Source organism: Vicugna pacos, chromosome 18, assembly GCF_048564905.1.
Source record: "Vicugna pacos chromosome 18, VicPac4, whole genome shotgun sequence".
Taxonomy (NCBI): domain Eukaryota; kingdom Metazoa; phylum Chordata; class Mammalia; order Artiodactyla; family Camelidae; genus Vicugna; species Vicugna pacos.
The window spans coordinates 43,500,557-43,788,914 of record NC_133004.1 but is presented as its reverse complement, the minus strand read 5'-3'; the positions used below and the strand labels follow the sequence as shown (position 1 = coordinate 43,788,914).

At 45.3% G+C, this 288,358-nt stretch overlaps 5 protein-coding genes, 3 long non-coding RNA genes, 1 other non-coding gene and 1 pseudogene across 12 annotated transcripts; 5 read left to right on the top strand and 5 right to left on the bottom strand.

Moving 5' to 3' along the window:
• The first annotated feature begins 26,450 nt into the window (after positions 1 to 26,450).
• FSCN1 (fascin actin-bundling protein 1) lies at positions 26,451 to 35,820 on the top strand. The gene is made up of 5 exons (XM_006210387.4): positions 26,451 to 27,427; positions 33,144 to 33,300; positions 33,416 to 33,537; positions 33,800 to 33,967; positions 34,447 to 35,820. The coding sequence occupies exons 1-5, from the start codon at positions 26,596 to 26,598 to the stop codon at positions 34,647 to 34,649; spliced, it is 1,482 nt and encodes a 493-aa protein (XP_006210449.2). The 5' UTR covers positions 26,451 to 26,595; the 3' UTR covers positions 34,650 to 35,820.
• A 14,393-nt stretch (positions 35,821 to 50,213) lies between these two features.
• On the bottom strand, positions 50,214 to 185,423 carry RNF216 (ring finger protein 216). Its single transcript, XM_072943362.1, has 17 exons — positions 185,214 to 185,423; positions 179,374 to 179,509; positions 174,129 to 174,262; positions 165,370 to 166,227; positions 164,360 to 164,436; positions 156,651 to 156,753; positions 154,879 to 155,043; positions 147,165 to 147,279; positions 142,517 to 142,656; positions 138,778 to 138,828; positions 137,767 to 137,904; positions 135,911 to 136,059; positions 135,327 to 135,405; positions 76,400 to 76,497; positions 67,992 to 68,214; positions 53,936 to 54,005; positions 50,214 to 53,216 (listed from the first exon to the last, which is right to left on the bottom strand). Exons 2-17 carry the CDS (start codon positions 179,438 to 179,440, stop codon positions 52,897 to 52,899), a joined length of 2,787 nt encoding a protein of 928 aa, XP_072799463.1. The 5' UTR covers positions 179,441 to 179,509; positions 185,214 to 185,423; the 3' UTR covers positions 50,214 to 52,896.
• Positions 185,424 to 188,297: 2,874 nt separating this feature from the next.
• LOC102533433 (epithelial splicing regulatory protein 1 pseudogene) lies at positions 188,298 to 189,835 on the top strand (annotated as a pseudogene).
• An 8,018-nt stretch (positions 189,836 to 197,853) lies between these two features.
• On the top strand, positions 197,854 to 213,155 carry LOC140685417 (uncharacterized). 3 transcript variants are annotated; one of them, XR_012060991.1, is made up of 3 exons: positions 197,854 to 197,980; positions 212,174 to 212,302; positions 212,895 to 213,155. It is a non-coding gene; the product is annotated as an uncharacterized lncRNA (long non-coding RNA). The 3 variants fall into 3 exon arrangements; XR_012060990.1 differs by lacking the exon at positions 197,854 to 197,980 and adding an exon at positions 203,410 to 203,500; XR_012060992.1 differs by lacking the exon at positions 197,854 to 197,980 and adding an exon at positions 211,336 to 211,409.
• A 1,899-nt stretch (positions 213,156 to 215,054) lies between these two features.
• Positions 215,055 to 235,720, bottom strand: LOC140687173 (uncharacterized). Of its 2 annotated transcripts, none has more exons than XR_012061329.1 (4): positions 235,350 to 235,720; positions 234,624 to 234,877; positions 230,109 to 230,187; positions 215,055 to 215,242 (listed from the first exon to the last, which is right to left on the bottom strand). It is a non-coding gene; the product is annotated as an uncharacterized lncRNA (long non-coding RNA). The 2 variants fall into 2 exon arrangements; XR_012061330.1 differs by having other exon boundaries at positions 235,561 to 235,720.
• LOC102545577 (uncharacterized) lies at positions 216,383 to 226,610 on the top strand. The gene is made up of 6 exons (XM_072942126.1): positions 216,383 to 216,391; positions 222,650 to 222,776; positions 224,900 to 224,970; positions 225,070 to 225,183; positions 225,818 to 225,905; positions 226,077 to 226,610. The coding sequence occupies exons 1-6, from the start codon at positions 216,383 to 216,385 to the stop codon at positions 226,517 to 226,519; spliced, it is 852 nt and encodes a 283-aa protein (XP_072798227.1). The 3' UTR covers positions 226,520 to 226,610.
• A 13,890-nt stretch (positions 235,721 to 249,610) lies between the features above and the next one.
• On the bottom strand, positions 249,611 to 250,894 carry LOC116280031 (uncharacterized). The gene is made up of 3 exons (XR_004189352.2): positions 250,725 to 250,894; positions 250,465 to 250,604; positions 249,611 to 249,984 (listed from the first exon to the last, which is right to left on the bottom strand). It is a non-coding gene; the product is annotated as an uncharacterized lncRNA (long non-coding RNA).
• A 2,512-nt stretch (positions 250,895 to 253,406) lies between these two features.
• Positions 253,407 to 273,286, bottom strand: RBAK (RB associated KRAB zinc finger). The gene is made up of 6 exons (XM_072943352.1): positions 273,233 to 273,286; positions 272,825 to 272,958; positions 271,790 to 271,846; positions 261,543 to 261,669; positions 261,170 to 261,265; positions 253,407 to 259,094 (listed from the first exon to the last, which is right to left on the bottom strand). The coding sequence occupies exons 3-6, from the start codon at positions 271,802 to 271,804 to the stop codon at positions 257,185 to 257,187; spliced, it is 2,148 nt and encodes a 715-aa protein (XP_072799453.1). The 5' UTR covers positions 271,805 to 271,846; positions 272,825 to 272,958; positions 273,233 to 273,286; the 3' UTR covers positions 253,407 to 257,184.
• A 1,990-nt stretch (positions 273,287 to 275,276) lies between these two features.
• On the bottom strand, positions 275,277 to 282,128 carry LOC102545321 (speedy protein E4-like). Its single transcript, XM_031676819.2, has 7 exons — positions 281,863 to 282,128; positions 281,149 to 281,361; positions 280,442 to 280,500; positions 279,900 to 279,985; positions 278,092 to 278,260; positions 277,825 to 277,929; positions 275,277 to 276,130 (listed from the first exon to the last, which is right to left on the bottom strand). The coding sequence occupies exons 1-6, from the start codon at positions 281,972 to 281,974 to the stop codon at positions 277,870 to 277,872; spliced, it is 699 nt and encodes a 232-aa protein (XP_031532679.2). The 5' UTR covers positions 281,975 to 282,128; the 3' UTR covers positions 275,277 to 276,130; positions 277,825 to 277,869.
• A 4,577-nt stretch (positions 282,129 to 286,705) lies between these two features.
• TRNAA-UGC (transfer RNA alanine (anticodon UGC)) lies at positions 286,706 to 286,777 on the top strand. The gene has a single exon. It is a non-coding gene; the product is annotated as a tRNA-Ala (tRNA).
• Positions 286,778 to 288,358: the final 1,581 nt, after the last annotated feature.

Genomic DNA, 288,358 nt, shown 5'->3' with positions numbered 1-288,358 from the left:
TTTAAAAAATAAAATTCTAAAAAATATATATATTTGAAATATTTCAGTTTTCAAAAAGGAGGAGGAAAAGCAGAGCTGGGAGCTGGATGTGGTGGTCAACCTCCATGACCCTTAGTTTCTTCTTCTGTGCAATGAGCCAGTCAGTAATCCTCTTGGGGAAAGTTTATTAGAACCAGATGAGGTGACGCAGGCAAAGCACTGAGCATGAGCCCCATGCACGCAGTAAGTGCTTGACAAAGGGGGCTGGTGTGGGGCTCCCCACTTCCTCAGCAAGCCTGGGAGAAGGGAGGACTTGCTGGGGTAGAGGGCCAGGGTGGAAAAGGTCTTTAGGGCGTAGCTCCCTTAGGCTAATGGCCTGGCCTGGCCGGGCTGGGCTGGAAAGGCTTGTGTTTCTGACAAATGGGGCCAGCCAACCCCATGCTCTGCCTGTCCTGTCCTGTCCTGTCCTGACTGTCCTGTCCCTGGGGTGAGGGTCACTCCAGGTAAGGCTCAGAGTGGCATACCCAGCAGGACACAGGCCTGTAGGTCACCTGGCCTCGGATTCCAGGTGGCGGGATCTGTGGACAGCCAGGACGCTCTGGATGGTGGGTGCCAGCCCGTGGAGCCTGGAGCCCTGCCCTGGGAGCACTGTTGCAAGAGAACAGCCCAGAGAGTTTTGGGCGCTGTGGGCAATCCTAGCTCGCAGGAAGGGAGGGAGGAGGGTGTGGGGTTAAGAAAGGGCATCCGGGAAGGGAAAGGGAAGAGAAAGCAAAAGGAGTCTGCTTTTCTTCCCATTACTTACGGCCCATGAGTGGGCACTGCACCCAGGTGCTCTGATGGAGGCCTCCATGACCCTGACCAGGAAGGAAGACTCCCAAATGCAGTGAAGTTAGGAGACCAGGTCAAGGTGACCTAGCTGAGAAGGGCAGGTATGGGCAAGAAAGAGACTGACAGAAGGGTGGCCAGGGGACAACAAGGTGGGGCGGGGGCCTGAAAGAGCCCGGGCGAAGGGAAGACCTCAGGAGCGGGAAGAAGGGCTGGAGGCGCTGGGGAGGGCCAGGGGTCACAGAGAATGATGGCTGGCTGAGGCCGGGCTGAGGGCGGCACGGGCGGGAAGACACGCCTCTCGGGCGCCCTCTAGTGGGGACATTCTCTTCCCTGGCGAGGTGGACCTGTGACGACCCCACACGATGCATTAGGGACTGAACTGGCCAGGTTCTCCCTGTGCCGCCCAGACCTCCGTAGGCGCCCCCATTCAAAGCCCCCCTTCCCAACCCTCCCTCACCTCCGCGGGCCCTGCCTCCCCCAGGCCTTGCTGGACAAGAGGTGGGAAGGCAAGCCAAGCATCCTTAGCCACCCCAGGGCCCAGCCATCATCCACCCACCAAACTGCAGCCTCCCAGCAACCCTACTAGAGCAGATATTTCTCTCCCCCTTTTCTGGATGAGGAAACTGAGGGCTAGAGGATACTGGGCACACCCATCACTCATGCACACGGACGCACTATGGAGCTGGGCATCCTGAGTCCAGACACCTGGATGGATCAGGATGAAACTGAGAATCTGGTGTTCTGAGCTTCTCCAGCTGGCCGAAACAGCCCCTCCTCCAGTATCTGAGGAATCCAACTTCCCTGCCTGGAAGGGGCTGTAACGCCCTCACCTGAAGGGAGCCTCCTGCAGGCTCCAACCCCACCACCCCTGTGGCCTTTAGCCCAGAACTCGGATGAGATTTCAGCACATCCCAAGGGCTCAGAGGTCAATGTTGACTGTGGAGGAAACAGCTTATACTCCAAGAGAAAGACAAATGTTGCTCATTTCCATCAGCAGGACCAGTGTTAGGCCCACAGGGGTTTGTGGTGACACTGGACCAGGCTGGATGGACAGGCGCAGAGCGTGCATCCCAGAGTGTCAGAATGTAATGTGTCAGCTGGTGCAGCTGGAAGGGCCTCCAAAAATTTGCTTGGTCTGTTATCTGAAGTTGCAAACCATGAGTGGCCTACATTCAGTGAGACAGACATGCCAGAACTTCCCAGGCACAATTTGGAGGAAAAATGAGAAGAGTGATGTGTGACCGCATGCCTCTGAGAAATGTATCAGTGAGGCAGCGCCAGCATCCCTGGACACCGAGTGGCTACCCTCTGTGGGCTGGTGTGAGGGGGTGACGCTCTACTGTCTTGGGCTCCTGATCTCAGGGGGCTGATGGCACCCCAAATGGCAGGGGCTGAGTGGCAACCCTTAAGCACTAGAGACAAGGTGGGCAAATTATACGGAGATGAAGCTATTTCCAGATAGTTCTGACCCATGGGAGTTTTTGATGGAGGCTCATGGACAGTGGTATTCTTAGAAGTGAAGTAGATGTGCCACATACTGAAGTGTCACTTAAACTATAACATTGGAAAACTCAGGGTCTGGTGGATAGAAATCCCACTGGAGCCCCTATGGTCTAGAGTTTCTAGGCTTGAGATAGGTTATTTAGTGCTTCAGTAAAGAAATACTCTTGGTTATTGTATCACATATCTGTGCTTTCAACTTGGTGACAACTGTGCTCACATAATTAGTTTCTTTCTGTAATTCCTTTGTAATTCAATGCATTTTCTTTTATGTATTTAAAGGCACGTTCTGACCAATTGTCTGTGGATGGATGGATGAATGGATAAACAAAATAGGCACATATGTACAATGGGATATGATTCTTACCTTAAAAGGAAGGAAATTCTGACACATGCCACAAGGTGGATGAACATCATGCTCAGTGAGTAAACCAGGCACCAAAGCGCAAATACTGTACAATTCCACTTCCGTCAAACAGCTAACAGTCAAACTGACAGAAACAGAAAGCAGAAGGGTAATTATCAGGGTCTAGGGGGAGGGTGAAAAGGGGAATTTATTGGGTGTAGAGTTTCAGATTTGCGAGTTAGAGAAGTTCCGGAGAGACGTTTCACAACAGGGTGAGCGTAATTAACACTACTGAACGGTGCAGTAAAAATCAGCTGGGAAGGCAAATTTCATGTGTATTTTACAGCAATTAAAAAAAACACAGGATGCAATAAACACAACTTAAAGGCTTAAAAAAAACCCTACAAAAACGCATGATTCGGACAAGAGTCGCCTAAGTACGGTCAGATGCTAACTAAACACCGTCGGCACGGAGCCACGCACAATTCCCAAGAGGCTAACAGCCCCGGCGCCTCCTATTGGCCGAACGGAGCAGGAATTCCGGGGCGATCAGGAATTCTGGGAATCGTAGTTCACAGCCCCCTGCCGGAGCCTCGCTTAGAAGGATGGTCTTGGAGCTAGGAGACAGTAGCTCCGAGACCGACAATTGGGATCCGCGGGGTGCACGCTCGGCGCGCCTGTCCCCACGCTGCCCACAGGCACACGGTCGCACAGACCCAGTACACACACCTGTGCTCTTGCACCACGCAACGCGTGGCGCTCCCAGTTTGCAGTTTGCACCTGCACATCTTTTGCAGTACAAGTGTGCTTCCCAACGTCTGCGGGTCAGGCTTGCAAACTTCCCCCGGCTCTTCCGGGGCACATCCCCGGTGGAGCAGAGGCCTTGGCAGTGACCGTGGGGAGAAAGCACAGGCTACAGGTGCCCTGGGGAAGAATGTGCCAGGCAGAGGGCACAGATAGTGCAAAGGCCCTGAGGCGGGATCCTGCGTGGCCACTAGGATGGATGGGGGAGGACGGCAGGGGACAAGGTGGGGTTGGCCTCATTGGCCATGTAAAGGCGTTTAGACAGGCGGGTAGCGGGGTCTCCCAGGTGGGCGCTGGGCCTCTGCTTAGTGAATTGAATGACACATTGTTCTCACCATGCTTCCAGCAGCGGCCTCGGAAATGACTCAGCGGAATTCCTGGGAGCTGGGAGTGGGTGGTAGGGATGCTCCGAAAGAGCTGGGGAGGGAGCGTTGCCTGTGCAGAGGCCCCATCCCCAAGCTCTGGCTGACGGCGGGGCACACCCACCCTGGAGTTCTCCACCCCACCCCCTCCAGGCTTGAGCAGGCACCAGCCGGTGTTGGGGGGACGGAGGCGGGGGCGGGGGAAGGGGTGTCGGAGAGAAGGCGGGGGGGGGGGGGAGGGGGGAAGCACAGCTAGAGGATTCTGGGAGGGAGGGAGGGAAGGAGCTGGAAACCTGGCCTTGGGGAGCGGGGGGCAGGGCACTTCTCCCCATCTTTGAACATCCATCCATGAATCTAGCCTTGGTTGGGAGTGGGGCAGACTGGAAGGAACTGGGGTGGGGTGGGGGCTGGTTCTGTTGTCAGTTCCTGGGGCTCAGGCCTTTGGCAGGGGGCTGGACAGTGTTGGCCCAGGCTAGACTCCCTGAGTGACTTAGGCAGGTCAGGGTCTCTCCAGAACTAATCCCCTTCCTCTAAATCAAAGGAATTATTCAATAAGCAGATTTCAAGGATGATCATAAATTCGAACGTGGCAGACTGGGCATTTGGGTGGGAGCTCCAGGGGTCAACGTCCCCTTCCCCAGCCTGGGACAGGCTTGAGTGAAGATCTGAGCACTGGACCAGGGCCGCGGTGCAAATATTCTAAGAACTTAGACTGTTTCCCAATGCATAAAATGAGTATAACTACCCCAAGAATGAGGTTTGCTGGAGTTAGCGGCAAGCTGCGCGCTGTACACCTAATTCAAGGCAAAACCCTACTCCGCCCTGGCACCCTGGGGTAGCCAGAATGAGAAGGCGAATTAAGAAGTGTACTGCGTGGCCCAGCTCCAGCTTGCCCTCCTTAGGGAGGCCGTCCACGGCTACCAAAACAAACTACACAGCCTGTTCCCTCCTATTGGACCGGGCAGGAGAGGGGAGGACCCCTCCTAGGACCCTGCAACCCCAGGGACTCCACTGCCCTCTCCACCGCCCGGTTGGGCTGCAGGGCGCCTGGTGGCCTCCAGGTGGCACCAGAGATGCGCCTGCCACGCTAAGCTGGGCGGGGCTGGACTCGTCCTGGGGCAGGGGCCACTCTGGAAGCCCCCCTAGACCCATTGGGAAGCTCTTTGGACACCCCCCCCGAAAAAAAGTACTGCTTTCAAAAAAATGCAGAAGAAGATTCAGCACAAATTTAATAGCCATACGTATTTCTTCTGCGGTCATGTTGCAGCTGAACTTGCCTCGTCCCTCTGAGTTGGGTGTCCAGAGCGGGGGCCAAGGGACCCTGTCCTGGCTACGGGACCGGCCAGAACTGGCTGGGGTGCTTGTCAGAGCAGGGAGGTTTACACAGGGCCTTGAAAGGCAAGTAGAATTTGGTGCAGAGGGGAAAGGGAATTCTGTGCTGGAAGGTGGGACTGGTTCCAACAAGTACAGAACAGGAGTTCATTTCTTTGGGTGAGAGGGTGGAATCTGGCAAGTGGAGTAGATGGGGCCGGGTGATGGCCTGGACTCGTCCAGCATGGGACTGGCCACAGTTTGTCTCAGGGACACAGAGGGAAGCAACTGTCAGCATGATGTCCTGTCTCCACTGTGGTCGAACCCTGACATTGACAGATACTGAGGGTCATAGTGGGCTGCCCAGCCCTGGGGATAAAGTAGGCCTGCCTGTCTTCTCCCAACCCAACATCATCCAGAGCTCCCCAGGGCCTTGGAGATAAAATCTGGGGCCTTGGCCTGAATCTACAGGTCAATGGCCGCTGGACATTCCCTGGCAGATGGAGATCAGAGAGCTGTGTCTGCTGGGCGCTGGACTGGGAGCACACTCCAAGCTCCTTGGTCAGAAAGACATAGATAAGGAGGTGTTGGCGCAGATGCTAGGGTGGGCAGGGTAGTGACTCTGACCTAGGAGCAATGTTTGTGTGTGTGTGTGTCGGGGGTGGGGGTGAGCACTGAGGGAGAACCAGGCCTTGACCCCCACCCTGCCCAGACCTGATCAAGGTGGCCAAGGTAGAAGGACCCAGTGCAGGGAGGCAGATACAAAGTACAAGTTCCAAAAAGCCAAGATCATGACTCTCATACAGTTAGAAAATGAATGTTTGTGAAAGATTTAATTCAACTTGTTAATTAATGAGGGAATGATAAGATGGTAAAATTGATGCAAAGAGCATTTGTGGAACTGGGGTTTATATAGTCCATTAAAAAATGCTAAAATAAGCAGCACTATTTACAACAGCCAAGACATGGCAACAACCTCAATGTCCATCGGCAGATGAGTGGATAAAGAAGTTATATCAGCCATAAAAAGTAAAATAATGCCATTTGCAGCAACATGGATGGAACTAGAGATCATCATTCTAAGTGAAGTAAGTCAGACAGAGAAGAAGAATACCATATGATATCACTTATATGTAGAATCTTAAAAAAAAAAGACAGACATGAACTTATTTACAAAACAGAAACAGACTCACAGACATAGAAAACTTATGATTATGAAGGGGATGGGGGTGGGAAGGGACAGATTGGGAGTGTGAGATCTGCAGATAGGAACTACTATATATAAAATGATAAATAACAAGTTTCTACTATATAGCGCTGGGAGCCATATTCAATATCTTATAGTAACCTATAAAGAAAAAGAATATGAAAATGAATATATGTGTGTATATGTATGACTGAAACATTACATTGTACACCAGAAATTGATACAACATTGTAAACTGACTAGACTTCAATTAAAAAAAGAAGAGAAAAGAAAATGCTAGGGTAAGATTCCTGAATTGGATTAAAAAAAAACACAAACCCCCAAACCTGACTAATATCCTTCCGAGCAATCAAGAGTAACCTCTGGTGTGGGGAGGTATAGGTCAAGTGGTAGAGCATGCATGAGGTCCTGTGTTCACCCCCCAGTACCGCCTCTGAAAACAATAAACAAACAAACAAACAAACAAACCTAATTACCTCCCCCAACCAAGGGAAAAAAACAGTAAACTTTGGCATTATCTGTCACCTCAGACACAAAGCCACAAGTTAACCTGTAACTTCACTGAGTTTGAGCCCTTAATTAAAAGTAAATAGCAAGGCAAACAGAATTTTTCTAGAGAATTAAATATCCTTGGGTGGGCTCCTTACACACAGTGCAGTCCTTCTCTGGGCCTCATTTCTGGGTCTCAGGTGATTTTTCCTGACACAGGAGACATGGGTGTTCTGCTGGGCCCTGGCACATACCAAGGTTGGGAACAGTTTTCACTCTTTCTTGCCTCAGTTTCCTGAGCCAGAGGTCTTGGACCGCATCTCTGTGCTCTGACAATACCCTCCATCCCGCAAGATTTATTTTACCTCCAGATATATACCCAAGACCCCCACTCCACTTCATCTCCACCCCTACTGTTGCCCCACTCTGGTCCAACTGCCTTAGGGGCCCCGGGAAGGTAGTGACAACTGGGTTCAGAAGGACTTGGTGCAAGCACAGTCCCCACCTCTGCCCTGAGGTGCTGTGTGATTCCTTCTCTGCGCTGCTACGTTTCCAGTTGAGCGAAGGGCAGGGTGGAGGGGGGACAGAGGCTGCCCCTGCCTGCTGTCGGGCAAAGGCTCTGAGATTTGAGAGTTTGGGAATCTACCTTTTCCTTGTTTCAACAGGAAACCATTCAATTCACAAGGACTGAGCTAGTGGGGAAGAGAGACTTGGATAAGCTCCTAGTGTTCAAGAGCTTAGAAACAAGATCTGATCTCCTAAGAGAAGAGAAGGGAGGATTCAGCTGTGTCTCTTTTGTGGATCCAGCAGAAATAGTTTGGCAGTTGATTAGTAATGTCTGCCAAGAGTGCAAAAGTGAGAATATGCTGTGTGTTGTGCATGTCCTCAGTTTGGCCTAGTAGATACAGCACCCAAAAGGGAGTCAGGAAAACCCACATTCTTGTCCCAGTTTTGCCACTGCTTTGCTGAGTGAACTGAGGAAATTAGCTACTTTGAGCCTCAGTTTCCCTAGCTATTAAATGAGAATTAATTATCTCCCCAGGTTTACTGCGAGGATGGAATAAACATGTTGTCAGTGAACATCTTCATGTTGTAAGAAGTGGAAAATACCAACGTATCTTTTCTAGAACAACAAATATTGGCTTCTGTAGCTGTCTAGAGGTAATGGGATGTCAAGTATGGCATGATCAGGGCTCTGGCTCAATTTCTCTCTGACTCTCTAAGCCTTGTCTGCCTCATGGCTCAGCTCTGTCTATAGGGTGTCCAAATGCTTGCTGCAGGGCCAGGGGGCACATCTGTAGGCCACAGTGACTTGGGGTGGAGAGCAGTGTTCTGGGCCAGTGTGCCAAGCATATCCAGTGGTTGCTCCAGATTGAGCAATTTAGGTCACAGGCCCATCCCTGGAGCAATGACAGTGGCCTGGATGGGGGGGGAACAGGGGTTGGCCCCAGGGTCAGGAGATGAGAGGAAGAGTGGAGAGTGGAAAGAGCCTGGGCTGTCCTTAAAAGGATGGGGAGAGGTGGATGTGGGGAAGGAGCCCACAGGAAGTACAGTGGAGGGGAAAGGCGGAGTGACAAGGAAATCCCTCAGGTGGGCTGAGGCTGGTGTAATCATCAGGCCTCGGGGACTGTCAGGCTGGGAGGGGGTGCAGGAGCTGAGATGTGGAGGGTGGAAGGGGCTCTGGGTGAGAGTGCAGCTGGGGGGAACTTGGGGAGGGGGCCTCAACCCCGGGATTCGGGACCAGAAACCAAACCCAGCAGGGAGCCAGTCGGTCTCTGCCAGAAGCTCCAAGCTCCCCAGACCTCCTGCTGCGCCCACCGCGGTCCCGGCCAGCTGGAAACAAGAGGGGAGGGGCGGCTGCTCGCGAAAGGGGGCGTCGGCAAGGGCCGTGATACTGGGACTCTGCCGCTGTGGGAAGTCATCGGGAAGCAGTGGTTGTAAAGGGGGGTCCAGGGGGCGCGGGGTCTGCCGGGGCGGGAAGGGCTTGAGCTCCACGGGGCCTCGCGGATCCGGGGACGCCCCCTTCCTAGCCGCGCTCATAGGTGGAGGCTTTCTCATCCCGGGGTGGGGGGGCTCTGCTAGCCCAGATCTCACTGCTGGATCCCAGGTCCCTTCCCCTCAGGACGCCCTTCTCCCCCAGGCTCTCCCTCCCCACGGGGCACCCCACAGCCTCAGCAGGACCCCAAAAATCCCTCAACTACAGCGGCGGGGAGGAGCCCAGCCCCTCCCCGATGGCCCCGCCCACTTCCGTGCCACAACCCCGCCATTGGCTACCCAATGCTGGGCCCTCCCAGGATTGGCCCATCTCCCACTAGACCACGCCCTCCCGCCGGCACAAAGAGAGAGGCCTACTCAGCCCACCCCCACCGCAGACTCCAAGGAACTGGGGGTGCTGGGTCCCCAGGCTGCGAGTCCCATCCTCGCCCTGACCGAGGCGGCCCGGCTGAGTCACAGCCCCCCACGCAGGGCTTTAATAGTAGCTGCGGTCGAGGTTGTGAGCCCCAAATGCGCTGACTCAGGCCTCGGGGCGTCCTGGAAGGGGGAAACCCCGGGTCTCCCTGCCCAGACCTCGCCGCTGGGCCCCATTCCCACCCAGGAACTTACCTTCTAAGCCGCCTCCCCTCGCCGTTTCCTCTCCCTGCCTGTGTACTGGGGTGGGGTGAGGGGTGGTTCTGATTTACTCGCTGATTCTGAGTTACTTGATTATGAAGCTGTTACATATGAGAAAACTAAGGCTCAGGTAGCCTGCCCCACGTCCCACAGCAGTCAGGGGTAGCGGAGAAATAATGAGCGTGGGAAGAGGAGAGGCCTTCCGATGGTGTAATCGTCCCTAGCCCCCTCCGCCATTCCCTCCCCACCCACCTGAGACTCGAAAGCTAAGCCTGAGAGGGGTCTTCAGGCTGAGAGAAGGGTATGCCCAGGCAGGCACCCAGCCTGCAGGCTGGGGGAGGGAATTTTAATAAGAAGGCTTGGCAGTGGTGTTTAGAGACCAGGTACAGGCTTTGTTCCTACCTCCACCTCCCAGGCAAGTTTGCCTTCTTGAAACTTGACTTTCCTTATCTGTAAAATGGGATGATAACAGCTGTGAGGATTAGCAGAGACCCTGCCCAGTGCCGGACACACAGTAGGGGCTGGACATGCGGTAGCTTTGGTGACTGTGCAGCAAAAGGGGCCAAAGTCCACAGAACATGCACAAGGCGATGGGTCTGCCAGTGGGAGTTCTGGGGGGCTTTTGCATCAGCTGATGGGCCTGTCGGTCTTGGGTTGTGGGCTGGCCAGACTGGGAGGGTAGGGCTGGGTGAGTGTCCAGGTGGCCTGGGAAGGGTGGGAGTGGGGTACCATGCAGGGCGTGCCAGGCAGGGGTGATGTGAAAGGGAGGGTGGGGCTGGAGCCTCTCAGCAAGGAGCAGCAGAGGGTGTGGGCAGCCTAAGGACCTCAGACTTCCCAGAAGCACCTCGGGCTGTTTCAAAGCAGGTGGCACTTCTGAAGCTCTGAGAGCCGGTAGGCGGTGGGAACACTGTTGAGGGCTCCTGGGTTCAAGCTAGAGGCATGTGGCGTTTCTCCAGGTGTGAGTCTTTCACGTGTGTCTTGAGGGCTCAGGGCTGTCGCCTTGTCCCCAGCCAGTCCGTAGCCCTGTCTTCCTGGAGGAAACCTCCTGCTCTCTCCATTTCCCTGGCTGGTTGCTGGGGCCTTTCTGTCCTCCCTCCTGAACACAGGAATCCTAACCCTCCTGCCACCTGCAGGATCAATGCAAGGTACCACCCTCGGCCACCTGGTTTCATGCGGACCAGCATCCTTTCTAAGGAGCATGGACCCCTCGTTCCTGCGGGCCTTCCCTGCACTGGCTCCTGCCCACTGTTTCCTAAAGAGCCTCCATCTCTCAGAATGTCTTTTCAGTTTCTTTTTAAATGTTGGAACAATCACACAAAGTCCCAAGGACAATACAAAATAATTTTTTGAAAAAATCTGAAAGTAAGTTGCCACCCTGATAACTCTTCACCCCTTGTATTTCCTCCAAACAGGTTCATTCTTCCATATCACAGCCACAAAACGACCCTCAAACTCAGGAATTCCATACGTTCCTATTACTGCTACCTAATCCTCAGCTCTCATTCAGGTTCCTCCCATTGTCCCCAAAACGGCAAAATGTTCCAACCCATGAGGTGGGTTTCGTTGTCACGTCTCTTTAGTTGACTCACGTCTGGAACTCTTCAGTCCATCTTGGGCCTTCGTGCTCTTGACACTTTCAAAGATTACAGACCAGTTACAGGCTAGGAGTAGACTATTCCTCAGTTGAGGTTTATCTGACCCTTTTCACGGTTTTGCTCGGATTTTGCTTCCCTGGCAGGAATGTCACGGAGGGGACGCTGTGCTCCCAACTCACCCCGTTCCTGGTGGTGATCCTTCTGAGCCCTTGATTAAGAGGGTGTCTGCCAGCTTTTCTCCATGGAAAGCATCTCTCTTTCCCTTAGTAAATAATCAGTCTTCTGGGGGAGGTGCTATATTGTGAACTACCACCTTCCTTATCAAACTTTCAATTTGTGTATTTATAGCACCCTAGAATCCTATTTTCCTACGTTATTCAATGAGTTGTAATCTGTCACTGTAATAATTTTTGTTGATGCTAAAATTGTCTCAGAGCTGACCTGTGGGAGCATCTTCTAGCTGGTTCCTGTGTCCTTTTGACATGTTGCATCAATTTTTTTTTTTTACAGCTTACTGAGGTCTAATTGAAAATCACAATCAACTGCACATATTTGAAGTGTAGAAGTGAGTAAGTTTTGAGTGTACACACCTCAGAAGACATCAGCCCATTTAAGATGATGAACAAATCCACTACCTTTAACATCTTTCCGTGGGTCTTTGTAATCCATCCCTCCCACCCATCCTGGGCCTCAGGCAACTGCATCTGTTTTCTGTCACTACAGTTTAGTTCAAATTTTCTAGAATTTTTATATGCATAAAACCATACACCCTTTTTTGGTCTGGCTTCTTTCACTCAGCCTAATTCTGTTGAGCTCCCCCTACAATGCTGCCTGTATTAATAATTTGTTCTTTCTTATTGCTGAGTTGGTATTCGTGCTTCCTTCTTGTAAAATTCACATTACATGAAATTAACCATTTTAAGGTGAACAATTCAGGGTCATTTAGTGTACTCACAGTTTTGGCAACCACCACCTCTATCAAAACATTTGCAGAGGGGAGGGTGTAGCTCAAGTGGCAGAGTGTGTGCCTAACATGCACAAGGTTCTGGGTTCAATCCCCAGTACCTCCACTGAAAATAAACAAACCTAATTACCCTTGTCCCCCCAAAATAAGTAATACAGTAAAAAAGTTTGCATCACCCCAAAAGGAAATCCCGTACCTGTTATGCAGTCCCTCTCCATCCCCCGCTAATTCTGTCCCTGGTAACCACCAACCAGCCTTCTGTCTCCATGAACTTACCTATTCTGGATACTTTAGATAAATGGAATCATATGATGTGTGGCCTTTTGTGTCTGGTTTCTTTGATTTAGCATTGTATTTTCAAGGTCCTCCCACACTATACCATGTATCCAAACTCCATCCCTTTATATGACTGAGTAAAATTGCATTGTATGCATTCAACACTTTGTTTATCCATGCATCCTGTGTTGGACATTTGGATTGTTTCCACCTTTTGGCTATTGTATCAGTGCTGCTATGACCATGTCCAAATTTTTGTTTGAACACCTGTTGTCAGTCCTGGGCATACACCTAGGAGAGGAATTCTGGGGCACTTGTTCATCTACCTTAACTTATTGAGAAGCCGCCAAATTTTCTGCAGCGTCTGGCTGTTTTACACTCTCACCAGCGATGGAGGAGGTCTATGTCCCCATTTTGCTCCACGTCCCCACCCACGCTTCTTATTCTCCTTTTTATTTTCTGTTATGGTCCCTCTAGTGGGTGCGAGGTGGTGTCTCAGTGTGGTTCGAGCTGCAGTTCCCGCATGGCAGTCTTTCCATGTTCCTGTTGACCATTTCCACATCTTCTTTGGATCATCCTGTTTTTCAGCACGACAGGATGTCCCAGCTCTGGAATCAGTTACTTCTCTTCAGAGCCCTGATCCCTTGAGTGGAGAAAGGGGGATGTAGTCCACCCCAAACCGGCTCAGGGCACAGAGCTGGGAAACGTGGTGTGTTTATCCACATGAACCATATGAATTCCTTTATCTACAGAAATCGAAAGTCGTGAGTTGACACTGATAGGCCCTGGGTTCACTCCAGTTTCCTCCCTTTCCATGTTTATGGCTCCCTTCTCTGCCAGCAAGAACCTGGCTGCCCCTGTGCTAATGTGCCTGTTTATTTTCTCAGTCCTCGCCTGGCCACTGTCATCCCTGGGCCATGCAGACCCCCTCTGGTCCTGCTCAGCCACCCTGCCTTGGTGGGGCTGCCTCCCCACCTCCCGAGCTCTCCACCCCTCGTCCTGACTCCCCAAGCCCCGCACCCTATTCCTGCACACCCACCACAGAGGCCCTTTCCACCCTGTGCGTGGAAGCCCACCATGCTTGGTTCCAGCCAGTGGCTTTGGGACCCATTTGTTCAAGAAGGGAAATGAAAGAAGGGGCAAAGGGGAGAGGAAGGAAGAGGTCCTCTCTGCTTCTTGCTTTATCTGGAAACTCATGCTAAGTGTGCACTTTCTAAGCAATGAGCTTCCTTTTGATTTAACGTGATAGAGTCCCCCTACTCCTCTTCTGGCGGACTTGGGGCCTGGTGTCTCCAGGAGCCAATTTGGGTCCGAGACAGGTGGGGAAGTCTGGAAAGGGGGATGGGTGAGGGGGGCGGGGCCTCTGGGCCTCTGGGCCTCTCCCCTTCCCTCCCCTTCCTTCCAAGACAATGGGCTCTCATAGGACAGAGATAAGAGGCTGGGTTGCGTCAGAGTGGAATCACACCCTCCCACTGCTACCTGGGGGAGGATGGCTTCCCTGGGAATGGCTCCCCTCAGCCTCCATGGCCTGGGTCCTCATCACTCTGTACCTTCGTGGAAGGGAGGCGTGAAAGCTGTGCCCAGTCACTGGGGCCCCTGCCCTGACTCCAGGACTGACTGACTGACTGACTTCCTTCCTTCCTTCCTCTTCCCTCCCCCTTCCCTTCTCCCTTCCTTTCTTTCTCTCTTTAAATTGAGGCTTAACACAAAGTTAAAATACACAAAGTGCACCCAGCTTCAGCACGAGCCTGTGCCCGCTGACATGTGCGCCTGGCCAGGGTGTCAGCCCCTGGAGCCCAGGACTGGCCGGTGCCGGGGGTCCTCAGGGGTGGCTCGGCCGAGTGGAGGTGGGCTGGACGGCTTAGTTTGGATGGAAAAAACCTAAAATTTCTCAATAACTTTTATACCGATGACATGTGGAAGTGATCAAATTTGGGGCATACTCGTGGGTTAAATGCAACATTAAAATTGATTTCACTTGTTTATTCTTACTTTTGTTGTTTTGTTTTTGGCGGGGAAGTAATTCAGTTTATTTATTTACTTATTTTTAGTAGAAGAATTTTTACTTTTCTAATGTGGCCGCTGGAACACTTCAGGTTACAGCTGGGGCAGGTACAGAACATGTCCAGCTCCTGGAAGCCCCCGAGCCCCACCCGGCCAGCGCCTCCCTGGAGGTCGCTTGGTTGCTGTGCCCACCCAGCGAGCTTTGTTCTTAAACTTCGTAAATGGAGTCAGAGAAAGATGGGGACACAGAGAGACACGAGGAAGAAGGTCGTCTGAAGATGGAGGAAGAGGTGGGGTGATGCCGCCACAAGCCAAGGAAAGCCTGGGGCCACCAGAAGTAGGAAAAGGCGGGAGGGGCCTCCCCTGGAGCCTCCAGAGGGAGCTCAGCCCTGTGGACACCTTGAGTTCTGCCTTTGGGGCGCCAGGATGGTGAGAAAATAAAGTTCTGTTGTTTTAAGCTAACCAGTTGAAAGAAATTTGTTACCGCAGCTGCAGTCTCCAAACGAGCTCATCCACGGAGCTTGCGGGAGCCCTTGCACTAGCACTCACCCGGGAACAGGGCGGAAACTGGGGCGCCGGGCACAAGTGAGTGAGGCCTCCTCACAGAGCACAGGTTTGGGGCCCCACCCTGACCAGCTGGGTGTCCCCGGGCGAGTCACTGCACCTCTCTGAGCCCCACAGTCCCTCACCTTGAAGAGGCGCTGTTGAGGGTACACAGAGACCCTCTTACCCAGGGCTGGAGGGCACCGCGGGGTGGCAGGGAGGGGGCATTTGTCCCTCGGACCCCAGAGGTGTTCTGGGGTTGGCCCCCACGGGACACTGATGCTGCAGGAATCCGCCATGGCCCACCATGGCTGTGGTCAGCCTCGGGGCACCTGGAGGCAGCACCTTCTCGGGCATTCCTCGATTAGGATTTTGCTTTGCCCAGGTTTTTTTTAAATCAAACAATGTATAACTTGGCCAGATATGAGGCCAGGGACACTGCTGCCCTCTGGTCACTCCACGATGCCTAGCAGGGTCCGGCCAGAGCTGCTGAGAAGGACGTGAACCCTGCAGACATTTCCCAGCCTTTGCAGCCCCATGGTCCCCAGCAGCTGCCTTCCTGCTGGTCGCGGACTCCTGGGTGGGGGAGGAGGGAGGAGTCCCGGACAGTGGGAGGCAGAAGGAACTGGGGGGTCCAGTCCAGTGTGGAGAGGCTGGGGCTGGGGGAGGCCTTGATCTGGGCTGACTTGTGACCCCCAGGTGCCTTGCTGGCCCTGCTCAGGCTGCCCACTCCCAGCCCCTTAGAAGATGTCAAATTTCTTCCCCTGCAAACAGAAACTGCTTTCTGAGCACATCCTCCAGGCCCTGCTCTGCCCTTGTGACCCTCAGGATGTGGGGTTCCCAGGCCCCTGCCCCTGCCTCCTATCATACTGATTCATCCTCCTGCTCCCTGTACCTCTTCCAGTCCATCTTCCCCCAGGCGTCAACAGGAGCACATCACACTCCTACTCAAACCTTGCTTGGCTCCCCAGTGCTCTCAGGATGACCCCCTGAGCACAGACCTGCAGGGCCCAGCCTCTCCAGCACCCTCCCCACACCCCAGGTCAAACCCCAGCTGGTCCCTTGCTGGCTCCCAGGGACATGTATCTTTTTCGGAACTTTTCCCCCAAGCCCTGTGAGGTGGGCAGTGTTGTACCCATTTCCCAGGGGAAGACGTTGAGGCTTGAGAGAGAAAGGAAGTTAGAGGATGAGCAAAGCCTGAGCCCAGGTGGCTCTCGCTGCCCCGCTTCCCACTGATGTTGCGTCCGTGTGCTGACCTCTACTGCTTTGGCACCTTTGGTGAAAATCAAATGAATGGATGAGTCAGTCTGAGCTCAGTATTTCATCCCACTGATCTGCATGTCTGTCCTATTCCAGAACTTTGCTGTCCTCATTACCATGGCGTCCGAGTAAGTCACAAATTCAGTCAGCAGTAATTCTCTGACTTTGTTCCATTTTTCCTCCCTCTCCTGACCCCTGGCCACCACCCTTCCACTTTCTGTTTGTGTGTGTGACTCCTCAAGGACCTCATATAAGCATAATCTTACAGTATTTGTCCTTTCGTGTCTGGCTTGTTTCACTGAGCACCACGTCCTCAGGGTCCATCCCCATGTTGTAGCAGGTGTCAGAGTCCCATTCCTTCTTAAGGCTGGATGATATTACAGTGTGCAGATGGACCACATTGTGTTTATCTGCTCACCTGGCAGCAGAGACTCGGGTTCCTTCCACCTTTTGGCTACTGGGAATAAATGCTGCTGTGAACATGGGTGTGCAAATTTCTGTTCAAGTCCTTGCTTTCAGTTCTTTGGGGCTTATACCCAGAGTCGAACTGTTGGACCAGATGGCCATTCCATGGGGCATGGTTTGAGACGAACATGTTGTCATCTTGGCTAAGAGAAGTGAGGAAGGTCTGCTGGAGGGCTTCAGGAAAGGGTTCTTCCATTGACAGAAAGAGCCCTCCACAAAGCTGCTGGAGTCAGGGAGTCTGGAGTCTGTGAACTTGGATGAGGAAACAATCACATCCTGATCGTCACCGACTGAATTCAGCATTTCCCTCCTTTGTGAATGTAGCAGCAAACCCCAGCGGGGCCTGTGGCTTTGTCACCAACACCGAAATATATTACATTTATTGCAGAAATTTCAGAATATAATTTGGACTCAAGTCACAGTAGTTCTTGAATCCATCACTAGATGCCACTATTTAGTGTGTCAGGAAGCAGCACGTGTTAGCACAATACAATTAAACATTGACAGTTGCAACGTAATTGGCTCCCTTGATAATCCTATGTATTTTGTCTTCTGCCTTTAAAAACATGATACTGAAAAGGGATTTGTCAAAAGCCTAGTTTAGACAGTGCCGGGAAGATGTGACGTCTGGAGCCCTGGCAGCCATTTTATCACTGAAGAGCTCAGCCTGAGGGTAAAACTGAGTCAGGAAGGACGGCAGAGTGAGGATGGATGGCAGTGTGAGGAGTAGGGGAAGTTCCAGGGTGCTTTCCAGCTATTATCAGAATTAACCGGGGAAACTCCTCAGGTCAGGACTTCTTATTTCTTGCCATAACTGATGGCTTTCTCCTTTAGCCAGCTGAGTCAGAGTTTTCTGTTTTTTTTGCCATGAAGATTTCATGACTGAAAGAGGGTGTTTCCAAAGGGGTCCAGGAATGGCCTAGGGAAAGATGGCTGAGGACAGAATCCTGCTGGCCTGCACACAGCCTTTGTGTGAATTAGAAAGAGGTGCACCTCCAGGAGGCTCAGAAGTCCCCTGGCTGGGGGCGATGACTTCTGGCAAAAAGAAAAGCCTCTTTTCCTCTGGCTGACAGCCCCCAAGCTAGGGCACAGGGCTTGTCTAGGGGGCCTGAGCTGGCTCTCCCCCATCCACACACCCACCACACAGCCTTTGTGCAGGATACAACCTGTCCAGCTTCACATGGAGGTTCTGGGAGAAGAACCCAGGTTGAGGAGAGCAGGTGGGCTTCATGGAAGCCGTGTGGGGAGGGCAGGGCCTGCAGAAGTCAGTTCTCACATGCAGACTCTCGGGCCACACTTGAGGGAGACCCTCAAACGGTCTGCGACTCCCAGGCTCCTGCAGCTTTCTCGGCCACAGACTGCCTGGCAGATGTGCCCCTTGTTCATGCCCACCAACTGCCCCTGTCCCCGTCCAAGGACTCCCATCCATGGCCTGGACCCTGGTAAAGTGTCCTGGACATGCATTGGGTGGGGCAGGGAGGGGCTGGCCGGTCTCCTGAGCCAGGCAGGTAGTAAAAGACACCCCCCCACCCCGTATGGGCATCTCAGATTCCCCAGGCAGCTGGGAGGGTCCACTGGCCAGGGAGGATTGAGCCTGCAGGGAAGGTGAGGGAGGGTCTGGCGTCCAGGCCCCTCCTGCCTCTGTGTCCCTCCCTGTCTTGTTGGGGCAGCCTGGCTGCTGGAGGGGTTGAGGGGACAGACACAGCCTTGCCCACTGGGTAGGGGAGGGCAGAAGAGCCAAGTCACTCACTACAGGCCAGGGCGCCCGCCGACACCTGTTGTCACATCTGACACCTCCCGGGAAATCCTTCCAAGCCCCCGACTCTGCTCCTGCCCCCACCGGGGGCTGCCCAGATACCACCCCCACCCTCACCCCCAGAAATGCCCAAACCTGCGCTGTCCTGGTCACAGGTGGCTTTTTACATTTAAATGAAGTAAAGTGAAGAAAATGAAAAGCTCCTCAGTCACATAAGACACATTCCAAACGCTCAGCAGCCACACGTGTGACCAGAGGCCCCATATTCGGACAGAACAGATTCCAGAACACGTCCATCATTGCACAAAGATGCCTGCGGACCCCTGGGGCACCTGGACCTGCACAAACAGTGGCAAGGTTCCCTCCACTGGCGCTCAGGGAAGAAGCCAGGAGCCTCCCCAGAGGAGGAGAGGATGTCTGAGCTGGGTCTTTCTGAAGAGCAGGAGTTTGGTAGGTGGAGAACACGGGAAGAGGAGGAGAGGGAGGAAGGAAGGAGGCAGGAGAAAACAGAGGTTGGACCACTGAGGGCTCTGGGCAATGGGGAGCCGTGGGAGAGGTTTGAGCTGGGGAGGGGCAGGATCAGCTTTGCCTTGTAGGAAGCCACCTGGTTACCAGGTGGGTGGATTGGAGGCAATGAGGGTGGCGGGCAGGGCAGCTGTCAGGGTGGAGATGCTGGTCATTCTTTACCCCGGTGAGCATCAGGATCAGAACAGCGCTCAGTGCTCACTGAGCTGGGAAAAGCAGGCCCCTTGTTCCTTGCAGGTGACCTTGGCGATGCCTCTGGACTTCGGGCATTTCCAGCTGAAAAGGTTCCGCGCAGGCTCGGGGAGGACAGATGACCACACCATCTGACAGGTGGGGCCTGAGGCCAGAGATGGGCCTGTCCTGCTGGGGTCTCACAGGCATCGGTGGAGGGGCGGGGGAGCCCTGAAGGGCCGGCACAGGCTCTCTGGGGCAGGAGTGGGGTGGCGGCCAGGTTGGGGGAGGCTGAGGTCTGGCACAGCCAGCAGCCTCTCCGCGGCCAGGGACTCGGCCCTGCTCTTGGCAAGGACATCTTGGCAGGAGAGGGCATCTGCCCAGGGTGCTAATGCCCTCTTAATTAGCCAGGCACTCGCCAAGCACCCGCCATCAAAGCCTCGCACAGCGCGCCTCAGGGCTGGCCCCGCACCTGCTGTACTGTGAGTCTGGTGGATGGCCAGGTGCGGCCTCTGAGCTGCCCGCTGAGGCCAATCCAGGCCTTCCCCTCAGGGCATCATCGTCCATGATGACGGAAGCAGGAACGATTTGTAGGGACACATTTTCAGTAACAGATACGGGGCAGGTCAGCCTCCATACCTTCGCTCCAGCGGGCCCGGCTCCACCCTGCGGGACTCCCTTTCACCCAGCATCCCTCTCTCCTGGGGCCCTCCTGGACCTCCCGGGTGACTCTGGGGTCCCCCCCTACCCAGGACAGCTCTCTATGTGGGCCAGGCGCTGGGCATCTCCAATTTGGTTCCTGACTTAGGGGGGGGTCACAGTTTAGGGCCAGGAGTGGGATGTCACAAATCTCTTGGCAAATCTGACAAAACCCATGTGCCTGAGAGCTGCGTGTCCCTCTGCAAAGCTGGGCCAGAGCCTCTCTGTTCTGTCCAGGCCTCAGTTTCCCTATTTGTAACCCGAAGGCCCTGGGATTGGCAGCGATGTTTCTGGAGACGGGGTGATGGGTGACAGCCGGTCCTGCCCTCCTTGGCTCTGACCAGACAGTGCTGGGGAGCAGCCGGTGGCCCTGGAAGGCACAGCTGTCCTAGAGTCCCCCCCGCCCCTGGTACCAGTTCCTTTTACTTAGGGCGCCCGCGAGGGACACAGGCCGTACCAGGCTGCCTTGAGGGGCCCACGGAGGCAGCAGGCGCAGAGCAACAAAGGCGCCCTTCACAGGCTGTGGGCCGCAAGGCGGGTCACCATGGTGGGCTGGGCCGTGGACATCTGTGCGTCTGTAACGTGGACGGCACTTCTGGCCCCTGACACACGCCTGGGCCACGCTTCCCTCCTGCTGAGAGAAGGGACAGTGAGGCTCAGAGAGGACGGGGAGCTCCCTGTCCACGGCTCCAAGTGATGCTGGAGGGAAGCCCCCAGGACATCACGCCTGCCCTTTTGCAGAGGAGGAGCTGAAGCTTCAAGAGGCTGCGATTCACCCAGTGCCACACCTGGGGTCTCAAACCCTGGTCTCTGGACACAGTTAAGACCAAGGTCAGGGCCCAGACTCTGAAAACCGGCCACGTCCTGGGAGGTATGACGGGAGGTGTGTAACACATTGGGATCCGGAGAGGCAAAGAGAGGGTGCGAGACTACAAAGCTGGTGTGGAGGGGGAGCCCCAGGAAGGAGCAGGAGGCGTGGGGGGGCCCTGGGAGCGTCCTGTTGGGCTGGAAGCACGTAGCTGACAGTGTGAGGCCTGGGTTCAAGGCCTGGTCTATCTCTCCCAGCTGTGTGATCTGCTCGTGTTGTTTTTTTTACCCTCCTAAGATTCATCGATTTTTTAAATTGCGGTAAAGTTCACATACATAAAATGAACTATTTCAAAGTACACAGTCCTGTAGCATTCAGTACGTGCACAGTGCTGTGCAGCCGCACCTCTGCCTGCCTGGCTCCAAAACGTTTTCACCACCCGCTGAAGGAGCCCCGCCCCCACCCAGCGCGCGCCCCACTCCCCGGCCCCCAGCGCCTGGCGGCCAGCACTCTGCGTTCTGTTTGGTCGTGTTTCTTCACCTCTTAGGCTCAGTCCACTCGTTTGTGAAATGGGGATGACACCCGGCTTGTTGGAAAGTTCAAGCAGCAAAAGCCCTGGGCACAAAGCCTGTGGTTCCTGTGATTGTTAGGGGCTCAGCGCCCGCCTCCCTCCCTGGAGCCCAGCGCCGGGGTTCCCAGGAGTCGCGGGAGAAGTGGGGCTTGGAGAGATTTCCTCAAGGAGGAGCCCGAGGCGCCGGAGACTCCCGGGCAGCACAGCCGAGCCCTGGCCCAGGTGAGGGGGCCCCACTCTGGGACAGGTGCAGGTCGGGGCCCAGCAAGTCCAGGCAGGCATCCAGTGGCCAGACATCCAGTCTGAAGCGTCAGGCCTGCATGACAGCCTGGTAGGAAGCTGACGACCTTCCACGCCAGTGAGGATGGGGTGGAGACAGCGTGGGGGTGGCAGGGGGCCACCAGGACAAGCCATGGAGGGATGTAAACTAGATAAAGAGGGAAAAAACTGAAGCCAAAACTCTCCGAAACAAAGCTATGCATTTCTGTATCTGAACATCTATCCACACCTCCTCTCTACCTATCTACCACCTCTCCGTCTGTCCCTACATAATACATTTCTGAACAAACGTAGAGAGAGACGTGGCAGGATGCAGTCCCAACATGACAGAACAGCACACAGGCCAGGACAAAGGACAGGTGAAGAGACGGCTTCAAACAGTCCGTCAGGTTCATTACTGTTATGAAGATGTTCACGCAGACATCAAACCACAGTGTAGAGAACCTTCTCCTGCTGTCACCCTGTTGGCACAAAAATTTTGTCCCACCTCTCTCCCATCACCTCTATTTTTTGCAGGGAGGGTGACTGGGGTATTTTATTTTTTATTTTTATTTTTAGTGTGCTTGTCTCAAGTTTTTTTTAAATTATCTATTTATTTGTTTTTAGGGGGGTAATTAGATTTGCTTATTTATTTATTTTTAGAGGTACTGGGGATTGAACCCAGGACCTCGTCGTGCATGTGCACGCTAAGCATGTGCTCTACCACTGAGCTATACCCTCCCCCTCAAGCTTTTTTATTATGGGAATGTCCAAACATTTATCCAAGTAGAGAGACTCAGGGAAGGCACCCCCAGGGATCAACTACCTTGTCCGGAATAGTTTGAGGCAAAACCCAGGCATCACGTCATTTTATCGGAAGTGTTTCTGTTGGGCAAAGACTTTCGTTTTTGTTTTCACAGAACTCTGGGCCATTACCATATCTACACCTGTATTCTCTAGGAGAAACTCTGCATGTATTTTTATTCCCGTTTGACAGGGGAGGAAACTGAGGCAGAAGGGTGAAGTAATTGGTCAAAGGTCCTGTGGGAAGCAGGTGTCAGAGCCAGGAGCCTAGTCAAGGCCACCTGACTCCACCTTCTGCTCCTTGACTTTTGCACTGGGATGCACCTTGGGATGTCATTTCACAAAGTCCCTGCACATTGGTAGTGGGGGCATGGGGAATTCTCCAAGGCTGCCGGGCTGGGGAGGAGGCTAAGTCTTTGTGGCTCACTTGGGGACCTGGGCCCAGAGCTAGCCAAGCAGCCCTTCCTGGTGGCCTCATTTCCCTCCCCTGATCAGGCAGGAGGGCACCGGTGGCCAGCTGGGAGCCGCTCAGGCCTGGCCCAAGGCAGGCACCCCCGTTCTCCCAGTGCCATGCCCTCGTTCCAGGCAGCTCAGGTGGCGCCTGGGTTCCCGTGGGACCCAGGGACACAGTGTCTGTGTTCCTGTCCTTCCCCAGAGGGCCCCGAGGTGGAGCCTGCAGACAGGGCTGTGCGACCGCCCTGGACACAGAGGTGCCCAGTGTAACTGAGACTCGGAGAAGGCAAGAGTAAGGAACATGGGTGCAGAGCAGTGAAGGATTTTTGAAAATGTTCTTCTGTTAAACTGACCTGAGATTTTTTTCCTATGTTGGCTTTTCAACAATAATTAATTATAACAGTAGTATAATTATATATTATAATTATAATATTAATTATAATTTCCAATAATAATTATATTGGCTTTCCAACAATAATAATTATAAATATTAATTACAGTAATTTTTTAAAAACTGGAGATGCTTCCCTCTTCCCATATCCAAGGATCGAAGGTCATGAGATTTGGCCATTTGGTAGCTTTCCCTGTGCACAGGACACCCCTGTTTCCTGGCAGCTGCTGTGGGCCAGGGCTCCTTCAACCCCCAGTCTCCAGACAAGCTAGAGCGGGGCAAATACATATCACCCACACTGGTTTTGGACAGAGGACAGAGTGAACTCCCCATTACCAGAGGCAATCAAGTCAAAACTGGACAGGCTTATTTTTTCATGCGGTGCCTGGGCCACAGCCAGACAAAGAGAAGCACAAAAACATGTGGGTCTGTGGTTGAGGGCCTCACTGCTGGGAGGGCATTCTGGCCAAAGGAGGGCATCAGCAGCAACAACCCAAATGCCCATCCCTACGGCACCAATTAAACAGACGGCACACTTAAGAGGCAGGATATCACACAGCTGGGAAAGAGAAAGAGGTAGGCAGTCAAGTACTGAAGCAGAAACTGCATTCAGAGGCATCAAGGAACAGAGCAGGACTGAAAATGCTGCCTTAAGACGGAGAGAAGAACGGGAAGACAGATGCATGATTGCTTGCCCTTGAAGTTCAAGGAAAGGCAAACACATCTAACAGCAGTCATGGAGGTAGTCAGGTGGCGGGACAAAGGCCTTTTTACATTTTTGGATATTTGAACTATGTGAACGTATTGCCTATTCAGAAAAAAATTTAAATAATCAGTTCCATATCTGTTGAAATTAACCTTGATTCTTCGTATACAGACCCCAGCTCACCTAGCAGCGTCCGCTCCTGCCCCAGACTCCGGACTATGCTGGGCTTCCTCAGCACTCCCGGGTCCATTTCGTTCACTGCCCTTGTCCTTGGGGAGATGCAAGGTCCCCTTGCTACGCCCCAGCTCCCCTCACCTCCGCCATCACTCCCTTTGATTTTTAAGTTTATTTTATTTATTTATTTTTTTAATGGAGGTACTGGGGATTGAACCCATGACCCCAGGACCCCGCGCATGCTAAGCGCACACTCTACCACTGAGCTATCTGATTTGTAATTTATTCAGCATATTGGCACAAGGCTCGTGCTCCTGGCAGATTGGTCCTAAAGCTCTGTATTCCAGCATCGCTCTGACTACAGGAGCAGCGTCCTGGGGATTCACGGGGAACCCAGGGGCTGGAGGGAGCATGGTCTGCCAGTGTCCCTAGGACCAGCTGGCCTTTCTTGGACACTGACCATGTGCCAGGCACTATCATCTAGGTGCTTGATGGGTGGAGTCATCAACTTGTCCCCATTAGCCCAAGACCTTGCTGGCTTGAAAACTGAGTGCCACATCCCAGGAACCCCCCCCCCCCCAAGGTCCGTTCATGTGTGTTGGCTCCTTCTGTCCCCTCAACTTCTCTCCCAGGGCACGTACTATCATTATGCTCTTTTTAGAGATGGGAAAATCAAGGACCAGGGATGTGCATTTGAGCCCAGGAAGCCTAATGCAGGCACCCAGGCTGCCCCTGTACCCATCCGGGCCCACCAGTCTTTCTCCCCTTCAAAAGCATCCCCTGGAAAGGCCTGGACCCACTTCCACCCCCGCCTGTCTGAGAGGCAGGGGCTCCCAATCTCAGCCCCTTTCCTGGCCTGGGGAGCTGCAGAGTCACCCAGCCCCTGTTCCAGTGGGTGGGTCTCAGCATACTCCAGTTCCACTGCCAGCCCCCAGCCTGCTCCCCACAGTCTCCTGTAAATGCCTACAGTTATTCAGACCCCTCTACTCTGAGCCTTGGTAGTTGACCAGAGGCTTGTGGTCTCCCTAACTAGGCATAGGGCTTCCTGGGGAATGGAGTGGTTTCTAAGGGTGGTCAGGCACAGTGTCTGAGCTCTGTGCCCCCAGGGACTCTCAGATCACCCAGAGATGGGGGAGCTGTATCTCTTCTGCAAAAAGGGAAACAGGCTCAGAGAGGTTAAGTAACTTGCCTTGCACACAGCCAGCAAGACCCTGGGTTTCAAGCCTATTAGATGACCTCAAAATGAGAAACTTGATTTCCCTGCTCTCCAGAGGTGAGTTTTGTGGGAGGGGATGCTATGGGCAGTGCCTGCCTGGGGCTCAAGGTAAACCCATTTGATCCACAATGATGAGAAGGTAACACAAAATTCCCCTGAAAGATAAAAATCCCTGGAGGGGATTGCCTGGGGGAGGCAAAGGCACCGACCAAGCAGCATGGGAGTGAGTTCAGTGCACTCTGCCTTTGGCCTCAAGACCTTGTGGGCAGCCTGTGGTCATGCTGGCATTCCAGGGGCCTGTTTGGCATGTGGGGAATGTCCTAGCAAAAGCCTTGGCCTTCAGAGATGCTCAGAAAAGGGAAGTGTTCCTCTATGGGGGTGGGGGTGGGCTCCATAGGGAATGTCCACTTTGAGGGAGGAGGATGGACAGCTGAGGTCCTAAAGGAGGCGGCTGTAGCCAGCATCCCCCCTCCCTGTATGCTCAGCCTCCAATGAACTGGGGCCCTGGGGGTATACAGTGGAAGGCACGTTGGCCCCAGGAGCTGGAGACCTGGGTTCTACCCCTCCCGGGTGTGCTGCCTGAGTTACAACACGTCTCTGACCCGCTCAGTAAAAGGGCACACTGCTAAAACTGCGCCCGGGGAAACTCACCAGAACCCTGTGGCTTCTGCATTCTCAGAATGGGAATGCTGTCACTGGTCTCAGTCACTACCACGGAGACCGATTTAGGTGCCTGGGCCATTGGGAATGGTGTGGGTGGCCTTCAAGGCAGTGTCCGGGGAGGGAAGCCTCCGGTAACCACAGTCTCAGTTCTGGAGGCTGTAAGGCCTGGATTGAGTGAGTTGGGGTCTTGCAGGCCCCTCCCCAGCTTTTGGCTAGCCTCACCATCCTTCTGCCCACAGGCCCTTGGAGAGTCCCTTCTCGGCTTCTTCAAGGCTCTGCTCTAAGGCCACCTCCTCCGAGTAGCCTCCGGACCGCCTCCGCTTAGTACTGATGTGCTCTGTGGTCTTTGCGGTCTCAGTCACAACCTCAAACCTGGCTCGGCCTTCCTCCAGGCTAGGCTTGAGATGGGGGGCCTCTGAGGGGTCCCGTGCTCAGGCTGCGGCGCTGCGGGGGTGGGGCCCCGGCACTGGGGGGAGCGGGCGGGGGCCTAGGCAGGCACTGGGAAGGAGGGGGCGGTGGCCCGAAGTAGGGGGAATGGAGAAGACGGCGGTGCAGAAGGAGGAGACACGGCGAGCTGAGCCGTCACCCGCGCCCCTCCGGGCCCCTGCGCAAGGCTGTGCGCTCGCTGGGTCCCGGCGCCCCTTCCCCGGCGAGCCCCGGGGCGGGGCGGGGGCGGGGCCTCACGGCGCTGACGTCACCCCGCCTATAAAGGGACCCCGGCTTCTCCGGCCGGCTTTGTGGAGCGCTGTTGAGAGTGCGCGCCGTGCCGCGGCTGCTGAACAAAGGAGCAGGGCGCCGCCGCGGGGACCCGCCACCGACCTCCCGTGCCGCGCCGGGGCCTCCCGCTCGCAGCCACCATGACCGCCAACGGCACGGCCGAGGCCCTGCAAATCCAGTTCGGGCTCATCAACTGCAGCAACAAGTACCTGACGGCCGAGACGTTCGGATTCAAGGTGAATGCGTCGGCCAGCAGCCTGAAGAAGAAGCAGATCTGGACGCTGGAGCAGCCGCCAGACGAGGCGGGCAGCGCAGCCGTGTGCCTGCGCAGCCACCTGGGCCGCTACCTGGCGGCGGACAAGGATGGCAACGTGACCTGCGAACACGAGGTGCCCGGCGCCGACTGCCGCTTTCTCATCGTGGCGCACGACGACGGCCGCTGGTCGCTGCAGTCCGAGGCTCACCGGCGCTACTTTGGCGGCACCGAGGATCGCCTGTCGTGCTTCGCTCAGACGGTGTCGCCGGCTGAGAAGTGGAGCGTGCACATCGCCATGCACCCGCAGGTCAACATCTACAGCCTGGCCCGCAAGCGCTACGCTCACCTGAGCTCGCGGCCCGCTGACGAGATCTCAGTGGACCGCGACGTGCCCTGGGGTGTTGACTCGCTCATCACGCTGGCCTTCCAGGACCAGCGCTACAGCTTGCAGACGGCTGACCACCGCTTCCTGCGCCACGATGGGCGCCTAGTGGCTCACCCCGAGCCCGCCACCGGCTACACGCTCGAGTTCCGCTCCGGCAAGGTGGCCTTCCGCGACTGCGAGGGCCGCTACCTGGCGCCGTCGGGGCCCAGCGGCACGCTCAAGGCGGGCAAGGCCACCAAGGTGGGCAAGGACGAGCTCTTTGCCCTGGAGCAGAGCTGCGCCCAGGTAGTGCTGCAGGCGGCCAACGAGAGGAACGTGTCCACGCGCCAGGGTGAGTGGAGACGCCGTTCTCCGCCTCTCCTGGGCAGTGCACAAAGCGCACCCCACCCCCGTCCCCACAGCCTCCCGCCCTTTCTCTCCCGCGGCGCCGCTGCAATCCCGAGCGACGCCCGGTGCGCCCCCGCTGGGCGCGCAGGCCACCCCGCCCTGCCGCAGGACATGCGCTCCAGCCCAGAGGAAGGGGCGAGGGGTGGGGCTTTGCCTATCCTTGGGTTCCGCTGTACAGCGCCCACTCCACCTTGGGCTTGGGGGTCCCTGGGCCGAGCTTAGGTGCCGCACCTTGTGCCACCGTCCGAACCACCAGCCCAATCTGGGTCCTCCCTACTCGCGCAGATCCCTGGGATCGGCGGGCTCAGCCCTTGGGGAGGGGACGCCCCTCCCCCCGTCAGTGGGCCTTTAGCTCAAGGGCGGAGACGAGGGGTCGCCACAGGCGCGGGGCGCGCCCCCACTCCCTAAGGGTTGCCTTTAGCAGGCTGGATGAGGGAGCCTTTGATCTCCGCAGGGTGCTCTTCCACCTCCCCGCCCTCCGGGCATTTCTCCACCCCTCCTGGCTGCGGGGAGGGGTTGGCCTCTGGTAGAGGGGGGCGTCCCAAGTGTCTGCCCTTCCCCCCAGCCCCTCCTCCCGCGTCTGCCCCGCGCTCGAGGCCGCGGCCTTTGTGAGCAGGGGGGCGGGCTCCTCGACAGGGCCCTCCCTCGCCCCCTTTGTCCTGCTCGGTCTCTGCAAATGGGAAAATCAGATGCGGTGGGGCGGGGGAGGGGCTCGGCTTTCTGCGGGTTCCCCCCTGCTGAGGACTCCTCGCGTCACCCCCGGGTCCAGTACCCCGTCCGAAGCCGCCCCAGGAGGCGGCCTCCCTCCTCGCGCCCGGGCTCGGGGACGGCGTGGCGCGGATGGCCGCCCGCCCGGCACCCCGCCCTGCGCCCGCCGCGCGTCTCCAGGCCGGTGCGCTCTGCTCCGCGGGTGCCAGAGGGGGCCTTGGAGAGAGCCGGGAGACTCCTGCCTGGCTCCCTCGGGAAGCCCCCTACCCTCGAGTTAACTCCCTCCCGGAACAATTGGCTGCAACGCGCTGCGTCCTCTCCCGGGGCCTCCCGCTGGCCTGGCCATTTCCTACCGGCCTGCGCGCCAGGAGTGAGCCCCACTCTTTTCCTTCATAGATTCCCCCTCCAGGCGTATTTTCTTCCTTCTGGCGGCCTCGCCCCTCCTCTGGCCAAGAAGGCAATCGATTCTTTCCCACTGGGGGACCGTGGGGGTCTTGCTCCCAATATGGGAAGTTGGACCCCAGCCTCTGGAGATGGTTGGATGGGAGCCCAGTCAGTGCCCCCAGCCCCTCCTGATGGCCACCGTCCTGACTGGGCTCTGTTGAGGGGGTCGCGGCTCCATGGCAGTTTTGTGCCTGAGTTTGCTGACTGAGGTGGGTGGTGTCTCGTCCATCCTACAGATGGGTGGGCTCAGGCGCAGAGAGGTGAAGCCAGGTCCTCAAGGTCATACAAGTAAGCAGAATACAGAACTGGGTTTGACTCCAGAATGGGTGCTTATGTGGACCCCCTGAGGCACAGTGGGTCGCCTCTTTCCAGTCTCACACAGCAGTAGGTGGGGCAGGACTCCCCAACTATTCAGCAAACACTGAGCCCCTAGCAAGTGAGACATGCTGAAGCCTGAGTGGTGAGCAAATGGGCATGTCTGGGATCCTTTCCTGTTGGGCCCAATGTTCTTGTTGGGACATGAGCAACATCCCACAGGTGTCTAGCAAAGGCATCGGGGTCCAGGAAGTACATGAGGGTCCCAGATTTGATGGGGGAGGTCCCTTTCTGAGGAGGACACTTGACCTGAGGATGAATAGAAGGTAGCATGTATCTGGGTGTTGCAGGCACAGGGCACAGCTTGTGCAAAGGCACGGAGGCAGGAAGGAGCAGAAAGCTCAGTGTGGCTGAGAAGAAGCTGGTGAGGTTAGTATGTGGGACTGGAACAGCCAGCAGGGCCACAGGACCGATTTGGGTGCTCATAACACAGTGCTCTGTGCTTGTTGGGCTGCATCCAGCACCTTCCCTGGGGAAGATGTGGCTGGAGCATGTAGCCCTGGCCCTCACCCTTAGGGCCAGGAAGATGCAGAGAGAACCTGGGGGTGTTTTTGGCAGACACTGGCAAGCCTAGGCAGATGCCCTCCTCTTTCTAGTAAAGCTCACTGGGGTTGTCATGGTGTGATTCAAGCTGCTGGGGCAGGAGGAGCCGGAAATTGGGCCAGGAGAGGTGTTGGCCCATCTGTGAGTTTAAAGGGGAAGGGGCTTTGGGAGCCAAGATTAGAACTCCACTGGCCTCAGATTTGGGGGTCCTCATCTTGATCTTATGTTGGCTGACCTCGGGTCTTCCTGGTGGGATGGAGGATGACCAGAGGACCCGGAGCCGGCATAGGATGGGGGGGCGGGGCGTGTGCAGAGGCCATTTTGGACAGGACTGCGTGGCAAGGAGGCGGCCTCTGTGCTTCTGACACATGTTGGGAAACACCGCCAGGAAGGAGGAGGATCCTGAGTTTAGCTGGCTGGGGGATGTGAATCATCCCCGCAGGCCTGCACAGGCCATGCCTGGAGGGGGCGGGGTGCTCCCTGCTGAAGCTGCAATCTGCTCTCCGGCCTCAGTTTCCCCATCTTTAAAGTGCTGGCCCAGGGCTGCCCTGGGAACATTTTTTGGCCAGGTTATATTTCTGGGAGGAGGCCATCACAGCCACCATCAGAGGCAGGGTTGGCCACCAGGGAGTAGGGGTCCGAAGAGCTGATGTAAGGCAGATGGCAGACAACTGTCCCAGGTCCTGGGAGGTGGTATAGTTGTGACCACACGGAGGGGAACACAGCTTGGGCAGGGATGGAGGATGGTAGGGCCACTGAGTGGCAGTACTTATGCTCCTCTGGAGCCTCACCTGCCCTGGACTACAGCCAGACTCTGGGTGAAGCCTTACCACATTTCCCAACTGGTATCACAGCTTCTTTGCATCTGGCCAGCTGTGCCCTGGGGACTCTGTGCTCAGGAAGTACCCAGTCCTAGTTGCTTGAAGGTCAAGCTGGCTGGCTGAGGAAGGGCTGGTTGAGCTGGGCTTTGCAGGATGTATAAGAGTTCTCCTGATGAGGCAGGGCATTTCAGGCCCAGGGAATAGCTTGTGGAAGGACGGAGCAGGGATTTGAACGGCTCAGGTAGTGGCAGGAGGTGACTGGAAAGAGGGGAGGTCAGGTGAGGCCACAGATGATTCTAGGCTCCCTCGCTTAAACTGAATGGGGGTGGTGGCAAGTGCTTGATTTGAACAAGCCAGGGGAATTGGAGAACTGCTAAGACTGAGGGGGGTCCATGGGGTGTGCTGGCAGGCAGGGGGTGCCCCTCTGAGCCACTGTAAAGGATGGCTCAGAGGCTGGAGACCGGGAAAGCCATGATGGAGAGGGCACAGGCGGTATCTCACTAGGGCTGTCTGGAGGGGGGTGGGGATGGGCCCGTGGGCTCAGCTGAGCCCCCGCGTCTCCTGCCTCCCCAGGGCTCCTGTGAGCCTGTGACTCAGGTTTTCTGTGCTGCTGTTGATGAAAAGAAAAATCCTGAAGAAAACTCTGTTCCCATAGTAACCCAGCTCTAATTAGAGACTCCAAGGCCAAGTGGGGCCTTTCCAGTCTGGGCAGGGCCGCGGAGCCAGGAGGCGCCCCCTGGATGCGCAGGAAGACAACTCGCTCCCCCGCCCCCTTCCTGCTGTGGGTGGAAGACCTGGTGTCTGCTTGGCACCAGGCCCCCGAATCCTTTCCATCTCCTGGCAGAATGGAGAGACCAGGCCCTCTGGACGGGCAGAGAGGGAAACTGAGGCTGAGCGGCACCCAAGGGTGGCTGGCACTGAGGACCTTGCTGGCTGGCTTAGGCCTTTTTATCAAACCAGTTCCAGGACTGGACACAACCAGGCTGGACAGGGCCTGAGTGAGCGAGCAGATGGCGGTGGTTGTGTGGCCCTGGGCGAGCGCTGAGCACCGCAGAGCCTCGCTTTGCTCCTCATGGGAGGAGGAGGGTGATAGGAATCATTCCATGGGATCGCTGGGCCAGCCAAGCTGAGGGACGTCCGCATGAGCACGGGGGCTACCCCTGGCTAAGCGCCCAGTAACCAGAAGCCCCATCGAGAGGGAGCTGCTGTGCTTCCTGTGTTTGTTCCCGGGCTGGCTGGTACGGTGCTGGAGATTTGACTGCCATCCAGGGCCCTTCCCTGTTCCCGTTGCCCCTCTTCCTGGGGACCCCCTCTATCTCTGCTGCAGCTGAGGTGTGCCCTGTGGGGCTTCTCCTCTTGTCTCTTCTTTCCTTCCCATCAGCTGGCCGGCCGTGCCTTCGGCAGGTGGTGTCTTGTGGCCAGGCAGGCAGGACTGGGGCAGGAGGGCTGGATGAGGTCTGAATAAGGAGGGACCCTGGCCCCGGGCTGTGCCCCCGGGCGTGGCCTTAGGATGGTCCTCTTCTGGGTGGCTCGGGCACCCAGCGGACCCCTGATGTTGGGGCTGAGGGGGCCCAGTGGGCCTGAAGGATTGAGCTCGGGGGTTCTGAGGGTCTGGTTCAGGGCCCAGGGTGACCCATGGGGGTTCCTGCAGAGTCCTCCACCCTCCACAGAGAAGAGGGAGGATTGGGGGAGAGGGCATGGGAGGAGGCCCACGTTTGTCCACCTCTCCTGAGAGTCCCTGGAACCCTTGCTTTCTTTCTGGGTGACCTTGGCCAAGGACATCACCTCTCTGCCTCAGCCTCCTTTGTGAGGTGGGGGCGGCGCTTATACAGGGACACCAAACCTGGTCAGCATGGGTTGACGCCCTCAGGCCCTTTGGGTGGTGGTTGGAGGGCTAGGTAGGGCTGGGTCCTGGGGGAGGGGCTGGGGGCTCAGACCGCCGCCTGCCAGCTCATCTCCCCTGAAGGCACATCGGCTGCCCACCACCACTGTGGTCCCCGCTTTATAAAGGCCTCAAAGCCCGAACAGTGACTCACACACACCGACCCACAGCCCTGCTGCTGAGGCGCTTAGAATCCACGGCGCTTGGGGGATAATTGGTTGCTGGGACCAAAGATCCTACTTCCAGGCGTTAGCGGGAGGGGCCACATGGATATGCAAAATGATGGAGCCACAGCGTGTGGAAGCAAAACCCCGGAAGATTTAGGGACGTGGAAACGTGTAAATCTCCTGATGCCTGATGGGAATGTTGCTCTTATGCCTCCTCTTAACTTTAACACGTATACAGAAGCAGGATGGATATGATGAGCCACCCAGCACATGCTATTCTGCCATTCTAGCTCCATCTGTCCCTTGATTCACTGCTTTGGTTGTACTTAAAGCAAATCCCTGACATCAGGGCATTTCATTTTGAAATGTTTGTCTGTATCTCTAAAAAACAAGGCCATTTTCTTACATAATGACAAAATTAACAACAATTAATCCTCACTACTTGATCCTGGGCCACATTAAGATTCTCCCAGTTGATTCTAGAATGTCTTTTTGCATTTGGTTTGTTGGAAGGGATCACTTCTGTACTTAGAGAAAGTGGCCTGTAAATGGGCGTAGCCAGCCTTGGTCCTTGACTGGGACCCTGGGGCCTGCCCCCTGAAGTGGAGGCCGAGGGGCCTCAGCAGCCCCTCTGTGTTGGTGTGTGAGGGCAGCGCTGTGGGTCAGCCCGAACCTGGGGGCGTAGGGGGTCCACGTGCTAGCTGGAGGCTCTCCCCACAGGTATGGACCTGTCGGCCAATCAGGATGAAGAGACTGACCAAGAGACTTTCCAGCTGGAGATTGACCGTGACACCAAAAAGTGCGCCTTCCGCACGCATGTGGGCAAGTACTGGACGCTGACGGCCACTGGGGGTGTGCAGTCCACAGCCTCCACCAAGTGAGTGCCCCGCTGCCCGCTTGTCACTGCCCTTGCTCTCCAGGCCGGCCTTTCCTGTGGGACAGGGCCCCAGGGCCTGGGGCGGCCCCACCTGACCCTGTCCCGCCACCCTCAGGGACGCCAGCTGCTACTTTGACATCGAGTGGCGTGATCGGCGGATCATACTGCGTGCATCCAATGGCAAGTTTGTGACAGCCAAGAAGAATGGCCAGCTGGCTGCCTCGGTGGAGACAGCAGGTAGCCACCTGTAGGCACACCCCAAGTCCCGGTTCCCTGAAGGGTCTGACTGTGCCATGGTCACTTACCAACCCCACCCAAAGACTGCCCTGTGCTAGGCATCCCCCCAAACTGGCACCACACAGCCTCACCCTTGAGCTGGCATGCTGTGTGACCCCAGGCTCCTGCTCTCCCTCTCTGAGCCACACCCTGGGCCTGGCACCCCCCCTCCCCCCACCCCCACCCCCATGAGGCTCACGGCCCCTCCCACCTCCTGGAACAGGGGACTCGGAGCTCTTCCTCATGAAGCTAATCAACCGGCCCATCATCGTGTTCCGCGGGGAGCACGGCTTTATCGGCTGCCGCAAGGTCACGGGCACCCTGGACGCCAACCGCTCCAACTACGATGTCTTCCAGCTGGAGTTCAGGGATGGTGCCTACAACATCAAAGGCAGGTTCTCCTGTGGGTGAAGCTGCATGAAGCCCCCTGGGCCTAGGGGGCCAACGCTGGGGCACAGGGAGCAACACCCTCCTGCCCTACTTGGCCCTGGCTTTGGGGCTCAGCTTGGTTACCTTGTGATGTGGCTTGGGCCATTCCAGACCCCATGTGGCCACCAGGGGTCTAGGCTGGGGGTAGCCCCTTCCCCTTTTGTCTGTATAGGAGGGAGATTTCCTGGCTTAGCCCAGACAGAGCTAGAGAGGGAGACAGGATTCTGGAAGGGGTGGGCAGGGGAGGCGTCACACACTTGAGTTACTGGACCAGAACCCTGGTGGGAGGCTGGGGAAGGGACTCCAGTCCGGCGTGGGCCGGAGGCTGGGGTGGAAGTGTCAGACCCCGCCCCCACTCCGGAAGCCATGATTGCAGGGTGGGGAGCAGAGCCTAGGACAGGGCCTGACGGGGTCTCCCTCTGCCCTGCCCCCCCCCCCCAGATTCCACGGGCAAGTACTGGACGGTGGGCAACGACTCCTCAGTCACCAGCAGCAGCGACACCCCCGTGGACTTCTTCTTCGAGTTCTGCGACTACAACAAGGTGGCCATCAGGGTGGGCGGGCACTACCTGAAGGGGGACCACGCCGGGGTCCTGAAGGCCTGCGCTGACACCACTGACCCCGCCACGCTGTGGGAGTACTAGCCCCCGCCCGCCGCCCTGTCCCCACCCTGCCCAGACCCCTCCTGCTAACTCTCTTCTCCACGTGGGCTCCGCCGCAGGTGGCGAGCCCCTTGCCTTTCAAACTGGAAACCCAGAGAAAACGGTGCCCTCACCCGTTGCCCTATGTGGCCTCCCCCAGGCAGGTCAGCGGCTGTGGCCTGACCCTCGGAGGGATTTCAGATCCCGCTGCCCTCTCTCCTCTGCCCTGGGCGAGGCTGGAACCTTTCTTCTGACCTCAGATGACTCTGAGCCTTATTTCCCTGAAGAGGCCAAGGAGAAGTGTGGGGCTGGGAGGCCTTCCCAAGCCCCTGGGTGTGGCGGGGTGTGTAACTGGAATCTCCTGTCCTCTCCCGAGAGCTCCCAGCCCGCAGCTTCCCAGGAGCCAAGCACTTGCCCCAGGCCTGTCCGAGGGTGGCCCTCCTGGGGCACCATCCCTGCATTGGGGGAAAGCCGGACAGCGTGGGGCTGGAACCAGAGAGCCCCTCCTGTCCCTGTGCCTGGCGGAGGCCCGGCCTAGCGGCCGTCCGGGCCTGCCCACTGCACAGGGGGCCTTGCTCCTGTCTCTTTCCTTTCACCTGGCCTGACTGGAAGTAGAAAATGACCAAATCAGTATTTTTTTTAAATGAAATGTTACTGCTGTGGGAGCCTCAGGCAAGCCTGGTAGTAGCCACGAGTGGGCTAAAAGGGGTCTTGTGGGGTTTTGAGATGGATGGCATCTCTGGGCCTCAGTGCCCTCTGCCCATCTAGTGGTGGGGCAGGTGCGGTACCTCCCTGAATCCAGAACCCACCCCCGACCATTCCCCGGGGGCTCTCACTGGCCCCAGGCCTGTGTCCCCATCTGGCGGTGCTGGGCCTCAAACCGCCTCAGCCAGAGCCCCCGGTGTGATCGGTGCTCCTCCTATGACTGGACTCCTCCATCTCAGCGCGATGAAGCGGGGCGTCGCCCTCAGCCCGGAGCCCTGTGGAAGCCACCGGCCCCTGGCTCCCAGCCCTGCCCCTGCTGGCTCCCTCATCTCTGGTTAGTGTCCACCGTGCATCTCACTCTGGGTGTCTTGGTCTTTTATTTTTTGTAATTGTCATTTGTATAACTCTAAATGCCCATGATAGTAGCTTCAGACTGGAAAGAGCAAAATAAAATAATGCAAGTCTGCAACCCCGAGGCCTGTATGTGTGTTGCGGATAAGGGCAGATGGGAGGGGTGGGCCCAATGGACCTTCTCCTGCAGGTTTAGGAGTCAGAGGACAAGCACACACAAACCAGTAGAGCGAACTTCTTTTGCCTCAGGGCAGGTGCGCCTTGACTTGAGCTTGGCGGCGTGGGGCCTGGGCTGCCCCCTTCTCACTGTGAGGGGCTTTGTGGGCCTCCAGCCACATCCCTAAACAACAGGCTGTGGCCCCCTGGGACTGGGGTGTGCTGGCTGGGTCGCCCTTGGAGGACAGGCCCAGGTAGAGGTGGGCACAGGCCCTGGAAAGAGTCAGCTGGAGTCCGGGGGTAGGGGGTGCCTTTATCGAAAAAGGACCCCAGGCCCCGCATGTGGAGAGGAGGTAGTTCTCCACCTAGCAGACAAGAAGTTGAAGTTTTTCCAGCCTGTAGGCGGGGACCTGGGTCCTGAGCTTACCTTGTGCTCATGGCCCCTGGCCATTTCTGCAGGGACTGCCTCCAGAGAGGCAGGTACTGAGTCTCGTCCTTTTTTGCAGTATCTCGTTACCCAGAGCATACCTGTTGTTCCCATTTTACAGAGGAGACTGAGGTTCAGAGTAGCAAGGCACAGCCTCGAGGGTGGAGCGGGGTGCCCCATGGGTGTCCAACAAGCAGGCGGTGATGGACTTGGGCTGGGCAGCGGGGCACCGCAAGATCCAGGGGGGTCAGCGGAAGCGCTGATTGGCTGCTGCTGACGAAACTGGGATGCCTGCGCTGTGATTGGTGGTCCCTGGGGGCGGGAGTCTCGAGATTGACATGGACAGATGGCGGCCACAAAGGGATGTTGGGCCCCAAGCGGGGTCCTGGCGGCCAACCCTCCACCCCTGTTAAAGCCAGGCTGGAAGCCAGAAAAGTCTCAGTGACGTGCAAGGAACAGACGAATCCCCCGTAGCCAAGCTCTTACAGACATGGGGGTGGGGATGCACTGGAAAGGACTGGGGGGAGGTCCCCAGTTGGGCAGTTGAGTGGGGTGGTTCCCTGCGGTGTCCAGGAAGGGGGGCTGCCCAGGAGCAGGAATGACCTGCCCTGGAATCACTGCAGGGACCCCTCCCCGCATCCTCTGAGCCAGGCCTAGACACTGATTCTGAATTCCATGCATTCTGCAAAAGTGGGCGGCGACCATGTGGCTGCGCGTTCCAGGGGCTATGCTCTCCCCACCTTCCCACCCCGTTCGAATGAGACACCCAGGCTGCTGGGAGCAGGGGTGATCACACCTAGGGAAGGATGAAGACCTAACCCAGCACAAGGGACAGGAAGGGCAACCAGGGCGACGGACCTGCATAAGCAAAGATCAGGTGGCAGGAACCCAGGCTAGAGTTGGGGTGGGGCCTGGTTGGGTCCCGGATGAAGAATGGGTTTGACTGAGTTACACGGAGGCAACGGGACATCTTCAGAAGGAGGCAGACACTCCCGTGGGAGCCCGTGAAGCACAGGTGGGGACCACCAAATTCACTTCCATGCACTGGGCGCCCCATGTCCTCGTCTAAAGGTGCCCCCCGTCAGAACTGGCTCTGAGGCCCCCAGGGCTCAGATTCCAGAGCAAAGGATGCAGTTCTTCCTCCAGCCAGAAGCGTTGGCTTCCTCAGCAACTCAGAGCTTACAAGGGCATGGTCCATCAGGTGACCCTGCACATATGCACAGGGGTTTATGTACATGCATGGGTGTGTGCACACATGAACACATGCAGGCATGTACAAGGAGCCCAGTGCACACACAACACACATGCACACATGAGCACAGACCAGCCCCAGGAACAAAGAGCTGACTGCTTGCTCACCAGCCTGCACTGACTCAGCCCCAGGGTTGCGACCACCGTGCCTGGGGACACTGTTCCCCTTCAGTTCTCCCAGACCCTGGCTGGCAGCTCCTCCTACCTCCAGCTGGGTCAGGGGCCAGCAGGAACTCCAGAGTTCTGAGGGTGGGTTTCCCCCAAGCCCGCCATGGAGGGCCAGCAAGAGTCTAGCCTCTTATTGCTCAGATGGGGAAACAGGTGCCCAAAGAGTCTGGGCAGGTGCAGCCAGTGCTCCAAGTTACTCATTGGAGTTAAATGTGAGCCCCAAAGATTATGTTTGAAGGAAAAATAATTCAATTAAACTTGTAAGAAAGACAGCACAGACTAGTGGTACCAGTGGAGAGAAGGAAGCGGGGAGGGGCAAGATAGGGTAAAAGATTAAGAGGTACAAACGATTAGGTATAAAATAAGCTATAAGGATATACTGTACAACACAGGGAATATAGCCAATATTTTATAATAACTATAAATGGAGTATAATCTTCAAAAATTGTGCATCTATACTGTACACCTGTAACTTACATAATATTGTACATCAACTATACTTTTGAAAAAAATTGTAAAGAAAAAAGAAAGGAGAGGCGAGCCTTCTTCCCTCCTGTGGATTGTTCCCTATCGAGGGCAGGCATGCCAGAGGCCAGGCAGCTGGGGGCAGGCTGCAGTCCTCGGGATGTGGCCTGGCCAGAGTAACGGGGTGTCCTAGGGCCTCCTCATTCCTGTCTACGGGCTTCTCTGCAGGCTGGCCCTTCATGTCCTTGTTGGGGTGGGACCCCAAGCCCGCTGGGGGCTCCAGCCCCAGGAGGACTCGGGTGGGCCCCTCTGGTGAAGGACGCCTCTGCGCTTTCTATGCATGTCTCCATAGGACACCCCTGCCAAGTCCCCTGCCCTTCCCAGTTCAGGCTCCTCCCCTGTTCATTTCTGGGGAGACCTTGGTGGAGGACACCCCAGATCTGTCTGGGCCCCACTCTCTCCAGGGCTAGAGCAGCCTCTGCCAGAACTGGGAGGGATGAGAGGTGACCTTCAGTGACTTTGAGGGCTCATAACTCGCAATGAAGTGTAAGCTGAGGCTACAAAGGGACCTCTGCCACTCTGGACTCCCTGGGGGCCCCCGGCCTCAGTTTTTCCCATTTGAGTAATGGACAGCTGGTCCCCTGGGCTTTGTGGCACAAGAGTATCTGATGGGGGAGGGGCTCTGAGACCCCTGGGGCAGTGAAAGGAGAAGGGAACAGATGGGGTTTCCCCAGGCAGAGGGAGGCCTGGAGAAGGGGCCCAGGCCTGGGAGGGGTGAGGCGGGGCTGAGCATTTGGCTGAAGCTCCAGGCCCTTAGTGGGGCCCCTGGGCTTAAGCAGGAGGAGGCTGATTCTCTGTGAGGTGTGAATAATTAAGACAAAAGCTGCAGCAGGTGGAGGCGGGGACCTCCACTCCTCTCCCCTCACCCCCCACCACACCCAGGTCTGACTCCCAGGAGCGAAGGGGAAACCCACCTTCCAGGAAGCTGGAACTGGGCACCTGCTCTGAAAGGGTTACTGTTATTATCATTATTGTTACTTTAAGAATTAAGAAAATAAATACCTAGAATATAAAGTCAAAGGGGCCCAGGCCCCAGCCCTTCTCCCCACAGGTAACACTGTTTTATACTCTTCCGAAAATTTTATTTATTTAAGGAATACGTAGTTCTTACTGTGTCAGGGACTAAGCCCTTTATTAAGTCACTTAGTCCTTGTGACGGGCTGAGCTGTGTTCCCTCCAAATTCGTATGTTGAGGTCCTAACTCCCAGTACCTCCGAAAGTGACTGGATCTGGGTATTTAAAGAGACTGGGTATTTAAAGAGGTGATTAAGATTAAATGAGGTCACTGGGGTGGGCCCTGCTCCAATCTGATGGGTGTCCTCATAAAAGAAGGGGAACAGAACCCAGACAGGGATGGCGGGAAGACCACGTGAGGACAGAGGGAGAAGACAGCCATCCACAAGGAGGGCGGCCTCAGGAGAAACCAGCTCTGCTGAGACCCTGATCTCAGACTCCCGCCCCCAGAGCTCTGAGGGAATGCAAGTCTTTGTTTGAGCGGCCCAGTCTGCGGTGCTCTGTAACGGCTCCCCCTGCAAGCTAACACACAGACCTTGTAACTACCTCACATGCTAAACAGTGTTGCTGTTCTCATTTATTGGTGCAGAAATTGAGGCACAGAGAGGTGAAGTAACTTGCTCAAGGTCACATACCCAGCTCATGGTGCAACTGGGATTTATATATAAAAACATAACAGGTGGGAATGCAAATCAAAACCAAAATGAGATGCCACTTTACACCTGTCAGAATGGCTAATCTCTAAATGAACAAGTGTCGGCGAGGATGTGGAGAAAGCGAACCCTCGTGTTGGTAAGAATGTAATTTGGTGCAACCACTAAGAACAGTATGGGGGTTCCTTAAAAAACTAAAAATAGAGTTACCATATATGATCCAGCAATTCCACTCCTAGGCACATACTTGAAAAAAACAAAAACACTAATTTGAAAAGATACATGCACCCCAATGTTCATAGCAGCATTACTTAGAATCACCAAGATATAAAGAAAACTGAAGTGCCCATCAATAGATGAATGGATAAAAGTGGATAAAGATGTGGTACAAATACAATGGAATATTGCTCAGCCATAAAAAAGAACAAAATCTTGCCATTTGCAACAACATGGGCAGACCGAAAGGGTATTATGCTGTGAAACAAGTCAAACAAAGACAAAAACCGTATGATTTCACTTGTATGTGAAATCGAAAAAAACAAAACAAATGAGCAAACATAACAAAACAGAAATGGACTCACAAATACAGAGAACAAATAGGTGGTTGCCAGAAGGGGGGTTGGGAGGATGAGTGAAATAGGTGATGGGGATTTAGAGGTACAAGCTCCCAGTCACAAAATAAACAAATCACGAGGATAGAATGTACAGCATAGGGAATGTCGTCAATAACATGGTAATAACTCTGTATAGTGACAGATGGTGACTAGGCTTATGGTGGTGGTCACTTTGTAATGTACGTGACACTGGTGTAATGCACACTGTATACAGGTAGAGTCTAATGTACACTATACCACGCACCTGAAACCAACGTGGTACCATGAGTCAGTTATGCTTCAATGAAAAAAAAAACATAACAGGTACGTACAAGCACGTAGGCGTTCAAAGTCATGTGATCGATTCCCCCAGAAACAGAAGGATACAAGCGTTCTAGGCCAGGACAGGGAAAGGAGGGGAAGAGAAGGCAGGCAATGGTGGGTTAGCACTGTGGGCACCGGGCCCTGAACGCTGCTGGTTGTTTAGGAGACCAGGAGGACACACTGCAGAGCCTTCCCCCGGCAAGCAGGGATGCGGGCCTGCCACCCTGGGCTGCTTTGCGGAGCGCTAACCTGTGCTTTGGACTTTCACTGTGCAGACAGGTAGGGTGCACGCCTGGAGCTGGGGGCCACTGGGGGCAGAGGGCGGCTGAGTGGGGGCTCGCAGGCTGGAGGAGGAGCTGAAGGGGTACGTCAGGGGCACCAACACAGCTGCTACCGCCTACATTGTTATGCCCTTAAGATCATGACCCCCATTGTACTTATTTCATTCCAATTAATTAATTAACTTTCAATTGTGGTAAAACACATCAATATAAAATCTACCATCTTAGCCATTTCTAACGGTTCAGTAATGTTATGTATAATCCATGCTGTGCCATCAAATCACCACCATCATCTCCAGAACTCTTCATCTTCTAGTACTGACACCCTGTCCCCATTAAACACTAGCGCCCCTGCCACCCACCCTTATACTTTGTCTCTATGAATGTGACTGGTCTAGGGACCTCATCTACGTGGAATCATACAGTATTTATCTTCTTGTGACTGGCTTATTTCACTTAGCATAATGGCATCACGGTTCATCCCTGCTGTAGCCTGTGCCAGAATTTCCTGTTTGTTTTTTTAAGGCTGAATAATATTCCATTCTATTGATCTCTCAGTGGACATTTCAGTTGTCTCCACCTCTCGGCTATTGTGAAAAATGCAGCTATGAATATAGGTGTACAAATACCGATTTGAGACTCTGCTTTCAATTCTTCAGGGTACAGACCCAGCAGTGCAATTGCTGGTTCATGTGGCCATTCTAATTTTAAGTCTTTGAGGGGCTGTCATGTTTTCCATAGTGGCTGCACCATTTTAGCTACTCATCAATAGTGCACGAGGGTTTTATTTTATTTTGTGACATTCATGGCATCGTATGTGTCCACTGCTCCGTCCTCCCTTCAGCTGTCACCTAACAGATGCTGGTTGGTTTTCCTTATCTGCACAGACAGACCTCATGCTGTCTTCTCGCGCTTGGCCCTGCGACGTCCCCCTTATCTATCTCATCCCCCGCTCCTGGACATTCACACCCTTTCTCATCTGTCATGCCTGGCGTGAACACTGCTGAATGCAACAACAGTGAGCAGGAGCCTTTTTATGAGTCTCTGGGGTAAATTCCTGGAAGGATAATTCTTGGGTCACTTGACATTTTGATAGATGTGGTCAGATGGCCTCCCCAGAAGACCTTCCCCCCGCCCCTGCCCAGCTGTGGTTGAGTGTTTCTTTACACTCCCCCAGCCTAGATGGAACTGCTCCTGAAGTTTCTTGTTAAGCTGAGGTGAGAATCGGAGTGTACGTCAGTGTGTGCCACAACCCCCTCGATCTCGTTAGCCTGTGCTAACTGGGAGCACAGGCGGCATGGACTGGGGGGCTCCTGCCTGCTGCGCTTCCTTCTTCTCCAGAGCACCACTGGTGGATCTGAGGGGTGCAAATAAAAGCCTCACACATCTCCCAGGGATCCAGATAGAGTCTCATCAAAGAGCTGGTAACCAGGGGAAGGTGTAGCTCAGTGGTAGAGTGCATACTTAGCATGCTCAAGGTCCTGGGTTCAATCCCAGTACCTCTACTGAAAAAAGATAAAAGAAAAAAAAGAGAGCTGGTAGCCAAGGAGGCCTTGGGTCCCTGCAGCTCCAGATGTGCCCAAGGGGGTTCCAAAGTGGCTGGTGGTTGGCCAGTCCCCTCAGTCACCTGGCCAACATCCTCCCAACAAAGCCTGTCGTCCTTGAAGGTGTAGCCCATGCCTGGTCTGGCTCCCTTCTTCTGCTTATTTTTTTCACTCTTTTCTCTTGTGTTTCTGTGTTTTGGATAGTTTCTTGCTATGTCTTCAAGTTCAATAACCTTTTTTTCCCCTCTGCAGCATCTAATCTGTTACTAATCCCACACAGTGTATTTTTATTTTTATTTATTTATTTTATTGAAGTATAGTTGATTTACAATGTTGTGTTAGCTTCATGTGTATAGCAAAGTGATTCAGCTATACATATACATATATTCTTTCAGATTCGTTTCCATTATAGACTATCACAAGCTATTGAATATAGCTCCCTGTGCTATACAGTAGGTCCACTGTTTATTTGTTTTATATATAGTAGTGTGTATATGTTAATCCCAAACTCCTAATTTATCCCTCTCCTCTCACCCTTTTCCCCTTTGGTAACCACAGTTTGTTTTCTATGTCTGGGAGTCTATTTCTGGTTTGTAAATAAGTTCATTTGTATCATTTTTTTTAGATTCCATATGTAAGTGATATCATGATATCTATCTTTCACCACCCAGTGTATTTTTAAAAATATAAAACATTGTATAGTTTCATTTTTAGAAGTTCAATTTGGGTGTTTTTTTCTTTTTATCATGCTCATATTTTCTTCTACTTTCTTTAGGGAATCAACTTATATATATATTTAGGTTTATTTATTTAATTTCATTATTAAAAACTGTGTGTGTATGTGTGTGGAGGTAGTTAGGTTTATCTATTTTTAAACGGAGGCACTGGGGATCGAACCCAGGACCTCGCACATGCTAAGCACACGCTCTTACCACTGAGCTATACCCTCCCCATCTCCATATATTTGTAACTGCTGTTTTAATGTCCTTGTCTACTACTGACTCTAATTTTCTGGGTTTGTTTCTAGCGATCGATTTTTCCCATCCTTCATGTGGGTTGTAATTTCCTGCTTCACTGCATGCCTTGTCATTTTTTGATCGGATGACAGACATTTGGATATTCATGTTGTTGTATGTGGGATTTTTCTTTTTCTGTATTTCTTTTTATTATCTGTGAGCTTCAGATGCTTTTGCTCTGAGATGAAGTGAAGGTCCTTGAAACAGCCAGATCCTTTGGGGGCTTGCTTTTGAGTTTGGGGCCAGGGCAGCCTCTCATCTGCGGCTGATTTTGCCCAGCGTGGTGGCAGTATCTTTCTGAGAATCCTTGCCCTGCTCCCTGCACTGAGGTTCTCTGCTCTGCTGTAACGCGGACGGTTCCCAGCGCTGCGTGGACTCTGTGGGTCGTTTTGTCTGCCCCTTTCCACTGGTTCTCTCCTGGCCCGGCACTCATTTCACATGTGCGTTAACTCATCAACAGTCAGCTGAAGACAGACGAGGCCCCTCTGCAGATCCCCAAAGCAGCTTCCTCCTCCTTTCTGCTCTTCTGCTCTGTGGATTCCCGACTTCACCAAATTCTCAGCCCTCCTCACCTCTTGGAGTCTGTTGGTCACCGCCTGGGTTTCCTGTTCCCGTGCTGCAGCCTGGACAGCTCTCCAGGAGGAAAGCTGGGGCAATCACAGAGTTCACTTCATGTGTTTCCCTTGTCTCAGGGGTCACTGATTTTGCCCTTCTTGTCTAATATTTGAAGACTATCGTTTCATATATCATCTGATTTTTTAGTTATTTAAGAGGGGAAGGGTAAATTCAATCATCCTTGTTACTCCACATGGCCATTAGTGGTATTCCCCCCTTTTTTCATTCTTGTTTTAAAAACATCCTTATTAAGAGTGATAATTCACATACCATAAATTCATCACCTCAAAAAGAAAGGCTATAGTCTTTAGCTATCACCCTCATCTGTCCATGGCCCCCTCCAATCCTAAGCAACCACAGTCTACTTTTTGTTTGCATACGTTTGCAGATTGTGGACATTTCATATAAATGGAATCACACAATCTGTGGCCTTTTGTGTTTGGCTTCTTTCACTTCGCATAATGTTGTCAAGATTCATCCACATTTTAGGAGGTGTCAGGACTTTTCCTCTAAGGCCAAATAATATCCCATTGTTTGGATAGACCCTATTTTGTTTACCCATTCATCAGATGATGGATATTTGGATGGTTTCCACTTTTTGGCTATTTATGAATAATGCTAAATTTGTCACTGTATGAAATATTACAAACATCCTAGGGAAAGATCTCTGCAGACTTATAATCCCAGCCCTTGATACCTGGGCCATCAGGACACCTGTAAAATCCCAGCCCATTATAGTGGGGAGGGCTTTTCAGGCCCAGGCCAACCACTCCACTTTACACACAGGGAAACTAAGGCTCTGACTGGCAGGTGGCTTGCCCACCATGACACCAGTGGAAAGAACACTCATCCGCATTTTCTGATTCTGAAAACAATGAAGCTGCCACTGTGTGGCTTCTGTGGGTCAGACTGCATCTTCCCGTACCATCTCATTTGATGCCCCCCAGCCCCCTCTTGAGGTGGGTCTTTTATCCTCATTTCACAGATTTCTTTTTCCAACAATACTTTCCTGAGCACCACAGACCCTGAACTCGTGCTAGAGGTGCTGAGCTGAGCTGAACGATGCTCCTGGGATTTCAGGGAGGCAGGTGCTATAGAAAATATTCCAAAAGTAGGGAATTAATCCAAGATGGCCAGCGCCTCATGAGGACAGAGGCCAGGGGATGGGGCTGCAGCTCAGAGGCAGGAAACAGCAGAGCTGGGTAGGAACGCCCAGCTTCGAGGTCGCCCTAGGCTTCCTTTTTGGCCTTACTCCCCATCAGAAGGGAGAGAAAGGAGATGTCTGTGGGGGAGGCGTCAGCATCCCCAAGGTCTGAGGCTGAGCAGGCCTGGCTCTCAGCGGGCAGTGGCTGGGTCTCCAGCAGGCCACAGAGATGCACATCTGCTGGCAGAGTGCCCCTCCCTTGAGTCTCAGGCATGTCTCCACCTCCATCTTGAAGACACGCTGACCCTTGTAACACGCATTTCAGCAAGTGAGGTGAAGCTGCCTTTGAAGCCTGGGCAAGGCCACCTGGTGGAGGTGCATGTCAAGCTCTAACTTTGGGCCTTGTCCATTTTCTTATCCTAGCTTTGCTTTTGCTTCAATTTGGTTTTTCTGCTTGTTTTTATATTGTATTATTTTTGGTAAGTGGCCTTAAACTCGACAGAATAAAGGGAGAGAGGGACAGGGAGAGAGGACCAGACTTGGGGTCAACAGAGAAAGGAGGGACAGGGCCACTTAAGAAGGCTGTGGCCACCATCTTCCCATGGCCACATCCTGGGCATGGGTGCCGGCACCTATTACAGCCATGAGAGGGGAGCCGCACACACAGGGCTTGGTTTGGGGCATGCTGGGTGAGGTGGTTCATGTGGGCGCACCCGGCGAGCCCTTGACAGGCCAGTGCTTGGAAGCCTGCACCCACAGTGCTGGGGGAACCTCTGCCGCAAGGGGCGAGGGGCCCAGGGAGGCCATCGGGGTGGGCGGGCAGTCTCAGCTGAGCCACAGCGGAGCTCAGAGCCGAACACTCAGTCCATGGTGAGAAAAGCTCCCGAGCTGGTTTCCAGCCACTGCGCTCCCTCCGGGTGGCTTCCTGCAGCCACGGGTGAGACGGCTGAGCAGCGGCTGGGGTGCAGTTGGCCCAGGCAGGAGAAGCAAGCGTGGTTGGGCCCTGAGCAGGGGGGGCTTTGAGGGGGAGGAGGGTCAGCACCTGACCAGCAGGTGTCGGGTCTGCTCCCGGACATGGGACATCAAGGAAGCAGAGGGCAGGAGAGAGGGCTCCGTGGTCAGGAGGGTCCGAGATGGCTTTCGGAGGGCACTTCGGTTCAGCGCCTGGGTGAATGCAGTACACGGCCCTCCCCTTGCCCTAAAGTCCCAGGCTCTCAGGATGTGTCTGCCGGAGCCGCTCACCGACAGCCCTTGGGTGCTGGACAGTAGCCACGGCTTCCCCACCCTCCACGTGTCCTGGCCTGCGCCTCGTCAGCTGCATGGCAGGGCCTGAGCATGGCCGTGGGCCCTCCTGTCTGCCCGCCAGTCCCCAGGTCCCTCCAGACTCTCCTCCACCCTCCCAGATGTGCTGCCACCTGAACTACTCCAGAAGCTCTGCAGGCTCAACACTGAAAATACAGATTCCCAGGAACCACCAGAATCACGGGCTCTGGAACATCTGGACAAGCCCCAGGCAGGGGGGAGGAGCAGCCAGGTCAGGGCCTCCCCCCAGCTCTTGGCCGCAGGCACCTCCTCCATGCTCCTTCCCCAGCCCCTCAGCTGTCCCTGCTGCGACCCCTGTTCCCACCTGTCTGGTGTTTTAGTTGCATGGTTCTTGTCACCCTTGCTGGGAAGCCTGACAGCCCAAGTCCACCCAATTGGAAGGTGGTGCCTCCTGAGGCCCAGCCCAAGCCTGCACTGCTTGGTGGCACGTGCACAGGTGTGTGGACGGACGCGTACCACGTGCAGGTAATGGGGCACGGACTCAGTGCTGCGAGGGTTTTAACTGGCACCTTCTAAGGTAAAGTCAAGCCAAGCCAGTGATCAGTTCTGGGCCGTCTTTGCCAAAAATGTGCTGATGAAGGGAGAGGAACTGATTCTCCAGATTAATCCCGACCAATAGGGAAGACACAGATGGGGATTTAGACGTTCAGGGGGTCATGGGAACAAAGGGCCAGCAGGCTGGGCAGGGTTGGCTGGGCACCAACCTTCAGGAAGGGATTTTAATAAGTCCAAAGAGAATGCTAACAGAGCCTGCAGCAAGAGGTTATAAAAGAAGGAGCTAATGAAAAACCACGTTTTGGAAGCATCTGCTCGTACCCTGCTACTGCTCAAGACAGAATGGAAACCTGCATATCTGGGGGAGAGGGTACAGCTCCGTGGAGAGCATGTGCTTAGGATGCACAGGGTCCTGGGTTCAATCCTTAGTACTTCCAATAAAAATACAAACAAACACCTAATTACCTCCTCACCAAAAACAACAAAAAAAGTAAAAAAAATTTAAGAAACAGTAAAAAAACTGAACATCTGGTTTACTGGTTTTGTGAAACACATCTATATCATAGGAAAAAACACATTGGAAAGAAACGAATCAAAATATTATCAGTAGTTACCTTTGGGTAACAAAGCATTTCTTTTTCTTTGTATTTTTCTGTGTTTTCAATTTTTTTTCCATTTTAAAACATTTATAATTGGCAAATATATTTATAAAAAAAGACACTTTTTTTTAAGGATGAAAAAAAAAGTCTGGACATTACAATCATAAATACTCCTGACCTAAAAGCAGTTTTATCTAAAGAAGGAGGTGAAGATAGAAGTGATGCCTCCATGAGGTCAGACTCCAGAGGATGTGTCTCAGGACAGCCAAGGGACCATGGTCACAAACAGGTGTCACGAGGGGTGAGAGCACAGCCCAGGGCTCTCACCTGTGACTAGTGGGTTGACACAATTTTGCAGGAAAGGAATCTGGCAAAAGCCATTAACATCACCCTGCCCCCAAAGAAAAGGGAATCCCTCCTACACTGTTGGTGGGAATGTAAACTGGTGCAGCCACTATGGAGAACAGTACGGAGGTTCCTTAAAAAACTAAAAAAGAGTTACCATTTGATCCAGCAATCCCACTCCGGGGCATATATCTGGAAAAGATGAAACTCTAATCCAAAAAGATACAGGTACCCTAGTTCACAGTAGTACCATCTACAACAGCCAAGACATGGAAGTAACCTAAGTGTCCATCAACAGATGAATGGATACAGAAGATCACACATACACACACACACACACGCACACACAAGAATATTACTAAGCTATAAAAAAGAATGAAATAATGCCATTTGCAGCAATTTGGATGGACCTAGAGATTATTATACTAAGTAAGTCAGAGAAAGACAAACATTATATATTACTTACGTGTGGAATCTAAAATATAGTACAAATGAACTTATTTACAAAACAGAAAAAGACTCACAGATATAGAAAACAAACTTATGGATACCAAAGGGGAAGGGGGAGTGACAAACTGGGAGTATGGGATTAACAGATGCACACTACCATATACAAAATAAACAAGGATTTACTGCATAGCACAGGGAACTATATTCACTATCTTGTAATAAAATATAATGGAAAAGAATTATAAAAAAGAATATGGATATATACACGTATATGTATCAATGAATCACTACGAAGTACACCTGATACTAATCTAATATTGTAAATCAACTATACTTCAATAAAAAAAAGAAAAGAAACAGACACACGCCATCCTTTGATCCACACTCCACTACTGGAGATATGTCTACTGCACATCGAAGGGAGTGTTCACTGGGGTGTTGTGTGTGGTGGCAAAACATCAGAAGCGTCCACGTTTTCCTTAACGGGGGAGTGGTTGAATCACTTACGGAAAACATATACAAAGAAGTATCATGAAAGGCATAAAAGCACAAATTGGAGCTGTGTAGACTTACAGGCCTGGAGGGCACTCCATGATTGCAAAGGGAGAAAAGTGAGTTGCAGCAAAAGGTATGACACCACTTCTGTAACAATAAAGGCCCAGAGCCCTGATAACCAGGTGCATGTTGAAATGGGCTGGAGGGCGAGTGGAGAAATGTGACTCAGGTTACCTGGATGGAGGATGTAAAAAAAGACTGTAGCAGATTGAGGGGGGCATTACTTACCTACTGACTGAAACAGCAGAACAGTCTAGGACATTGCTGCAAACGTATAAAATATGGAAAAGGTACAGGAACAAGAACTAAATGACACGGGGAAATGTAAAAACACACCGACCTAGAAGCTGGGAATGCAGGACACTTTGGTCATGGATTTACTTCAGTACACCTTTTTCAGACGTGCCCCAAAAAACCCCCAAACAAAAAAGATGTTGTTCAGTACAAAGCTGCAAGCAGAGAAGAGGACAGCCCTGAGTTTTATCAACATTTTGAACCCGGTTTGGGCACAAGCATACTGCGGCCACCCGTGCCCAGGATGCCCTCCAGGCCCGGCAGGCGGCAGGAGGCGCGGTGGGGAAAGGCTGTACCTGTGGCTTCTCTGCACGGGAAGGGGCTCCTTGTCCTCAGGGCTGGTCTCCTGATCTGAGTGAGGTTTCTCCCTTTCGCACCCAACTCCAGGGCCGAGTCAGCGGCCTGCTGCAGGGGCCTGGAAGAGGGGCTGATCATACTTTCCTGAAGGGGATTCTGGGCTGAAAAACAACAGCAACAAAATAACCCCTTTGTGCCCAGCCCGGCCTGGGCAGTCACCCAGCAGGGTTAGCAGGATGGATCACCTGATTTCCTCCCGCAGCCCAGCCCCTCAGGGCCACTCTGCGATGGGGTCCTGCGGCTCTCCGGCAGCGGCAGTGGCCCGACCTCAGCTCTGGGTGAGCAGAGTTAGGTGAGATGGTCAGTCTGCGCAGCCCCGGTAACTTTGTGGGGGTCGCGGGGTCTGCCTGGTTGTGTCGTGTGGAGAAACGAAACCAGAGAGCAGACTGCACAAACATTTATTTACAAAAAAACCCAAGTTACATATGATACAGGCTTTTTACACACAGTAGTTTAAACGGAATTATTTTGTGTATTTTTACTACCAGAAGGTAAAGAAAAAAATATAAACTAATCATTTTGCTATTTTTTTTTTATAAAGTGACAGGTCATGCACATTTTTTTTTTTAAGTTTTAAAATGTTTTGCTAAGTGCAAATACCAGATTCCTCTCCAGTTTTAAGGCAAGTAGAACGGGACTGTTGCTGGGCAGTCTCTCACTCCGGGGAGCAAGACCATAGAGCAGAAGGTGCCAGGATGCCTCTGGGATTGCTCTCTCCCCGACAGGGGCTTATCTCTGCAGGTTGTTGGCTTGTCAGCGGATGACAGCCCTCTCCCCCTCAACCCCACCACTAGCACGGTTTGCTTCCCCAGGAGCCTGGGATCCAGGCCCTGCCCCTGGGACATTGAGGCACCTACAGGGTCACTTTGCAGACATGCGGGGGCTCATGCTAGGGTCAGAACTTGGGGCAAAACAGTGACTGCGCTACGCAGACCTTCAGGCCACTGCACAGCCCAGCTCAGGCAGGAACATGAGAAATGAAGTGCCCTTGGCTCAGAGGCAGGAGTGGTCCCCAAGCTGCATTAGGTGGCTAAAAACAGCCAGAACTCACCTCAAGGACAAATCTTCATTTTGGCCTTAGGAGAGTCACTACTCCGGTCCCGCTCCTGTGCCGGGGGACCCCGCATACGCCAGGCTCTCGGGCAGTCACTGGACCGCAGTGTCAGGGGCATGGGACAGCCACCTGCAGCAGTTCCTGGTCCTTCGCTGGACGGGCCCTGAAGGCTCTGGGGGGCTGGGTGAGCGCTGTCACCAGCGCGCAAGCGGACAGCACCTAGTGTTCCTCTCCCCATGTGGTGGGATATCTGCTGGTGGTTCACAGCTCTCAGACATCTTCCCTTCGGGGAGCAGGGGGAACATGCCTTTAAGATACTTGAGGAAACCCTGCTGCTAGGCCCTCAGGGTACTGGGCAGGCCTCTCCTGAGGCACCTCCACTCAGGCCACCAGCCAGGGTCAGGGAGACCGATGGGCAGAGGCTCCTGGCAATGGAGACTCCAGTCTCTCCCCATGCACCCCCAGCCCAAGTCCGGGGCCACCTATCTGCAGAGCCCAAGCCCAGAGGAAAGACAGCAAGAATGGGCAACTTAGCATTTTGCTCCTCCACTTTAATCTCTGAGAAACATCTGAGAAGCTGACAGCAGCTGGGACCAGACACGGTGATGCCTGGTGCTGGGCAGCGGCCCCCTCCTCTCTGAGGTCTGTGTGCATGAATTTCTGGGAACCCCACAGCCATCAAGCTTTACCAACAGGAACAGAGGCCAACCGAGGGAGCTGGGGCAGGCTCACCCCTACTGAGGCCTCTGCTCTGCACATGGGCTGCAGTAAAGCACTGCAAAGTGGGCGATGGGGTGACACTCAAACACCCACCTGGGGACAGACAGCAAAAAGCAAGTGGGAATGGGGCACGGACTCCCAAGCAAACCCACAGCTAGACTCATCTGAACCTCAGGGAAGGGCAGCTGCTGAGTGCCATCGGGGTCATTCATCCCCTGGGGAAAGCTGGTGTCCCCACCATACCTTAGGGGAGAACCTGTTCCTTATCTGGGTGGTGGCAAATGTGGCTCCCTGGGAGAGCCACCAGGCCTCTGTCACAGCTACCTCAAAAGGATCTTATGTTTGGCAAAAGTTTCAGGACCATCCTACCCTCATCAGCTGCCAGGAAAGGGGTAACAGACTTCTTCGATTTTCCAGAGACTGAGGGAGAGAAACTCTAGCAGGCCACAGAAAACTGGGTAAGTTCAAAGTCAGTAAACAGCAAACATTTCTTTAGATAAACTGTATACAAACATCCCACTGTATGAGATGGCTCTCTGCAGTCTCATCTGAGATGGTGAAGAGAGAGGGTCAGAGACCCCTGACAATCACTGCAGTGGTGGCCTGGGTCCTGGACACGGGGACATGGTCTGCAGCCTCCCCACCCTGAGTGGTGCTCCCAGGCCCATGGACATCGCTCTGCCACCTCTTCACTTGGACCAACTGGCTCAGGGGAGCAGGGCACACCTCACTCTAGGTGGGCCTCAGAGGTGGGAGGTGGGCAGAAAAAGCAGGCCTTCAGAGTATGGTTCCGGCCTCCCAGCTCTCTCCAAACTGCACTACTTGTTCCTTCAGCTTTACTATGGGTCAGACTGCTGCGGTGAGGAAGGCTCACGTGGTTTTAAACTGAGACTCCTGTGTCTGCCGGGGGAGGGGATGGACGCAAACGTTTCCCTTCCTCTTTCTGCAGGGATGTGAGTGGCAGAGACGGGCTACCTTGTAGCCACCTCACTGGCTATTAAGACAGAATTATTCAGAAAGAGGGTTTGGCTGCCCCCATATCTCTGGTCCAGCAGAAGCCAGAAAAACCTCATTATTGGCACCCAGGGGGTACCAGCCTGCTGGTCGCTCTTCAGGGAGCAGTAGCCCTTCCCAGGAAGAAATCCAGGCTATCCTTTCAAGAGCCAAGTCCGTAATCCCTACTTAGAAACATGGGCACAGCCATTAGCCCTGGGGGCAAAGGATTATCTATCCAGCCTTGGCCCTGCACATGCTGCACAGTGGGGCTCCTGGAAGGGGCGGGGCCCAGGCGTCAGAAGCGATGCCGTGGCTGGGGGCCAAAGTGCATAGGCAGGTTGTGCTCCAGGGGCACGTGGACAGGGGCAAAGTCGTAGTTGACCCGTACGTTGGGAAGAGGGGGCACATAGGGTGCGGGGATGGGGCCCATGTTGAGTGGGAAGTTGTTGAACACGGGCCGGACAGGAGGCAGGGGGAAGGGTGGGTGCACAAAGGCGTAGGGGGGGATCTGTGGCTGGTGCAGGTTCTGTGGGACGGGCCTTGGCAGGGCTTCGATCCTCTGGACTTTCTCTGGAGGCTTCTCCAAGGGGGGCCCAATGCGTTTGAAGGTGTTCTCTGAAAAGGAAATGGGATTTAGCAGAGAAAACAGTTAAACCCCACTGTGCTTGGATATGGCTCAGGACCAGAGGTGCATATCCTGATCCTGGTCCCAGGGGCTTTGAGCTGGGGGCTGGGAGCCCGGAGCATGAGGTCAGGCCAAGAATCTCTAATCTTCAGCATCAATCTTCCCTATGGACACAGGAGGGGTGGCCTGTCCTAATTAAAGGCCAAAAAGCAGTGTGCACACATCCTCTCAACCAGCCATCACCAAAGATAAAACCATACTTCCCACTGAGTATCACTCCACAGGGATCACCTTGCAAGGTGGTAGACTGATCTAGCTCGGAAGAGGTGGAGCTTCTCTGAGAGAATTTCCTTTAGAGCCAGGGCCTGGATGGCCACTTACAGAAACCTCATTTTGTTCCTCTGTAACCAGAGGAGCCCACTGTCTTTTTAAGTCTGCTTTGGCTTTTATTTGCTTCCTAAGCTCAAACTCACTCCTTGGGACCTCCTTGCCATCAAGGAGAAGTTGAAACCATCTCTAAGCTTTCATGGCCTTTCCCACAGGGAGCTGGATGTGTGGATGGGCGCTCCTGCAGCCACCAGACGGACAGCTGGGTCATCCCTGGCTGGGTGGAGTGCCAGGACCCCCAGGGAGGCCAGCAGTGGGGGCCCCTCCTCCCTTGGGGACATGTGGCGCGTGGGCACAAGGCCTGTGCTAGGGGGGCACTTGCCTCCATTCTTCCTTTTCTGTTCCTCTTCAGCCTCCTTCTGGATTTCCTCAATCAGCTTCTCATCATCTTCCTAGAAGAAAAGCAACAAGACAAGCCTGCTCTCAGCCAGCTCCACGCAGTGCTGAGGCCCTGCTGGGACTCGTGGAAGGCCGGCTTACTGCTGGTCAGCAATGGGGCTAAGCCAGAAGCCTGCTGCTGATCAGCAAAGCCCTGAGTCTGCACATCACGCATTCCCAGTTCCCAGACAAACTTCTTCCTTTGTATTTAAATGGGGTTCCCATGAGGAAGCCCACCAGAAAGGCTGGGACCGAGGAGCTGGGTCTGTGCATGGCAGGTGGCTGTCTAAGGGCTGGGCTGAGAGCCTGCTCTGTTCACTCAGCTGTGGGGTAAGAACTTCCTGCAGCTTGGAGAGGGTAGACTGATAACCCAAGGGTTTGGGATGGGGGGAGTCTGGGGCAGGCAGGAGCTTCAGATCTCGAGTCTACAGAAGCCTTTTTGTGTAGAGCCCAGAAGTCTTGCTAACTCCCAGAACAGAGCTGGATAAATGTCCATGCAGACCTGCTGAGCCCTAAAGCTGACCTTTAGCACCCAGACAGTGGTGGGCTGTGGGAGGAGCAGCAGCCTGCCAGCACAGCAGTGGTCTGGGCCAGGAGTTTAAGAACAACTCCCTTACAGACCCTGCGGTCTTCCCTTCCCAAACTCAGTGCTTGGTAGGCCTGCTTCACTATTTGGCAATTCAAACTTGGGGACAGGAGCCAAAGAGGCGCTCCGGGCACAAGCAGATGTAAGGGCTTCACCAGGGAAGCTCGGGTCTGTGCCACATACAGTTCCCACGTCTCCACCTGCCCCAGACACAGTGGTGAGAACTGGGCTGCTGGCTGGGGAAAGACACCCCCAACCATACCTGCTTTGTCTATGTGCTGGGGTTCCACCCATTCCTGTGGCCCTGCAAAAAGGCTGGGGACTGAAAGGACCCTCACTGGATTGAAAAAACCCACCGACCGACATGGTGCATGTCTTTGCTGCCCAGCCACAGGGCTGCTGCTGCATCAGCATGGCCGTGAGGGTACAGGATCTAAGTCTACCCTGTGAGCTTGTGCTCAGGAAGGAGCAAAGTGGACGCCACAGCCAAAACCTGAGTGCAGCAAATGCACTGACCAAACTGAGGAACAGGCAGGAATGCTGTTTCCTGGGGTCTTCCAGTAGCTTCTCCAGGAGTAAGGGGCAGTCAAGCTGGGAAGAAGTAAGGACAAGGGCAGTGGTGCCCAACATGGGACAGGGAAACATGAGGCAAGCTGCAAGACTTCCAGAGCCTGCTGGGAAGACGCTTCCCTAGACAAGGCATTAGGGCAGGCCTTTCCACACGGCAGCACGGCCTGAGCTGGAACACTGTCAGTGGTAACTCTGGGTTTTTCATGCTGACTGCAATCTCTGACTGCTGATGCCATGCGTGGAACTTCTGGGATGTGAATGGAGGGCCTCAGAGGGAAGCGCGCGAGCTGGGAAGAACACTCGGAACCCCTGGGACTGGGGAGAGCGCAGCAGCCCCAGCATGGAGCTGAGCCAACGGGCAGCTTGCACTGTTACTAACGTCAAAGCCAGGACAGTAACTTGTGATTTCACAGTTATGGCTCCTCTGCGACCCTGGAGTCATGAGCGGCACTCGGTGCGTACCTGACACCTGCTCTGCGGCTGCATGCTGTTCTGGTTTACTGGTTAAACTTCTGACCATACTGATGGAGTGAGTAAACAGCCATGTGAGACAGTCCCTCTGTCTGGCAGACACACTTAGGATGGCATCCCTGGAGACTGCGGGCTCCGCGGGCAACAAACTGGGAGGCCCTGTTAAATTTGCTCTCTGGGCCTCAGGGGCCAAATGACGGTCTGCACTCAATGGTCTCAAGACTTTTTTCCAATTCTGACATTTGGAAATTCTTACCATACACCTAAGTCTTCTTCAGCCTCACCTGGCCAGGTGTTCTGAGCAAGGTAAGGGGAAGAGGAGAGGTGACAAGTGTTAAGTTCCCACCCTGCATTTCAGAAGGTGCCAACTGCTTGTGCACATCAGAAAATCACACATCCAGGAGAAATCCTGGTGGGCAGCATGTCCATCTCCAGGTAATGCATAAACATTCTCTGTAAAGCCCCTGAGACGCGGTCATCTAGCCCCTCTGCAAACACCCCAAGTGAGGAAACCTCTTCCTGTACAGAGTAATCTCCAAGCCAAACACCACAAAAGGCTCCAATGGGCTTTGGTGGACGCAGTCTGAAGGTCTCCATGCCAATGTCAGGACAAATTCTACCAACCTAGATGAGGAATTGGCAAACAGTTTCATTCTGGTGCCAGTGGCAAGCCTAGAAAAAAAAGATTAAAAAAAAAAAAAAGGAATGATCTGGAAAAGTGGCAAGTGGGAGGGCTGTTGCTCTGCACGGATCACTGAGTACCTGGGCAGGTCCCTGAAGACCTGAGTCTCAACATCTCGTCTTAAAACAGGTGGTTGTGAGGACTGCTGAGCTCGACTGCGTAAGGAACTCACCACAAAGCAAGCACTCTTTATTAAAGGCAGGAAAGTTGTAGAAAATGGCAGGGATAAAAATTTTAGAAAGATGAGAAGTTTCAAGAAAAAGTGGTATAGACTGGGAGATGCCTCAACATTTCTCTCAGTGGCTTCTTTATAGAATGAGTGGCAGATTTCCTGACTCTGGTCACTTAATAAGTAGAACTATTAGTAACTACATCACTACCACCACCACTGTCTTGTCCTTATTTCTCCCACATCACCTAAATGTGGTGATGCCCAGCAGTACCCAGAGGGACACTTAAGGCCTCTCATGGCACAGAAAAGAACCTTAGAAACCATCCATTCCAACTTCCTTATACCACAGAAACTAAGGTCCCAGAGGAAGTAAGTTGTTCAGTTACGGCTACTCGGTGGTGGACTGGGCAGATGCTTTATACCATCCTACAGTGCCATTCAAGCAGCTTTCCTGGAAAGAATCCACAGAAAAATACCTTGAAGGTTCCCTGCCCCCGCCGTTTAGGTGGTTTGAAAACTTGGAGGGTACGTGTACTATTTCACTGAAGAACATGTCCTGAGTGTCCAGTGTGTGCCAAGAACTGCACTGGACACACAGCCAGGAGTTGGCAGACCGGGTCCCGCCCCGCATGGAGCTTCCGTTTCTGTGTTGCGATCACAGTTCTGTCCTTCCACTCTGGACTTCTACATGGGCTTACAAGGTAACCTCATAGCATTAAAGACCAACCGCTAACCTCCCCTCCTCCTCAGACTCTTTCATGATAGTTCTGTTAGGATAAATGAAGAATGAGGGCTACTTTTTTTTTGGGGGGGGGGTAATTAGGTTTAATTATTTATTAACTTCTTTTTTTTAATGGAGGTACTGGGGACTGAACCCAGGACCTTGTGCATGCTAGGCAAATACTCTATTACTGAGCTATAACCTCCCCCTCTGAAGGCTACTTTTTGAATAGAAGTTCCAGGTCCCTTATAGTACTGTTGAGGGTATGCACAGGGCATCCCCCTGCTTTGTATCAATACTTTCCAATGCTTCCGGTGAAAGTGTGCCCCTGAATAAAAGCAGTGTAAGAATTCCCTTAAGTGGGTCTGAGGCACTTGCAGAGCCAAGTGTGAGTTGAGATTCCTGATACAGATCTGCCGGCTCTGGAGGACAGAGTGTCCAGGTCCACCTGCCGCCACTGAGAGCTCTTCTAGGGCTGGGGGTGGGGGCTGGCGGGTGGCGGGAGGAGCCTTGGAGCCCTGAATTCTTCACCTTTTGAAGAGAGCCACCTGGAGCCTCCTCCCTTCCTTCCTTTGTTCTGATCACTCTGCTGATTTGGTAAGTGGACTCAAGACCATTTGTCCTTAAACTCTGGCTTTCCTTGGTTAGGCAATGCTCTTAGAGTCTAAATACAGTTTGTATTTCACCAGAAAATGTCATCATTCAACTATTCTGAGTAGTAATTGTTACCATAAATAATGAGTAAATTGTCAGTTATACCTAGAATATGGGTTAGGCGCTTCAGATTTCAACTTTCTCCAACTGGTTGGAGTCACAGGACACTATGTTTAGAAACTAAGAGCTAAAACACTTTTTAATATTTTTTTAAAAAAAGAATTACATTTGCAGCCAAATATGTTAGAGTGTAAGGGGGAAGATTCCTCACTTCATCTGGGGTGAACGTTCCTTCCACAAGCAGCTTCCCTTGAGCATTTTAAGTTTCTCAAGTCAAGAGTGAAGGCAGACTGAATCATACACTTTGAAAATGGCAAAATTTTACTTTGTATTTTACCACAATTAAAAAATTAATAATTAAAAAAAAAGTAAAAGAAGGTTTACAGTTGATTCTGAGATTAAAACATGAGGACTGGTCCCTCATCAGAACACTTCTTGGGTTTGGGTCTTTTGACACATGGGGCTATTAAGGCCCTTCTTGGAGGTAAGTTCCCTTGGGAAACATTCTAGGCATCCCAAGTGTCATCATTCACAGTGAATAAGGATACTTGTGAAAAAGGCTTGTCATTCTGCAAATCTGGGACACACCTAGGCTGCTGGAAATAGGGAACAATAGGAGGAAAGATGATGAGAGGGCCAGGGGTGTGTGGGCTGGATCACAGAATTCACTGTCCTCCAGCCCCCCTGCAGGGGCTGAGTCACTTACAGGAAATCCAGGCGCACTGGAGCAGGCCCCACCACACTCAATTTTATCTTAAAGCAGCACTGGTTTCCTAACAGACAGGCAGCTGGCACAATGGGAAGAACTCCAGCTTTGGGGCTCCACAGACCTTGGTTTGGGGACCCCTCCACCCAACACGACCTAACCTAGAGCCTAATCATTTCCATGGCAGGTTTACCGAGAAGCAAATGATCTGTCTTCCAAGGTGCAGAGCAGTGATGGTAATAACGGCAGTAACATTTATTGAGGGTTTCCTATGTGCCAGCTCCTATTCTGAAAAGTACCTCACATAGATTTCATAACAACTCTGTGAGTTAGGTACTGTTAATTGCCCCCATATTACAGATGAGGAAACTGAGGCACAGTGAGGTTTGAATTCAGGCTGCCCAGTCTCAAAGCCTGAGCTCTCAACCACATAAACCACCAGTTTCTGAATAGAAGCTTCTGGAACAGCATGACTGCAGGGGCCCCGGGAACTCTGCCTACCCTGAGCACTGTCATAGGTGACTATTTTTAGGCTCTGCTTTGTTCTAGAAAAAGTGCATCTTGCCCTCTTTGAAATATAAGAGGGTTTCTTCTCTATGGGATGGGCAGAACTCTAAAATCTCCTTTCTCCACTAAATAAAAGGGAATAAGGCAAAACAAAACACCTCTACTCAAGGAGATGAACAGCCAGGATAGCAGAAAAGTAGACACTTTCCTGAAAATTCTTATTTTCTTAGGGTCAGCTCACCCAGAAGTACATGTACCATCATTTGAAACATCAGGTCTCTGACTAGCCTCCCCAGCCCTGGCCTCTGAGACAGAGCCAGCAGAACCCTCTCACCCAGGCCGGGGCGCCTGTAAGGCAGAAACCCAAGGTGCAAGCCAGGCTCTATCACTGAGGCCACAGGACATCCTGGCTCATGGTAACGGAGTCACCTATCGCTCCTGACCAGGGTGCTGTTCCAGGCCCATCTCTAGATGTCCTTGCCTTGATGACACGCTTTCCCACAAGGCCACCAGGTTACTTATATACCACAAGGTCCCATGGGATTTTCTCCTTTGGCCAAAAAAGACCAGGGTTTTGATTCTCACACACATTAAAGCAATTTGGGAAAAAAAGTTTAACAAAACACAAATGAAAACGAATTCCTCACCAGAGATAACTCCAGGGAAGGTTTTGGCCTAATTCCCGTTGGTTGTTTTTGTACCCACATCTCACTTTCAAAACCCCTAGGGTTCCCTTCTAGAAGGCTGTGCTCTGTGTACTCAGGTCCCACCTCGCCGTGTGGGCTGCTCTCGTTCACACACGCCTGCTCTCCAAGCGTCCCTCCTGGCCGCAAGGGGCTGGCAGGATTCTACCCACGAGGAAACAGGCTCTGACAATGCAGTTGCATGCTGAACGTCACCAAATAAGCAGTGAAGAGTGAAATCAGGACCAGGGCAGGGCCTGGCTGCTCCTTCTGGGCTTACAGCCCCCAGGGTGCCTGGCCAGTTCTGGACTCCATAGGCAGTTAGAGGCCACAGGCCTGGGACTGGGCCATTAGGGCCCCTCCAACTGCTCTGCCCTCAATAGAACTGGAGGCTAAACTGAGCCCACTTGAGAACTGAGCTCCCCTTCACACCCGCCTGCCTTGGTCAGTGGGGAACTGTGGGAGGAACAGACAGCTCTGTCCAGACTCACTGCACTGAACACCTCAACAAGCCCCAGTGAACGGCGACCAAGGGTAACATGCCCGCCCCAGCACTCCTCTCCTGGCCTTTGGCTCAGGATTTAAGATGGACCTAGTAGGCTTGGAGAAGTCCTTCTCTGCCTTCTTTCTGGTCCTTCCTAATCTTGGTGAAAACTTTCAAACAGATCCACAGAATGTGCATACAAGCAAGTCTCATACTGAGGGTAAGGAAACATGAGGCTGCAGTAGAAGTGAACCCCACAGCACTTTCTACTGCTACCCACAGCCAGTCTGGGGGTGGAACCCATAGACTACACTGAAGGCAATGAGGACCAAGAAGGGAACACGCACAGCACCCACGAGGAGCCAGCGCACCCCAAATGCAGTGCTAAGGACAAAGGATTAAAGCAGAAAGTGACATGGAGTCTCGCTGCCCAGCAGATTCGGAAGAATGCTTTATATAAAGAAATGAGTGGTTGCCTTTGAACAGGGAGAGGGTTTTATTTCCTTTCCCTGAATTCCTTTGAGCTCAGCAAGACACAGCAAATTCTGGCTTATGGAAGACTCTGCCGCACTCACTTCACATGGAGGTGGGTGAGGAGTGAGGAGGCAAGAGCACGACGGGGATGGCAGGGGCCCCAGCCGGCAGGAAGTGAGGCAGAATTCACCAGAGAGGTTTTAATTAAGAAAAACAACCCAAAATTCTGACTCCTTAAAAACCTGTCCCTAAACAACGAAGCCACACAGCTCTGCCCACGTAGCAGGGTCTGGACAGGAGAAGATGAAGGAAGAGAAACTGCAAATGGTTCAAGGGGAAAAAGAGGTTTCCACCAATCAGACATTGACAACAGTCGCCAGCCGCAGCCTGAAGGTTCCTAAAATAGACGTTTGAGCACTTAGCACATGGCTGTTCTTGTGACGCTTTTTAACAGCCTTTTGAGCCTGTTTTCTTCAACATTTCTGGTCACCAGGGCTGGTCGCCCACTCACCTACAGCCAGCTTCCTGTGACCATGAAGGGAGGGTGGTGACTTTTCTTCATGTAACTTTTCCCCCCTTAAAAAGGTGACTGAGAACTGCAAGTCAACTGCTGCTTCCCTCCTGCAATTTGGGGGGTGGGGTTGGGGCTGGGATCCAGGTCATGTGTGGCCACAGCTGTTGTTAATAAACTTGCAATGATTTCACAAAAGGCTTCCAAAGAGCTGAGGATTTAGTTTCAAATTATTCCCAGATCGGCCGCAGATCGCTGAGCAACACCAGACCCTAACCCTCCAGAGCCCCAGCTGTCCCCCTGCAACAGGAAATTGGGGGGAGGAGGGTGCAGCACAGCCCGGGGTGGCACATGCTGTGCAGCTGGGGTCTGGAATGGCTGAGGTGGGGGCGGCATGGGGGGAGAGGCGGAAACAAAGTGCAGGGGAGGAGCAAAGACCAGCCGCTCCTGGCTGCTTTCCGCAGCCATCTCCTCAGGTCACCGAGGCCTGGAACCCAGACACCCTTCAGTCTAGGGCTCCCCCGCAGGGACCTGGAGGCAGCATGGAGTGTGGCCATGCCGTGACTCCTGTCGGGATCAAGTACTCAGCCTGAGGCCTGCTGGTGTCTGCTGAACATGCCACGTGACACACTCTGTGTTTACTGGGCTGAGCCATCTTGCTGCTCTCCTTGGTACAACCCTCTAGTGACATCTGAACAGGTCACGGTTTGGAGCTGCCAGGCCCCTTTCTACCACCTGCAACTTGCTCAATGGGGAAGGGGTTGAGCGCGGGTCCTGCCCCTCTACAGAGGCCTGCTTGCTTCCCTGGGCTCAGGCCCCAGGGCAGCTGCCAGCAAGCTCCTCTATTTGTGACCTGACTCCAGGGAACGGAGACTTGTGTGGTAAGAGAAGCTAACATTTGGCTGAAGACCAGGCTTGCATTTTGGTTTTACCAAGTGACCTGACCACCCGAATCTCGTTTTCCCCATCTGTAGAATGGGAGACTGGTCCCACCCCATGCTGTAACAGAAACAATGGTATTTAGAACACTGGCTAGAAATAAAATGCTAAGGCCAGTTGTGGAAGCCAAGTGATGGGGCAACACGAGGGTATGGGGGTTTACTTTATCATCTTTTTTTTCTTTTATAGAAGGTAAACTTAAAGTTAAGAAAAAAAAATCCTGAAACTAAAAATTAGTTACTGATCTAAAGTGTAGAATATCTTTCTGAAGATATTCCTTAAAAGTCTCCACCTTTTCCTCCTCAGTCCTCTCTGAAGACTTCTATCTCCTCTTCCTCTCCCAGGCCACTCAAACAAGGGTCTCAAAGGTGCCCAGTGCCCTCTGTGCGCCTGACCCAATGGGAAGATTCTGACCTGGGCTGGGTGGTGCTGGAGCCAACTGAGGAGAGAAGGCTGGCGGCCAGCTCTGTTTAAGATGCCAAGAGAACAGAAGACCTGAGATCAATGCATGCCACCTTTTACGGACCACAATCTTCTGCAAGTTTCTTCATTCGCAAAACAGGGATGATACACCCGTCTTAGAGGACTGTTACAGAGTTAAATATATTAACACATATCAATGTTAGGTTCAATCCACTGTAGGCCTGGGAAAAATAAACAGTCTCCTAACCAAATGGCTAGGCGATAATGGTGCCAAATTATAAACTGGTTGTAAAAGTCCTAGGGTTTTATTTGAACCGAACATGCTTTAAATTCTTATATTTAAAAAACAAAGAAGTTGTAGAAAACAATTCTGTGCAGTTTCTGGTAGCCAAAACCCAAGATAAACACTGACTTTGTTTTGTATTTAAAAAGAAAATGCTCTTATGAATTTTGCCCTACTTTTAGAATCTAGACTGCCAGGTGACTGTTCTGAACAGAGCTTCTAACAGTAAGATGTAACGTGTTAATACCCTTAAGTTACCGCTCATGGACAAGAAAAAAACTAGCACATTTGGGTCCAATAAAGTCCTAGGTTAACCCTTCCCCTACTGCAAAATGATGTTTGTTCATTCCGTGTTGAGATTTGGCTTTGCATTCTGACCCCTAACTAGAAAAATGGTTTGTTGTCACTGGTCTGCTTCTGTTTTTCTTTTTTCCTTCCTAAAAAGACATCTTATTTTACAAGACTCTTAGTTGAATGTTTTAAGCTTATTTTTGATAACTACCAGACAACCGACAGCTCTCTAATATGGAGTTAGTTCAGGTTCCCAGGCAATTGCCAGTCATTAAGGATGAAAATTTAACTTCTCTCCAAACCATGAAGGGACAACTCCCTCGCTGACAAATGAGAGATTCTTCCTGGCCTTGCTGGTTAATTAAGCGAGAGAAAAGGCTGGATGACAGGGCATGCTTTGTTTCCCTCAACTTCTGAATGGCTTTGTGTTCCCAGAAGCCTCAACAGATGCTGGGTTGGAATTCAATCGGTCTCCTGGTGAGAATCAAGGAAACGGGGTTGATCCTGGTTTTGATGGGAACGGGACAAATGGAACAAAATCTCCGGCTGTGGCTACCCGAGGAAATCAGAGGGATTTGTATTTGCGTGACCTTCCTTTCGAACTTTATTTTGAGCAAATTCAGAACCTTTCTCATGGTAGAAGACGACAGTTCAGCAACAAAATAAGGGGCAGTCCCTTGCTGCGGTACCCAAACGAGGTAACAGAACACGAGAAACCTTTATAATCAATTCCATGTGTGGGAAGAAAAGGGCAGTGGCAGGAGAAGGAAGAACAAGAGGGAGCAGAAAGGAAAACGGCGCTGAGCACAGGCCAGACCACTGCAGACCCCCCTGCACGTGATAACTCCCACACTGCTCTTTGTTTCCAAAGACGAAAGCAGCCCGAGGAACGCCTCCTAGGAGCTCCACCAAAGAAAAAGACCCTAATTTCTCACCAAGTTCCTAGAGATGCTCAGGCACCCAGTTTGCCAGCTGGGTGGGGCTGAGGAGGTGAGTCAGCAGAACTGGCAGGTCCCGGGCACGGATTACCTGGGCGAGCACCTCCCACTGTGGGCCACACCCCCTCCACTCAACCTGCAACAGGAGGATGACTGACTGCTTCTAAAGCCGCCTCTTTCTTTCCAGTATTTCCTCAGTGACAGGACAGGCTTGCTAAGGGTTTTACCAGATCACAGAGCCGTGGGGATACGAGCAGTTCCTGGGTCCCTCAGCTCAATTTTCCACCCACTAAGGAGGTTGTTCCTGACATGCAGATACCTGGTTTTCACAGAGGACTCAGTGCCTTTCAAAACTGTGGGGCTCTCTGAGGATTAGGATGAGGCCAGCAGCCTGGCTTGCTGTGGCTTTCACACAGGGGCTGGCCTGCTGCCCGACAGCTTTTCTTGTTAGACATACTGGAGATCTTCCACATCAGGGACCAGTGCTGGTGGCTAACAAGACTTTTATCTTTGGCTTATAAAGTTCTAGCTTTAGAGGGATTTGGATTAATAGTTGATTTTTTTAAAATTGGGAGATTTCACATTGAAATACAGATATCCAGCCTCTCTGGAAAATCTGAAGTCACGGTAACTCTGAGCACAGTCTCATCTGGCAACAAACTAGGAGGGCTGAGTAGAAGCCCCTTTAGATGGGGCCCACCCTTTTCTGTTTGCTACAGTCCCCACCACACCCTACTGACCCCTACGGACCTGGCCTACCGAACATTCATCAATCATTTATGTTGCTACTTGTTCCTAAAGTAACTTGGGTCTGTGACCCCAACTACATGGTGTTTGTGTTCATGTAAATCCATGTTTTTTTTCCTCTTCATGTTTATCATACAGATCTATGGCATCACTTTTTATGGCTGCATGCTATATTAATGGAAGAGCCCCCCTGGGCTGTCCACCGCTGAACTTATTATACATGAGGGAGAGATAAACTTCTATCTTGACTAAGTCTCTGTGGTTTTGGGGCTTTGTTTTTCACATCCAAAATGATTCTTATTAATATAGGGATGTTTACTAATTTCTTATTGAGTCATATTACTCTTTACATATTAACAACATTTATCTTTATCATATGTGTGTTATCCAATTGTTCATTTACCTTTATCTTTGTTTTTGCCAAAGAGGATTTATGTTTTCTTATTTGGACTTGATGCCACACTAAGAAGGACCTTCTCTTCTCCAAGATTATAAAGGTCACCTCCTTTGTTTTCTTGAAGTATTTCCAATGGTTGGCCCAGTGCCCCAAAATGGCTACTTAATGTTTCGCTCTCCATATGGTAGGGAGTATGACCTTCAAAACTTAAATTAGGCCAAGTCATTGCTGTATTTCAGGCCTGCAACAGTTCCCACACACTCAGTGAGACCCACAACCTGCTGCGGTGTCTGCCTCTCTCACCTTCCTCCCTCATTTACCACCTGCAAGCCACGTCGGCCTTCATTCTGTTCCACAAATAGGCTGAATTCGTTTTATTTCTTTGGCCTGCCTTGCTCCTCCTCTGCATGCAGGTTCACTGCAGATACTGCCTCTCAGGTAGGCCTGCCAACATGACTCCCTCCTCCAGCTCCTGCCACTCTCCATCACATTACTCTTACTATTCCGACACCGTACCAACTACAGGAAGGATTCCTGTTTTAAACTTAACAGACTGTGAATCCATGAAGACTAGTCCTGGCAACACTGCATAGCTATGAATGAAAGAATGATGACTATCATTTCTCCAGTGATTTGAAACGGAATTTTTAGCGCACATTAAACTCTTGTGGGACTGTTTCTGATCTCTATCTTATCCCCTTATCTATCTGCCTATTCTTGCATTAGTCTACATGATTTTGATTAGCACAGCTTCATAGCAAAAAATTACTCATTTTCAAAATTACAGGTAATTTTTCAAGAAAAAATAAATCTTACTGAATTTAAACAGGAATTGCAATGAACTTCTAGATTACTTTGGACAGAAGTTATCTCTTTGTAATGCCAACTCTCCCCGTTGAAGAGACTATTCAGGGCATCCTCACTTACCCGCAGTGAAAGCTGAGGAGCTGCTGGCCACACCCAGGCCCCCAGCAGGCTCTGGGCAGCTCCCTCACCAGCGCCAAGTCAGCAGGGTGTTCAGCCCCCGTCACGCTGAACTGCTTCTTGGTAGAACAAGTCTCCTCACATACTACATTGCTATCCTTACAGATCAACTTACAACTGACTGTACCAGTATCAAACTTACAAATTATTTTAAGAAAAACTGATGCTTTTTAATATTAAAACCTATTTAAAAACAAAACATACTTCTCCACATGTTCAAGTCTCTTCACATCCTTCAATATGGTTTTCTAGTTTTCTTCATATTAGTTAATGTCTAGGGTATTTCATCATTTACACTGCTACTGTGAATGGCATTCTGTATATTAACTTTGTATCTAGCCATCTTCCACTGCTTCTGATGGCTTTCCAGTTGATTATTTTGTCTTTTCTCAGGTTTAAAACAGTAGATTTGCCTTTCTTCTTTACATATAACAGTGCTCAGAACTGTCTACTGGATACACAGTGGGTGTCCAATGAATGTTAGTGATTATCTTCTCTCATATCTATACTTTTCATTTGATTCTCTCAGCTAATTGTATTGGCTAGCAGTTTCAGAACAAACAGTGGTGTCATCTTATGTTTGACTTTTGGGGAATGCTTCTATGTATTTCACTATTAAATACATTCTAATGACTGCTTTGAAATATAGGGCTTAAAAAAACACTAAGTAAGCATCCTTCTAATACTATTTTTAAAGCTTAAATCAAGAATGGATACAGCCATCCCTCGGTATCCATAGGAGATTGGTTCTAGGACCCCCATGGAGATCAAAATCAGTGGATACTCAAGTCCCTCATATAAAATGGTGAAGTATTTGCATAAAACCTATGCATATCCTCCCGTATACTTTAAATAATCTCTAGATTACTTACACTATCTAATATACTGTAAATGTTATGTAAGTAATTTCTGGTGTGTGGCAAATTCAAATTTTGCTTTTTGGAACTTTCTGGAAAAAATTTTTCTTAAATATATTTAAAAAATTATTTATTACTTATTTTGGGGGGAGGGAGGGAGAGGTAATCAGGTATGTTTGTTTATTTAATGGAGGTACTGGGGATTGAACCCAGGACCTTGTGCATGTTAGACATGCACTCTACCACTGAGTTACACCCCCCACTTTCCTAAGTATTTTTGATACATGGTTGGTTGGATCCATAGATGAGGAACCTGCAGATATGGACGGCCGACTGTACTCATCTTCTTGCTGTCTAAAGATAGCATATGGTAGATTATATTAAGCGTTCTTAATGCTGAATCACCCTTGCGTATCTGGAACAATCTCACTTGGTCATGGTTTCTATTTGCTGATGATTTATTTACAGGAGTTAAAACCTATATTCTAAGTGAGATAAATCTGTAGTTCTCTTTTTCAAGGTTACCTCTGTCAGGTTTTGGGATCAGTATTACACTACCTTCATACAAATACATGCAGAACATTCCTTACTCTTCTGTTGTCTGAAATATTTCAGATGGCATAGAAAAATTTTATTCCCTAAAGGATTTAAAGAATTTGCTCATAAACTGGGCATCTTGCTTTCTGGAGTAGCTTTCTGGTTACTTTCTCAATTTTTTTGGTGTGTGGTTATCGGTCTATGTAGTTGCCTATCTTTTCAACAGTCAGAATGTGTTATGTATGCATAAAATATCTTTTCATTATGCTACCTTATCGATATTTTTCCCCTGTAAAGCAACAGGCAACCATGTGTTCACTTACAGTGGGGTCGGTCCAGAGAGAGCACCTTGAACACTCCTGGCAAGGGGCTCCCGGTGAGCGAGGATGCTGGCAGAAATGGTCATATCCATTGATAGACACTCGGCAGAGGTAGCACATTTGGGCACCGCAGCGGCAAGACATGCGGTTGCAGCCTTCTGATTTGATGAGGCCGGTCCCACACTTGTGGCATTTCCTAATACGGGCGGCAGTCATTTTTTCTTCGCTAAAAAAAGAAAACATGATTGGAGACAGCAGGGAAGATGAAGAGAGAAAAATATGGCTGTTAAAGTGTTTATTTCTTTCCACAGATAATGATTGCCTAGCTCTCCCGGTGACATCTGAAGAGTAAAAAGAGCCTATGTTTTGCAGTCTGAGAACTGGGTTCAGTTTATCAGTTGTATGACCTTGGGTAAATTACTTTACTGCCTGGAGACTCAAGTTTCCTCATTTTTGTGTGTGTGTGTGTGTGTGTTTTTTTTGGGGGGGGGTGTATGTATGTATGTATTTGTAGAGGAGGTACTGGGGATTGAACCCAGGACCTCGTGTATGCTAAGCATAAGCTCTACCAACTGAGCTATACCCACCCTCTTCCTCATTTTTAATTTGGGAGAACCCAACTTTCCCACAGTGTTCTGAGGATTACAGATAAGACATAAAGCACCCTGCGGCACAGTGCCTGCCACCTAGCGTTTATAAAATTATTATTCTGTTTGTTGTAAGAATCCCTGTAGGTTTAAAAATGGAGAGAAAAAAACTCAGGGTCTTCCTAAATAATGTTTTCTATATATACAAAGCTGGATAAAGGAGAGCCAGTAAACCTTAGTTATCTACACACCTTAGATTTTTAAATACTAGACATAGGGGTGGGGTAAACACAGTTGGGGATGATCCAAAAGCCACTCTATGACTTCTTCCCCTTGGCAGAACCCATCTCCTATGACAGAAGCTGGCATGTTGGAACCTTACATTCCTAGACTCTCTTGCAGCTAGAAGATGGGCAGGCGCACGACGCAATCTTGGCCAAAGGGAAGCCTGTAGGAAGGCTACTTGTTTCCAGAAGCGCTTTAACTGACATGGGGGACACATATCTAGAGTCAAAATGACAGGCCGTGGCTCTTCTTCAAGAGCTGGCACTGCTGAACTGGTTACTTCTTCTAAAAAACACTGCCACCTTTGCCTGTAATTGCTTATGTGTCTGTCCTCCACTGCTGAGCTGAGTTCCTTGAACGCAGAGGGCAGAGACTGTGCTGCCTGTAGCCAGCCGGCATGAAGAAGTACGGTCTTGATGGGAAGGAGTCAAAAGATATCCCTGCGGAGACTAAGAAGAGCATGAAGGACCCCAAGCGTGGGCAGCCATGAAGGTAGGACTCACCCCGCTGCTCGAGCACCTCTCCTCTCAAAGTAGGAACCCAGCGTTGTGACCAGGAAACTGCTTCAACATAAAGACTGTAAACGTCTGGGGATGAGTTCTAATTTGCACTCTTTCTCCTAAAGCTGAGAAAATGCAGCCTTCTTCCTTCCACTGCTTCCAGTTTTTCTGCTATTAAGTAAGAGTAGCCAGGTGAGTCTAGGGGCAGGCAAGGGTTTTTAATTACTGATATATATTTTTAAAATTATTTTTTGGGGGGTGATTATGTTTTTATTTATTTATTTATTTATTTATTTATTTTATAATGGAGGTACTGGAGATTGAACCCAGGACCTCGTGCATGCTAAGCAGGCACTTTACCACTGAGCCATACACTCGAACCTAATTGCTGGCATTTATAAGACGGTTGTAGTATGCTCCCCAGAAGCTAGATTATGTGTCTAAAAATAGAAAAATGCAATAGGAAATTGGCTGCTCTTCATTTAGGTCTAATTTTTGAATGGCCCCAAATGAAGGAACTCTGGCTGGAAAAGAATGTAAACCCAGTTCAAATTATAGAAGAACAAATGAGTTCCAAGTTTTCCTGAACAGGAATCACTGTCAAGAGGACAAAGTTTAAATAACTTTATTATTGTCAACATATCGTACCCATGTTCATGACTTAGTTAGCTCAGCAACTGTAAAGACATTTCTCAATTCTCCATGTTAAGACTCAACAGGTTCTAATGAAAAAGTCTCCAATCTGAAAACCTGTGACCAAAACACAACAGCAATTTTCTATAGCACAAACTTTCAGTGTAAGAGAGCCCTGGAGACTGGGGTGTGGCTTTAAGCCACTGCACTCTGGTTACCCGGGGCTGGCTGACTTCCCCGGGTAGCTGCTTAGGCTGTAGTGTGGGAGAGGAGTGGCTAAAAAGAACCAAGGTTACATGGTCTTTCACAGGAAGAGGGTGCACTTGCTTGCTCTGTTCCACCAAGCTGTCAGTCACCAATAATACAGGGTGTGGTGGAGGAGAAAAGGCACTTCTAAATGGATGGAGGATATAAAGAACACATACAACTCAACGCTGTTAGAACGTTCAAACAGAACGTTCAAATATTCAATACTGAAAGAATTCAAGTCCTTCGCTTTTGCAAAAGAAGAGTTCCAGGTAGGGCCGGAATGGCCCCGAACCAAAAAAGGATTGCTATTATGGGATCACCTATCCAGTAACATGAAAGCACAAAATGGGACTGGGGGAAAACAGCAGTTGATTTTTTGGGGGAGGAGAGTGATTCGGCAAGTAGATTCTAAACTAGGCAGGAAACAAACAGCCCTACAGGATGCGTTCGAGGGCAGGACAGGAAGAGAAGCCTGAGCTGCAGCTGTGCATGCTGACCTTGTGTTCAAACAGGAAGGCTCACTGCCCTCCTCTGCATAATCAATCAAGACCCTATGCTTCCTTAAGCATTTGTTCTCACCACTATTTAAGTGTGCTAGGAACTTCTTTGGGGAGCTGTCTTTACTTCTTGTGGCATATACTATTCAAAATCTTAAATGGTTTTCCTTTGTGAGCATGTTTACACATTTTTGGTGATAACATGCACATAAAATTTACCATTTTAAACATTTTAAAGTATACAACTCAGGGGCACTTAGTATATTCCCAGGGTTGTGCACCCATCACCATTATCTAGCTCCAGAACACCTGCACCATCCCTGAAGGAAACGCTACCTATTAAGCAGTCACTCTCCCCAGTCCCCTTTCCCCTGCAACTGCTAATCTGCTTTCTGTCTCTAATGGATTTGTCTTTTCTGTACATAAGCAAATCCATATGCCTATGGATAGTTTATATAAATGGAATCATATAAGATGTGGCCTTTTGAGACCGGCTTCTTTCACTGAGCATGTTCTGAAGGTTCATCCATGTTGCAGACGTGTCTTCATTCCCTTTCTCTGGCTGAATAACATTCCCTCTATGGATACACTGCACGTCACCACTCATCAGATGGTGGATACCTAGGTTGCTTCTACCTTCTGGCTACTACAATCAGTGCTGCTATGAACATTCTTCTCCAAGTTTTTGCTAGAACACCTGCCTCATCTCATACCACTTATTATGCTGCATCTTTCGTTTCCCTGTGTGTACCCTGCTATTTCTCACTTTTGATAGCTGGCAACCGGGGATTCCTTGGCTCTCTGGTCCATGGTGCAAGGGCTATATGGTGGGGAAAAGCAGTGAAAGCCTCTACAGCACCCCTTCCCTACAAACAGTGATACTAGATTCCTGTGAGCATCTCTGAGACTGGTGCCGCCATCACAGACTTCAAAGATGCACAGCGCTGATTCCCACTACACCTCCTTTCACTTCTCTGGCCTGTGCAGAAGAATAGGCCCTGGAGAACAGTGCATTACCACAGGCGAACCGGGTGCTGACTCTAACTGCAGCTGCTGTTTCAGATGTCACTTCTTAGCAGAGCAAATAAACATAACCTCTGGCAAATGGTACACAGCTACTGATCTGCAAAATGCTTTTATTCTTTGTCCAGTAAGTTGAGGACACCAGAAGGAGGTGGCAAGGACCTCGATCACGTGTCACCCACGACGACATGGACATCCAACATGACAACACATCGGTCTACTACTTTAACGACATGCAAGTAGAACTCAGTGAACAGGAAGCAGCAGGTTCCCTAGGATACATTAATATGGTGTATGCATGCCAGAAGACGGGAGATAAGTCCCCTGAAAACACAGAGATCTGTAATCTCTATGAATCTCTGGTGGTCTGGAAGTCAGGTGTGTATGTATCAGGCTATTCCTTCCACAGTTAAGCACACATTCCTGTATCTTGTATCCCCTACCATGAAGAAAGAAGTCAGACATTTGAGAGGCCTTTCTGGATTTTGGAATCAACATACATCACATCTGGACATGTGGTTCTGATCCATTTACTGCTGATACAAAAGGCCAGGTTTAAGCAGGACCTAAACCAAGAGAAGCCTTCCAATTGCTGCTGGACTTAGGGGTGCTCCAGGTGACTACGGCAGACCAACATGCTCAATGGAGCCAGTAGCAGGAACCGAAAGGAGAGTCAGAATGGGGGCTATGCTTCAAAAAGTTAACAACTCTCTCGTTCTACAAAACATCTCCTTGTCTGTGACTGAGCCTTAGAGTAGTCCAGATGCCTGATCATGTTTTTAGAGTTGGACAACGCTCCATCACTAACTTCAAGCAGAGAACATAGGAACAGGCCCTGAGTGCAAGAAGCTGACTGTTTATGGGCTTTGTCACATTTACAAGTGTGGGCTTTCTGCTTAAGAAACAAAACAAAAGAAAAACAACAAAGCTAACACTTTTGGAAGACTTCTCATGTGGCAATAAGCATTCTCGGTACTTTAAACTTGCTAACAACCCTACAGAGATACAATTATGTTCTGTACTTTACAGATGAGGAAACTGAGGAACAGAAAGATTAAGAAATTTGCTGCAGGTTCTGAAATACAGCTATCCAATGTAAGTACTCAATAAATCTGTATCAATTTCATTAGTAAGACATCCTTCCTTGGGGCAAAACAAAGGCTCAAACAGCAACAACAGAAATCCTCCCTTCCTTCCAACTCAAACTAGATTATGACAGGTCCATAGCAACAAGAACAGATTTTGGGGAGCTGGCTCATAAACTGGCTGAAAGACAATCCCAAATGAGAAGTTTAAAGAGTTTTAGGCAATAGCTCAACTGCTAGAATATTGCCTGACAAGATAACTACTTCGAAAAAAAGAGTAATTTTTGACATGTTCATCACTCAAGGCCATGCCACTGGTCAGGGTGGTGGTCACTCTAAGACACAAAGGCTGGCTGACAGACAGGGGTAGGCCTAGATTTGAGGAAGCAATATTAAAGTTAAAGTGGTATTTGTGATTACTGTGTATGTGGTTGTGTTAGTTTTCTACCGTTTGCCATTACCTTAATCACATCTGCAAAGTCGCTCTGCCATGTGAGGTACAAATGCTCACAGGGTCCAGGGGTTAGCGTGTGGGTATCTCTGGAGGCCATTTGCTTCTGTCTAACACAGTCTGCCCTCTGCACTCCAAAGGGTCACATCCATTCCACATGCAAACTTCAGTCACCTCATCCTAAGGACTCCAAGGATCTCATTCATTATAAAGTCAACTCAAATTTTATCATCTAAATTAGGTATAGATGAGACTCTGGATAAGATCCACTCTGGGACACACTTTCTTTCCATTTGTGGGCCCAAGAAACCAAAGAAACAAATTATCTGTTGCTAAAATACAATGACGAGACAGGCATAGGACAATATTTATAGATATTCTGGTTCACAAGGGGAGAAAATGGAAAGAAAGGAGGAGTCACTACTCCTAATAAATTTAGAAATCCAGCTGGGCAAACTCCCTTCTATTTCAGATCTGAGAATAATCCTCTGTGGCTCACGGCTCTACTCTGTATAATACTTCTTTTTTCAAGAAAGGTAGCCTGTTTGCAGCTCAGTAGTTTTTAATCAGTCTGCTTTCTACTTAAGAGAATTTTGGGGGTCTGACAGATTCCTTTCATTTTGTACTGTCTCTTCCAGTCCAACCTGGTAGTATTTCTACTGATATAAAATTCTTAAGAGCCTTGTGGGTCTCCCATGTACGTCACAGGGAGTCACTCCATTAAGACATGAAGTTCATTTAGCTATTTCCTCAATAATCTCATCTCTATTTTTGGCTTCTGCTTAGATGGGTGAAGGGTAACACCTGAGTTTCCTAGAGGCTTCCTGGTTAGAGTGAGGGCATCTGTGATTCACTCTCTGAGTGTCTTCAAAGAGCCTTTGTGTGACCAAAGACTTTGACACTCTCAATGCAGTCTTTCTTTCTTTTTTCCTCTTCTTTAGAGCATGCTTTCCCTGATAGTCAAGCTCTTAATTTTAGGGTCTTTTATCATCTGAACAAGATGAGAATTTCAGAAATGATTAAGCCTGTTCCTTTTTATTAATAGCTCTTTCCACTCACATTTTCCACTCTTTAACACTGCTTGGAAATTTCAGTTAAATGTCCAGTTTTATTATTTACAAGTTCTGCTTTCTGTACAGCCGCAGGACACAAGTCAACTAAGCTTTCTGTCACTATATAACGTGGTGATTTAAGGATACTCTAAGGCAGTTCAGGCTTTGCCAATAATGTTCCTCACTTTCTTGTGAGCCCTTAATGGTGGTTTCTCATGTCCATTTTTCTACTAATGGTCTGTTCAAGGTAATCTAGTCATTTTTCTATCATGCTTCTCCAAATTCTGCCAGTCTCTGCCTATTGCTCTATTCAAACCCATTTCCACATTTTAAAGTATTTATTACAGCAGCACTCTACTTCTGGCATCAAACTGTTTTCTATTGCTGCTGTACCAAATTACTACAAACTTATTAGCTAAATATAACAGAAACGTATTATTTTATAGTTTTGTAGGTCAGAAGTCCAGCATGGATCTCAACAGGCTAAAATCAAGGTGCTGGCAGGCTGTTATCTACTGGAAGGTCCAGGAGAGAATCTGTTTGTTACTCATTTGGGCTGCCAGAGAATTCAGTTCTTTGAGGTTGTAGGATTGAGGCTCAGTTTTCTTGGCAGCTGTGAACTAAAGGTTATCCTCTGCTTCTGGAAGCTCTCACATTCCTTGGCTCAGGGTCTTCTTCTATCTTCAAAGCCAGCAAGGAGAGGCAGAATTCTTCTTATGTCTTCCTGATTCTTTGTCTATCGTTCCATCTTTGTCTGACCAGAGTAAAGTTCTCTTTGGCTTCTAAGGAGTCAAGTGGTTAGACTGGGTTTACCCAGATAATCCAGGATAATCTTCCCCAGCTCAAGGTCCATAACTTTAATCACATATGCAAAGTCCTTTTTGCCATGTAAGGTAACACATTCACAGGTTTATAGGTTCCAGAAATTAGGACATGGAACATCTTTGGGGACCATTATTCTGCCTACCAAACTTGTGGTAAAGAGCAAAGTCAGGAAGCCATTTGTCTAGTAAATGGCAAATTCCTGCTATGCCAACTACTACCTGTGAGACCATGTTTACCTGGGCTCTCTGTGCCTCAGTTGTGTCATCTGTAAAATGAGGATAACAGTACGTTTCTGTAGTGGAGACTTGGGAGACTGTTAACTGCCTCAAACAGCCATCTCCCACTTCATCTGCTTGGTCACAAAACCGGCTCCTTACCCTTCAAATTTAAGCTGGACGTGAAATCACCCAGCTAGATACTACATATGGTGTCTGCCTTGGAGCCAGGTTGTGGCCATGCGACTCAACCTAGACCAACAGGGCAAGAGCAGAAATAATTAACATATAATTTCTGCATCACTTACAACTTAAAGAAAAGCTGCCTGCCTGGCAACTTGTCTCTCCTCTTCTATGGGCTAGAATGCAAATGCGGCTGCAGCTCAGCCACAGCCATGCAGATGGGAATACTGCCTCAGGGAATGAGAAGTAATGAGATAAAGAAGCTTGGGCCTTTGAATGACCTCATGGGACATATCTGCCCCATTGGCCTGGCAAGGCTGGGCTACTGCATGAGAGAGGGGTACACGTCTGTATTACGTAAGTCAATGTATTTAGTAAGGTGACACGTATACAATGCCTGGCCACACAGGGGGTGTCACACAGTAACGGCCGTATCATTACTGATTGCAGTATTTTGCTTCTGGAGGTTCTAATTTTAATGAATGTCTCAGGCCAATAGTATCCTACAGAAAAAAGATAAAAGTAACAATAGTGCAATCTAACCTAATCTAATTAAAATGTGTTATTTGCTTTTTTATTTAAATAATGAGAAGAGGAACAACAGTTATTGAATTCATATGTGCCAGGCATTTACTATGTTACATTTGACACTGGAAACAGTTTTAGGAGACTACAGAGATGAGGAAACAGGCTCAGGGGTTAGATCACTTCCCCGAGATCATTCTAGACGGGGGTAGCTTGTGAGCTTGTTCTTCCTACAATATCCACTGAGCCCTCTGCCCAAAGGCAGGTTAACAGAATATAAACCCCTGATCGTGTTACTTACATAGATGTTCGGTACTTGATGTCATCTTTCTCAGCCAGCTCTTCACAAGTGAGACCATTGTGCTCTTTCCAGAGTCCCTGACACTTCCTACAGGTTTCCTGGGGATAAAGGAGAGAGACAAAGACAGCTCCTGGTGAGCAGACACTATACAAATTTCTGTTCAACAATAGGGAATGCGAAACAAGCTTCATCTGGCTTCAGTTCTTTCAGAGGATCTCTCTCCCTTTCAGCAGGGATATTTCTAAAGACATCTCTCAACAGAAGAGGTAAGAATCATTAGAAGAAAGAATGGGGAAATTTTTCTCTCCTTAGATCAAAAGAAAGCATTGCTCCCATCACCCAATTTGTATAAGGCTAGATTCTAAAATGTCAGGAGCCACCTGAAAAAGCCATGGAAAATAGATTTATGTGATCTTGGATGTTTAAAAATAAAATACTGTGAGCTGCTAGAATACTGGTTCTGCCCAGTGTTCTAGTGCTGGTCTAGCACAGAGCATTTGCACTGAAATGAATGCACTGCATTGAATGGTCTAAATCAGGATTACTAGGGGTCTTTAAGGAGAGATTCCCTGGGCCACCCCTCACTCATAAACATGGATATCATCCCCCAGAGATTAAATTCATTTATAAACATGAATTTTAAAAAATTATTGCTTTTTATTCTAGGAGCCTTCACAGTTTATAAAATAATTTCACATGTGCCAGAAACCATCTTACATCAATAATAAGAATTTAAAGAAACATAATCCAACTTAATTTTCATAAATGGAAACTAAAACCCTAATAAGCATAATGAAAGAAAAGATGATGTCAGCTTTGTTTGGTCTGGAGGGACACTGAAGGCTTGAGGAAGTGGAGCCTGAGATCGGAAAGATGAGTCAAAGAAAGCAAAAGGAGACCAACATCCCAGACAGAGGAACAGTTAGAGAAGGCTCTGGCAGATGAAGCTGGGCAAGTGGGGTTCCTGTACCCGGACAGCTGACAGTGAAAACAGGCCTGGCGAGGCTCCCTGGAGCCAGTCCATGCAAGGCTCTTAGGGCGTGATTATCAGTTTGACCTTTATCCTAACAGTGCTAGGGAGGCGTCTAAAGGTGTCAAGTATGGAAGTAACACGAGCAGATCATTTAAAAGACCATTCTGTGTGGAGAACAGAGTGGAGGCAGGAAAGAGTGGAAGCGTAAGACAGTTGGGAAGCTATTAAAGTCATTCAGGAGAGAGACTAAGGAGGCCCCATTAGGGAGGACAGTGAGGACATGAAGGAAAGTTGACCAATTTAAGAGAAATTTAGGAAGTAAAACTGGCTGGCTTGGTGACAGCCTGGTTCTGGGAGTGAGGAGAGGGAGGTGTCATCGTGATATCTTAGTTTCTGGCTTGTACAACCCAGGGTAACAGTGACATGGATGGAACTTGGGAATAGTGGAAAAGGACTGGCTTGGGAGGCGGGAGGCCAAGTGTTAATATCCTGAGTTTGACCTAGGCAGTGATGACACAGAGGGACTCTGGGACACCCAGTGGAGATGTCAGGCAGGGAGCCGGGTGTCCGTGTTTAGTATTTGGACACAGCTGGGGTAGAGGTCACCAGGAGATGTACTAGGTTATTATCTTCACATCAGTTCTAGAAACATCTCCCATCTCTGTACTCCCACTTACTATTGAACTTCCTCTAGTACACACTGCTAAGATGGCTCTAACAAGGCAGAGTAGTATGTATAATATAGATGCCACCATTTCTACATTAAAAAAAGGTGGTGGTGGGGAGAACATAGTGACATACAGAATCCACCTAAAAGGACACCCAAGAAATTGGTAGTACTGATTGTCCTGTGTGGCTGGCAGGCAGGGTGAGGCTTCTTACTGCAGGCTCTTTGTATCTTTTATATCTTATACTACATAAAGATACTATCAATTAAGAAATAAAATTTTAAAAGAGAAAGAGAAATGAAATGGACTGCTTGAGGAACTGAGAACTTGGATAACTCTCATAAAAAGGCTTCAATCAGTGAGATTGGGGGGAGTAGGGGTAGAGATGAGCGGATAAGAGTCTATATTAAATGCTGTTGCTTCCAAAGGATATGAAGCTCTTTGGTCCACTACCTACATCACTGTCAGTAAACAAACGCTAAATCAGTAAGTGACTTAATTATTACACACCAAAATGTAAAGCAGCATAAAACCCGTTTTTAAAAGACCTTGTGCCTGACTATTCTCGGAAACTGGAGGATAAACAACAGCTGGAGAATAGATGAGCTGGTATCCAGATCCTAGCCTTGGAAACAATACTAACCTAGCCACCCACCAGGAGTAACAGCTTGAAAACAATGCATGGCATTTAGAGTGCTTTTTAGCATTATTGGTGATCCAGTTATTAATTCATGGGACCTGCTTCATAAGGGAAGAACCCATTTTTCAGGTGAGGCACCAGTCCACAACAGCAGGATAATCTGGCCAAACCGAGTCAGCTGTGAGTGAGGGGTCACCATGAAGCCACCACTCACTTACAATATCACAGTGGCTCTCCTACAGGTCCATGTTTGAATTTTCAGCCATGTACTTCTCACTGAAGGGCTCAGGGGTCCCAGAGAATAAAACTGAAAAGTCTTTTGAAGAGACTCGTTAGTTAGACATTAAAACCCACAATTAAAATAAGGCAAGCAAACAGGCTGGGTAAATTTTCTATCTGGAGCTTTCTCTCTGTTGCTTCTTTACAATGTACCCTTCTCTTCTACACACAGTGTGTATTTTACTAAACTGTAATTCTCTTCTCTCACGCCACAGCTAGGCTTTGTTCCTAGGTGCAACAAATGCTTAACAATACTAGGCAGAAGAAATGTTCTTGAATGTTTCTAGCATGAAGATAATCACATTCTTCAAAGTAAAGATAATGAGAAAATCCCAAGGACCATTTTGGAACGTGGAGTACAACTTTGACAAGTCATGTCAAAACATGAAGGACATGTATGTCCTGGTTATCAAGTCTAACTGGAGATAGTTTCTCTCTCCTGTGTGTATTTTCAGATCAGGAGGAAACAGCTGAATTCATCATCACCCTGAATACAACAAAGAAGGCAGCTCCTTCCTTCTGGATGGAGGAAGGCATGAGTATACTGGGTAGCTTGCTACGGAGCAGCTATCAGTCTGTGTTCTTCATGGCATCAGAGATCTCTGGTCAAGTTTTATGTTGCCCTTTAGCCCTCAAGATGCATCAAGGTGTTCTGACTATTCATTAAGGTCTTACCTCTGCAGGGTAAAAAAGTACTAGATAGTTTCCTTTCATCCATTTTTCTGCTGCTTAGATGTTTTGTAGGTAAGACAGGAAATCAAGTTTGGTTTTAGATGGCCTGTCAGGGAGCTGACATTTCTTCCCAGAAACAGCTTCCTCAAAGACCAGAAACCATTGTCCCAGGTCATCACCTCATCTACACATAGTAGGGCTTCCTGCTGCTGGCAAAAAGCCTGAGGGAAGATGAGCCCAAGGTCCAAGTCACCAGATGCTCTGGTGTCACTCCTTGCTCACCCACCCCTCCAGGCCTGCTCTGAAGTTTCCCTGTTCCCTGTGCACCCTGCATCTTACCCGCCTGATGTCCAGCCTTGTCTCAGAAGCAGAACCTAACAGAAACTGCTCACTTATTTCTCAGCTGTTCTTCCAATGAAACTTTTGGACTCACTCTCCAGGGAAGAGAAGTCGCTGGCCTAAGGTATGGGGCATGAGGCTGTGGCCAATCCAAACTGAATCTCTGAAATTCCACCTCTCAGCTTTGCTCACTCAGGTACTCAAAAAATGGTGGGGCTGTAAATCCCCAGACCTCTTAAGTAAAAGATGAGGCCTGGGCACCCAACCACTTACAAATGCTTAGCAAGCTCTAGAAGCCACAGGGCTGTAGGCATTCAGGCCACATGTGTCTTCCAGTTGTCACAGCCACTGGTTCTTCTCACCTCAAGGCCCAAGTGACATACAGATGCCAGCCAAATCCAGAAAGAGTCTGATTTTAAGACAGGGAAACAGACAATGAGAGATGGTGGACGTCCTGGGACTCAACAAAGCTTGGCAAAGTCAAATCTCAGTGGGTTTTCCTTCCTTTCACTAAGGGAATCTAAGAACTTCGGCTTTCTCTAGGGTAAGGATATCGAGGAAGTCAGATATGTGAGCAAACCAAGTAGAGCATAGCGGAGGTAAGTGTAATGGTTATACATGTACACACATGCGTGAATAAACTAGAGACAGCGGGGGAGGGGGGCTAAGTCAGACAAGGATTCTTTGAGGAGCTGGCACCTTCACAGGACTGAATAAAACAAGTATTATGAGTGATGAGATCCAGGCACTTTGGGTCAAAGTCTCTTTGTGAAGTGCCCTTCCCAGCTAGCACAGCCATTAAAGTATGTAAAACGTAGAACAAGACTCTCAATCAAACATGCCAACAATGAAACATATTCGACGTGTTAATATTTTAATGAGCACAAAAGATTCTCATATCATTAAATAAAATTATTTTGAAGTATTTGTTTCATCCTACCCTTTAAATTTTTCTACATCTATGTATGTTTTGCAATGTATGTACACCAGTAGTATATATACAAAATTTATAGATAAATAAACGTATACTCTGGGGAAATTCTGCTTTGCACATTTTTTTTTTCCAATACAGAGAGCAGTGACAAAGTTGTGCGTCTACTCATCTAGATACCGGAAAATCACAGAAGGGAACTAGACAGGGCAGCAATGTGCCTGGGCTTGTGTTTCCAAATGCTCTGATGGACTGATGAGGCGGAGACCGGAGGCAAGAGGACAGTTCAGCAGGAACTGGAGCAGTCTGTGGGACTGGGCTGGTGGAGACATGGACGGGGACCAAGTGATGCAGGAGGAGATTTGAATGAGGGTGGGAGGCAGAGGTGAGAACGTAAGTTTAATTTTAGACTAGCTTGTTTATTCACTTTCAGAATTTGCTGAATTTTCATCATTTGTCAAGTGCTATATGAGATGCTGGGGGTAGAACAACAAGCAACTTAGACTTGCTGTCTAACTTCTTGAAGCTTACGTTCTGGTGAAGAAAACAGACATTAAAGAAACAGGATCTACAGCTACAGCTGCAATGGGAACATCTCAGAGAAGAGCACTAAGCACTCAGAGGTGCATCTGCCCAGGGATCAGGAAAGCATCGAGGATGTGACACTGAAGCTGAGCCCTGAGGGGCCAGTAGAGTTAGCCAGATATGGGGGAAGGGTGTTCCGGGCCGGGTGAAGAGGATGTGTGAAGGCTCTGGCGTGGGGGAGGGCTTGTCTCATCTGAGGAGCACAGAGGAAGTTGATATTGGCTGGAGCCCAAGGAGGAGGACTGAGAGTGAACAGTGGTCAATCCTGGTGCAGGTACTGAGGCTGGAGGGAGGCGTCTGGAAAGCCAGGCTGAATGCGTGGGAAGTGCAATGATCTGATTAAGATTTTCAAAAGATCATTCTGGCTGCTGATGGCAGAAGGACAGTTTGCTAGGTTGTAGGGCTTTGCAGTGACCCCCTCACTGAACTAGGGCCAAGTAAATAACTTCAAGAGGAACAAGCCCAAGAATCTGGATTCATTTCTTGGCCTTACTCCATAGCCCTCCACAAATAAGGCCACAGCCTCCTTCCTGAACCAAGCTGGCAGTGGTGAAGCTGACCTGTGGCAACACGCCTATCTTTTCTTATTAGGAAAAAGAGGACCACTTTTCCTACATGGCTTCAGAAAGGGACCTTATAACTATTTTAAAAAGGAGATTGTTTTTTCAGTTTTGACTCTTCAGTTGAGTTTCCCACTGAAACGGCATCTATACAGTAGGGAGCATCTTTCACAACATCTTGAACTCAGATATCCCACCCAAGATCCTGCAGTACTGGCTCAAAGTTCCAGACGTGTATCTCTTCCGGTACAGCTGTTTTACATAACACATTTCACTCAATCTTCACAACAATTCTACAAGGGAAGTATTAGCCATCATTTCTTTTTTTTTTTTTTTTAAGTAAATGAGAAAAGGAAGTCTCAGAGAGGCAAATTATCTTGTTTAGGGTCACAGAGCTATGGACTCAAGTCTGCTCAAACCCACTTACTCTTCCTACTCCATTCTCAGTGCCTGCCAGCATGGTGTTTGCAAGCAAGAACAGGTCATTGTTTACTGGATACCCGAGGGCACAAGGGTATGAGACAAGCCCCGAGGTTACAATGGGCAGCTTGTGTAAGGAGCCCACAGATGAAAGAGCAGCAAAGCATCAGGCTATCAAAGGCGTGGACGCCCAGCTGCAGCTGTGCAGGATGCCCGCTCCGTCGTGCTTCCTGAGGAGCTGGGAATGACCCATTAAGAGGCAGGATGGACTAGAATTAAACCCGAGGACACCGTTTCTTAATGATAATGATAGGAACCTGCTATTCACAGAGCAACCTTTGACTGGACACGTGAGGAAGCAGCTGTTCCTGCCGCTCTTGGCCAGGTGGGTGTCTGGCGGGGCCCTGAAGGAAGTGCAATTTTAGATTCCCACTAGATGTAGGAACGTGAGTGTTTCACACCAGAACCACGTATCAGTTACTGGGTCCTTCCCTCAACCAGGCCGCTGGGCCTTTACTTGTAAATACTTGCCACTCATGTCCCCAAAGGTGGCCAGGACCACGGTATATGAGGACCTGCTAGTGACAATGCCTGCGAGCGTTACCTTCACCAACACTGCTCTGGGTCAGTTTTGCTCCAAGTGATACTGACAACAGATGATTTCTGCACTGAAAGCAACGACAACACCTCCACTCTCCCTCTGTCACCCTCAACAACAAACGCCTCCTGAGAGCTGGCCATGCCCCATCAGGCACAGTTCTCAGCAAATGATCAGGGAACAAATGAAGTCCCTGCCCTCCTAGAGTCCACATTCTAGGAGAGTGGCAGTGGGTGGACCACCAAACAGATGAACATCTACTCCGTAGGACGACAAGGAGCATCCGGGGAACCAAGGCAAGGGGAGGGGCAGGAGTGCGGCAGCGAGGTGTGAAGGGTGGCCTCACGCAGAGATGGCACTTTAGTTCCAACCTGAAGGGCACCTGGTAGAGCAGCAGAGGCAGAATGAGAAGCTGTAAGCAGCAGCCGTCCCAGACCTCACGGCCTGCGCTGAGCCAGCACCCAGGGCCAGGACGGCTGGCCTCCTGCCAGCGCTACATGCCCAACACCCTCAACCTTGCAGAGCTCTGCCTAGATGTCCTTTCTCCGCTGACACACCTCCTCCTCCTCATCAGCTCTCATTTCAAACAGCGGGGGCTATGGGAACCCAAGTGACCTGGGCAAAAGTTGGCACTCTTTCCCTGGACTCCCGGAGCACTTGGCTCTCACTCTATCACAGCACTTTTAATAGTGTCTTGTAATTATCTGATTACCTCACATCTCCAAGGAGCCAAGCACTCCTTGCAGGCAAAGACTGTGCCCTGCTGATCGTTACAGACAGGGTTGGAATGGACGGTTCAATCCATCTATTCAAAAAATGTTATCCTTTGAGTGCCTGCTTCGTGCTGCAGAGGGATACACTGGTGAATAAGCCAGCAAAACTCCTGACTGAAAGAAGCTTACAATCTTCCACACTACATCTCAGTTTTCTTTGGATTTCTAGGGCCTTATACTAGGTCTGACACACACAAAGGGCTGAATGTATGAAAAATGAGAGAGAGATGAAGGCTAGCAAGACAAAGCACATTCCTCTTCACAGAGAGTCAGAAATACAGCCCCACCCCTACTCCTGGGACTTTTGCGTTTTACATGAGAAAAAAGGCCTCTGAAACCTCTTAGTAAACTGACCCCCTCCGCAAAGAACATTAGTTCCTCCCTATCATATTTTCATTTTTATAATTATATAAGATATAATGATGATTGTATGAGAAAATTAAGTTATCCATAAGACACTTGAAGGTAAATTCATTAGAGTTTACGCCTTAAGGATACAGGTTATGCCTTCTTCACTACGATTTATTCTTTGCTCCCTAATTCCTTTCCCCAGTCTAACATACAAAACTGACAGACCAGTTATTACCAAGAAGCTCATGCAGACAGTGCTTGAGGAAGTCCTGCATATATTTCAGATAAGATGTTCTTTGCTGATTTGCTCTTACAGCTTCAATATGTGGAAACTGATCACTCTTCATTTCTGATGAAAAGAGCTTCACAAACTCAGTGCTTATGAGAACCTCTAGTTTAGAGAACTGAAGAAATGCAGTCAGCCTGGCTCACTCCTCCTCCCACCCAGTGGCTCTGGAAGGTCAGTTATCACCTGAGGTCAGATCACAGGTTCCTCCTGCCTGGGTCCACTTTTCTTAAGGGACAAACAAAATTCTAACATTAACTATTTTAATGATGTCTTGAAATTATTGGATTATATTAAGAAGCCAAGCTCTCTTTGCAGGAGATTTCTCTTTTCTTCAAAGTACATAATCTTCCTGAGGCAGAAGAATCTTTTGATTTCTAAATGTTGAAATTCAAATCTGGATGTGGCTCTGGGGGCTTCTTTGGGGAAGGTTCCATACCGTTCTTATTTTTTGGTACACACACACACACACACACACACACACACACACACACACTCATGGGGATTTTAAAAAATGTGTGCAGTGGATGCGTACCCTACCATTTCTATGCACAGAAGCTGATTTTGAAAAAAGGAAATCTTGAAGTCTTACTCTTGCAGATTATAAAGAAGCCAAGCACTCTTTTCCTTTAGATCCATCAGGATTAGGTTATAAATTAGACTAGGTGGCTTCAAATTTGGTTTCTTTGTTAACACTGCCCCCTAGGGATAGAAAGCTGTAAAGGCACTGAGACGTACAGAGATTTACACCGCCTGACAGAGGATAATGCTTGAAAATACTGACTCCGAAAGCCAGTTACCTCATGGCCACAGCTGTCTGCTTTTTACCATACTACGGGGACTGGGACTTCTAAGATTAAGTGGAAGGTAAAGGTTTCCTGGAATAAATATAAGTTCAACTTTACCTTTGTCAGAATAACTACAACCAAAAATATCTATTCCCTTATAGTAATTACTCAAATACTGATGACTTTCTCTAGAAGCCCATTTAACGGACAGCAACAGCAACACTCAGGGCAATGCCCCAGGAGGCGGACATGTTTACACACTCGGACTACTGCTCTGAGCATCAGGGAATAAAATGAACAAACACAAATCCCCCACCTTTCCGGAAGTCAGCATCGTATGTTGAGTAAGTAAATTACATAGACAAGACTATAGGCACTAAAGAGAAAAACAGAGAAAGGAAGAACATTAGTGTTGCATTGCAGAGAGGGAAATTGTTCACAATTTTCAAGTAGGTGGTTGGGGAAGGCCTCTCTGAGAAGGTGTGTTTAAGCAGAAACTTAAGAAAGGTAAGAAAGTAAGCTTTGTGAGGTCTGGGGGAAAAGAATTCCAAGCCACAGAAACAGTAGGAGGGAGGTGGAAAGGCCAGTAAGCTGAAAGGAGGGTGGTGTGTCCGGGGTCTGGGAGGTAATGGTAATAAGGACTTTGGCATGTGCCCAGAGTAAACAGGTTTAAGAGGATTCTCTACAAGGGCTTGAGTGAGTTAAGACCCAAAGAACCCCTGGGTCCCCTTTCCTGGAGAGCTCCAAGCTTTGGGGCCACACCTCCACCAGCGCCCTGGGCCTCTCCTGCCCAGCGCTGTGCTCACAGCCTTGAAGTGGTGGGAGGACAGAGGCTGTGACTAATTAACTGCCCAAAGGGGTTTGCTCACAGTAGACGCTCAACACAATGCAAGTTTGTGGAACCAGTTACTTACAGGTATGACTTTTAAACTATGGATTGCAACCCATTGGTGGGTTATGGAATCATTTTAGTAGATTACGATCAGTGGATTTTTAAAAAACTAGAACAGAAGATAATTAGAGTGCACTCTGTATGTCAGACATCTGTTCTGTAAAACTATTGTTCTGGTTATACATTTTATGAATGTATTGCTTTTATGGTAAAATATATTCCTACTGTAGGTCACAGTCAAAACAGTTTGAAAGTCATCAACTTTCATTCATTCAAAAACCAAAAAGTTTATTTAAAGGATCAGAGAGGTTCTTTCTCCCAGGGACCAGCTGTGAGAAACTGAAAAATGGCCCCATCTCCAGTTTACCCTAGAGGTAATGATGCTTTTAACTGAGGAACATGCATGAGAAACAGGTAGAACTACAGCCTTCATGAGGGCTCAGGAGTGAAGCCAAGGATTATGAAGTGGTGGATCTAATAATAGGTCACTTCAAACTGTCGAAAATAAACACTGCTGAAACTTGGACAGAAACAAGGGCTGCTCCTGGGCTTCCTGGAGCTTCTGAAATCTTGGCTTGGAAGGAGCAGCCAGCAAACACAGCTCTTCCCTGCTGGCACTCCACAGTCACCACGCCCTAGAAGGGAGACTCCAGATTTCAGGAAAACCAAAAGACGTACCTCCCAAAATACGCTTCGATATCTCATCTAAATTTTCATGGTGTGAGCTAGCTGGTCAGGGGCGTTGGTGGGAAGGCAGACAATAAAGGCCACTCACAGCCTAGAACCTGAAGAAAAGCTATTCTTCCCTCAGCATTAAAATGAGAAATGCCAAGTATTTCTTGGAGGAGACAGGCAAGTGGTAGAAGAGCTCAGGAAGCAAGTCTGAGAATCACGTGAGGCATGACCAAGGAGAAGAGCGCTACAGCCTAATGCAAAGCTCCCATCAATCTGAGAAACAGAGTTACTCGAGTTATCTGAGGTTAGAAAAAGAAGAAATCAAGGATCTGTCAGCTTGACTCCACACACTGTAAAGGAGCAGTAACTTCACCAGCCAGTTCATGTATCTCTGGCCTTGTCACAGTTACCATCCTGCAGCAGTGACAACTGGCCATGAGATGACTGTTTTATAGACATCAGGAATTCTCACTTTTTAACTAGGATGAAATTCCCAGAGTGAAGAGCTCATAACTCAGTCTTTTCTTGGTGACTCAACAGTTATGGTCTCAGTATATGTTAGTCACTCCGAGCTGTAACCAGGAAAGTCGTGAGTCTACCAAGTCTGTCCCTGTCCAGAATGTCCCCAGCTGCCGGGCCACTGGAGCCCTCATGTTTGTTCTGGCTAGACAGGTTTTCCCTTGCTTCCAGGCAGCCACTTTTTGCTGTTTCTATGCCTGCCTGACATACTCCTTTCTCCCCATCTATCTGTTAAGGAGTTGAAACCTAGATAACGAAGCCTTTTAGAACTGGGTCTCAAAACAGACTGATCTGAGGGTAAATCTCTAGGGCTCTCCTTGGAGGATGGAGTATCAGATTGTGATGTTAACTATATTGGCTGCTTCAAAGACTTTTCTGATTAGCTCCTGCCACCAGTTCAGTGTAGAAGATGAAAAAAGGCAGCTATGGAAAATCCTTCTCAAAAATGGTCATGATTGCAAAATCTGTTCTGCACTCACCTTATGGCCCTTTCCCAGCAGACAATCTTCACCTACTGGGCCAGCACTACAGGGGGAATGGTACTCTCTGTCTCAGCAGACATGTCCAAGGGGGTCGTGGGGGCACTAGTCAATCCTCTCCCTTTGTGCTCAGTTTTTCAGAAGGCGGAGCTTCCAACCTAGGCACAATGCCCTACAGACCAGCACCAGTCTTCAGATACTAGGGTGGAGGAGACAGGTGCCTATGTGATCTCAGTTTACCAGACGACAAGCCTCTCTGACTAGGACATACTCAAGTCAGTTCTCATTAACAGGCTTTCTCACGAAAACCAACCTGTGAGGCTCATGCAGCTGGAGACCAGGTATGTTACAGCATTTTTAGATCTGGTGCCCAGGTCTCATTAGGTTCAGCTTAATTTTTTAGGATCCATTTGTGAGAAGTTATTTATGAGAAGCTGTCAGTGCTTTTATGAAAACCTTGTCAAGAAAACAAGAATTAAAAAGGAAGACATCACAGGGTGAGGGTACGCTCAGCAGTTCAGTGCATGCTTAGTACGTACAAGGTCCTGGGTTCAATCCCCAGTACCGCCGTATAAATAAATAAATACCTAATCACCCCAACCCCGCCTGAAAAAGGGAAGACCTCGGAGACATAGTATCTGGAACTGTAACAGCAAATGCATGTTTACTAATGGGATTAATTAAGTGGATCCTGGATTTAGAAGAGGTAAGCTTGCGATACTCACTTCCCTACAAGAAAACCGGAAAAGCCCCACAAAGCTGTTATGAGCTACAGTTTAAGATGATTCTACTGAAATAATCTCAATAACTCATCTCTTGAGAATAGGGACATTATTGTAATCATGTTTGTTTTTTCCCCAGGACTCAAGAAGAATGGAGTTATTCTTGAAGAAAACATGACAGGTTTATATTTCCTGTGGCGGATTGGAGGAATTCTGTTTGGCGGTGTGGTTTGAACTTGTCAGGCTAGGAGTTCAGGGACAGGTGGGGCTAGAGTCCAGATGTGGGAAGCTTTGGCATGCACAAGGCATTTAAAGATAGCATGGATCAGATCACCCTGGGCGAGTGGGGACAAGGGCAAAGGGGCAAAGGTCAGAGCCTGGGGTGCTCCAGGCAAGGCATGCAGGGCAGAGAGGGAGAGCCAGGAAGCTTCTGAGTGGGAGCTGAGGGGACAGTTTTAAGGTATTAGACTGGGTTTCTCAAATGGAAAGACGAAAAATGAAAGAGTGGGGAAAACTGCTGTGCACCAGGGGCTGGAGATCTCCATCGTTTGGGCTGGTTAGTAACATCACACCCTTCTCTCTCTGCTTGAGTACCAAGGCACATCCTATTTGCATTTCTCTCTGGTGATGTCTTGTACAAGTTACTACAGAATTTCTGTTGTTTCATAGTCTTACAGTGACAGGAATCCAAAGCCCTGCTAGTGTCAGGCTTCCTGGAACCAAGACAGATACAAGTAATTGGCTCAACTTTGAGCCCCATTCTTGTTCTGAGAAAACACTCAGATAATTCTTGGCTCAAATTTTCTTAATTATTGATGGGTTAGCATTGTATCATTCATGTAACGTAAGATTACAAGTTGGTAGCAGCTTCCTGGAACTAAAAACTTCAGCTATTTTCACAGAAAGACGAACTCCCAGTGGACTTCCAATTGGAATGTATCAATACTATCTTTCCAGTATAGCCGGGCTTAAGGCAAGGTATTCAGGCCTTGGAGTATATATGTATGTACAGGAAGAAAACAGCCTCCATCCAATTGCTAAATCTGGTAGTAACAGCTTATATGACCATTTTTGATACTGAGATTGATAATGATTTCTGGAAAACCAGGGAGAACAGGTTCTTGGAGGAAAGGTGGGGGTTGGGGTGGGAACAGCCAACAGGACCACTAAAGCAGGACAATGAGGAAAGCAGTCCTTCACGTCATTCACATCTTTTCCCTCCCGTGGCTGCCTTCTCCCTGCTACTCCGCTACTCCTGCGGCAGGCCCTGCACGTCTGCAGTTTTCTATCTTCTTGCTCACTGTGACCTTCCTGGTCCCCCCACATCCCAACCCTTCAGTCCTGCTCTTTCTCCCATGACATTCATTTCTCTTTTCAGAACTGGACTTCCATGAGGAGGTTGCAGATTCTGCTGTCCTGTTCCCTTGAGTGGGGCCCCCACTCACATTTTTTGGACTCCTCAGGACAATGTAATCTCTCTAGTCTACTTTTTCTTCCTGTTCCCTGAGACAGACACACAGACTTGTTTGACTGGAAGGATTTTATGGCTCACCACTCTGGGTGGACAAGTTGGAGAAAAAAAAGACATACAGGAAGTTAGTTTTCAGGAACTCACTTTAAAAAAAAATGGTTTCTGGGATGTGGTTTCAGGTGCACTTCTGGGCTGGTAAGTGGAAAGTCGCATTGGATTTCCTTCCACTTTTATTTTTGAAGTTTACACACCCTCCCAACTGCTGCCCCAAACCTCTGAAAGGAATAAAGACAACACAACATAGTAGAAGGTTTTGAAGAATAAGAGGAAGGATTTGCCACTATTTACTGCTACGGACAGGCTCCCTGGTCTCTTCTCAAAGAATTACTACTTTTCCGATCTCCCTGGAGTAGTATAAGGATTAAATGAGAAAACGTGTCACCTCTGGTAGGATGCCGGGCACTCAGAGGCTCTCTCTTTGAATGCTGACCTAACTGGCAGTGGCTGGCACTCAACCTCTCTGCTGCACCTCTCAGCCCCTGTCATTTGTGTTTCTAACTCCCCAGCAATTCGAGAGAGTGCCAGTGACAGCCCGACGTTCCCCAGGGCTTGTTTTCTACGTCGGCATGCAGCGCAGTGTTGGTACGTGTCTGTCTTTTTTTATTCTGCTCCTAAGGTTTGCAGGGCAGATTCTATGCTGACATCATCCACTTAAAATATTTACTAAGTGAACAACAAGTTCATACTGTATAGCGCAGGGAACTATATTCGAAATCCTGCAGTAACTTCTGGTGAAAAAGAGTATGAAAACGAATATATGTACCTTCATGTATGACTGAAGCATTGTGCTGCATACAGAAATTGATGCAACATTGTAAACTGACTATACTTCAATTAAAAAAACATATACAGGCAAAAAAAATTTACTAAGTGCCTACCAGGGGCCAAGCAGAGTGCCGGGTGTTGTCAGCAGTGCTTGAACTTATCAAACTGTGTGCTCTTTTCCTGCTTCACATATTGGACTATCTTAGAATAGAGAGCCTAATCCTTCCTTTGTGGACACTGGCAATACTCTGCTTGGGCTACACTTGACCACAAAGCTCTTTTCCTTAGAGTTCAGGGCCTGCCTCACTGCCCAGAGAGTGGACGGCCACTCATGAGCATCTCAATTGCCCAAAGGCCCAGGGTCAGATGCTGGAAAAGGGATGGGAATCAAGGGGACCACATATTCACAAAGGTTTTTAGAATGACTTTCCTCCAAAGAAACTAGGGTTCTCCCAAACTCTGTACATCACAAGGAGACAGAGTCCAGTTTTCCCAGAAAGGAAAGAGTAAACGCTAGTAATCAGTGCAGGGTGTGGTCGCTCCCGATCCTTACTAGCACTGCCACATTCCCTCATTCAGCTCTGCTATCAATTCTCCTGTGGTTAAGCAGGTTAAGGAAACCATGGGCAACATGGACTGCTGACGTGTTGCTGATGACAGTCCCTCTCCTCTGCTGCTGCCAGGAAGGGCCTCTCCTCGCACTTGGCTGGAGGTAGAGTCATACCTGCTTCACAGAGGCTGTTTATACAGCGAACTTGCACAGAAGAAATGGCTGCCTAGTGAGTACTTTTCACATTCTCATGAAAAAACGAACAAATTCCTCCTCAGAGTAAACAGCAAAGGTGGGCTTCCAATCATTCCCTCCTTGTTCCTGAAGTGTGGCAAAAAAAAAAAAAAAAAAGCCTCTCTTGGGCGCAGGCGATAGGACTGAATAGTAGGGTCAGAGAAGGGAGGAAAAATGTCAGCCTGACATAGGGGCATGGTGAGAAGAGCCCCAGAAACAGGGCGGCACAGAAGCACTCCCCGGTGACCAGAGTGGCGCAGTCACCCCCCAGGGCATCACTCCCGCCATGGTCCCACTTTCCCAGCTTCCGCAACGCCAGTTATGGCGTCAGTTCTTCTAAGCTTTTGTTACGGGAAATGGTGAAACACTATGTATTGGTTACTAGGTTACCCATCGGATACCTCCAGACACTGCTATTCACACCCCTACTGACATGCCCTGACGGCTCTTCATCCAGCTGAAAACTAGTCCTCTCCCTTAGGATTACGAGCAGCTTAATTAGGGATTTTTAATTCTGTGGGACGTAACATTATAAAGGCCATCAGAGAACATTTCAATGCAGGCAAGCGGCAATAGTTGGTTTCCTCAATGGATGATTACCTAGTTCCTCGCTCCTCAAAGAATAAACAGCACTGTCTTTACTAGGGAGGCTTGTTAGAAATGCAAACAGCAGGCTCCACTCTAGACTTATCAAGCAAAATCGTGTCCGACAAGATCGCTAAATGACCCTAATACACAGTAAAGATAGAGAAGCCCTGGCTTCTTACATAGGTCTCGCTGATCCTTTTGAAACTTCTATTCAGAAAAGAAAAAAAAAAATCACTGGGTTCTTCAGTAGATCAGTTTCTCTACTGCAATTTGGGGAAGGTCACTATCTTCATTATCCATTCTTCTCAGGGCAGCAAAGGGGACTGGCATGAACTGCTCATGAAATCAATACTCATGAATCATCAATACTTATGAAATCACCACTCCCTCTTGCTGCAAATGAAAGGCCATCAATATATTTAACAGGAGCACATAAAAAGGTATGAGGGAGTGAGGTGACAGGAGGGGACAGTAGTCAAAGTTACTATTCTTCATGTTTGTAAATCAAGGCCTAAAATTTGTATCTAATTTGCCAAACATTGTTGAAAACGAGGCGGTGAACAATGCATTTTGGAAAGCACCCAGTGAACAAACTGCTGGCATAGGGTCCTCAGGACTGTGTGCAGACTGCCCGCACTGAGCACACCATCACTGGCTCGTGGAGTGCCTGCCTGCCCGTGCAGGGAAGGACCCAGTCATGCAGGGAGGCAGGACTTGCCTGATGCCACGTTGAGGAGGCTGCCCAGAAGAGACATTCAGAACCAGGGGAGAGTGCTGAACTGACTGCTGATGAAAACAAACGGTCCTTTGTTCTCTTCTTTGCTTATTCTTAGATTTAAATTTTCAGTACAGTTAGTCACTCAAGTATAAAATAAACCTTAGGATACCAGTATGTCCAACACTATAGGAAGTGTTTGATCAGGGAGAAATTAATCAATGGTGTGTTCTTACCACGTGACCACAAAACATGCTTACCCCTCCCCCCCCCGTTTTCATTTGTTTTCTTCCTATTCAAAAACCTAAAGTTGATCTTTGAAAGCAAAAGTTACACAGTATGTTGCAAATGTGACTTTCCTTTCATTTTTTTCAAGCTGTCTTTCGGTCTTTATCCATAGCCCCAGTTCTCAGTTCCAGTTATATGGCCCATCCAGGGGGAATTTGTCATATTGGCCATATAAGGAGACTGTCCACAGCCTTCCTGAAGCAGAAAAGCCCAGCCCAGGAAGGTAGAGCTGAAGGTCTACCCAGTAGGAACCACATCATTCGATGCCCCCTTTGCCCCCTCCCCTAGAAGGCCTACAGTGATTCTGTGACCACCTAGCCTCGCAGAGAGCTGCCAGAGTGGTAGGTAGCCTGCTCTGGTGTTGCCAGTATCTGTGTTTTTCATTCTTAATTCCTTCCTTACAGCAACAGCTCAAAACAACAACAGATGGACAGCAGGATAAAACTTTGCCAGAAGCCATGCACCTTTGTCAGGCTCCCTAAGCTCCGCTCTACTCAGGCTCAGCAGTGATTGCCCCGTGTGTCCAGACGATGGCTGGATAACCTGGAAACACACAGGGGACACAGCTGCTAAAACTCTAACAGTTGTGAGCCCAGTTAACAATCAGTCTTGCTCTTTATGGCTTTTCCAACTGAATCCGTCAGGCTAGAAAAGACACATCATTTTTTGGGTGGCGATTACGGACTAAATTGTGTTCCCTTCTAAATTCAAACGTGTAAGTCCTAACCCAGCACTTCAGAATGGGAATCTATTTAGAGACAGGGCCTTTAAAGTGCTTATTAGGTGAAATGAGGTGTTCAGGGCAGACCTGAGGTGTTCGGGGTATTTGGACACAGAGATACGAGATGTCTGTTCACAGTGGAAAGGCCTGGTGAGGACACAGTGAGGCGGCGACCATCTACAAGCCAAGGAGAGAGGCTAACACCTTAATCTCAGACTTCCAGCCTCCAGAACTGTGAGGGAAAAAGTGTGTTGCTGAAGCTGCCAGTCTGTAGTATTCTGCTCTGGTGACCCTAACAAACTAGTAGGGTGGCCTTCAATGGTGATCAAACACCAGATGGTGGTGGATCCCGAGAGGTCCTGCCCTTTGTGCGCACACTGCTGCCCTCTGACCTCCTTCACACACGCTGAGACCCTAAGTCACGATTCCTGGGGGACAGACGGGAACAGGCTGTGGAGATTGAGACTAAGTCTCTGAAAACCAGGAGTGCCACCAATCTATTTTCCATTCAGATGAACACGTGGCTTCCTGGAAGTGGAGCCTCTATGTACATGCCAACTTCGGGGGAATAATAATCTTGCAGTTGTATCAGTTACTTCTTTCTATGGTAATAGCAAATGATCTCACTCTGCAAGAAAATCACATTGGAGACTTATGTTTGCTAAGCTTAATAAAAAGGAGCCAAGCAACCAGCTTTAGACTATACCGCGCCCCTCAACACAATATAGTGCTTAAAATATGAAGAGACAGTCAGTCTATGCTACTGAATTTCAACAATTCACTTGTCCATCCAGACAAATGCTCAGCCAGGTAGGTGTCAGCTAAGAGATGGATCCTACAGTGTTTCTGTTCAGGAATCGGCTAGTGTAGTGGGGGACAAAGAAGAAGGAGGGGCACATGGTGTCCTCAAGGGAGGGGGAGTGGGGCCTGGGAAGGCTGCACAAAGGAGAGGGTCTGGCTGAGGCTCAAACGATGAGGCAGAGTTACTCAGGAGAGGGTGGAGGTGTAACAAGTCAAAGAGCAGAGAGGTGAGAGAGCCAGGCTAGTGAGGAAACTCAAGTCGTGTGGGGCTGACACACACTGCTGGGAGAAGGGAGACATGTGGGAGAGGGGCAGGGCCAGATGTGTAAGGCCGCCTAGGGTGCATCCTAAGACCATGGGGCTACTGGAGGGTTTTACATAGGGAGACAACATGGCCAAGTGTGTTCTCTGGAAGACCACCCTAGTGCAGGTAGGAAGTGGAACTTGTGAAGAGGCTGTGGTGATCCAGGCGGGCAGAGCAGAGGAGAGATGTGAGAAGAACGTGGTGACAGGCTGCAGGGAGGGGTGGGAGAGTGGAGGTGAAGGGGGCTATACAGATGAGGGAGGGTGGAGGTCTAAGATGGGAGATGAGAAGCCAAGGCCCTTTGTGCTTGAGCCTCTCTCTCTCTGGATTCTATTGCTTGACCTTTGGGGATCCCTTGGCCAGAAAACTCCAGTGCTGAGATTTCCTGGGCCTTAGCCCTAGAAGCTGCACCTTACAGGTTTGCTCTGTCTTAACAAGAGACATGGGGTGGTACCTATCAGCCTCTCTACCCACTCACGGTGGGACGGGGACACGCATGCAAGTGTGGGTGTCCGCTCCATTCCAGCTGGACTCCACGAGACCAGTCTGCTGAACAACCTGACGCTGAGACAAATGTGCTCTCTCCAACACCAAACCCCACCTGAGGGCAGTACTGCATCGGGCACCAGCCCTACCTGAGTGAGGCAAGTAGGTTAAACAGACAGTGGTGACTGAGATTCTTCTGTGGAGCCACAGAGCATAAAACAGGGCCTCTGCCTGCCTTCCTATCTACTTACCTGCCTGCCTATCTATGTAGTTAACATGGAGAGGCTCCACAGGGCAGCGTGGACTGGTGAGAGCCTTGTGGAGACAGCAGGCCAGGAGGAGAAGAGACGGTCCAGGTGAAGGCATCTATATGAACAAAGGCAGGCACATGACGCACCTGGTTTGTGAGAAATCAGGAGTAAGGGGCCAGACTACAAAGAGTCAAAAGCTTGCATTCCAGAAACCACTGCAGGCTCTAACTGGATGTGAAGGGACAGTAGGGCTGACAATTATAGGGCAGACTGGAAGGAGGAAAAGAGAGTCGGGACTGAGTGCAGGAGGCCAAGGCCACAGTCCAGAGTGAGAGTCCGGACCAGGTGAAATGGGAAGATGGGAGATTCTGAAGAAATTCCTTCCTATGGCCAGATTTAGAGGTAAAAACCCAAACAACCCTAAGTCATCACAGGGTATTAGAAAAGTCTGCCAGCCAAAGAATCCTTGGGAAGACTGTTAAAGAAGTGCTGATGCTCACTTGCAGGAGAACAAGGAAAGGAGCCTTTAAAGCAATGTGGGTGTAAAGTGGTTAATGCCTGAACATGTATGCTCCATGCGTAACAGAGCAGAACTCCCACAATTTAACTGAAAAGTTAAAACGACTTCAAAGTGACAGCACAGAAAGCAGTGGCCTCTGGAACACTCAGAAAGGACAGCATGTATTAAGTGCCTGTCACACGCCTGTTTCTGTTCTGGGTGCCTCACGCCCATCATCTCATCAATCCCTAAGCCCCTGCACAGATGCAGGTGACACACAGACAAGATTCTGAGGCTCCCGCAGGGGAAGTGACTCTTTGGGGCTGTATCTCCAGGGACGAAGAGAGGGACAGCACCACACAGATCATGAAGCTCACAGCACTACCTCTATCTGAAAGAAGTTCCTTTCTTCCCAGTTACATACCTTAAACATCTATGCAACCTTTAATACAAAACAAGAGTAAAAGAGTTGACAGCGGGTATGAAAAAGTGAGCACAACGCTGAAACAAGCCCAGCCCGCTCAGAACGGCTGCTGGGGAAACCTCCCAGCTGTGCGTGGCAGAGCCGGTAAGCTGGCTCCCCACGGCCGCCAGCCACACGGTGTGTCTGCGTGCAACGCGACAGCAGGCTGCTCCGGGCCCACTGCTTCAGGCCTGCCTGACAGCCTGCCTGGCTACCGCAGTTACAGCGTTGCTCTTGGAACATAAACTGTGCCCTGGGTACCCTGAGCGGGCACAAAAGGGGGACAGGTGCACAACTAGAAAGAGTAGCCTTGAGCTGGAAAAAGCTGTTCTAGTCTAAGCCTTTATTCTTACAGAAGAATGGCACTTCAGGCCTAACAACTGGGAAAGACGTGAAGGACTCATAAACAGCCCAACATGAGAACCACGACATACAGAAAAGCCACTGGCCTTCTTTGGGCCTCAGGTTCAAAGAACTTCCCCTCCAGCCATTGTCCCCTGCTATTATTTCGAGGCTGACCTTGGGTCTGTGACCAGGTGTGCATCCAGCTGGGGTGCTCAAAATGGGACCCAAGAATGCCGATAAACTCTCACCTGAGGCCCATGTTTCCAGTGGGTAGGGGCTATTGTTTCTTAAAAACAAAGCCAAACAAAAGCAGACCAAAACCAAACTGAACTGTGTGAAGTGACCTTCCCCAAAAACCTAACTATAGCCTAGTTAAAGTAAAGTATCAGTACAAAACACATGTACCTGTGTACACACACACACACACACACACACACACACACACACACACACACACACACACACACACACAGTGGGGCCCACCAGCCTAACAGTTGCAGGGCACTCTGACGTAACGTATATGGTGGGGGGGGGCTGAACGTGATTTTATTCTGTACTGGCATTATTTCTAAACTGCCAAGGTGTTCATTTCCGGGCAAACACATACTCCTTCAAGACTGCTGAACATGCATTTCCACAGCACCAATCAAGGAGTCACCAATCACTCCCCCTGCCTCTGAACACTGTGCTCTACCTACTGTATGTATGAATACCTCCTGCGTTCACTAACGGTGAGCAGGAGATAAATTTTACTGCTAGTGATAAAACCACAGTCTTCTGACTTTCTTGTCATTTCCCCAAGCTTTCTACTCTAAAGAGAAAAGAGGAGAAATCTAGGGGGGAAAAAAGGGAATGAAATATAAGATCCAGGCCATGATTTAAAGGTCAGTATACAGTTTTTGGTAGATTAGAACAGCATCATTTATAAAGGCATTCTTCTAAGCACCTTTCACTACATCTGCAATCAGGACCCTCAGATTGAAAAGAAATTACTAAGAACCAGCCTGGAATCTGGCCATTCAATTGCTAAGACTGGGGGTAAGAGCCAAACAGCTTAATCCTCTCCTGGATGTGTCTATCATTACTTCACCAGGCATTTACTGTCCGTAATCCTGGGAGCACTGCTCAGGACTTCCCAGGAAAAAGTCTGTCCCAGGGGAGGGCCATACATGCAGCAGCCATGTGTGTTACAGAAGCAGAACCCAATAAAAATCAGAGCAAGGGGACACTCAAATGTGAAGGAGTGAGATAAACAGTTTCCTTTTCCTTTCCTGGTTCGTGCAGAGGCCAGTGGTTCCTCTTTTACATATAACAGCACCCTACACAATCCTATGCCTCACCCTCAAAGCAAGACCACATACATTCCCAACTATCAGGTCACCAGATTCTGCAACTGTGCTTCTGTAATTAACCGTGATTTCCATCTTCTATCTGGCTCCTGTCTTGCTATTGAAGGTGCTGGAGCTTCCTCCCAAGTTCAGAGATGGGCACTCCAGTTCAGGCTTGTCAGACTGCACCCGCTCCGCTCTGAGCCAAAGACTGGCTGGCATCAATGCCAGCCGCAGGCATCCCTGAGAGGGCCAGAATCTAGGCTTATTTGTGAGGCTCTGGGGCCCTCTGCTGGCTGCCCGCTGTAACTGTTGGTTTCCTGCTAGATAGGTAAGAAAACTGCCCTCGGAAATCTTCCCATCTCACTGCCATCTACAAAGCTTGAAATTTATTTAAAACATCCATGTGCACAGACATATGCAACAGAGCTTTATGTCTTCTGAGCTCCTGCAATGTAAATATTTTATCCCCATTTCATAATAAGATCTACAGAACATTAAGGCTGTGCCCAGACTCAGGAAGGGAACTAGTACGGTCAAGGATCTGCCTGAGATATCCTCTGATCAGCATCACAGTCCCACCAAGTACATGGAGTTCCTCTCATTCTACAGATGAGCAAAGTGAGATTCAGACAGATTAATGCAACTTGGGCTCCCCACATAAGCTGGTGGTCAGGAGACTGGCTCTGGGCAGATCTGGGTCTTCTGCCTCAGCCACTCACTGAACGGTGACCATGGGCTAGTGGCTCATCTCCCAGCTTTAGTTTCCTCATCTATGAAAGGGAACATAATAGAGTTACAGGATTAAATGAGACGATGCACTTCCAGCAACCAGTAGGGTGGTGGCACATACCTGTGAGTAATCATCACAGCTATTCGCAGCCTGGGCCTCCAGGCCCCTGGCCCTCCAAGCACAGCTGCAGGAAAACCCTGCCCCTGGGGGGTCTGGAGCAGCAGGATGAGATGGAGAGGCCCCTCTCACACAGAAGGTGGCAGAGCCTATTTTTGGACACCAGGTTACCAGCTGAGAGCTGGCTTCTCTAACTTAAAAGGCAAAGGGAAACTGAGAGAACTGACAAAGCAATGAACGACCCTTAAAGAACTGAAAACTAGGCCTGCAGACACTGCCGAGGAAACCGACGATGCCGCAGCTGAGTGGAGGATGAGCATCTGGAAACAATGTGGGCAGTATGGCTGGTTTCCAGTCACTTTCCAATAACCCTGACCACACAGGGATTGGAATGGCCCTTAGTAGAGCAGAGAGAAATTTATGGGAAAATATTTATTCAAGTATAGAATATTGCAAACATTACCGAGTAAAGTTGCCACATGTAAGCGCAGGAGAAATCAGATACACAGTGGGATGAATAGCAGCAGCAGCTAACGCTCACTGAGAGCTTACGGACTGAACGCCTTATTTAAGTCACTCATCCGTATAACAAACCTCTCAGGAGGCGGCTATTTCCCTCCCTATTTTCATAGGAGGGGAATCTGAGACAGAGGGCGAAGTGGGCTGGGTAAGGTCACACAGCTGGTAGGTGGAGGGCCTGGAATCTGAACACAGGCAGTGCTGCCCCAGCGAGCGAGCCCGTGAAGAGCACCGGACTAACAGCCTGCTTTGCCACTGTCCAGCGACTCTGGGCAAATTTTTAGCCCCACAGTGGCCCAGAGAAAATACTATATAAATAAACAGTGTATTTATCGATACCCTAGAGAGATGTATTTGTTGGAAGAGACTGTTAGGAAGCCAGAACCTGGTCGAGGCCTCTCAGTGCTGGGAGAGCTGACGGGAGAGCCTCCTGACAGTACGCCTTGCCTCCTGTGTCTGGGAGCTGAAGTTCTCACCAGATGCCCAGTTATTTGATAAGGCCTTAGCTACAGGCGCTATGGCAACAGAACACAAAATCAAACCACCGAAATCAAGCGAGTGAAAGAACATTCCTGTCGTGGAATCTGCCAGTGGAATGTGCTGTTGCAGAATGCAGTTACAAAGAAAAAAAGGAAAAAGAAAAAAACACTGAGAGTATCTGTGTGAGTGCGTGTGCATTTTAAACAACTGGAACAGGAACAGCAGTGCCTTTAGAACCACCCTGGTAAGACAGAGTCTGAGCAGCTAGACCATCACCCTGACAAAGAGCCAGCCTCCCATCACACTGGGATGGACAAAGCCAGCACAGCACACAGGTCGGCCCACTCATATCCACCTTTCTGCTGAGCTGCCAGAGTCCCAGGGCAGGGCGGCCCCACGACCCACCATAAGGATGACAGCGGCGGCAAGACCACTGCACTGTTTCTTGTCTGTGTGGCTGAGCTGTGTCCTTATGCCGTCTTCTTACTGCTCTCCCTGCCTTCAATCTCTCCTCCCCTTAGTCCCTTTTTCAAACTGCTGCTAGAATAATCTTCTGAAACACTGTATTTGATCATATCACCCCTGTTTCCCACTCTGGATGGACCTCTTATTGCTATCAGGAAGAAGCTCACACTCTTCCCACAGGGGCTGTCCCCTTCGCCAGATGGCTCCAAAGCTTCCAACCTCATCACCTGCCACCTCCCCACCCTTCCCTCAGAAACACATCTTAAATATGCAGACCCAAGGACAGGTGTCCTCCTCCCTCAAGCTCACCCACTGACCATGGCCAGGACTTTTCTCTGTCCTCTCTCACTCAGGAAGCATCAGTGACAAATCCTGTATGTCAGCTTGGGACAGTTTTCAGTCTGGTACACTGGCCAGCTGTGGCACTTACTCCCCAGCCCTGGCATCCAATCAGGTGCCACCACTCAATCCTGATTTTACAAATGGGCAACGGATCAAGAACAGGAAGGGGGAACACCAAGCTCAAAAGCAAGTTCAGAGCTGAAGCAGAATCTGTGTGGCCTCAAAGGGTGGTGACCCCAGGGATCTTCTAAAGAATGCTACAAAGTTGACCAAAGATGATGAACCTCCTGAGCCAACAGCAACCATGATGGAGCCACGTGCGCCCACCCTCACGATGACGGCTTCACAGGCACACCCGTTTGCTCTGGTTCTTCTCACTCTGTTTCTTGACCCCAGCAGCTGCTCTCCCCATGCCGGGGATAATCAAGAAATGCCCGCACTTAAACTGCAAACACATCTGCCCACTTAGAGAAGGAAAACTGAGACCACAGTGGGTACCATGCTGCCCACACAAACTGTGTGTGTGTTCCTCCTTTTTCTAAACTGTGAAGTTGGTCCATTCTGTGCCTATGTTCTGGCCTACACTTGCTTTTGCTCTAATCTGGACTCCAAAAATTCCTGTTTCGTCTTGAAATCCTCTGGAATCACCTTAATGGCTACTTCACAAAGCAGCTGTTCACACAGGTGTCAGGGCCTCCCTGAAGGGCAGTCACGAAGCATGTGTCACTGTTCAGTTTGGGGCACCCAGTCTCTGTGCTGAAGAAGGGATGACATTTTTCCTTTTAAAATAAGCAGCATGTACTGGAAGAAAGATAACCATGTACAACCCTTCCAGAAAAAAATTTGGATCTCTGTTTTAAAAATCTTAGGAAAATGGATTCTCTTGGGCCTAGAGGTCCTAGTCTATCTAGTGATCTATCCTATCCTCACAGATAATAAATAAAATACAACGGAAATAAAATAAAAATGGGAAGCTGCCTACATTTCTAACTCAGGGGTACATGTGAGTAAACTAAAGCAAATCTGACTGATGGAACGACAGCCACCGTGACACAGGTTTACAAACCGAGAACGCAAGAAGAGCTTACGTCACACTACGTAAAAAGCAAGGCACAATACTGCACGATGGAATGATTACAATTATACGGCAAAAACCGAATGTCAGCCCACAAGCTAAAGTTGCCGCACCGGCACCACATGGCAGAGCAAGGGACCAGAGGAATCTGTGTGGCCCTGACAAAGTCCTGGCCTCTCTGCTTCCTCACCAGGAAAAACGAGAAAAACAAGTACCTGGCGGGATTTCTATAAACATAAACGAGAAATGCACGCACTTGATAAATGATAGCTGCTCTTCTCCCTGACCAACAGAGAGCCTGGCGGCGCTGCCACACTCCTCATCCCACCCCGAGGCAGGTACCACATCAGTCCCGCTCTCCCTGGGAAGGAGCCAAGGTCACAGGCACTAAAGCTTTCTAAACAGATGTGCTAGCCTCAGTGCTGGCTCTGCCATGTACAGGTACGTGCTTGACCTCTGGGCCTCAGTGTTTCCATCTGGTAAAGTGGGGATAATGATGGTGCCTCTCAGGGTTACTCTGAAAACCGGGAATAGTTTTTAGAGTGCTCAGCACAGCAGAAGACAATCAAAGAGTGGTACAATTAGTACTGGGAAGCAGGTGGTGGTCGTATCAGCATCTTGGGACAGAATCCGTACGAAGTCCATGACGAGCTGAGCAGAGTTTACAGCCTCATTATTCTGGTCATTATCACAGAGACAAATGAGAGACAGGGTTTACTAACTTAATTTCAGATGGGGACAGGGGTAGTTTTTGTTTAGAGAAAAACTGTAACATTATGATATGGTAAGTTACATACAGCGAGAAGGCTGAGCTAAGGCCTAGATAAAAGCAGACAGTGATGTGTGAAGAGCAAGGAGGCAGAGAAGCAGCTTAGCTTGGCCGGTATGTCACACTGATTTGTGACGGCCGAACATGAGTCTCCATTAGCTGGGCTTTCTAAGTGGGATACCCGCATTTAAAAACAATCCTGAGGTTCAAACTACTGCCAGATTTTGTTATCCCTGACTTGCTCCAGGAAGCACCAGCCACCACCCCTGTTGTACGATGCCCCCTGGGGTTTCAGAAATACAAGCTTGGCTTCCGTCTGTGGCAGCAAAGATCACTCCAAGTAGTCACGTAGCGCCCCCGGTTCCACTCAGGCCTGGTGCCTGTGCCCTGGCTGCGGGGCAGGGGCTGGTGGGGAGCGCATTATTGATATCTTAACAGCTATTCAGATACAGGCTCCCAAGCAGTGTCTGTCCAAAAGGCACCTCACAAATAGGAAAGAAAAGCAAAACCTTTACTTTTGTATGGTTTCCTCCTTTAGCAAAGCAAATATGCTGCTGCTGCCTCTTTTTTTGAGGTGGCTAAAGAAGAGGTAAACAAAACACCTTGCTTATCCCCCCAAGAGGCAAAAGCAGGCTCCTGCTGGGGCTGCTGCTGCTCCCACCCACAGGCTGAGGCCGCGCAGGGGTTGCTGAGGGCGCCTGGGGACCGGAGGCGAGTTGCACACCGGATGAAGTCAGCTTCTGCCTGCCAGACCTCTGCTCCCCCTCAGCCCTCCTCCACCTTTGCCTCTGTGTGGCTACATATACCACACAGATTCTTACAGGGAGCCAGACCACAGCAGAAAGAGCAGGGAGCCTTCAGTCGGCAAGCTCAGGCTGTAGGAAACAAGGAAGCTCCCCATGATCATCATCCACAGGGTGGCTCCACTGGTGGTGGCGGCCAGAGATGAAAAAGAAAACAGTGAACGTGGACAGCCACCTCCTCCTCTTTGCCCCACAGGCTCCCTTAAGAACTACATGGATACAGGTGACTGATGTCAGGAGACGGGGACTCCCACTGGCCCTGTCTGGGGTCTGTGCTCTCTTGTGGGCCTGTGCCTATTCCTCCCCACAAAGGCCACCAGAGCTGAAGGACTCAATTCATAGGCAAGAGAGAATTCTTTAAGTCTGGAAGAGCAGGGCTGTAGAAATTGTTCTGTTACCACATTTTTCTGGATGCTAAGAGATGCACACATAACATAACTACTTTGAAAATGCAGCAAGCTACAAGATGAACTCCACAGAGGCAAATTCTATTACTTTTCCTCTTTCCACCCAAAAGCAAAAGGACAAAGTGATAAGCTGAAAATGAAGAGGGGAGGGTGTATAGGGGGAGGGAAGAAAAACACCACAAGCTGAACCTGACAGAAGTCAATGGTTCAGCCCCTCTCCTCGTACAGTCGCATCCAAATGGCAAGTCACCCAGGCTGCAAACATCTTTCTCAGGAGTAATTAAATCAAATTAATCTCAGGAAAAGCGCTTTAAATGTTCAAAGCCCCATTAATCCTCATGCCTTGTAATTAAATACGTATGTTAAGAAAGCTTGGACAAAAGCAAGACATTTTCAAGTGTAAATTCTTTACATTCATGGCATTATAACGCATTCTAAGCACTGATCTTGTAGCAACTATGTAAAAAATTCAGTGAAGCACACACTGTAAAAACATGGCAAAAAGAATGCAGATACAATCTCAGTCCATACTGAGCTTCAGAAAAATGTGCCTTGATAAACATCTTCACTTTAAGGCTGCACATAATTTATCCAATGATAATCTCCACTTATCCGTTTTTTTTTTAACTCTCCCTGATCCTCACCCCTCTGGGTCCTGAGGGGGTGGCCCTCAAACACATCTTGGAGAAGTCCTTTGCTTCTGCTGTCCTGAATCTTCTACTTTATTTCCTTGTTTGTGCCAATCTCCCAGGGTTAATCTCCTCTTTGATAATCAACCATTGAAGAGATTGGTCACCTCAACACATTGTCTTGAAGGTAAGGTATTCAATCTCCCGTTTCTAAAATAGAGGGTAGTTGTCAAAAATCTCAAGAACACTACTGCTGCCACGTGGTCTCTGAATAGCTCTTGACTCCCTTGTCAAAGTGCCCTCACCGCACGGAACCTCATTTGCTTCTCACAACCACCCTGAAAGGAGGTGGAATACAAATTACATGTCCTTTTTTCTGATGAGGAAAGTCAGAGTAAATGATCTGCCAACTGTCACAGGATAAGCAGTTTAGAGTCTGAATGTTATCAGTTCTCTGATTCACTGCTGTTGGTCAGAACCCTCAGTGCCTCCAGGAAAGGCTGTCACAACGTAGCCCATATCATCTAAAAAGGTTCCTGTGATCTGTCTAAATTGCTTGGTTCTGGTTAGAACTGTAAGCATCAATTATTTCTTAAAAAACAATGTGAGCTGGTGTTATGGACTTAAAGTTCACGTCCCCATACAATTCATACATCGAAATCCTAAAGCCCAATGTGGTGGTATTTGGAGGTGCGGCCTTTGAAGGCCACGAGGGTCGAGCTCTCCTGAAGGGGTTCATTGCTAGAAGAGCCAGCAGAACTTGTTCCTTCTATTCTTTGTCATGTGATGCTATACAGAGAAGATGACCATCTGCAAACCCAGAAGAGCCCTCACAAGAACTGAACTGAAGATCCTTGATCTTAGATTTCCCAGCCTCCAGAACTGTGAGAAGTAAATGTTTGCTGTTTAAGTCAGACTATGGTAATTTGTTATAACGGCCCTCTGAGCTTGAGCTAAGACAACTGAGTTTGAAAAACTTATCAACAAAGTTTTCAAAGACAGTGATATTTGTGGTAAAGAAATTTTACCTACATAAGATCTTAAAAGTTAAAAGCAGAAACCCTAATTCCAACCAGATTCATTATCATGATCAACTGAATATATCTGTCAGGAATACGAGGTTTGAAGTCAAAACCCAGAAATTACAGAACAGGTAGAGTTTTCAGAAACCAAAGAAAGAATCTACTCATACCTAATTTCTGAGCAAAGATGCTGTGGAAGGATTGTCATATTGACCCCAGAGATCTAAATGACATTTTGAAGTTTCTTCTAGGTCCTGAAGTCTGTGTTAAGCTCCTCTGCCCCTTGAAAGATTCTGAGGTAAGTAGGTCTCATTCCAGAGGAGAAACCCAAGTGACCCGGTCATGACATTTCAGAGAAAGCGAAGGAGAGAAATCAAATGCTCTGAACGAGGAGGAATCAAGAACAGGAAAAACTTCATCTTTCGTTCATTTCCCAAGTTCGAGGGGAGGGAGAAGATAAATGAACCTACCCACATTTTCAAGGACTTAAAGGTTAAAGGTGCTCTCTCAGAATTTTTCTGATAGCCCAGAGAGAATCTCATCATATTCACTTCACATATGAGGAAACCACGTTACTAAGAGACTGAAGGACTTGCCTAGATTACGCAGGTTATGCCCAGGATTCTCAGTCATACTACAATTAACTTCTTACCATACTATTTCCTCTGTTTTCTAACAGGAAGAAACAGCTGTTCTGACAATTTTACTTATGTTTGATGAAAGGTACTGGCTCTGGGAAATGCGACTATAGACGTGATTGAGCAGTAAATAAACACCAGAGGAATGGATTCATTCCAGGAACAAGTCTTTGCAGGCTGTGTATTGACTCTGTTCCCTGAGAAAACTTGTAACACTTATTTTAATGTCCAAAGTTTTTGCCTAATGAATTTCACTTACTTGTACACAATTACAAAGGAAGAACTGACACAACTCAAGGTCTAACAGAAGGAGGGAGCACTTCAGTTCAAATGAATAAAACGGAACTTTACTATCTAAATTGCAAGAGGTACTGCCAAATCTTCCTGGAAGAGTCATGAAAGTAAATCTTAACAGAAGACATTTCTGCTTCAAGTCCGGAATTCCTACAGCTGGCCAGTGAGGACACCAGGCTTTCTTTTTGCTGTTAAAAGCACAGAACTGTGTAAAACTGAAAGGCATTTCTAGCAATGATTAGTCCTCTTTCAATTACTTAAAATTTTAAAATATTTTTTAATTTTTGGGGGGGGTAATTAGGTTTATTTGTTTATTTTTAAACAAGGTACTAGGGATTGAACTTAGGACCTCATACACGCTAAGCCATTCACTCTACCACTTGAGTTATACCCTCCCCTCTTCGATTATTTTTACATTGACAGAAAAAGTACAGCAAAAAGCTATAAAAAGTACAGGTAGACGGTAAATAAAGTAGGGTGAAAACGGTTCCTAATATGACATATTCACATACCCAGAAACTACGAAGAATGAGAAGGAGCTACTGACTGGTTCATTTCAGACAGACTGAACGTCAGGGAGAAAAGTGCTGAACTAAAACCCAGATTTCTATCCTGGAGCAGTTGTTGTTTTTTAAATGTCTATGGACACCAGTGAAAGAAAAAAAAAGGTACATGCTGAGAAATACAAAACAGTATAAGAGTGACAGCCTTTCTTTAGCTGTCTGTGTTTCATTCTAGGAAAAAAATGCACATATTAAACAGATAAATCCTTTACATTTATACAAAACGACATGAAAGCTCACACTGCACACGTTTTACCTTGCTTTTTGTACTCCACAGTGCACTTCTTGGAGAGATTTCCTAATCAGTACTTATAAGTCTATCTTACTTTTTTGGGAATGGATTATGCAAAATTTTGGTGGTGACTGACTCTTCCTAGCACTGGGCCAATTCTCAATTTATTTATCTCACTTTCTTTTTTTTTTAAATCTCACTTTCTTATCAACAAAAGTTACACTTGATACATTATGACTCAGGCTCCTAACTGCAGATCACTGAGCCTTTCAAAGTAAAATTTTAAGAGACCCTGAATTCAAATGCTGATTCAGTGACAACAGAAAAACAAACAAAAAACATTCAAAGAACTGCATAGAGGAAATAACCCTTTTTCTCAAGTAGCTCCGGGGTATGTATTGATTCTGCTGTGGCTCTGTCCCTCACGGAAGAACAAAGTCAAAGTCAAGATCTCAGGGCAAAAGGAGTTCCCAGGATTCAGGACCAGCATCGTGGGATACGACTGCCCACATGTGGAGAGCCGGGAACGCAGGAGCTGGAAGGGATGTCTGCCCCCACGTGGCCCGTCTCAGCATTTTGCTGGTGTGTGAGAGATGGGAACAGTGACAGGATTTACTTTCAGTTCTGAGAACCATGACTCATCCCTACATTCTAAAAAGAAGGAAAGAAAAAGAGAGGCAGGCCACAGGGCAGGGAACACAGAAGCCCACATCCTTTCAGCTGCACGTGATTAGTAACTCCTCACTTTGTGAAGCTGTTTCCTTCCAAGAAAAATAAAAGCTTTGGGTCCTCTCAAGATGTTTTTTCCTGCTTTTCAACAATTAAAAAGCTATTATTTCAAAGTACTTTTTCTTTTCTGCTGGGCTCGGGGTTGTAATCCCATGATAGCACACCTGAGTGAAACAATCTAGGTATTGAGATGGGAGGAAACGGGGGCAGGGCACAAGCACTAAGGACAGGACAAACTGGTTAGAACCAAGATGGCAGGAGGCTGACTTCCAGGAGACCTTGAGCCTCATGGCACACCCATAGGTGCCAAGACAGTTCCTAGGTTGACCATAAAAGGTTAAAAAGTAGGTGGGGCCCGATTCCTGGAAATCCCTGCCCCTTCCCCAAAGCAGTTGGAATAATCCTCCTACTCATTAGTTGAGCTCATAAAACCTAACAGCTCCGCACCCCATGGTCACTCTCTCGCCTTCTGCAACGGCCCGCACTCTGTCTATGGAGTGTGTATCTCTCTAAATAAACTTGCTTTCACTTTACTATCCCTTGCTCTTGGAAGTCTTTCCTGCGTGAGGCAAGAACCTATTCTCCAATATCTGTGGCACAGCCAGCCAGGAGGTAAGTCTCAGCCTCTCGCCTCCCTTGCGCTTGAGGCCCATCTCTGCCTGTCTCTCTCACGCCCGCACACCTCTGCGTACCTAGCTTACTCTTTACTTTCGCACCTTACTCTACCGGAAGTGGCGGAAAGAAATCTGCTAGGAGTTTCCCAACCTTGTGGTTGGGTCTTGTGTTTCTCGTTGTTGCATACATGCGGTAATTGTTAGGAGGCATTACCAGCCATTCTCACAGGTGGCTAGGGACCTGCAAGAGAGCTCACACCAGGACTAATGTCACCGAGATCCCTTGGGGAGCTTCCTCATGACACAAGTGGTCTATAGGCGTACTTGGTTGTTGGGAGAGGGGCCCGTTCTGTGCCATGTGGTTGGGGCCATCATATTTGGGCCACCATTTTGTCTGGGCCCACATGGTGTCCTGGCATCCAGCCTGCCCTCTTCATGTATCTGGGTCTATCCATGCCCCACCCTCACCTCACCCTGTCGGGGCAGGACAGCTCAAGTCAGCTGGCACCAAAGGTTGAGCACATGGCCACACCCTGGGGATACAAGTCCCAGCAGTGACCGAATCCACCATTGCTGTGCTTGCCTTCTTGGGGTTGCATGGCTGGCGGTATCCTTGCAGGGGTGCCAGGTCCTCCATTCCCCTAAGTGCATACACAGTGCCTCTACCTTGCACCACCATACTCACCCCTGCATCCAGCCCCGGGCCCGCATGTGGGGGGAGGGGTGCACTATGGCCCAGTGTACTGCCTACGAAAGGGAAGAGAGAAGCTTTTATATACACAACCTCCACTTAATGGCCAGTGCCTGTTTTCAGAAACTTACCACCTTTTCAGAGAAGGGAAGCTGGGACCTAAACAAGTCCTGGGACTATTGAAGATGTCCATTCCAGGGGAATACGGCCTGGAACATAAGGATTAATCATTGGCCACAGAATGCCTTCAGGAAGGTCATTCATCTTGGGTACTGCAGACTCAGGAGAGGACACAGGCCCCCAGGACTGGGGTTGCTAGGGTTTACCGTGTGGCAGGGTTGGTACCCCAACATTGGATTAGGTGGGCGGGATGTCTGGAACCAGTCCTGCCTTATGGAGTCCCCACAGGATAGTCCCTGCGGGATGCTGGAGGTCACTAGGGTTTGCCATGTGCTCACTGATTTCCCTGGACCCTTGTCTGCCCCCCCAGTCCTGCACAATAATGGGGATCAACAGAAGGCTAAAACCAAGTGATTCACTATCCCCTCTTTCCCTTAGGTGCCTGCTAGAGAATTCTACTTCCGCATGAATTTCTGTTCATGCCTGAGTATCCTGTACCCTTGCTGGGAAGGGACTTGATCACTAAATTCCAGACAACAGTTCAACTCAGAGACCCTTAATGGGGAAGGAACCCACCAAGCAAAACCACTGCTCTTGGTTGGCTATGGGAGCCTGCCTCAGCCCCAAGCCAGAGAAGGTCTCCCATCCACCCCGTATTTCTCAAGTGAACCCTGCTGTCTAGGACACTGAGGTCCCTGGCAGAGCTACCTTTAGAAATGAGACCACCTAGGCTACAGGCAAGCTTCTCTACATCAAAGGCCGAACAGAGGTCCGTAATTAGAGAATTCCTCAAACCCAAGAAGGATCTTCAAAGTGTTTCAAATCTAGCCTTTATAGGACCAGAGGTGTGGTTCCAGAAATAATCTGAAGCCCACCAATCCTTTCACCACTCCCCAAAACTCTCCTACTTAAGAAACTTGTGCATATCGAAAGCCCCTTTTTCTGGCTTTAAGGGAACAGAGTCATCCTAGAAGGAATTTTCCTTTCTCAAGACTTTGAGATGTCAATGTTCTCAGGAACAGGTCTTCTCTAGGAGCCCTTATCTCGTCATCTTTTTAAAATACAAATTTCAGGGGGAGGGTATAGCTCAGTGGTAGGGCTCATGCTTAGCATGCACGAGGTCCTGAATTCAATCCCCAGTACCTCCTCTAAAAATAAATAATAACAACCTGATTACCTCCCCCCTTAAAAAAAATACAAATTTCAAGAAAGGGGGTAAGCAATTTGGAACTTGACTTGTTAAGGATAAATAGAAATCTTGTGTCTTAGTCATCTGGATAGATGACTTTGATTTGTTCCATCTGCCAGAAACTCAATTTGAATCCAACCTCTTGTAACTGATGAGTCTTACATTATTGTGCCTGATTCATGACTAAAATTTTGGAATGGGAACTATGAGGTCTCTGTGTTTGTGTGTTTGTACGTATCTGTATGTGTGCTGTAGATATGGGGCACTGCCAAAATTAATTTATAAAAAAGCACTATTTAATTGGCTAAAGAAAATAAAGCGCTTATGTCAATATTTCAGAAATATAAAAGAGACTGGCCAAAATTAATTTCAAGTCCATGTGAGCTGGCAAATATTCAGTACTGAATCGATATCTGGTATTGAAGCTAGCTTAAGCTTGCTGGTCTGATTAATACAGACATGTCTTTAGAGTCATCAGTGTTAAGTATAATACTTCTGTTGTACTTAGGAAAGAAAGTAAAATTAAAGCTAGTAAATGAATAAGGGAAACATTTCAGGATGCCAGAAAGTAAGATGTGTGTTTTCTGTAAAAGAACACATAAGGAATGGAACTGCATTTTGTTAAGGGAGAAGAAAGTAAATTTTGTCCTAAAGCTGGTTGCTTCCGAATGGAAAAGAAAATAAGGAACAAAATAATACGGATACAGAAAGTTGTGAGTGGAAGAGGAACCCTGAGGCATCTCAGAGAAATAGTACATTAACTAGGATTATTTGGTACGTTAAATGTAATGTCACAATTCTGATGATTGTAACCAAGTTTCTCCATCGATTACACTGTAATCAGAATGAAGTGTTAACTGTGCCTTTTTAAGCCTTTTGTCACTTACAGACAGTTATTGTTATATTCTGGTGCTGTTGCAAAAGTGCTTCATCTAAAGGAAAATTCATAGGAAGGCTATGGAAGTGGTTACTATATTTCACATCAAGATGATGGCTATGCAAGGATTCCAGCCCATACCACCCACTGACTCAAAACAAGAAGGTGTCCTGCCCTGGGGACCCTAGATCAGGCATCCAGAGACTTTTACTCCCTGATAGGCAAAGTCAACATCCCTCCTAAGCCCTCAAGTAACTACAGAAGATGGATTGTGGCCCCTCTGCTCCCCATAAGATTATGGAGTAAAATCTTTGATGGGGGGAATGAGACAGGAGGAAACGGGGCAGGGCACAAGCACTGAAGGAATGACACAGCAACTGAGGACAGGACAAACTGGTTAGAATCAAGAAGGTGGAAGATCTGATTTCCAGTAGACCTTGAGCCTCATGGCACACCCATAGGTGCCAAGACAGGTCCTAGGTCGACCATAAAAGGTCAAAAGGTAGGTGGGGCCTGATTCCTGGAAATCCCAGCCCCTTCCCCAAAGAAGTTGGAATAATCCTCCTACTCATTAGTTGAGTCCATAAAACCTAACAGCTCTGCACCTCATGGTCACTCTCGCCTTCTGCAACGGCCCGCACTCTGTCTATGGAGTGTGTATCTCTCTAAATAAACTTGCTATCTACGCCTTGCTTTTGAAGTCTTTCCTGCAAGAGGCGAGATCCCACTCTCTGCCAATAATGTGAAGAGTTCAAAAGAATGGCGTGTGAGAACAGGCAACCCACGTTTGCAGAGTTCAACTGTATGACAGTTTACTCACATCTTTAAAGTCTCTTTCTACTTCCTCTTCCTCTAGAAGACGTGGTCAGTGTTCCTCAGGAGCTGACCAGGCTCTGGTTAAGGATCAGTTTGCTAAGGTTCCCCAGGTAACATTAAAGGCCTGAGATTTATCAATGGCTATGGCAGAATGAAATTCTCTCCCTGAAGCAGACTTGAGAAGAGGTGCTGCCCTCCCCGTTCACAGAAACCACCACATCAGCTCGGGCTGGCGCATCAGCTGAACAAGCCCCCACAACAAGCCCTCCACGTAAGCAGGGCTGGTGTTACCAGCCCCTTCCACAGGGGAGGAAGTGCCCTGCCTGGTCATGCACAGAGTTAAAACCAGGCCCCTTCTCTGCCACCCAATACTTTGTACATTAGGTAAGTGCATGTGCTCATTCTGCCAAGCTTACGTCTTCTCACAGCACAGACGTGTACATGTAAAACCTTCACACTCGCCACGGATTTGGGATTTGGGGGCTGCTGGAGACTTAACTCAGGTAAGAAGACTCAGACCTGGAGGTGAAGGGCTGATTTCAGCCCACAGTGGAGAGAGAGCGGAAGCTGGTTCTCCGCATTCTCCCTGCACCACCTCTCTGCCACTTTAACGCAGTCTCCAGCTCACACAGCCAGCGCAAAGAGCCTGTTTTCAAAAGGGTTGTTCTGCCATAATAAGAGTTCTGGATGTTTTTAAGTTCTGACAGAAACGAACTCCCTTCTCTAACCCTGTGCACAGAGAGCATCTTCCCTCCTGCCAACAGGGTCTCTGCTGGGTCAGCTTATGGTGAAGACCCACCTTTACCCTGAACAAACAGAGCACAGACACCAAGCAATTTCACCTGACAGCAGTATTTTATTGTTATGACACCATCTTTTTGACCCACTTTACTCCCTGCTCCTTACTTCTTGGTTATAAGCAGTAATTAGTAATGTCAGTGTTCTGGCTGGATTGCTCCAGACCCATTAATAATGCAGGAGCAGGAACAGGATGAATGCATAAGTGCACAACTGAGGTTTCAAGGTTAAAAGCAGTAATGGGGGGGGGGGAGGCAGGTGGTGTTGGTAGAAGAAAGCGTGTGGGTGTGTATGTGAGACAGGGGGAGAGGAGGGAGGAAGAAGGAGCGTGGGGAGAGGAGGTGACAGGGAATTAGTTTTAAATTTCGTTTTTAAAATGTCCAGCTTCCCTTTAGAAGCAATACGTATGGTGAACCACAACTTGTCAGTGTCCTGAATCAAGCTGAACATAACTTCTTCTGGAGTGGACACACCCCTCTGGCCAAGTGGTGGGGAGGGTGTCAGTGTTAAGTCTCCAGCATTGAAGAGTTACTAGTGAATGAAACTGAGGTCAGAGGAAACTATCAGTATCCTTCAAACATATTTTTGGTGTTTTAAATGACTTATAAAAGGCAATGCCTGCTTATTCAGCAGAACTGGTACCTTCCCACTTAAGCTTTTACAGGAAAGTCAAGACAAGTGATGCAGAACAGGTCATGGTTTGGCAGCCAGGCACTCACTTAATGCAAGAGGCAGAAGACTGTTGTAACAACTGCTTCCCCATTTTTGCAAATCTCCACCTTACCTTGTTTCCAAGGGGGCATTTTAAAAGGTACAGTATCCAACATTCCTACATGGAGCTTTGTATTAGAACTGAATGATAGTCAAAAAGCCTGCAAACTGGGCCTGGGAAAGGATTAGTATGGCTATTTGAAAAATATTTGCTTGGGAGATGGGGTGGGGGGTTCTGAAGGAAGGCCACCGCCATCCATGACTCTCGAGCTGTTTCTATCTACATCACCTTCTAAGCACAGACAACCTTTCACTTGTCCCTTGTGTACCCAAAGTGAACTGTGTTACATACTAGGAAAGTAACAACTTTATCTGCTGGTTTCACAACCAAACCCAGACATTTTAAAAGCTGGTCACAGCAACGCTTGGGTGAATCAGAACCCATCCTTCCTTGTTAGTCAGGAATGGTCTCTGTAAGAAAAGGGAGCAGTTGAAAGCCATCCTGGATCATAGTTGCTGAAAGCTCTATTTACTCCCATGGGGCTCTGACCTCTGGGCCAAGGTACTGTCACTGGCTGCATATGGTCTGGGGCGCTGGAGACGGGCTCCTACAGAAAGGCCAGAGAGAAGAAAGGCAGAACCGCCAGAGGCCTAGCTTTTTCCACTTGCCACAAAATTCCATCATGTCACCTACAACCTGAGGCAAAGCATTCCTTTTGAGGGTGGTAAAGTCAGCCCTCACAAGGATCCTGGAGAAATGTCTAAGGGCTTGAAAATACACGAGCATATTTTAAAAATCACATCCATCATTCTTTTCAAGTTCCCTAAAAACAAAAAATATTCTTTTGTTTGAAAAGTTCAGAGATGACTGGGTTGATGAAAATGGGTGCAATTATTTTTTAATTGGAAAAGTAATACTCACACACTACTCTCCCTTCCCCTCTTACCCTCAGAGTAGGCCTCCCCCAAAGCAATTCCTTGCAACCATTTTCTTATCTGTCCTTCCACACAGATTTATGTCCGTGTCAGCATATGTCTCCTCCTCCCATACCAGACCCAATGCAAGCATACAATACCCAGAGTTCTACATCTTGCTTTTTTTTTTAAACTTAATACATCTTGGAGGTAGCTCCAGATTGGCACAACTGGACTCATGTGATTCTTCTCAATGCTACGGTGTGTTGACTCATGAGTCAAATCTGGTCTGCTGTCTCTTTTTGTAAATGCAGTCTTAACTGGATCACAGCCATGTTCATTTGTTCATGTACTGTCTACAGTTACTTCCAAGCTACAAAGACAAAGCTGAGCAGCTGTGGCATGGTCCAAAAAGCCCAAGATACTATCTTGCCATTTATAAAAAAGTCTGCTGACACCTGGTGTATGCCACTGTATGGATGTGTTTAATCTGTTCCCTGTTGGTGAACATTCAAGTGGAAATGGGTATCCTCAGGAATAAAATATAAACTGTAAATGTGGAGAGGCACTAGGAAGGATGAGGAGGAAAGCCCAGGACAGCTGGAAGAAGCCAGCATGAAGAAGCAGGCTTAAAGAGGGAACTTCAGGGCAAGCTACAACCTCCCAAAGTGTCACTTCCTCTTTTTAGAGGAAGTAAGAGGCGAACTGTAAGTCTTTTGATAAAAGGAAATTCCCCTTTGCTGTATCAAAGCTACTCCCCGTGTTTGTGTTTTTCTAAGTTAGGCAAGGCTGCCTGCAGCATACTGTGACCAAATTAGGAAGCGCAGGCTGATGTCTCTGAGCTGGTCACCGCATGGCCAGGACGCCCAGGCATGTGTAGACAGTGACGGATGGGGAAGGAGAAACTCAGTCCAACAAAGAAACACAACTTGCTTGAGAAATTAGCCTTATAAAAATTTCACTTATAAGAATAATTTTTCTGGGAGATGAAATTCACTTCCTGCTTCTGACAGAAAACAAGGGCTTCCAAAGTTTCCACAAGGAAAGAACTTGTGAGGTACAGAGTGGAATGAACGCTCTGGGGCACTGTTCTGCTTATTCCAAGGGCACTAAACGTCTTGAGAAACACCAAGGGAAAATACACCAATTAGCTCTTTGACAGATTAATAAGCTACTCAGTTTTACACTATTGAGAAAAAAAGAACTTAGAAAGGTCATACTAAAAAAGAACTGTGTAAATTTCCATTTGAAAACTGACTACCCAACTGCTTTATTTGCTGGAACAGTAAGGTTTTAAACTTAGTCTTAAAGTTTCCAAGGGGTCTAGGAACGTGGTACTGAATCCCTCACACTGAGCTGGTTTCTGCCATTTCTGCTCGGTGATATTCTCCTTCAGGAATGACTTCTGAGTTAACTTTTGATTCTGAGCCCGTGAGCTCAGAACCTACTCTGACCACCAGCACTGTCTGAGTAATACAATTTAACCTTGACAATCCTTGCTTTCCTCCCAAACTTCCAGATCAGCAAGATTTTTGGACATGATTTTTATTCCCTTCGGAATGTGTTCAGTTCAGTTCCAGCATTCACTATGAAGTCAAATGTGTAGTTAGACATAAAGTAAGTTTAAACGAAAAACCAAATCTCAGTTCTTTACAGGGAAATCTTCAGGGGAGCCAGGCAAAAAGACGTGGGCACTGTTCTCGGCTCAGTCTGAGAACCTGCTCTCCCCAGGGCGGCAGCCACTGCCCGCAGAGAAGGCAGAGGCCCAGAGCAGCAGTGTGCGTGGGGGGCCGTGTTCCGGCGTGGACTTCTAAAGAAACAGCGCTCTCTGCGCTGCTGTTCAATCTGTGCGGAGCTGGTATCCTGGTTCTTATGCCAGGCTGCATGGGGCAGAAAATCTGCAGCCACTATCTCCAAAGCTCTCTATATGTTGTCAAAATTGCTAAGCGTCTGCCTTCTACCTACTCCTTTATTGACTTTGCATATTGATTTACAATTGTCCAAAGGACCCATGAATTTTACAGGTAACACTACAAAGTTTGAAAAGATAATTTCCCAAAGATCCTGGCTGACTGACACACAAACCCACCAATTAAGAACTGTGTTTCTATTAGTCAGGATTTCTGTGACTCACCTTTAACTGAGCCAAACTGTACATGAATGGACCACAAGGACATACACAGGTTAGAGAGCTATCCTTGAACCCAAAGTCCATATATAGCTGACAGACAGAAGTTGGCTAGTCTCCCCAAGCTGTATGAACCTGGCACTAAACCCCTTTCTTCAGCTGCACAGTGAAAGACAGTGAAGGTGTCTGGGCTATGGTTTCCTCCAAATTCCCTTATAAACCAGCACCTACAATTACAGAGAGAACCAAATGCCAATAACATGTAACCAGCTGGGCAGGCTCAGTGCAGTTCCCTGTAACAGGGTTTGAACTACACACTCGTGTGTACTTTTGACCGTACCCAGCCTGTCTGACCTCACACTACAGTTACTTGCCACACCTTCCCTGCCCTGCTCTCTCCGCCCGAGGCTGCCGCTTGCAGCCGGGCCTAAGCGGCGATGTGGGCTCGGCAGCGCGCTGCCGCACCTACTGCGACGAGTCCCTCTCCCCGGCTTGTCTTCTGCTTTCTAACTGCAGCGCAGAAGGCACCAGAGCTCCACACGAGCTTCGTTGCCCTTTTATGGTAGAAAAATGAATTGCCTGCCCAGCAGTGGAGCTGAGAGAGATGACAGAACGGAAAGTTGTCATTTGTTGTGGTTTTGGCAGCAAAAGCGTGCTCTCCCCTCAGCCACCCTTGGATGGACAGTACACACCAGGCATTCAGCGAGGGAAAAGCAGAACTTCAGCCAGACTGCCCCAATGCGTTCCTCCTTTGCCTGGCCTGCAGAGGGATGTGTTCATTTACGAACAGCACCAAGCCTCATTTTTGTGGAAATGTACCTTTTACAAAACAAGGCATAAAAAGGCTGTCTGTGTTCTGTTGGAAGATTTAAGCAGAGGTGCCCCAGAAAACATGGTTCCAATCAGATTGCATCCAAGGAATAGACTTCATTTTCTTGCATAACGAGGATGTTGGACTGGAGCTGGGCAGGGAGGTGACCTCACTCTTAAGTAAACACTGCAGCCCAGCCCAGCCTTGGTCCCTGACTCCTGTATGGCTCAGAGGGACAGGAGGGTAGTCACATACGCCAGATAAATGCATCCCCTGGGAAAACACAATAGCTAAGTCCTTGTGGTAATAAACAGCAGTTGGTACCACGGGGCCTTAAATGGTTTGCATTTCTGTCAGGAGGCCCAGAGAAAAAAAGAGGCCTCCCAGCAGCTGGCAAAGCATGTTGTGAAAGGAAAATTCGGCAATTCTCTGTATGCACATCAGAGTTAGGGAAATTAAGCTGATCTGAGTGAGAAATTAAGCTTAATCCAACATGCTTTTGGCTGGAAAACAAGTCTTTTTAAATGTGTGTGGGAAAAACTTTGATGGTTACATGGTTTCTTCCATGTTTAAAAAGCACCCAAGGACTAAGAAAAACAAACAAGCTGGTGCGGAACTGTAGCAAAGCAGCAGTTACTAAAGGACGTGCCCGGTCTCCTCTCCTCTCCTCTCGTTTTCTGGGCTCCCTGCACACAATACTTTCCCTTCCCGCTTCCTTCTGTCAGGGCGGTGCTCTGGGAAAGACCCCAGCAAAGGGGGGAGCAACACCTGGGGCAGCCTCTGGGACACTCGTGCACAGGCGGTGTCCACGGCTGGCCTGGGGCTGGCCGCCTCTACCATCACTGCTCACTGCTGCCGCCTCTCCCCTGCAGCCCCCCAGTCAGCCCTCAATCCGATCCCACTGAGGCCTTCAGGAGAAGGGAAAAGAATCACTGCAGGTACCGAGGCACTGGATGAACGGGTGTTCGGATTGGAGGACTTGTTAACTGAGCACTACAGGAGCACTGAGTTCCCAGATCTTGGGTCACAGGTTACTAAAAACAACCTGTTAAGATAACTAAACTGACAAGATTTCCAGGTCCCCTAACATTCTGTATCTAATCTCTCCCCAACCCCAATCCCATTTGTGGCTCTAAATGTCCACCTTCCTTGAGCTTTGATCACATTCCCACTATCAGGCCTGCCAACCACTCCCTGGGGTGTCTGGAATTAGAGTCACTTCTTATTCTGCTTTGCAAAGCCCTCTTCAACCTGGGGTCTATTTATCTTTCTAGTCCCACTTCCTCCTGCTCTGCCACACTTGTCTACTGGCTGACCCCTCACACAGCTTTGCTCGTGTCAGAGCAGCAGCTCCCCATCTTTATCCATTAGGTCCCAGGCAGGCCAAGAACCTGCCTTTTCACGACGCATTCCCTGATTGTGCCAAATCAAAGTCCCTGCCCGCTCTTCCAACTCCCCACAGCAGTCATCGTCACCGTCTCACTATTCCACTGTCTTCACAGGAGTTAGCCTCCCCTGCTCCGTTTCCATCTCCTCATGCACAGCAGCGCTCAAGACGTTATCTGCTGAATGAATGACAATATACCAACCAAAGCAGTGACGTCCTACCTGTCTTGGTACAAGCCTCTGCTGAGGGAGCAGCTGATGAACCTGCTCAGAGAACAGGGAAGAAACGGCAGGGAGGATAAGGGGCAAGACCCTCATCAGCTGCTTCTGCAAAATGGCCAAAGGTTTTTAGGAAGGATGAGTCCAGAGCAAGAGGCAGAAAGGGAAGGACCTGCATGGCAGGCCAGGCTGTGGTAGGAAGGGCTCAGGGGCAATGGTGCCGCTGGAAGAAAGATCCCAGCCAGGAGAGAGGTTAGGTCAGAGTGAGCCCTGGCCTTGGAGGGGAAAAGGAGGGCTTTATAGGAAGCAAGAGGGCCTTGGAGGTAAGAAGGTTGTGGTAACAGGACAGGCAACAAAAGATGTTTTTAGTAGCAAAATATGACAGAAGAGGGGAGAGGAAGGCAGAAGGACAAGCCACTGTCAAAGACAAGCCAAAAAAAAAACTGATCTGTCTCACTCTCTCTGGGCTAGAATCTGGACCAGCTTCTCAGACGCAGGCAGCTTTTGAAACTTAAAATGCTTTTCATATATGTTTCTGATGGGAAATAAAACTGAGAAGTGCTTTTATGAGGCTACAGGGATTTGATCTAAGAAATTCTCTTAGCCTACTTCTCTTTGAAAACCAAATGCCAATGCCAGTTTGAAAATCCTCAGCATTCTAGAAATGAGAGACTCTGGACTGGAAGGACACTCAAAAGGTCATCTGGTCTCTCTCAGCCTCAAGCCTGGACTGCATGCTGCGTCTTCCCAGAAGAAGGAAAATCTGTTTTGTAAATAAGTCCTTTTGTGCCTTTTTTTTTTCAGACTCCATGTATGAGTGGTATCATATGGTATTTTTCAATTAAAAAGAAAAAAAGATTACAAATGAGAGGCTGCAGGGAAAAAAAAGAGGAGGAGAATCTGCCCATGGCCACACGTAAGCCTCTGGCAGGGCTCCGCTCAGGGCCCCGGGCTCCTGGAACCCCTTTCACTAGTTACACCACGGTCTAGCGATCCTTCTTGGACTCCTTACGGGCAGGTGAAGGCTGTTTTCTCAGGGAAGCTGGAAAACAGCAGGTCACCACCACTTACAAGGAAGAAGAATCTTATACCAACAGAGAAACTTCTGACACGAAGTCGTCCCTCCTGCAGGATGACTGGCCCTTTAATTAATGTTCCCACAAGTAGCTGCTGACATTTTCCTGTTACGTTACAAATTCCTCATCTCCTAAAAAAGTGACTACACCGTGAAACACAACATTTGAGGGAAGGGTCTTTTCAGTTTCCAAGAATGAGATGCCCTCAAAGTAGCAAAGCAGAGTAGGTAAGAGCACAGACAGAAAATTCAAACACATTTGGATTCCTTTTTTTTTTAAATTAACTTTTTATTATGAAAAAATTTAAATATACACAAAAGTAGGTAATACAATGAACCCCATGTACTCACCACTTATGTTTAATAGTTACCAGCTCATGGCCAGTCTTAGCTTCTCTAACTCTACCTATTCTCCCAACATCCCTCTCCCAGTATAATCTAGAAACAAACCTCAGATTACACATCATTTCATTTGTAAATATTTCAGTTTGTATCTCCAAAAGATAAGGACTCTTAAAACCAATCCATCATACCAAAATCACACCTAAAAACACAAATAACGGTAAGTAAGAAAACTCTGGATTTGATTCCTGAAGTTGCCCCCTGCAAACTGCATGCCTTTGAGTGGGTAAGGAGCAGAAAGCCCCCCAGCACCTGGTAAGAGCCCTACTGGCAGGTACCCTGACTTCTGCCTGTTTACACTATGATGCCAAACTCCCACCTCAAGGAATCCTCACTGCATTTGCTCTGAGTTCCTGGCAGAGCAGCACACTCACTTTCGGTTGTGCTCCTCATGCTGACCTCAGCGGAATGCACTCAGTTTCTCAGCATCCCTCTGAGTTACCGAGGTAATTCTGCGTCCATCTTCACAAGGGACATTAGCATGTGATGTAGATGCAGAGCACACAGCTGCCATTTGGCTTCACAAGAGGTGGCAGGGCTGGCTCTTCAGCCTGTTACACTGGAGACAAAGGGCAGTGGGGGTTGTGGGTCTGGGTGGCCGATCCTACTTGGAGCGAGTGGTACACGGCCTCACTCGTTTCTAACTGTGGTCTGGGAGAAGGCCATGTGGCCTCTGGAGACCAGAGAGGTGACAGAGGCCCTTCTCATTCTCTGTATGTTTGCCTCAAATTCAGGAAGGACACCGAGGAGTAAAAGGCCATTTACATTTCTCAGCCACCATACAGCAATCGGAAAATGACCTTGAATTCAACAGTAAACACAAGAAATTCCATCCAGTGGCAGCTTTAGCCTAGGCTTCACTCCGACTTTGCCTGATGCTCTGAAAATACCTCTTTGCTCCTGCTTCCCTTGCCCACATTCCTCCTCCCTGACAAAGACACCCACGGGGACACAGGGTGTTTTCATGCTTGTGTTATTACCATAGCAACAATTTCTCTTCTACCTGGGAGGCTAGAAGCCCTGCAGTACTCTGTGCTGAGAATGCAAAGAGGGGACACTATTGCTTTGCACTCCAACACACACACATGCACCACACACACACCCCTCCCTTCCTCAAGGACATCACAATGAGCATCACTAAAACAAATTAAGATACTGACACCTAGTAACACACAATTAGTGTAAAGACAAAAAGGAGGCAAATGACTATAAAAAGATATTTTGTAGATTATCAATTCTTGAGGGATTTTTAATGTAAGATTCCTAAAGACTTTGAATCAAAATACATCTTTCCTCTGATGAGGCCACAGGCACAGAAAAACACATTATTTTACCAAAATTTCTAAAGGCACTAAACAAGCAATGTGTGGTTTCCAAAAAAAGAGGCACTCAAAGCTTCTGATCCCCTCATGGTCTGTGAACAGGGTTAGGCTGTGATGACTCTGATAAGCAATGGCTAATGGTGGCCAGAAAAACCATGAAAAAAGGTCAGAATTTCTATTTTAATAAAATGCCCACAGAAATCTATTAGTCCACAGTCTTTTTAAGTACTGCAGAAAGTGTATTTTAGTAGAGACTAAAACAACAAAAGACAGACAAGGAGGTCGGTCCTTTCGCTGTAAGGACAGTAAAAGGTGAACAGCCCCAACCCCCATGCCTCCCTGATGCACTGGGGTAGGGGTGATGGTCAAGGCTCGAAGGTCAGTGCCCTCCTAGGAAGACAATTACTAGTGAATCACGGAGAAGAACCACGGATTTTCTTTTTTAATCTTCTCTTTGTGACTAATTCTGACTTCTCCAGCAAAATGTGTGATTGTTTGTGTTTCTAGGCCCTTCCTACACTCATCTCTTTGAGTTATCATTCTCTGAGATGCCAATCCTTCTGGATATGTATTAAAAAAAAAAAGAGAGAGAGAGAAACCCGAGAGAAGGAGACACAGCAGTGTTGTGGACCAGGCAACTGAGACACAGACAGCAAACCCAAGGGCAGCCTTCTTAGACACAGCTCTCCCCAGAGCAGCATGGGGTCCTTATCTGAACCTGAACACAGTGGGCTGAAGTGAGAACATTTCTTACAGAACATATTGGTTAGCAAAAAATTTAGCTTCAAAAATCTATCTCCTTTCCCCTGGGGTATGCTAGTAAGAAATGAGTTTTTTGAGAACATGATTTGAAAAATTAAAGTAAGTGAGGAGCCCTCTTTTGGTCCCGTGATGGGACTACACATCTGTCTACTTTAGGGGAACTCTGTGCTCTTGCAGTAGCAGATTTTACAAACCTGGGAGAGGTTCCCCCTTTCTAGGAATTCCTTTCTTCACCTGAGCCTGCACTGCACCTGTGGGCACGGTCAGCATCAGGCTCTGCCTTCCTCATGCGGGCAGCTGCAGTTTACTGACTGAGGAAGGACTGGGCAGTGGGGTAAGCACTGCAGCTGCATCATGTCATTTAATAACCCCCTTCCCTCCGCTGTCGCTTTATTGAGATACAAGTGACATGCCATTCACTTTTCACAAAAACTCCCATGGGACAGGTACAACTGTTCTTATTTTACAGGTATAACGTGGCTCAGAGAGATGGCGTATTTACCTTAGATCACAAAGCCAAGAAGTAGAAGAGCTGAAATTAAAGCGTGAGCAGGTTTAACCACAAAATCCCTGTCCTAACCACTATGCCCGACTGTCTCCTTAGCTGCACCACAATCAACAGCCATGGATTTCTTTGCTGTCTACAGCCTCATGGTATCCAGTACAGGGCTGGACCCAGAGCAGTGCACCGATGAATACTTCTCATGTAACTGGCTTCAGAAAGAACTCTCAAAACAGACAACTTACTAAAAAAGCCCAGCAAAATGACTTGTCCCAAGCAACACTGATGTCACAGGAGAAATGCAAAGCTTCATCCTGATCTGAACAGAAAGTTCTGTCATTTGTCTCCTAGAAGGTGGCAACATTTTAACCAACTAAAGCAGCTTTACTGAGGGAGAAAAGCAGCACTGGAATGTCCTCTGGGGGCAAGATAGAGTGATGCTCATTTCCTAGGGGTGAGGGAAGTCGCACAGGCTGCTGCTCAGTCCTCAGGCCCCTCTGAGTCCACGATGACAGCTCAGTGTCTGGACCACCCTGGTTCTGAAACGTACTCCACCACCTGCCGAAAAGTCAGCAGTCAACTTGTGAGAGTTCCAAGGGGAGAAATGTGAGGGGCTGTGCAGCTCTGGGAGGATGCAGGCATGACGGTGCTGCTCGTGCCCACCTACCAGCCCCCTGCATCCTCCAAGGCAGGCGGGGGGAGAGGCAGCCTCACCATTCAACACCCGACAGCAAGGGACAGAGAATGAAATACAGGCAACGCTCAGAGATGTCATGGGTTCAGTTCCAGACCACCGCAAAAAAAAAAAAACTGAATAGTCAATAAAGTGAGTCTTGTGAATTTTTTTGGTTTCCCATTGCATACAGAAGTTAGGTTTACACTATACTGTTGTCTATTAAGTACACAATGGCATTATGTCTAAAAAAAGGTATATACCCTAATTAAAAAAAAATTTATTGCTGAAAAATGCTAACCATCACCTGAACCTTCAGCGAGTCATCTTTTTGAACTAGCAACATCAAAGATCAATGATCACAGATTATCGTAACAAATATAATAATAATGACAAACTTTGAAATATTGCGAGAATTACCAAAACGTGACACAGAAACACAAAGTGAGCAAATGCTGTTGGAAAAATAGCAACAAAAGACTTGCTCAATGCAAGGTTGACATAAACCGTCCATTTGTTAAAAAAAAAAATTTCACAGTATCTGTTAAGTACAATAAAATGAGGTATGCCTTGTAAGAATACGAACTCTTTCTGTATGGTTGAGAGGAAGCAAAAATAAATGTTTTATTCATACTGGCATTTCAGTTTAACACATGCATATTTTTACCTTTCCCTATTTTGGGTAGATATCTATCTGCTTTTTAAATAAATACTTCAAACAACAGCAAAGGTGGTATTTATTTGACTTTCATTGGGACGGTATGGTGGGAAGAGGTAAGCAATATTTGCCTTTTGTTACTTTTATTCTTCTTGGAAAGACACAAACACACACTCTTAATTGAAAGACCTAGTTTCTCAAAAAACAATGTTTGATGTGTTAAGATCACATAAGGAAGTGTGTATAATTATCAACTAAAGTCTTTTAAGGACTGAGAAGCCTATAATGAACAGACTCACTATGCTGTTTACTACGGGGAATTTTAAAAAGTAGAAACTGATAAAAACATTAAGACAAAAACAGATTTAAATCCTGAAACCTTGCTCCTACAAGGCCAGATTTGCTCAGTGCTGAACGGGAGGATGGCTCACAGGGATGGCATCTGGGATCCACTCTGGGACTGTTTGCGGCAGGGAGGCCTCACTTGGGCTCTCAGTTCCACCAGTTTTACCTCGGCATCCACTTCACAAAGTGGCTATTGGGACTAACAGGAGCCAAGGGCCCTGCAAGGCAACTGTCTGGCACACCTGTGTACCACTGCAGCCTGAGGTCTTAGGCTGTTCAGCCAGAACTCTAGGGCTCTGAAGGAAGTGACTCACCTTGAGAGAGGTAGGGGCAGCTGAATCCCTGAGAAGGAATTCCCACCCCACCCCACTTCTTTTGTGGACTTGAATTATGCAGCATGGACTTCTACGCCAGTAAATGAGCCCTCATTTGGGGACTTAAAAATCTTGTTACTCATAGACATTTGGTTCTTCTCAGCATTACTTCCTGAATAAAAGTCCTTCCTGATAGTGGGAACAAGAGGATCAAGCTTCATTCACATCTAGATAAATGTAAAGGCCTGTGCTCAGCACAGGAGTCAGCTGACTGGCTGGGCCTCAAATTATAATGCTGCTAATAAGTGCCAACCGTCCACTGTCACAGCTGGAGCTGCCCTGGCACTGACAGCTGGTCCAGATTCATTTACATTCCCTTCATGCAGCCATTCAGCTACTGTAGGCGGCTGCAGATGCCTGTTTTTTAGCAACAAACTGGTTCATTGCAGATGTGAATTTTGGTTATATTTCACTGCTGAAGAGTCTAACATTGAATGCTACCAAGGATAGGATGGGGCCTGGCAAGGGTGGAAAAAGATGAGGAAGGAAGAGAGTTGGCAGGTGAGAGAGATACATAAAAACAAATATAAGTGATACTGGGAAAAGATGAGTGGTTACACAATCACACTCACATCCTCAGGCTCCACTAAAAAACACCAAACTAGGTGTTCTTCACAGTTATTCTGACTAAAGTCTCACCACCCAATGGTCTTCCTTTCTTAGCACTTACTTCATGAATATTCTTAAACCTCCACCTTGTGGCCCCGGCTAACTTTCCAGAAGGCTCTATTTACATACCTCTGAGTTTATGGAGCAAAGCTACGGTTCTAGACAAGCAGAAAGAGACTCAGCAGGGAAATTTCTGACCCTAAAAAGTATTCCAGAAGCATGCCTTTCAAGTCTCTTTTTATCTAATACTCTGCAGTCCCATACCAAACACATCTAATTCGTTCCTAAAAGCAGCATGTTGAAGACAAACTGATGCATCCTTTACCTGAGAACACAAAGAACACTGAGGGCCATGACAAAGGCATTACACCATATCAATGAAACAAAGACCCCCCATTTCAAAGATGTAGTGCCTCATTCTTCAGGGGTTTCAGGGGAATGATTACACACGTTTAAGACCTCCTTCAGATAATGCATTGATATAAATGCCTTATCTCAGAGTGACAAGTTCCTGGAAATCTAACTGCAGTTTAGATTATTGGCCATGACACTGCAACGAGGAAGCAGATGCCCTTAGTCTCACAAGGGCCAAAATTAGCTTGTGGCTCATTTCTTGAACATTAGGAATCCTCAAGGACTAACAGTTGGTTTTGCCATCTAGCTAAAGGGAAAGGATGTCGTAAGTAGAATGTGTACCAGTGAAAAAGGTAAAAGCACGTGCCTTAACAACACTGACATCTTTGATGTTAAATTTTGAATGCACAGAGTTGTTTGTTTTGGTACTAACCCTAAAAGAATTCTGTCAATTCTGCTTACAAGACAGTGTTTTGCTGACACACTCATCTGAAATGCCCAAGAGAAAACCTTTCCTCATGGAGTGTCAGTGCCACCTAGTGGTGAATCTTTCCATAAAGCTCCCATTAGGATCAAACGAACTGTCTTCCCTTCTTTTCAAAAGGACAGGTAGGAATTTTTCTGTAACTGGCTGTCACTGGCTCAGGTATCTATGAGACAGTTTTCCCTTTATTTCCCACAGTGGGCCAAACATTTGCAGACTTTACCCTAATGGTGGAAACCAAGTCTAGAATGTGAATGTTATCCGCAGGTGAGGGTCAAGTTCTGAAGCACACTGTTATCAGTAACACTTTATTATGCATTCTTTTCACTCTAAAGCACTACGGAGGGACGTAAAAGATTTGAATAACTAGAAAGGCATATTTTGAACTCTGATAGCAGGACTCAACATTTTTAACATAATACTTTCCCTAAACTCACCTAAAAATGTGATGAGATTCTAATGCAAATGCTACCAGCATCCTTAGATGCCAGTGTTCTCTGACTCCTGTGATCTACCTCCTGAAGGCCCCACCCCAGCCCTCCTGAGCTCCCTGTGTAAGTCCTCTGCCTGCCCCCCAGGACCTCCTCCTTTCAATGCTTCTTACTCGTGACTCTCTAGGCTCTTCCTGCAGCCTAGATCTACTCTCCCTGTGTTCCTGACCCTAGTCATGTCCCAAATAATTAATGAGCACCTAATACGTGCCAGGCACTGGGCAAAAGTATGCTCACCCTCAAAACTCAACATGTCCAGAACAGAGCAGACCTTCTCTCCTGGAACCTCTTTCAATTCTATTTCCAATTTTGTGTGTATAGCATCAACACCCACTTAGCGGCCAAAATCAGAAAAGTGAGTTATCTGGGCTTCTCCTCAACCCCAGAGTCAAAATCTCTCTTTCTAACCTTCTCTCCCTAATCTCTTTCTAATCTGCTGCTCTCCTCCACCCCCACTGTCAGTTTTTGTTTCTCATGATCTGTACCGGTCAGAATGTGCTAGGTTATGCTGCTGGAAAAGACTCAAACTTCAAGAGCTCAAAACAAGCTTATTTCTACATGTCCATCTTGGCAGAAAGAAAAGAAACAGTGAATCACATGCTCGCTCTCTCTTACTGTGGTAAAAAACACATACTATGAAATCTTCCCTATTAACCCACTTTAAGTGTACAGCTCGCTATTGTGAACTAGAAGTGCACTGTCGTACAGCAGATCTCTGCAACTCCTGCATCTCATATGACTCAAATTCTATACCCACGGCACAGCAATTCCCTATTTTCCCCTCCCCTAGCCCCGTAATTCTACTTTCTTCTTCTGCGAGTTTGACTACTTTGGGTGCATCCTGTTAGGAATTATGATATGAGACTGACGCGCTACCTACTGCACTAACGAGGCACCTCTGTTAGGAATTATACAGTATTTGTCTTTTTTAGACTGTATTTTCTTTATCCATCGATGGCTATTTAGGCTGTTTTCATATCTCGGCTATTGTAAATAATACTGCAATGAACACAGCAGTGCAAATATCTTTTCAGGATTCTGCTTTCAATTCTTTCAGATAAAAATCCAGAAGTGGGACTGCTAGATTGTACAGTAGTTTTATTTGTGATTTTTAAAGGACACTCCATACTATTTTCCATAGTAGCTGTACCATTTTACATTCCCACCAACGTGTAATGGTTTCAATTTCTCCACACCCTTGCTGACACTTTTTTTTAAAGTGGCCATCCTAACAGATGTGAGGTGACATCTCACTGTAGTTTTGATTTGCATTTCCCTAATAGTTATATCAAGCACCTTTTCATACACCTGTTGGCCATTTATATATCTTCTTTGCAAAAATGTCTATTCAGGTCCTTTGCCCATTTTAAAATTGGTTTTTTGGTTGTTGTTGTTTGTTATTGAACTATAGAATTTCCTAGTATGTTATGGATATTAATGCTTTATCAGATAAATAGTTTGCAAACGCTTTCTCCTATTCCAAAGTTTGCCTTTTCAGTCTGTTGTTTCCTTTGCTGCCCAGAAGCTTTGTAGTTTGATGTAGTCCTATTTGTCTATTTTTGTTGTCTGTGCTTTTAGTGTTACATTCAGGAAATCACTGCCAAGACCAATGTTAGGAAACTTCCCCACTATATTTTCTTTTAAGAGTTAGTAAGTTTCTACGTGTCACTTGTTTAAGTCTTTAATTCGTTTTGAGTTGATTTTTGTATGTGGTATAAGATAACGCCCAATTTGTGGTTATCCAGTTTTCCCAGCAACATCTGTTGAAGAGCCTATCCTACTGTATATCCTTGACTATGGGAGCACGGCTTTATTCTGTTCCTCTGGTCTGTATGCCTGTCTTTATGCCAGTAACATACTGCTTTGATTATTTTGGCTCTGTAATATCCTTTGAAGGGAGGAAGAGTGAGGGCTCCAGCTTTGCTCTCCTTTCCCAAGATTGTTTTGGCTACTTGGGGCCCTTTGTGGTTCCAAATGAATTTTAGGATTTTTTCCCGTTTCTGTAAAAAATGCCCTTGGGGTTTTCATAGCAATTGTACTGAATCTGTAGATGGTTTTGGGCAGTATGACATTTTAATAACCAATCCATACACATGGATGTCTTTCCATTTATTTGTGTCTTTAGTTTCCTTCAGCAATGTTTTGTGGTTTTCAGTGCAAAAGTCTTTCACTTCCTTGGTTAAGTACTAAGTACTTCATTCTTTTGATGCTATTATAAATGGAATTGTTTTCTGCATCTACTGAGATAGTATGATTTTTATTCTTCTGTTAACGTGGTCTACCACATTACTGATTTTTGTCAAACTGTCCTTCATCCCAAGGATAAATCCCATCTGGTCATGGTGTGTAATCCTTTCCATGTGCTACTGAGCTTGGTTTTTGGTAGTATTTTGTTTAGGAGTTTTACATCTACATTTGCAGGGATGTTGGTCTGTAGGTTTCTTTTCCTGTGCTGTCTGTCTGGCACTGGTATTAGGGTGACGCTGGCCTTCTAAAGTGCATACTTGAGAAGAACGCGTTTTCTGTTCCTGTTAGGTGGGTGTTTCGTATGTCTGTTGGGTCCACGTGGTTGACAGTGTCGTCCAAGTTCTCTGCTTCCCTACTGGTCTACTTGCTCTATCTACGACTGACAATGGAGAAGCGAAATCTTTTACTATTACTGAATTGCCTGTCTATTTCTCCCTTCAGATCTGTCAGTGTTTGCTCTGTACGTTTGGGTGCTCTAATGTTGGCTGCACATTTATTTGTCCTTGTTACATCTTCCTGGTGAACTGACCATCATTATTTAATGTCCTTCTCTCTTACAACAGGTCTGACTTAAAAGACTATTTTGTATGACATAAGTATGGCCACCCTGGCTCTCTTTCGGCTATCATTTGTGTAAGACAGCTTTTCCCATCCTTCCGCTTTCAACCAATGTGTCCTTAAATCTCAAGTAAGTCTTCTGTAGATATTATATACTTGGATTTTTAAAAAAATCCATTCAGCCACTCAATGTCTTTTGACTGGAAAGTTTAATCCATTTACATTTAAAGTAAGTACTTACAGGGAAGCACTTACTACTGCCATTTTGTTGGTCGCTACCTTGTAACTCTTTCGTCTCTTTTCCTTTCTTGCTGTCTTCCTTCGTATTTTGTTGAATTTCTGGTAGTGACATGCCTTGATTCTTTCCTTTCTTTTGTGTATATTTATAACAATCTATTTTAAGCTGGTAACAACTTTGATCACATACAAAAACTCTACTCTCTTACTTCCCTATTATTTGATGTTGGTGTCACAAATTACATCTTTTTATATTGCGTATCCATAAATATATTTTTATATAGTTATTTTTAATAGTTTTGTCTTTTAAGTTCTATACCAGAATTACAAGTGATTACATACACACATTACAGTATCCTCTTTGTCTACAAATATACCTTTTCCAGTGAGCTTTATGCTTTCTTATGTTGCTTCTGTCTAGCATCTTTCACGTCAACTCAAATGACTTGTTAGCATTTCTTTTTTTTCTTTTAACAGTTTTTACTGATTTATAATCATTTTACAATGTTGTGTCACGTTAGCATTTCTCGTAAGCAGGCCTACTGGTGATGAACTCCCTAAGCTTCTGTTTATCTGGGAATGTCTTAATTCCTCCCTCACTTGTTTATGCCAGAAATAGTATTCTTGATTGGCAGGTTTTTTTTCTTTTATTCTTTTAGCACTGTGAATATATCATCTTACTCTCGTTTGTTCTACATGGTTTCTGCTGATATACTCACTGAGAATCTTATGGGAGATCCATTATATATGACAAGCTGCTTTTCTCTTGTTGTTTTTACAAATTCTCTTTGTCCTTTTGACTTCTGACAATTCGATTATAAAGTGTCTGGTCCATCCCATCCTAATTGGGATCCATTTTCCTTCTGGGACTCTCGTAATGCATTCATTGGTCGACTTGACAGTGCCCCTTATGTTCCTTAAGTGTTCCTCGTTTTTCTTTTTGCTCTTTTTTTTGTGGGGTGGTGATTTATTTATTTTTTGATGGAGGTACTGAGGATTGAACCCAGGACCTTGTGCATGTTAAGCACACACTCTACCAGTAAGCTATACACTCCCCCTCTTTTTGCTCTTCTGACTAGACAGTGTCAAATAATCTGAGTTCACTGATTATTCTGCTTGATCAAGTCTGCTGTTGACCCCCTCTAGGGACATTTTCAATCATTTATTGTATTCATCAGCTCCAAATTTTGTTTGGTTCTTTCTTTTAGATATTTTCTCTTTGTTGATATTCACATTTTGTTCACACATGGTTTCCCTGAGCTTGTTGAGCTTCTTTATACAGATTATTTGGATTCTTTGTCAAGTAATTCATATACCTCCATTTCTTTAGGGACAGTTTCTGAATATTTTGTTTCTCTGGTTGGATCATGTTTCTTTCTTTCTTTCTTTCTTTCTTTCTTTCTTTCTTTCTTTCTTTCTTCCTTTCTTTCTTTCTTTCTTCCTTTCTTTCTTTCTTTCTTTCTTTCTTTCTTTCTTTCTTTCTTTCTTTCTTTCTTTCTTTCTTTCCTTTCTTTCTTTCTGTTTGTTTAAGTATGGTCACTTTACAATGTGTCAGTTTCTGGTGTACAGCATAATGCTTTAGTCATACATGAACACATATATATTCACTTTCACATTCTTTTTCACCGTAAGTTACTACAAAATATTGAATATAGTTCCCTGGACCATGTTTTTCTTCTTGTGCCTTGTTACTTTGTCAGGACCCACACATTTGAAAAAATACTCTTCCAATCTTCACAGACCGGCTTTGTACAAGGAAATCTTTGTACAGGGCTTTACGTGCAAGGCTTTGTATTGGCTTTGTACAAGGCTTTAGATTGTGGGGGCCTCTCTGTGGATGAACCTTCTCTAGACTTAAATTCCCAATTGATTTACTTCTTTTTTTTTAAATTTATTTTTAATGGAGGTACTGAGGACAGTACCCAGGACCTCGTGCACACTAAGCATGTACTCTATCACTGAATTATCCCTCCCTCCCTTAACTTGCCAATTTAGAGATTTTGCTGGTTTCTTTTTACAGGAGCTTGTAATCTCTTGCTCCCTCTGGTGTCTATTGACAGTACTGCAGGTTCTCTGAAGCTGCTGCAAGCAGCGCAGCTTGTTTGTTTTCAGCAACCCTCAGGCATCTAGAGTAGAGTGGGTCTCATCAGTGCTCTGAGTTGGGCAAGAGAGAAACCAGTCCCTTGAAGAGCTCCTTGCCCTCCCAAAGAGTGAGAACACTGGGTATTTGTCCCACTCTTCCTTTCCACTTGAGGGAAAAAGCCACAGAGATGTACCGGCCTCCTCCTGACTATCCTGTGGGTCCTCCAGAGCAGCAGCAAGCCTCTCACCTCTCTTTCATTCTCAGAGGCCTCCAGGCATCTGGAGCACACGGGGTCCCGTCAGCCCTCAGCGTCAAGTGAGACAGAAGCCAGTCCCTTGGGCTGTACCCCGAAAAACACTGGACACATGCTCCATCCCTCCTCCCCAGGCAAAAGCTGGGATTTGCAGTTTTTCTCCTGTTCTTTCTACAAGCCAAGGACAGAGACAAAGGCAAGTGAGCGTATGCTAGTCCAAACTGCTGCCTTTGTTCTCGGCAATCTGAAACCTGATGCCCCCTCCTGTCAGTGCTTAGATTCAGGAAAGATAAAAGCCAGCCCCTTGAGTAGCCCTCAGAGAAGTCCAAATGTTAGACTGTACATTCTAGTCTGCTCTTTCCCTCCCCAGGGAGAAGCTAGGAATCAGGAATTCCTCCCAAGTGTGCTACATGTGCTGGGGGAGGAGCTCTGGTTCCATTAATTTTCCTACAGGCCTCAATGCAGCTGGCTTTGTGCTGTCTGGAGTGCGGGAGCCTCTTAACTGGGTTCCAGATTTCTCACAAAGGGAACTGGTCCATGGATTGCTGAATCAGTATTTCCGGAAGGAAGGAGGGATGGAGGGTGTGGGGTTGCCTATTCTACCATCTTACTGACATCACTCCTAAGTATATGTTTTACCACTTTTTCTGCAAGTGATCTCGCACCCATAATCACATTTCACTGCCCAAAAGAAGCTTCATGGCCTCCTCCAAGTTCAACAGGGCATGTATATTCCTCCCACAGAGAGGAAGTAGAGTTATTCGGTTTTTCTGCCTAGAATCTTAAGAGCGGGGGGGGGGAGGGTATAGCGCATGCTTAGCTTGCAATAAGGTCCTGGGTTCTATCCCTAGTACCTCCATTAAAAAACAAATTAATATAAATAAAGAAACCTAACTACCTCCCCTTCCCCCCTCCAAAGGAGCCCCTAGGAGGCTTTTACTGACATCCCAGGTTGGATGTTCTCAAAATACTCATGGGACGCTGTTTTGGACTCTTATGTATCTCATAACATTCCTGCAACTGTCTTTGGCCTTCATAAATCATATACGAGCACTTTGACTGGCAGAGTCTAATTCGGAATCGTACCAGGAAATGCAACTCCTAGCTGCAACTTAGCAACTTACGGAGAACCCAGAGGAGGGTGACAGATGAGTAATCTTTCACCAAGATTACTAACAGCCAAACAAATCTCCCTACTTTCTCACAGCCTCATCCCCCTGCCTCAGAATGATGCTAAAGGCTTGCATGGCCCTGGTCCCTCCCAGCCTTTCCCATCACGTTCCCAGTATCAGAGTCCAGGATGCTACTGCTCCTCGAACCTGCAACATTCCACATATTCATTTCCTCTCTACTCCCACCCCTTTCCTCCTTTGGCTATTGCCTCTCCTTGCTCTCTGTAACTTAGTTCAGGGACTGTCTTCCCAGGCATTCCAGTGCTCGGGACACTGGAAGCACACAGGACAGTTAGTTACTCTGCTTTCTTGGTTCCAAGATGCCAGAGACTATTGGAACAATTGTTATAGCAACAGTCTGGCGTGGGTACAAATTGCTAACTAGATATATCAATTATATAAAAGAAAAATCCAGATTATACACAGAAGTGTTAATACTGAAAACAAAATGAGTAAAGTTTTAGCCTATCAGTGTTTCTTCTTCCTTTTTCAATATCTACTTTCATTTCTTCCTCCCTCAAAGGCAGAGAGATATTATAATACTCAACTCTGATCATTCCATTTTAGATAACTGGCTTAAAACATACTTGTCTATGTGGATGCCAATATTATATTCCTTAAAAACTCTTAAGTGGCTTATAAATGGTTGACAAATTTCAAGACATTCTTAGTTCACAGAGTACGAGTCTAGTTAAAGGCAAGATTTTCAGCAGCAAGGTAACTAGATTTTGGTTCACCTGGCATAATCAGTCCTCACGACAACAGGTGAGTGAATCATCTACCAGATGTGACACAGATGCCACCATGATGCCCAATTCTTCAAAGAAATATCACTTGGACTTTGAAAATGGCAGGAAGTGTGTGTGAGCTCATGTGCGCACACAGAAAAGACGTATTTGAGCAAAACAGGGTGGTGAAAGAGCAAGAAAAATGCTAGCACAGTAGAAGAAACATAAAACCCTTCACATTTTACATTACAGTCTCTGCCCTTATAGGAAGATGGCATAAAATAGGGATCCAGAGCTATGTGACAAACTCCACAAATGGCCCCGACCTCTGTAACCATGTCAGTTAGTATTCACAGAGTACCAACCTCCATTTGCTTTCATGAAAATACTTCAGCATGCAGAAAACCAGCAGGTATCTGTGCCACTAAGGTAGCCCATAATACCATAATTCAAATATGAATTTAGAAAAAAAAATGTGCCCCCCTACCTTTCGGCAGCGAGGATTGGGACAACTGAACCTCTTCACATCACTGTCCAACAGAGCAGGGAAGCTGCAGGAGGGGCACCTAGAGTCAAAACAGCAGAAGGAATATTACTCAGAATAGTAAAGTCTGCCTTAGTTCCACGTGACTGTTCACACTAAGACAGAGTTTTCAACTGGACAGCCACACCTCCTTTTACTCCTTAATTCTCATTAAAACACGGACCCAGGCTCTTCTGTGCCGGCTCTCACCAGGAAATGAAGGTGCCATTTTGCGTCCTTCCTCAGTGCAAACTACTCAACAAACATACCTTTCTGAGGACAAATTACACACGTCACCTTTCCTCTAAACAAACGCACAAGGACTATACCTATAAGCCAGATGAGTAAGAGGTGCCGAGGAATGTGAGTGAAAATCTGAACTGCAGATTTTCCCATTAGTAAAGTTATTCTTTTATTTCAAAGCAAAAAACTCCATAAACCCTGAGACAGCTCTGTTACAGAACATTCACTATCAGTGAATGTGCCTCCCAGGTAGCCTTCCTACGGGGGGACTGAGCTGACAGATGACTCTGACTCTGGGAACTCACCTGACAAGCTCATCAGCGTAGGCTGCAGCAACTTCTTCTTCTGCTTTCCGCTCATAGTATTTATACAGGATGGTCTGGGGAAGCACCTTCTCCAGCTCACTTGCTGGGAATGAGCACGTGCAGCTGCCTTCCATGCAGCTGAGCTCTGACTAGAATGATAAAGTCAGGAGGCAAAGGGAAAAAATGTTTATCAACACTTCAGAAACACAAAAAACCTCAGTGGTTAAATGGCATCTTTCAATGAGAAGCAAATAAACAGTGGTTCAGAACACAGACCCCGAGATGGTAAAGATCTTCTTGTCCCCTTTTCTCTGAGAAACCACACTCAAAACAAGAAAACCATGAAACAAAAACACAAAGTCCATCTCAGATTCCACTAGAGGACCTCTATCAGCCCAAACCACAACACAGGAAGACTGGAAGCAGACAAAGAAGGTTAAGTGCTAGGCAGACCGGAGGAGGAAGGTCATAGCTCAGTGTCTGAAAAGGAGATCCTCAGGAGAAGCAAGCTGATTCCCTCTACAGTCCATGGAAAAGCTGGAGGCCTAAACCTCTTAGAAGGCAAAGGCGAGTGACAGGAGGGGAGAGGACTGACAGAAATATAAACTAAAAACAGGGGGACTGTTTGAAAAGCACCCAGTTCCTACATCCTTCAGATGGAGTCAGATGACTAAAACTCTTCCAAGAGAAAGGAGGATGGTCTGGACTTCATCTTCAAAGCCACTAATAGCAAGTTGAGTCCTCCTCACACCACATCACTCTGACCTTCTGTCTTCTACCTCTCTTGACCATTTTTAAGGACCCTGGAGATTATACCAGGCCTTGCTGGATAATCCAGGACAATTTCTCTATTTAAGGTCATCTGATTAGCAACCTTAATTTCCATCTGCCATGTAAGGTAACATATTCACAGGTTCTGAAGATCAGGATGTGGACATCTTTGGGGGTCCATCACAGGCATGCTCCATTTTATTGTGCTTCCCAGATACTGTGTTTTTCTCATATTGAAGGTTTATGGCAACCCTGCATTGTCTGCTGGCACCATTTTTCCAACAGCATTTGCTGACTTTACATCTGTCACATTTTGGTAATTCTCACAATATTTCAAACTTTTTCACTACTATTTTATTTGTCATGGTGATCTGTGATTAGTGATCTTTCATGCTACCATTGCAAAAAAGATCACCACTCACTAAAGGTTGAGATGATGGTTAGCATTTTTTAACAATGAAGCACTTTTAAGGAATGGACTTTTTAAAAGCCATAAAATGCTATTACACACTACAGTATAGTGTAAACATAACTTTTCTATGCACAAGGAACCCAAAAAATTTGTGACTCACTTTATTGTGATATTCACTTTAGTGCAGTAGCCTGGAATGGAAACTGCAATATCTGAGGTGTGCCTGTATTCTGCTAATCACAACCACTCTGCTCATAACTGTTACTCAGTCCTTGACTAAACTACAATTGATTTTAGAATAATCGATGTCATGTGATTTGATTATCGGTGGGATATTTTATGAAAAGCAAATTTGGTTTTTAAGTGTTCATTAAGACAAAACAAAACTGCTTTCCATATTGTTCTGTTGTTGTCAAGAGAAAGTGATTTTGGACAAAAAAAATATAACCTTGCTTAAAATATTATTCATTTTGGGGGGAGGGTATAGCTCAGTGGTAGAGTGTGTGCCTATCATGCATGAGGCATGTTCAATCTCCAGTATCTCCATTAAAAATAATTAATTACCTCACCTCAGGAAAGGCATTTTCATGAGGTGTTTACACTTGTCTATGAATGTGGTCTCCTTAGACCCTATGAATGTTTCCTATGTATGGACACAATGCATGGTTCTTACCTTTCCAGATCCAAAGACCGCCTCTTGGGCATATCTGATGAGACACTCTTTGCAGAACAAGTGAGCATCTGCACACTGTGTCAGCTCCTCGAATGGAAACTCCCCATAGCAGCAGCGGCACTCAATCAGCTGGCCATCCTGCAGGCCATCAGAAACACACATGAAATTCCCTGCACTCAAGTAGAGGGGCAGGCATGTTTCATTTCCCTCTGCCCTCAAACACGTTCTGAGGTGAAAAGCAATCCTTAGAACCTATTAAACGATGCGCTGTTTTCTGCTGTATAAATCTAGCTTAAAATGCTAGTACAAATAGTAATACATAGCTAAAGACAGTGAGATTTTCATGGTTTTTAGGGGTATTCTATGGCATCATCATTTGAATAAAGTTATCATATTCATGAATTCCATAGTACCAGCAGAATTATAACATCTGTAATCAGATGCCAACAAGATTACAAGAATCAGAGACAAGTGGCATGAAACTAACAAGGTCTCAAAAGTTGGATTATGCTCTTCTTGTTGAAACAATAGTGAAGCTACATAAAGCAGCAATCTCAAGTACCATGAGTACTAGGAAACTTATTTATTAATGGCAATGACTGATTCAGTCACTAGTCCATTTCTAGCATGTTAGAAAAGGCCACTATGTGAGGATGACAGACATCAGAAAAAATCCATCTGGTCCTGAGGTTAGACATAGCTATTCGTTCTCTATAGGTGATACATGAATTCTAAATTTTGCTCTAAGAGTGTATCCAATGAGTTCCAGGCAATGTTTTTAAGAACAACACTAACAATATTATCTTTCCTTCAAGTCTGATTCAGTTTGGTAGAAAGTTAACTATAACGGGTTTAGTATCTGACTGTAACTTTAGTTGAACTACAAACTCAGCAGATCAATAGGAGGTTATGTGGGAACCAATTTGCCAACAAAACGTCCAGGAAATGTGATGAGAAAAACAGCCAATGAAAATATCCAGAATAAATGAATTAGGTGAGATTTCTAACTACCTTTTGATACTGTTCTTCATTCATCTGCAGGGCAAGCAAAAAGTCTTCATGCTGAGGAACAAAAAATCATACACACAGATGCGAATTTAGTAAAGATGACATAAACCGTTTAGCATTTATTTCCATAAACATAAAAGAATTGTATGATTAATAGTTATCGGGGTAGAGGGCGGTATAGCTCAGTGGTAGAGTGCATGCTTAGCATGCATGAGGTCCTGGGTTCAATCCCTAGTACCTCCATTAAAGAAAACAAAAAACCAAAAAACTTTCTTTAAAAAAAAAAATACTCACCTTTTCAGTTACTTAGTTTAGTAGCTTAAAAAGTTTACTGAGAGTAAATTTAAAATGCATCAGAATGCTAAACATAAAAAAGAAAACCATACAAGTACTAGAAAATATTGGGAAAAGGTTCTGAAATCTGACTCGAAATATAGAAGGAATAATACATTTATGAAGAGCACAGAATAGCACAAGCAAACAAAAAACTGAATGGGTAGAAATCAAGTCTGACAACATACTTTTCTGCTGAGGTTAGGGGAGGAAACATGCATTCTGGTATATTACTCATGAGAATGCAAAATAGTACAACCACTATGGAGGGGAATCTGGCACTGTGTAACAGTTACGTAAGTATTTATACTCTAATTCATCAATCCTACTTCTAGGAATCTATCCCAAAGTTACCTGGGGCAGATGTATGAAATGATGTACACACAAAGTTATTGATCATGGCACTATTTATAACAGCAAAAAACTGGAAACAACCCTGAATGTCCATCAATGGGGGAATAACAACTCTTACTGTACACAGTGGCACACTAGGAAGTTTTAAAAGAAAAGAGAAAAATCTCCATGGAATGCTGTGAAGTCATTGCCAGGATGCACTGTTAAATGAAAAAGGCAAGGGCGTAACAGTGTATACCTTTTAGGTAAGAAAGAAAGGTAAATAAAATGTGTGTGTGTATGTATGTATGTATGTGTGTGTGTGTGCATATAAAGATAAACCAGAAACTATTCATAATGGTTATTACAGAGGGAGTTGGGGGTGGGGAGGGATAGGATAGAGGCGAGATCTCTCTGAATGTTTCTCGTTTTATAATAGTTTTGACATTAAAACTAAAAATACTTTACATAACTGCATGACAGAATTAAATGAAAAGCAAATCAAAAACCAATTCCTTAAAACTTGAAAATCAAAAAATAAACCTCATTGTTTATCAAGTTAATGGCATAACCACCCAGACTTATTTCAAATGACTTTATAATATTTTAATTTCAAATTACTAATCTGATACAACCTAACAAAGTTATAAATAAATCTTAGAGTGTATTTAGAAATCTAATTATTGATAATAAATTGGGCTGTTATTCTGGAACTATTAAGTATATAATATGGGATAAAGGAAATAAGCCATTACGGTAATGTTATTAAGATTTTCAGCGTAAGAGAAAAGAAATACAAACATAAAATGAAAGAAGTAAAAAACCTGTAAAGCAAAATTGAAATAAAAATCTCAGTATGAATTTCCACTAAAATAAAATTAGGCGCCTTGGAGAAGCTGGTGATCCAGGTTCAGGTTAGGAAGAGCAGAAGCTAAACCTGGGTCACCGGGTATGCCAGAAAGCAAGGATGCTGTCAACGATGACTGGGGCCAGGAGAGAGGAACTAACAGGAAGGTGATGCCACTGGCCAAAGATGGGATGATGTGGACATCAAAAAGACTGATTAAGCGGTTTGGACAAAAGATGAAGCCAGTCATAATATTCCCTTAAGCCAAAGCTTAATCCAGAGCAAGACCCTAATTCTCTTCAATTCTGTGAAGGCTGAGTGAGGCTGAGGAAGCTACAGAAGTTGGTAGCTGGCAGAGGGTGGTTCAAGAGGTTTAAGAAAAGAAGTCATTTCCATAACATAGAAGTACAAGGTGAAGCTGAAACCGCTGATATAAAAGCTGTTAACAAGTTCTCCAGATCTCGCTAAGAAAGGTGGCTAAACTAAACAATAAATTTTCAAATGTAGACAAAACAGCATTCTACTGAAAGAAGATGCCATCTAGGACTCTCACAGCTAGAGAGAAGTTACGCCTGGCTTCAAGGACAGGCTCTCTTGTTAGATGTTCATGCACCTGATGACTTGAAGCTGAAGCCAGTGCTCCTTTACCATTCCAAAAATTTTCGGTTCCTTAAAATTTTGCTAAATCTACTCTGCCTGTGTCCTATCAATGGAAAAACAAAGCCTAGATGATGGTGTATCTATTTATAACATAATTTACTGAATATTTTAAGCTTATTGTTGACAATTGCTCAGAAAAGGATTCCTTTCAAAATATTACTGCTCATTGAAATGCTCCTGGTCACCCAAGAATTCTAATGAATGAGATTACTGTTTTCATGCCTGCTAACACAACATTCATTCTGCAGACCAGGGATCAAGGAGTAATTTTTGATTTTCAAGTCTTATTATTTAAGAAATACATTTTGTAAGGCTTATAGCTGCCATAATGACATTGATTCCTCTGATGGATCTGGGCAAAGTTCACTGAAAGCTTCTGGAAAGGATTCACCATTCCAGATGCAATGAAGAACATTCGAAATTTATGGGAAGAGATTAAAATATCAGCATTAACAGGAGTTTGGACGAAGCTGAACCCAACACTCATGGATGACTTCAAGGAGGAAGTAAGTGCAGATGTGGGAGAAATAGCAAGGGACCTAGAATTATAACTGAACTACAGCAATCTCATGATAAAACTTTAATGGGTAAGGAGCGGCTTCTTATAGATGAGCAAAGAAAGCGATTTCCTGAGATGGGAACTACTGGTTAAGATGCTATGAAGACTATTGAAATGACAACAAAGGACTGAGAAAATCACATAAACCTAGCTGACAGGGCAGCAGCAGGATCTGAGAGGACTGATTCCAATTTTGAAAGAAGTCCTACTGTGGGTAAAATGCTATCAAACAGCACTGTATGCTACAGAGAAGTCATTCATGAAGGGAAGAATCAATCGATTCGGCAAACATCACTGCTGTCACATTTTAAGAAATCTGGACAGCTACCCCAAACGCCAGCAAGCACCATTCCAATCAATCAACAGTCACCAACACTGAGAGGCAAGACCCTCCACCAGCAAAAAGATTATGACTCACTGGAAGCTCAGATAACAGCCTTTTTTTAGCAATAAAGTATTTCTTAATAAAGGCATGGACATCGTTTTTTTTAGACACAACGCTTTTGCACACTTACTGGACTACAGTGCAGTATAAATATGACTTTTACATGCACTGGAAAATCAAAAAATTCATATGACTAGCTTTACTGTGATATTCACTTTATTGCGATGGTCTGGAACCAAACCTACAATATCTCCAAGGTATGCCTGTATTAAATAATCAATATATACATATTCCAGTTGACTTGTACATTTGAGAGTGTATTTGGAAGAACCAAAGAGCTGAATGGAATCTCTCTGTTTTTTCTCCACCATTAGAGGCTGAAGAAGGTGAAACAAATACGTTAACTAAGCTCCAGTCAAAATTCTCTAACATAAATCTGATTTATGAAACTCTGAACTTTAGCATCATTACAAAATCTAGTTTTGTTTTCCTTTTAAAAACCTTATAGTTTATTCAAATTAATCACTTGAAAGAAGATGCAAATCTTAAAAGACAGTTTTATACTAAGTCCCAAAGGCAAACCAAACCAGAATCCTAGAAACACATTCCGAGCACATCCTCCTACCTCTGCCATCTCTTTGACTTTCTGTTCATAGAACTCCTGCTCTTGCTGCACAGCTGGAAGGAGGGCACGCCGGTCATAGGACCTACAATGTCGCCGCTTATTTTCCAGAAAGAACATCCTCTTTTCTATTTTTATGTCACCTAGAAGATATATGACAATGCAAAATCATGCAGACAACTGTTTTGCTAGGAATCCAGGCCAGCCATCCCAGCCTTCTGTTGCTGGTCCCCCACTTATTTCACTGGGATGTTTCCTGACTTTCCCATAACATCTCTTTGGGAAAACTGGGCTCCTTACCATTCCCTAACATTCCACGTACTTTCTGACTTTCTTCCCCCCAACCCCACCTTGTTATGTTCCAGCTGGAAGGTCTCCTCTAACCTGTCAGTACTGCATTGTTGAATATACCATTATTTGGTATCCATTCACTATTCAGGACAGGCAGGTTTACGGTTGGGGTTATTATGACCAGGGCTGCTACACATATGTCTGCAGTTCAGTTGAGTATACATGGACTAGAAATGCTGGGTCAGCTTTCGGAAACAGTGGCAGTTTTCCAAAGTATTTGTTCCAATTTACACTCTCCTTCCAACAGCAATGTAGGTGAGTTTCAGGCATTCCACAATATCATTAACACCTGATGCCATCAGTTCTTAATTTTTAGCCATTCTGGTAGGTGCACAATGCGTTTTTATGATGTTTAATTTTTTTTTTTCAATTTTGAAAATTTCAAAGATAGAAAATAGTATTATCTAGATTTACAGTAAATTACACTTAGAATAAAAGCTAGTGGGAACGATAAATGTCAGATCCCGCAATTGGTCTGCTTTAGGCTTTGTGTTTCTTTTGTTGATTTGGTGATTTACGTTTTCTAGGAAACTGTCTATTCCATCCAGATTTTCAACCTACTCATAAAAGCCTTTTTTTTTTGGTAATCTCTTTTGATTTGCCAATATTTACTATACCCTGATACATTTTTTTTCCTCTTGTTCGTTCTCATTAGTTTTTTTTTTGTTGTTGTTCTCATTAGTTTTTAAAAATTAAAAATTTTACCTTTTCATTGATTATTCAGAAAATCAGTTTTTGGTTCTCTATTTTGTTCCATCTGTCTATGTGTCTATATTTCTGCCAAAAGCACCTGGTATTTATCACTGTAGCTGTGCAGTAAGTCTTGAAATCTGGTAGACTTACTTCTTCCACTTTATTCTTCTTTTTAAAAATTATTTCAGCTATTCTAGTACTTTGCCTTCGCATATAAAATTTAGGATAATTTTAGGATAACTTGCCTATATCTACAAAAAAATCTTGCTGGGATTCTGATAGGAATTACATCAAGCACGTGTATCAATTTGGGGGGGATTCATATCTTTATTATGTTGAGTCTTCCAATCCATGAAAACAATACGTGTCTCCATTTACTGACATCTTTGATTTCCTTCTTCAGTGTTTCATAGTTTTAATCATGTATATAAGTCCTGTACACATTTGGTTAAGAGTCACATCTAAGTATTTAATTGTTTTCAGAGCGGCTGTAAATGGCATTGTATTTTAAATTTTGACTTCCATTATTTTCCTTGCTAGTATGTAAACATACAATTGGTTTTTTTAGGTTGATCTTATATTCTGCAACTTTACTGAACTCATTTATTAGTTCTAGGAGTTTTAGGGGGAGCTTTCTATGTAGATAATCATGTCATCTGCTTGTTTAGGAACAGTTTTATTTCTTCCTTTCTGATCTATACCTTTTCTTTCTTTCTTTACTGTGTTGGCTAGAACTTCCAGTATGTATTGAATAGCAGTGAACAGAGAACATCCTTCCCTTGTTCCCGATCTTAGGGGAAAGGGATTCACCATTAAGTATGATGTTAGCTATAGATTTTCTTGTAGATGTCATCAAGTTGAGGAAGTGCCTCTCAATTCCCAATTTTCTGGAGAGTTTTAATCATGAATAGGTGTTAAATACTGTTAAGTGTTTTTTCTGCATCAACTGTTAGGGTCATGTGCTTTTCCTTCTTTAATCTGTTAATGTGGTGGATGATATTGATTGGTTTTAAAATACTTGAACCAGTCTTCCAACCCTGGAAAACATCCCATTTGGTCATGATGCACATTAAAAATTATGTAATCTATACATTAATATATATATTTACAAAAATTTACTCATATATGCATATAAATGTACAGTGCATATTAAAATAAATACAAAGTACACATGTATATAAATATTTCATATATTTATGTAAAATATATTTACATTATATATTTAAACAAAGTTGTATTTGCTAATTTTTGTTATGGGTTTTTGTATCTATATTTATGAGGAATATCAGTCTAGTCTTTTTTTTGGCGGGGCTGTACTGTCTTTGCTCAGTTTTGTTATCAGATTAACATTAGGTTTATAAAATGAATTGAAAAGTGTTTCCCATTCTTCTAATTTCTGAAAAAGATTGTGTAGAATTGGTATTGATTCTTCTAAAAATGTTTGGAAGAATCTTCCAGTGAAACCAATTGACATGGAGATTTCTTTCTGGAAAGATTTAAAATTATGAATTCACTTTCCTTAATAGCTATACGGCTATCCAAATTATCTACTTTATATAGCTAGGTTTACTGGTAGTTTTGTTTTTTGAGGAATTGGTCCATTTCAGCTAAGTTGTCAAATTTATGTGTGTAAAGTTGTTCACAGTATTCTTCTTTGGATGTTGGAAGGGTCTTACGGTGATATCTCCTATAAAGAATAACTCCTGATATTGGAAATTTGTGTTTTCTCTTTTCTTCATCAGCCCTGATATGTTGCATTTTTATCCATGTTCAGTTTACATCCAAATTCTAACCAGACTCTACAAGAAAGGCTATGTGGTGGCTGGCTCTTAAAACCTCAAAAAAAGGACAGTGGAGGGAGAATCTGGTCTCTCTCTTTGAGTCAAATGATATACAGCCCAAACAACAGTGCTTGGATGGAAAACAGTTGAAAAGGTGAAGAATGGGATTCCCGGAACAAACGCAGGATTCTTAGCATATGTGCTTATAAACTGCTTTCAAAGAAGACTAAGTGTATCTATGTCATAAAATATTAAACTACTAATGTAAATCAAGTATATTCTCTATTGCTAACTTCCAGTGTTCTTAAAGATGATCTATTAAGTGCAATTTAAGAATCAGAATGTAAAATCATAGGGGTATACCTGAAAGAATGGGTTGAAAGTAATATGATGACGTTTAACAGGGAAGAATGTCAGATGCATCAAAACTGAGAGGTCTGTGACTTAAAAAGCAAGGTGGGTGAAACGACAAAGGTTTAATGAGCCAATGATGGGACATATTTTGATTTTTAAAAGCTAAGGTGTTTTTAACTGTATGGGTTCAATTATAGCACCTAAATCCTAGCTGTTGTCTTTACACAGCAGGCCTCATGTGGAGTACTATGTCCAGCCTCGTACACCTGAACTTTCCAAGAGAAACAGCTAGAGAAAGACCCGGAGATGGGCAATCAGGAGATGAAGAAGCAACTGACAGATTCCAAGTCCTTTCAGAGGCAAGAACTACAACCATGGCAGGAAATGTCAGGAAGGTATATTTTTGGCTTGATATAAATGAAGTTTCTAAAGATGCTAATAAACAAGGGAGTAAATCATCTTGTGAAGTGGTACTTTCTTTTCTCTACCAATGAAAGTAAGAAACAAATACTGAATGACTACGTATTAGGGATGCCTAATAGTCTAAACTGTGGGTAAATTCAGCTGAATGAAAAACCACCGATACATGTCCCCACTTTCATTCTGCCACAGACCTGTAAGAATGTCATGTCAGGAGAGCATGCCTCACAGAACAGCTTGGGGATCTTAGAAGTCAGAGCCTAGGGGATTTTCTTTTAGATCCTGAAGAGTTCAGAAATTCAAATACCTTCCAAGACTATAGCTATCTCATGGATTTTCCATTTAGTTGCACCTGAACTTATGTAATTAATTACAGATATAACAGAAAAATAGGAGAAAAGAAAATGGAAAAATTCTTATTCATGACATAATCTACAGGATAAGTTGAAGTAGACTCTTTCTTGGACATAAGCAACAAAGATCAAATTTGTTGCAAAATTCAGGCAGTTTACCTTTTGGGGGCAGATTAGACTTTAACATCTTTGAAAGAGCTTTCAGCAGTTATTTCATCAATATGAATAACAGAATTTTAAATAAACAGTTGAAGTGGCAATTTAAAAGCTGTTCGGGTTTTCTTCTGTGCAGAAGTTAATCTCTCAGGTGGTTAAGTGACTTCTCTGCAGTAAGCAATCAATCACTGGTCTACATGGTTTTTACGATGTAGTAATAAGGTTAATTCTCATCAAGTCTTCAAGATACATTTTCCCCCCAAGCTTAAGAATGTCCCCACTTTTCCACACATGAATCTCTAACACTACATACAATTTTCCTGTCATGGTGTATCCTAAACAGAAAGAAGAAAACAGCTGCAGCCACCTTCTAAAAACACTGATGTGTCATCAAAGGAGTCATGTTAGTGCCACTCCTCAGACTGCTGTGACAGGGTATTTCTAAGCAGCTGCACCACGATGCCCCTTACAGGCTGCACAGGAGAGGACAGCTCTACACAGGAGCTTCACACGCCATCAGCAACACTCACAGTTGGCCATTACCTTGTTCAAATTTGAAATCTATGTAGGAATACTGATTCATTTCTTTTCTCTTTTTTCTTTTTCCACTGGTTTCTGGTGATAGCTCCTGCCATTTTTTAATGGCGTCAGAAAAGGCCTAAAAATTGAGAAAGGGAAAGGTTACCACTGTAAATGGGACACAAGAACAGGTGAAACATAGGCAATCCCCAAATTTGTCATCACTCCCAGTCAGCCATCTTCCCTACGTGGCCTGCCAGAAAAAGCAGTGACAAAATAAGCAGGTAGCATTTCATCATGCTCATTTTCTCTTTCACCAACTGCTATAATGGCAGAACCAAAATGCTTTCTGACAAATTAAAGGGGTACATAAGAAAACAAGCAGCTATTGAAGCTGCCCCTGAATAAGCACAGGTTAAATCACGGAACAAATGGCTATAAGCTGTGTTTTACAGGCAGTGTCTTACATGCTGCTTCTCTGATAAACACTCCCCCTCTAATTCCCCCACATTCTCTCTGCTCACACCCACATCCCCACTTTGTACTGCACATGGGAGCACAAAATTCTTATGCCAGCAATACTTCCTTTTCTTCTATACCTTTAGCTTCTTCCCTTTTTAGATCTTTCCAACAGGCATTAAAAGGTGCTCAAATCTTTGCGATCTTAAAAAAAGACCTTTCCTCCATTGACCTCTTTCCCCTTCCAGTTACCAGCATCTCCTTTCCTTCTTCCTTCTCTTTGTAGTGAAACATATCAGAAAGAGCCACGTGTACATTATTCCATCACCTCACCTCCCTTGAGTTTCCAACTCCCACTATCCTGGCCTCTGCCTCAACCCTTCTACTTCCTGATCTCCCTAACATGGGGCTGACTCCAACACCTTCCTTAAGTGCTCATCTCACTGGATCTCTCAGCAGTACTAATGAAGCCGACTGCTCACTCTCCTGACTTCCTCCTTCCTCACTGCCTGAAAATGCCTTCTCCAGTCCGTATTTCCCACCTTTTTTGTCCATTCAGCCACCCAGTGAATTATTTTTACTTGGATGTCTCACAGGACCCATACAGCATGCTGGCAATTCAACGTTTCCCAAATAGAATTCATGATCCTTTCCTCCAAAGTAGCTCCTCTCCAGGATTCCTTATCCCAGGAATGACACCCCCGTCTTCCACACCCCCACGTGCTAAACTCCTACTTATGCAGCACTTCGGTTTGTGATTAAATGTCACTTGCTCAGGGAGGTCCTCCTGTTGTACTCTTTCAAAGCCCCTTGCATTTTTCTTCCAAAGTATTTATCGCACTTATAATTATATTCTTATTTGTTTGATCAGTTTCACGTTATTTTCTCCATTAGACTGTGAGCCTGGAGAGGACAGGGAATGTTACTGCAGCTCAGGGTGTCTCCTCAGCAACTTGCATGGTTTACATTTAATACTTGTTTGGTAAATAAAAGGTTACAGGGATTTTATATGTGTTACAGCAATGCTGCTAATAAATCACATTCTGGATTGGTTTGTCTTAAACAGCTGTGTACTCCTGCGGTAAAATGGTAACAAAAGAAAATGAGCATTTTACCTACAGATGAGGAAAGGATCATCCTCTGCAAATATACCTCCTACCTTCCTTGCTTTTCAAAGCTCGTAAGTCTGGGAATCAGAAGGGAATTCCATTTGCTGGATCCAGCGCCTCCTATGCGTCCACTACATGTGGACTTTTCAATTCCTTACTTATTTAATTCTCACAATTCTCTGAGGGAGGTATTATTCACTTTATAGTAAAGGGAAGCAAGACTTAGAGAGGAGAAGGAACTTGCCCCCAGTCAAAACTTAATTAAAGTTAGGACGGGAACTCAAGCCAGTCTCTGAAGTAAAGCGCCTCTCTTTGACATCACCTTGTCCTCAGACTCAGTGAAACCCCATCAAGAGCCGGCTGACAGTAAAATTCATCTTGCTACCTTTTTATATCCCTGAATAACATCCTCCACAGCTGCAGTGCCTCGTCCCTTGTTTTCTGTTTCTTCTTTCTGGAATTCCCCACTGCCTGAGGTGTTCCCCACGAAACCTTAGGCACTAATCTTACAGTCACGTGTTTGTACTCAACTGCAAGACTAATTTCATACCAAGTTTTACCTAAAGACTAATTTTATACCAAGTTTTACCCACCCTTGAACCAGGGCTACCTGCAAAAACCCAGGAAAGGAGTCAGAACAAGTTATTATGATTTGCATTTATAAATGAGGTAATTAAATGGTAGCCATCATTTATCAGCAACTAATAAATGAAATGTGAATTCAGAGCTCCTAACCGGTAGGTAGTCCTCTGGGTTTTAACCACACCACACTGCATAAAACACAGAGACTCCTGACTGGGAGAAATGGGGTCATTACCTTGGTCTCATTTGAATACTGTTTCTGGCAGGGAAAAATCCCATATATATGAACACAAACTTGTATTGTCAGGAAGCTGTATCTTAAAATGTGGCCTAAAAATTAAGGAGCCTCCAAAAATCTTCCTTTAATGGTTACACTAACAATCAATCCTAAAGATCTAGTTAAGCAGACAAATTACAGAATCAGAGTTTCCTCCTTTCAAGACCTGCTGGTTGTAATTCAGGCCACACACCTCAAAGGCACCACGCTTTTTCTTACCTTTAGCTTTTGCACATACTGTTTCTCTATTGAAAGCATCCTTAAGACCCTGTTCAAATGATATCTTTATTTCTTTCCTAGTGCTCTAGTGTACTTTTATTCACACCCTTTTGTAACACTCAATATACTGTTTTAGCCTCTTTTTTTTAACTTTAATCTCCTCAAACAGACTGAAAGCTCTTTGGAAGGAAGCTAATTTGTATTCTACAGATGCCAGTGTCCTAAGGGTCTAGCCAGTAATTACCACAAAGTTAAGTACTCCAAAAACCTACCAGGAAGAACTCAGAACAACAGATAATGAAGAACAATTTTTCCTTCTGTTTTTTTTCTGGCACTTCTCCTTTCAGCCTGCTCACAATCACATATCAAATCATCCAAGGTATTAGTTCTGAGAATCAAGGATACAGTCTGGTAAGATTTTTAGGCCATGTGTGACAACAGTCAAAATTCCTTTAAGGGATGACTGCAAAACATGACAATGGGCATTTGATGATGTAAAAGCTGACGAGTGGGCAGACTCCTCTGTGGAGCCTGGTGGAAAGGTCAGGTCCAGAGACAGGGATACATCACCTGCATGGAAACAGAGGTGACCATTCAAGTACACAGAGGGAGAAATCTAGAAGCCCAGGTGGTGGAGACCCTCAAAATGATCACATCAGAGAGCAGAAGACAAGGGAGGGGTTAAAGAAGATGGCCCTGTCCACTAGCATTAAGCTCCATGAGGGAAGGGATCTTGTACTGTCCACTGTGACATTCTCAATGTGTGACCTGTGGCAGGCATTCAACTAACTAAAAGAAAGAGGTAGTCATACCTGTGGCAGAATTACTGAGAAAATTAGGAGGGGAAATAATTTTCAATCTCGTGGAAACATTAGCAGAGTATGAGTGTGTAAAGGAAGACACAGGAAAATTGTCAGGATCTAGAATACAGAAGATCAATATCTGTCAAAAGGAAAAGGCAATTCCCAAGACAACAGCCACGCAGTAGGTGTGGAAAACAATCAGAACAGACTGGAGTCCCTCAACAAATGAATGGATAAAGAGGGTGTGGAATACTACTTAGCCATAAAAAATGAAATACTGCCATTTGCAACAGCTTAGGTACACTTGGAGGGTATTATGCTAAGTGAAATAAGTCAGAGAAAGACAAATACTATATGGCATCATTTTACCATACATATGGAATCTAAAAAGAATACATCAAATTAGTGAATATAACAAAAAAGCAGTACTCACAGATACAGAGAACAAACTAGAGGTTACCAGTGGGGAAAGGGAAGGGGGAAAGGGCAATAGAGGGGTAGGAGATTAAGAGGTACAAACTATTAGGTATAAAATAAGCTACAAGGATATACTGTACAACACAGGGAATATAGCCAATATTTTATAATAACTATAAATGGAGTAGAATCTTTAAAAATTGTGAACCACTATAACATACATCTATAACTTACATAATATTATATATCAACCATAATTCAACTAAAAAAAAAAGAACAGACTGGAAGAGGAAAGAGGGCTCTGGGTAAAGAAAAACAAAACAGATTTGACAGGTTTGACAATAAACAAAACTGTAATCAGAACAACTTTAAAGTTGTTGGGTGTTAGCCACAGAGTCAAAAAAGCAAAACAAAAAAAGCAAATGAAAAAAACAAAGGCAATTCATTTTACCTCAATTTAAGGAAAACAAAAAACTTAAGAGAGGAAATATTATCATAGTACATAACCTGCCCTAGCAGCGAGTATTTCCATAGTCATAATAATGAAAATTCTAAAAACAGATTTAACAAAACTGTATACTGAAAAGATGAGGGTGTGTGTGAGATCTAGAACCTCCAACTACCATAAAACTAGAATAATTTCTGTAACAAATGAATCAAGCATAATATGTTCATAAATATGGAAGTAAATACCAGAAAAAAAAAAACAGATTAAAGAGTTGAAAGCTACCTCCAGAGAGGAGAGGAGGAGGCTGAAGGAGAGGGCTCCAGCCTGACATTTACAAAATTATAAGGAAGCATTTTAGCACTATTTGATTTTTTTCAACTATGGAAGTGAATTACTTTGATGAAAAATAAACATTCATTTTAAGAAGTAGTTCCTGTTGTTTCAAGGATGACCTGTTCCTTCCAGTTTAGAAGTTATTCATTAAAAACACTTATGTGCTGATCGTACTTCTGTTCCTACAGAGCTTTACAACCAGAAGAAATATTACTGCAGCTGCACTGGGGTCTCCAAGAAGCCTACCAGCAGCATACACCCATAAAAAGAGTTGAGCTAAAATATCCTCAAGAGCACACACATCTCCTGCACTCCGGGCTTCCACATCACAGGCTGGGAACAAACCAGAGTGGCCTCTCCAGCGTGAGTTCAGTGTTGCAGACCTAAGCAGGCCGATTCACGCAAGCCTCTTGTGCCCATGTAACAGTACACTAAAGATGGACTCTGAAGACAGCACTGAGCAATTTTTAAGTAAAAAGATTTGAAAATTATTCTGCAGCACAGAGAGAACTGTAAAGGGACGGGAACTTGTTACTGAAACCTGATATACGTGAGGCACTGTGTAACAGGCTCGTTGCGTACTATCACATCTAATTCTCACATTAGCCATCTAAGACACCCACTACTAGCAGAAAACTGAAGTTCTGTAAGTTTAAGACAGTTGCTCAAAGTCACAGACCAACAAGTGGCAGAACTAGAAATAAAATTCAAGAGAGGGAAAAAAAAATCAAACCTGAGTTTGATCAAGATTCTAGATCTAATCATCAATTTATAGGAGATACAGGGGACAGAGGAGTTGTTTAATTTCACTGCAAGGGTGTAGCCAGCAAAATCTAGTCTGTGAAAGAAAACCTGTAAGATAAACAAATTTTTTTTAAAACAAATCAGCAATAAGGAAAAACAGAGAGAGAGGAAAGACAGCGAGCTTACAGATTAAAAGAGACCTAAGTAATACAGCAACCCACTGCGCTAAACAGCTTTTACTTGGAACTCGCTATGACCAAACAAGCTGCTTAAAGATTTTTGACATATTCAGAGAAATCTGAACACTGATTGGATATCTAATGATGTTATTTTTAAGGTATGATAATGGTATTTTGCTTATGCTTTTAATTATTTTATCTTTGTCTTTATCTTTTAAAGACAAACACTGAAATACTTCTGGATGAAAATAATGAAATGATGCTTGGAATTTACTTCAAAAACAGTCTGGGAGGGAGAAGTGGGGAGGGGTGGAAATGAAACAAGACTGGGCAGGAGCAACTAAAGCTGTGACTAAGCAGGGGCTGGCTACAACACCATCTCTACTTCTATACATATTTGATGTTTATAGTAAAAAGTGAAGGAAAAAAAGAGAAAGAGAGAGAGAAACCCAGGGAAAACTGACTGCGTCTTCATAGTCCCTAAGCCATCACCATGCTTGAAGAGTGGCACAGGGAAGCCATGCTATTGCTGTATTAGGAAGCATCTCTGGGTGTGTTTTCTACATTCCTGTCCATGTGAGCGTCACTTTCCACAAGACAGAACCCTTGTGTACCATGAGCATACAGCAGGGGGTGATTCTAAGTTCTAATTGAGCACATCAGATCTTAGCTTCTGCCAAATATTATTTCCCCTTAGACATCTTACATTCATTCAAACAGTCCAACACACCTCTTTTCAAAATTCTGCAAATTTTAAACTTACCTATCAAAACAAGCAGACACCATAAAAAATACAAAGGGCCAGAAAAACGAGGAAAAGGATAAGGAAGATTTGAACAAGAAAGAACTGAGCCACAAGAAGTGAAACCCTACAACCTCCTTTCCAAAACCTAGTGGGCTGAGGGAGGATCAGACCTTCGGTGGGGAGAAGCGTCTGCAAGTGAGGTTTCTCTTACTGACCTCAGGATGGTGACTGGGACATCACTAATGAGGACCAACTGGCCCCCAGGCCCAGGAGGTGCCTGCTGTTGCTGCCCTTTTACTTTCCATCTAGGCTCCCTGGGAGCTCAGAAAAGGTATAAGGCACCACAAGATCAGTTAAGATGCCAGGCAGGGCCTAATGATGAAAGAAGCCTTTCTTTCTCAAGATCATTACTGGGTGGGGCAAGAGGTCATTCATTTTTCAATGACAGTACACGCATTCCCTATTTAGCATGAGGTATGAGATTCAGAAATAGACAGCACTAACTGTGTTTCCTTCAGAGTAATTTTACCTAAAATGAACCTACAGTTAGGAGTTTGATGAGTTACCTGGATCTTTGCAAACTAAAGTGGTAGGGCCTAGACTCAGCACAGTCATCTTCCTTCAGGTTAAGACCCAGTGGGTGTTTTAATCATTAAAGTAACTTCACATTTGCTTGTCTTCTGGAAAGTAAAGCACACGTTTTGCTGAGAATCCCCAGAACTTCAGCAGGAGCAACAGATTTAAAGGTAAGAGAGAGGAGAGGAACAACCTAAGGGCCTATTAGTGCTCACCCTTCTGTCCTGGCTGACCGCCATGACAAGAGGTACCACACAGTGGACTTCACTAAATGAGGCATGTCCATTACCCACTACTGACCAGCAGCCTTCTAAGCCTTGGAACAGAGGCTCTTAAATAAAATCTTATTTAGGGCCCAGAAGGAAAAAACAAAACAAAACCAAACCCTGAGAGCTTTTAGTAGCTGCCTGCTCTCTTCTGAGGAAAATCACCACTCCTTGGGCAGCACTGGGTTCCTGGACCCTTCACAGACTCTACACCTCATGTAACTAGTAACTGAGCTATCTGGGGGAGGACTGTGTGACCAGACCCACGTCAGAAAGCAAATCAGGGAGGAGCAGCACTGGAACACATCTTTTACACTCCAGTCATCCAGCATTCCATGGTGAAATTCATTAGCCTCCATGTTTTTATGATCAAACCAGAAACTCCCTGCTTCTAATCTGTATTTCTCTTCATTCAGTTCTTCCTGATCAGCAAATACTCTTGTCTATTTATCTTCACCCTGACAAACTCCTTAGCTCTTCGCCATCATAAACCATCCCAATTTCCACAAGCTGAACTCTTCACTGTCATCATGGGAAATAGTCAAGAGGTGTGACCCCACCAGGAAGACCAAGTAGAGCACCTTTCGGGTGATTGCATAGTGTCCTTTGAGCTCATGCAGGGCCCACTTGATGTCCTGACTGCTGAGCATTTTGAAGTCGGCCATCAGGAGGTCAGCAGCTTGGATGAAGCAGCGCTGATCAAGAGGAGTCAATTTAGAATAGTCAAAAAAGTCTATTTTTGGCATCTGAAATGAGAGAGAAGCACAACATTAGGGGCCAGACGGTGCATTTCCCATGCCAGGGAAATTATTTGAAGAATTACTTTTTACAGAATAGAATAATCTGACTTGTACTCATAATTACTCTTAAGGAAGATACCAGCCCTGAATAGAGATAAAGAAATGGTGATTCAGACAAATTAAACAAGCTGTCTGGAGTCTGAAGACTAGTTTTACTAGTTGGAACTGTGAAAGAGTATAGCTGTGGATTTGAACCCCATCTTTTAGCCATTTTCTTTACACAAAATGTTTTTCCAGCTACAGAAAACAAGCATACTTCAGAGATACTGTGAGTCTGGTTCCAGGCCACTGCAATAAAGTTAAAGTCACAATAAAGTGAGTCAAATTTTTTGGTTTCCTGGTGCATAGAAAAGTTAAAGTTATGTTTATATAATTCTGTAACATACTGTAGTCTACTAAGTGTGCAATACCCTATGTCTAAAAAAACCAATATATATACACCTCAGTTAAGAAATACTTTATTGCTAAAAAATGCTAACCATCATCTGAGCTTTCAGCAAGTCAATCTTCTTGCAATAAGTAACCACAAAGGTCACTGATCACAGATCACCATAACAAATATAGTAATAATGAAAAAGTCTGACATACTGTGAGAGTTACCAAAATGTGACACAGAGACATGAAGTGAGCAAATACTGCTGGAAAAACAGCACTGATAGACCTGGTTGATGCAGGGTTGCCACAAAAAAGTCCTTCAATTTATATATTTTAAAAAACCCTGTAACACCTACAAAGCACAATAAAACAAGCAATGCCTGTACATAAATAGTCAAAAAGAATTCACGGGAAGGATCCCACAACAGATCCCACCGAAGCAGTTCTGAACTATACTTTCCTTCAACCGTGAACCACACTAAATGCTAGTCTGGATCACAAATGAAGACAATGATTAAGGTTTTTAAAAACCAAACTGTTTATATCTTGATACAGGATTTGGTTACATAGGTGTATGCACTGTATAAAAATCTTACACAAAAAGAAAAACTATAAACAGATATTAAACTCTGGGCAATAATCTGCATGTTAAATTATTTATGGGGCAGTGTATTAACGTTTTTGCAATTTACTTTGAAGTGCATTTTAATGAAATAAAATATAAGAGGAAGGTGCTGATGGACAGAGGGACAGATTTGTGACAAAATGGACATAGTAAAATATTAACTTTTAATAGTACTGCTGATTACATAGGTAATGGAAAATTCTTTTGACTTTACTGTATGTTTGAAAATTTTCATAATAAAATGTTAAAAAACTAAATTTAGACACAAAGAATTCTGGCCAATTCCTGTTTCATCTTAGGAACCTGATTTGTAGGATTAAAGAGGATTTGTTTAATTCTTTGTGGAGAAGGGAAGATAGTTACCATGAAAGAAGTCAAATACAGGATTCAAAGAGGCTCAGACTGGAAATTCTACTGAACGGTATATTCTGAAATCTTATTTTCCTGCATAGTCTTAAAAAAAGTGTCCTGCCAAAGCACTTCACCCTGCGAAAAATGATGAAAAAAGCAGAGCATTTCCAGGTAGACACTGCAGAACAAGAGCACCACTTGCCTTGGTCTCATCTTGGCTGGAAAGCAGGCTGCTACTGGGGTCGATAATGACTCTATCTTCTCTCTTTGGATAATCTGGATTTTCCAGAAGAAAATTACAAAGTCTGCAAAAATAAATGAGGTTACTTTCATACTGCTCCTAAATCCCACATTTGCCCATTGATTCAAACATAATGTTTGAAAAAAATGTCTCCAGTCACAGATTATAACTGACCTAGCAAGGAACTGAAACGCCTGCAGACCAGAAGCATGAAACAGACAGACAGACGAAGACAGCCACGCTGCATTTCTATTTTCACTTGCTAATTTAAAAAGCAAGAAATATATTGATGAATGTAAACTCCTTTGAAGTTTTTCTACTGGTTGGGTATCAATGTAATGAAGTCACTGAAATTTCTACTGGGTAAACTATATGGAACTGGAGAATTGAGAAGAAAATTTATTTACTGTTTGTCAGGAAAACTGTAACAAGTAAGGGGTGGCAAAAAGTTTATTTACATTCACAACTCAAAATAGTTTTCTAAGAGAGCTAATAAATAAATGAAGATCTTTTGTTAATTCATTAATAATTTTTTTATCCCTATGACGATTTGGGGGATGCTCAGTTGACGTAAGGTTGAAGGAACACACCCTGTTTGCTTAAGAACAGACTCTCTTTGTACCAAACTCACAGCCTTGGTCTTTATATCACTACTATGGAAATTCTTCAAAAGTAAGGATATGGAGAACAAGATAACACGTACAGATCTATCACCACCCAGATTTACAAATGTTAACTAGCAAGGCCCTTCACCCTGCAACAACCAAAGAAGGCAACAAACTGTACTCTTGGGATGATCCCACAGTGACAAGGACAGCCTGGGCGGTGTGCAGCATGAGCTACTTCTGTGGCAAGAAAGCTTCTCAGTCACAGAGCAGCTGGGGCCTCCCCTCCCCTCTCTCTTCCTTCCCTTGCTCCTGCAGATTCTTAGGATGACTTTACTCCCTCGTAGGTACCCCAACACGATTCTCACTCAGCTCCTTTCTCCTGTGGTCTCTCCTGTTCAGCGTCAAAGGTACAGCCTCTAATTAAGTAGGTCCAGCAGGCAGAAGACAGAAAATCTGCTCTCCTCTAGCTCCTCTTCTCAGCTGGGAGCCAGTGTTTGGAGATTAAAAAATGGGGAGGCATGCTTCTTCAGTAACCTCCCTTCCCTCTTTAGGACCCTTAGCACTGGCCCAACTGCAAAGCCCCCTCTTCCTCTTCCTGCTCCAGGACTGGTCAACACACCTCAACACCTTTTTCTCCATCATCACTGCCAGGAGTCCCACATGCTTCCTACTGCTAAGCCCCCCTCCTCCTATTTCCATGCCCAGTCTCTTGGACACAATGCCAGGGGCCTGCAGAGGGAAAAGCCCCCTTACCCATATTATAGTTGTAGCAAGGGGAACACCCAGAGTCAAGAATTCTGAGCACAACTGCCTTGCAAACCACTATCACTGACAGTAACTCTTTGTTCCAGTACCAACTGATGAGCACGACAGGTTATACAGATATTTGAGGGCTAATCAGAGCATCAGTCACCTTTAAGAACCTGGTAGTTTGGGGGAAAGGCACAGAGCTCTAGACAACCCCATCCACACGCACACGTGGACGTACTACAAACCAGACATGGAACAGATTCTCCATCTCAATCTTGCCTGTTTGTAATGTTCTGACAAGTGTGACTACCACAGGCCAACAAACTGCCAAAAACCAGGAATTCGGGGAAAGACAAAAAGGTCAAATAGTAAAGAATCTTCTTTGATATAACAGCCATGCATGAGTGAAGCCAGAAGTCTCCCAAGTGGGGAACACGGAAGATGATCTGCTAGGATGTTGGAAGAAAAGTATTAAAACTTCTATTTCTAGTTTAAAATCTCATCCTTTAAAATTTTCTATTTTTATGCATTTTCTAAAGTACATGATATGGAAGTAAAACAGTAGATATAATCTCTGGGAAAAAGAACCCCCAGATTTTAGGGGTTCTTCTCTTGCCAATTCATTTTATATTTTTAACCACATTAAAAACTTCACATATTGAAACGCTGCAAGATATGGAACTTCAAACGGCAGGTATCAGAGGCTCTCACTCTAAAATGCCAAAATTCTTTTCCATTCTAGTATCTTCTCTACTTTCCTGGAGTTAAATGACATTCAGTGGCACAGATAATTAAGAACAAAGTTTCCCTTCTACAGAAATGAGCTACAACCAAATACATGAATATTTATAGCCTGGGGCAAAGGCAGTGGGAGGCTTGTCAGAACTCAAATCTGCCCATCCACTGAGACTATTTCATGCCTGATCTGATCTGACAAGCTAAAGGGTTTCAAGAAAGCACTCCTGCTAAGTAAGCCAGGTTAATATTCTAAGCTTTTATTCTTTAATAGTTGTTGCTCCCTCGATCCAATTTAAGTTGCATCACATGTGAGTGAAGTCTTGGTTAATCAGCCTAAGAGTAGGTTACCATCACAGGGGGTCTCTGGTGAAGAGGTCCCTCCAGCTAAAATGACCAGCTGGGTACATCGAAAAGTGATTTAAAGACTGCACACAAAGTGACTAAGAGTCAGCTCTACAATATACCAGTTTGCTCAACTCTGCTTTGGGCCTCCTTTCAGCTTTACATTAACAACATTTAACTTAGTTGTGAGAATTAACAACTTAGTCTCAAGTGCACAGGAATGAAAGGGAAGTAACAGGAAAGTCAGACTGTAGGTCTGAAAAGATTCAGTTACTGAACATTCCTCTTCCTTTGGATTTCACAAGAATTTTTACAAGTTTAAGGATGAATGTTTGCTTCTGAATGATGTGAAAAGCACAGTCAGTAAATCCCTAGAAAAAAGGACACGTACGAGACTCGGGAGGTAGGAGAACAGAACTCTCACAGAATCTGTCAATTTGATCACATTTTACTGTGATCGCAACTAATCTTGAAGATATTTAAAAAATAATATGTTCATCTGTAGAACGACAGGAAAACATTACAGCATACTAAATTTCTAAAGAGTTACCTTAATATTTACTACAAATTATTCATAGTATTACTTGGTATTTTCTATTCAAATCAGTATTCTGTAACTAAATGTGCTAGGTTTATACTTTTCTCTATCATTTATATTTTCTAAAATGAACAAACAAGTATTATACTTCATAATCAGAAAAACATTAACAAAAAAAGAAATTCAATGAGGTAAGAGGAGTAAACAATTCACATAGGAGGGAAATACAGTTTATAAACAAATATATGAAAAAATGCTACAAAATTATCAAAGAAATGCAACACAATTACTTTAGCAACAACAACAAAAACAAGACCATTACTCAATATTGTTGAGTAATTATTAAGACAATTCTCATACGTCTCTAATAGCAACATACAGTGGTACAGCTCCACTGGAAAGCTATTTGGAAATATGTTTCAAGGACGATGAATTTATTTATAATCCCTGATCCCAAATCTTAACTTTTAGGGTTTCAGCATGTAGTATACAATATATTAAAAAAAAAAAGGGGGGGGTGCTACACATAGAATAATGTCTTTATCAGAACAACTATGAACAAGCAAAGTATTTAACAAAGAGGAAAATTCAACAGAATGATTGTCATTAAAGGTGATCATTATTAACACTGTGGGGGAAAAAAAGGAAAATATTTTTTCCTTAACATTATTTCATAATCAAGACACACAAAATTGTATTTACCCTCTGAGAAAAATTATGTTTTCATTCAAAGAACTAAAAGGTACATTATTAAAAAAAAAAAGCTGTTTTTCACTTGAGTGCAAATCTCAGAGATATTTTTCATTGTAAAAATTGTAGTTAATTCTGCTCAATTTTGCTATTTAAAACTGCTTTAATAAAGTTTATTAAAAATAATGTAGTTATTGTTATGTTGTTTACATACTCAAAAATAAAATATTTATTTATTTATTTAGCCTTGGAATGCGTTGGTGGTTTCATTTTTTGCTTTTAATTCATTTTTTAATTGAAGGATAGTTGATTTACAATGTTGTGTTAACTTCTGGTGTACAGTACAGTGATTCAGCTAAGAAAATACTTTAAAAGCTTAGAATGAAACAGCACTTCCACTTCTAGTAACTGCAAACCAATCCCCCAAAAGATGAGAAACAAGACCAAACTTAAAAAATAAAATAAAAAAATTTCTGCTTTAAGATATTGGTAAAGAAGGCCAATTCTAGTGAAGACTGGAAGCTTATGAGGCATGTACAAGTATGTATATAGCTGCATTATTTGTGATAGCCAGAAAGTGACAACAACCCAAATGTCCATCAAAAGCAGAGGGAAAAACCTAATTATAATATTTTGATATAAGTGGAATATTACACAGAAACAAAAATGCACAAACTATAGTTATACAAAGCACGGATGAACCTCAAACATAATGCTGAGTGTCAAACGCCAGTCACAAAAGAATAGACTACGTGAAATCTTCATACAGTGTTCAAAGATGGTGGCAATGTTTTATTTCTTTCAGATTTCTGGGTGATGGTTACATGAATGTTTGATTTGTGATGAATTATTAAGCTGTGCATCTTGTGCCTGTGCATTTTGTGCCTTTTTTCTGTAGGTGCGTTACAGTCCAAAAAAAAAAATGTTATATACAATATGGAGGAAAGGTTTGAGAAGAGTGAATAAATGGCATGTAAAATAACGAAATAGCTTCCCCTTCCAGCAGGATGGAAGATTAAGTACCCAGGGAGTCTCCAAATTGAAAATTTTAAGAAAGATGAATGAAATGATAAAATAAAACTTTTAAAGTACACCAATATATTTAAACTAGTAAGGAATTTCCAGGAGCCCAAACCTAAGTGAAACAGAAACCTCCGAGAAGTAAGCCAAACATAAAATCCAGATTTTCCTGAGGGCATTTGTTGATCCTAATAGTTTAAGCCCTTAGTTTTCACAGGGCATACAGGTTAAGAGAAAAAGTTCAGATACCATACGGAAAAGCACATCTTAACACTGATGCTGAGTGGACGGAGGGGAAGACAAAACTCCTGAGGATTTGTGACGATTACTCAGTCCTCACTCAGGACTAAATTCTTACTATCCGGGTAAGATAAAACTTTCAGACAACAACCTGAAGTAGTACTAGACTGACATTACCCTTAAGGACATGACAAAAGTTAAAATAAATCCTCCCTGAAGGAATCATTTCTATCAAGATTTCAAGTAATGAGATAACAGTCAAATTCTACAAAATACACAAGTGAACAGGACACCATGAGAACCAGCAGAAACAGAATGGGATTCACAAGAAATTCACATGTCAGAATGATCATACTCAGAACACAAAGAAGCTATGACTATTGTACCCAAAGAACTAAAAGGATTAAAAATACAAACAAAAAGTAAAACACTAGAAAAACAGCCAGAAGAATTAAAAAATAAAAATACTAGAAACGAAAAAAAAATAGAAACTGAAATTAAAATCATAATCATAACAGGTGGATTTAACAGAAGATTATACCCCATTGAAAAGACAGTAAGCTGGAAGTTAGATCTGAAAAATCACCTGGAATGCATCTCAAGAGAAAAAGAGATGGAGTTAAGAGCCATGGAGGACAGGGGGAGAAGAAAAGTGTTACAGAAGACAGAAGAAAGAGAAAAGGGCAAAGAAATTATTTAATGAGGTAACGGCCACAAAATTTCCAGAACTGACCAACATCATCAATCTACAACCCAGTACAGTCTACACATTTTAACTATATGGTTTCGTGAAATATACATTAAGTGTAAATATAACTATAAAATATTGTTTATTTCACTCAGTAGTTATTATTAGCAGTAACATTGGTACTATAATATTTAAACTATTTTATACGTATTGTAGGATAAAAGAAAAAATATATTAATGTTATTAGAAATTAAGTTTTTAGTGGAAAAAACAAATATAAAAAAATTGTAAAGACTGAGAAAAAATCTTACTGTTAAATTTGAATGGGAAATTATGAATAAAAATTCGTGACAAAAAAACATATATTCTTGGTTTGTCTCTTGAAAGGTCCTAGAAGTTATGACAGGCTAGTAGTGATGATGAGTAAGTCTAACCCCAAGATGTTAGTTATAAATACCAAACCTTATTCTAAGAAACCTGGCTTTTGGGAAAATGACAGATTCCAGGTTTGGGGCAGAGAAGTTCAAGGTAAGCCTGGGGTAACTTGGCATATCAGAAAGCAAGGACATGCTCAAAGACTAATGGAGTCATGCCAAAAAGACACAGGTGCATCTGAGGAAGCTCCTACCCATCAAATTTAGGATGATTCAGTATCAAGAAGAAAAACAACTATAACTGATTATAAAACACCACTTATTAAAACCTTTATGTCTACCAAAAAAAATCACAAAAAAGTGATTTAAAAAAAAAAGCAAGAGAAAATAAAAAGGCAAAATCTTCCTTATAGCAGAATGGCAGATAATAATCTAGGTGGTGGATACAGGGTGTTAATATTACAGTCTTTCAACTTTTAATGTTAAAAAATAACAGGGGAAAAAAGACAATGACATTAAAAAAAAGTTAACAGGGGCCTACTCTGGATTAAGAAGCTAAAGAGACAAATACATTATGAAACCTTGATTTGACCCTGGTTTAAAAAACAGTGGCTGCCTCTGGACAGAGGGGATAGACAAGGCTGCCAATGGAACCAACAGTGTCTTTATACTAAAAAAAGAACCTCCTCTGGGCTACTGACCTGGGAAAGGGGGCCCTTCCCCGTTGGTCACAGCAGCCAGCTCCCACTCATCCTTGGCTGAGTTCTACAGTACAGCATATAATCTTTGAGGACAGAGGTTTAGTATACTCTTTTGTTTAATTAATAATCTATATTCATTAGTTGAAGATTTTATTAAGTTCAATATCTACTCTTATTTATAAATTCACAACTGTTCCTTCCACCTCTGCAGATTAGAAGGAGGCGAAAAAGTCTTAGAGAAAAGAGACTTATTTTTCATTTTGTATTCTCTGGGATACTTTTTAAAAATTTATTTTTATTTATTATTATTTTTTATTGAAGTACAATCAGTTACCACATGTCAATTTCTGGTGTACAGCATGTCTCTTTGGGATACTTTTATTTAAAAAAATACACTTACCATCTTTATAATAAAAACTAAAGAAACACTTTCAAACATTTTTCCAAATAGGCAGAGTAGTTGCAGAATATTTTGTTACAAACATAGGGGAGAAAATGCCTTCTAATATCTTGACCAAAATGTAGGTAGTGTCAATGCTCAGAATTTACTAAACATTTTAATTCTATAAGTAAGCAGGATTCTACAAGAAAACACTTTGTATACAACTAAAATTAGAACTCTTCTAATAAGATGATTAAAAAAGACACAATGCTAAGTGAAATATGCCAGCCACAAAAGGACAAATGTTGTATGATTCCGCTTACATGGGGTCTCTAGGGAGTCAAATTCAGAGACAGAAAGTAGAACAGTGGTTGCCAGTGGTTTGGGAGAGGGAGTGGGAAGTTAGCGTTTAATGAGGACAGAGTTTCAGTTAGGGGAGATGAAAAAGTTCTGGAGATGGATGATGGTGATGTTGTGCAAAACTGTAAATATACTTAATGCCACTGTATTGTACACTTAAAAATGGTTAAAATGGTAAATATTTATGTTATGTATATTTTACCACAATAAAAAAAAGAAAGGCATGCTGGTATACTTACACATTCAAATCATAGTAATTCTTCAAATGAATTATTTCCTCAATATACCCATTTGCTACATCTGGAAATCTTACTTCCTGGAAAGAAATAAAAACATTACATTTTATGTCTCAAACTGCAATAAAAACCAGATGGTAAAAAACATATAAAATGACTAAAAACTAGGAAAGCAGGTTTGTGTCTGGCTTAAAACAAAACACAAGGTGCTCAGATTTATGTGTCTACATAAATACAAAATTTAGAAAAGTCCTTAGAGATCATCTGGTCCTGCACTCCCATTCTGCATGCCCATTCTTCATTCTTTCAATAAATACTGAACATCTCTGCCCAGGTAAAGGGAGTCTAAAGACAAATAAAGCACTTCCTAGTGTATACCCTCAAGCAGCACAGGACCAACTGGACCAGATGAAAAAACCTGGGGGAAGAAGGGTTAAAAGACAGTTCAAAGGTAAACGGCAGCCCGTGAAGCCCTGCATTACTTCTAGATCAGTGCTATCTAACAGAACATGATGCAAAGATGGAAATGTTCTATATTGTGCTTTCCAATATGGCAGCTGTTCAGCCCCATGTGGCTACTGAGCACTTAAAATTCGGTGCCACTGAAAATGAAAATTTAAATTTTATTTAATTGTAAGACATTTAACTTTAAATAGCCAAATGAGGCTACCACAGTGGACAGTGCAGCTCTAGATAACTTATTAACCTGCTTTCAGGGTTTGAATTTGGAGTTAACACAATTCCTTTTTATAAACTGGACAGACTGCTAATATGACAGCACCAGGGCATCTACGATCTGCAGATAGAATCCCAGAGGGCTTGCAGGGGGGATAAGGATAGATTAAGGAATTCTGATTCAACTTTCATTATCTTCAGAGTTTTCCTTTTATTCTACAAATCAAGTTTATACACCCCTTAGGAAAACGAAGTCCACACATACAATGTTTCTGCAACAAAAGGAAACTTAGTATATTCAGTGTCTGTAATTATTTACTTATCACAATGAAACTTACTGTTTCTTTCACTAATAGTGCAATGAGTTCTTGATCCATGTCAGGCGACTCTTGCCCCCAAAGGTTTTCCAAACTGGGCTCCTGAGATCCTTGCAGCGGAAAGGCTGGACCTGGCTCTTCATCATCTATTGCTAATTGTTGGTCTTCAAGCTCTCCCAGAGGATGGGCAGGCTGAGGAGAAGAGGGGCCTGGAATCCCATCCTGCTGGGGTTCTGGTCTTGGAAAAGCTGGTCTTGGAAAAGCTGATCCTGGGGGCTCACGCTGATACAACAGTGGGCCCAGTTCTGCTTCAGGTTGCCGCTCCTGAGGAACAACCTGGTTTGTTATCTCACGGGGCTGTTGGTTCAGAGACTGGAAGTAAGGATGGTCTAACCAGCAGTCTTCTTCGATGGCCTGGTCATCTAGGATATCAGTTGATTCTCCCAGGTTTGATAAGAGCTCTGTCTCTGAGTCTTCAGATGACTGGTTCTGAGTGTCCAAAGGATCGCTTTCTGGAAAAAGAAGATTACCTTCTTCCAAGATAATAATTTTCTGCTCTGATCTGGGGTTGACAATGTCACTTGTTGCTTGGTTATGACTGGGTCCAGGCTTGGATTCTCCTTCTGTTTGACCACTTGGCTTAATAAATTCAGAAACTGCAGGAGGCCTAAGACTTAGAAATTCACCGTAGTCATCCTCAGAATCATCCTGTGCCCCAGAATCAAACAATGAGCTGTTACACACGGAAAAATAGCCATTCTTATCTGATTCAAAGGATGCTCTAGGCTTTTTAGGCCCTTCTTCTCCCAATCTTTTGAGATCTTGCCATTGAGCAGCTGGTTTGATGAGATTGGGTCTTGAGGTCTGAGGTTTATTTGTCTAAGAAAAAATGAAATTTTAATAACAACAATTCAATTTTTCCTATGTCTGTATCTCCTCATGTACTTATACTGAGCTTCTGAGGTAGGACAGGAAAGAAACAAAAACAAAAACAAAAACACTCTCCCCCATAAAACCTATTCTTCATGTTTATCTTAACATTGAAATTTGATCACACTATAGTAACTAAGAATCAAAGTAGCCATTCATAGATTGAGGCTTGAGTTATAATCTGAGTTACAATTTCACCTGAGAACACTAAAGCAAAAATAACTGCATAGTAGAGAAAATAATGAAAGAATGACAACACAGTAGAGGAATGAGAAATGTTTAATAAACACATGAAAAGAATCTAAATCCATTAGTAATTCAGCAAAATGCTAACTGAAACAAGATTTCACCAACCCCTCAATAGGACTGGCAAACAACTTTTTAGCTAGATAATGTCAAACACTGGTACAGATGTGGGAGAACTTTCACGCTATCATTCACTGCTGGTGAATTTAGGAGTGCAATTTGGTATAACTTATTTTTTTAAAACATATATCCTTATGATTTATAAATTTATTTTTCACATCTATTCTACAAACTCTTATGTATACAAAGGAGGCATATACAAGGATATTCACTGCTACACTGCTTCTAACATAAAAGGGAAAAAAGTGGAGACATTCTGAAGTTTGTCCCCAGGAGAACAGTGAAGTAAACCTATTATTTATCTGCTCTACAAATACTCTCCAATTCTCCTCCCCTCAAAAGAGGTATCTATATGTGATGAAATGGAAAGCTCACCAAGAAATGTTATTAAGTGAAGAAAAGTTGCAAAACAATACATACATACAGTAATTCCATTCTTTAAACAAAACCAAACAGCACAAACATACCATTTCTAAAAGCATATATATATGTGAGCATGTGTGTGTGCACGCACACACACACACACACATATACATACATAGGAAGTCAAAGAAAAAGAGCCAGAAGGATACACACCAAATTGGCACAACATTTCCTCTGGGAAATCTCTGGGGCAGAAGGGGCTGGTGAAGAGAGACTTCAGTTTTATCTAATTGTTTCGATATCTATAGAAAACATAATCACGTGTTACTTGTAAATTTAAAAAGTGGAATGCCTAATTTTAAGGTAGCAGAATAAAGATGTCTCTGATCCTTCCTTCTCTGAAATCACCCCAATCCAGAGAGGAGAATGAGACACAGAACTGAAAATCTTTGATGAAACCAGCAGACATTTGTGATCCCAAATCACAATATACATGAGGAGCTGATGAATGCAGCGAGGGAAGTACAACCAGATTTCAGGCAAGGGAGAAAAAGCTTCAGAAAGGCAAAGAGTTTTCCAAAGTAGATGGTGTGCTCTGTGGAGCAAAAATAGCAATCTCTTGTTTGGAAAAATGGGAATCTCCACCCCATTTGGTAGCAAAGATTTTCTGAGAAGGTTAGACAGAATGATGACATACATCTCTGACAAGCAGTAAGAAATAAGGCCAAATAAGTATATGTGCATGTGTGCAAACATCTGCTGACCGTCCTGCCCCCCTGCCCCAACATTCTCTGTCACAAGGAAGGAGAATTCCTGATAGTCAAGAATAGTGCCTGAGCCTTTCCCCAATGTAACTGCCTACAAAGAGCTGGTCCAGGAAAACTTCAACTGCATTCAAAGTACTAATACCTAACTACTGAAAAAGGAAGAAGTGGTAGATGAGTGACACGTACGATGAAATCAGTACTAAACAGTGAATGAGAAAAGGAAGAACAGAGAAGTAATGAAATAATTATTTAATATAAATGTTTTAAATGATGATTTTGTAGAAATAAGGTAACCATCAAGAAGTTGGGAAGGGAAATGGAGAAGCTAAGGGCCCAAAGATACACTTAAACTTATAAATCAATGTAAGGACACATGTAAGGACAGCATTGAAAAGTATAGAAGCACGCACTAGAAGAACTAAAAAAAACCGAGGAAAAAAAAAAACCTAAAGATAAAAACTTTTCAAATGATAAGCAAGAACATACGCTTCCAATATAAATAAAAACAAAACCTCAAAGATGCAGGGAATACAGTGAAAGGTTATTTTTTAAAAGTAATAAAAAATAAAACATTAAATACTGTGAGAGAATTAAAAACTATCATAGTCACATTAATAAATATAAATGAGATCAATTTACCTAGTAAATTTAAAAGTCTCTTTAAATAGACTCACTAGGCAAAATCCAACTGTATAATCAACTACAGGCATACCTCAGAGACATTTCAGGTTCAGATCCAGACCACTGCAATAAAGCGAATATCCCAATAAAGCAAGCCACATGAAATTTTTTCATTTGCCATTGCATATAAAAGTTACGTTTACACTACACTGCAGTCTATTAAGTGTGCAATAGCATTATGTTTAAAAAAACAATGCACATACTTAATTTTTAAAAATGCTACCAGGAAAATGGTGCCAAAGACTAGCTCAATGCAAGGTTGCTACAAACCTGTAATTTGTAAAAAAAAAAATGCATTATCTGTGAAGTACACTAAAGCCAAGGACAATAAAACAAGATAATACCTGTATATAATGCAGAGTTACTGGAACACAATGGTTCAGAAAGCACATGGGTAAAGACACAAAAGTGGATTTCTGATTCTAGGAATGCCATGCTAGATCATACAAATCAACCCTTCTATTAAGTAAAAGCAGAAACCCTGGTCAAAATATGAAAGCAAAACCAAAATATCTACTTGAAAGCCTCAGAGATATATTAAAGGGGGACAGGATTCAGGAGGAAGAAATCCAGCAAAATAAGCCCCACATTGGGATACGTTTCCTCTAGAGATGCATTTGCCAATCTCAGACCTGGCTGAAGAATGAGAAAATGAGCAAAACTTCTGATATCCTTACTGAAGACCTAAGTGCACAAAAACTGGAATCCAGAACTCACCATGGGGAGGAGGTCTGGTAAATCTCAAGTTCTATGGTGAATCCTTGCAATAAGGGTAAACTGGAAATATGCTGGGTCTCCCCGGAACTAAATCCTAGTTTCAAAAGTTTAAATACCTGAATCTGAGATTGTCGGTCTCCCTAGCCTTCTTTGAGAAACAAATGTGGGCCCTCTCTGAAGAAAGACAACATCATCTAGAACCTCAAAATTTTCATATACAATGATGACTACCACTCAATAAAAAATAACCAGGCATAAAAGAAGTTGATGCAACATAACAGAAAATCGAAACAAGAGAAGCACCAGACATCAGAAACAAACCAACAGAGACTTCAGACAGTGAAGTTATCAGATATGGATTCTAAAATGACATGCTTAGCATGTTTAAGGAAATAAAAAGACTAGATTGAAAATTTCAGCAGAGAACTAGAAATTGTTAGAAAGAAAGAAAAAAATGGGGTGGGTATAGCTCAGTGGTAGTGTGTGTTTAGCATGCACAAGGTCCTAGGTTCAATCTTTAGTATTTCCATTAAAAATATCTTTTTTAAAGAAAGAAAAAAAAAACAATCAAATGGAAATTCCAGAATGGAAAAATACAATAATTGAGATTAGGAATCAATGGATGGGGCATAGCATTTTAATGAACATAGATGAAGAAAGAAATGAGTGAAATTAAACACAGGTCAGAAGAAAATAGCCAGAATAAGACACAGAGATACAAAATGACTGAAAATAGATAAGAGAATAGAAGACATAAAGAATACAGTGAAAAGGTTTTACCAATTATGTAACTAAAGGTCTAGAAGAGGAAAGAGATAAGAAGCAATATTTGAAGATAAAATCCAAATATTCAAGAACAGTGGCTTGATTTTAGTTCTGAAGATTTAAGCAAGATGAATTTTTAAAACCCCAAACAACAAAGACCTAGATATAGCATAGGAAGACTGCAGAAATTAAATACAAAGATAAAATTTTAAAGAAGCAGCACATACCGCCTTCAAAGGAAAAAAAAAAAGACTGACTTTTCAATAGAAAAATGGAAGCCAGAAAATATTGGAATAATATCCTCCTTGTGTTAAAAGAAAATAACTGTCACAATGAATTTTGTATCAGATTTACTGTAAAGAAAATCCTAAAGAGTGTTCTTCAGATAGAATAAAAAATCTCATTTTAAGGCCAGCGATGCAAAAGGGAATGAAGAAAAACAAAAAAAGATAAATATCTGGAGAAGGTGAAGTGAATAGTGACTACGCAAAACAAAAAAAAAGTAAGGCTTTAAAAAAATCTATACAGAATTAGGGGGAGGGTATAGCTCAGTGGTAGTGTGTGTGCTTAGCATGCATGAGGTCCTGGGTTCAATCCCCAGTACCTCCATTAAAAATAAAATAAATAAACCTAATTACCTGCCCCAAACAAAACAAAATGTATACAGAATTAAAATATATTAATAGAACAGTATTTAAGTTAGGAGGTGAATAAACAGAGTTAAAGTGTTCTAAAGTCTTCACAGTATCCAGGAAGAGTTTAAAGCTTTAATATACATTAGTGCTGAGGCCTCTACATTGCGAGGAAGCCTAAACTAGCCCTTAAAATAGACTGTGTGTATTAGACATGATACTAAAACAAGTGACAAAGGAAAATAATAGACAAACTGAACCTGCAAGTTTAAAACTTTTGTGATTAAGGGACACTAACAAAAAAGTAAAAAGACAATTTACAAAATGAGAAAAAATATCCACAAATCAGACAGCTGATAAGGTATAGTATTCTGAATATATAAAGATTTAATAATAAAAAACACCACCACTTCAAAAATGTGCAGAGGATCTGCATAGACATTCCTTCCAAAGAAGATATACGAATGGCCAATAAGCACATGAAAAGAGGCTCAACATCAGCCACAGGGAAATGCAACTCAAACCATGAGATACCACTTCACACCCACAAGGAGGGCCGTGACAAAACAGACAGATGGCAATTATTGGTGAGGATATGGAGAAACTGGAACCCTCATACACTGTTAGTAGCAATGTAAAATGGTGCTACTGCTATGGAAGACAGTCTGGTAGAGTAAAACATAGGGTTACCTCATGATTCAACAATTTCATTCCTAGGTATATAACTGCTGTGGTCTGAATGTCTGCACCCTCCCCCTCAGCCCCCAAGCTCATATGCTGAAATCCTAACCACCAAAGGTAATGGTATTAGTAGGGAGAATCTTTGAGAGGTGCTAAGTCATAAGGGTAGAACCTTCACGAATGGGATTAAAGACTTTATAGAAGGGGCTCCAGAGAGATTCCTAGCTCCTTCCACCATGTGAGGACACAGTGACAAAGTGCCAACTATGAATCAGGAAGAGGACCTTTCCAGAACACGATCATGCTGGAGTCTTGATAGAGTCCCAGACTCTAGAAGTGTGAGCAATATATTTCTGTCGTCTATAAGCTACCCAGTCTGCGGTATTTTGTTACAGCAGCCCAAATAGACTAAGATAATACTCAAAAGAAATGAAAACATATATCCATAGAAAATTTTCTACGAATGTTCATAGCAGCATTATTCATTATGCAGAATAACGAAAAAATGGAAGCAACTCAAATGCCCATCAATAGAGAAAAGGCTAAACAATACGTGGTACACTCATATACTGCATTACTCAGCAATAAAAAGGAATGAAGAACTGATGCATGCTACATCACACATGAACCTTGAAAATATTATGCTGAATGAAAGAAGCTGGTCACAAAGGATCAGATATTTAAAGATTCTATTCACATACAATGTCCAGAATCAGCAAATCTACAGAGACAGAAGTAGGTTCATGGTTCTTAAGACTGAGTGGAAGAGAAGGGAAGAAGGAAGATAATGGTTAGCTCATCAAATCAAGAAAAAAGGTGAAAAAAACACAAGTACACGAAAAGAGAAAAAGGAAATGGAGGAATTGTAAGTTCTGAGAAAGTAAAAAGAACAGGCTATTTTGATTAATTCTATTAAATACATTAAAAATGTTGAAGAAATAAATGATTTTCTAGGAAAATATCAGTGAACAAAACTGATAATGAAAACAACATAAAATCTAAACATATCACTCACCATGGAGGAAACTGAAACAGTTTCAAAGAAGTGTCCTCCATGAAAAGCAACCAGATACCTTTAGGGTAAATTCTACCAAATCTTTAAGAAATAGGTAATTCCAACATTATTTAAAAATTTATCACAGTACAGAAAAAGAAAGAAAACTTCTAAAGTCCTTTCATCAAGTCAAAATCATGTTTATAAAAAAAACCATCAAGAGTAACACAGGTAAACACACACCTATGGGCCAATATCATTCATGAGCTCTATGGAGAAAACCCTAAATAAAACCTTAGCAAATGGAATCCGATAGCACATTACCAAGCAAAGACTGTCCAGAGACAAAATAATTTACCACATTAACAGATTTTTAAAAATCATCTAATAATCTCCATAGATGCTGAGATAGACAGAATTCTACATTTACTCATGATAAAAACTTGAAATAAAGTAGATGGCTACTTCCTTAACATAAATAAAAAAACTGTCTCTCAAGCAAAGAGCCACCATCACACTTAATAAAGAAATATTAAAAGTATTCCCATTTATGTTAGTGGCTATTTTTCTTATTCCCATTACAACTATTACTTAAAGTTTTTGAGGAGTTATCACTTAATATAATTAGACAAATGTAAAAGCTGGAGAGGAAGAAACTAAGTATCATTATTTACAGACAGACTAGACACCATCCCTTGAGAAATTAGGGTCAACTGAAAAATGATTACAGACAATAACAACAAGGTGACTGATTATGAAATTAATATAAAACCTAAAAGACTTTTAAATTAAAAAAAAAAGGTAAAAGATACATGGAAGAAAATATGCCACTGACAAAAGCAACAGAAAAGATAAAATAACCAGAAACAAACTTTAAAATATTTAAGATCTATAGAAAGAAAAACTCAAAATGCTCTGGCAAAGGAACGTTACACTAAGTGGAAAGACAAAACTTGTTAGAAAGGGTCAATATTATAAAATTTGTTCTATAACAATAAAATACATTTTAAATTAAACAGTCTACCTATCTACTAGAATTAGAAAGGCTGATCTTAAAATTTGTATTAAAATATGAACACGAAAGTAGGGGGAGGGTATAGCTCAGTGGTAGAGTGCATGCCTAGCATGCACGAGGTCCTTGGGTTCAATCCCCAGTCCCTCCATTAAAACAAATAAATAATTAAACCTAATTACCTTCCCCAACAACAAAAAATTATAAAATATAAGCACAAAAGTATCCTGGGTGATTCTGAAAAATACAGAATAATAAGGGGAGATGAGCACTACCTGGTATTAAGATACATTATAAATGCAGCTTTTTTTTTTCATACTCTGTGCATCTTTCCACATTCTTTGTAACACTAACTTCATCCATATGTGGTTACCTCTGAAACTTCAGCTGAAGTTGTCTTTTTTCTTAAACTCATACATGTATTTTCTTTTGGGGGGGTGGGGAGGGGAGGTAATTACATTAATTTACTTATTTTTAGATGAGGTAGTGGGGATTGAACCCAAGACCTTGTGTATATTAAGTATACACTCTACCACTTGAGCTACCTCCTCCCTCCAAGATACATTATAAGGTTGTAGTCATTACAATGGTATGGACTAGTATGTGAATAGACAGAGCAATAGTGCAGAAATTAAGTCCAGAAACAGACCAAAACTCATGACTTCTAAGCTAAGGGGACGTCAGGTAGGGTGTAAAGGGAGCTGTTCTCAGAAATGTGGCACAAGGGCCAACAAACAAGGCTACAAGTGTAGCACAAGCAGAGGCGCTCTCAGTTGCTCTACAAGACCCCAATACCCACCACTGAGTGGCTGAAGAAACCAAATTATTAACCTGCAATAACACCTTATCATGGGAAGTTTTAGGAAACTCACTTCTGTCAGGATGACATCATCATCCAGGTCCTCTTCATCGTGTTGCTGAGGAGCTGGGGTGACCAGCATCGGAACCCCTTCCTCATCAGAGGAGTCGGATATGGTGATGGGTCCATCTCTGAGACTGATCCAGTCTAAAAGTAGGCAGAGGAACACTGTCACCAGGAGGTGGGCATAATCACATGCAGTCCTTTAACTCAACTTTGGGATGAAAGGGTCAAGCCTAAAGCCAAGTTCATGGCTACTGGTGTGTTAACTTATCTCCTCAAGCAGCACATGCACCCAAGCATTAAGAGCCATGTCTCCATGCTGATCTTTGCCAATAATACATTTTGGGAATCACTAGAGAAAATCTGACAATTACTGTGCTCAAGGTTATGAACTTTTCTTTTACTAGATTGAAGAAATCTGTTGATAAAATTTTGACTGTTAATTTCTTAAAAGTGAAATAATGGCCTCCCACCTCATCTATATTCCTCTGACAGAATAAAACACCGTTTTTTCAAACTGATAAGTCTGAAAAAACTCTCACTCAGAAACAGTAGAATTTTCATTTAATATTTAAAATACTAAAATTTGCTCATCTTAGATAATAAGCCTTAAGTATCATTTATACAAACATGTTACAGTGTTTTAGTCAAACACCCATTTAGCATCGATGTCAGTAAACAATCTGACTTCCCCAGTTTCCTTTTAAATATAACTTGAGTTAAACTAATCATCTAGATGTCATAATTCTGTTCAAGGTCTTTAACTCCTTTTATTTGTTTGAAGACAGATCATGTTTGATATGAATTACTGGATAACACAAACTGGTATTTTTTTCCTGTCTGGGTCTATGGAAATGTTAAAGGTTAGAATGGGCAATGAAGAGAAAATGCATTAAGTGTCCTTAAAAAAAAAAGGTTAAAAAGAGAGAAAGAAACAAGAAAATAAGCAGACATTATCATCATTACATGTTTGGAAATCTCTCCATTAAAGCTCTAATATTTTTCTCAAGATTAATGCCTCATATATTTTTATGGTACCCAACAATATGAAAAGCAGTCTAAAATCAATGATCTCATTTCACTCCTGTAACAGAGCTGTGGTAATACCAAGAACAGCCATTTAAAACAGGTTAAGTCCATAGGATCTAAGGTCAGACCACCTGGTGCAAATCTCAGCTTTACCACACGCTAGCTACACGATGCCGTTATTGACTTATTTAAGCATCCATTTCCTCAATATTAAAGAAAGGTTAACAATAGTGCCCACTTCAAGTAACTGTACTAGCTGAGAAAACCCAAATAAAATGCTTGTTTATTATGGTACTTGACACACAGTAAAACTGCCTGACTTCAAGGCCAATGCTACCTACACAGCAGACGGTAAATCTAACCACCAACTGAACTGAGGGTCTGGGGAAGAACATTATAGAGAACTTCCATTAAACCTGGCAGAATGAATCCAAGTGATTGTAACCATCACCTTCTGAAACCCCATTAAAATGACAGTGGCAGAACTTTTAAAAAGTATACCTCTTAAGTACACAAAGAAAAGAAAAGATGACAGCTAACAAGAGATTTAAACAAATTCTGGAAAACAGCAGATTTACAGATAGCAAGAATCTAGCAGAGTGGAAAAGGCTCAAATCTACTGCCGACAGAGCGGGCAGACAACCAGAGGTGGTCTGATTCATGTTGCAAAATCACTGATTTCCTTGAATAAATGTTCTGAATTATTGTGTGCCTTTGGTCATTTCTGGTCTTTAAACAGTTATTTTAGACAATATTATCTAATTTTACTGTTTGTTGATTTTGGGGGGAGGATTTGCCAAGCTTCTCACCCAGCCATTTCAGAAGACCTATCTTGTAGAGGTCCGTTCTAAAGAGTTACTGTGGCAGAGGCACTAGACACTAGGCACGGGGCCGAGAGAGGAAAGGGCTGCTAGTGAAACAGCCATAATGAGTAAGACGACCCTGGCTGTCTCCTGCTGCTTGGCTCCCTGAATGCTGCCAGACAATCTTAGATTCCATAGGCAGGAAACTGTAGATTCCTCTCTGGAAGAACTGGCCCAAGAAAAGGATGTTTACGGACAACCACCTTGGGGAACACAGCAAAAAAAGTTAGCTTTAAACCTATAACCTTACAGTGAAGTCCAATGGTTGACAAGATACTCCCCAGCACACCAGGTATAAACACATTAGCTTTTAAAAATGCATTTTAAAATTTAAAGTATAACAGAGCAAAATCTATGAATTAATACAAAAGGCCACAACCTGTGTGATCATCACCAAGGTTCATAACACATTTCTAGCACATTAGTAGCCTAACTCCGCAGATTAGTTTTTGAGGATACCTTCTTTGATTTCTGGCTTTTTTGCAAATAACATGTCTGAGATATATCCATGTTGTTGCATGCTGCAGTATGTAGCTCTCTTCGCTGTATGTAATCTACTATATGAATATATCATAAGTTATTTGTTCCTCTGTTGATAGACATTTGAGTTGGTTCCAGTCTTGGTTATTTTGGATAATGCTATTGTGAATATTCTTGTATATAGACCTTGGTATACTCAGTTCAGTTGGGTACATTCTAGAAGTGTTGAGTCATAGGGAAAACATATGTTCAATTTTAGTGGACAATGCCAAACAACTTTCCAAATTGCTTTTGCTAATTTACACTCCCACCACCAGTGTAGGACAGTATGTGTTACTTCATGCCCTTACTGGAACACAGCCCTGCTCATTCACTCTATATTGCTACAATGGTATAGCTGAGTAGTTAGCAACAGAGATCACATGACCTGCAAGGCTAAAAATAAAAGTGACTATCTGGCCCTTTAAGTTTGCTGAGTCTTGATTTAGTTATTAATTTCCAGGCTTTACTTCTTACCCGATATATGCATTTTAGGCTACAAGTTTTCTTCAAAACATGACATTAGATGCATCTCCTAAGCTTTAATAGACTGCATTTTCATTATCATGCAATTCAAAATATTTTCTAAATTCCACTATGATTCCTTTTTTTGAACTGCAGGTTGTCCTGAAATGTAGTCCTATTTTCCACACATGTAGGAATTTTCTAATTGTATTTCTGTAATTGATTTATGACTCGATTTCAATGTGCTTAGGTAACATAATCTATATGATTTGAATCCTTTGAAATGTGCAACTTGTTTTGTGGCTCAAAATATGGCCAATTTTGGTAAACACTGGGAGCAGTATTCCATATATGTTTACTATGTCAAGTTTGTTGACCACGTTCTTCCAATGCTCCATATTCATACAAATATTTGCATGCTTGCTCTGTTATTGAAAGAAACCTTAAAATCTTCCATTATAATTGCAGATTTGTCCATTTCTCCTCTTAGTTCTATCAGTTTTTACTTTGTGTATTTTGATACCATATGTACATGTATGGAGATTAGAAATGTTTCACCTTCCCAGACTATTTTATCTTTCCCAGAACTCTTGATCTTCATTAACACTTCTGGCTGGAGTGTCTACTGTATTTGATAATATATAGACTTAACAGTGCTGTTCTGAGGGCTACTATTTGCATACTGTACCTTTTTTCATTATTGTACTTTTAACCTTTCTGTACCTTCATTTTTAAGCCTATCTTCACTGGGTATAGAATTCCAGGTGAATACTATTCAGCCCTTTAAAAAGAGTGCATTACTGATACACACAACAACATGGATGAATCTCAAAAAAATTATGCTGGACAGAAGAATGTAGGCACAAAGAGTATATACTATATGGTTCCATTTATATGAAATTGTATAGTGACAAAAAGTAGATCAGTGGTTTCCTTAGGCCAGGAGTGGGGTGAGGACTGCCTGCAAAGGAGAATGAAGGAATCTTTCTGGATATGTTCTACATCATGACTGAGGTCTTGGTTATATGGGTGAACTAATTCTTCAAAAGTCACTGAACTATACACTTAAAATGCATGCATTTATTGCACGGAAATCAATACTTCAATAAAGACGATTTAAAATTTTTAAAAAACCTACAGGGGTTGGCATAATAAAAACTATTAACACAGCTAATAAAAACAAAAACAACTATTTATGCCTTAAAAAATACTGTGATGGGTGTAGAACATACAAAACTTGTCTAACAGAAAAATATACCTCCAAAATCAATAATTTCCCACAAGAAATGAGTTGTTCTTAAAGGAACTCTGTTCAAGTATATTTAAGACCCAGTTAAAAAACAACTACTACATTAATTTGATATACATGTTCAGAAAATTTGGAAATAACCATATATACAAATTACAGCTAGGATTTAAAACTTTCTGAATCACAATAAATTACAGCTATAATCACTACCAAGTTGGAATACACTATTAATAAAATCCTCCCAAATCAGTATTTCTTTTGTTTCCATAACTTCCATAGCTAAAGCAAATTTATTTTTCTCAATTTATTTGTTTAATAAAATTTGCTCGATGTTAAATACTCTGAGAGCCATAAACATAAAATTTACCCTCTGCTGGAAAAAAAATCCTCTTGTTAAGCACAAAATATCATCAATGGGAAAATACACCAAAAAAACAGTACAACCTCTTCCATGGAATTTATACTTATTATCTTTTCCTACTCATCAGCACGAATTTTTTTCCTTTTAGCCCAGGTGTAACTGTGAATTAGGATCTGATAGGAAATTTCACATGCATTTAAGACTCTGAAAAAATGTGGGCTCCCTTTCCTTTATGAATCAATTAATTTCCTCAATTTTATACACTGTAAAACAAAAGAATACATGTCCTGATATTCCCTGTAAGGCTGAAGCAGCATTTTCTGGCATAAAGCAATGAAGCATTACATGAGCGGCCAGCAATGCTTCAGCAGCACCTTTAGTACTTTCCCAACATGCAGGCCTGAAGGAGCACTCCTTTGCAGTCACCATTCCTTTCACCATTCCTTCAAAAACAGAGTACTGTCATTGTTCTCATACTCCTACCTCTTAAGATCCAAGGACTAAACATTCACACCTCTTTTTAGTTTGCTAATTAATAGCTTAATAATCTACTTATGATGAAGATTCTTAAATTTCATTCATGCCAGCAGGTATCACCATTTGATACAAAATTCTAGTCTGATGAGCCCAATCATAACTGATGTTCTGAGGTCTAAAAATAAAACGTCTCTGGGTTCTACATGGTGCAAAACCAATTCATTTCAAAGGTGATATAACCATAATTCTAGGGAAAAAGCAATGATGAAAAGGAGAACGCGAGAACACGTACCTTGTCCCCGGTGGCAGTGGAAGTTGTTCAAGTGAATTACCTCTTCATTGTTGTTTCCCTCTGCCATTTTCAAATGCAAACATATACATATGCGCTCGCTAATATCTAAACATGGCAAGTATCTGTTCCAAAGGGTCTGAAAAAGAAGAAAAAAGACGATGTAAGAATGAGGGAGTATCAAAACTCTTCCCACACATCTGGTCAAGGTATCATTCTAAGTTCATAGTGAAAATACCACTAAAAAGAAAAATAAAAGAATGAATAACTAAAAAGTCAACAGAAGGAAAAAATGGAATAAAAAACCCAGTTACTGCAAAAGAACATACAAAAGATGAATAAAGAATCAAAGAATAGATGGGACATATATAAAAAACGTAAAATTAAAAACTCAAGTACAGCAACCTATGGAATAGGAGAAAGTATCTGCAAATCATAGTCCCTCATAAGGCATTAAAATCCAAAGTATATAAAGGTCCAAATGCATATTTCAGAGAAGGAAAAAAAGAACAGAATAATCCCTGATTTAAGCTTTGATCTCAAGAAGTTAGAAAAACAGCAGTAAACTAAACGCAGAAAAAATAGCCAAAAATTTTATAAGAGCAGAAATCAACAAAAGTTTATAAACATAAAGCTGAGAAAAATCAAAGCAAAAACTTCCTCTAAGAAGATTAATAAGATTGATAAACCCCTATCAAGAATGATTAAGGAAAAAAGGAAGAAAACACAAATTACCACTATCAGGAATTTAAAGACACCATTACAGAGTCCACCATATAAAGAATGTTATGAATAACTTTATATCACTTCACCTGAAATTTTAAATGAAACAGATAAAACTCCTTGAAACACAATTTACCATAATTGAACAAAAAATTAAATTTGAATAGATCTCTAGCAAATAAAGAAATGGAATAAGTAATTAATAACCTTCCCACAAGGAATACAGCAAGCCCAGAAAGTTCCCCTAGTAAAGTCTCCTAAACATTTGAAGAAGAAATGGAACTAGTATTATTACAAAAACTCAGAAAATAGAAAAAGAACAAACATTTCCAAAAACATTTTATGAGGCTAGCATAATTTTGATACTATAAACTGATAAGAACGTTACTAGAAAGACTAGCATCTCTCATGAACACAAATGCAAAAATCCTAACCAAAGCAATGGAACTTACATTACTAGAACAAAAGAAAAACTACATAATCACTGCAGATGGGAAAAAAAAGTGTTAAAATTTAACATCTATTCATGATTAAAATCTTTCAGCAAATTGGTACTGGAGGGGAACTTCCTTTGTCTAATTAAATGTATTTCAAAAACACTCGAGTGAACCTCACTCAAAGGTGAAACACTGAAAAGAAGAGTTGAGGAGACTTCTCTGAAATTGAGGAGAGTTTTCATCATTTTTTGTTAACACTGTATTGGAGGTTGTAGCAAGTAGAATCAGGCAATAAAGAAATCAAATATCATGCTGAAAGGAAGAAATAAAAGTGGCATTATTTGCAGATGGTAAGATTGCAGTACTGATATAAAGACAGAAAAACAGAATAGAGGGCTCAGAAAAACAGCCACATACATTTGGTCACCCACGTAAAAACAAAGATGCTACTGAAATGCAGTGGGAAGAATGGCCTTTTCAATAAAGCTGGGCCAAAATAGGAAGAAAACATATATGGGAAGAAAATGAGTCTTATGCCACATGTAAACATCAATTCCAGATGGACTATCAATGAAAGATAAAACAATAAAAATACTAGATTACAGGAGGATAAAATTATGTCTATTTGATGGTGTAACTGGACAGAGACACCATTGGGATGAGTAAGTGAATAAACACACAGCAAAGTCTCTGCCCTTGACCGATGGCTTGGTAAAGAAGCTGTGGTGAATATACACAACAGAACACTATTCAGCCATGAAGAAGAATAAAATAACGCCATATGCAGCAACATGGGTGGAACTGGAGATCGTCATTCTAAGCGAAGTAAGTCAGAAAGAGAAAGACAAATACCATATGATATTGTTTATATGTGGAATCTAACAAACGGACACAGATGAACTTATCTATAAAACAGAAACAGACTCACAGACATGAAGAACAAACTTATGGTTACCAGGGGGTAAACGGGGTGGGAAGGGATAAAGTGGGAATTCGAAATTTGCACCTCCTGGGGAGTGATGGAAATGTTAGCTACTTGACTGCAGTGGTGGTTTCATTGGTGTATATGTCTATCAAAATTCATCAAATTGTACATCTGAATATGTGTAGTTTACTGTACAGAAATCATACCATAATAAAAGTGTTTAAAAAATTAAATAAAAACCTAATTACCACCCCCAAAACAAAACAAAAAACAATGGATCATTAAAAGTGGATTGTTCCAGAAGTCAGAAATGGCACAGGCTGGGAGAAGCTGGCATACCCATGTCATACTAGCCCCCACAAAGCCTCTTTCTAGCATATTTACCCATGTCACACTAGCCCCCACAAAGCCTCTTTCTAGCATATTTACCCATGTCACACTAGCCCCCACAAAGCCTCTTTCTAGCATATTTTTTAAGTGTCTATAAATGATTATTGCTTTTCACTCAAATACTAGTTTTTCATCACAATCATTACTTAGATAGCCATTCTTTGTACTCCTGTACTAAGTATAAAGTCATAACTGCAATAAAGAGATTATTCCAGAGGGGGAGGGTATAACTTAAGTGGTAGAGCGCATGCTTAGCATGCATGAGGGTCCTGGGTTCAAGCCCCAGTACCTCCTCCAAAAATAAATAAACCTAATTACCACACACCCCTCAAAAAGAGACTATTCTAATTGAGAGAGGGCAGGTTGTCAAGGAAGGATTGGCAGAGATAATAATATTTAATCTAAACTGAATGCTCTGCCAGTTCCAGACTTAGTCTTAGGGGAATAGCACTTCAATCTAGGGCTCTTGAAGCCCAAAGTCACCATGTAAGAAGTCTGACTACCCGCCTGGAGAGAGCACATAGAAAGTCCTGACACCAGATGGAGAGGGAAAGAGCAGCTGAGCACAGCCTTCTGGCAGTCTCTGACAAAGCATACAAATAAAGAAGCCATTTTGGAAGTGTATCTTTCGGTCCCAGCCACCTTGAATGACAGCATGTGGATCAGAAAAAAAAAAAAAAGGCCCAGGTGAGTTCTTCCCAATTTCCCGACTCACAAAACTGCCAACAAATTAAACTGTTGTATTAAGTCACCACATTTGGAGAGGGTTTGCTAACAGGTAAATGAAGCAGAGCTCTAATTTTATTTTCTAACCAACGGTAAGCAACGCAGAGTTGTGCTTTAGGAAAATCAACCCAGCTGCAATGTGCAGGACAGACTGTAGAAGACATCTGGTGGCAGGAAACCCAGGAAACAAGAGCCACTGAAGTCTGAACTACAGGTAACAGTAAGCACAGGGAGGAAAAAGATACAAGGTACTGACTACGAAGTTAGATTCAATGGGAATTTTGTATGTAATTGGCCATCAGGGCAAGAGTGAGCAAGGAGTCAAAGCATATCCTCCAAAAGGGGGAGAAATAAATGTTTTCAATGATCTTTTTACAGTTGAATCGTCTGTGAGCTCGTGACAACCTGCCCCTTCTATCCTAATACTGTCTACAGGTTCTACCTGATGAATTTTCATATAGCATTGAGTTGTTTTGTTTTTTTAAACCACAAATCTCATCATGGTAGAACCAAACTCCTTACCATAGTCTGTGAAACACTGCCTCACATGACCCTTGCTGACACAGCTAGCCCCACCTCAGATCTCTTCCCACTTCCACCATTCTGCAGAGACGATGGCTCAGGTCCTCAAACATGCCATGCTTCTTCCCTCCACTCCAGGCTCTTCTCTCCAGCTGGACACTCTTCCTCACAGCCTCTATTTGACCAAATTAACTGTATTCATCCTTTGGTTCGTCATCCTGAATGTCACTTCCTCAGAAAAAAACCTTTCCCAACTATCCCCAGTGTTTGTTCACACAACATCTCTCTCCTTCAAAGTACTTACCACACTAAGAATCTAGTTACTTATGAAGCTATGTTTAATATCTTATTTTCTCCACTGAAACAAGTTCCAAGAAGGTAGAAACGTGTGTGTAATTCGTTCCCATAGCCTCAGGACGTAACACACTGCCTGGCAAAATACTCCGGAAGAACCTGAATATACACGACTCACAGTATAGCAGGATAGTTAGGAGCATGAACTCTGAAACTAAACTGAGTTCAAGTCCCAGCTATGCCCCTTACAAGCTTTGTGACTAGCTAAGTTATTCTTCAGCACCTCATTTTCTTCCTCTTCAAAATATGGATAATGACAAAACCCATGTTGTCGAGGATTCAGAGTTAATATATGGAAAATGCTTAGAACAGTGTCTGGCTAAAGACAGATGTCTGCAGTTATGTCTGTGAAAGCCTTATCACGGCCTAGAATACAGGGAACACTTATTGAACAGTAGCTATCAGAATTAGCAAACAGGCTCTCTCATTTATCCTATTTCATAAACTTTCAGTCTCCCTGACTCACATCTCAACCTTATGAGACTTCTCCAAAGGGACTGCAAAGCTTCTCTTTTATTAGCTGCTGCTGGCCTTTGGGAGAAAAAGCTAAAGCCTCTCCTTCAGTTTACAGGCAGGTACAAAATCTGGCCCCAGGCTCTCCAGCTATTTCCTCAAATTCAACCACTCCCTATCCTCAGACACAATAAATAACACACAAAAACACCAACGGGTGGGAGGGTATAGCTCAGTGGCAGAGAGCATGCCTAGCACGCACAAAGTCCTGGGTTCATTCCCCAATATCTCCACAAATAAATAAATAAATAAACCTAATCCCCCCAAATTAAAAAATAAAAATAAATAAATTACTAAAAAAAAAAAAAAAAAAAACCCTAACAAAGCATTTCTTGCGGTCTTCCTGCAGGCGAGCGTACTCCACCGTTCACTCCAGCAGGATAAATCATCTTCTCTAGGCATCAGCAAAAAGCCTAGAAGCAGCTCCACCAAGGCAGGCACTCGGCACGACGTATCCGAGTTTTTACAGGGCCCCCGGCTCGCGGACATCGGAACTCTGCCCTGGAAAGGCCACCGGTACCCGCAGGCACTCAGTGAGCTTGGTCACAACACTGAAGCGGCCCGAAGTTTTAGACAATCGTCCCACACAGTATTCGGGCCACGTCCCACGCGGGAACCTCGCTCTCCTTCGCGGCTTGGGGCACATCTGTCGGGCTCGCGACCTCCGCGCTGCAGCGGGTTCCGACACACCGAGGGAGTCCTCACCCCGGCTGCGCAGCCTCTTCGGGAAGGCGCCCCTCCAGAGCCGAGTCGGGAGTGTTGAGGGCCGCGGCCCGTCACCACCCTCCCCCCCCGGGCCGGAGGCGTCGGAGTTCAAAGTCACAGCCCCTGCCCCCACACGCGCTCCGGGCGGCGCTCGGCTCCACGGCCACCGCCTCCCGTGAGGTGCCGCTGAGGAAACTCGGTCTTTCGGCGCTTTTACCCTCGCGCAGCAGGCCGACCGACCGGCCCACAAAACTTCCCGAAGTGGCGGGAGCGGCGGAGGGTCCGCCGGCTGCCCGCGCCTTTGTCGCTCTCGCCTGACCGCTAGCCCCACTATTCAGGCCGCTCAGCGTTCGGCGGCGCCCCGCGCGGGCCCCCGGCTCGTCCGCGTCCCCGCCACCGCCGGGCCGGGCCCGCGCCCCCCGCCGCCCCTCACGGCAGAGCCCCCGCCCCCGCTCCCACCCCCGGGCTTAATGGAAGCGCCGGGCGGAGACGCCACTCGCTTCACGGAGCCTGCCGAGGAGCTGGCGCGCCCCGCGGCCGACACTTACTCGCCACTCAACTCGCCAGCTCGCAAGGCGGGCTCGGCGACTTCTGTCGCCGCGGCTTCTAGTCAGCAGGAGCGGCCGCGATAGCTCGGTCGCCGCCGCTGAGGCCGCCGCGGCGCTCCTTCCGGCCCGGCCGCGGCGTCACCTCGCGCCTGCGCACAGCGCCCCCTCCCGACTAATGACAGGAAGAACCATAGAGGCACGCCGGGTGCTAGGGAGGAGGAGCCTGGGGAGTAAGACCATAGAGAGGGACTCCTGTCCGCTCCTCCATCCCCACTCGCCGCTCGCTGAGTCTTGACTCCCCCACTAGGCGGGAGGACCAAAGGAACTGAGAGTCCCTCAACCCCGTGAGGTGTCACTGTCTTCCTGGAGTTGAAAAGGGCGTGAAGCAGATGGCCATGGAAATCTACTGGATATGCACTTATTTGACCCGTTACCTTTGGCAAATCATTCATTCAAAACATTTTCGGAGGGCTTCCTGTGTGCCAGGTGCTGTACTAGGAAATGGAGATACAACGCTATACAGGGCCCCTATTATCATGAAGCTTTTAGTGGGCTAGTCCATAACTGTGAACTAACTAACCAACTAAAAGACTGGTGCAGGCAGGAAGTGTTCCAGAAACACACACACACACACACACACACTCACACACAAACACGAAGAATAAAGCAGAGAAAGGATAGAAATGATGCAGATAATAGTGTGGTCTGAATGAAGTGAGGGAGTGAGACGGGTGACCACATGGAGGAAGAACACTTCAAGCAGAGGGTACAGAAAGGGCAAACGTGCTAAGATGGCAGTATGTTAGAAAAACAGCATGGGTGCTGCCCAGCTGCAGTGCAGTGAGTGAGATGAAGAGTGGAAGGGAATGGGCATGGCGAGCTTGTTGGGAGCCAAATCATAGAAGGTCTTAAAAAAGAATTTGAATTTTCTTCTAAGTATGATGGGAAGCTAATTCAGAATTGGGAGTTGGGGCGTGAGTTGACTTGCTTGTGTTTTCAAGATCACTCTGGTGGCTGTTTGGACAATAGACTACAGCCAGATAAGTGTGGAATCAGGAAAGCCTGTTAGGAAGCTATTTCAGGATTCTAAATAGTAAGAAATGGTGACTTGGACCAGTATGGTCAGGGCAGGGAGGAGGGTGGTGGTGAGAAACAGTCAGATTAGGGATTTTTTTTTCCTGAGGTAGAACAGAGAGATTTGCAGATGAATTAGATGTGGGCTGAGACAGGAAGAAAGGAGTCAAGAATAACTACAAGATTTTTGGCTTGTGCAGCTGAGTGAATGATGGTGCCGTTCAAAGATGGGGAAAATTGGGAGGAATAGACTTTGGTTGGAGTAGGGAGAAGTGAACGTGTTTTGGACATGTTACATTGCAAACTAGACCTTCAAGTAGAAATATCAATAGGCAATTAGACCTATGAGTCTGTAGCTTCAGAAAGACAGAAGACCTCAGAGGCTGGGGATTTAAACTGGGATTTACTCAGCTGTAAGTAATACATAAAGCCTCCAGATTGGCTGTATTTAAACCTAGGGTATGAGTGTAGATAGAGAAGAGAGGTCAGCTGAGGGGAGCTTAGGGTAACGTGAACATTTAGGATCTAGAGAAGGTTGCTGAGAAGGAAAGGGCAGTGAAGGAAGAGGAAGCCCAGAAGAGGGTGATATCCCAAGACCAAAGAAAGGAAATGTCCTGAGCAGAAGGGAGTTATCAGTGGTGCCAAATGCTGCTCAGAGACTCAATACAATGGAATTGAGTCTCAGTGAAACCAGAAGGAGGGCCGTTAGCTGAACATGAGGTCAGGGAGAGGGTCTTAGAAATTTGTGAAGGATAAAGAGTGGAGAGTGAAATGACTAGCAGAATGCAGAGGCTTTCTGGTCGGGAGTTCTGTGGTCATAAATTTAAAAAGAGGCTGGATAGCAAGGATATGGGTCTTTCTCCAGCATCTCATAGTCAAAGAGAGGGATGCTTGAAATTGAGGTCTTGGAGATGGTGCAAGCTGTTGATATTGATGGAGCCTAGGTTGTGATTGAGGTAGAGAGAAAGTCTTAATCATTGAAGGGAATCAAGAAACTAAGAGGCCTGGGTGGAGACAGATTATTTAAAAGGATGTTAAATCGTCAAGAAAGATGTCAGAAGTGGCATGTGGAGGGCATAGAATAAGACAGGTCCTGAAATCTTCAGTGAATGAGAAGGAATGACCAGCTGGCCAGCAGACAGTAGGAAAGAGAGTGGTTGAGTCTGATGGCACACGCTTCCAAAGGTTCAGTTCATTGTCATTGTTGTTATTTTTTATTTGCTGCTCCATCTTATCAAGATGCTACAGAGGAGCCCACACCAGCTCTCTCACTGAACCACAAAGCAGCACAGCTAAAAAGGGAACAGCCTGCCCCAAATCTGACATTTGAGCAGTACCACCACAAAATTTGCCTAATCCACTCTCGCTCATTAGTAATATTTTTCTTTAGATGGAGTCATTTTTTGTTAAAGTGTATTTATTTACAAAGGAAACTTTATTTCACTACTATAAATTAAAAATGTCTCACTTTCAATAAGCAGAAAGTAACCAGAAAAATCAATTCCACTTTATTGATTTTTTGTACATATATATTTTATTGAAATATAGTCAGTTTAAAATGTGCCAGTTTCTGGGGTACAGCATAATGCTTCAGTTATACATGAACATACATATACTTGTTTTCATAGTCTTTTTCACCATAGGTTAATTCAAGATACTGAATATAGTTCCCTGTGGTATACAGTAGAAACACGTTGTTTATGAATTTTTAAAAATGTATAATTAAACAAACCAATGACTTACAAGTAAAAACTAAATCAAATCAAGGTGTGAAACATAAAGCTAAAAATAAGCTTTGTTAGGGGAAGAACGGAATCTAGTGGCCTTGATCCTAGTGCCAGGAGGGTTTGCAGGCCTGAACATGCAGGGCTGCTTGTTAGGTCACCGTGAAAGTAGTGGTAGCCCCTTCTTGGGATTGAGGTGACCTAAAAACCCGCTGCTCCAGGCTGCTGATGGGCACTGGATCGGGGATTGGGTGGGGCACTAAACACCTGTGCACAATGTAACCAGTCAGTGAGCAATGAACTGAATATTGGAATAGGAACCTTCTTCTGTCCCTGTACTAACAGGCAGCCTCAATCAGGCAAATCCTGCATTCTGAGGCGTCCAAGAAGAATGTATTACTGCCTGAACACTTCTATTCCTTTTTTGATCTTCGAAAAGAATTCAAGAAGTGTTGCCTGGGTTCACCTGATACTGATAAGCTGGATGTTGTAGCAATGACAGGGTGTTTAAATTTTGAGCAGAGTGGTTCAGCCTCCCAGTATGACGCCTCTCAAGTTGAGGATATGGGTTTGAAGATACAAGTTTAGCAATGATTTCAAACCCTTATAATCACAAGTTCTCAGATCCAGAGAGAATAAATTACAAATTTGAAAGTGGCACTTGCCCCAAGGTGGAACTTATTAATGACAAAACAGCATCAGTCAGGGCATGAGGTTTACTGTGGCAGTCTTTGGATCAAGATAGTGCAAGATTCTTCAAAGGACTCAATACTGCAAAGGGAGGTGCAGAACTTTATCTGAATGCCTGGGGCCAAAGAAATAGAGAAGCTCTGGTTATGTTTTTGAGTGAGGAGCACAGAGACCTAACACCACATAAGCACAAACATCATGTGAGAACCCAGTTCATTGAGGTTTACAAAGCATCAGGTGAAGCTTTTCTTAAAATTGCTGCTGGTACATCCAAAGAGGCAGCCCAGTTTCTCTCCAAGGAAAATCAACTCATTGTCCGCATGCAGGGGCTCCCACTCAACCTCCACAGCTGATGCAGTGGTGGCCTTTTGAACAGCATTGCCCCATCACTGGAGGGAAGGAAGGTATCCTCTTTGTTACCTGCCCAGGTGGCAGGCCAAAGGGGATGCTTCTGTCCTCTTTGCTTGTGAGGAATATGCACAGAACCTATCCAGGAAGCATAAGGACTTGTTGGGTAAAAGATACACTGAACTCCTCAGAAGAACTGAGGCTGAATCCATTCTCCTCGGCCCCACTCATTCCACTTCCAACCCCTCCTATGATTCCAAGACTACCCCAGCAATTTGTGCCCCTACAAATGTTAGACTGTATACACCCTCAAGCTCTTCCCTATGCGGCCACAACTGAGGACATCTTGGACTCTCTGGTGGAATTTCGCAGAGAATGGAACTCATGGGGTCCACATGGTACTGAAGCACCAGGGCCGCCCATCAGGAGATGTCTCTATCCAGATAAAGTCTGTGGACAGAGCATTTATGGCTGCACAGAAGTGTCATTAAAAAAAAAAAAAAAGAGAAGGACAGATATGATGAAGTCTTCTCCACAGATCTGCTGAGGGGATGAACTTTGTGTTAATGGGAAGCAATTGGCTTGTCCCTGCTGTCATGTAAGTTACCGTGCCTGTCTCCTCCCTCCTACACATTTCCAACTCCTGCAGCAGCTGTTCGTACTGAAGCTGCCATTTATTAGCTCCCTGTGGTTTTGACTCCATGAGCACTGCAGCCCTCCAGAGTATACCACCCAGCAGGCACTCAGCTCTTCCTGAACTACACAGCATACTATCCCAGTGTTTGAATGATTCATGGTGATCCTGAAACCATCAGGCATAAGACAACTTCTAGCCGCTTCAGGGGAAGTTTGTGTACACTCAGGCTGTAGTATTTTCAGCCAACATGATTGGACAGTGGACCTGTGCCTTATCTTTTGGTGGAGTGAAAATTTGAGCCAGTGAAGCCAAATCCATACAGCAAGCAGCATGCCTGGCTCCTTGTGATTGCAAATGGCATTTAAAATGTGAATTTGTGGGGGAGGGTATAGCTCAGGGGTAGAGTGCATGCTTCGCATGCATGAGGTCCTAGGTTCAAATCCCCAGTACCTCTGTTAAAAAAAAAAAATAATAAAGAAACCTATGTACCTCCCTCCCCCCCAATAAATAAATAAATAAAATGTTTTAATTTAAAAAATAAAATGTACATTTGAAATCAGATGTTTCCATTGCTTCCAGCTAACTTGGCTTCACAGGTGTTTCCTAAGTTTTAAGTCTTTGAGGGAAAAAATACTCTACTAGCGTCTACTGTCTCCGCCAGGAACTCTGTTATGGAAGCTTCATTTTTGTGTGTTCCCACTCTTTTCTCTCCATCTCCCTATCTTCTGCACAATCATGCCCTCTTCCTAAGTAATTCAAGAATATGATCTCAGAATACTTAAATGACAAACTTACAAAAAGAAATAAAACTAGTATTTTCCCAGTCTCTTGCCATCATGATGTCATACAGTTAAAAATCAAGGAAAACTATTTTTTAAACACCTTGGAATAAATTAGAAGAAATGGTGCACCCACCACAAAACATACATAGTTAAAAAGTTGAATTTTTTTCTCAACAGGTACCAGCTGTAAATTTAAAAAAAGAAAAAGAAAAAAAAAAAAAAAGAATGATCCGGGGGCCAAAAGGCAAAACCAAAAATGAAGCAGCTACGTATAGTTAGTAATTTCTAGTTTGAACTGTAACTGAATATTGTGGCTTCATATGTATTATTTTATATTGTTTATTTATATTTTTTCACTTTATTTTTTATGGAAGGATAGTTAACTTAAAATGTTAGTTTCAAGTGTACAGCAAAGTGATTCAGTTATATATATACATATATTTTCAGATTATTTTCCTTTATAGCTTATTACAAGATTATTTTGTATCATTGATGGCTTGGACTTTAATAATAAATTAAAGTTTTTAATATCACAAAAATGAGAATTTTGAACAGTGTGTTCTAGAAAGCAATTACTAACTGAAGTGAGTGCTTGTACATATTAAGATAACCTTAAACCCTTTTCTCTAATGCCTTAACTGTCAAAAATTAAAACTTTTAAAAGCACAGCATTATAGTCAGCATGCTGGATCTAAGAGGTAGACTTTGCTGTGGTTAGAGCAGATACTGATGCTGTCAGTGTTTAGCATTACATATTTAGCTGTGTTTATACTACAGAAGTTTAAACTACAATGTCAGACGCTAGCTAGGTAGTATTGCTGCGTCACGTAACTCCAAAGAAGAAAACAGGATTTGATTAACTGAATACACATGCTTCTTTCTTTTTTTTTTTTAACTGAAGAATAGTCAGTTACAATGTGTCAATTTCTGGCGTACAGCATCATGTCCTAGTCATGCAAATATATATATATATACATATTCATTTTCATTAAAGGTTATTACGAGGTATTCAATATAGTTCCCTGTGCTATACAGAAGAATTTGTTTTTTTAATCTGTTTTTATATATAGTGGTTAACATTTGCAAATCTCAAACTCCCAGATTTATCCCTTCCCACTTCCTTTCCCCCAGTAAGACTGTTTACTATGCCTGCGAGTCCATTTCTGTTTTGTAGATGAGTTCATTAGTGTCTTCTTTTTTCTTTCTTTTTTTTTTTCAGATTCTACATATGAGTGAAATCATATGGTATTTTTCTTTGTCTTTCTGGCTTACTTCACTTAGAATGACGATCTCCAGGTCCATCCATGTTGCTGCAAAAGGCATTATTTTATTATTTTTTATCACTGAGTAGTAATTCCATTGTATAAATATACCACAACTTCTTTATTCAGTCATTTGTCGATGGACATTTAGGTTGTTTCCATGTCTTGGCAATTGTAAATGGTGCTGCTATGAACGTTGGGGTGCATGTATCTCTTTGAATTAGTTCCTTCCGGGTATATGCCCAGGAGTGGAATTGCTGGATCATATGCTAAGTCTATTTTTACTTTTTCAGGAATCTCCATACTGTTTTCCATAATGGCTGCACCAGACTAGATTTTAACCAGCAGTGTAGGAGTGTTCCCTTTTCTCCACACCATCTCCAGCATTTATCATTTGTGGACTTTTTAATAATGGCCATTCTGACTGGTGTTTTTATTTGAAAGCACATATTTCTTTAAGTTACTCACATTGTCCTTCGCTTGGATGCAATGCCATGCAGATTTATGTGGCTGCTATTTTTATTGATTTTATATTACTTTGATTAACATTTTTTGAATGGTGAGCCAAACACTCCCACTTCACTCACTAGCAATGGCCCTTTAACTGCGATAGGAAAAATTAAAATAAGAAACAAAAACCATTTTGTGTGAAAATTGGTGATAACTGACACTTAAGATCAGAAAAATAGTTCTTTATGCTTGCAATCTTAAGATGCCATCTGTCCTTGCCAACATTTATTTGTGTTCTTTTTGATGATGGCCATGCTAACAGGTGTGGGATGATGTCTTATTGTGATTTTAATTTGCATTTCCCTGATGTTAATGATGTTGAGTAACTTTTCATGTTCCTGTTGGCCATCTGCATTTCCTCTTTTGGAAGAATGTCTGTTCAGTTCTTCTGTCCATATTTTAAGTGGGTTGTTTGTTTGTTTGCTTTTTAATTGAAGTACAGTTGATTTAAAATGTATTAGATTCTGGATGGTCTTGGAGGGCATTATGCTAAGTGAAATAAATCAGACAGAGAAAGACAAATACTGTAGGGTGTCACTTACATGTGGAATCTAAAAAAAAATACAACAAACTAGTGAATATAACAGAAAAGAAACAGACTCATAGATGTAGAGAAGGAACTGGTGGTTACCAGTGGGGAGAGGAAAGAGGGAGGAGCAACACAGAGGTGGAGGATTAAGAGGTACAAATTATCAGGTATAAAATTAGCTACAAGGATGTATTATACAACTTTGGGAATATAGCCAATATTTTATAATAACTGTAAATGGAGTATAACCTTTAAAATTTGTGAATCAGTATATTGCATACCTGTAACATATAATATTGTACATACTTCAATTTTAAAATATGATATTGTAAAATAAATACATGAAAAAAAACCTCCCCAATTCCCCACTGCCTCTCGTACCCTCCCAGTCCTTGGTAACCACCATTTCACTCTCTGTTTTTATTAATTTGGCCTTCTAGATTCCACATGTAGGTTATATTGTGCAGTGCTTGTCTTTCTCTGTCTGGCATGTACTCAGGGTTCATCCATGTTGTTGCAAATGGCAAAGTTTCTTTTTTATGGCTGAATAGTATTCCATCGTGTATATGTGTATATACATATATATGATAGATAGATAGATAGATAGATAGATAGATAGATAGATAGATAGATAGATAGATCGATCGATCTTTATCCATTTATCTGCTGAGAGACACTTAGGTTTTTTCCCCACAGCTTGGCTATTGTGAGTAATGCTTCAATAATGCAGATGTCTCTTCAATATCCTCTTTTAATTTCCTTTGGCTATATACCCAAAAAGGTGGGATTGCTGAATCATATGGTGGTTCTATGTTTGGTTTTTTGAGGAAACTCCATACAGTTTTCCATGGTGGCTGAAACCATTTACATCCCCACTAACGGTGCACAGGGGTTCCCCTTTTCCCATGTCCTTGCCAACACTTGTTAACTCTTTTTGAAGACAGCCATTTTAACAGCCATGAGGTGATAACTCATTGTGGTTTTGATTTGCATTTCCCTGATGGTAAGTGACATTGACCACTTTTTCCTGTACATTTTGGCCATCCATATGTCTTTTTGGAAAAATGTCTATTTAGTCCCTCTGTTCATTATTTAAGAGGATTGTTTATGGAGGGTTTTTTTTTGGTTGTTTGTTATAGATTTGTATGAGTTCTTTATATATTTTGAATATTAATCCCTTATCAAATATATGATTTGCAAATTAAAAAAAAAGAGTTCCTGGCAGAAAATAAGTGCTCAATAAATGGTAGTTAGTATTGGGGGGAAAAAAAAGATGCCGTCTTCCCAAAGCTCTGAGAGACTTTAAGATAGACAGTAATATTTAGTACGATACTACTGAGTTTTTGTAGAATTGTTACATTTGATAATAAAACTTGCCTACTAAAAAAAAAAGAGAATGGAATAGTTAGTGATCAATCAGAAATAAAATAATATTTGCTCCATGTATTTAGTTTAAGGGAAAAATGAAGTTCTAGATCCCTAAGGGGGGGGGGTCACTTTTTTTTTCTTTTAATGTTAACCAGCACCAAGAATCAGAAAGGGAAAAAGACACCTACCTATAGACAAAACTATCAACAATAAATGATAGTTTTGCTATTTTCCTGGGAATAAACATGGAAATTCATGTCATCTGTACTGGCTATATTTCCATGCAGTAGGGCAGAAGATGAGAAACACACGCTGGCACTCTGAGCCTTCCAGAGAACTGTGGTATAATTTGTACATCTCTGTGAGTCATCACAGCATTGCTTCCTCTATTTCATTTTCTAGTTACAATTAGTTTAATGTGCCTACGACCTGTAAAATTATTCATAATAGCAGAGAACTGCATTTTCACAATTTGTGCGTCATCACTTTGTTCCCAGGAGCTGTAAGTATTACCATCAGCTTTATCTAAATGAGGCTGTGCTAGTCTGGCCTTGGAGGAAATTATTCCTGAACTCTGTCTGCTTTCAGAAGTAGTAATTTCCTGCCATTCTGGCCCATTGCATAAAAAAAAATCAATGTTATTGCAGGATAATTTATATTCATTACAGTTCACCCAGTTTGAGTGTCCATTTCTATGAGTTTTGACAGGTTTATATGCCCATGTAACCAGCACCACAATCAAGATGGAGATCATTTCCATCACTCTGAAATAGTCCCCGTGATCCTTCCTTGTCAATCCGCCATCCTCATCTCTGGCACTAGGCAACCACTTATCTGCTTTCTGTCACTATAGATTAGAGTTGCTTTTTCTGTAGTTTCAGATAAAATGACACCACGCTTGCATCTGGTTCCTTTTGTTCAACATACATCCATTTTTTTCAGCTATTTTTATTATGATAAAATATATATGAAATAAAATTTCCCATCTTGACCATTTTTAAGTACACACTTTAGTGGAATTAAATACATTCATAATGTTGTTCAACCATCATCATCATCCATCTCCGTAAGTGTCTTCATTTTGCAAAACCAAAATTCCATGCCCATTAAACAATAACCCCCCATTCCATGTTCCTCTAGCCCCTGGCAACCACCATTCTACTTTGTCTCTAGGATTTTGACTACTCTAAGTACCTCATGTAAGTGTGATCATACAGTATTCGTCTTTTTGTGATTGGCTTCTTTCAGTTAGCACGGCACCCTAAAGTTTTATCTGTGTTGTAGCATATGTCAGAATTACTTTTCTTTTTAAGGCTGAATCATATTCCATTGTATGGATGGACTATATTTCTGTCTTTGGACCACATTTTGCTTATCCATTCATCTGTCAGTGGACACTTGGGTTACTTCCTCGTTTTAGCTATTGTGAATAAGGCTGTTATGAAAACAGGTGTACAATACCTCTTCAAGACCCTGCTTTCAATTCCTTGGGGTATACACTACTCAGAAGTGGAATTGCTGGATCGTATGGTAATTCTATTTTTTATTTTTTGCAGAGTCATCATACTCTTTTACACCATTTGACATTCCCATCAACTGTGCACAAGGGTCCCAATTGTTCCACATCTTTGCCAATACTTGTTACTTTATATATATACATTGGCCATCCTAATGAGAAAGAGGTGGTAATCTCATTGTAGTTTTGATTTGTGTTTCCCTAATATTTAATGATCTTCAATGTGTTTTCATGTGCATATTTGCCATTTGTATATTTTCTTACAAGAAATGTCAGTTCAGTCTTTGGCCATTTGTGAATGGAGTTGTTTGTTTCTTTGTTGTTGAGGTTTAGCTGCTCCCTATATATCCTGGATATTAACCTCTCATCAGATAAATGATTTCCAAATATTTTCTCCCATTCTGTGGATTGTGTTTTTTACTGCATTGATATTGTCTTTTGATACACAAGATTTTTATATTTTCATAAAGTCCAATTTCTCTATTTTTCTTTTGTTGCCTGCGCCTTTGGAGTCATAGCCAAGAAATCATCACCAAATCCATTGTCACAAAGTTTTTTGCTCTGCTTTCTCCTAAGAGTTTCATAGTTTCAGATCTTACATTTAGGTCTCTGGTTCATTTTTGTATATGGAATTAGATAATGGGCCTACTTCACTTTTTGGCTTGTGAATATCAGCTTTTCCCAGAACCATTTGTTGAAAACACTGCTCTTTCCCTCACTGAACGGTTTTGACACCCTTGTCAAAATCATTTGATCATTTACCTGAGGGTTTATCTCTGAACTCTTTTCTATTTCATCAGTCTGTATGTCTGTCTTTTTGCCAGTACCACACTGTTTTGAGTCCTGTAGCATTGTACTAAGTTTTTTGGCCATTTTTAAAATTGAAGTATAGTCGGTTTACAATGTGTTAATTTCTGACATACAGAATAGTGATTCAGTTCTACATATATATTCTTTTTCATATTATTTTTCATTATAGATGAAAAATATTATATTACAAGATATTAAATATAGTTCCCTGTGCTCTACAGTAGGACCTTGTTGTTTATTTGTAGTAAGTTTTGCAATCTGGAAGTATGACCCCTCTTGTTCTCTTTTCCTTTCTCAAGATTTCTTTGGCTATTCGAGCTCCCTTGAGAATCCATATGAATTTTTTAAAAATTGAAGTGTAGTTGATTTACAATGTTGTGTTAGTTTCTGGTGTACAGCATAGTGATACAGTTTATATATATATATATATATATAGTTTTTCATAGTCTTTTTCACTGTAGGTTATTACAAGATATTGAATATAGTTCCCTGTGCTTTACAGTAGGATCTTGTTGTTTATCTGTTTTATATAAAGTAGTTTGTATCCACTAATCCCAAACTCGTAATTTATCCTTCCCCTCCTTTACCCTTTGGTAATCATAAGTTTGTTTTCTATGTCTGTGAGTCTCTTTCTGTTTTGTAAATAAGTTTATTTGTGTCATTTTTTTAGATTCCACATATAAGTGATACCATGTGATATTTGTTTTTTTCTGACTTATTTCACTCAATATAATAATCTCTGGCTCCATCTATGTTGCTGCAAATGGCATTATTTCATTCTTTTTTATGGCTGATTAGTATTCCATTTTATATGTATATGTGTATATATATGGGTTTAAACCATTTTAATTTAATATAATTATTTATAAGGTAATATAAATAACACAGGAAGAGATAAATGAATGAGGGGGTACTTGCCACAGCTCTGTGGTCTTCAGTATTGACATAGCTACACTCGTCTCTGGCAGAGTTACTCTGCCTCCATCAATCAAACAATCTACCTTTATTCCTAATCATGAAGGACAGAGCTTCAGATTTGAAATCAGCCTAAGAATCAGCGGCCAAAATGGACATGCCCAGGGTTATCCTGTTTGTATCAGCACTCCATTATAAATGATGCAAACAAAGAATACATGCAAGGATAGGAAAGCTAGCTAAGCAGTGAATGACATATTTTGGGAGGGGGGTTGCTTTGTTTTTATTTCTATTTTAATCTAAGGGGTTGGTGAGTGCTATTGCCACTGGGCTCTAGAGGATCACGATTCTGTGATTCTGTGATTCTGTGTTGCTATGGGGATGGGATTCTATGACTCAAATGCACAGCATGTTCCGTTGCTAAGGTAATTATGGGCAACTTCGCCTTTTCTATTAGGGCCTGCTTTGTCACAGATATTAGCTGTGGGATAAAATGGGACTGGGGCCTCAGGTGCCATCAGAGAGAAATGAAAACCAGCTGTGTGGAAGGTTTTAGAGGAAGTGGAAAACTCTGCTCACTGGGTGAACTGACTGGCCTCATGGTAACAGTCAGCAACATAGATGGCATGGGTTCCTGCTGTGTTTAAGAAACCAGTTCCTGGGTAGGAGTCAGTGGTTGCCATTTCACAGGTGCCTGGTGGTGTGATAGACGGCTTGCTCAGAGCCACCAGCAAGTAGAAAGACCCAGAAGGCTTGAGTGCTCCAGAAGATATCAGATTTGTGGTTTAAGAGGGATGGAGATTGAGTAAACGGAGGCTGAGAGAAATTTCTGTAACTAATGGACATTTGTATATCCTGCTGGGTTATAGTTACATGGGTGTTTGTATAATGACATGGATCCACCTTTGTAGCATCATACAGAATGGATTCACTGCCCTAAAATCCTTTTGTGCTCAGTCTAATTAACTCTCTCTCCCTCCTAACCCCTGGTAACCACCCTTCTTTTTAGTGTCTCCATAGTGTTGCCTTTTCCAGAATGTCATATCATTGCGATCACATCATAAGTAGCCTTTTCAGATTGGTTTCTTTCACTTAGTAATATGCATTTAAGATTCCTCCATGTCTTTTCATGGCTTCATAGCTCATTTCTTTTCAGTGTTGAATAATATTCCTTACCTGGGTGGATCACAGTTTATTTATCCATTCACCTACTGAAGGACATCTTGGTTGCTCCCAGGTTGTGGCAATTATGAATAAAGCTGCTATAAACATCCATGTGCATGTTTTTGTGCAGACATAAGTTTTCAGCTCCACTGGGTAAATAGCAAGGAGTGCATTTGCTGGATCATATGGTAAGAGTGTGTTCAGTTTTATAAGAAACTGCCAGAATGTCTCCCCAAAGTGGCTGCACCACTTTGCATTCCCACCAGCTAGTAGTGAGAGTTCCTGTTGCTCCAATCCTTGTCAGCATTTGGGGTTGCCGGTGTTCAGGATTTTGACCATTCTGAAATGAGATACCTTGTGGTATCTCACTGTTGTTTTAATTTGTGATATTCTAATGGCATATACTTGCAGGGCAGGTCTAATTCATAGCAAATTCCCTCAATTTTTATTTGTCTGAGAAGATCTTTATTTGTCCTTCACCTTTGAAGCATAGTTTTTCAGGGTACATAATACTAAGTTGGTGGGTTTTTCTTTTAACACCTAAGTATTTCACTCTTGCTTGCATGGTTTCTGGGAAGTCAGACGTAATTCTTATCTTTGTTCCTCTATAGGTAACTCAATTCTTCCCCCCTGGCTTCTTTCGGGATTTTCTTCCTTATCTTTGATTTTCTGATGTTTGAATATAATACACTTAGGTGCAGGACTTTGTTAGTTTTGTTTGTTATTTATCCTGCCCAGTGTTCTCTCAGCTTCCTGTGGTTTGGTGTCTGACATAAACTTGGGGAAATTCTCAGTCATTATTGTTTCAAATATTTATTCTGCTTCTTTTTTTCTTCTCCTTCTGGTATTTCCATTACTCATATGTTATGCCTTTTGAAATTGTCTCAGTTCTTGGCTATTCTGTTCTGCTTTTTCCTCTTTGCTTTCTAGTTTTGGTTTCTCTACAGATACCCTCAAGCACAGAGATTCTTTCCTCAGCTGTGTCCAGTTTATTAATGGGTCCCTCAAAGGCATTCTTTATTTCTGTTCAGTATTTTTGATTTCCAGTATTTCTTGTTGATTCTTTCTTAGAATTTCCATCCTTCTGCTTACATTATTCATCTTTTCTTACATGTTGCCTGCTTTTCCCATGAAAGCCTTTAGCATATTAATCATAGTTTACAAAAATTCCTTGTCTGATAATTCCAACATTCTTGCAATATCTGACTCCGCCTCTGATGCCTGCTCAGTCTCTTCAAAGTGTGTGTGGGGTTTTTTGTTTGTTGGTTGGTTTGGTTTGGTTTTGCCATTTTTATGCCTTGTAATTTTTTGTTGAAAGGTAGACGTGACATTCTAGGCAAAAAGCAAAACTGCTGTGAATTGGCTTTTACTAACATAATGGTAAGATGTGGAGGGAGAAGTGTTTATAGTACAGTGATTAGGTTTCAGTCTTTTGGTGAGCCTCTGGACTGCGATCCTCACAAACGCTTCTCAGTTCTGCCCACCCTCCTTTGCGGGGTAACACAGAGTGAGCAGGAGTTGGGTATTTTCCTTTCTCCATGTGGAAGGCTAGAGCCAGCTGGAGTTGGGTATTCCACCCCCCTCCCCAGGTGAGTTAGGTTCTGATAAAACCCCAGCAAGTCAGGCTCTGTTAACTAGTTTCTCCTGAGGGCAGACCTTGTTAAAAACAGAACTCCGTGGTGTATTTAAAAATAGTGACTTCTTCCCTTCCCCGGCAGGAAAAGTGGGGGGATTTTTGTCCTGTATTCACTGTGAGAACCTGGCCTGGCTCCTGGAGGTAGAGTATGGGGACCTCTCTGGAGTTTTTGACTCTCACACTTGCCCAGGCTAAGCCACCAGCAAATCATCAGTTACAGTCCAGGCTTTCTCACCCTGAACTGGTCCAGGTGGAGGTTTCTCCTCTGGTAAGTTGTGTTGCTCTGTCTTTACCTCCAGTTTTGGAGGTAGCTGTTTGCCCTGTGACCTTACCTTTTCTGACAAATCTAAGAAGAATATTGATTTTTCAGTTTGTTTAGCTTTTTACTTGTTGTGTGGATAGAGTGGTGACTTCTAAGCTTCTTACAGCTGCCATGTATTTTTAGATAAACAGTTGACTCGTTGGGGTTTTGGAAAAGTGGGAACACAGTAGCCTTGGGGAAGAATTAACTCACCTCTGGAGATGTTGAAGGAAACATTAGTTTTAATGGGAGACACTGCAGGTTTTAAAAGAAGGAAGGTAGATCTCATCCAGACATCTGAGACCCACATAAGCAGAGTTGTGCAGAATGTTTTCAAGTTAAGGATAAGAGATTTAGTAATTTAAAGTTTTCTAACAGGCAATTTTATTACGAGACATTGATTCCTCAGTTGAAGCTCATTGATAACAGGGGTTCATAATACTGAAATCTGGGACTTTTTAAAAAAACAGTGTTGGCATTGTGTTATCTTAACTGTGTTTCGTTGGCTAGTTGTCAAATTGTTACAGCTGTCTCAGAGTGTGGGGCTGCTTTATGTGGGTGAGTCTCCACGTTTGTAAAGAGACTTGAGGCTGAATGTGAGGTCTGGGGCTGCTCTCCTGGGCAAAATTTCTCAAAGAAATGAGTGAGAAGCCCTTTTTGTTTGTTTTGTATTATATTTTCTAGGTTATAGTAAGTTACAGTTACAATCACAATATAGTGATTCAAAATTTTTTATTTTTATTTTTGTTGAAGTAGAGTTGATTTACAATGAGTTAGTTGTGACTCATAATTTTCAAAGATTACATTCCATTTATAGTTATTATAAAATATTTGCTATATTCCCTGGGTTCTACGGTATATCCCTGTTTATTTTATACCTAATAGTTTGTACCTCCTAACACATTGCCCCTACATCGCCTCTCCCCCCTTCCCTCTTCCCACTGGTAACTGCTAGTTTGGAGAAACACTGTTTAATACTTGATTTAGGGATTCCAAGCTCAGCTCTCCAAGTGCAGATGCTGCAGGAACCCCATCAGTTCCGGGGGAAGATGGCCCAGGTTTGGTCACGGAAGAAGGAAAGCAGATTCTCCCTTGCAAGACACATATTCTGGATGCAAGTTGCTCATTATCTCAATTTCTAGTCTGATGAGGCTGTAACTCCTTGCCCAATTTACATAAGCTACTGGACTAGATTAAACCAGAGGTTCTCAACTGGGGGCAGTTTTGCTTCTCCCCCTCCTCTGAGGATATTTGTCAGTGTCTGGAGACAGTTTTGGTAATCGAAATTGTGGAAGGTGCTACTAGATGCTGTTAAACATTTACAGTGCACAGGACAGCCCCTCCCCCTCTGACAAAGAATTAACTGGCCCCAGATGTCAATGGTGCTGAGGCTGTAAAACCCTGCTCAACAGTATATACCTGAAGGTGGAATTGCTGGGGCACAGGGTATATGCATGTCTGTCTTCACTGGAGAATACCAAAATGTGGCCCCCCGTAGTTGTATTAATTTCCTCCAGTAATCAGTGTTCCAGTGATTTTACAGCTCTGCTCCTTCTTGGAGTTGCCAGTACCAATCTGCTGGTTTATATTTTGCATTTCTTTGATCATTACTGAAGTTGAGCACCTTTTTGTATCCTTAATTGTCCATCTGGGTTTTCTCTTCCTGAAAGTGCCTTCTCAAGCTTTTTTGACAGCTTTTTTTAAATTGCATCATCTGCTTCTTTCTTATTGATTGTAGGAATTCTTAATTCTGCACATGAGTCTTTGGAAGTTGCACATATTACCTTCTCTCACTGCATGGCTAGTACATGAACTCTCACATGGTGTCCTTACCCCTGAGTCTTACCAGTCATCATAGTTAATGGTTTTTGTGGTTTTCTTAGGAAATTCTCTTTCTCGTTCTAAAATCATGAAGATATTCTCTTATATCTTCAAAAGTAATCTAATTTTGCCACTCACAACTAGGCTTTTTAGATTTTTGACCTTCTCTACTTTTGTTTATTTTCTATTCTGTCAATTTGTCCTCCAGTCTTACTGTCATTTTCTTTCTAATTTCTTTTAATTTAGTTTGATGTTCTTTTTCTAAAATTCCTAAAATGGAAGCATAAGAATAAACACAGTAAAGTAATAAAGGCAGCTTCTTTGCTGAGGAAGAAATTCTGCAAGCCAGAAGAAAATGAAATGCTTCATTTTAAGTGTTGAAAGAAACAAAACTAAACAAAACCTGTTGATGTAGAATTCTATACCCAGTGAAAATATCTTTCAAAGATGAAGATGAACTTTTGTTTCTAGTGAAGATAGACTGACACGGACCAGATTTACTCTTCCACCTGAAAAACACAAAAGCAGACAAAATGTATGAAACAATTATTTATGAGACATTGTGCATCAGGAAATGAACAGCGATTCCTCAGAGCCAGGAAATAAATGAAGGAACCCTGTGATTATTCCAGGTTACAGCTTTGGGAAAGTTTTCATGCTTGGGCATGAAGAGGGTAACCCAGGTGAAGTCCAGTGGACTCCTTGAGTTGAGGAAATGGACCTGAGACTCCAGGGAGATCAAAGAAGTTAGAGTTCTTAGGACAGAGTGCCAGCGAGGGCTACGTATGATGTCGTATAATATCACTGGGAGGTGGACTATGATAAATTAGAACGGATATTATGAATCTAAAGCAAGCACTAAAATAAGAAAACAAAGAGTTATAGCTAATATGCCAACAAGAGATAAAATGGGAGTTGCTATAGATTGAACGTTTGTGTCCCCCCACAATTCGTGTGTTGAAACCTAACCCCCAAAGTGATATTAGGAGGTGGGGGCTTTGGGAGATGATTAGCTCATGGGGGTGGAGTCCTCATGAATGGGATTAGAACCTTGTATAAGAGACCCCACATAACTCCCTTGTACCTTCCGCCATGTAGGAATACGGTGAAAAGCCCTGCGTCTGTGAACTGGGAAGTTGGCTCTCTCCAGACACTGAATATGCTGGAACCGTGAGCCTGGACTTCCCAGCCTCCAGAACTGTAAGTCACCTGGTCTATGGTATTCTGTTACAGCAGCCCAAAGAGACCAGGACAGGAATCATAAACAACATTCAATTAATGCACCAGAAGGCAGAAAAAGATGAAAAGGAGAACAACAAATGGCACAAACAAAACAAATAGCAAGATGAGAGATTTAAACCCAATCATATTAATAATCATTAAATGTGAATGGTCTGAGTATGATTTTATGTGATTACATAGAGGCAGGGGAATTATACAGAAAAATAGACACTAGCCTATTTATATTTGTTACTTTGGAATATACTGGCTTGGGAATTAGCCTTCTCTTTATATTTGTATTGTTTGATTTGTTACGTCATATGTTTATTATGTTCTTCAAATAAATTGAAAAATATAAAAACCTATAATTAGAACAGTTAGATTCCCCCATCTCCAGCTCTATCTAGCATATCCAGGTAGCTAGTACTGCTTCTCATTCCCAACCCCATCCCTAGAAAATTAAATTTTGTTCTCTAGTGAAATGGGGAAAATGAAAAAAATTCATTGCTGTCTATAGTCTAACTTGATAAGTCTAACTTGACACAATCTGCTTCACTTGTTTGGCTACTCTGTGACATTGTGAACCCTTTCTGCTTTCCTTAGGCAGAGACTGCTAGTTATCTCTTAGTATGTATTCTTTGCTTCTGTAGTAAAAGTTTCCCCAATTTTTAGCTAGGAATATTGCCCTCTAGAATAAAGACTTTGTTTACCAGTCTTCTCTGTAAATAGTAGGGATCATGTGACTAAGACCTGTCCAATGGGATGTGAGAGGAAGTGACTCATGCTTCTTCTGGATTCTGCCCTTAAAAGAAAGGAAATTTCATGTACTTCCTTTTTTCTTCTTACTGCTGTTTAAGAAACAGATGGCCATCTTGAATCACATAGATAAGAACCCTCCCCCAGAAATGGTAGAGTAGTAATTTAGAAGAAGCCTAGTTTTCTAAGTCTCTCACAGCTGCTCAGATGGGTTTATGAGAAATAATCACCCATGATTTTTTAAGGCACTGTTTAGTGTCTCTATTACAGCAGTTTTATCCATGTCCTAAATAATATAGCTCCATTCGTGTTTAGTTCTCCTTTTGTAATTAGAAATAGAATGATTCCTTTCCCCATTTATTTTAAAGTAGTTTCTGTAATCTTGGTGTTAGAAGATGACAGCAATGAGTTTTATTTTCTTTCTCATCAGAGAAGAAAAGAAAAAAAAATAAACAAATCCAAAGCTTTACTTTGGGGAAAAAAATAAGTGATAAACAAATCTCTGGTGGTGCTAATCAATATAAAGGAAATACCAATTCTTGGAAAACTCTAAAAATACATCTGGAAATTTTAAATAATTCAAAGTAATAGACATGATAAATAACAGAGTGAAAAAAAAAACTTGAAAGCACTGAATTAAAGGATAATTTAGAAGAAAAAAATGCATCACCAAAATTGGTTCAAAAGGAAGAAAAGAACACAAGACATAAAACCCCTAAACAATTATTCTGTAAAAGGTTCTATCCTCAGAAGGTTCACAAATGAATCTTTTCAAAATTTTTTAAGGAGATAATTTCTATTGTTTGTAATTATCTCTAGAAACAAACCAAAAGGTAGAAAGCTATGTAGCTGAACCGACAAAGGACTCAGATCCCTGATGGCCAAACCTAGTACAGGGATTAGAAACAAAAGGAAAGGCAATCCCATGTTACAAAAGAATAAGATTACTTTTTTCTTTTTTTCAAAAAGAGCATGGGCTGAATGAATCTAACAGTATATTTTAGAAATTCTTATAGGTTGTGTCCAGTAATGCAAAATAGGTTAATTGATATGAAACTATTCAAACAAATTAGTAAGTAGCTTAAATGACCATTTTAATAGGTTTTTAAAAATCCCATAATGACATTCTTTGCCCCTAACATCCCCCTCCAACACACACACACACACACACACACACACACACAGAGGATACATGCCACAAAGAATATCTATTTTAGATCAATGTCATATTTGGTTGTTTAAACAGTACACACAAAACCGGCAACAATATAAGTCAAATTTATTAACACCATTATGTAATATAGGATATCCTAAAGTTCTAAGCTTTAATAACTTTAGCAGTATAAATGATACAAGCATATGAAAAACATTTTACTTATTAATTTTAATAGTTTTATTTAGCTCAATATGTCCAAAATATTACTTCAGCATAGAACCATTATATAGTTATTAGTAAGATATTTTACATTCAGTTTTTTCATACCAAATCTTGAAAATTCAGGGCATTTTACAATTAAAGCACATGTTAATTTGGACTAGCCATTCTTCAAGTATTCAGTCACATATAGTTAGTGGCTACTATACTGAAGAGCACAGATCTATATACTATTACAAAGGAAACCTTTCTTCCAATATCCTCTGACCCTTCACCTGAGCCCCATTACACTTTTCAACAGCTCTAGGGATCACAAAGTTCTTTTTTGTGTTGCACTGAAATCTGAAAAGCATTAAAGTTTAAATTCCTTTTTCCTCCACTTTGTGAATTTTAAATAATAAATTTTAATGGCAAATGATGAGAGGAAAGCTTCACGATACAGTAGCTAGCCAAAATAAACAGAACCTACCAAAAAAACTTACCATTAACTGTATCTTTGGGAATAATTGAAGACCAACCAAATGAGAACAGGCAAAGTCTATTTATTCAGAGCTTGTTATTGCAAAGGAGTCAGTCACTGTCACTTGTTTTAGCACAGGCTCAAAGCCAGGCAGAGGAATGGGAAAACTTCATACTGGAAAAAAGTAAGATTTCTGGTGTGTCCTATCTGAAGGCTGTTGGGATAGGGAAGCTGAGGCTGGCTAACTAGAAGCGGGGCATCCCATGTGATTGGTTAGGGAAGCACGTTTGACTTTCTCTAGTTGGTCCTAACTAGAAGTCGGTACAAAAATTAGGGAAGCTGTTAGTTATTGATCAAATTGTCGATCAAGTCCTGGTCATTTGGAGCCGACGGCTATAGAAGTTACTGTTTAGCTTCTTGGATGATGACTAGAGATTAACAGTCTGGCCTCTTGGGCTTTTTATTGTAGACAAGGAGGTTGGTTTCCTGGGTAGGTTGCTGAGCTGGGAGGTCAGCATTCTGTTTTTCTATGTGGTCTAGCCACTGTCCGGTTTATATATGCAGAATGTGTGTGTGTGTGTGTGTGTCCATATTCTATCATGAGCCCCCGATGTAATATTTAGGGAAGGTTTCCCTGACACCTGATAATTATTTCAAGGGTGCCTCCACAGTAAAAACACAGAGGGAGGCTGCTTCTGGTTCCTCAACTCCAAAATGGGGATAACAATACCTACTGCGGGCGTTGTCATGAGTACTGAAAGACAGGCGTTTTTATGAACTAAAGTACCCGACGTGGAGATCCCAGACAGCAGAGGTTCTGGACGCGGCCCACAGCTGGTACCGCGGGGATCTCCAAGTCTGGGGCAGCCACAGCCCAGCTCTCAAAATGGCGCCAGACGCGATCAGATTCGGCACGAAAATGCCAGCGCGACGGCCGCCTGGCAACAACGTGGAGGAGGGTGTGTTCACTGACAGCCCGCCGACCCACCAGGGATGCCACGTTAGACGCCTCCTTGCGCGTCCCCGTCGCCAGGCGTGCCCGTCCATGTCGCCACGCGTGCCCGCCCACGCCAGCCACCCCGTGGCCGGAAGTCCCTGGGCGCTGACCGGAAGTGCCTTGCCGCGGAGGCTCCCGGGAGTTGTAGTTTCACCACAGTCTAGGGGGCACCTACGCAGTGCAGGGGTGTCCGAGTGTGATCTGCGCACTTCCGGACCCCAGGCTGGTCTCGTGGCGTCCAGCACCTTGGACCTGGTCGGTTCTGAGGTCTCCGCGGCACCTCGGACTAGTGGTTGCCTCGGCTCCCGGCTGTAGAGAGGGCACGTGTGGCGGAATCCACGGCTGCAGAGCCAGGCGGGCGCTGGGAGGGGGTACTCCGTGCGGGGGTCCGGGTGGGCGGCTCCGTCTGACGTCTTCTGCAGAGGGTCGGGGTTTCTGTCTGGGTTGGGGTGGGGGCCACAGGCAGGCTGGGTCTCGCTGCTTCTCTGACCTCCCGCAGCTCAGCCACTTCAGAGCCCGCCATCCGCAAGGGGCTACCGCAGGGTACCCAGTGACATCCTTGGCCCCAGGGACCTTACATCGCCGCCAAGGGTAGGCTCTGAGCTATGAGGGCAATTGAGGAAGGCTGTGAAATGATTATTCCAGGGATCTACAGTGTTGGTCTTCATGTAACAAGCCTTTATTGAGTGTCGGGTCAGGTCCTAGGGAAGCACTGGATCCCGTCCTTGGCTGGGGTCCTGTGGAGATGTCAGTCATGTGAACAGAAAAGGGTCCTCAGTGCGTGAGTGCCCTGATAGTTACCTCTACTCAATGAATAAATACCCAAGGAGGAGGTCGGTTCCTCCTGGGGGAGGCGGGACTAAAGATCAGATTTAAATAGGGTCTGTAGGTGGAAGGGGGCAAGAGGGTCTTCCAAGAGGAGGGGACTGCATATGCGAAGGTAAGAGGCTTAAACCGAGTGGGTACTGCTAGATTTCGGCGCTGTGGAGGAGCCTCGGGGTGGTGAGGCTGGAAATGGTTCAGGGGGCAGACAGATCAGGCTAGGTTAGGGGGTGTGGACTGGGTCCCATTGATGCCTGAAGAGTCTTAAGGCAGTGGCGCGATTATATTTGTTTTTTCGGTCGGCCTATAGCAGCAATAATTAGAGTTGATGGCGGTTGAATAAGGTAGTGAGAAAAGTGAGTAGGGGGCTTGTATCTCGGATTTATGAAGTCAAAGCTGCGCCTGGCCTGGGGGAGTGAAGGTGGGACAGTGTGAACGTATCTGCAGACTGAGAAAGTTTAGTTGAAGACTGTTCTTTTAAGGCAGTTGGTGAAGAGAGAAGGCAAGGGAGGGTGGGATGTGATGTAGAAATGATGGGGGATTTGTCTTTCTCTGATGCCTTTTTTGTTCAAAATGGGACAGATTTGAGCTGGGGGGGAAGATAAAACTGGTATTATAATTTTAAGTCTTGATAAGGTCAAATGTATCAGTTTTTTTTTCATTATGCCATGAACTTGGATCTTATTGAAGGAGATTTATTTTTACTCCTGCAATCTAATTTTTTTTACTACTTCTAATTAGTAACAGAAAATATGTCAAATGCATCAAGCAAAGTAGAAAAAGAAAAAAAAAACTTTGTGCTCATCATCTAGATTGAGCAAATGTTAAAGTTCATTTGCTTCAGATTTTCTGAACAACTAAAACCTCATAAATACTTCAAACCTTTTTGCACCCTCCCTGTTACTTTTTCCTTCCTCTCACACAGAGGTAACTTCTGAAATTGCCATGTATCCTTTCATGTTTTTATTTACTTACTAGATATGAATGTAGCCATAAATGATACATAAGATTGTGTTGTGTGTTCATTACCTTTGCCTCTATTTCTTTTAGATTGTTTGTTTTCTTATTTATTTTTAGTATATAGTCTAGATACAAATCCATTTTGGCTTGTTCAAAAATCTTGAATCGAATTTGATTGGACCTAGTGTTTCTTTGATGGGTATATTTTTGAGTGTGGATCCAGTTCACTTAATGTTTAGTGGTTTGGTATATTTGGTTTTCTGTTGTTTTGTCAATTTTAGTAATTTGTATTTTTCTGAAAAGTTTTCCAATTTAATTTCAACTTTATGGAATTAAATTATTTATAATAGTCTCATAATTAAGGAAAAGAACTCCAGTATATCTGTAATTGTCTCCTTTTTCATGTCCAAAAATTCGTTTTGTTTTCTCTTGTTTTCTTGATCAGTCCTGCCTGGTTAGTCTATTTTATTAGTTTAAAATACAAAACAATTATTAGTTGTAACAAATCCTTTCCAATAATTGAATTTAGTTTTTTCTTTTTCATTTTTTTATTTGGCCACATTTTCAGAATTAAAGAGAAGTCATAATAGTACAAAGAATTCCTAAATACCTTTCATCTAAATTCCCCTCGATATTACCACATTTGTATAGGGGATTCCAGGAATTGGAGGGATTTCAGGGCGAAAAAGATGTAACCATGAGGTGGCAGGGGCACATGCAAACATTATTTACACATGCATACTGGGGAGGGGGGCCCTTGCAGCATGAGACCACCCGGAGGCTGGGGCCAGGGGCCACTTCCTAGAAAGAAGGAGCACAAGGCAACCTGGAGGTATCTTTGGGTCAGAGCAGCGTGGGGCCTTTGTAGCCTCATGGTTTACTTTATCTTTAGCTACCAGAACCTGGGTGCAGTTTCACAGGGTAGGTAAAGCAGGCAGCTTCTAAATGACTAAAGATTTGCTCCTGTTTGGACTCTGTTTAAAACATTTACATGTGTTGACATTTGAGTTTGGGGCTGCTGGTCTTTTGAGCTAGTGGTCTCAGCCGGCTGTGAAGAAAGAAACAACCCAGGGGCCACTCTACAGAGGCCGTCTTTGGCTTATTTATGTAACAATTTGCTTTTATTCTGCTTTTCCTCCCTGTCCTATACATATGTGTATGTGTGTGTGTATAAGTACTTCAGTGTGCATTTCCCAAAACCAAGGGCATTCCCTCACACAACCACAGAATAATGATCAAAATCAGGAAATTAACACTGATGAAATAACCATTGTCTAAGCCATGGATCTTACTCAGATTTTACTAGCTGTCTCAAAAATACCTTTTCTTTCTAGCTAAAGGAATCTCAGATCACAGATTGCATCCCCCCTCCACGTCTTTTTAATCTTCTTTACTCTGGAACAGTGTCCTAATCTTTCATTGGTTTTAATAACATTAACATTTTTGAAGAATACAAGCCAGTTATAGAATGTTCCTCAGTTTAGATTTGTCTGATGTTTCATCATGATTAGATGATTAGATTCAGGTAATAATTTGTGGCAGGATTTTTTTTTTTAACCTGCTCAATTACTTCTTTTATTTCTTTTAAAATTTCTGCTCATATTTCTTTCTTTTACATCTTTTGAGTTTATTCTTTTTTTCTGTGCTAGACTCTTGCACTGAATGTCATTAATTTCCACTTTTAATGTAATGCTGATGTTAGGGCTGTAAATATTCCTTTCAGTATGTGTGTGTAAATATCCACCAATTTTGATATGTTGTATTTTTGCAGCTCTTACAAATTTTTTCATTCTTTTTATTTTCTAATTTTATTACTTTTGGGTTTAGAGAGTGGCCATCTATGTAATAGTAATTTTTAAAAGATTTGTTGAGGTTTATTTCTCAGCTTATTTGTCAATTTTTATAACTATTTCAAATACACTTAAAAATGTATTTTCTTTTAACTATTGCGTTCATTCTGTGTGATCCAACAGTCAGGCTTTTAAATTGATATTCACATCATCTATTCTTACTATTTTTTGTCTCGTAGATCTTCGTTTCAAAAAATGTATACTAAAACCTCTTTACTGTGATTGAAGATTGTCAGTTTCTCCTCGTTGCGTTGCGTCAGTGTTGATGTGCATTCGAGCTGCATATGCATCATGTACATCTGCTGGAGCACAGGGACCTAAGATCGAGGCGGCTTCTGGTCGTAGCTTTGACTCTGTCCAGCGAGTTGTTCTTTCTTGCTTTTTGTATGTCTCCTAATTTTTTAAATGAATACCGGACATCGTGTGTGGGAGACTTCGGTTGGGCTGTTACTGTGTGTGGGGCTAGGAGCGCAGGAGGCTGGTTGCCACGAGACTGGTCAGGAGGGGCGCAGGGCTGGCATTTGTTGTTGCTATGGTTACCGTGGGCCTCCGCCGGCTTCGCGTTTCCGTGGCGTTGCTCTGCGCTGAGAGCGGGCTGATTGCTGCTCCCCGCTCCGAGCCCCCACCCCACCCTCTCCTCCTGCTGGGGCTCTCCTGCTGGCTCCTCGGTGCGGACTGGCCTGGTGGAGGAGGGGCAGGGTCCTCTTTCTGTCTCAGTCTTAAGGGCGCTGGGGCCTTGTCGGGGATGCTGTCCGTCCCCCGGAGGTGGCAGGCTCTAAAAGTCCGAGCCCGGGACCTGTGTCTGCCCCTCTGACACGGAGAAAGGACTTTTTCACTTTTTCCTGCCCTATGCAGGTCTTAACCTGTGCTCTGGGAGCAGCAAGGTTCTGCTGCCCTTCCTCCAGCAACCTAGAGCTTTGGTTGCTCAGGAGAGAAATTTCTGGAAGGATGGGGTAGCCCCTCCCCTCCTCTAGACTTTCACTGCGCAGGGAGTGTCTTTTTGTGTGGTCTCCCCGCCCGCCCCGTCTGTGTTAGTGCTCTATATTTGTGTAACAAATCACTGCAAATTGGGGGATTTAAAGCAGCTCACAGTTAGGGGGCCAGACGTCCCGGTAGGCATGGCTCTCTGTTTGGGTCTCCAAGTCCAAAATCAAGGCGCTGGACAGTTGGGCCTCTTCTCCGGGGCGCTGGGAGAGAGAATGCTCCAGGCGCGGTGAGGGTCAGGGGAAGCCGGTTTCTGGCCATTTTAGGGCAGCAAATGCCCTCCCGCAGCATCTCCTCTTCCCCACGTCGGTTTCCAGAGACGCGGGCTCCTTCTCGTGTTCCTGCCCTTCCTGGCTCCCCCGCTGCCCCCAGTCGATTCCGGCTCAGAGGGAAACCGTCCTGCCAATGTTCTCATGTGAGTCTCACCATGTCGTCTATTTATTTTCAGGTTTTCTTAGTGTCTTTGCAAAGGCTTAGCATCGGACTGTCGCTCAGGCGGCTCGGTCCTGTCTGCATATTCAAGCTTGTTTCTGCCCCCAGAGAGTCTCGGAGGCCGGAGCTCAGCCTCCAGCTGACGGTAAGTTCCCAGCAGGAGAGCAGAACTTTGGCAGTCGGAATTGCCCCCCAACCCCCAAATCCCAGGCAACCTAGAATAGAATAATTCTCATAAAGAAGGTGACCCGAGGACAGTAATCTCTTTGGCAAGGAGGATCCCCCAAGACCTCACCTTAGCTCAGGGCTGACGTTGGAGGCTCGCAGTATGGGGCAGGTCCCCCGCCCCCCACAAGTGTCCAGAGAACAGCCTGGAACCTGCTTGCGGACCGAATCCGGGTGATGTCATCGCCTCAGGGGATCATCCAGGATTTGGTCTAGGGGAAGGCTGGCTAGGAGAAGAGGGGTCTCCTGCTTGAGGGTGTGAAAGCATGAACTAGGAGGGAAGGGATCCTCACGCTCTAAGAGAGGGACCTCCCCAACCATCGGCTCCTCCCCACTCATGCGCGTTTACTCTCACTCTGCTGTGCGTCCAGCTAGGGCTGTAGCTCGTCCCATCCCACGGTCACCTCCATACCCGACTCCTCGTGACATGTAACCCCCTTTTTAGTTGAGTCAAGGCCCAGAAGTTGCTTTCTTAACCTAAGAGTATTTCGTTTTTCCTTCTCCTGTTAAAGACGAAAGAAAATGGGCGTGAGAGAGGTGTTGAGAACCACTCAGCTTACTAGAGGCCGAGCCAGCACTGGCCCCCAGGGCTCCTGTCCAGAGGAGGCCAGGCGGGGCCCTCCTCCTGTGCGTCTGCCCCTCCCCACCCTCCACCCCTTCAGACCTTCTCACGGATTTCCTCTCCTCCAGGGGCAGGACTCTGATAGGAGGTCGTGGAGAGAGAACCCAGTAAGATGATATATGTATATTTTTATAAAATATTTCATTATTAAGCAATGAGCACGTTTATTGTTTAAAAAGTTAGAAAATGTAAAAACCAACAAATCCTACCATGCAGAGGTAAACGTGGTTAACATTTTGCTTTTTCCTATAGAAGTTATTCTTTATCTGTTAATAAAAACCCATTCCATGATGATGAACAGGAAATGGAGCAGAGGGTCCCAGACTACCTTTTTTTTTTTTTTTTTTACCTACACTGTATGGTCCACCTTCCTCTGTTAGCTCCCCGGGGCCACCATCAAACTGAGTGGTTTACCACAGAAGGCACCACACACTGAGTGGTTTACCCAACAGAAATGAAATCTCACACAGCCTGGAGGCCCGAAGTCTGAGGTCAGGGTGCCGGCAAATTTGGTTCCCTCTGAGGCTGTGAGGGAGGACCTGTTCCAGGCCCCTCCCCAAACTTCTGGAGGTTTGCCGGCCATCCTTGGCATTCCTTGGTTTCTGCTGCATCACCTGATCTCTGCCTTCCTCTACACATGGTCTTCTGTCTGTGTGTCTCTGTGTCCAAATTTCCCCTCTTTATAAGGACACACACAGTCAGACTGGGTTAGGCCCACACCAGTGACCTTATTTGAACTTGGGCATCTGCAGAGATCCTGTTTCTGAGTAAGGTCACGTTCCAAGGTACTGGGGGCTAAAATTCCAACATATCTTTTGGGGGAACACAGTTCAACTTGGAGTGCGCCCCCTGCAGGATGCCTCAGGGAAGCCCAGAGCTGTTCAGTCACTTCAGGTGACAGTACAGAACAGTCTCCCCTCACTTGCCGGCTGTCTGTGAACATCTCACTCTCATGTCCTGGTTCCAGCTTCTCCCTCCTCCCTGCGGAGCCCAAGGTCTGGGACCTCCTGCTGGGAAGGATCTGTTCTGTCTCTGCCCCTCACTTCTTCCTTCTCATTGGTTTTCCTCTTCCAGGGTCAGGGTGTGGGGTGGGGAAAACAGAGGAAAAATAGCTCCGATTTCCCCCTGCTTGGTGTGGCCTGCCCAGCGCTGGCTACCCTCCACTGTGCAGGAGGCCGCATGATGGCCCCCGTGCAGGGCTCAGCCTGTGCCACCAGCAGTGGTTCTCGAGCAGACCTCCGTGCCCACCTGCAGTTCTGGGCTCAGTGGTCCTGCCCCTCACAGCCAGCTCTCCTCACCCTGCAAGCAGCCTGCTTGGTCAGCGTCCCTGCGCTGTGGTTCAGGCCCACTCAGCAGCCCGCCATCCACTTGGCTTCCCCGAGAACCCTTGCATCCCTGTCCCATCAAATGCAGGCAGTGCCGGCGGCTGCCACTCCTGCCCCCCTCCTCCCCTGGCCGCCATGGGGGGCTCCTGCCTCCAGGGCCTGTACCCCCTAAATATTCCAAGGAGCTTCCCTCTGGGCACCTCTGGGAAGTTTCTGCAGCTGGATACATACCCAGCCTTGGGGTGTCCTCCCTTTTTTCAGGCTCCCTTCAGGTCCATGAACATTCAAGTCCCCCACCTCTTGCCTTTGGAGGGGAGCAACCTTCAGCTAGGCTGGGAGACAAGCCCCACAGTACGCTCCTTCAACAGCCAGCTCTCCTTTGATAATTTCCCTCTCGCAAAGGGAGGACTCTGTTAGGGTGTGTCTGGCAGCTCCTCCTTGGAATTTGGGGTGTTTCAGGATTCAGCAAAAAATTTAAGGCATGTGGGAAAATCCCATTCATTCTCCTGTTCTCCATCTGTGAATCATACGCCATGTCCCCTGCTATTTTTCACCTGCTGGTATTGTTGGAAGGTCATTCCATATCAAATATCTATTCTATAATATTTTAAGTTGACTCATAGCTTGGCATGCTTTAATTGTATCATAATTTATTAACCAATCTCTTATTTTTAAGCACTTAGGTAGTCTCCAATTAAAAAAAAAAACACCCTCAGAATTCTTGATGGAGTGTCTGTAATTCTAGAGTTTTAGTGTCTCCGCAGAATTCTTGGATCAAACTCCAGTGTCTCTATCCTGAGTAGGAACATACCTAGGACCGACCTCATGTCTATTCAGGAGAGGATAGGTGTGGGGTCCAGTTGATGCTTCCAGCCACAGTAAATTTGCTCCTGAACCTTCGTGTTCCTGTTCCCTGGGAAAATGAGGAAAGGAGGAGGAGGGCTCAGGAGAAGTCATCAGATCTTGTCCCATATTTGGTAAGTGGCAGAGCCAGACCGGGAGCGCTTCCTGGGCAGAGATCAGCAAAGTTAAGCCAGGACAGTTCTTAATAATAAGTTAACTGGTGACCAGTTGCAACGACGAGAGGAGGCGAACCAAACAAAACTCAGCAGGATCCACGCGCAGAACTGAGTGTCCAGGCTCGTAAACCTCCAGCTGCTTTAGCTCAGTGCCACTGAATGGACTCTGCCGTGTAGGACCCATTTTTATAGTTTCCTGTGAATTTCTTCAATGCCAGGGGCGGGACTGGTGATAGAAGCTTTGGGTTAGAAGATGAGTAGCCTACAGATGTTTTTTAAATAATAATTTTACAGAAATCATATATGAAATGCCCGTTGGTCATAGAAAAGGTTAAAAAATTTAAGTACAAATTAAAAAATGTGAAAATAGTCATTATCCAACTATGCAAAGCTCACTACTACTTGCATTTTTGTCTTACATCATTTCAGAGATGATTCTGTGTGAGTGTGAGTGAGTGTGTGTGTGTGTTGAATCAAACAGTTTTCAACCACCTTTTTCAATTGCCAGTATACTATCGATAAATAGTCTTCTATGGTTTTATTTTTATTAGCTACATGATATTTCCCTTTGGTACATTCTTTTAACTAGTCGTCTATAGTTGGATAGTTATTTCTGTTTTTTCAGAGTTTTTACCAAATTGTAATAAATATCTGGGCAGCTAAATCTTTGCCCGAACTCATGACTGTTTCTTCAGAATAAATTTCTTTTAATTAAATTTCTGGGTAATGGCGGGAGAGGGTAATACATTGCACGTGGAACCCTGAGACGCAGAAATGCGTATTCATTAAGTAGAAAAATAATTCAAGGTCAAGCCTCACGGTGGGGTCCCCATCACATTCCAGGGTGAGGGCTTTGCTCTGATAAGCGGGGTTCTTGGGAGGAGCCCCCACCCCACCGCCCTGTGCCTGGGGTGGCAGCTGCAGCAGTTGAATCTGAGGCCGGAGGCAAGCTTGGCCTCTCACGTCCTCTCCTCCCCCACCCCAATCTCTGCCTCCACAGGTGTCTGCTTTTCCCAGAACAGCAGGGAAGGACCATGTGCCAGGTGAGTGTGGCATTTCTTTAAACTGCGCCTTTGGTCTACCATGCATTTCAGGGTGCTTGTAAGAATTCATCCAGTACAACAAAATGCAGATCGGGGCCAGGGGAAGGGCCGGGCGCAGGCCCACAGAGGCTGCTGGAGTGGTCAGCAGCCCTACACGTTTCTGTCTGACATGTCCGGCACCTTAAAAAGACAGATTCCATCCAACATGACTTGTGTTGTCTGGGACAAGCATATCACCTTCTCAGGGGGAATGAGGCTTTTTTGGGTATTTAGACATTTATGTGATGGGTCCTCATGTGAGATGTAGCAGGCAGTTTCCTCAGTTAAAACAACGTTCAAGTAAATGCAACAGCAAATCTCCTGGGTTGTTTTTTTTTTTTTCCCCAACATAAACAGTGGGTATTATGCCACTGCAGAAATCTGTGGTTACAGTTGTTTGGGGAATGAAAATACTCAGATCTACAGAAACAGCCTTGTTACGGTTCACACTGACCTAGACAAAACACTGCAGTACCTAGGGGAACAAATGAGCGGCATGTTCTTCAAACTGTTGTTCATAAGTTTTGACACAGACGGAGCCTGGACAGCTCAAAGCTTCGATTTTGGGCAGGGGTGGGAGGGCAGATGGTCCAAACTCTCCTCCGTCCTCTCTCCACAACTTAGACCTCACCCATTTGCCCTCAACCTCCCTTGCATCCTTTCTCACTGGTCTTCTTACCTTTCTTCAGACATCATGGCATTGTTGTTTTCTGTCATTCTCAAATGCATCTATTGCTAAAGGGCCTCCCTCTCCAGGGCTTCAGGGATGCATGAACATGAAATGCACTGGTCAGAATCCTGGAAGCTATAGGAGCCTGAAAACCAGCTAGGGATAGTTTAGGACAGAGACAGAATCTAGGCAGTGCCCCACACTCCGGGAAGAGCAGGCGTGCCGCTGGGACTGGGGGATTCATGTCCAGGAGCTCAGTTACTGACAGGAATCTCTTGTTCCCTTGTCCCTGTTCCTGTGACTCCTTTTCTCATACCTCTGTGATTTCCTGCCTTGTGGCCGGAAATCTCACATTTATGAATTTTGCCGTAGAATGGGATTAAGTCTCCTCCCATAGGGCCAGTTCAAAAGATCTCTGGGAAAGATCGGGATTGGCCCAGCTTAGTTCAAGGGCTGAGAGGCTGTGTCTGCATGGGGAGCTCTCAGCCATGTGCTTCGGTTGGTGGGGAGGGAGGATGTTAGTCCCAGAGGAAGAGGAAACCTGGCAGATAAACATGTCAGCTGCCCCCCCTTCCCAGGAAGACGAGCATTCACAGGGTCTTGGATGTCTAGTTGAGGGATCTGTCTTGATGGGAGTGTCTGTGCTTAATAAAGCTAGGACTATGTGGATATTGGATAGCAGTAACATCTGGGGACAGGACCAGCGTGAGAGTTTGAAACAAGGTGGTGACTCCACAGCCTGCTCAGCAGAGAGGAGCTGACTGCGACTTGGGGCTGTCAGATGTATATATGACGGGGGTTTCACTGGTGTCTTTTGGGGAAGCTGTTGTTTTGTAGGAAACCAAGTCTCACTGAGGACAACTCACTGTTAGGGCTGTGTGCAATAAAGAGAACGACAATAAAATTTATAAAACTATCTGCTGAGCACTTACGTGCTGGTCTCTGTGTTTTTCATATATTCTTTCACGAACAAACCTGTGAGATAGATATTATCATTAATCCCTTCCCCTGTTCTACAGATGAACAAACTGAGGCTTAGACATATTAACATCCATTAGGTGTGGAGTTGGGATCTGAATGCAGAGAGACAGATAGAACTGGGCCTTTAATGACTGAACTGTAGTTTTATCTGCGAATAGGATATCCCCAGCAAAGGAATCCAGCCGTGGTTACGCAGTTTAGACCTGCATTGTCCATTATGGCGGCCATCAACCACAGGTAGATACGGAGCACCCAAAGTGTGGTTAGTGTGACTGTGGATCTGAGTTTTTAATTTACATTTAAATTTTAAAACTGAATCAGAGTAAAACATTTTTTCAGGAAACACAACTTTGTTTTGGTAGGACTACCTTTCACCCAAGTGGAACTGAAAACACTGTCTGAATGGAGATGTGCTTTAAATGAAAATACACACCACGTTTTGAAGATGTGGTATGATAAAACGAGGGAAAACAGATCAGGGATTTTAAATTACATGCTGAAATGGTATTTTGGATATATTAGGTTAAAGAAGAGATACTAAAATTTATGTACTGTTTAAAGTGACTACTAGAAATTATTTTTTAAACCACTCTGAGGTGCGACTGACATACAAATCTACATATTTAATATACACAACTTGAGTATAATATACACAACACAGATAAGTGTACACACGTGAAACCATCGCCACAGTCAAGGCCATAAATGTATCCATTGCCTCCAAAAATTAACAGAAATTACAATATTTTTCTTTTGTGGTAGGAGCGTTTAACACAAGATCTGTATTCTCTGCAAGTTTTGATGGGAGTGTCTGTACTTAATAAAGCTAGGACTATCTGTGCAGTTTTAAGTACAATGCATTGTGCTGCGCAGATCTCCAGGATTTATTCATCTTCCATAAGAAACTTTCAATCCTTGGGCCAATACCTCCTCATTTCCTCCCCCTCCCAGCCCCTGGTGACCACCATGCTACTCTTTCGTTGTATGAATTTGACTGTTTTAGATTCCTCATAAAAATGAGGCCATGCAGTAGTTATCCTATTTCTGGCTTATTTCATTTAGCATAATGTCCTCCAGGTCCATTTATGGTGTCACAAATGGTGGGGTTTCCTTTCTCACGGCTGGATAATATTCCATTGTATGCACATACTGCATTTTCTTTATCCATTCACCCACTGGTGGACGCTTAGGTTGTTTCCATCACTTGACTATTGTGAATAATGCTGCGATGAAGTGGGAATGCAGATATCTCTGAGATCCTGCACTCAATAAAGTAATATCATCTGCAAAAAGAGATACATTATTTCCTCCTTTCTGATGTGGATGCCTTTTATTTCTTTTTCTTGCCTAATTGCACTGGCTGGACTCTTTATGTTGAATAGGAGAGGCAAGAATGGGCATCCTTGCCCTGTTCCAGAACTTAGAGGGAAAGCTTTCAGCTTTTCACCATTGAGTATGATGTTAGCTGTGGGCTTTTCATAAATGGCCTTTATTGTGTTCAGGTAAGTTCCTTCTATACCTACTTTTTTGAGAGTTTTTATCATAAAAGGGTGTTGAATTTTGTCAAATGCTTTTTATGCATCTGTTGAGATGACTGATTTTTATCCTTCATTCTGTTAATGTGGTGAATCACACTGATTGATTTTCGTATGTTGAACTATCTTTGCATCCCAGGGATAAATCCTACTTGGTCGTGGTGTATGGTTCTTTTAATGTGCTGTTGAATTTGATGTGTTAGTATTGAGGATTTCTGCATCTATGTTTATTAAGGATATTGGCCTTAGTTTTCTTGTGGTGTCTTTGTCTGGTTATGGTATCAGGGTGATGTTGGCCTCATAAAATGAGTTTGCAAGTGTTCCCTCTTCTGTTTTTTGGAAAAGTTTAAGAAGGATTGGTATTAATTCCTCTTTCAACTTTTGGAGAATTCAGTCATTTTCTTTGTTGACAGTTTTTTGGTTACTTCTTCATTCTCTTTATTTGTTACTGATCTGTTAAGGCTTTCTATTTCTTCTTGATTCACACTGGTAAGTTGGTATTTTTAAATGTATCCATTTATTCTAAATTGTTCAATTTGTTGGTGTATATAATAGTCTTTATGATCCTTTTTATTTCTGTGGCATGAGTTGTAATATCTGCTCTTTCATTTCTGATTTTATATATTCCAGTCTTTTTTCCCCCCTTAGTCTAGCTAAGGGTTTATCAATTTTATCTTTTCCAAAAAACTTCCTAATTTAGGCTTAGTTTCTTCTTTTTCTAAAGGTGCACATTTAGGTTGTTTATTTACTATCTTATTTTTTTAATGTAGGTGTTTACTGCCTAACCTTGCTTCTTAGTACCACTTTTGCTGCATCTTGTAAGTTTTGGTTTGTGTGTTTTCATTTTCATTTGTCTTGAGATATTTTCTAATTTGCTTTTTGATTTCTTTTTTGACACAGTGGTATTTAAATGTGTGGTTGTTTAATTTCTATGTATTTAAATTTTTTCCCATTTTTATTACTGATTTCTAGCTTTGTGAATAATTTCAGTCTTCTTAAATTTGTTAAGATTTTTGTGACCTAACACGTGATCCATCCTGGAGAATGTTCTGTGTGCTCTTGAGAAGAATCAGTATTATGTTGCTGTTAGGTGGAATGTTCTGTATATATCTTTTAGGGCTATTTGGTCTGTAGTGTTGTTCAGTTTTGCTCTTTCCTTATTGGTTTTCTGTGTGGATGAGCTATCCATTATTGAGAATGGAGTATTTACGTATGCTATTATTATTGTATTGCTGTCTACTTCACTATTCTGATTTGTCAATGTTTGCTTTATATATTTAGGTGCTTTGAATGGTGGGTGCATATATAATTGTTATATCTTCCTGTTGAATGGACCCTTTTGGAATTATGTAATGACTTTCTTGATCTCTTGTGACAGTTTTTACTTAGTCTATTTTGTCTGAAATAAGTAGAGCCAGACCAGTTCTCTTTTGATTACCCTTTGCATGGACTATCTTTCTCCATCCCTTCACTTTCACCCAATGTGTGTTCTTAAATCTAAAGTGAGTCTCCTGTGGACAGCAAATAGGTGAGTCATTTTTTTTTTAACTCCATTTGGCTATAGTATGTGTTTTAATTTGGGGAGTTTAGTTAATTTATATTTAAAGCAATTATTGATAGGTAAGGACTTAGTATTGCCATTTTGTTAATTGCTTCCTGTTTTATCGTTCTCTTGTTCATCTCTTCCTCTCTTGTTGCCTTTGTTGTGGTTTGAGGATTTTTTTGGTAGTGATATACTTCGATTCTTTTCTCTTTATTTTTGTGTATCTATTACAGATTTTTGTAGTTACTATGAGGCTTGCGTTGAATATTTAATAGGTATAAGAGTCTATTTTTAACTTGATAACAACTTCAATCACATACAGAAACTCCACAGTTTACTCCCGCCCACTTTGTTATTTATGACAGATTTTACTTCCTTTTATATTGTTCCCATGAACACATCTGTGATTACAATTATTCTTAAACTTTTGCCTTTTAACTTCTAAACCAGTGTTTAAAATGATTTACACACTAACATTATATACATAATACGGTACTCTATACAAATTAAAATTGTAATTTTGTTCCTTAATTCATTCATAGAGAAGGAGGGGGAAGGGGAGCCAAGCCCTGTTCTATATACGTGGAATCCTTTCTCTGCTTTCCTCTTGTTACCACATTAATTTTGACCATATCTCATATCAATGACTATAATTGTACCCAAATTTTATTTATTCTCTCCCTCCCAGTGATTTCCACCTCAGTCATTCAGTGATCTTCTACATCAGATTGTCTTGTAATTCCCTTCCTTAAATACTGTGATGGCGTCCATGTTGCCTGTAGGGAAGAAACCCTTCATTTGTCCTGTGATCTGACTTCTCTCTCCCCCTCCCTCTCCGTCTCTCTCTATCTCCCATACTCTATACCGCCATTCCCAACCATTTGCAATTCCTCCCAGGTTTTCCTATGACTCCTTGCCTTTGCTCATGCCGTGCCTCTTGATAGGAATATCCTTCCAACATCAGAACACACTTTATTTTTCATGATTCTGCTCACATGCAACCTCCAGTGAAGCTTACCTTGACATCGGGACAGTGAATTTGACTGCTGTTTTCTTCTGTGTCTGCACTGTACTTAAATGTACTTCCATCATAACCTTGAGTGTCATGTTACTATACAGCAGCCTTTGATGTCCATCTCACTCCACCAGACTACAAATGCCTTCGAATAGGAGCAGTGGTGGCACTCAGCTTTCAACCCCAAGCACCACACAGAACGCCAGTAACACACCTGGTCGTCCATAGTTGCTTGCTTACTCAATGAGTGGATGGATGGGTGGATGACTAGAGATCCAGAAGTGAGATATTTTCTAATGATCTTTTTTTTTTCTCTCCCAGAAAATGTAGTACAGAGTTAGGGGCATGCTAAGTTTCCTATATAATTTAACATGGGGAAACCTGACCTTCAGAGGTGGTAAGATCCATCTCCTCTATACCTTTGCCATCACACTCTGTTGAGCATTCCAGATTAATCAGGAATGTGCCATTCCAGGGGTCATTTTCATTCAAAGACGTGGCTGTGGGCTTCACCCGTAAGGAATGGCAGCAGCTGAATGACTCACAGAAGACCCTGTACCGGGAAGTGATGCTGGAGAACTACAGCCACCTGGTGTCCGTGGGTGAGGAAGACTTGTCATGTCCCCTGGTTGTGTCCGAGGGCCTTTCTGTCCTCAGTTACGTAAAACCCCTCAAGTCATGAAAGTGTGTGGCCTTGGGCTTCAGTCATCGACAGGCCCTGTTCTCATCTCACCTGGATTATTTGTTTGTGAAGCTTCCTCCCAAGTGAGACAGCTACTTTTTGGCTGAGATGTAACTGTTCGCTGTGTGGCCTGAGCCTTCTGCCTCCATGGACGGCCAAGGTGGCCCATCGTAAATCCTGTAACTATTTCTCATAAACAGGGTGTCAAGTAACCAAACCAGCTGTGATCTCCAGGCTGGAGCGGGGGCAGGAACCATGGATGAAGGAGGAAGAGATGCTCCGATGGAGCTCTCCAGGTGAGAGAGGACCAGCCCCGGGGGGGGGGGGGCAGGGGACAGGAGGTTCTAAGAGACAGAACCTTTGATGTTTTGTTTTGTTTGGGGCAACTGTTCTTAAAAACCTTGAATCTTTGCAAGCAGCTGTAGGCATTTGGTTCAAGACCTTGAGATGCCCAAGTGATTCCTGCTACCTGCACACATCACCACTACATGATTTCTCACCTTTCCCTAGATTTTAGATAAACACATACTCTTTTAAATTTTATCCTTTCATTCTACTCTGCCAGCCCCTTCTAAGACCTTGCTTTCTCAGTCTTTCTCTGGAATCTTTAGGCTCACGCTTGCCCCCATGGTTATGAAACAGGATTGCTCATGCGTTCAGGGATTGGTAAATTTGCCCTCTTTTAAAACACCTGTTATTTTGTGCCACTCATTTTAATTTTAGTTGTCCTTTGTCCTTTCTCTTCTTTCACTGTGAAATGCATCAAAAACTTATTTGTTACTTTTTATATGACTTTAAGTTCCTCTTCTTGCAAAACCATGTCATATATCCCCCTTTTGTCTGATAGGTTATACCTGAAGCTTTTCTCCGTCTCAGTGTAGTCTCATCGGGGAGCAGAGCCTTTGTTTTATTCGGCCTTATTTCTGTGGGACACACATGGTGGACACTGATTAACTCCCTCCACCTTTTAGGACAAGGATCCTTTACCAAGCATTTGTTTGGGGCAGTTGTTATTAATCAGGGGTGTACAAGAGAATCACTGGAGGAACTTGAAAAATGCTCCCTGGCTGGGTCCCAACCCAGAAAATCCTGCTTAGGAAGATCAGTAGGCACTGATTTTGTCTCTTAGGAATTCAGCCGTTGAGCTCTGGGAACATAAACATTTCTCGACAAAGGAGTTCCATGAGTGCACTGGGTATGGGGGCCAGAGGTGAAATGGTGGGACATTTGTGGTTTAAAACGTAAATGAAGATAAAAGCAAATACAGATCTAAGCATAGGATGAAGAATCGGACATTTGAGTTTCTGCAAGTAGATTCCACAGAGATGCGGAAACCCACCTGCCCAGGGAGGGTTAGGATGCGTTCAGTGCCAGCTGTGCAGCCAAGTCTGTGGGGCGTGTGTGAAGGGGACACGTGGGATTTGGCCATCTGAGCAATCAGAACACAAGGGGAAATCTTCCCGGGGCAAGGCAGGCTTGCATTCTGGTCTGGACCGTAGGGTCCTTCTCTTTGTGTCTGTATCCTGGACATCATGAAGATGGTGTAGGCCCATGTGAGAATGAATCCCTGCAGAATGGACCACTGGCTCTAGGAGAATTCCTTTAACAGTAAAAGACTTAATGCTTTGAGAACATTAACTTGGTCAACAGGATGGAGGGGACATCAAGGTGGGAGGGACAGGAGTGAAGAGCCTGTTTGCAACCTAGGAATCAAGCGAGAGGAGCTCACACTTCCTTCCACCTGAGTCCTTTGCTCGTATTTCCTAAACACCCTTCTTCCTAGATTCCCCCAGAAATTCTAGTCTTTTTGTTTGTTTGTTTCTTTGTTGTTTTTGGTTTTTTTGGGGGGAGGGTTAGGTTTGTTTGTTCAGTTTTTATATAGCTGGAGGTACCTGGGATCAAACCCAGGACCTCGTGCATGCCAGGCATGCGTTCTGTTACTGAGCTATACCCTCCCCGCCTAGTTGTTCCTTAGGCTTTGTTCATAGTTCCTAAAACTCCGTATCTCCTGATGGGACCTTATTGTGTCTCCCCCTTACCCAGGGATGCTAGAGCCGGCCCATGACAGCAACTGTAGCAGAACCCCCAGCTCTGCACTCAGTGCCATCATCTTGGTAGCTTGAAATTGGCCACGGGGTTTGGGAGGGGATGCTTTCAGCATGGAAATCGGTAAATGCCATTGACGAAGGTTTCGTTTCCTCTTGGCGCACCAGTCCGTCGGCACAGCAATGCCCCGAGTCCACGCTCCCTTCCGCTCTTCTCTTACTCACTTTTCCTCGCGTGCATTTTCACTTTCTTCCCAACTTACGGTGCCAGACGTGCCAACAGCAGAGCTTCCTGTATTCACTGCCAGTGTCCTGGGGTTTTTTCCATTTCTAGTATCTCATTTTTTTTCTTTTCCGAAGCCAAACAAGTGCGTGTAGTAGGATCAGGGTTAGGATTATTAAACTAGGCAATCAGGTGTGAGACCACAAAGTTAATCCTCTTTCCAGACATTTCTGAAATAGTTTATTTCTGTGATGTGACCCTAGAAAGATTCACCAGTTGCTGTCGTTATTTATTGTTTTCCTCCTAGAAGTTCTGCAAGTTGATGCCCAACGTGACAGACAGCAGGAACACCAAGGCAAACTCTTGAAGCAAGCTGCACTCCCAGACAAGAAAAAACTGACCCCCAGAGAGCACAGTGAAGGCAATACGGTTGAGGAAAACACCTGTCCAGACACAAATGTCCTTCCTTCAAATCAGCGGGTCCCTAAGTGTGAGTCGTGTGGCTCGACCTTACCGCGAAACGTGGACATTACTCCTAACGCGTACCTTGCAAGAAGGAGATTTGAGTATGATGGCCAGGGGAACTTATTTCTCTATTCTAAGCTGGAAACCCCACATTCTGAAGGGCAGCCCCGTGAATGTAACCAGTGCAGAAAAGCTTTAAGCAGGGACCAAGCCCTTGATGCCAATCAGGGAACCAACAGCAAACCCCACAAATGTACCAAATGTGGGAGAGGCTTTTCCCACAAATCAGAACTCATCGCCCATCAGAGAGTCCACAGAGATGAGAAACCCGATGGATGCAACGAACAAGGGAACAGCCTCAGGGAGGGGAGGGTCTCCCTCAACAGAGGGCGGGGAGGCCACACAGAAGAGAAACCCGGGGGCGCCAGCAAAGGCGGTAAGAAGCTCCCCCAGAGGACAAGCCTCTCCCTACCCGAGGCAGTTCTGGCTGGAGAGAAGCCCTACAAGTGCTCAGAATGTGAGAAAATCTTCTCCCACAAGTCGCGGCTCATCGAACATCACCGATCTCACACGGGAGAGAAGCCTTACGGCTGCAAGGAGTGCGGGAAGGCCTTCTCGCGGAAGTCCTGCCTCATCATCCACCACAGGATCCACACGGGAGAGAAGCCCTACGGCTGCAGCGAGTGCGGGAAGGCCTTCTTCCAGAAGTCCCACCTCATCCTGCATCGGAGGACGCACACCGGAGAGAAGCCCTACGCGTGCAGCGAGTGCGGGAAGGCCTTCTCGCAGAACTCCTGCCTCATCATCCACCGGCGGACCCACCTGGGCAAGAAGCCCTACGAGTGCTCCGACTGCGGCAAAACCTTCTCGCAGAAGGCCAACCTCATCCGACACCACAGGATCCACAGCAGGGAGAAACTGTACGGATAAAGTGCGGGAGGGAGGAGGTTTTCACCGGCAAGTCCCAGCCCCTCTCGGGATGAAAACCTGTGGATTCTGTGGACACGGAAAAATCCTTCAGCAGGAAGTCCAACGCCCCTGCCATACCAAGGCGAAATCCAGCCCATCTGGAGAATTAGGAAAAGCCTGTTCTCTTAAAACTAAGGGCAGAAGGGTACTGATGCCCTGGGGTGATCTATTTTTATAGGAGAGACTTATTTATGAAGAGTATCTGTGTCTGTATTACCTGTGGATTTGGAACGCAGGAGTAAGTGAGTAATTTAAACCATTAAGACAACAGATCTAATAAGCAACAGAACAATCCCACAGGCCTGTAGGGGTTACGTTCCTAAGGATGCTACAGAAGAATAATTTTATCTTGCTTATTTTTGAGCTGCATTTGCAGTTGAACATAATTGGGACCTTGTAGACACAGACACCCAAATATACAGAGTGAACACTATCAAGAGTTTCCACACTAAATGACACCCTTTTGTCTTTGTAAGATGTATTATAACTGGAACAATATGAGTTTACTGCCCAACCAGAGGTCCATACCCCAAACCACAGACCTTTCGGTTTTTTGTTTGCTGGCGAGTATTACAGAGCCGCCCTTCCCCCCACCCCCGATCTGGAAACCAGCAGTTTCATGACATAATTCTGATATCTCTCAATCAACTAGTTTATAAGTTATATTTTATGTTAAATGCGTAAGGTTGGGACTCCTTTCCCTGGCAATAGGGTGGACCATCTAAAGTGAAAAATGAGAGGAGGGTATAGGTCAGTGGTAGAGCACGTGCTTAGCATGCCTGAGGTCCTGGGTTCAATCCCCAGTACCTCCATTAAAAAATAATAATGAAGTTCAAAATGTTCCACTGTAAACAACAAGTAATGATGGACAGTAACAGATCACATTCTTTTACATGCATAATTCAGCCTGCAAGAACATAAGTGAGGTTTCCAGGTACCAGCTGGACAGAGAGGACTGAGAAATTTGTGAGCTGATGCTGGACTGCCCTGTGGGTTTAATTTTGTTTACCCAGAAGCTTGGGTGTTAAAGACCACAGGCAGAAGGTTGGCACTGATATAACTCACGCTTTCAGAAGTTTCAAAAGCCCGTACCTATAGGGAAAGGGTGGACCAGAGAACACTCTGCTCATTTGCACAGGAAGCTTGTCTGTCTCTCCCGGGCTCTGGTAGGGAGTTTACCCTCATGATTCATAAGCCGTGACCTGCACCTCGTATGAGTTAGAATTTTGAATTTGCCCTGTTCATGTCCTGGTGGGAAAACTGCACAATTAACATAGAAATTTATCCTGGTCTTTGAAACAACTTCCAGAACCAAACAAAATATTCTTGAAGTAAGATACCCTCAACCCATGTTTCTCAAGATTCTGATGTGCACAAACCCAAGATGAGCTCATAATTCAGAGTTACAAACTGCAAGGGAAGTCGACAGACATTTCCATAACATAAGAATCTCAAGTATTTTCGGTAAGAGAAAAATCTGAAATTCTATAAAAATGACTGTCTTTAAAAAGTGATTAAAAGCAAAAACTTGAAACCACATGAAAGCAAAGACACCAAGAAGGAGAACTGAACTGGTTTATCTGGAAAAAGAACTACATAGGGTGTCTGGGGGTGAAAGGTACAGTCACTGAAACTACAAACTCAACATTATTCAACATGTCAAATAGCAGGTCCTACTCAGCTGAAGAAAATGTGAACAGGAAGGCAGAGCTCAGCAAATTCACAGAATTCGGTGTATAGAGAGATGGAAAATGTGAAAGAACCGGTGAGAGACGTGAAAAAGGGGGGAGCAAAACAGGAGCTCCTGAAAGACAAGAGGGAAAAACATGGAAGAAAAGTAAACGCTCAGAGACGTCCTGGCCCAGACGCGGCAAAGCCGTGCATTAGCAGATGGAGGCAGCGCGACAGCGTCTGCCTGAAGAACCAGACACCAACCCACCTCCAGGTGGGCCGGATGTCTCTCTGTCGAGAGTTCAGCTAAGCCGTTAGTGGTATTACTGCCTTGTCATCAGTCGTGTTTGGTCAGGCGGCTGCAGGGGCCTTAACTGACATGAGCCCCGCAGGCGCTCAGCCACCACCAGATGTAAGTCCCCAGTGTGACTTCCCCGCAGCCCTTGTGGCCAGCAGCCTCCTGCCTCCCAGTGCCTGCAATGCCTTATGTGCCCCTTAGCCAGGACCCCCGTGAGCTTACCCAAACCCCGCTCTTTGGGTCTGAATCGACCAATCTGGTCCTAACCTAGGAACCCCAAAGCACCCCCAACGTGGACTCTAGTAAAGGCACGTGTGCCAAGTCCAGTCTCTGTCTGCACTCTGCCTCGACCTCCCCTGTGGCCCCCCCCCAGGGTGCTGTGTACTTGGTCCAGGCCCTGTGAGTCAGAAACTCATCTATTTCTCTGTGGTCTCTCGTGGAACCCACTCACTGTTCTGCACCCTGTGTTCCGTTTAACAAGTGTTCATTTAATAAAGTCATGGCAGTTGGGAACAAGATGGTAGAGTCTTGCAATTGGCTGGTGGAGGTACACCTTTTAGCTGTGAGTGGCTGGCTAACTGCCTCCCCCAGACCCACTTCCCAAGTGGGAGTTGCAACCGGAGGGCCCCACGCTTGCTGGCGTTGGTGGGTGCTGCTTTGCACAGGGGCTGCTGCCCATGTGGAGCCCGTTCCACCCCCCAGGCAGGCTCCCAGAGGAGCACCCAGAGCCCTCTTTGGAGCAACACTCTTGGGAGCTGGCTTGAGGTGCTGCAGGTGTCTCCCACCTGTCAATGCCCCATGGAGGGTGAGCACCCCCAGCAGGCATTAAGACTTGGGGGTATTTCCCCAGTCCAAGCGCAGACCCAGCTGTCGACTCTTAAGAGAATTGGCCATGGTTTTCAAAAGGTCCTGCAGGGGCAGGTGAGGGCTGGGACGCGTGAGCATCCTGCAGCCCCCAGCTCGCTGAAGCGCTGGTTCTAGGCCCCGGGGTCCCAGCTCCAGTGATCCTGCCGTCTCTGCGCTGGTGGGGGCTGATTGGGACACCCTGAGGGGAGGCAGCCGCCTAGGAGTCCGGCTGCCTGGGAGTCCACCTCAGGGATGTTTGGTAACATCCTGAAGGCCAAATCAGTGCGGGGTCATAGAGAATTAGAAGCTGAAACTCGAAGCTCTATCGCAGCTTTGAAAGTGGCCAAGACAGTAAGTTCTCAACACAAGAAAAAAAAATTCACCAGCTACACCAAGTGATGGATGTTAACTAGATTTGTTGTGGTGATCATTTCGTGACGTATACAAGTATCGAATCATTACATTGTACACCTGAGACCAATATGATGTTACGTATCAATTATCTCTCAATAAATAAACTGCAACTTGAAACTTAATGCGTCTCAAGATTCAGAATCTTTTCAGACTTTGTACAGCGGGAGAAAGAGAAGAGGGACCAGCAAGCTGTCGAAGGTGTCCAAGTCTGGGCTTGGAACTGCCACTCACCATCACGGGCCACTAGCCATATTGCCAAAGACCCAAAATGCATAACCTTTTAAAAGAACCCAGGGATCAAGGGCCCCTGCCCCGTCTTACCTTTACTCTCATCATGGACAGCGTGGGTACTCGTACTGCTGGTGGAACTCTTGGGCTTAATCTGGCCTCAGGAGATGCGCTGGAACAAATAGGGCAGGCCTGTTAGAACAGCTGGCGGCCTTTTTTTTTAATGGAGGTACTGGGGACTGAACCTAGGGCCTCGCTAAGCACGCACTCCACCGCTGAGCTATGCTTGCCCCTCCCAAGTGTTTCTTAAGCAAGGACTTCCTCATACCCGTAGGACTTGGGGACGAATTGGGTGGGGGGGCTTCCTGTGTGCCTCAGTTCCCAAGTGCCAGCCCCAAGGAGAAGCAGAAGGTAAGAATGCAGACAGCAGGGACAGAGACCCCCTTTCACAAGATTTCTCAGGAGCTGATAGATCATTCTAGTGTCCCACGTGACCTGCACACATATAATTCGTCCCAGGTTCCAAATCAGTTTTCATAGATGCACAATTTCTCCAGACGGGAGGTTAGGTAGGCAGGATTTACCCACGCTGATCCTGGCTCTGAGACTTCCAGTTCCTGATGGACCCTTCAGGAGGCATTTTTAGGAAAAGTTCCTACTCATGGATTCTGGAACTCAGGCCCCAGGGATAACAGTCAGGGATATCAAGGTCTCTGAATGCAGCTATTATGTCAAGTGACAAATGTGTTGCTTCTGAGGCTCCCTGCATTGGTACATTGGGTCCAAGTTGCCAGCTGAGATGCTGAGAAAAGACCCCAAGGAGGAGTCAGTCTTACAGATTCCCGTCCTTGGCAGGACGAGAGAGTTGCGTCCCCGCCCTAGGGCCGATAGGTGAGACCCCAAAACAACTCAGAGCCCATCTAAGACTTATTCCTCCAACATTTATTAAGAAAGGTCATGGATCTTGAAGAATTGGATCTGAAATCTGGCTTAAAGAGCTCAGTCTAACTGGTGGGGGAGGGGAGGGGGACAGGAAGCAGATGCTAAAATTACATTTTAGAGACTACAGCTGTAACTGAGACGGGGAGAAAGGCACGCTGCCTTAGTCATTCAGGCCGCTGTAACAGAATATCATAGAGCAGTTCTGGAGGCTGGAAATCCAAGATCAAGGCGCCAGCAGCTTCAGCGTCTGGTGAGCACCTGCTTCCCGGTTCATAGACAGCTGCCTTCTTGCTGTGTCCCCACATGTTGGAAGGGGCAAGGGCAGTCTCTGGGGTCTCTCTCATAAGGGCACTAATCCCATTCAGGAGGGCGCTACCCTCATGACCTCACTGCCTCCAGAGACTGCACCCCCCAGTAACAACCGAGTAATGGGGACTGGATTTCAACATATGAACTTGGGGGAGACACCAACAGTCAGCCTACAGCAGGTACAGTACTCAGGCTGTGGCTAAATAATACGAAGTATTTTCACAGCTAGAAAGAGGCATCGGGGCATTAAGCAGCACGAGTGAAGGCTTGCCTTACTTTGCGAATAGCTTGAATCAGCCATAGTTTATTTCACATACAGCAAACTACACAGATCTTAAGTATGCATCTTGATGAAGTTTTGCATATATGCATACACATACACCCATGTAATCACCACCCAAGTCAAGATACAGAACATTTCCAGTGCCCAGGCAATCTCCCTGTGCCATCTGCTGACCTGTAACCTTCCCCCAGTTAACCACGATTATGACACCAACCACCATAGATTAGTTTGTCACTGGCCTTTATTTGAAGGGAAGCCTACAGTACGTGTTCTGTGTGTCCTGTTTCTTAGGCGCTATTACATCCGTATTGTCCTTACTTTTTGCCAGCAGCAGTAGCTCATTCTTCTTCATTGCTGTGTAGTATTCGATTGCATGACCATGCCACAGGCTGTTTGTATCTACTCTATGTTCACAAACATTTGGATTGCTTTCAGCTTTTGTCTATTATAAGTAGCGCTGCCACAGACTTCTTGTACATCAGTACTCACTTCTCTTCAAAAGCTGCTGTGTGGCTGCATTTTGGAGCAGTGGTTCTCAACCAGGGGTGATTTTGCCCCCAGGGGATATTTAGCGATGTCTGGCAACATTTTTGATGATCACAACTTGGGTGCAGGAGAGGTGTGTGCTGCCGGCATCAAGTGGGTAGAGACAAAGGATGCAGCTAAACACAGCCTACAGTGCACAGGATGACTCCCAACCAGAGGGAACTGTCCGGCTCAAAATGTCAATAAAAGCAGAAGAACTAGGCTTCAGTCCATTGTCAGAGTTCTCATCTGCTGCACTCAGGTTGTGTCCAGTAGGCCTTGGGGAGTCACAGATGGTTCTAGAATGTGAGGTTTCCATCCAGGGGGCTAGATTTCAGAACAGACACCACCTGGCATCCAGCATTAGGTGCCATCAGCCTGGCGGACAGTGCCCGGCGTCCGGGGGCTGACCACCCGCTGCAGCGCGCCCTGCACGTCCCGGTTCCGCAGCGTGTAGATGGCCGGGTAGAGCAGGGGCGTGAGGTTGATGTAGACGAGCGAGACCAGCTTGTCCTCCTCCAGGGAGCGGCTGCTCAGGGGCCTGGCGTACATGGCCGTGGCGCAGCCATAGTGGAGCACAGCCACGGTGAGGTGCGACGCCACAGTGTTGAAGGCCTTGCGGCGGCCGGCAGCACCCCCAACCCCGAGGATGACCACCAGCACCCGGGTGTAGGACGGCAGGATCAGGGCCAGGGGCAGCACCAGCAGCAGCAGGCAGGCTGCCAGCGGTACCCGCTCCTGCAGGTCCCGGTTCCCACAGGCCAGCACCAACACGGCCGGGAGGTCACAGAAGACGTGGTTGACCAAGCCCCCGTGGCAGAAGGGCAGCTGGAATACGGCTGCGGTGAGGCCGAGGGCCAGGAGAGAGCCCCCTCCACAGCAGGAGGCCAGAAGGCCCCAGCAGAGCCCCGAGGTCATGAGCTGAGGGTAGTAGAGGGGGCGGCAGATGGCCCAGTAGCGGTCCAGGGCCATGGCGGCCAGGAGCAGGCACTCTGAGCCTCCCAGGGCCACAAAGAGGCCCATCTGGGCCGCACAGGTGGAAGGGACCACCGCCTGGCCCCCGGGAGGCAGGAGGAAGCCAGACAGCATGCGCGGAGTCAGCACCAGTGTGTAGGCCACCTCCACGGCAGACAGAGCCCCCAGAAAGAAGTACATCGGAGTGTGCAGGGCGGCGTCCAGGACGGCCAGGCCCAGGATGAGCAGGTTTCCTGCCAGCGTGGCCAGATAGAGCGGCAGGAGGAGGGCAAAGAGCAGCACCCGTAGCCCCTGGGGCCACCCGGAGAAACCCAGGATTACGAACTGCTGGGGGGTGGTCCAGTTCAACGCAGGCCAGTGGCTCATGTTGGGACCTGGGGGAGGAGGACGGACGTGCAGGCTGCAGACAGCACTGTGTACTTGGCCTCTCCTGGGCTGGGAACCCTACGCCCAGCCTTCTCTGGCCCACCCGTTGCTTCCCCCACCCCCTCCCCAGGGAATCAGTGCTTTCTCCCCAATCCAGGATTTTCCACCCCTCATTTCCTCCTGCCCAACGTCCTCCAGGAATTCAAGCAGCCAGAACCACTGTCCAGCCTCCCTTCCGGCCTCCTGTGCCCTGTGCACTTCCAGGCACCCGTGTGTCTCTTTCACACCTGCCATACCTGTCCACCTGCCCTGCTCTTCTAGCCAGCCATCTGGGACCCCATCGCCGTGTCTAAGGAGCCAGGCCTCCCGGGTTCCAGTCTCCAGTGATGGAGATAAGGGGCTGAACTCTCGAACAGATGACGACTGAAGGGGTCCCCGTTCTACTGACCAACCTTGAGCAGCATTAGAACCTCCGGTTTCCAGGGGCCCACCTTCCTCCCTTGCACTCGCCACCCCTGGGGGAGGTCACACCTCCCAACTCTGCTGACAGACATGGGTACCCCTCTCCTACCTGCCCTAGCCTTTGTTTCCTGTTGTATTTTGTTTTCCATTTCTTCCTCTTGGCTGGATTCAGGACAAACCCATGGTAATCCTGGGCCTCTTGTTTCTGACTCAGTTACAGAAGAAAAAAATGACCGGGGAAGAACGGTCCACCCTCTCCATGGTATGATCACCAAGAGCCTTCCTGAGTGGCAGCACCCACTCCATGACTTAACCTCCGACGTGAGCCCTGAATCTATCTCAAGCCCTGATCCCTTCTCTTAGCTGCAGACCCCAAGCATTTCCACCAAGACTTCCAATTCACCAGTCCTGAACTAAATGCATTATTTCAAACCCAAACTTTCCCTTCTTCTGAGGGAGGAGCTGGTCCCAGGCCAGAGCTGGAAACCAGGAAGGCATGGTAGGTCAATTTCCACTCCTGCTCCTTCAAGTACAACTGGGCACCACGTCCCGCCGGGAACTCCTCCGGCCTCCAGAGGCTCTCTTCTCTCAAGATGCTCATTTTCTCCTTCCTGAATGATGAAAACAGATCCTACCTGGCCCTCCTGCTCCTAACTGCTTCCTGCAATCCCTTTTTCATTCCACTAGTGGGAATGAGCCTTCTAAACGATGGATAGCAGTGCTTTGCCTAACCCTCCCTTCTTTACCTTCAGGCTTAAGGCCAGAGTACTCAGCACAGTGCAGTGGTCCTTCTGCCCTTCACAGCTTCACGTCCAGCTTCACGTCCAGCTCGTCCTGGGACCTCCTAGGGTCTCCACATTGTCTACCCAAAAAAGATGGGAAGTTCTGTTCTTCCTCTAAGGCTGAACTCACAAGCTACATCCTGGTTGAAGACTCCTGTCCCTCAGGCAGGTTTGGTGTCATCCACAGTTGTTACGGCAACGCCACTAACTTCAGCCTCCTGGAATCAAAGATGTGAGCTGTATTTGTCGTTTGCTGAATTATTGTAAGTGAAAGAGTTAGCTACTCAATCCTCATTTCTCCCAAATGTATGCCTCCTCTCTGTGCCCCTGTTATGTATCTAACCTGGGCTTCTGGCCCTGGAACCTCAGAGAATCAGAGCCCCACCCAATCACCCCAACTGCTGTGGGCTCCTCCCCGAAAATGTTCTTCAGCATCTGCCATCAGTGTTGCTGCCAATCTCAGATGGGGTACCTGCAGTCAATCATCGTCAGGGTCAATGCCCCCTCCCCCACAAAAAAACCCTATTAGACCATGTTCATCTCTCATCAAAGGAGATGCCATCATCTTCATCCCAGCCATCAAAGGTCAATTATCCTTAATTTACTCAGCAAGAGACACATTCTTCTCCCTCTCTTCTCTCACCACACACCCCAATCCTTAAAACTTCACTCTCAGAGAGAGTTTTTCACCTTCGGAAGCACCAGCAGCCTCCGCGACCCCAGAAAACTGTTCGAATGATAGATGGAAATGATGTGTGACGAGTGCCTTGCCCAGTAGCTGCTGCTTCCGGAAGTGTTTGTTACTCAGTGAGAAATACCAATCGCAGAACCAGAGAGAGGAGAGGAAACGCGGGGACCAGCGCGGCGGCACACGCCCCACGGGGATCAGCACATCTCCCACCTGCTCTGATTCCAAGACCCGGAATGCCAGCAAGCTGGGGCCTCTCTTCCCCAACCCCTCGCCTGAGCTCTTCCTCCACAGTCTCCTGGGAGATTGTCCACAGACACCGACACTGCCTTGCTCTTCGTTGGCAACGCCCCCACCATTCCCTCTGAGCAGCACCGAGACCACCACCACTGCCGCCGCTATGGCTGCTAGCGGTCGAGCCCTCGTGCCGGGCGGGCCGTGTCCTCAGCACTCCGCATGCGCAGTATCATTTAACCATTGCGAGACCGCTATGAAATCGTAGGCATCTTCATCGTTATTAATTTACAGGTGAGGACCTGAGGCTCAGAGACTGACCTGCTGAAGGGGTCACACAGCATCCCCCTGAATCAGGATCTGGCTGTTTCAAAGTCTCTTTGTGCTCTTAAGTAGGGAGCCTGCTCTTCTCATGTCTCTCTCATCTGTTGGTCCTCCCCCTAAATTAGGGAAATAGAGAGGGACTGGAGGAGAGAGGAAGCAGCAGACTCTGAAGCAAAGAGGCAGAAGCAGAATGAATTACACGACCCAAAACGGGCAGGACCGCACCTGCTGAGGGCGGCAGACCGGTCAGCAGTGAAGACACGTGCTATTCAGCAGAGGGTCCCCAACCTAAGTGGTTCACCAGGGTCTGGGCTGACAGAGAGAGACGGAGAGAGACAGATGGAGAGACAGGGACAGAAAAAGAGAGAGAGAAATACAAAGGCAGACAGACAAAGAGACGGGTGGAGAGACAGAGAGAGAGGTGCAGACACACAGAGAGACTGGAAGGGACAGAGACAGGGAGAAACAGAGAATCTCCTACGTGCCCCCAGCCTTCTGGGACCTCAGGCTCCCTCCTCGCAGGATCCCCTCCCTACTGCAAACGTGGGTTTCAGCTGGTGGATTCCAGCATGGGCTGTGCACACAGCCCCGCTGCCCACACCCGCAAGGCGCCATCTTTCATGGCGTCCCTGCAGGGAAAAGATCAGAATGTGGAAATTCATTTCAAAAAGATACCCAGCCCCCAAATTCCAGCTGAATTAAATCCTTAGCTCCTCAGTTGACTGGGTGCATTGCCCACCCTCCTATACCAGAGGGAGTGAGCCTGAGCAGTGACTCCTGAGAGAGGGAGAGATCCAGTCTGCATTGAGAAGGTGGCCTGAATTCTGGTTGGAAGAAACGCCAGTTCCAACCGTCACGATACGAACCCACTGGACGTTTCTGGCCTCACCCTCCACTGTCTTCCGCCCCACTCCTTACTTGTGAGCCACAGAGCAACCTGCACCAGCCCCAGCCACTCCTTCCTCCTTGACCTCACACGTCCTTCTCCATGTCAGATGTCCCTTCCCCATCTGGAAATCTACTCATTCCTCAAGGACAAGATCAAATATCAGCTCCTCTATGAATAAAAATAAGAACGTAGCGGCATAGACTATAGAGAGGTTTGGTAGGAGCCAGGAGCCAACAGACTCCACTCATTCTCCCTCTTCTCCCATCATCTTCCAACTTCTGCTCCCAGGGACTCTCAATAAGAAAAGAGTCACTTAATAGGTTTCCCAGGGCCCACTTAAGGGTCTGGTTGAGCCAAAGCCCCAGGGGCTCATTAGTGATCTTCTCCCCCTGCTGTGGTGCCAAATTGCTTGATGGTCTCAGAAGGCTGGAGTCTGGAGAGGGACTTGAGATCCTGAACTGGGGCATCCTGGGAGAGTCTGAAACTGCTGGGCCAAGGGGACAGGAAGCCACCTCCCTGAAGTGATAGAGAGACTGTCTGCAGCAAGAGCTGGGGGTAAACCTGAACCCGGGGGAACGAACAGTCCAAAGCAGGTTGGCAGACAGCTCCCTGGAGAGGAGAGGAAAGTTCCTGCTCTCTCCACATTCCCCCAAAGTTTGAACTAAGGGGTGGCCAGGAGACTGAACATCTCAGAATGGATTGACTGGTGTAGCTGACAGCGGTAGACATCCTCATCACCACCACCACCACAGTCACCACCACCATCATCATCACATGTTCAGCATCTTAAGTGCTGGGCAACAAACCCAACAACACAGATTTCTTGTGTTCTCATTGCCCCTTTGCAGAGAAAATCATAGCATTGCAGAATATATGGTTTCATATCCTGCTGTTCCCATTTAATATTGAATTGTACACATTTTCCATGTTGCTACATATTCTTCTAAACTGTCTACTTTAAGTGTTAATTTTTTTCTTTTTTAAAATACAAAATACCTGGTTCAAATTTCAGAGGGTATAAAAGTATAGTCTACTCCTGGAACCCTGATTCCAAACTCTTCCAGATGCAACAGATTTGTATCAGGTTCGTATTTCTCCTTACAGAGATGTTCTAGGTACATACACATGTACGTGACATTGGCTATTCTTAACTGATGAAACATTAGCACTCTCCCCAGACTGTTATATGTCCTTTTTTCATTTAGCAGTACATCTTGGAAGTCATTCTATATTGGTATATTTTTAGTTTATTTAACACACACTTTAGTAAAGTAGCCACCAGACACTGCTCTACAGTGATACAAAAATACCGATCCATTCAATCCTCACAATAAAGATGTGAGGATTACTATCACTATTAAAGCCTAAAGATGTGGAGTCGCTTTCCTGTGCTTGCCAAGTGACAGAGCAGGGAAGGAGGATGTGCACTTAGGTGTGTGTCTGTGCTTTTAACTACTCCACCGTGCAGTCTCCGACCATCCCGCACACCTCAGCGTGACCAAGAGTGTCCTTGTCTTTTATCACGTTGTATCACGTGCCATTCTGTATTCTTGCCATCATTGATTTAACAAGTTCCTGTTGAAGGACATTTAGATTATTTCTGATCTCTGGCTATTACAAATGATATTGCAGTAAATACCCTCATCCATACAGTATTTGGCGCACAGGGAGTTAATAGGTCAAAGGATCTGTTCATTTTAATTTTCCTAGTTATTTTCTTAGTAATAGCCACTGTCTTCTCCATAGCTATTGTAGCATGCTGTGGATATATATCTGGAATATACGAGAGCATACCTTCACAGTGCTATCAGACTGTTTTGTCATAGATAGTTTGATAGAAATGCAGTGTCTTGGTATAACTTTAATTTTGTTCCTCTCTATGAGTGGTTGACCTTTTCATATTTTAAAAAGACACTTGTATTTTTTGCTCTGATTATTCACATTCTTTTTTTTTCTAAATGGGAAAAGCCTTTGGCTCTTTGTCTTATTGATTATAAATGGTTTTCAACGTACATATCAAAGGAATTAAACTTTGTATAGAAATTGTGAATCTTTTTCCTGGTTTGCTATTTGTCTTCTAATGCTGTTTATGGTGGGTTTTCCTATTGAGAATTATTTCATTTCGATGTAGTGAGATTTATTAATATTTTCCTTTATTGCTTCTGGGCTGTGTGTTATACCTGAAAGACTATTTTATACTCAAAAACGAAAAACTGCCTATGTTTTCCTCTTAAACATTTATGGTATACTTAAAACAAATAGTTCAATGTTTAATCTATATGCAATTTATCCCGTAAAATGAGGGATACGAATCCAATTTTATCTTATTTTTACCAGATGTCAGCCATCATTTAAAAATACACATTATAAGTGATACATAATAGGACTATACAAAAGTGCACACAATAATAGTAGAGCTGGACAAATTTTCACCAAGTGATAAAACAGAACATTACCAGAATTCCTGAAATCCTCGTCATCCCCCCTTCCTACTGTTTCCCTAAAGGCAAATAATATTCTGGTTTTTAGCATCTTATATTAGCTTTGCTTGTCTTTGAACTCTACAGTACATATTCTTTTGTGTCTGATGTCAAAGAAAAACTTAAAGACATACAGTTAAGTATCAGCATACTGTTTACTTGTATGCAAGGGAGATCAGTCATGGACTAACTTCTAAATAATGAAATAAAACCTACCAGGATTTAAATAAAAGAAAGAGGAAAGGAAAGAATAAATGCTGCAGACAGTCTAGGAACAATGAATTTTGTTCGCACATTTTTTTCAGGTACACTGACTAGCCATAGACTAGCAAGGAGGTCAGAACAATCTGTGTTTAGGTAGATTGTTAAGCGGTATCAGAGAAAACAGTTTCAGTGGTTTGTAGCTTCACCAGAAAACCTTGAGAGTTTAGTTATGGAGAATAAGGACAAGCTATCTTTCTGTAATGCCTAATCTGCAATAAAAAATTACCTGGTATGCAAAAAAGCAGGAGAATATGATGCATAATGAGGTGAAAAAACAATCAGAACCAACCCAGAACCAACCCAGATGACAGGTTTAGTAGACAAGAACATCACGACAGTTGTCACGACTGCATTCCATATGTTCACGAAGCTAAAAGAAAGCCTGGACACGTTAAGGAGAAACGTAGCATATGTATAAGAGGTGAAAAATCAAATTTCTAGAGGAGAAAACAACCATGTCTTAATGAAAAATACACTAGATGGGGTTAACAGTAGATCAGACAATGCAGACAAGATTACTGAACTCGAAAATATTGCAACTGAAACTATCCAAAACGAAATACAGAGAGAAAAAAAGAACTAAATAAAAATGTACCGAGGAGGGGGGGCTATAGCTCAAGTGGCAGAGCGCACGCTTAGCATGCACACGGTCCTGGGTTCAGTCCCCAGTACCTCCTCTAAACATAAACAAACAAATCTAATTACCTCCTCCCTCCAAAACAAGCAAACAAAAACAAAAAAGAACCAGCAAGATGTGGGACAAATTCAAGCAAGTTAGCACATGTGTAATTGGAATCTGAAAAGGAGAGGAGGAAGCAGAAAAATATCTGAAGAAATAATGGTCCCCAAATTTCAAAACGTAATAAAAACTAATTCACAGATCTAAGAAGCTCAGCAAACCATGAGCACAAGAAATATGAAGAAAACAATGAAGAAGCTTTAAATAGGTGACAAAAAATCTAAATAAAAAAGACATCCTATATACAGAATAATAAATAAGAAGTGACAGCCAAACTCTTGTCATAAACAATGCAAGACTGAAGGCAATGCAGCAACTTCTTAAAGTACTAAAAAAAAAAAAAAACCAAACTACACCCAGTGAAAATATCTTTCAAAAAGATGACAAACATTTTAAAATTTCTGGATGTAAAAAAGCTGAAAAAAATTTATTACCTGGAGCAAATCTTTTAAAGATGTATTGCTACTGATGTTGGCAAAAATATCTGTAGAGCAGAAAAAGGCTTAGTTTGACAAATGTACAAAGCTTGTGAAGACAGAAGGCATTTCAAGTCTAAGGTCAAACCCACAGCCAATATGATACTCGATGGTGAAAAGCTGAAAGCCTTCCTGCTGAATTCTGGAACAAGACAGCAGTGTCCTCTCTCACCGCTTCTATTCTACATAGCATTGGGAGTCCAAGCCACAGCAATCAGACAAGTAAAAGAAATAAAAGGGATCCACACTGGGAGGGAAGAGGTAAAACTGTCATATGCACATGACATGATACTTCACATAGAAAATCCTAAAGACTTCACGCAAAAACTATCAGAATAAATTAACTCAGCAAGGTAACAGGATACAAGATTAATATACAGAAATCGGTTGCATTTCTGTATATGTATCTCACATATATATCTCTCAACGTCATATCAGAAAGAGAAAGTGAAAAAACAATCCCATTTAAAATTGCATCAAGAAATAAGACAAAATACCTAGGAATAAACCTAACCAAGAAGGTGAAAGACCCATACCCTGAGAACTATAAAGCACTGATAAAGGAAGTTAAAGATAATTTAAATAAGTGGAAAGATACCCCATGCTCTTGGATTGGAAGAATTAATATTACTAAAATGGCCATACTACCCAAAGCTGTCTACAGATTTAATGCAATCTCTATCAAAATACCCATGACACTTTTCACAGAACTAGAACAAATCATCATAAAAGTTATATGGAGCCACAAAAGACCCAGAATTGCCAAAGCAATCCTGAAGGAAAAGGACAAAGCTGGAAGCATAACCCTGCCAGACTTCAGACAATACTACAAAGCTGCAGTAATCATAACAGCATGGTATTGACATAAAAATCAGACATACAGATCAACAGACTAGAACAGAAAGCCCAGAAATAAACCCACGCACCTACGGTCAATTAATCTTCTACAAAGGAGGCAAGAAGATACAACGGAGAAAAAGTCTCTTCAGCAAGTGATGTTGAGAAAACTGGAGAGCTGCATGTAAATCAACGAAATTAGAACACTCCCTCACAGAATGGGATCTAATTAAACTTACAAACTTTTGTGCAGCAAAGGAAACCATAAACAAAAGGAAAAGACAACCTATGGAAGGGTAGAAAATATTTGCAAACAATGTGACTGTCAAGAGCTTAATGTCCAGAATATGCAAACAGCTCACACAACTCTAACAACAAAAAACAAACAAAAATAACCCAGTCAAAAGATGTTAGGCTGTGTGGATGGAGGGTTTACAAGCCTGCAAGAACCAAAATGCAGAGCACCTTTGGCCAGTAGTTTGGCCTTGTGATAACATCTATAAAAGTTGGTTAGCTCACCTCTTCTTCACAAACCCAGGCTCCACACTCCCAATCACATACCACCCCAAGAAGATAGCAACCCTCTCTTGTGGGAGGTGCTACTCCTGTTCCCATTTTACAGATGGGGAAATGGAGACCCTGAATTTGAGGGTGGAGCAGTCACATCTCAGCAGAGACTGTCCTGGGGGAGCGTGGCAGCCAGATGTCTGTACCTGCACCCTGTCCCCCATTTCACACCCCCTCCCCAACACTGGACTTTGTCCTGCTTCTCTAGAGTCAGGGCTGGATGGGGTCAGTCTCCTTTACTCTTAAACTGTGAATGTTCTCCAGCTGGACGGGCCTCGTTGGGCTCCCAATTCTTCCCCACGCTTCTCAGAGTCCTCAGCCCTTAGCCCAGTCCACCCCTTCCAGGGGCTCTGGGATTCTCTCCAGGGCAAACTGACCTGGAGGTGATACAGGGGTCTCCTTGACACAGGTCCCGAGTCTGAAACGCCCACCTCCATCTCTCTGTCATGGAGCTGGGCCATGGCATCAGTGAGAAGAGCGTCCACTCCTTTGCAGACTGAGGGTAGTTGTCAGTTGGGTCCATTCAACTATAAAGTGCTTAATACACAGTGTGCCTCATACACACTGAACTGCACCCTGACTCCCTTAACTGCTGCTACAAAAGGCTTACATGTCCTCCAAGCAGCACGGAGCCTAAGCAGTAAGATGTTCGCCCGAGTTGCTTTTCAGGAACTTGACGTCAGCTGTGTCTATCTGGAGCTTGAGCCGGTTAACACTGCTGGAGACCACGGACCCTCCAAGCGGGCGTGCGCCAGGGTCGCAGGGGCGGCCTTTTGACGTCGGAGGGCCGAAGGCTCCACCCTCAGAACGTGCCGGAGCCGCGTCCTCCTCCTGTGAGGAAGCCTGCGGCTTAGCCGTGCCCCGCAGAGCTGCGACGACCTCACCTTTCTCTTACCTCCAGTCACCGTTCCCCACACGCCCCGCCGCAGCCGCAGCTTTGTCTCCTCATATCCCGAGCCCCCCCCTCAGGGGGCCGGGTTTGAGATTTGTTTTCCTGTTCTTGCTTGGCGGCCTCAGGAATAAACCGTTTCTTTGCTGAGAGCCGCACACCTGGGGGTTTGGCTTGCTGTGCATCTGGCCAGCCACTTTCCCAAGACCCTTAACTCAGCTCCTGTTTTGTCCAGATAGGCTGGGACCTGGGAGCCTTTGCTGCAGTGCTTGCACCTAGACACACTCTCCTCCGGCAACAGGATACAAAGAAACTCTAAGGGACTAAAAATAACTGCACACATGTGAAGCTGGGGCAAATTATGAACAATAAGATACAAAAAGACCAAAAATCAAATGCCACTTCTGAGGTGCTTGGAGCAAAAGCAGGGTATTGCCCATGATCCCCGCACGCGGCACCACCAAGGAGGCGGGCAGACCACCCAAGCCCTCTCTGGCCCCACCCACTAACCTGCCCCCACTCTCACCCCATTGAAGCAACCAGCTCACCAGCCCTCAGCAAGCCGGCGAGCCAGGACACCTGTTACTTGTTCTCACTCTCCGTGCTGCAGCATGAGTCGCAGTAACACCTTGTCTGAATTTCTCCCCTGGCTTATCAATGTCTATTGATTAAAGGACCAAGGACCCAGTCGGTATCACAAGTGTCACCAGCAGGAGCTCATTAACAATTCCTGGGATATCAAAGTAGAATCTGGGTAATAAAATAAAGCCCAACCTTTTTTTCCCCTTTGTACTAAGTCTAGTTTCACTTGCTCATAGGGTGCTGTGGGCAGAGGCCTGGCACCTGGCACTGCAGACCAGAGTCCTCAGTGCTGGACACTTCCCCCCCGTGGGCCACGTGCAGAAGCCCTGGGCCCAGCACTGTGATCTGGAGCCCCAAGCAGCTGCAGCTACGACCATCACCAACCGCTTCCACTTGCCCGCCCTCTCCCACCTCTCAGCCCCCTCACGAACCCTGTAAAGCAGCCCCTGAGTTTGCCCTTCCTCCCTTTGGGGACGGTGTGTACTCCAGAACCCCAGCTCACACCTTTCCATTCTTCAATCAAAGAAAATTTTCCTTTGCTTCTGAACCAAACTCAGCCTCATTCCTTGGTTCCAAGGACACCGGGCAGGAGGACATTTTGAGAGAACCAACTAGGAGGGTGGGTAATCCTGGGGGCAGGTCCTGAGGAGGAAGAACCCTTGGGGGTCCCCCTTCCCTGCCCCCAGAATTTTGCAGGCACAAGCCTGGATGTCAACGGGAGGGTGTTGTCAGGATGAACTGGTGCCACAGTGAGCAACCCCCACCCAGGTTCCTGCCACACAGACATGCTAGCTGTTCCCAGCATCCCCGCCATCAGTCTCCCAGCCTCCACCTTCCAGCCACATCTGTCCCCCAGGGCTTAGTGTGAGGGAACCCCAGCCCAGAAGTCAGAACCCCAGTGCTAAGAACCGGGGACCCTGACCCGAACCCCTTCTGAGGAAAGAAAAACCCAGGCCCTGGGCAGAGGCAGCCCAGAGGCCCCAGCACCACAGGTGGGGCCCACAGCCCAGTGCTCAGAGCCTGGGATGGGGGCAGGAGGGGACCAGAATGGGCAGCCTGGCTAAAACTGCTGCTCCACAGCCCAGGGTAGCCCCAGGGACCCAGAGGCCATCCTTCAAACCTCATCCAGTTTCCTGATCTTCAGACAGTTCCTCCCTTTTCGTCTCACTCAGATCCTCACTCCCTTCACAGCAGTAATCATTTTTATTTAATTTATTGGGGGGGGGATGAGGTTTATTCATTGATTTATTTTAACAGGGGTACTGGGGATTGAACCCAGGACCTCGTGCCTGCTATGCATGCTTTCTACTGTAATAGAAAAGAACAAATCTGACTCCATATTAGATCTGTTCCTTTGGTTTTAACCCTGTGCCCTGTTTTCTAGGCTTAGTCTTACTAGCTCTGCCCTCACGTAAAGATAACAAGTTGCAGAATAGAGAATAACATTTGTTGTGTTGAAGGTTTTGCAGGAGCACCATGAGCTGGCCCATGTGGACGGCTGCGAGAACAAGGAGTTCCTACACCAAGAAGTTTGCAACAACCAACCACACCCCCTCCCGTGTTTTGTTAGTATAAAAGGAGCCTGTATTGTGACTGGAGGCGGGGGGGATGGTTCTCCAAGACATTATTCTGCCATCCTCTCGGTCTGCCGGCTTCCAGAATAATGTTGCTGTTCCTTGCCCCAGCACCTTGTCTCCCAACTTACTGGCCTGTCCTGCAGAGAGCAGAACGAGTTTGGACTTGGTAACACTACAACTGACCTTTACCCTCTCCCTCCAGTAATTGTTTAATCAAAGTTATGACTGTTTACTCATTAGATTGTTAGACCACAGGGCGCTTATGACTGGGGGTCTCTCGGGGCCTGACAGCAGGTGGCCCGGTGCAGTAGCGAGTGAACCCGAGTTGGTGGTGCAGTTCCGAGTGCTGCCACCAGAGGGCAGGGCTGCCACACCGTTCCTCCGGGACAGCGGTGGTCACAGGGCAGCGGCGAGCTTAGTCTTTCAGGCCCATTTTTCCACCGAGGTTCCTCCACTCTCCTACCTGGGCTGACGGGCGAGGGTGTGCTCAGCTCTGGAGCCGAGCCGTGGAAGGGGCGGCCGTGGTCTCACTGTTGGGCGTGTGGCCTTCACGTGAAAGTCCGTCTTTACTCGGGTCCAAATGCTTTATCTTCCTTGAGTGTCCTTGCAGTGTCTGAGGTGGGTCTGGACGTCTCACTGCTCTCCACTCGGACGTTTCCCCAGCCCCCCTACTTGCAGCCTCACTCCCCATTCCCACACCAGGTCCCCGAGTCTCTCCTCTGGTCTTTACTTCTGCAAGGAATTAGGCTCCCATAGGTTTGCTCGGCTCAGGCAACGCCCATCGGCATGTGTCTCTTCTTTAGCAGCAGGGTATGGACCGCCCGCCTCTGCTTTCAGCTCTTTTTATGTCCCCTTTATCCTTGGGGTTTAAGCTCCTTTCCAAAAAATAAATTCCGTGTTGTGGGCTTTCAAGTGGAGGGAGGAAAATTTGTTCCAAGCTGGTTGGTGGGTTTGGGGGAAGGGTAGCTAGCTTTTGCCTCCTGCAGATCCAGAGGCACAGAATTAAAGTTCTGGCACCATTATCAGGAGGTGCTGGGATGAAGTGAATAGAGCAGAGGCACTGCCACTGCCACGTACACTCACTTATGCAGTAAGTGAACATAACAGCTTGGTTTGGGGGTTTGTGAAAGGCAGTTAACCCCCCTCTCCTCCCATCCTAAGTGTGCAGTCCAGTGAGGGACACGCACAGGAGTCAGGCACATAGCCATGAAAATGTCAGCTGTGTTATGGGTGACTCTGAATGGGAGGAATTAACTAGACCTGGGGCCATGTGGTTGCCCAATACTTTGCACCTGCCAGTCACAGGTGACATAGAAAATGACAGGTGTCTTCTGTGAGGGAAAGAAAGACCTGAGGACAGGCTGCCCTGGGAGACTGGGTAGGTCTGCTCAGCATACCCAGTGCTTTCTCCAAACTCACAAATACCGTCAGTCCAGGTGAGCAGGAGACTCGGGCTGGGAAGCCATTCTCTACTTCTTGTGTGAAAATCCCTTTCTGGAAACATGAGGAGTGAGAGACAAATGTTATCCATAGCATAAGATTTTTCCAGATCCTGGGGGAGGGGAGGGTATAGCTCAAGTGGTCCTGCATGAGGTCCTGGGTTCAATCCCTAGTACCTCCTCTAAAAATAAATAAACATAATCACCTCCCCCCCACCAAGATAAAATAAAATAAAATAAAATGATACAATAGTAAATAAGTAAATTAAGTGTTTTTTAAAAAGATTTTTCCAGATCCCAATTTATATCCCAGGGGTGAAACCCACTTTTGGAAATCAAATAATAGAATCCTTAGCACTTCCTTCTCCGATAACGGGGCATCGTGCATCCTGCATAATGCCACATGTATAGCAGACAGTAACACTTTAGTGAAAACAAGCACAGAGATAGTAGAAGCCACAACTACACTGAAGAGGGGGTCATTGATTGTGGGCAACAGTGGGCTCTGGGGGGCAGGGGAGTTGTCTTTTCTGAGAAGCAGGAGGTACACATCACATTAATATCTTCAGATCGGTCAGAGTGGGATTATTTACATTGTAAAACTTGGTGGGCGCTACCATTCAGGGTTCTGATCACACAGAGTTGGTAGTTTCCCCGTTCCTGACCAAACCCCAAACCTGCTTCCCCTTCCTCTTGAGAGCACACACACACAGAGCAGAAAGAACTCAAGCAGGTTCTAGAACCCCGCATCCGGACAGAAGGGATTACAACGCAGTCACCCATCGGCAATGGACACTGCTGACTGGCCTCTCCCTCTGGAGGGCAGCCTTGGGGGGAGCGGTTGTAGAGTCTTTGCCCCAGGCAGGCTCCGCTCTGCATGAGGTCCTCAGGGCTGACGTCTCCACCACAAATAACCCTTTTGAGGGGCATCTGTCAGCAGATCTCACCGCAGATGAAAACCAGACTAGAAGAAAAGTGTGTCCCTCATGGATCTGTCTCCTCCTCACCCCCTGCAGAATTAGCGTTTCATCTGAGCCTCGCTTTCCCCTGAATAAAACATGGTGCCTCGCTCCCCTTCCTCAGCCCTGAGGTCTACAATGTGTGAAATCTTCTTTGTGTCTTCAGTTGCCGGATCCTACTCTGTTGTAGACTCACCAGCCCTGCTCTGTGCCCGGCAACTGGTGCCTGAGGTTTTCCACCTGATGAAGCCAGCATGCCCACAATCGTCTGCCTTAGACAGTGATTCATTTGGCTAACACCTTGTTTAAGGTCTTTGCCCCTATGTTTGTGAAAGATACTAAACTGCAATGTTTCCTTTCTCAAAATTTACTTTCGGATTTTGAAACAAGGCTATTCTGGCTTCCAAACACAGGTTTTCTCTTCTCTGGAGCTGATGTAAGATTGCTATTAATAGCTTCCTCAAGTGTGCGGAAGGATTGGCACAAGGGGTGGACCAGTGGCTGGACCCCCTTGTTTGGAGATTTGGGGCCCATGCCCCAAAGATATAAAGGGTCCGCATACCAGGTCTCACCCCCTGTAGTCTTCCTGTACCCATGTGGGCCCCATTTCTTTTTTTCTTTTTTAATGGAGGTACTGGGGATTGAACCCAGGACCTCGTGCATGCTAAGCATGTGCTCTACCACTGAGCTATTTCCCTTCCCTCCTGGAAAGGACATTTCTTGCTGCCTGATATTTCCACTGCGCAAACTCACTCCAGGCCCCTGCGCATCCTCACCAGCTGCACCCCTACCCTGGCCTGAGCCAGTTTATAATCATCTGTCTCACCCACCCATCATGCCTCCTCATGCCAGCTCCACTCTGTCTGCACATCCTGCCCCCTCTGGCCTCCAGCTCAGCCCCTGCCCTCTTCTGGATGTCATGCATCCACCCTGCTCCACCATCTGAAAGCAGGGATCACTGTGGGTCAGTGCCTCCAGCTTGGATGGAGCAAGGCACTATCCGGACAATGGCTGTGACCGTCAGAGGCTGAAGAAAAGCTGGGCTGCCTGGTTGCCAGACAACTCCATGGCCTGGGCCCAACTCTGGACCCCAGAACACAGAACAGAGCCCATGAGGAATATGCCACCACTTCAACCTCAAAACGTCATTTTAACAAAGTCCAAAGGCAAGCGTCCTCCTTTGTGAATGACCCAGGATGGGGCTGAACCACACTGACTCCATTTTGTCAGCTCTGTCTTAGGCCCGCAGGCTGAACCCCTCCCATTTCTGCATGACTGAGCCTACTCACAAGGAACGCACCACACCCTGTCCATGCTGACCCTTCGTCTTATATGAAAACTAAAAGAACGGCTTTGGCTGACACACACGGGTAATGGTCATTAGACCCCAGGGGGAGGAAAAACCCCGGTTCCTGTCAGTGCGGACAGGCTTCTCCCTCGGTAGTCAGATTCTGCTTTTAGCTTTGGCCCCTTTTTATCCCCTGGACACCTTTCAGCTGCATGGAGTTCCACTGCAAAGGCCTCTGGTTGGTGTCCGCTTGGTCCTGCCTGTAAGTTACAATAACTTCGTAATGGCACTTTCTGGGGTGGCCGGCTTCATTGTCCGTCTTAAAGTTTCTTCTCACTCCAGAGGACATCACTCAATATCTGTGCTGTCCAGTAGCCATCTTCGTGTGTTTTCTTCAATTTTTAGCACCAGGACTACGGGATGCTAGCATTTTTAAACAATCCCATGTGATCATCATTTTAGGCAATTTTCAAGTTGGGGCGGGAGCATCCGGGAGAGCGTCCCTCTGAACAGCACACAGTGGATACAACTCTGTACGCCTTCACTCTTGAAAACAAAACGGACTTAAGTATTAAACGTGAGCCCCTCTGTCTGGTGGGCATCATGCAACACAGCCCAGTTCCTGACTGAGGACCTTGTACAAAGGGATTAGATAAAAGGGAAGAAACTGTTTTTGTCAGCCACACGTGGGGGACGGGCCCGAAAGGATACTCCACAGCTGGCCGTCAGAAAGAAATTTATTTCTAAATGGAGATGGGTGTGGGCGCTGGTGAGGGTACATGTCTGTCCCCTGCCAGGGCTCTGATGCCCACCCCCAGCCCCTGCTGCCCAGCCTGGGAAGGGCCAAGAAGTGGGTCTTGGGGTGTGTTGTTTGGGGTTAGGGAGGCCCCAGGGCCCCCGCCTGGAGGCCCCCTGTGGGAGCCTGTTACAGGTGGCCTGTAGCCCTGGACGCTTGTCATGGAGCCGCAGGCCAGCCTCCCAGGCTTCGGGGCGGCACCACCAAGGCAGCCACCTCATACTGCAGGAGGGCAGCCAAAGTGAGGGGCCTGCTTTTCAGCAGCCTGTAGCCCCCTGTTTCCTCCAGCTCTGGTACCTGGGGAGGAAAAAGTCAGCTCCGGGTGCTGGCTGGAAGGGGGCGGCTCCCCAGCCAGCGCCTGGTCCTTGGTGCTGTGGGGGTCCCCGGGTAGGCACTTAAGTCACGGGGCAGAGAGGACATTGTTCCTGTCCCGCAGCAGGTCCCCCGGGGCTTGGGGCGGTGGTGCGGGAGTCTGAGCCCATGTCCTCCCCACCCCCTCCCGCTCCACCCTCTGACCCTCGGGGCCTCACCGGTCCATCCCCCACCCTGTTCTTAACGGTCCCTGTCCCTCTGCCCCGTCTCTGTTCTGTCGCTTTATCTCCTTATTCCTGACCCTCATCTGTCCTGCTGGATCTCCCCGTCTCTGTCCCTCAGGCCCCCTCCCTATATCTGTTTCTCCTCCTCTGTGTCCCTCTGGCGTCCTTTCTCGCTGCGTGTCTGCGCCCCTCTTCTCTGTCGTCCTCCTTTCCCCACCCTCCAATGAGAGGCTGTGGTGACCTCGGAGGCGGCTCTGCGGGCCGTTCTGGCTTTGGGCGCCTGGGATGAGCGCGGCAGTGGCGGTGGGGACCGAGGCGGCAGGGAGCAGCAGCAGCAGCAGCAGGACCAGCGGGCGCCACATGGCCGGGCGGGCAGGGAGGCTGGGAAGGTGCGAGGGGTGGGCGGTCAGAGGCTCTGTCCTTTGTCCCCCACCCACTCTCCAGTCCCCTCCCCGTTCCATGTGCCCGGCGCCTCACGCCAGTCTGCCTGTCACTCTTCACCTGCCCGCAGCCCTGCCGCGTCTGCCCGCAGCCCGGTCTCTGGCCTCTGGACCCCGAAGACTGCGATCCAAACAGTTTTCGCCTGAGGAGCGTCCGCTGCAGCTTTCGACGCCTCGTGGAGACCAGGCCGAGCTCCACTGCTGACCACGCCCCTGGCCCGAGCTCCGCCCCGCCCCTTGTTACGCCCACCCCAGCACGCCAGAGGCCACGCCCCCAGGGCAGGCCCCGCCCGAATTCTTTAGCCACACCCTGGGGCGTGGCGAGTCTCCAGCCACGGCCACGCCCCGTTACAACAGGCCATGCCCCCCTAGTCACGGTCAGGCCTCTGTTTGCTGAGCCGGGAGAGTCCTGCCCCCGAATTGAGCCCCCAGCACCCCTGCGTTTGGGGTTCTCGCGTGTGAGGGCCTCAGAGCCCTGCGCAGTCTCTCCTGTTCACCCCGTCCTGTGATTTCTAGCTCCTTGGCCTCCCTGAATTCTCTCCTTGCTGAATCCTCCCCTGTCTCCTCCACTCGGGGCGACTACCTTTCCCTGCACGGTGGCCCAGAGAGTCTCCCCCGGCGATGTGCTGGGGTCACTTTCTCTTCTCTCGGGGATGCCTGTCCTGCCTGATGTCCCATGCCCGAAAGCCATAGTTTCACCTGTTTCGCCCAGTTTTTCAGTTGTTTAGTCAGGAGAGTAAATCGGTTTCCTGTTACTTCATCCTGGCTAAAAATGAAAGATGAGAAATCTTATCTTTTGCGTGACTGCCTCTTTAGAGGAGCTTTCGAAATCTTATCTTTGATATTCTTATATTTCACTTTAATGAAGTGTAGATGTTTCAGTATCTTTCCTGTTTGAAACTCCACCTGCTCTTTCAATTTGAGATCATACTGGTTTTTTCACATACACAAAACCGTCACTCCCCCCTCCTCCAAGGAGCTCCTCCCCTTCATTTGTGGCGTTTTCCCCATCTTGGTATCTTGCTTAAATCTCTGTTTCGGACCTTTTCACACCACATTCTCCTTATTCTTTCTGAAGCCTCTGCAAAAGCTCTTTGCTGCACAGTCTCTTCCACTCTAACCATTGGTGCATCTCATCTATTGAATTTTTATCGTTGACACTTAATATTCCCCTTCAGATGAACTGTTTACCCTACTTCACGTTGCCAATACTCTTTTTCCCTTGAGGATGTTTATTCAGCATAGGTGTTCCATTTGTCTTTTGTGTGTGTGTGTGTGTGTGTGTGGCTGAGGCCCTCAGGAGTCTTTTTGCCAGAACTCATTTCTCCCGGGGGCTCCTGCACGCTTGGCGGGAGGAAAGGCCAGTCACACCCCCGCGTCCCAGGGAGGGTGGATGGAGGACGCAGCAGCCTCGGAAGGAAGGCAGCCGGGCAGGGACGGATCGCGCTCGGCCGCGCGCCCCTCCTGGACAACATCGCTACAAAAGGAACCCCCAAGCCCCCATTTTAAAATCATCACTGAAACATCAAATTTCTGCTGACTCCGGTCTGAACACTCCCAGGCTTGGGGAGGTCAGTACTGGCTTTCCCGTCCCACTGCCCCGTCCGTCAGGCAGTGACTGCCCTGGGCTCACGTGTGGAGAGAACCCGGTTTTGAAGTCTGGCCCAGCAGACGCCGCGCTATTTGCGCCAGTCTCTTCGCCGACTCCACACCTCCCTCCAGTGTGACCACAGCTGCCCTCTCTCCCCTCCGAGGCTTCCTGACTCTGTTTCCACACCACACCCTTTGCTCACAAGTCAGCAATTCAGTGGCAGCTCACCAGACCGACAGGCACTACGGGGGTCTGGTTTTGTTCATGTGAAAGGGGATTTTTTTGTGAAAGGGGATTTTTTTGTTGTGATTACCACTGTACTTGGGGAGGGTTACTTTTAAATTTTTGTAGCCTTCATATAATGAAAGTTGGGGAACACTTGTGACACTGTCACTGCCACATGTCATCTGTTTCCCCTTTTTAAAGGGCTTAGTTTGCTGGGCAACCTACCAGGGTGTAACTGGGGATGGAATAAGGCAGTCGGTGAAATTCTGCCCTCAGCTGTAAGTGGTCTTGAGCTAATGCCTTTTAACATATTTGGGTGACTTCAGGGAGAAGTCTGAAGTTAACTGGCCCCAAGCTGAGCAGCAGTAAGCATGGGGGTGGGGGGTGGGCTCAGGATGCACTGAGCAGGCAGTCGGTTTCTGGCACAGGAGGGGAGCCCTGGCCCTGCTTGACCACACCCTTGAGCCCAGTGGGCTGAGGGAAGTTAGCCAGTGCGGGGATCACACCTCCAAGTCCCACCCAACGCCTTGGTGACCCCTCCACCAGCAAGCAATGCGCTGTCCACATGTTTACACATCACACCTAATCTAGTGCGAGAAAGGCCAAATAATATCAAGTGCATCATCCACCCCATCCGAAGTCATAATTTCCATTGTGGCATTAACCCAGCCAGCCCTCCCCACTCCCCACGCCAAGCACTTCCACTTCTCACAGTGCAAGCTCCTGTTTCCTTCACTCACTCACATTTGTGCTGTTAATGGCGTATCTCACATTTGCCGAAAGGATAACCTGAACAGTTAAAAAAAATTTCTCATCAGATTAAACTCATTGTGATTTTTATCTCAGAGGTCACCTCTAGGGTAAGATGATGGTTAAGATGCACCCCAAATTCAGAAATGTCAAAAACAATTTGCCTGAGAAAATATGAAAGGTTTACACACATCAGTTCTTTATTGAAGAGGCAGTCCAGACCTACTTATACAAGCCAGACCCATTTATATACAAAAAAGGGTAGGATGACAACAGATAATGCCCTGTGACCTTTTCAAATATTTACTGAAAATTATATTAAACTTTAAGGTCACAGGGTAGGAAATCTTAGTAGTTGCCACTGAACTACTTTAAGAGTATTCCCTGCACAAAATTATGCAAAATCTACCATTTAATTCCTGCTAATCAGCATATCCATAAACATTTAGAAAAATATGGCAAGAGTGCTGAGCAACAAAAATGGTAGACATTTGTGATTTTTAAAAAATTTTTATGGAAGTGTAATATACATGCAGGAAAATACACGTATCTTAAGTGCACACAACACTCAAGATATTCAGCACCCAGACTTAGGAACCAATTACCAGCACCAGGTAAACACACCTTAGCGGCCTTGTCCAAGGCTGGCTGCTATCTGGGCTTCTATCTGCATGGGCAAGTTCTGCCTGTTCTCATGCCGAGCGGCTGTCACCTGTGCTTGCACCTGGTCACCCTCCTCACTCTACAGTACCGCATGCAGGAAAACACAGCTCTTACACGCAAAGCTCTACTGCCTGGGCGTCTTCTATCGTTTCGCGGTTTTATGCCACGAAAAGTCTCGGGCATGTCCTTTGGTGGACACGTCCATGCACAGGGGACACACCCACACGTGTCTGCCAGTTTTGGGTTAGAGGGGTGCACACAGATGTGGCCTGAAGTGCCCGCTCTCCGCACGGGCCTATCAGCGGGCAGCACCAGTGTCGGCCAGCTCGTCATCTCCTTGCCAAAGCTCCATGCTAGATTCTTTCTGCTTTTCATTGTCACCATTTCAGAGGGTGGGCAATAGTGACATGTGGTGTCTTAAATCTGCCATTTCCCAGATTACTAACAAAATTAACATACCTCCTCAAATGTTTATTGGCCATCTGGATAGTCTATCTTGTGAGATGGCTGTCCAAGTCCTTTGCCCATTTTCTATTTTTTTCTTGTTGATCTATAGGTGTTTATTTTGGATCAGGGGTCAGCAGCTACGGCCTGCTGGCCAAACCCAGTCTGGGAATAGTCTTACTGCGACACAGACATGCTCATCTGTTTTGTCTTACGGCGTTCACGCTGCAACGGCCAGGCTGAGCTGCCGTGAAGGAAACCAGGCCCCTCACCAAAAACCGCTCTTTGCCAACTGCTCTTCCACATTCAGTTCTGCTGTTACGTGCATGAACTCAAGTACCTTCTCCCCTCTGTGGTCTGCCTGTTCACTTTCTCAATGGTGTCTTTTTTGAGAAATAGAAGTTCTTAAACATAATATATTCAAACTAACTAGTTTTACAATTTAGTGCCTTTGGGATCTTAAGAAACCTTTGCTTCCCGTGTGGTTATTATACAGTGCGGGTTTTCTCGTTACAGCCTCCTTATTTTACACTCCTTACTTAGAACTGCACTCCACCTCAGCTGATTTCTCTATTTTCTATTAAATTACGAATTTAATTGACGAAGCACTTATTGGAAAGAACATCCTTTCCCATGTTACGTCATCACCTTCACCAGAAGTCAAGTGACTGTATGCTTGGGTGTTTCTGGAAGCAACATTCCGCTTCACTGGTCAGCTTAACTTTGCGCCAACACCAACCACGCTGCCCCAATCACTATGGCTGTAACAGCTCTTGACACCTGACACTCTAACCTCTAGTTTGTCTTCTCTAAAACACAGCTTTGATTATTATTGGTCTTTTGAATTCACATATGAATTTGTTTAAAAAAACTTGCTAAGATTTTAAGATTGCACTGAATGTATGAATTAATCTAAGGAAAACCGACACCTTTTTAAGACTGTCCTGGAATCTATGGACACGGTATCTCCCTCTCACTGCTCCATAACTTTTTTTTTTTGGATAGAATTCTTGAAAATATAGTGTTAGGCAACTTGTCACTCTAGGCACTTAAGGATTTCTGATTCTACTGTAAGTGGTATTGCTTTAAAACTTTTCATTTTCTGCGTTTGTTGCTGGTATATTAAAAAACCAACTCTTGCAAAATGACCTTCTAGGCAGGGATCCTGCTAAATTTACTCAGTCCTAATTACCTGTATATTCCTACATATAAAATCATGTCATCTGCAAGTAAGTTTTACTTCTTTCTAATCCTTAAGCCTTTTCCTCCTTTTTCTTCCCTTACTTTCCCAGGTAGGTCCCTCCGCACAATACTGAATACAACCAGTGACAGTGGATACCCTTCTCTGGTTTTTTGATCTTAGGAGAAAACTTTTAATAGTTCACTATTTAATATGCTGTTTGTTGTAGTTTAAGACACTCTTTATCCAATAAAGGAAGTTCCTTTCCACCCACACAAAATGACGTTGAGTTTACCATGAGTTCCCTGGATACTAGGTTACTTTCCTTCAATGTGATATATTACAGTGATTGTTTCTTTTAAATTATTAAAACACCCTCACATTCCTGGAGTAAGACCCATTTGATCACTGTTCTATCTTTTTTCCAGACCCCATGTTAGTTTTAGTCACCCAGGACTGGGTCAAGCAACCACTATAAATGAGTTACTGCTGTCCAGATGGACGTTACCAGGGTTGTTTTAGATTATACTCAGGATTTGCCGTGTGTTACGTGAAGACGTAACTAAACTCTTCCAAGTACATGAGGGGAGAAAGGACACTGAGTTATCAACCAAAAATACCTGCTGGAAACTTGTATTAATTTGTTCCAAAATACTGGGGATAAGAGACAGTGGACAAAATAATGACACCATATTCATAACAAATAAAAACATAAAATTTCTGAATCACGTAACAGTCGCACACTCAAACCTATGGGGTAAAAAACAAGTGGCAGCAGAGCTGGCCTGTCTCACCAGCATGAGCAGCACCGCGGTCCTTCACGGAACAGACCAGATTCCAAATGATCTATGCATAGGTTATGAAAACAGTATTTTTAAGTCACATTTTTTTTTTTGCTCAAATGCAGTTGGAAACTTTACAAAAGTCACTGGCCCCTCTACTGATGAAGCACTCATTAAAAGCCCATTTGAAAATATCTCTAAAGAATAGAAAATTATGTATTCAGCCATTTTGTACCTATCAAATGTGTCACCAACAATACATCCTATGTTAGCACATTTTGCCACCTTAATGCTCACACAGGAATACTGCCTTTTCACAAACTGTATCAAATCCAAACTTTCAGAGACTTGCATAGAATTAGTTAATCACACTTATGAAACATGAGACAGTCATATACATATTCAATGCTACTGTCCTCATTATCAACTCCAGATGATTTTTAAACTTCATTTTCTGCAATGAAGGTTCATTCAGAGCTGATAGCTTCTGATATATCCCCTATAAGCATCTGATTTTATACCAGAAATATGGCTTTTAGTATAGCAATTTCCAAGACAATGTTTCCCACATTCACTCAGACAGATTTTGCTGTAGTACAAGTCCCTGATATGTAGACACAATTGGAATCCAAAATAAATATTAAATATTTATAGAGTTTCACTCTTGTATAAATGATCTAGCATCCAGTGAGTTGTAGGGTCTCGCTGAAGGCTTTGCTTGATGCATTTTTAGGGATTCTTCTCAGTGAAAACTCAGATTAAAATAAATCTAATGCCTAAATGCTCTTCCTTCTCCAGAAACATGAATTCAGCAGTGGTATCTGACTCCCATCTGGGTTTCCCACATTCATTATGTGCAGAGGGTTTTCTAAAATGAGATCTGACTTCAGAGGAGACTTCCCACATCAAGTACATTCATATTTGCTCTCTTGTGAATTCTCTGATGGCTGTTGAAGGCTGATCTGTGGTGGAATTTTTTCCCACATTCATTACATTCATAGGGCTTCTCTCCTGAATGAGTTCTGTAATGCACAGTGAGGTATGACTTCTGAGAAAAGACCTTCCCACATTCATTACATTCATAGGGCTTCTCTCCTGAATGGCTTCTATAGTGCACAGTGAGGTTTGACATCCGAGAGAAGACTTTCCCACACTTGCTACATTCATAGGGCTTCTCTCCTGAATGAATTCGATGATGGATGGTGAGGTAAGACTTCTGAGAGAAGAACTTACCGCACTCGTAACACTCGTAGGGCTTCTCCCCTGTGTGCACCCTCTGATGTCTAAAGAGGGATGAATTATGGGAGAAGGTTTTCCCACACTCGTTACATCCATAGGGCTTCTCTTCGGAATGACTTCTGTAGTGTGCAGTATAGTACGTCAACTCAGAGAACAACTTTCCACAGATGTTACATTCGTAGGATTTCTCCCCTCTGGGAAGTGACTGTTGCCCGCTGAAGGTTGAATTTTCAAGGAAGGTTTTCCCACATTCACTACATTCGTAGGGTTTCTCTCCTAAATGAGCTGGGTGATGGTCAGTGAGATATGAGAACCGAGAGAACTTCCCACATTCACTGCATTCGTGGGGCTTCTCATCTGTGTGTACTTTCCGATGCCGAATGAAGGCTGAGTTTAAATTGAAGGTTTTGCCACATTCATGACATTCATAGGGCTTCTCCTCTAAGTGGCTTCTATAATGTATAGTGAGGTATGACACCCGCGAGAAGAATTTCCCACATTCGCTGCACTGATAGGGCTTCTCTCCCGTGTGTGTTCTCTGATGTGTAATGAGCGTAGACTTCCGGTAGTAGGATTTCCCACATTCATTACATTTATAAAGTTTCTCCCCTGTGTGCGTCCTCTGATGGTCACTGAGGGCTGACTTGCGGGAGAAGGACTTCCCACATTCGGTACACGGGTAGGGGCGCTCTCCTGAATGGTTCCTCTGGTGTAAGGTGAGATGTGTCTTCTGGCAGAAGGTTTTCCCACATTCGTTACATTCGTAGGGCTTCTCTCCCGAGTGTGTCCTCAGGTGCTGAGTGAGATGTAACTTCTGACAGAAGGTTTTCCCGCACTCATTGCATTTATAGGGCTTCTCCTCTAGGTGTGACCTCCGATGTACAGTGAGGGTTCCTTTTTGGCTGAAGGATTTCCCACATACATTACACCCATAAGGTTTCTCTCCTGTGTGAGCCCTCTGGTGTATAATGAATTTTGACTTTTTACAGAAAGATTTTCCACATTCACTGCATTCAAAGGGCTTCAAATCCATCTGAGACCTCTGGTATACATTAAAATTTGACATCTGGATGAAGTCTGATCCAGAATCATTCCACACATAGGGCTTCTCCCCCACGTAAGCTCTCTTATGAGTCATGAATGCAGCTTCACTGTCTAAGGCTTCTGCGCATTTGTTATATTCAAAGGGTTTCTCCAAGATATTAATTTTCTGAATACTTTCTTCATTTTGAGAATAGGCTTCCCCATTTTGATGAAATTCATAGAGCTTCTCTCCATGATATGTCTTCCCACATTCACTACACTCATCAGGTTTCTTCCTTGCATAGCTTCCATCACTAATAATTAATTCTGAAGCAGATTCTAAAGTCTTTCCACATGAGACACAATTAAGAGATATTGTACTTGAAGGAACAAAGCTTGTTCCCATGTTACAGGTTTTATCATATGCATCCTCTCTCTCTTCGCACAGGGCTCTGCCACTGGTATCAACAGCCTGCCCAGGACGTTCGTCTCCATTTTCTTGGCTTCCTTCTATCAGGTCAACTTTCCAGACTTCTGAAAAAGAGTAAAATGAAACAAGCCTTGTGAATCTGAGCACACCAGTTACAGAACAGGAGTGGGCCCAGCGTGGGCTTGACTCTGGCTTCAGGGCTAATCTCCACAAATATTTGTAATCATGAGCGTATAGTCCTCTCTCCTTGATTTGTCATACGAGGCAGACAGACACCTGGGGGTGGAGGAGGAATGTGGAAGGGATGAATGCGGACTTAGCAGTAGAAGAAGAAGGGAGAATAAGCTCACACTGAACACAAGTAGCTTTGTTACTTTACAAATATGTTCAAAACTTTGGTAGAAAAGGTGAAATAAACTGAAGAAATCATGAGCAGAGGACAAAGTCTCCAACGAGTGCTAGATCCAGGCAGAAACAGGAGGACCCAGAGCCAGCAGGGCTGGTGGGAGGATGAGCACCACCACTGGACGTACATTCAAAGGAAATATTCAAGTATGGATGATGTTTGGGAGAAAAAGATCACAACTGACATTAAACCATCAGGTATCACTCCATACGAAGATTAGAACGGTAACATTCTAACCCAGACCTTTCCAAAATCTCTGCCTTCCTATTCTGCACATAAATCCAAAGAACCATTCTAAACACTCCAGCTTCTTCATGTTTAGAGACAGTTCCACAACCAGGGCTCCAACTCCCCGGCCCTGAATCACAGGGACCTGGAAGGAGAGACTCAGGCACACATCTGAAAGAAATGTAAGGTAGACCAATGTCTCCAGTAAGATCAGCTCCCTGAAGGGGTCTGTGGTCTTAGCACCAACTAACTTCCCTTCACAACAGAGAACAGCGCTAATGAGCACTAGAACCCCAACTCCAACGCGTCACAGGCTGGTGGACCTTGACAAGTTACTTAACTATGACACAGTTTCATGTACCTGAAATGCAGACAACAGTTCCTAAGCCAGAGGGCTGGGAGAACGCTGCATTCATTAGTATATGCTAACCACTTAGAACAGCGACACGAAACAAATACAAATACTTGTGAAGTTTTGCCATGAATTTTCTCTCAATTTACTGACTTAAATTTACCAAAACCAGCCACGTTCCTGGTATGACACTGCAACCTAATTCTGAATACAAATAAGAGTTCCCATAATCCCAGGTTTCATTTGGTGTAAAACCTTCAATATCAGATTCCTACAGTAGCTCCTATGATGTTAACTTCTATTTCTATGTATCTTACAAACTTGGGGATCCTCTGCACTATTTATAGTTACTCTCATCCACGTTCAGCGCAACACTGACAGCTCCGTGCTCAGAAATCTACAACATCCCTGAACCAAAACCCCCAAATGACAATAGGGAAAAAAACAGAAAAGTTATCATTTACCAGTAAGGTTTTTCATTACCTAGATTCACAATATATATTCAAACTACCATTGCACTCCTGTTCCAAGCACACCTTCTGCTCCAGGAAGCCTAGGCTCTGCCCTGCTCATTCCCAACCCTAAGTCTGCACACACTTCTGTTCACTCAGTCTGACTTCCCATGCTGGCTGTGCTCAAAACCTACCTATGTTTCAGGGGAAGCCTTCAAATATTTATCAAACCTCTTCCCAGCTTTCTGAAGGCCTCCTTTCCCTAAATTTTAAAATACCTTTAACACAAAGTTATACAACATGTATCTGAATACGAATAAGCTTAGGGAGAGAGCCAGGCTGGGATCTGAGGGCCTAGAGGTGGGAGTGAACCCGGGGCAGAACACAAGCCAGAGGCATCCACGGCAGGGAAGGAAAGAGGATGGAAGACAGAAAGAATGACCAGGAAAGTCTCCAGTTAACTTTTCTGTCAGATTTTTGACTGTCTGAAAACAAAGGAATCTTGCGATGAGGCAGAAGGTAAGTTAGGGACAGCATGAGACAAAGGGAAGGCATCTTTAGTCCTGGTAACCATGGAGAATCCCTTAAAATGTAAGCCAGTGTAAGGCCAGAAAGGGAGCGTGCAATTGTGTGCTGGAGGGGGAGCGCTACCTGGGCCCTGGGAGTGCGATCTGGGGCATCTGAGGTCACTCCCAAAGGATGGAGCAACCACTCACAGAACGTCACGTCCCACTGCCTCACCTGGGTGAGCCTGCCGCGGGAGTTCACCGGCTGCTGTCCAAGGCTCTTCTCCCTGCTCCAACTTGACGATCACGTTGGGTTTGGTGCTGTCGTACCCTGTGAAGGAGAAAGTGCCGAGCTTGGACCAGCTGCTCAGCTCCAGGCCTCGGAGGAGAAGGTGCTGCTTCAGAAGCCACACAGTAAAGCACTGATTTTGCACTTCAGCAAAATGAGAACCTTTCAGTGCAGAAGCAGACACACATCCTCTACCTGGTGCCCAAAAGGAATTAAAAGGACTTATCACTGATTTCTTCAAAGTCAAGCATAAAACCATTAAATTGGAAGCCCCCTCACCCTCACCCCTAGCAGTGGCCCCGAAAGCAGCTCCACTCACCCACGGAGACCAGGTGGCTGTAGTTCTCCAGCATCACGTCCCGATAGGTTGTCTTCTCATTGGAGTCCAGCTGCTGCCACTCCTCCTGGGTGAAGTCCACGGCCACGTCCTTGAATGACACTGGTCCCTACAATGGCACCACGATTGCAAACAGGGGACATGAAGGAGACTCGTGGGACAAGAGCTCACCCAGCTCCCTGTAAAGTTAACTATGAGCACTGAAAACCTCCATTTTTTTTTTTTTTAACAGATCATGGGAGGAAAACAAACCATATTGGAAAGACACTGCCTTTGGGTTCTTTAACATGCCCCCCCAAATCCCAAACCACTCAGAAACTCTCAAACAAAAAAGAGTTCCAATTTTGCGACTGAAGCCTCTTGAGTTCTGGGGGCGTTAAGATAATGAAACACCATTCCTGCTCTCAAACAGCTCGCAGCCTGATAAGGATGCTGGGTCAGTGAACACATGCATTTTATTCCTTGTGGTCTCCTTTGGCGCCTCTGCCGGTGGGCACTCCTCCCCGACCTCCTCCTGCTGGCACACTGCAGGGCTCAGTCCATCCTGGGTCAGCCCTGTCGCCCTCTGACCTCCTGCTCTGCTCTGACAGCTGGCGGTCTGCAGCTACCTGCACAGCTAAGTTTCCTACTTCCTTCAAGTGTTATCTCAAACATCATATCTCACACATCTCATCCTTGAAGCAATGAAAATTTGGTGCCTGAATGAATGCTTGAGGTACTGTCAGAGTGACGTATACAAGATGCAGGGCAGGCTAACAGAAGAGAAGCAAACTATTTTAATTCTATGTTGGCAGGCCTAGTGGGTACCCCAGGAGTAAGGGGGACAGGAGATGATGTGATATGAAAAGTTCCCACGACAAAACCTGAAGCAGTATCGACACGAAAGAGGTTGGCACAGGGCAGAGACCAAGAAGGCACTTTCTTACGGACAATTTTTTGATAAAGAAGAGTTGGTTCTAATTTGAGAGAGAAGATGAACATACACAATTAGTCTCCTGACTCAAAGATAAGACAAAAATCAAAAAAGCCCAACTGAAAGAAATATGAAAGCAGAGTACATTCTCACAAGAGCGATGGAACACAGAAGTTACCAATAGCAGGAACTTCTTTGAGGAAATTCTTGATTTATGGACTAGAGCAGATGAGAAACCAGGACCAAGGAACACAAGCCACTCAGGGGCGGATGCTGGGCCGCAGCATAAATGAACAGCAGACTCGCCTCCAGGCCCATCAGGAGGGCCGTGGGCTCCCGTGGCAGGAGAGTGACTGGCTGACGGAGAAATCAACCACAGACCAACCAAGCAGCTCGAGAGGTTTCCTGTTCTCAGTACACAGAGTGGCCGATGTACGGTGACTCTGGCCATGGGCACCGTGGCCAGAGACGGAGCAGAGTGCAACACACTGCAGAGCTCACAATCAAGGTGATCACACATTTACTGTCCAAACAGAAAACTGCTGTCTGGGACAAATGATCAACCAGGTGGGATCCCAGGAGCGGAGGTGTAACCCAAGACTGTCTCAGGCAAATCCGGACAAAGAGTCAACTCTCCGCATGCTGGACATGGATGTTTTTCCTAAAACAGCTCTCGGAAAACTGCTCTTACCATAAAGCAGTCTAAGCAACTGAACCTTGTCCATCAACTCACCACTGGCCCAAAATGCAGTGGTGCCCACAGGTTCTGCAGATCAGAAGTCACAGTTGACGAGCCAGAAGGCAGCCCACGGAATGGGAGGAAACATTTGCAAATTATATATTTGATAAGGGATCAGTTTCTAGCATGTATAGAGAACTCCCAAAACTTAAAAACAAAAATATGATTTTAAAAAGGGAGAGCAAAATAAATAATTAAGTAAATTAGTAAAAGATGGGCAAAGCACTTCAATAGACATTTCCCCAAAGAAGTTTTACAAATGACCAATAAGCATAATAAAAAGATGCTGAACATCAATAACCAGGGAAATAAAAATCAAAACTATAATGAGACACCACCTCACATCAATTAGGATGGCTACTATCAAAAAACCCCAAAAAATTACATGTTTTGGAGAAACTGGAACCCTTGTGCACTGTTAGTGGGAACATAAAATGGTACAGCTGTTACGGAAAACAGCGCGGTGGTTCCTCAGAAAAATGAAAACCAGAACATGTGATCTAGCAATACCACTTCTGGGTCTATACTCCCCTCAAAATGAAAGCAAGGACTTGAAGAGGTGTCTCCACACCCATGCTCATAGCAGCATTATTCACAGCCGCTAAAATGTGGAAATAACCCAAAGGATGAATGGTTAAGCAAAATGTGATATATATACACAAAGGAATACGATTTAGCCTCAAAATGTAGTAAATTCTGACACATGCTACCACTTCAAGGACATCATACTGAGTCAAACAAGCCAGTCACAAAAGGACAAATACTGTACGATTCCACTTAGATGAGGTACTTAGAGGAATCAAAACCACAGAGACAGAAAGTCACACGGTGATTGCCAGGAGCTGGGTAGAGGAGGGAGTGGGGAGTTCGTGTTTAACGGGGGCAGGGTTTCAGTTTTGAAAGATGAGATGTTCTCCGGAGAGCGAAGCTGGTGATGACTGCAGAACAATCTGAATGTCCTTGATACCACTGCACTATACACTGAAAAATGGTTAAGATACTAAATTTTACATTACATATATTTTACCACAACAAAAAAAAAGTGGAAGAAAAAAAATGCAGTGACATCTAATTCCATATCCCGACCCACTCACCTTCAGAGCTCTGCTGCCGCCCCCACAAAGGAGAGGGGATGAAATGGGCTCGCTGGCTGCGTTCGCTCACATTAGCTATTAGTAACTATTCCCTCAAAAAGTGAAATTTAAAAAAATCAAGAATCATCAACTGATTGAGGAAAACAACACAAATAAAAAATAAGCATCAAGATGAACAACTCAACAACGACCGAATCGAATTCACACAAGAAACAACTTACATTTTTTTCTACTGATTTATATTTTTAAATAAATTAAGCAGGATATTGTTTCCATAAAATGAGAATATCCTGCTATGAAAAAGCCACTGGAGAAAATTTAGAAATTAAAGACTGGATTGTTGAATTTTTTAAAAATCCTCAAACAAGAAGCCTGAATAACAAATGAGACACAGAATACATAACTTAGGAAATCTCTCTGAAAACAAGAAATTGAAATGATGAAACAAAATTTGAGGTATTCAAGCCAGATCCAACAGCTTCAACACCTTCCAAAAGAGATTATAGAGGGTAAAAAAAAGACCAAAAAAAAAATCATCAAAGGCAAAACCAAAAATGATTCCTGAGCTGAAGAATCATCAAACAAACAAACAAAACAAGAATAATCAAAAAGGGCAAAGAATACTGGGGGAGGAGGGAAATAGTGAGATCCAGAAATTTCCTGATAAAATATCAAATTTAAAAATTAGGGGAAATTCCTAAAAAGTTATGGAGAAAAAAAAATACACTAGTTACCCTGGCAACTGATATTTCATTTCTCAACTGAGAGAAAACAATGGAGAACTGCCCACAACATTCAAAGACAAAAGGATTCTGAACCTAGAACCACATACCAAGCCAAACTATCATTTAAGCCTAAGGACACTGTGACGGTATTTTCAGAAAAGCAAAACAATTTATATCAAAGAAAACAGTCTCCTTAAAACACTCAGTGACATACTCCACTGAAACCCAGAGCTCCAACAGCAGTGAGCACGGGGTGAACACGGGGATGGGGAAACCTCACTGAGAGACCAGTAAAAAGGGTTCTCGGTTGTTGGAAGGAGCAGCTGTTGGCACTGCAAACATTTAACTCGTATTGCGGAAGGGAAATGCTCAGCAAACACGTCCCATTTCCCTCCTGCTTATGAAGGGCTTGCACCCACTGGTACAGCCACGTCTCGGCAGGCCCCACAGGTGAGATTCCCCAAGAGCCTAGGATTATCCACAGGCAAACCAAATGAGCCTTCAGATCACCTACAGGAACTAACGTCCTTCTGGGTTTAGTTAGGCCAGGAGGCAAGAAGAGGCAGGGGTTAGAAGACTCATCAGTCCAACAAATAAAATTAATTACATTCCATATGTGTATGCACAACTGGGACATTGTGCTGTACACCAGAGACTGACACATTGTAACTGACTGTACTTCAACTTAAAAAGAATTACATTCCGCACAGACATCATTTATATACCTACACTGTTTATATACACAAAATGTTAGCAAACAAAATCCAATACCAGATTGAAAAGAAAATACGTAATAGCCAAATGGGACTTATTTAAAGCATACTGACTGGTTTAATATTTGGAAATCTATTAGTACAATGTGCTATTTTAATACAGCTAAGAAAAAAAAATCTTAAATTCCCAAAGACGTTGAAAAGATCGCTTTCCAACAATATTCAAATGAATACGTGATTTAAAAAGAAACTCAAAGAAAATATGAACTGATGAATACTTCACTAACATGAATATATGTATGTACATGCATTTTAGTGTGATATATACACACAAGCACAAGTATACACTTTAAATTTATATACACACGCACACACTTATGCTTCAGTCATCTTAGTTCCAAAGTCAAAATTTAACAGGAAAACAACAGACACATTCCCACTAAGATTAATTAGAACCAAGGCAAAATGCTCATTATCTCCAATTAGAGGGAACAGTTAAAGGCCTAATAATAAGAAAAAGTAAAACTATTTCTATTCCCAGATGACATACTACACCTAGAAAACTCGGAGAATCAACAATGGAACCCAACAAAAAGAACTCTTGTTAGGTAACAGAATATAGAGTAAACATACATAAAAGCAACAGCTCTCATCATATAAAGCAATAAGAAGGTGTAACACAAGTGTACACACAGTTTACAACAGCAACAGAAAAGAGAACTCTTAATGAGAAATGTACAAAACCTATACTAGAAAAAATGTTAAAAAACACCCCTAAGAGACAGAGAAGTAGACCTGAATGGACGGAATGGCTCTCCTTGCTCTTGGACGGACAGGTCAGCTTAGTAACATAAACATGTCAGTCACTGTGAACTACGTTATAAACATGTGATGGCAACAAAAATAGGGAAAAGCTTTTTCCTGGAACTAGACAAGTGGACACTAAAGTTCAGATGAAGGGGGAAAACTAATCAAGAACAGCTAGGAAAATCTCCAAAACAGAAGCTATGAAGTGGGCCTACCACCACCAGATTTAAAATACAACCCCTATGGTAAACCAGTTCGGTCCAGGAGGCATCAATGGAAACAGCAGCGGGAGAGCACAAGGTCTAGAAACAGGCTTTATGGTTATACATCATGATGATACGTGACTGAAAAATTGTAACTATTAGCAGAACTGATTTTTAATAAATGGTATTACAGGAACTGATAACCATTTAGATGTGGATAACACTGCATCCATATCTTACAGCGTAAAAGAATAAACTCCAACTGAATCAATGATCTAAATGTGAAACATGAAACCACACGGGAAAAACACGGGTGAGTTTCTCCGTAACGTTCATGTGGGGAAAGGCTTTCTAACTGTGACTCAAAATAGAGACATCAGCACTTCTGCTTTCAGCCAAGATGAGCAAGGACTGGATTTACCCTCCCATCTGAAACAACACCAAAAAAACAGAATATTCAAAGCTGTGGTTTTCAAGGCACTCATCACCAGGCAATGAAGGACAGTAACCCAGGAGAGACAGGAAATAAACAAGATGAGCCCAAGCTGCTGCCCTGAGAGTTTCCAGCTGTGGAGAAGGGAAGGGAAACAGACAGTGCTGAAGAGAGTTGACAAGTTGGGGAAGGCAGGAAAGCACAACCCAGAAAGAAAATAATCAATCAACTGAAATGGGCCTAAAACTGACACAGATGTTACAACTGGGACATTTAATAAAGCATTAAAATGGCTGATAACTGTATTCCATATGGTCAAAAAAACTGAGCAGAGACAGAGAAGATACTTTAAAAAAAGACTCAAATTGAAATTCTACGGACAAAAACTACAATATCTTCCTGAGGTGAAAACTACAGCGGACTAGATTAACAGCACCGCAGAAAAACAGACCAGTGAACAAGAAGATATGGCAACACGCTACACAAAATGAAGCACACAGAGAAACAAGAATGAAAAGAAAATCAAGGACACCAGTGAGTTGGGGAACAATTTAAAGCAACAAAACAAATATACATATATATATATATATATATGCACACACATACACACATATATATATACACGTACACATATATACATAAAACAGAAACCACTGAAAGAAGGAATGGGGGAGAAAGGGGAAATACTTGGAAGAAATCATGGTCAAAACTGTCCCAAACTTGATGAAAACCATAAACACACAGACCCAAGAAGTTCAGTGATGCCCTGAGCACAAAAACATAAAGATACAGGTATGTTTCAGAGACATTACAGGTTGGGTTCCAGACCACCAGAATAAAGCAAGTATCATAATAAAGCAAGTTACATGAATGTTTTGGTTTCCCAGAGCATATAAAAGTTATGCTTACACTATCCTACAGTCTACTGACTGTGCAATAGCATTATGTCTAATAAAAAGTAGGTACTTTAATTAAAAACTACTTTACTGCTTAAAAAAATGCCAAGACAACTACAATAGTAACATCAAAGATCACCAAGCACAGATCACCACAACAAATGCAGTAATAATGAAACAGTTTGAAATACTGTGAGAATTACCAAAATGTAACACAGAGACACAAAGGGAGGAAAGCTGTTGGGAAAATGGAGACAACAGGCTTGCTTAACGCAGGGTTGCCAGACACTTCCAGTTTGTAAAAAATGCTTTATCTGTGAAGAGCAATAAAGTGAGGTGTCCCTTGACATATCGCAATCAAATGGCTAAAAACAAGTGATAAAGAGAAATGTTTAAAAGCAGCACAGGTGGGGGGGAAATGTTATCTACAGAGGAACAAAGATGAGAATGACATCAGACTTCTCTTGGAAACAATGTAAGCCAGAAGCCAGTGGAGGAAGACATTTAAAGTACTGGAGGAAAAAAAAAATCCAGCAATGATCCCTTTAAAAGTGAAAGCAACATAAAGACATTTTCAGATATACAAGAGCTGAAAGAATTCAATATCAACTAAAAGAAATGTTAAAGAAAGTCCTTTGGGCAGAAGGAAAGTGACAGCAGATAAAAATGAGGATCCACACAAAGGAATAAAGGTACCAGAAATGGTTAACTATGTACTTTCTCTCAGTACTTAAATCTCTTTAAAAGATAAACTGTTTAATTAAAAATAACAACTTACATAACAGAGGAGAACAAATCTGACTCCATATTGGATCTGTTCCTTTAGTTTTAACCACTGTGCCCTGTTTTCTAGGCTTAGTCTGCACCTTTTATAAAACAATGTTGCCTTTAGCCTGAAATATCCAGGAGAGCCTGTTCTTGGGGCTCTGACCTTTAAGGATGTTTGCACTTCTGCACGTAACTCAGAGATGGTAAGTTGAAAAATAGAGAATAACCTTTGTTTTGTTGGAGGTTTACAGGGACACCATGGCCTGACTAACATGGACGGCTGCAAGAATAAAGAATTCCTACAGCATGAAGTTTGCAACAATGAACCACACCCCCTCCCCTATTTTTTTTTTTTTTTTTAATAAAAAGAGCCTGTATTCTGACTGGAGCATGATGGTTCTCCAAGACATGAGTCTGCCATCCTCTTGGTCTGCCGGCTTTCCAAATAAAGTTGCTACTCCTTGCCCAAACACTTCATCTCCCAATTTATTTGGCTGTCGTGCAGTGAGAAGAACGAGTTTGGACTCAGTAACACTTATAGCAGGATTGGTACCACGCGCAAAAATTAAATGCAACAGTAGTGTAAATACCAAAATAGAGAAACAACAGCAGCTTCCTAGGCTCTAAGTGAAATAGTGTATTACTTGAAGATAAACTATGATAAATTATATACTATAAACCCTACCCTAAAGCACCCACTAAAATAACAAATGTTACAGCTAACAATTCAACAAAGGATATAAAATGGAATCATAAAACAAAGTCAATCAAAAGGGAGGAAGACAAAGAAGATGGAGCAAATGAGAAAGACAGACGACAGACTACAACCTAACCGGTGAGATCAATAATCACATTACATCTAAGTGGTCTAAACACCCCCATTCACAGGCAAAAATTCTCAAACTGGATTAAAAAACAAGACCCAACTATATGCTGCCTGCAAGCAATGTACTTTACATACAAAGATGTAAACAGATTAAACATAAAAGGACAGAATAAGATACAGCATGCCAGCACTACTCCAAGTTGGAGTGACTACAAATATCAGAGATTCCATTTCACAGCACAGAATATTACCAGGATAAAGAAGGCCACTGCACAGTGACAAAGTGGTTAATTAATCAAGAGGACATAACAATCTTCAGCACTTAGGTATCCTTCAATAAAATACATGAAGCAAAAACTGACAGAATTTCAAGGAGAAACAGACAAATCACAATTGCACAACTGCAGGATGCAACTTGTCAGTACCCTCACGACTGACAGGACAAGCAGGCGGAAGGTCAGCAAGGACACAGGATACGGCCCCACACTACCAACTAGAGCTGACTGGCATTTACAGAACGTGCCACCTGATGGAGCAGAACCGGCACCCTTCTCACCTGCACACGGAACTTCTCCAAGGGAGACACTATTTTGGGCCATAGATTTTAAGAGAGTCATTATTCATGCAGTGCTCCTCCCCCAAATTCACAATCTAAATCCCATCATGAAGAAATATCAGGGAAACCTAAATTCAGAGAATTTTACAAAATAATTGGCCTGTATTCTTCAATCATCATAATGGCATTGAGAAATTATTCCATACTAAACAGACTTAAAAAGCATGCAACTAAATGTGATTCATATTTCTGGACTGGGTCCATCATGAGAAATAAAAAATTACTATAAAGGAAATGACTGGGAAGGTAAACTGTAGATTAATGTATTATATCAACAAAAAATTTCCTGAATTCACCAACTGTGCTAAGCATATGTAGGAAAATATTCTTGATCTTTCGAGGTACAACTGAAATGTTACAGGGCAAGGGGGCATACCATATACCTACTCTCAAACGGTTCAGAAAAAAAAAGTTAGTTAAAATGATGGCAATGCAATCAACACAATCCAAGACTCATCAACCAACGGCAACATATGGACTCAATCTGTATTCTCATTGAAAAGGAAAAACTGAAAAACATTTAGAAAACGGTGAAACTTGGAACATTGATATTATACACTAAGAAAGAATGGTTTGTGGGTTATCATCACCCACTTTTTATAAGACTATCATTTAAAGCTACATACAGAAATATAAATAAATTTCTTTAAAAGCCAAGAAAAGGGAGATGTTGTGAGTTTGTAAGTAACAGATGTCAGAGGCAGGTGAGTGGCCACCTAGGTAACGGCTGGAAAACATCCACTAGATCGACCACAATTAGGTCACTGCTCATCTTTACCAACAGATCCAGAAGAGTGGTAAGGACAAAACCAAGACCCCAAGAGCTGGAATGGGAAGTGAGGACATCTTTACTGGAGAATATCTGTCTGTCTTGTTCACTGTGCAAACCAAACACTAACAGAAATACCTGTAGAATGAGCAGGCCATTCCTTAATTTAGGTTTTATTCCTGGACTCAAGAGTCAAATGTAAATGCCTCTATTTGGATCACAGTATTTTGGAGCCTGGGAAAAAAACTACCCGCACCAAGTCCTCCTTGGGCAGCAGGTCCTCGGTTTAGATAAGCAGCGAGTACAAGCCACAGACTGCAGTGATTTAACGGTTGTACTGGCAGAGCTATCCACAACTGCACCAAATTCAACAAACACATGTTTTTCAAGTCCTAGGAAGTCTTTAAGAACCACAAGCAATAAAAAAGGTTTCTTCTTACAGTCAACACACATCACGTAAGGGACGGTACTTTCCTTTTTCTGGAAATGTCAAGAACATCAGCCACATCTGCAGCTCAGCCCCGGGAGCCCTGAACTACGATACTACCTACACACTTGAACTCTACAAAGTCTAGGTGCCAACGTGACTTTGTAACACCCATATTTTACATGATGATGTCTTTTATCAGTGTCCACCTTCCCATTTTAAAGTATGGACCCTAATAAAAACTCTAAAATGCATTACAAAACAAAGTGGGGGAATATATACACAGACAGGAAAACTCACCTGGGACTCATTCATTTTCTGCTGCTCTCGGAAAAGCGTAGACTGTTAACGGTGGACCTAGAGGAAGCGAAGGAAGTAATTGAAGCCGTGAGTCATCTGGCAGTAACCTCCTGCATCAGAACCACCGAAGAAAGCTCAATAAAATGATACCCTATGAATATTCAGAAGACGCGAAAAGGGTGATAAGGGAGAAACACATATCTGAACCCCGGTAACTCCAACATGATCAGGTTACTCTGATTAGTCAGTACAAACACTGACTCTTTTTCATATAGTTTGCCATCATTAAAATGAAGCACAAAAACAAAAAAGTATTTTCTATCTCTTTAAATTTCTTACAATCAAAGATTCCACAGGAAGGGAACATGTGAACTCTGAAAAGTGGAACATATGTGCATCAGGACACGGTATTGTTTTTAAATTACCTGACTCAACTTAGTTACTGCTACACTTAAAAATCTTTTATTAAAGAAACTGTAATAGAGTGGACAGAACACTGACCTGGGAGTTTGGGTCCTGTCAGCAATCCCACCTACACACTCGGTGACCTAGGCACGTCACCTCCCTTCTCAGGCCCAATCTCTTCCTCCCTCAACCGAGGCAGCAGCACAGAAGCCTCGCAGACTTATCCTACACTCCACTGAGTGATTCCACAGGGCACACCCGAGGAGGGCTCAGCACACATTCAGATTCGAGAACCAAGGTGCTAATGCAACTTTAGAGACACGCTCGCCATCTCGAGGCGGCGACAGGAGGAGGGGTGTCGGGTGTGGAGGGAGAAGTGGATGCGGAATGTCCACAGCCCAGCCGGCCGCCCCTACTCCCCCAGGACACCCAGAACTCACAAGTCCCAGTGGGCGCCCATCCAGGAGCAGCCTCCGCGGCCCTGCAGCCCAGCCCCTCCACCTCCGGGACGCGGACAAACCCTCCCTGTCGCTCTCTCGTGTCCTCGGCCCGGGCTGGCTCCCCCAAGCCCCGCTCTCAGCGGGCCGCAGGGTCGAGAACTGCCTGGATGCCCGCAGACGCACCACCTACCCCGCCGGGGCCCGCTGACTGGCCTCAGGCTTCCGAGGCTCCGGGCCGAGGGCTGCTTCTCCCGCTTGCTCGTCTCCCAGAATCTCTCCTCTCCGCTTCCCGAGGCCGCTGGTCCCGAGGAGCTGGCTCTGGGCCTACGGAACAAAATCCCTTCAGGGGAACGTCCCTCCCAGAGGCTCCCAGTCCTGCACGCTGCAGACGGTCGGGCCCGGGTCCCGCCGCCCCTGCGCCGCCGCCCGTTCCACCCCTCTGGCTCAGGCCGCAGGCTCCGCGGCTCGCGCTCAGAGGTCCCCGCTCGAGCCTCCGCACAGTCTGCGCCAGCTGGGTGTCGGCCAGCGTCCACCCCCGCAGGCCCCTGAACCGTTGCCTGCGGGAGGCCAAAGACTGAGAACGAGGACGAGAAGCGACCTGGGTACAGACAGGAAGCGGGAGAACCGCGGCATCGGTGCGCGTGCGCGTGCGCGAACACGCAGACAGGCAGAGGTGCGCAAGCGCAGGGGGACGCCGGAAGTCCGCCTCCCCCGGTCCACCCTGGGGAGCCGGACAAGTACGAGGACTCTATTTCCCATAAGTCTCCGCGCCGTCAAGTTAGGGACCGTCTTAAATGTCTCCACCTCATCTTGCCGCGGAGAGGCGCTGAGCCGACCGGGACTCAATTTCCCTTAATTTAAGGGAACGTCAGTAAAGTCTCGAAGCGTCTTGCCTGGCTGTGTCCTGGTGCCCTAGATGTTTCCTCATCCTTAGTGTTTAAGGAGTAGAATTAGTGTCTACAGACAACTGTGGAAGGGGTTTTTCATGTTCGCTTATGATCATAAGAGATATTTAATTAAAATATTAGTAAATAGAGCATAGCAATATCATGATAGAGTATTAGCCTCCCATACCTTCCTCCCCACTTATAGTGAAAAAGATACCTAGCTTTTCCAAACAACTTTTAATTCGTGGCACCTGTAGAAAAATCATAAAATACAGAATTGAAAGGAGAAAATTATCCATGATTTTATCTACTGAAGAGGATGATGTGTGTGGAAAAAAGAATCACGTGTTTCATTTCTTTATACAATGGAATATTACTCAGTCATAAAAAGAATGAAATAATGCCATTTGCAGCAACATTATGAGATCATCATTCTGAATGAAGTAGGTCAGAGAAAGACAAATATCATTTGATATCACTTATATGTGGAATCTAAAATATATATATATATGTATACACAAATCTATTTACAAAACAAAACAGACTCATTGACATAGAAAACAAACTATGGTTACCAAAGGGGAAAGAGCAGGAGAGAGATAAATTAGGAGTTTGGGATTAACAGATACACATTACTATGCATAAAACAGATAAACAATAGGACCTATTGTATAGCACAGGGAACTATATTCAATTTCTTGTACTAGCATATAATGGAGAAAAGTCTGAAAAAATACATATGTATGTATATGTATAACTGAATCACTTTGCTCATTTGGGAAACTAATGTTGGAAATTACACGTCAATAAAAATAAAATTAAAATTTAATATAAATAAATAAATTTTAAAAATAAAATAAGATTGCACTTGACTGCCAAAAAAAAAGTTACTTTAGTAGGATAACTTCACCTGAAAAGGAATGAGACAAAAACATTAAAATAAAAATGTTCAATTCCCTTTTTGAAAAAAATAGAACTGTGTGTTTCAATGGAAAACTAAGTAGTCTTTGGGGAACATTACTCTGCATTGGTTTGAGCTCTTTCTTTGTCTTTGAGCTTACTGTTCACCTCTTTGAAAGTTGTAGGTAACATGCAAATTCTGTCCACTTGTTTGAAAGTTCAGTTGAATCCCCAACCCTCCACCCAGGAGGAATCAAGTTTTGCCTTCATTTTTTTACATATTAATTTTAATATATAATGTGTCTGTTTCTCAGATTCCTTCTTGAATCAAATAAAATACTTCAAATGTGCTCATTGTTATATCTGTATAAGAGTCATGAGCTTACTTTTATAACAGTTCGGGAGGTCTTCACAGAGATCCTGGATGGATTCACCTAACAGCACCAGGTAAACTTCGTGTCAAAAGGAGCACACTTCATTCCTCAAAAATTTTAAAGTAGAACTATCATAGGATCCAGCAATTCCACTTCTGGGTATTTTGATTGAAGAAAACAAAAACACAATTCAAAAAGATATCTGCACCCCTGTGTTCACTGCAGCATTATTTTTGATAGCCAATAGATGGAAGCAACCTAAGTGTCCATCCCTAGAGGAATGGATAAAGAAGATGTGGTGTGTATATCTACATCTATATCAACAGTGGACTATTGGCCATGAAACAGTTTTCTATACCAAAAATAATTCAGGATTATTTTTCAGAGTTAAGAAATATGGTTGGATAATCACAACCCTGTTAAACAATCTCTCATTTCACAGGAAACCGACAAACCAGGCTGGTAATGACCACACACGTCATGAATGTGAGAAGATGTTTGTCTTTATTATATTTCCCCCAAAGCTGCATTGCACTGTCTTCCATAATAATCTAAAATGACATACAAACATGTCGAGACAAGTTAAAAAATTACAAATGAGTTCCCACAATTCAATAATGAGGACTAAAGAATAAAAATTAATGTTTATGAGAATTGGAGGAGGAATTATTCAGCTAGCTATAAGTAGAATGGCTATATTATACAAGCATAATAGATAAAAATACAAAAACCTCTCGAAAATTGTGAACAAAATTGTATTTACATATATATAACTATAATACTCATCAGAAAACTTTGTAGGAACATGTGTTTTCAAACCGATGACTATTTCAAAATGATCTAAAATAAATACATAAATACAAAAGTAAATATAATACTTTGTGGACAATATTTTCAAAATAAGCCAGTGAAAACTATGGCACAATCCTATGGCTCTAATTTTATATTTCAAAGTATTTCTCTCCTATTCTGAGCCCCTACACTTCTCCTTCAAATAGTTCTAGGCTGGGGCAACCAAGTATATTAAAAAACACGGGACCTCCAACGTCTATCACGGGGGAGATTTGAATTAAACGATTTGAACATTGGGGTGTGCCTTAGGAAAGGATGGAACCTGAAAAAACCCTGATTTCTTTTCGTCCCGCCACAGACTCCTAGAAGCACACCCAGCTCCCGGGAGCACGACTCAATTACTCTCTTCAGTTCATTCTAGAAGATGCCAGGCTCTTCCCGATTATCTGCACAAGAGGCTTCTCTCCTCCGTACTCAAGGCTGTCATTAGGGTCTGGATTGACTTCCTCTTGAAAATCCGCCATCTCCCCTGGGCTCCGTGATCTGGAGGTAAGAGAAAGAGTGAGGATATCAGATTTCAAGAGGCAAATTCACAGCTATAAACATTATTCACATTCTCCGTCAATTCTAACTAGAGTTCAGACCAACTTATAATTCCAGGTTTTTTTTTTTTCAAATTCTCCATTCTAAACCCCAATCACGAACCATTGTTTTTAAGTGTGATTCTTGGACTTTGGTGACCTTGACTCCAAAAATCACTGAACACCCCTAAGGTCAGGCCCAGTAATCTACTTTTTTGCAGAGACTCCAGGCAATTCTGCTCAGGGAGCTGGCATGTAGAGAATGCTGCTGTACCTTGGTCCTTTTGCATCACTTAAAATCTGACAAACATCACTAACAAGTCAACATCGTGAACCATGAGACCCGATACCGGATCCCTGGCTTCACCCTGGCTCCTCGTGTTTGACCATAATACTTGGTCTTAAATTTGGTTAGTGTTATGGTCTGAATGTTTGTGTTCAGAACACAATTCATATACTGAAATCCAAACCCCTAAGGTGATGTTATTAGGAGGTGCATCGTTTGGGAGGTGATTAGGCTCTGAATGAGATTGTTGCCATTGTGAAAGAAACTGTTGTCTGCTGTTTAAAAGCCACCCAGTCCGTAGGATTTATTTTATTTTTTAATGGAGGTACTGGGGATGGAACCCAGGACCTCGTGCATGCTAAGCATGCGCTCTGCCACCCAGAATGTAGTATTTTGTTAGAGAAGCCTAAGCGAACTAAGACGGCTAGTTCATGAGATTTAAACCAAATCTTTGCTTAATCCTCTGCCCAATCTATACCTGTAATGTGTTGATCGTAATAAGCTACTCTGAAGATCATTTCTTAACCTTCACTCATTCTGACAAACTCCCTTGACTGTAAGCTTGAGGGGGAAGTGTGTCATTGTACAAGAGGAGAGATGGGTCCGGAAGTGGTGAGTCAGGGGAATAAAGACTCACAGGTGATCTGGCCATAAGCAATTGGCAAGTGAATTTGGACGAAAATACAGCTGGTCGTAATTTATATTTTATTATTGAACATGTAGGCTGTTCTATCTAATATCCTATTGGTAGACGTTTACTTTGTTGTAGATAAATCCTCAGAGTTGGGACCCCTGAGGGCTGTAAGACCAAACAGGGACTAAAAAGAGAAACTGGATTCTGTATAGCACAGGGAACTATATTCAATATTTTGTAATAATCTTTAATGAAAAAGAATATGAAAATGAATATATGTATGTATATGCATGACTGGGACACTGTGCTGTACACCAGAAATTGACACATTGAAACTGACTGTACTTCAATTAAAAAACATGCTAAAAAAAAAGAGAGAAACATGAAACACCATAGATGGGAAAAATTGGGAAGATATCCACAAAAATCAACATTTCATCAAAGCTCTTATTTGCACTCAACTACTTTGGGTGAAATGATTTCAGCCAAACTCATGTCTCTGGGACAAACTGGGTTCCCCGAGGCCGGGCACCCACAGGCCTCAGCGTGGTTGTATCTGTGTGCGGTGGTCGGTTTGTAGCTGGGGGTTGACTCCGTGTCTGTGTGCCTGGCTGGCCTGCCTCATGGAAGGTACGGAAGGTGACGTGAGGTTGTGTGGGTCCAGCCATTGGATTCCTCAGATTTCCTAAATAAACCACAAATCATTCTGTCCACACCTGTGAGGACGCAGACCTACCTTTCCTCAGGCCGATGACCTCAGGCCTGCGTGGTCCTGGGGCCTCTAGGGCAAGAGGGCGCGATCTCGACCCCACACCCAGAGCTCCGGGTCAAAAGCCTGGATCTGGAAAGATAAATGGCCTCCTGAAATGATGCTGACTCTCCAGGTAGACCCCTCCCTCTCTCATCCAGCCCCCAATTCTTTCCCATCCCCAAATCTCAACTCCAGTCCCGCACAATCCCCCTTCTCGTCTCTGGGCCCCCCGAGTCCCCAAAGCCCACCCACCTTTTCACACTCTTCTCGAGTGACCCAGGTCTTCCAGCCCATGGAACGGATGAACTGGAAGCGCAGCCTGTGGAACGAGGGACGCTGGGCACGGTTCTTCCCATAGAGGAACGGGAAGATGGACTGTTTCGGGGCCTGATAATCCTCTTCCATGTCGTTGGCCAGGTATCTGGGGAAAGACATCAGTCGCTGGTCAGGAGCAGGACGGGAGGGACCGCCACCTGAGGTCAGCTTCCCAGAAAGGACGCAGGGCCCATGACAGCCCCACCCAGTCGTCAAGGAGCCACTGCTGAGCAGGACCTTCCGAAGGGTTCCTCTCACACCTTGATGATGAAGATAAAAACCAAAACCCCTGTCCCCTTCGACTTGTTTTATGTACACACTCCTGTCTCCCTATGTTGTAGGTGCCTGTACAGTTCCTGAAGGCAGGAGCTGATCTAATCTATTTTTGTGTTCATCCCTCTCTTATTCAATGACAGATACAGGGCTTGGTTCATATTGATGCATTAAGGCAACAACACTTCCTGAATCTCTTTTCCTGTCACCTCATATTCCCTGGCATGTAGGCTGTACTTGACAAGGTTTCATTGAATGAATGAGTGAATGGATGGATGGAGGGAGGGAGGGAGGGACACTTTATCTCATAGCCAAATGCAATACTGATTACCTCGTAGACTCACTGTAACTTCAATGTTTCCAAAATGAAGAGAATTGTGCTGAGTGTTTCAGGAATGCATGGATATTTTGACAAGACCTGCCTCCCACAGGCGTCTAGTCTAAGGGGATTGGGGAAGGGGGAGGGGGGAGATAAATAACTATAATCCAAAACATCCCATTATAATGGGATTTTGACTTAAGTGCTCCTGGGATGCAGAAGTTAGGGAGATCAGGGAAGATAGCGTGAAGGTTTGGTGTTTGAGCCCTCATTAAGGGTGAGGTCATTTCTTCAGATGAATGTGTAGGGGGGATATCTGGGCAGAAGCACAATGTACAAATAGAGGGCAGGGTATTTGGAAGGAACCTTGAAACAAAGAAATAAAGTATCAAGGCAGTAAGCAAGTATAATGGAGATTGTAGAGGGTTGAATTCCAACTGAGCCCTCTGGCTGAGTTGGCAGGTAATTAGCCAGTGAAATTGTGTGAAGCCGACAGACTTGTGCTTTGTTGTTTTTTGGGGTGGGGGTGGGGAGGGAGGTAATTAGGTTTGTTTATTTTTAATGGAGGGACTGGGGATTGAACCAGGGACCGCATGCCCACTCAGCGTGTGCTCTGACACTCAGCTAGATATCCTTCACCCCCAGACCTGCGTTTGGGACGGATATTCAGGCAAATAAAGCCGACTGGCTTGAGGAGAGACTTGTAAGAAACATCCATGGGGAGTATTTTGCTATATACTGAGAGCCTGGGTTGTGGCATTTGTCATGGGAACACAGAAGAGGAAGGTAACCACACCTGGGACTGATACGGGAGGGGGTGCAGCAGAGGAATCGGAAACAGAAAGCGGACAGCCCGTTTGCTTCGGGGCAGGATGGTGTCAGTAGCAGGGTTCACATTGTGTTGCTTTTTAACCTACAGGAGGGATGGTCGATTGCTTGTTCTTAGGATGAACAGTAACAAAAACATACTTGGATTCAAAAAGAAACCGCTACACAATAATCCTATCATTTCACACACACAAGTGGGTGTTTTCACACAAACAGTACGAGTGGGTTTAACAACAAAATAGACTGAAGGTAAGAGCTCCCCTTCCCTCCCTCCGCCTTCCCAGGGTGCTGAACACTGATGGATGGGATAACGTCAAATACTCACAGAGCTATGAAGAAATGGATCCTCTGGTACTGCCAGGAGAAGAGGCCAGCACGGCTAAAATAGGCGATCACCATCGACAGGAGATACTGATGGGAAAAGGGGAAAAAACAGAAAAGAGAGGTCACGTCCTGGGAGAAAAAGAACAGTGGGATAAAGGAGAGAGAGGCAGCTCTCAGGGAGAGGAGAACCCCCTGTTGGGTGAGCCTGACTATTTGGGGCGGGTGAGAGGTCAGAGGTCGGAGTTTGGATGCTCCCAGGATGGGAGGCTCTGTTGGTCTGAGGGCGTGTATTGAGGACAGCCGGCACCAGAGGGTCGGCGATAAGCTGGAGCCAAGACTTGGAGTCCCCAGGAGCTGAGAGGAGGGGGGGCTTAGTGGCAACCACCAAAAGGGCACACCTGGGGCTCAGAACCCTGGGGATCTGCAAGACCCCTAGAGCCCGGAGGAACGTGCTGACAAGGCATCAGGTTGGAGAGGGGCGCGGGGCTGTGGGTTTAGAAGGCACCCCTGGCCACAGGACGGGGGCTGGAGCAGGTGTCTTACCTTGTCAGATACTTTCAAGTTTTTGTCCCAGGCCAGAAATCTCTTAATGACGGGATCCTCTGTGAAAAGAGAGCATATGTTAGGTTGACAGCCGAAACAGTGCTGGCATGGAAGCATTCCAGAGCAGAGAGGGAGGACCCAGCCTCACGTGGGGAAATTCCGGGACTTGGCCAAGGGCAAGGCTGATGGGAAGAGGGGAGGGAAGACCATTCACTGGGTGAGGAGAGGGGGTGACTCCCCCTCTGGGAGTGTGGTGCCCCCTCATCATGTGTGCATGTACCGCTGCAGAGGCCATCAGGGGCTCACAGTCAGTTTCTCAATTGACAGTGAAGTCAGGGTACAAAGATGGCTTGTTGGCCCCTCCCCCACCCTCCCCTCCCTCCCCTTCCCCCTCTTCCTCCCTCCCCCTCACCCCCTCCCTCTCCCACACACTCTAAGGCATTTAGATTCAAAAGACCATTAAGAACTAAGGAGTCTCAGGGGCACAGCTGAAATCAAATGAACCTAATCTCATATCATTTCTAAGTCTAACCTAATCTTGTATCATTTTTAAGTGTCCCCAAGGTGTGATAGGTTCAGAGTCCTCCAGGGACGGAAATGCCCATCAGTTAGCAGGGAATTGGAACTGGAAAAGTGTAGTCATTGGAAGTTTTTTTTTTAGTATAGGCTTGGAGGGTGCGCTGGGGTGTTGGGTGTGGGGTCCCTACCGAGCATCCTTTTGAAGATCTCATGGTGTTCAGGCAGCACCACAGACACCTGGTGTCTCTTCAACTTCATCTTGAGCCCACAGAGCGACTCCACGACCCAGGTGTCCTCAGCCTCAGCCACCGTCTTGTCCTCCACCTCCTCTTGGAAGGCCACTGACCATTTCCTCTTCCAGCCGGGACACGGAGGCAGGGGGCAGGAACTGGCCCAGGGGGCTGGGTAAAGAAAACAGGCTACAATGTGAAGCTTTTGTCTTTGGAATTCAGCCACTGGTGACCCAAACCTCCCTGGCCCACCCCTCCCTCCATCCTCTCCAGTCTCATAGACTGTTGGCCTTTTCCCAAGTCATCTTTCATCTTTCTCCTCAGTCACTGTCCATCCACCCCTCCCTCCACCCCTCTTCCTATTCTTCCAGCTTCCTGACCTCAAAACTCTTCCTCATGATAGCTACTTTCTCCTACTAGGAAAAAAAAAAAAAAGAAGAAGAAAAGAGAGATCTCCCCTTGTTTCCTCTCCTCCTTTCTCCTACCCTTGGATCTCACCTCCTAACCCTCTCTCCATGCTTCCCAGATTTTCCATGTCCCCAGTGCCATACTCTCCTTGATCCCTGGCTGTCTGAATCCCTCTTTCACACACACCTCCGTGGGTCCTCCCTCCCAACTTCTGTACCCTTTCCTCCTTACTGGTCAGCCCTCTCAGATTTCCAGCTCCCTCACCTGACGACGGTCCTGGGCTTTCTTCATTGACAGTCACCTCCAAGGGGTGCCCTGAGGAGCTGGGCTGGGGGCTCTGGTCCTCAAATTGGGAACTCGGTTGACAGTTGGCCATGATTTCTCCCCAGTTCTTCTATTCCACGAAACCTAGACTCTGTTCTGTCCAGAAGCTTCTTCTGGATTCTGGCTAAACGCAAGCGTGTTATGCCTTCTCCAGGCCAAGGAGGAACTGGTAGTGGGGAGGAGCTCTGGGCAGATGCTGTTGTCCACTTCCGCTGCCCAGCACCACGGAGTCTGGTCCATCCAATCAGGAAGGTTGGAAGCCTCTGACGTCATCGGTCATTCCAACCTGGCAACCCGTTTGAAGGAAAACACGTATAACTGCCAGACCACTTGTCCTGGAGACTGGGAATAAATGATATCTCCTGCCACTGACCTCACCTCTGACCACCCCCCAAAAGCATCCTCAAGGTGCCCAGATCACTTTTTACCTCTTCCCAACAGGGTGGTTCTCTCCATGGTGGACTCCCTCCCTTCATCCCATTCTTAGGAGAGGGACAGGGAAATTTAGGGTAAGGAGAAACAGTGAAACCTCATAAGAGTGAGATAACTATGTACAGAGAAACATCGATCCCGGGTACATTGACTCGTCAGATTAAAAATTACTTAAAAAAAAAACTCAATCTGGCCAAGCTCTTCTGCTCAATGTTAACTGATGCTGTGTTCAGGATTCTGTTGTGGGAGAATACAGGTCCTCTACCCTCGGATACCTGAAAGTCCAGGAGACATTTTGACAACCTAAAATCAGAGACAACTGTCCATGGGCTTATACACTTCAAAGGGTGTCTACAATTTCACAGAGTCTCTGGATTGCCCAAAGCCTGCCCCTCGAGTCCAGTGAAGAAACTCTATCAAAATTTTGAGAATGTGTATCACTCTTGGCCCAGAAATTTCACTACCACTTGAGTGTCCTATGCGTAAAAATGTCACGTGCACAAAAAGACTAGATGGAAAAATCTCCAATTCAAGACAGGTTATATTATTTTCTGGTAGGGTAGGAAATACACAGGAGTACAGGTGCAGAAAAGAAACTGGCCAACTCAGGGTCACACAGTATCGGGGGGGGGCTGCTTCTGACCCTTCTAGCCACTCATCCTGCTTTTCAACTGGGTGTCTGAGTCTCTTTCTTTCTTTCTTGTGATAAAATGTACCGTACATAAAATTTGCCCCTTCTCAGGGTACAATTGAGTGGCATCAAGCATTTACATTGTTGTGCAACCATCACCACTATCCATCTCCAGAACACATTTCATCTTCCCAGACTAAAACTCTGTCCCCATTAAACACTCACTACTATCCACCTCCCCCAGTCTTCTAATTTCTGCCTATAAATTTGACTTCTCTAGGGACCTCATAGACCTGGAATTGTCTAATATTTGTCCATTTGTGTCTGGCTTATTCACTAAGCATGAAGTTTTCAAGGCTTATTCGTGTGCTAGCCTGCATCAAAATTTCCTTTCTTTGTGGGGGCAGGAAATTAGGTTTATCTATTTATTACTTTTGGTGGAGGTACCCAGGATAGAACCCAGGACCTCCTGCATGCTAGGCATGCACTCTGCCACTGAGCTATACCCTCCCCTGCATTTTAGTTTAATTTTTTTGATTGGCGGTACTGGGGATTGAACCAAGGACCTCGTGCATGCTAAGCACACAGTCTACCACTGAATTATACCCATCCCCCCCCAAATTTCCTTCCTTTTGAGGGATAAATAATGCCTACTATATGAATATACACACTACGTTTTGTTTATTCATTCATCTGTCAACGGGCACTTTGGTTGTGTCTGCATTTTGGTTCTGAGTCTTGCTTTTAAATTATTCTTTGAACTTTAATGAGAAGCACTTCTGTTTTTCAGGAAATACCTAAAGTTTTATTTTGGATTTTAATCACTTACATGTTTCTATTTAGCCCAACACTTACGTGTTTCTATTTAGGCACAAATGTAAAGTCCAATCAGTTCATTCAAGGTGCACAGACTGAGCGTCTCTCTGGTTTGCCGTTGCTGACTTTCTGAGCTGGACTAGGTCTCAGAGCCCAGCGGACAGCGCCGCGGGTCCTGCACAGCCTCTGCCAGCCCAGGCTCTCCCCGGAGTCCACACCGCTGGGAAAGGCACTGACGAAAGAGAACAGTGTCCTGTTGCAGTAGAAGGTCAATTGTTAGTAAGCAAATGAGTTCAGATTTGCATCCATCATGCTTTCAACCATCACAGTTGGTTGGGTCCCTCCGTAACCTAGCAGAAGTTCTGTCTGTCTCTCTGTGTGTCTCTCTCTGTCTCTGTCTCTTTCTTGGTTAACAGGCTTTCTAATATTAGAAGATTGATATTCTGTCCCCATTAGTCCCCATTAAAATTTCCCTTTTCTCCTGCGAAAAGCCCTGGTTACATTATCTAATCTGCTAATGATGGCATTATCTATACTGGAATCAGGATTTGCATAGTCCTTTCTCCCCCGGCCACCTTGTCCAGACTTGTTGCACTTGGGTGGGGCCCATCTTAAGATGTGTTGGTATGTTGTCCAAAAATGGAGTAAGCAGCTCAGATTGACTCTGATGTGTTTGGGAGGAGGGGGGAGGGGAGGGGGGGAGGGAAGAAAACTCTCCTCTCTTCCCCCCACGGATGCAGTCTTATAGAACAATGGCCGTAGCTGCTCTGCAGAAATAGCACGAGAGGAAATGTTTGGTCAATGCAATCCCTCCTGCATGAGAATCAGTGGAGAAAATATTGAAGTGCAGATGCCTGGACCAGCCTCCTAGACTGCAGTTCCACAGCACTAACTAGGGCTGAATTGTAACTTTCCCAGTGACACACTTCCAGTTTGGAAATCCCTGGGCGGGATGTGCCAGCCAGGCTAGAGAGATGGGGAGCTTAAAGAAAGCGTGTCACCATCAAATCAAATAAGCAGGAGGAAGGTGAACCAGCGTCTGGGTCGGGCATGGCAGGGCTGTGGCCAGGCCTTGGGTCCATGGCTGAGGGACGTCAGAGCCAGCCTCCAATCCTCCTGCCAGCGGGTCCACCAGACAGCCCATCCAGCAGCTTGGTGATGATGTGAATAAGCAAACCCGAAGCACCCACTTAGAACAGTCCTAGTGTACGTGCTGGTGAAGGAACGCCCTTTCCCACAGGACACCGGGAACACATCCTCCGCCAAAGCCTGCAGAGGGACCAACCCTACCAAAACCTTGATCTCCAGTCTCCAGACCTGTCGGGCAGGTCATGTTTGTGTCTAAGTCTCGCAGTCTGTCATCCTCTGTGACTTAGCCCCAACAAACGGATATGATCCCCGTATTTTGAATAAGAAGGAATTCAGATAGGATGGTCAGCTTCCTGGCACTCCTGGCCTCCCTTGCCTTATTTTGTTTTTCTTATATTGAGTCACTTTATCGACTTTAATTTCAGTTGGTTTTTATGGATTTTCTAGAAAGAAAAATATAGTCTGGACATAAAGATAATTTGCTGTTTATTTTAATATTGATCCCTTTTATTTCTTTTCCTTAATTAATGATGTTCTGAGACTTCAGAAACATTTTGATCAGTAGCGGTAATAGTGAGCCTCTCATTTCATGGAAACATTTAATGTTTTACCATTAAGTTTGCTGCTTGTGGCTTCTTTTTTTTAAAGTGAAGTCTAGGCAGTTTACAACGTGGTGTCAATTTCTGGTGTGCAGCATAATGTTTCAGTCACAATATACATACATATATTCCTTTTCATATTCTTTTTCATTAAAGGTTACTACAAAATACTGAATGTAGTTCTCTATGCTGTACAGTAGGAACTTGTTGTTTATCTATTTTATATATTGCAATTAGTATCTCCCCTGCCTTTAAGGCAAGACTGTCCCTAGACTTCAGAGCAGAATCTGTTCTTTTATATGAGATTAGAAACTTCAGTTTTTTTTTTCCTCAACCTTTGCATTTCCTGGTTGTGGTAGATGTGTTAGTTTTGAAAAAATGATTGAGAGAGGAAAATGATTCCAAATCCTGAAGATGGGTGCCAGTTATCTCCATAAAATTGATACGTTAAGAGACAAAAAAGAAAAAAGAAAGAAAACAGGAGAAAACACAGGCAACTACTTAGGAAATTAAGGATGGGGAAGGCTTCCTCAAGTACAAGGTCACAACACATGAGAAGTAGGAAGTGAAAGATGTGAACACGAAAAAATTTTTGAAGGTCTTTATGACAGAATATAAAAGTGAAAAATTAGGTTAAAAAGATATATGACAGGCATTAACAAATACCTACTGCTATATATAAAGTAGATAAATAATAAGGACCTACTGGATAGCACAGGGAACTGTATTCAATATCTTGTAATAACCTATAATGAAAAAGAATCTGAAAAAGTTATATATATATACATATATATGAATATACATATATAATTATATATATACATATAACTGAATCACTTTACTATACACCTGAAACATGGTAAATCAACTGTACTTCAATTCAAAAAGATAAATGACAAAACAGGGAAAATATTTGTATTTAATACAAAGCAAATACAAAAAGAGAAAGCTTTATATTTTAAACACCCAAATATGAAGAGATCTTAATGAAGCCAAAGTAAAAGGTGGATTTTTGCTGTTTCTGGTGAAGACAGAATCACAGGGTCCAGGTGTACTTTACTAACTTAAGCAAGTTTAAAAAGGGGGGAAATCCATGCAGTGAAAGTTTTTAGCCATTTGGAGAGAGGGGTGAGTCCTGAGCTCATTGCTGGACATCCCATTCATCTGGATGAATCAGTATTTATTATTTCCTTTTTAAAAGCATTTTTTGGCAGAAGAGGGGATAGCTCAGTGGTAGAGCACGTGCTTTGCATGCACAGGGTCCTGGGTTCAATCCCCAGTACCTCCATTAAAAAATAAAATAAATAAATAAATCTAATTACCGCTCCCCCCCCCAAAAAAGCATTTACTCAAGAAAAACTTGTAATATAAGTACTTTCAGAGAGTTTCTGGGCCACAGTACAGGGCACGGGGCCTGGGGAGCCCAGCCTGTCTCTGATCTGAGCAAACAGTTGGGTGTTGAGATGGTCCCATTAGCCGGCGTTCACAGGGCAGAGAACCAGAGAGGACTGAGGTACAGAAAGCACCCCAGCCTTTGGCTGAGACCTGGTCACTGCATGTAGGTGAAGTGAGAACTAGAGGCTGGGACTCTGGCTGATGGGTGCACTGCCCATCCAGGGTGCTTTCAGGTGCACAGGGCTGCTGACATCCTTTACCTGGTGAAAATGGAAAAGATCACAGGGAATTGCACCCCAGAGGTTTTCCAGGCTCAGGCTCGGAGGAGGTGTGGTTGCTGTCATTCTCACAGCAGCAAGAACTGGGAAAGACCATTCCTGGTTGTAAGCAGCCACTTCCAAGAGCGATTTTGGAGAGGTACCCGTTTTGTGCAGGATTAATTTAATGCAGCTGATCAGCTGGAAAATCAGGAGTGGGTTACATGCTCATTCATTTGGGTGAAACAGCACTGATTATTCCCGTTTTTAAAGCATTTCTTTGAGAAACTTGTAATATAAATGCTTCCTTTATCCCTTTCATATGTATCTAAATCTTTTTTTAAAAGCTAAATAAGTCTCTTGACAGCATTACAAACCAGGAATGTTTTTGTTAAGGACCTGAGAGTTATCTCTTTATCTCTCTGTCACCATGGGAGTTTAGGCTAGGTGGTGGGCACTTTGCTCTGAGCTGTAACCACCTGCTTATCATAGAGATAGAAGAAGTGTTCTTTTTTTCCGTTGGATAAAGGATATTAACTAGCACGGACAGCTGCCCAGTTTATCAGGTGAATTTAGGATGAACTCTGAAGACATGTATGCCACCAAAAATGCATGGTGTTGTCCAGTCCTTTCACATGACGCAAGTTATCGTTTATCTTGAGAACATACATGCAGTGGATTTTATCTGCTGAGCTATGTAAGACGATGAGACTCATTTCATTTGCAGTCTCATCGGTGGTTTGCCGGTGATGTGCGGCACAGTCTGGTTTAATGGTTATTCAACCATAAAGCTTTTATTTCTATATTTGTGAAGAGGATTTTCTGGGTTGGCAGGCGATTTTATTTTTAATTTTTCCCCTACCTGCTTTTAAGAAACAATTGGCCAACAGTACGGTTATATTGTTTCACCAAAACAAAACAGTGATAAATCGCTGTCCTTACAATTCCACTTTTGAAAAATATTTTTACCTAACAGAAACAATAATTCTCTTTGAGAAGTAAGACCCCAGGTAATCTGTTTTATTTTTTCGGTTAGTGTGTACCATCTGATTTTCCTACGGTTCTTAATGCATTAGTAGTGTAATCCAGAAAAGCTACTATTTCTATTTTCTCTTCCTTCCTTGGAGAAACCATATGCCCACAGGTAACACTGTTTTACATCACGGCTAGGCTAATTGTATCTGGTAGGACCGAGGCTCCAGAAGGCAATCCCACAG

Excerpts from the sequence above, each read along its gene's own strand:
- RBAK (XM_072943352.1), bottom strand. Across the intron at positions 261,266-261,542 it reads CAGCCACCTGGTCTCCGTGG|GGTACGACAGCACCAAACCC; the intron begins GTGAGTGGAGCT and ends TCTCCTTCACAG. Across the intron at positions 259,095-261,169 it reads CCCGCGGCAGGCTCACCCAG|AAGTCTGGAAAGTTGACCTG; the intron begins GTGAGGCAGTGG and ends ACTCTTTTTCAG.
- LOC102545321 (XM_031676819.2), bottom strand. The coding sequence starts at position 281,974 with ATGGCCAACTGTCAACCGAGTTCCCAATTTGAGGACCAGAGCCCCCAG. Across the intron at positions 280,501-281,148 it reads GATCTTCAAAAGGATGCTCG|AGGATCCCGTCATTAAGAGA; the intron begins GTAGGGACCCCA and ends CTCTTTTCACAG. Across the intron at positions 279,986-280,441 it reads ACTTGAAAGTATCTGACAAG|TATCTCCTGTCGATGGTGAT; the intron begins GTAAGACACCTG and ends TTTTCCCATCAG.
- LOC102545577 (XM_072942126.1), top strand. Across the intron at positions 222,777-224,899 it reads CAGCCACCTGGTGTCCGTGG|GGATGCTAGAGCCGGCCCAT; the intron begins GTGAGGAAGACT and ends CCCCTTACCCAG. Across the intron at positions 224,971-225,069 it reads CACTCAGTGCCATCATCTTG|TCCGTCGGCACAGCAATGCC; the intron begins GTAGCTTGAAAT and ends TTGGCGCACCAG.
- FSCN1 (XM_006210387.4), top strand. The coding sequence starts at position 26,596 with ATGACCGCCAACGGCACGGCCGAGGCCCTGCAAATCCAGTTCGGGCTC. Across the intron at positions 33,301-33,415 it reads CAGTCCACAGCCTCCACCAA|GGACGCCAGCTGCTACTTTG; the intron begins GTGAGTGCCCCG and ends CGCCACCCTCAG. Across the intron at positions 33,968-34,446 it reads TGGTGCCTACAACATCAAAG|ATTCCACGGGCAAGTACTGG; the intron begins GCAGGTTCTCCT and ends CCCCCCCCCCAG.
- RNF216 (XM_072943362.1), bottom strand. The coding sequence starts at position 179,440 with ATGGCAGAGGGAAACAACAATGAAGAGGTAATTCACTTGAACAACTTC. Across the intron at positions 76,498-135,326 it reads CCAATCCTCGCTGCCGAAAG|GAAACCTGTAGGAAGTGTCA; the intron begins GTAGGGGGGCAC and ends CTTTATCCCCAG. Across the intron at positions 54,006-67,991 it reads CTCTCTGGACCGACCCCACT|GAAGATGATGAGAAGCTGAT; the intron begins GTAAGTGAACAC and ends CTTTTCTTCTAG.